The following is a 233,648-nucleotide window of genomic DNA, read 5'->3' as shown; positions in this document are numbered from 1 at the left end:
CTAAACCAAAACACCCAGAGCTAAACCAAAACACCCAGAGCTAAACCAAAAGACCCAGAGCTAAACTAAAAGACCCAGAGCTAAACTAAAAGACCCAGAGCTAAACCAAAACACCCAGAGCTAAACCAAAAGACCCAGAGCTAAAGCAAAACACCCAGAGCTAAACCAAAACACCCAGAGCTAAACCAAAAGACTCAGAGCTAAACCAAAACGCAAAATCCAAAGTAACAAATAGATACAACATTTTTATTACTTTGTCCATGTCATAATAAGGGACTTTTACTTTTTGATAACTACCGAATGCCCCCAAACCTTTTTTGCCTGCATTCCACACTCACGGCCAGTCATTTTTTTCTGTTTTCATGCACCATCGGTTCCTTGGAAGAGCACCCGTAATCCACAACAATCTGTTACACTCGTGGGACCCGAAGCGGCGCTCATTTTCTACTCTCATTAAAAGAGCTATCCTTGAATTTTTTCTGATATTGGAATAAAATGTGTTTTTTCCTTTAGTATATGGTAAACGCAGACATTTATCCAAAAAGCACTGGTTTTAAAGCCTTTTAAACAGTCATAAAATGTCTGGCTAGTTTTTATTTCATTTTTTACTGTGAAGTGACAGTTTTCCTCCTTGAAAGTTGTGAAACCTGGTTTAACTGAGACGCCGCAGGGCCTGGGGGACGCACTGCCATTGCTCGTCAAATTTTGATTGGCTGTCATGCTTTTTTGTCAGTTTTTCACTTTTTAACCTCTTAACTCCCGCCTGAACCGAGAGGATCTTTTTCCTCACGTCATCAGATTTATTTTCCATTATGCTTTTGTTGGGTATTCAACTCATTTTTGTCATTTTTTGTCACTTTTTTGTCAATTTTTTTATCACATTTTTTGTCATTTATTGTCCATTTTTTGTGACATTTTTGCCACTTTTTCATCAATGTTTTCTCACTTTTTTGTCACATTTCCATCATTGTTTTTGTCTCAGTTTTGTTGCTATTTTCACAGCTTTTTTCCAGAAGCTTTTGGACTGGGGTAAAGCCAAACTGGAGAAAATGTAATCGGTTCAGGTGGGAGTTAAGGGGTTAATTGTGTTTTTGTTGCTTATCCGGCCCTTTTTTACCACTCTCTTGCTTTTAGATTTGGGTAAAGCCAAACTGGAGTAAATGTGCTCGGTTCATGTGGGGGTTAACAGCTTAATGCTTTAGTGTCCTGTTTAAATGTTCAATTATCGGCTAAAAACGTTTGATATAAATACAGAGCAATGAGACTAACCTGAAAGAAGCTTGTGGAATAATAAAGATTAGGTAAATACGAAAAAAAAATTAAAATAAACCCAAGGCAATTTCACACTGTCTCGTCTCGTGTGTAACGTTAGCTAATTTAAAACGTTAGCTAATTTAAAACGTTAGCTAATTTAAAACGTTAGCTAATTTAAAACGTTAGCTAATTTCACACGGAAAATTAACAACTTTAACAAGAACCTCAAACCAGTTACAAGACGTGTTAAAATATCGTATTCTGTTGTATTACAATATTAGCCAAAGTGAGTTTTTGTCCATTTAAAAACATATAATAAGCTCATATTACGAACTGACCGTTATTTTTCGGGCGCGTCCTTCGAAGAGACGTTGAGTCACGCGCCGCGCCTGAACAAAAAGAAGAAAAAGTGAGAAATATTACCTTTATAACGTTGTATGTTTGATATATTAGGAGCTTTCTAACTTTTATCTACGAAGAAACCTGTTTTTGAGTCGCTGTCACGGAGGCACGAGGCGGACGATCCAGGACGTTGGTGACATCTCGTGGTCAGAGGAGGAACGGGCTTCTTCAACAGAGGCTTCGGAGTTAGACCGAGTTAGACCCATATTTTTATTTTTATTTTTATTTTTTCATTCTTTGTTTTTATTATTACTTCTTAGAGCCCCCCGCGTGGACATACACAATTGCACATAACAAAGCAAATAACGAAAAAACACGCGTTTTTTTATTACGTTTTTTTTTATTATTATTATTTTTGTCATTGCGTGCCGTTTTTAAATCCACTCAGGACTTCAATGAATTAATAATAAAAAAAACAATAAATAAAAAAACTCGATCTGACTCCGAAGCCTCTGTTGTAGCAGCCCGTTCCTCCTGTGACCGCGAGATGTCACCAAAGTCTCGGGTCGTCCGCCTCTTGCCTCCGTGACAGCGACTCAAACACAGCAGGTTTCTTCATAGATAAAGTTAGAAAGCTCCAAATATATCAAACATACAACATTTGTGGGCGATTTCACAGGAAATATTAAAACTCTAAATTTACATAAGATCTGACTCCATAAGATCAATTTAAACACTACTACTACTGTTAATGGTGAATGTCGTGGTGTGTCAGGTGTTTATTTGTGAAAAAGAAAAATTCACGTCACTATAAAACCCATACCAATCCTCCCTCTTTTAAACTGGGGTAACCCAGGCCATCAGAGTAGTTAAAACGAGGCATGTAAGCGGTGTAAAGAGTGACTTACGATCAGGGAGCAATATATCCACGTACAGTGGGAACAGGAAACACTCCTAAGAACCCACGGGAGACCTTCACTTGCAGCTCTGACCTGGAGACTAACTGATACAAGTGGTTTGCGAAAGCAGAAAAAGGAAAATTATTCAATGGAAGAAGAGACGTCCGGTGTGGAATCGTTTGCAGCCGCCCTGGTTTGAGTCAGACGATACCATTTTCCAAGGCCGTTTTCAAATTCAAAGTAGGATGGGCTCAATGGGAAATAATGCTCATCACTAGTTCATAATCATGTGTTTCAAAAAGGAATGTGTGGGGAGTGTTGGGATGCGCTGCTGGAGCACTTCCTGACCTTGGCCTGATAAGAGCACAACCGAAATAATGCCACTGTGTTCTCTGGAAGCGGCCTGTTTCGCTACAATATCCCAGGCGTGTTCAAGTCCATTATATTTATTTATTTCATTTAGAGGTGCCATTAAAATGTTCATCATCAGGAGATCAATGTAATGATCTGCCCCTCAGTTCCTACTATTAATTCACATCAGGCTGTGTTCAATAATATTTTCAATTATCAGTCAGTTATTGGCAATATTTCAACGTTCATGTCCGATACTCTAAATATTTACAGTTGTTTTTTGTATCTTCTGCACAGTATTCACAAATATTCACAATACAAAACCATCATATTTCCCTTATATGTTTACCGGTTTCACTAAGCAGTTAAGACCAGAATGTGCACACTGCCGGGGAAAATATCTAGCCTGTAGATAATATTGAACCATTTTTGTTTGAATTCCCTTTTGATAAATATCCAGCTCAATTTAAACAACTCCCTCCAGAAAATGCAGCTCTTTCAAAACCATACAGCACACGCCATCACACGGACCCTTATCTCTCACCAGCAACTTCACTGGCTTCCCAGAAAACAAAGAATCTCATTCAAAATACTCATTACATTCAAAGCACTTCACAACCTGGCTCCTCCGTACATATCTGACCTCCTGCCCACACACTCTGCTCCTCCTTCTCTCCAGCTCCGTCACCAGGGGTGAAACTTCAGCCGCTCTGCCCCCAGCTCTGGAACTCACTCCCTCCTGACCTACGGACCATAGACTCTCTGCCACTTTTCAAATCCAGACTGTCCCACACCATCGAGTCACACACTCACCATCTCTCACCAATGCTTTGCTCTATTTGATTCTGTTCTGCTTGTAAATAATGGCAGGGGAAACACTGCATGTTGCTACAGTGTGATTTAGTTTTGTGTTATCTTTCGTCGACTGCTCACAGGAATATTTGTTTCAGTAACTTGTCGCAATTAATACATTTTTGTGTTTTTCTTTCACACGGTATTTAGTTTCGAGGCCAGATCTCAGCAAAGGTTTTTCCTTAGGTCTATTAAAACTGACATTTGTCATGGGCATGATTAAAGTGCACATGACACATTAGACAAACATTGTGCTAAAACATTTAAAATTAAGATTCTGCTAAAAAAATACAATCTAATATTCATTAGATTCTACCTACAACATCAATACTATTGTCTCACTTCCTCATTGTACAGTAACAGGAAGTAAAAAGTCAAATTTAAACTGTCGCTGTGCCAACCATGTTTTATCAATGAGAATTCAGTCACTTGTTTTCTATGGATTTCCCTACAGGGATTAAAGTGAACTTCTATGGGACTATCCTTCTGTTATCAACTAATATATTGATAGAAACAACTTTTCTTCCCATTTGTCCTTAAATTGCTGCTTCACTGAACAAATCTTATCTCTGTAAATATAAAAGAAATTAAAACCTCTCATATGCACTTTAAGTACGGACGTTTGAGTCCATGACTTAAAGCAGTGTTATTTATTTATTTAATCTTTTTTTATTTAACCATTTTATCTATTTCTGTCAGTATGCATGTTATAGTTTATTATATCCATTATATTTTGCTTCCTTTATATATATTTTTATTATTATTATTATTATTATTATTTATTTTTTATTTATTTTTCTATTATTATTCTCATTATTATTTTCATTTCCTCCTCAACTTTAATTATGTGACGCTAGTTTTAAGGAGCTCTTTGCACAACTTTTATTTATACAAACGCTCACACATTTCCATCTGTCACATCCATATTCTTCCACACTCTTTCTCATATTCATCATCCATTTTCACTCAAAGTTTTCGCACAATACTTAATACCACGAGCTACACACTTTAATACCGTGCACATTTTTCTATACAACACGGCACGCCGACCGTGCAACGAGTGACTTTTATATTTACACCGGTTTTTGAGGACCACAAACCTCCCCAACGTAAACCGTAACGTTGCAACAAAGAACCTACGTCTAGGTCTTTCCCAGTCTACGGGGTGGCCGGCTACAATATCGTTAATGAGCAAGGCACGCCGACCTCCTCCGATAATTGTACCTTTAGGCGAGCTTTATAAAAGCATTATAAAAGCATTATAAAATATAACATGAACTAAAAATCATCAATTTCCCACAAGCTCTAGTTCCCTGACTGCACAGATCTAACAGTCGAACCATGAAAGGTTAAGGATTAGTTGCTGGTGTTAAAGCTTAGAGGCTACAATGTGATGGTTTCAGACGCAGCCGAAGTGTGGATCAGGGGCGCAAAGGGGGCGGGGCCAAAGACCCCTCTGGAGGATTGGGACACCCTACGCACTCGCACCCATGACTCGCACCCATCTATGATTGGGACAGGGCCTTACACCGGAGAGCAGTCCCACGAGCAACACGCCCCTAACCTCAGTTCCGCGTTTATTTAGGAGTAAAGTTTTCATTTCATTCAACTTCATCGTCATATAGAAATGTATTCATGACTGATGATGATCCGTTTGTCAAACAGATGCAGAAAGAAGGTAGAAAAGCACTATATAAATGTGACCATTTATTACAAAACTAAACAAGATCCAAAACTCCTCTGACAAAAACCTCCCCCTCTCTCTCCTCCTCTCCCTCCCTCTTTCTCTCTCCTCCTCTCCCCCTCCTCCCTCCTCTCTCTCCCCCCCTCTCTCTCTCCCCCCCTCTCTCTCTCCCTCCTCTCCCTCCCTCCTCTCTCCCCTCTCCTCTCTATCTCTATCCCTCCTCTCTCTCTCTCCCTCCCCTGTCTCTCCCTCCTCTCTCTCTCTCCTCTCTCTCCCTCCCCTGTCTCTCTCTCCCTCTCTCCTCTCTCTCCCTCCCCTGTCTCTCCCTCCTCCTCTCTCTCTCTCTCTCTCTCTCCCCTCTCTCTCCCTCCCTCTCTCCTCTCTCTCCCTCCCCTGTCTCTCTCTCTCCCTCCTCTCTCTCTCTCTCTCTCCCTCCCTCCCCTGTCTCTCTCTCCCTCCCCTGTCTCTCCCTCCTCTCTCTCTCTCTCTCTCCCTCCCTCCCCTGTCTCTCTCTCTCCCTCCTCTCTCTCTCTCTCTCTCTCTCTCCTCCCCCTCTCTGCCCCCCCTCCCCTCTCCTCCCTCCTCTCCCTCCCTCCCTCCCTCCTCCTCTCTCTCTCTCTCTCTCTCTCTCCCCCTCCCCCTCCTCTCCCCTCTCTCCCCCTCCTCTCTCTCTCTCTCTCTCCTCCTCTCTCCCTCCTCCTCTCTCTCTCCCTCCCCTGTCTCTCTCTCCTCTCTCTCCCTCCCCCTCCTCTCCCCTCTCTCTCCCTCCTCTCTCCCTCCTCTCTCTCTCTCTCTCCCTCTCTCTCCCTCCTCCTCTCTCTCCCCCCCCCCCCCCCCCCCCCCCCCCCCTCCCCCCTCCTCTCCCCGTCTCCAGCGCGCACGGACAGGCGGGCGGAGCGACGCGGAGGCTGCAGCGGGAGCAGACCGGGATGCTACACCGCTCCAGAGCCGCTGCGTTCGGCCGTGAGAGCAGCCACCATGGCCTCGGACAGTGAGTACCGCCTCCACCACACCACACTACACCACACCACACCACACCACAACCATTTTCAACCCAAACCTAACCACCAAAACGAGCCACTCAAAATGTCCGCGTTCAAACCCGCCGTCCCCTCGCCTTGTTGACGCATCACAGTCGCGCTGCGCATCGGCCTATTTTCCACAACTCCCCGATGATGCAGCAGGTTATACACTCATTTGTTGATGCTCAAAATGCTAACGCGGCTTTAGCAACGATTAAATAACATTGTGTTTCGCTCACGGTGTGATTTCGAGCCGTGTTTTTCTTTTATTTCATGTTTAAACTGACGCTCGGTTCGCGTTTAGCTGCAGGTGCTGGTGGAGCCACTGGTGTCTCTTGTGTTTGGCCTGGTTTGGAACTTAGTCTCGGTTTTTGTTCTAGTTTTGGGTTGAGTTAGGCTTTGATTCGGGGTTTTGGTCCCAGTTTTAGTTTGACTGAGGTTTTGAAACAGGTTTAGTCCTGGGTTCATCTTGGGTTAAACTCCTTCGGGGTTTTCAGATGGCGACCCTAAAAACTACGCAATAAATCTGGGACACTCGAGGTAAAATAATAATAAAAATATCGACAATGTTTAGCAGAAAAAACGCTGTTAACATGTGGTTTTGTGATATTTTTTTACATTGTTTAACCCCTTAACTCCCACCTGAACCGAGCACATTTTCTCCAGTTTGGCTTTACCCCAGTCCAAAAGCTTCTGGAAAAAATTTGTGAAAATAGCAACAAAACTGAGACGAAAACAATGATGGAAATGTGACAAAAAGTGAGAAAACATTGACAAAAAAGTGACGAAAAATTGATGAAAAAGTGGCAAAAATGTCACAAGAAATTGACAAAAAAATTGACAAAAAAATGACAAAAATGTGACAAAAAATGACAAAAAAATAGGAAAAAAATAGGAAAAAAATGACAAAAATGTGACGAAAATTTGCTAAAAATTTGACAAAAAAATTACAAAAAATGGATTAAAAAAATTAGGAAAAAATGACAAAAATGTGATAAAAAAAATGACCAAAAAAATGACAAAAATTAGTTAAATACCCAAGAAAAAAATGATGGAAAAAAAATCTGATGACGTGAGGAAAAAGATCCTCTCGGTTCAGGCGGGAGTTAAGAGGTTAAAGTGACACATTCAACATTTTTTTTTGCAAAAGCATAGTTCTCACAATTATAGTTAAGATTTGCCAGATTTTACCCAGTTTTCTTTAGTTTGACCCTTTTATTGGACACCGACAGGAAGTGACATAGATGAAGGCAAACCATTTGAAACTGTTGCCGTGCCGACCATGTTAGGTCTATGGGAAATGAATCAAACTGCTGGAACTTTCCTGTTATCGATGTCACTTTAAAGGGGCAAGGTGACCATTTTATACTCACTACTGCCACCTCAGGTCATACATGTAATTGCACCGGACGAGGTGCACTGCCGGGTCTCTAACAGAGGCCGGGTCTCTGACAGAGGCCGGGTCTCTAATAGAGGCCGGGTTCGTGGCTGGCGGAGGCAAATTAAAGCCGGTCTCTAAAACAGGCCGGGGCTTTTATTAGAAACTATAGCAGTAGAAATATTCCCCATGTTTGGAATTTGTCTCATACTCATGTAAATGAAAACTCACGTGCAGGAAATAACAAACGGGAACCCGGGCCAAGGGGGACGATGCGGAGGAGCTGATCCGAGCGTAACTTTGACACAAATGCTGTGTGACCCTCCAGGGTTTTAATAAAGTCTCCATCGCGTCTTCAAAGCACGTCCAGCTGCTCCGTGTGCAGGTCAGTCCCACGCCTCAAAATAACTCCTCCCATCAGCGCGAGCGTCTCGTCTTCTCTCGGGTCAGTCTCATGATCGATCACAAACACAAACGCTCCGTCTAAACTCGCCTTTTACACAAGAAAACAACAAATAATCCGGTCTGCGGTAAAAACGAAACAGAAACCTGCAGTGACACTGATGTCAAAGCTCCGCTAACAGCAACGAAACACTTCCTGTTGTCCCGACAAAATAAAAGGCGTCAATGTTCCAGCCGCTGGGAGAGGGTTTGAAATGTTAATTAATAAATGAACCTAATATTTTAGGTCCAAATGGACACAAATCTCGTTTTTCTTCATTTTCCTGGTTGTCCGTTTTGCTCAAATAGAAATAAAGGCCTGTCTCTAATATTGGCCTGTTTCCAATAAAAGCCTGGTCCTCGATGCCCTTGAGTAAATAAAGGCCCCGGCCTATATTAGAGCATTAACGGTAAATAAAGGACTTTTTCTGGGCTCATTCTTTACATTAGGACATGGCTGGAACATGTGGGGGGAAGAGGATGCATAATTTTAACATTTTTAAACTCTGTATAGTCCCTTTAAGCAACACATGCTATTAAAATCTGGTTTTGTGATACGTTTTTACATTGTTTAAAGGAATATAACATAACACTTAAACAAAACAAGGTAATGTTATATTTGTCAACAATTCAACTCAAGTTACAAGTGTTTATAAGAGTTATCCATCACCTGTGGGGTGTTTTTGTGACAGAGTGGAAGGCTTTAGCTTAACACATATGTACCACATTAAAAGAAAAGGACCACAGGTTCGTTCATTGAAGAGGCAAGTCGTTCCAATAGTTTTATCCAATTTATTTTCTAGTTCGAATTAAGTTAAGTTTCAGTCGTCACTTGTTCAGTTCCAGTTCAGTTCATTTCTTTAACAAAAACAAAAAGGGATGGCAAACATCCGTTTGTCACGTTTCACAGTTCACAGACACTCTTCGGCATCACTTCCGGGTCCACAAAGCAGCAGTGGTGATCGTTGTTATGCAGGCGAATTGTTCCTAAAGATGAATAGTGTTAGCCTCTAAACTTACGCCGGTCTATGTTACATGTGCAGCGCACATACCGCTTTTGGATCCATCATTCACGCGGGGACGTCATGCTTCGCGTACTGGCCCGTGGGGAACCACACCTCCCACCTACAGCACCGCCATCTCGCACTGCGCCTGAAGCGCACCCCAGACCCATAGCTGCACCAAACACAGGGCTCGGATTAGGGCTAACATTTGAGGAAAGTCACGCTAAAGTATTGTTTGTTTTTACCTGCTCACGAGAGCCCGAGCTACACCACCTCCACACCAAGCAGACGGAAGAACAAGAGGTCAGAGGTCAAACGCAGGTAGACTGTGCCCTTTTATACAGCGCCCCCCAGCTGACGGGCGGAGTAATATCGACAGCTCGCACTGTTACATTCTTCCCCGGAAATTTTATCGGCGGCCCGACGATACACGATCATACAAAACCCCCGTACTAAAACCTAGAAACTCTGATAAAAAGGTGCCCTAGAGGCCTACTAGGAACATCCTCACAGACTATTAAAAATGACCCAAGTGCTGCAACACACTGTCCACAACCATAGGCAGCAATGGCAGGCAGGGTGATTGCAAGCACTGGTTTGCTGTGGCCTCATGTTCTCCCGGTAGTAGCTTCTCACACTGCAAAACTTCTCCAACCACTGCTGCTTTGTCTGTACAGAAAAGGAACACACATTACTTTCATTGCAATCGACAGTATAACGGCAACGCACACTTGACTTTTAGCATTAGCACTCTTAAACGTGAATCGAACGCTTTCCTTGGACACCATGCCAAATAATCAACAAAGCACAAAACATGTAGTAAAATAGGAAGCACACATGAAATCAAAATACATGCAAGCGGTACACACTTAAATATAACAAAAAAACAAGATGTCAAGGCAGGTTTAACAGCCTACACAAAAAAAATGCTAAATGCCATTTAAACAGACTTACAGCTGCACGTCATAAGTCAGAACTAAGTGGAACGCTGCCTTTAATTTATTCAATGATCCGCCGAGACAACGCCAAATGTGACAGAGTGGAAGGCTTTAGCTTAACACATATGTACCACATTAAAGAAAAGGACCACAGGTTCGTTCATTGAAGAGGCAAGTCGTTCCAATAGTTGTATCCAATTTATTTTCTAGATCGAATTAAGTTAAGTTTCAGTCGTCACTTGTTCAGTTCCAGTTCAGTTCGTTTCTTTAACAAAAACAAAAAGGGATGGCAAACATCCGTTTGTTCACAGTTCACAGAGACACTCTTCGGCATCACGTCCGGGTCCACAAAGCAGCAGTGGTGATCGTTGTTATGCAGGCGAATTGTTCCTAAAGATGAATAGTGTTAGCCTCTAAACTTACGCCGGTCTATGTTACACATGTGCAGCGCACATACCGCTTTTGGATCCATCATTCACGCGGGGACGTCATGCTTCGCGTACTGGCCCGTGGGGAACCACACCTCCCACCTACAGCACCGCCATCTCGCACTGCGCCTGAAGCGCACCCCAGACCCATAGCTGCACCAAACACAGGGCTCGGATTAGGGCTAACATTTTTGAGGAAAGTCACGCTAAAGTATTGTTTGTTTTTACCTGCTCACGAGAGCCCGAGCTACACCACCTCCACACCAAGCAGACGGAAGAACAAGAGGTCAGAGGTCGAACGCAGGTAGACTGTGCCCTTTTATACAGCGCCCCCCAGCTGACGGGCGGAGTAATATCGACAGCTCGCACTGTTACATTTTAATCACACAGATCTTACACTTTATTCTCTGAAACTATGAAGCTGTAAAGCAAAGTTAAAAAAATGCAACAAAATGTGACAAAAAAGCAGCAAAATGTGACAAAAAAAGCAACACAAGCATGTCAAAAAAGCAAAAATGAGCCACAATAAACATGGCCTAAGCACGACAACAATGCAACAATGAAATTTAGATCAGTTTCATGGTTCTTAGCTTTCAAATGAGTCGTTACACTGGCCTATTGCTGGTTCTAAAGGCCTGTAATATTACATAGATGTCAAATTATTTCGTTTTTGAGGACATTTTTGGTCTTGTACAGGGAGATCATGGACCCAGTGACTGATATTAGCTACGACTTGTTTAAGTGTAATTAGTTAATGATCAAAAACTGGCTCCTCCCCCTGGGTCATGTGACATCATCACATTCTAGAACCTGAAAACCCGGCTGTAATCTCTCCAGTCAAGAAACCTGAGTTGAGTAAATCTTTAAGTGGCAAAATGAGGAGCAGAACGGCCTTGTGGGTAATGTAGTCGTGTAGCTTATGTAACCTCATGGTTCAGCCTGAGACCAAAGCCTGACATGTTTCTGTCACTTCTGATTAGGTCTGATGGGACTCGGCTCCGGGAGGAAAGACATCGCTCTTTTGTTTCTGACTGAACAGTTTGGGAAACATGTCCTGCCTTTGTAAACAGCCTATGATTCCTTATTGTGGTAACTATGGCAACAGTCAAAACGCAGAATTATAGACTTGGTTTATGGTTTATATCTGTATAACAGCAGGACCTTTCTGCATTAAACAAAAACCGTCACAAAGTGCAGCGTCTTCTCTGAACTAAGGTCACATGACTCAGAAAAAGGGAGGGTGCCATTAAACGACACCAGTCTGGAATCGGAAAAATAAAAGGTTTAGATACTACTGGAATCGAAAGCAGGTACTGATAACAAATATAGAAACTATATATTCAAGTTTTGTTGTTGTTGTTCATCAACATTTAAAAGAAAAAAAAGATTTAAAAGACAAATATCTAAACATTTGAGGACAATTTGGGAAAAAACATGTACAAATATTTTTTGGGGGGAAAACATTAGAAAGTGTTTTTTTCCTCCCTTTTGTAGTCGGAGGACATTGCTTGGTTGCTTCACCTTAAAGGGACTAGATGCGAGCTTCTATATGAAGCTCGTGCATGCACCTTTCTGAGTGACAGTGCAGGATTTTAGAGGCAGTTGTGGTGAACAGGTCTGAGCTCATTCTACACATAAGGACATGGAGGAACATGTAGGGGAGGAAAATACTTAGTTTTAACATTTTTAAACTCTGTATAGTGCCTTTAAACAAATGTGTTTATCTGCACTGCAAAAAGTGTACCCGACTAAAAACAAGGGAAAAAATCTTAAAATAAGACATTTTGTCTTGTTTAAGGAAAAAATTCTGTCAATGGGGTCAGCATTTTTGTCTTGCTAAGAATTCTTCTTTTTAGAATATTTTTCTCATCAAAAAACAAGAAAGAAACACTAAATTTAAGCAAATAAATAACTAGAATTAAGCAAAATGTCCTCAGAAAATCGAATCATTTAAGGAAAACATTCTTATTTAGTGAAAAATTGTGGGTATTTTACTTAAATGTTGCTTGATTTAAGTAAAATGTTCTAAATTACACACATTTTTGAGCAAAATGTTCTTAATAAATACTAATATTTAAGGAAAATATTTCCCGCGCTCGGAGACCCACCTCCATGATGTGGAGCCAGGCTGATGGTCAGAATCACCTGCTGGAGGATTCACCTATTGTACATGTTTTTAGTGGCAGACACGGGGAGAACATGCTCCACACAGAAAGGCCCTGTCTTGGTGGGAATCGAACCTAGGACCTTCGAGCTGTTAAGCAGAGGCTCTAACCGCTGAGCCACCGAGCCGCCCACTTTAAAGAATGGAATGTATTTTCTCTCTGTGAGAATCAGTTCTTATATTAAGATCTTATTGTGATCTTAGTTTTTCTTAAAATAAGAACAAATATTCTTTGTCTAAAGCTGAAGAAGATTCAAAAAGTTTTTCTTTCTTGTTACAAGAAAAATTAGCATGTTTTTCAGCAAATATATCTGAACCTAAAACAAGATTTTTTTTCTCAAGACAACTTTGCTCGGCAAAACATTATTACTTTTTAGGGAAAAAATAAGAACTTATTTCTTAAAGCAAGACATTTTTTACTTGCTCAGAATTCACTTTTTGCAGTGTATTTTACGGTTCTATATGACACATTTAGTATAGGTACCCAGTATATGGTACCCAGCCCTGTTCATAAAGACATCCAAAACTGGAGTCAGCCATAAGATTTAATGTTAATCCAGTCACTTCCAAATAATGATCATTTTCTTTTCAAAACTGTGTCTGCACTTCATCATCAACACGTCATGTGAAATATAACTTTATTAAGACAGTGTTGTTTCCTCGTCCAAAACAGACCCATTTTGCTTCATTCATGCCGTTTAAAGTGATAGTCTGTAAGTTTGCAAAGTAAGGAGTGATAGATTTGAAAGTAAACGATCAAATTCCTCTTTAAAATGCACATGACAGGTTTTAATACTTTTGAAAACATGGCTTGTTTAGAAGGATCACAGTTGCAAGTTCATCAGTTTTATAATTATCATATTTATTTCATTGAAGCAGTGATTTAATGAAGAAATATTGGGCAGATAGAGGCAACAATGTGGCAAAAAAGTGGAGCCTTTATAGAAATGTATTGGAGTAGAAAGAGTTCTATTTATCTTTCAAATGTAGTGGACTAAGAGTAAATGAGTATTTTATTATTCCTATGACCGAGCACCTCCTGTTCCTTCCTTCGGCGTTTTGATTCGGAGCCAGCAGGCCACGCCTCCTCTTCTGTAAACAGGAAAAAAAAGTCTGCGGAGCCAAAGCCGCTGAAACAAACGGGCGCTGAGTGACGCCTGGTCCCAGACTGGACAGAGCGACTCCACCAGGACCTGAGCCCCAAAACCCGCGGTGGAGCAATGGAAGCCGGAGAGGACGCGGGCTTTAGAAGTAGGTCTCAAAGTTGTCTTAAACCGGCATTAGATCGAAGTTTCTTTGAAAATAATGACTTTTACTGCATCTATTTGGCAAAAAGACAAAAGTTAAGGTCCAAAACGCAGCTGTTATTTTGGCTGGAATCGTACGCAATGTTTCATGGCAAAAAAGTCTGATTTGAGAAACACATTTGAGGAAATCTGTCCCTTTTTTACACTTAAAGGGACTATACGGAGTTTAAAAATGTTAAAATGATGTATTTTCCTCCTCCATGTTCTAGCCTCAGACCTGTTCACCACAACTGCCTCTAAAATCCTGCACAGTCACTGAAAAAGTTGTTAATTCGGGTCCGAAGTGCCGTCATGCACGAGCTCAATATAGAAGCTGCAGTTACATGTATGACCTGAGGTGGCAGTAGTGAGTATAAAATGGCGAACTTGCATCTAGTCCCTTAAATTAACAAAAAAGAACTCATCGCACTCGAAATGAGACGGAAACTAAATCTTAATATTTTACCTTGCCTTAACCTCTTAACTCCCGCCTGAACCGAGAGGATCTTTTTCCTCACGTCATCAGATTTTTTTTGTCATTTTGTCATTGTCATTTTTGTCATTTTTTGTCAATTTTTTATTATTTTTTTGTCAAATGTTTATCACATTTTTGTCATTTTTTCGTCCATTTTTTATAAATTTTTTGTCCTTTTTTGGTCACATTTTTGTCATTTTTTTGTCAAATTTTGATCACAATTTTTGTCAATTTTTCGTCCGTTTTTTATAAATTTTTTGTCATTTTTTTGTCAGTTTTTTATCCATTTTTTGTCATTTTTTCGGTCAAATTTTTATCACATTTTTGTCATTTTTTTGTCAAATTTTGATCACAATTTTTGTCATTTTTTTGGTCGTTTTTTGTCACATTTTTGTCATTTTTTCGTCCGTTTTTTATACATTTTTTGTCATTTTTTGTCACATTTTTGTCATTTTTTCGTCCGTTTTTTATACATTTTTTGTCATTTTTTTGTCACATTTTTGTCATTTTTTCGTCAGTTTTTTTATCCATTTTTTGTAATTTTTTGTCATTTTTTCGTCATTTTTTCGGTCAAATTTTTATCACATTTTTGTCATTTTTTCGTCCATTTTTTGTCAATTTCTGGGGACATTTTTGCCACTTTTTCATCAATTTTTCGTCACTTTTTTGTCAATGTTTTCTCGCCTTTTTGTCACATTTCCATCATTGTTTTCGTCTCAGTTTTGTTGCTATTTTCACAGCTATTTTCCAGAAGCTTTTGGACTGGGGAAAAGCCAAACTGGAGAAAATGTGCTCGGTTCAGGTGGGAGTTAAGGGGTTAAATCAAGAAGCGTTTTCTCCATGTGTCGCACACGTGTAATACTGACCTCAGCCACAAGAGGGCGCTGTAAGTTCATTCACAGTTGAACTGGGAAAGAGTTTTGTTCATCATTACTTTGTCCCTTCAGCCTTCACTGCAAAAAGAAACATAGGAATTCAAAATAGTCCTGAAATGAAGTCAATTTAACAGAAGATGGAAACAGAGATGTTGTTTTCAGATTCTGTGCTGGAAAAATGTTGTAAATAAGTTTAGAATTTTCAGACACTTCACTAATTTGCCTTTCACATTTCATCCTAAAACGAGGAGAGCAGGAACAACATTTTCAAAAGTAACTGGATGATGATTGGACCTGACAGGCTGGTTTACAAAAATAATACATATAAAATATTACTTGCATCAAAATGTAAGACCTTCACCTTCACAAAATGTAAGACTATCACTTTAAAAACATGGTTTAAAGTCAAATGACCAAAAAACAACACATTTTGAAATGTATTTTAATTTTGTTGGATATGTTCACATGTTTAATGATATTGTGTGCGTCATGTTTGTTCTTCCACAGGGACGAAGCCCAGGCCTGTGGATTTAACGATATTCACATGTTTTCTGCTTTTACTTTTCATTTAGTGTTTATGAGTCGACCGAAATATCCAGAGATTTTAGTCCCAGTTTTAATCTCATTAACCCACTGAAGCGAGTGCATTTTCTCCAGTTCAGCTTCACCCAAAGCGAAAATTGTATAGCCTAAAGGCCATAACTTTTTCATTACTTTTTTTGACACTTTTTTTTATCTTGTTTTTGGTACTTTTTCATCACTTTTAGGTCGTGTTTTCTGCACTTATTTGTCACTTTTTGTTGCTTTTCTGGCACATTTTTGTCACTATTTTGACATGTTTTTCGAGAAGCTTCTCGACTTGGGTAAATCCAGACTGGAGGACACGTTCTCGGGTCAGGCTCAGACCTGGGTAAAGCCAGACTGGAGGACATGTTCTCGGGTCAGGCTCAGACTTGAGTAAAGCTGGACTGGAGGACACGTTCTCGGGTCAGGCTCAGACTTGAGTAAAGCCGGACTGGAGGACACGTTCTCGGGTCAGGCTCAGACTTGAGTAAAGCCGGACTGGAGGACACGTTCTCGGGTCAGGCTCAGACTTGGGTAAAGCCGGACTGGAGGACACGTTCTCGGGTCAGGCTTAGACTTGAGTAAAGCCAGACTGGAGGACACGTTCTCGGGTCAGGCTTAGACTTGAGTAAAGCCAGACTGGAGGACATGTTCTCGGGTCAGGCTTAGACTTGAGTAAAGCCAGACTGGAGGACATGTTCTCGGGTCAGGCTCAGACTTGGGTCAAGCCGGACTGGAGGACACGTTCTCGGGTCAGGCTCAGACTTGAGTAAAGCCAGACTGGAGGACACGTTCTCGGGTCAGGCTTAGACTTGGGTAAAGCCAGACTGGAGGACACGTTCTCGGGTCAGGCTTAGACTTGGGTAAAGCCAGACTTGAGGACACGTTCTCGGGTCAGGCTTAGACTAAGGCTCGGGTCAGGCTCAGACTTGGGTAAAGCCAGACTTGAGGACTTGAGACTGCTCGGGTCAGGCGGGGTTCAGAGGTCCTGGCTCCTCCCTGACATGTAACCTGTGCCTCCTTTCTCACTGCTGTTGTACTTATCTTTTCCAGTGTATCTAAGTCTCCCCTGGTCTCTCCTCGTCCTCTGCGTCCCCTCCATTGGTTGCGTGTCTCTTGTCTCTCGTCGACTCCTCCCCTCTGGTTGTTGTTTTCGTTCTGTGTCCTTGAGGCTGTCTGCTGGTGTGGTCGGGTCACTGTGTTGTCCTGTGCCCTCTCGTGTTGCCAGTCACGCCGGAGGCCGTCGGGTTCCTGTCCGCCGTGGGGATCTTCATCGTGGCCCTGGCGCTGCTCTTCCTCTTCATCAATAAGAAGCTGTGTTTCTCCGAGGTCGGCGGGCTGCCCTGCCTGGAGCCCCGCGGGCAGAGGAGGCGGAGGAATCGCACCGGCAACCGCTCCGGGCTGGGTGAGTGCTTCAGGTTCTACTCATGTAACACTTTCACCTGAATGATGAACAATGATGAAGGAAACCATCAGAAATATATACAAATGTGCAGGAAAACCATTATGAAGCTTAACCTCTGAACTCCCGCCTGAACCGAGAGGATCTTTTTCCTCACGTCATCAGATTTTTTTTTTTCCATCATTTTTTTGCTGGGTATTCAACTCATTTTTGTCACATTTTTGTCATTTTTTCGTCATTTTTTTGTATTTTTTTGGTCAAATTTTTATCACATTTTTGTAATTTTTTTGTCACATTTCTGTCATTTTTTTGTCACATTTTTATCACATTTTTGTCACATTTTTTTTGTCACATTTTTTTTGTCACATTTTTTTGTCATTTTTGTCACATTTTTGTCGTTTTTTTGTATTTTTTTGGTCAATTTTTTATCACATTTTTGTAATTTTTTTTCTCATTTTTTGTCATTTTTTTCCAAATTTTTATCACACTTTTGTCACATTTTTGTCATTTTTTCGTCACATTTCTGTCATTTTTTGGTCACATTTTTATCACATTTTTGTCATTTTTTTGGTCAAATTTTTATCACACTTTTGTCACATTTTTTTTTCTTTTTTTTGTCATTTTTGTCACATTTTTGTCGTTTTTTGTCACATTTTTGTCTTTTTTTGTCACATTTTTGTCACATTTTTGTCACATTTTTGTCATTTTTTTGTCACGTTTTTATCAAATTTTTGGGCTCACACAGAAATATTACTTTTATTTTGGATTTTCTTGAGTAATGCTTTGCTGGTATTAATTATTAATCGATCAATCAATCAAATTTTAGCCAGAAGGTGCGGCACGGTGAGGCAGCGGTTAGCGCTCATGCCTCACAGCTGGAAGGTCCCGGGTTCGATTCCCACCTGGATGGGGCCTTTCTGTGTGGAGTTTGCATGTTCTCCCCGTGTCTGTTTAGGTTTCCTCCGGTTTCCCCTACCACTAAAACATGTACAATAGATTCCCTTCTGGGACCAGGACACGCCTGAAAAAGAGATTCTCAGTGGGACTATCCTGGTTAAATAAAGGTCAATAAAATAAAGGCTTATTTTAAATATAAAAATATCTTATAGGTCACCATTTCTCCAGGAAAAAATATTATTATTATAAGTAGGTGTAAAGCACACTGCAAAAAGCAATTTACTAGATTAGTTTAGATAATAATAATCCAAATTTTTGTTGTTTTCTTTAGTTAGGTTGTAGTTGGGCATTTGACCTGGATTATTTCACTTATTTCACTCTTTTAGTCCAAGTAAGTTTCTTTGCCAATGGGGTAAGAAAAATGGTCTTGTCCCACTGGCAGTTTTACTTTCTTATTTCATCTTTCTTTCTTTCTTCTTTTATTTCAGTGCTCACGACCATAACCCATGGTATGGAGCACAAGTTCACAAAACAAAACAAAACAAAACAGAACAAAGTAATAACAAATATCATTGTAACAGAAGAAGAACCTTTTTCAAAAAGGTACCAAATTTACTGATTACATTTTGACTTTGATTTTGCATAAGTGAAATAAATTTAAACATTGAAGGGTGTCTTACATAAAATGTTGGCAAATATTTTTCTCTATAAATGACAACTTCCACATTTGAACATTCAAACAGTAAATGAAACTCATCGCCGACAACATTATCAGTACAGAGATTACAATAACGACATTTTCTGTCAATGCCTTTGTATCGGCCACTACTTTTGCCAGTCGATTGTTTCCAGTTCGTAAATTACAACTGGCGTGTCTGTGGGGGCATTCCCACACAAAAGATACTTTTCTAATTCAAATACGGTTTTAAATTCCACATAAGCATCACAGGACGACAAGCGAGATTTACCTTAGAACCATCTGAAATGTCATCATATTAGCAAAATAATCTTGGTCAGATCAGGGAAAAGGTCTAAATGAGTGAAAACGCTGCAAAACAAAATATATTTCCTCAATTCAAGTCATTTAAGCCAATGCTTGATATTAACTTTTTGTAGTGCAGTTTCTGGCTTTTAATGTGTTGCTATTTCAGCAGGAGATTCAGATAAAGTTGCATATTTTTGTATTTGTCTCAACAGTTTGGACCCGGAAGTAGCTTATTTTACTTTCCAGAGGTTTAGAAATCACAGAAATGCCTTCAAGTGCATATGACACAATTTTGCATAGTTAACAGAATTTAAGATTTTGCTAAAGATTGTACCCACTTTTCTTCAGTTCGTTTCACTTCCTTATTGGACACTGACAGGAGGTGACTTTAACCTCTTAACTCCCACCTGAACTGAGCACATTTTCTCCAATTTGGCTTTACCCCAATCCAAAAGCTTATGGAAACAAGTTGTGAAAATAGCAACAGAACTGAGACCAAAACAATGAAAATGTGACAAAAAGGGAGAAAACTTTGACGAAAAAGTGACGAAAAAGTGACGAAAAATGACAAAAAAATGACAAAAATTGATGAAAAAGTGCCAAAAATGTCACAAAAAAGTCACAAAAAAGTTACAAAAAATGTCACAAAAAATTGACGAATTGTGACAAAAATGTGATAAAAATTTGACAAAAAATGACACAAAAAATGACACAAAAAATGACATAAAAAATGACGACAAAATGTCAAAAGTGTGACAAAAAGTGACAAAACATTCACAAAAAATGACAAAAATGACCAAAAAGTGACAAAAAATTGACGGAAAAATGACCAAAAAAACCCACAAAAATGTGACAAAAAATGAAAAAAAATGAAGAAAAAAAATGAAAAAAAAGTTACAAAAATGAGTTGAAAACCCCTCCAAAAAATGATGGAAAAAAAATCTGATGACGTGAGGAAAAAGATCCATTTAGATGAGTTTTGTAGATCTTACCTTTCAAATGAGGCGTTACACCGGCCTACAGGATTTGGGTAAAGCTGAACTGGAGAAAATGCTCTCGGTTCAGGCGGGAGTTAAGAGGTTAATAGCGGAAAACAGTTTAAACACTTTGAAGTCGTAGTATTCCAAGAGGATCTGGACAGTATTTGAATATTATCGTAGCAGTATTTGGACGGCGCTCGTGGCTCTGTAGAGAACTGTTTACTTTCTGTGTTTGACTAAAGTGTGTCTTTGTGGGAGGGGCCTCATATTTACTGACATTACTCTGCAAATACTCGCCACTCTGAGCACGAAGAAGGTCAGGCCTGGTTTAGTCCTGGTTTAGTCCTGGTTTAGTCCTGGTTTAGTCCTTGTAGTCTTTTGGAAACATCTTCGTAATATCAGGTAATGTATACATGAACCTATTTTTTTATATACTTTTGGACTTTGTGTTCTGCTCCTCATGAGAAACAACATTAGGTTTAAATAGAAGTTTTGACAGAATCAACAGGGCCATTTAAAGCCACACTGCGGAACATTCCAGGTTTTACTATGTGACGAAATGCTGCAGGTGAAAACATGGACTTTTCCTGAAGTTTTAGCTCCGTCAGAGTAAAAAAACAGACCAAACTCTCTCTTTACGGTGTTTATTCTCTGACGTTTATCCAGGAAGTGACTCCATCATGTCCGTGTTGCTCCCTGGTCTTTCCCCACGCTTATTCATTCACAAATACTGACATGTTTGGTGTCCACATGTAGCAGGAAAGGCTGTCCCAATCCAAATATGGTCATTTCCTTTGTGGAAGACAGCAGCGGCTAACGACAAAGGGACTAAACTTTAGGGCCGTTTTCATTCCACTTTTTAACGACATCTGCACTTTAGTCGCTCCATAAGACCCCACACTTTACAGAAGACCTGGGAAAAATACAGAGGTGATTCAGTCCGGCCCCCGACTTGTAGGGCATAAATTCATAAGTATGTCGAAAAAAAAGTAAGTCTCCAGCCCATTCCTGTGCGGAGTTATGATTTTTTTTTTTAAATGACCAGGATGCTCACTCCAGCCAGTAGGAGGCAGCGTAACCTCTTAACTCCCGCCTGAACCGAGAGCATTTTCTCCAGTTCAGCTTTACCCAAATCCTGTAGGCCAGTGTAACGCCTCATTTGAAAGGTAAGATCTACAAAACTCATCTAAATGGATCTTTTTCCTCACGTCATCAGATTTTTTTTCCATAATTTTTTGGGGGGTTTTCAACTCATTTTTGTAACTTTTTTTTCATTTTTTTTCTTCATTTTTTGTCACATTTTTGTCGTTTTTTTTTGGGTCATTTTTCCGTTAATTTTTTGTCATTTTTGTCATTTTTTTGTCATTTTTTTGTCACTTTTTTCGGTCATTTTTCCGTCCATTTTTTGTCACTTTTTGACACACTTTTGTCATTTTGTCGTCATTTTTTGTCAATTTTCTATCAAATTTTTTGTAAATTTTGTGGAGCGGGTCAGACTGTTTTTAATGCAGGCTAGCTGATACCATAGAAATGCACTAGCCTTGCACTAGCCTAGCGCCACGAAACTCTTCAAACATAAGAACTGCATGAATTACAAAAAAAAAAAATCTCCAGAAATCAGCAACACTCTGGATAACGAGGAAATGAGGCCCCGTGTCAGAAATCCTGAAACATCCCTTTAAACTGCCCCCGTTGTTGATGTTTCTGGCCCGTGTCGCTCCTGACCTTGTTCCCGGTCGCTCCGTGTGTCTCAGCCCTCACCGCTCCCTGCTTCTCTCCTCTTCCCCCTCTCTCCCCCAGTTAAGAGTTTCGGTAACGAGGAGGACGACTATGGCTCGAGTTCGTCCGACAGCGAGGCCGAGATCCTGAAGCAGTTCGAGATCTCCGTGTCCCGGTCGCAGAGCTTCAAGAACACGACGGCGGCGGCGGCGACGAGCAGCGCGGCCGCCGAGGTCAACGCCGCCGCTGCCGCTGCCGCTGCTGCTGCTGCTGCGGGGGGGAAGGCGGGACCCGCTCATTCACAGTCCTCCAGGTCTTTGAACAAGAGGCACAAGTTCTCCAGGCTGTCGGACCACGAGGAGGCGAACACCGAGCCCTCAGACATGGAAGGTGAGGGATGTTTCGCCGACGCGCTCACAGATTCATGCGTAATCACTCAAATGGGGAAGACAAATCACAAATCTTCTCGGACAAACTTTACTCTCAATCTACAATGATGCTTTTACGCTGAAGCAACTGTATGAGAACTGTCAAAATGTCGTTTTAAAGTCCACACGAAATAAAACTGTCACAAAGTTCAACATCTCCGCTGTCTGCGAATAGTAGCTAGGGTCTAGACATACACGTTTTGTAAATTTCCTTTAAAGGAACAGGCCACCGTTTTTACATACTGAGATATGTTCTTACCTTAGCTTTGACGAGTTCTTTAGGACCTGTCTGATCTTCACCCGTGCCTTCAGTCACGTAAACACAGCACAGACGGCGTTAGCATTTAGCCTCTCCCTCTCTCCACTATAGCTCCAAAACTGTTCAAGATAGAAGCTGCCAAGCTCTTCCACGTTCTCCCTATTTAAATATGGTTATGTGAAGTGTTCCACTACAAAGGTAGCTTCTATGTTGACCTGTTTTGGAGCTATAGAGGAGAGAGGGAGAGGCTAAATGCTAACGCCGTCTGCGCTGTGTTTACGTGACTGAAGGCACGGGTGAAGATCAGACAGGTCCTAAAGAACTTGTCAAAGCTAAGGTAAGAACATATCTCAGTATGGAAAAACGGTGGCCTATTCCTTTAAAATAACTTATTATCCGGCTCTTCACAACGTAAGTAGAAGCTCTGTTGATTTGAATGGGATTTCCCAACGTTCTACCGGTCATTATTTTCTGATAAAGGACCTCTGAAAAAAATAATGACGCTGCCAATGGCAACGGAGTTCGTGCTTTCATATCACTCCGCGCGTACGTAGTAGCGACACTATCTCTGTCCCGTCACTGAGAGAGAAGTCGGGGAATCGCTCGTGAAGTTAGCGTGAGTCTGACTTTCAACTTACCCAGAGATTCACCACCATTCCTCCAACTGCGCCTTCAGCAAGCAGCTAGGCTAGCTGCTAGCCTCACTGCTTCTAGCCTAGCAAAACGTTGCCGAGCAACGCACAAACTTTTGGGAACTATTTGTCGCGGAAGTCATTAAATAAACCTTTCGACCTTCATAAAAGTGTACGAAGTTTAGGTTGTGTGTGTTCAGTTGCAAATGGCCGTATAATAAGCGGGATAATGTATAGAACGCTGGTCATTATCGGGAAAATAAGCACCGACAGGACGAACCGGCGTCGGGGTCTTATCCCTTACTTATATTTGAGCAGCATCAGCTTTGTGGTTGTATAAGCTACGCGGCGGCGGAGTGATCTGCTAGAAAATAGTCCCTCAAAATGCGATCATTCATGTGATGCAGGTCAGCTATATTCCAAACATGATTCTATGGACACAGACATTTATATGGTTAGTCTGGTGTTATAAGTGATTTGCCTCAGGTGCTCTGTGGAGCGGGTCACACTGTTTTTAATGCAGGCTAGCTGATACCATAGAAATGCACTGGCCTAACACTCTGGATAACTAGGAAATGAGAGATCCAATTATTTACTCATTAAAAAGTCAAAAAGTGGTGAAAATATTTAAAATCGTGCTTGCTGTTAGCCAATAAAAAGACTATTATGGGCATAGGATGGGTGTCATTATCACCCAAGTTACTGTCTGCAAATATAAATGCTGGGAAAGGTAAAGGTGTGAGATATCGGTGAGGACTGTGTCTGCTGGGCCGAAGTTGGTGGAGACATGACCACACCAGTCTTTTACGGCCACGGGTTTGGGAATCCCATCACTACACAGAAATGTCCAAATGTTTTCCCTGATCTTTTTTTGGAGTTGGATTCACAAACCGGTCCCCTCTCGTTCTGAACATCGCCTCCACTTTTAGACGCCTTTGTAGGAACATAATTGGACCTTGGTTTAAACGTGCTGCTGCTTCAGGGTCAGGGCGTTCAAACCCGTCTCATCCTCTGTTCTCAAAGTCGCTCACGCGGAGATGACTCAGGCTGCGGTTGCCACGGAGACGGCTCGGGATGCAGTTGCCGTGGAGATCCCGGGATGCTGCTGAGATCTTCTTCATTCCTAAAGATGTGTGTGTTGAACTTTCCCTCGTCTCTCCTCTCAGACTCCGCGGCTCCGGCCCAGGACCCTCTGTCCGCCGCCGCCGCCGCCGAAGAGTCTCAGACCAGGCCCAGCTCCAGGTCCGGCCCGTCGAAGCGGAGCCGGGGGTCCGCGCAGGAGGACCAGACCAGCCGCCCCGGTCCGGCCCAAACCAGCCTGAGCCAGTCCAGATCCAGCCTGAACCGCTCCGTCCCGAGTCCCAGCCCGAGCGCCGTGAGGCAGGCGGCGGACGGCAGCGAGGACCTGGAGGCTGCGGCCGTGGTGGACGACGACAGCTCCTCCACCTGGAGCCCAGAGGTACTGCAGTCAGAGAAGATGCATATATTATAGATATTGAGATATTTATTTTGTCAATATCGCCCCAGCCCTAGTTCCACTGACCCACTGACTCACTTCTCCTCTGGTCGATCGAGATAATTCAAAATCTAGTGACATTAACCCCTTAACTCCCACCTGAACCGAGCACGTTTTCTCCAGTTTGGCTTTACCCCAGTCCAAAAGCTTCAGGAAAAAAACTGTCAAAAGAGCAACAAAACTGATGAAAACAATGATGGAAATGTGACAAAAAAGAGACAAAAAAGAGACAAAAAATGACAAAAAATTACAAAAATTTGATAAAAATTTGACAAAAAAATAACAAAAATTTAACAAAAAAATGACAAAAATTTTGACGAAAAAAATGATGAAAAAAATGATGAAAAAAATGATGAAAAAATGACATAAATGTGACAAAAAATGACAAAAAAAAATGACAAAAATGTGACAAAATTTGACAAAAAAATGACAAAAAGCCTTTAGCTCTAAGATAAAAGCTCCGCCCCTTACGAGCGCTGGCGTTTCCTTTGGGGCTGGATTCACAGTGAACATGATGTTTGTAATACGTTGCTGTGACTCCATCAGTAACTCGTTGTCCTTAACCCCTTAACTCCCACCTGAACCGAGCACGTTTTCTCCAGTTTGGCTTTACCCCAATCCAAAAGCTTCAGGAAAAAAGCTGTGAAAATAGCAACAAAACTGAGACGAAAACAATGATGGAAATGTGACAAAAAAGTGAGAAAACATTGACAAAAAAGAGACGAAAAATGGATGAAAAAGTGGCAAAAATGTCACAAGAAATTGACAAAAAATGACAAAAATGTGACCAAAAAATGACAAAAAATTGATAAAAAATTGACAAAAAATATGACAAAAAATGACAAAAATGTGACCAAAAAATGACAAAAATGTGACCAAAAAATGACAAAAAATTGATAAAAAATTGACAAAAAATATGACAAAAAATGACAAAAATGTGACCAGAAAATTACAAAAATGTGACCAAAAAATGACAAAAAATTGATAAAAAATTGACAAAAAAACTACAACAATTTGACAAAAAAATGACAAAAATGTGATTAAAAAAAAATACAAAAAAAATACAAAAATGTGACAAAAAATGACCAAAAAATGACAAAAAAGTTACAAAAATGAGTTAAATACCCAACAAAAAATGATGGGAAAAAATCTGATGACGTGAGGAGTAACTTCCGGTTCCGTTCCAGCACGTCAGAATAAAAGCACGAAGCTCGTCTCATTCGTTAGTTCAGCAGGTACTTGCTACATAAGCATATCATTAAATTAGGGCAGTGCAATTAATCGAAATTCGATTACAATTTTGATTTTCGATTACAATCGAAATTCGATTACAATTTCGATTATTACACTAAACGATTAAAAAATTAGCATAATTGAAAAAAAACATGTTTTTTTAGGTTTTTTTTCCATTTTAATTTAAAAAAAATTCAATTTCTTTTTTTTTTTTTCTTGCATTATTTCATTTCTTCTTTCTTGCATTATTTTCCCTTGAACTAATGAACTGCCGAACGAACCAATGAATGAGACGGTGCTTTTATTTTGCCGTGTTAGCAAAACCGGAAGTTGTTTCTTGGGCGGCGAGGTTACCGTTAGCTTAATGCACAGAGTCAATGGGACCCCACGTGATTTCCGCCTGGACAGTAAACCAGACGCTGTCCTTCCTGTCCGCTCTCTCTTCCCATTAAAAATGAGCAGGTCCCACAGAAATGAAACGATAGCTCAAGATTTCGTAAGGAGCAGCGAGTAAACGTTCAGATGTGACTGGAGCAGGTTAGAAAATATTACGTGAGACGTGAGATGGCTAATTCTGTCCAAGTTTGCTGTTGTAAATTGGCATGAAAAGCTCTGAAATGCCGTCTCCGAGACCGTGAGGACCCTAACCTCTCCCTCCTCCCCCTCGCAGCTGGAGCAGCCCCCGGTCCTGGACGCCCCGTCGGACCCCTCGTCTCTGCGCCTCCCCGTGTCCAAGTGCGCAGACCTGGGCCTGAGCCTGGACTACAGCCCGGAGCAGGAGCGCATCTCCGTCACGGTCCTCGCCGTCCGGGACCTGCCCGACAAGTCCCGCAGCGGCATGGACTCCTGGCAGATCCACATGGTGCTGCTGCCCGCCAGGAAGCAGAGGCAGAAGACGTCCGTGCAGAAAGGGGACAGTCCCGAGTTCAACGAGACTTTCAGGTGAGAGACCACCATGTTTGTGCTTTTATGTTTCTCAAGTCCAAGTGAAGGCGAGACACGAGTGAACAGGGAAACAATTCATGTAGAGATATTCATTTAAAACATTTGCTGTACATCACTGATATACTGTAAATATTAGGGGGGGAAAATGCGACACAACCTAATGGATAGAGCCAGGTTGACATGTATGGTTTTATTTTGTTACAAACATGTGTATAGTGTATATAATAAAATATTATTTTTAAGTTGTTGTAGAGACCACTGTGATGGACAGTAAAGGCACCACGCTGACCACTCATACAGCCGCTGTGTCACTACAAGATCAAATACGCACAAATTAGGGCTGTGCAAATAATCGAAATTCAATTACGATTTCTATTATTACACTAAACAATTACAAAAATACCCTAATCGAAAAAAATAAAAAGATGAAAAAAAAAACAAAACTAATGTTTATTTATTGTTTTCGGTTTTGTTTTGTTTGATTTTCATTTAATTAAGACCTAAAAATAAACAGCGCTGTGTGATGATGTCATCAGGCTGCTCAGTTTAACCTCTTAACTCTCGCCTGAACCGAGGGGATCTTTTTCCTCACGTCATCAGATTTTTTTTCCATCATTTTTTTGTTGGGTATTCAACTCATTTTTGTAACTTTTTTGTAATTTTTTTGTCATTTTTTGTCAATTTTTGGTCAATTTTTTGTCAAATTTTTATCACATTTGTGTCATTTTTTGTCACATTTTTTGTCATATTTTTTGTCAAATTTTTGTCACATTTTTGTAATTTTTTTGTAATTTTTTGTAATTTTTTTGTCACATTTTTAGTCAATTTTTTGTCATTTTTTAGTCAAATTTTCGTGAATTTTTTGTCATTTTTTCGTCCATTTTTTATCACGTTTGTCATTTTTTTGGGTCATTTTTTGTCCATTTTTTGTCCAATTTTTATCACATTTTTGTAGTTTTTTGTCACATTTTTGCCACTTTTTCATCAATTTTTCGTCACTTTATTGCCAATGTTTTCTCACTTTTTTGCCACATTTCCATCATTGTTTTCGTCTCAGTTTTGTTGCTATTTTCACAGCTTTTTTCCAGAAGCTTTTGGACTGGGGTAAAGCCAAACTGGAGACAATGTGCTCGGTTCAGGTGGGAGTTAAGGGGTTAATTGCACAGGACTGGCCAGCAGGGGGCATGTATGTATGAAACAGAGATTTCTAACTGAAAAGAAAATCATTTGTACTTTCATGACTGTTCAGAAAACAGAAAATATTCAGCATAGTTTTTTGATTTGATAGGCCCCAAATAATCGTTTGAATAATCGTGATTATTATTATTTCAATAATCGAGCAGCACAAATATCAACTTTTTTTCTGCATAAAAAGTTGCATAAAGGACCCTGAAAGTGGAGATGTTGTTAAAGAGTTGAATGAAAACCTAATTTGGAGAAAGCGGCCCTAAAGTTTAGTCAGTTCGTCTTCCACAAAGGAATATATTTGAAGTCAAACAGTGAAGATACACATTTGTTCTTAAAGTTCGTCACACACGAATGTAACACTTCCAGGTTCAGCCGCATCGAGCCCAGCGACCTCCACGTGTCGGCGCTGCGCTTCCGCCTCTACGCTCTAGGGGGCAGGATACAGAGGGAGAGGATGATGGGAGAGAAGATCCTCAGGCTGTCGGAGCTGGACCCGCAGGGAGGGGCTCTGTCCACCACTCTGCTGCTGCAGCCGAGGAGCAACATCAAGGTAAACCCAGGACCGGAGCGGCTCTGAAAACCTGGAGCTGACTTTTTTCCACTGGTGTTTGCAGAGTATGGGCTCGGAGATGTCTCTCTCCCCGGACAGCGCCTCCTCCACCCAGTCCCTGACACACGGGGGCGCTCCGGAGCTGCTGCTGGGCCTGTCGTACAACGCCACCACGGGACGCATGTCTGTGGAGCTCGTCAAAGGAAGCCACTTCCGAAACCTGGCCCTCAATCGACCCCCGGGTACGACCAGTGTATTATCAAGACCTATTATCAAGACCTATTATCAAAACCTATTATCAAGACCTATTATCAAGACCTATTATCAAGACCTATTATCACGACCTATTATCAAAACCTATTATCAAGACCTATTATCAAGACCTATTATCAAAACCTATTATCAAGACCTATTATCACGACCTATTATCAAAACCTATTATCAAGACCTATTATCAAGACCTATTATCAAGACCTATTATCAAAACCTATTATCAAGACCTATTATCAAGACCTATTATCACGACCTATTATCAAGACCTATTATCAAAACCTATTATCAAGACCTATTATCAAGACCTATTATCAAGACCTATTATCACAACCTATTATCAAGACCTATTATCAAGACCTATTATCAAGACCTATTATCAAGACTTATTATCAAGACCTATTATCAAGACCTATTATCACAACCTATTATCAAGACCTATTATCAAGACCTATTATCACGACCTATTATCAAGACCTATTATCACGACCTATTATCAAAACCTATTATCAAGACCTATTATCACGACCTATTATCAAGACCTATTATCAAAACCTATTATCAAAACCTATTATCAAGACCTATTATCAAAACCTATTATCAAGACCTATTATCAAGACCTATTATCAAGACCTATTATCACGACCTATTATCAAGACCTATTATCACGACCTATTATCAAAACCTATTATCAAGACCTATTATCAAAACCTATTATCAAAACCTATTATCACGACCTATTATCAAGACCTATTATCAAGACCTATTATCAAGACCTATTATCACGACCTATTATCAAAACCTATTATCAAGATCTATTATCAAGACCTATTATCAAGACCTATTATCAAGACCTATTATTAAAACCTATTATCAAGACCTATTATCACGACCTATTATCAAGACCTATTATTAAAACCTATTATCAAGACCTATTATCAAGACCTATTATTAAAACCTATTATCAAAACCTATTATCAAGACCTATTATCAAGACCTATTATCAAGACCTATTATCACGACCTATTATCAAGACCTATTATTAAAACCTATTATCAAAACCTATTATCAAGACCTATTATCAAGACCTATTATCAAGACCTATTATCACGACCTATTATCAAGACCTATTATCACGACCTATTATCAAGACCTATTATCACGACCTATTATCAAAACCTATTATCAAGACCTATTATCACGACCTATTATCAAGACCTATTATCAAAACCTATTATCAAGACCTATTATTAAAACCTATTATCAAAACCTATTATCAAGACCTATTATCAAGACCTATTATCAAGACCTATTATCACGACCTATTATCAAGACCTATTATCACGACCTATTATCAAAACCTATTATCAAGACCTATTATCAAAACCTATTATCAAAACCTATTATCACGACCTATTATCAAGATCTATTATCAAGACCTATTATCAAAACATATCATCAAAACCTATTATCAAAACCTATTATCAAAACCTATTATCAAGACCTATTATCACGACCTATTATCACAACCTATTATCAAAACCTATTATCAAGACCTATTATCACGACCTATTATCAAAACCTATTATCAAGACCTATTATCAAGACTTATTATCGAGACCTATTATCAAAACCTATTATCAAGACCTATTATCAAGACTTATTATCGAGACCTATTATCAAAACCTATTATCAAAACCTATTATCAAGACCTATTATCAAGACCTATTATCAAAACCTATTATCAAGACCTATTATCAAGACTTATTATCAAAACCTATTATCAAGACCTATTATCACGACCTATTATCAAGACCTATTATCAAGACCTATTATCAAAACCTATTATCAAGACCTATTATCAAGACTTATTATCGAGACCTATTATCAAAACCTATTATCAAAACCTATTATCAAGACCTATAGAGCTCCACAGTCCCGCCCCTCGTGGTCTTGTTGCTCCGGAAGCAAAAAATCCCCGTCTACACGACCGTCGATTTTCCAAAAATTCAAATATTAAGAGTTTAACGTCAGCGCAAAAGCTAATCAGCTCTGTAGCAATTCGTGACCATAAAATGTTACATTTCAATCCAAAAAGAAGACGACATGTTGAAGAAAAGGCAAAGGAACAAGGCTGTGACATCATTCACTTCCTGACTATAAAAACTCCGTATCCCAAGAACCATTGCGACATCGCGCCCCCTGGTCAAGGCAACCAGGTTTTCAGCAAACACGGCCAGTTTCTTTTACTTTGCAGACAAAAGTTTTATATTATTTCACTATTAAACAATCTGAATCAGGCTAAATGGAATAAAAATGATTGGTGGTTTGTTTAATTGGATCATTGGGAACATTTTTGACGTTTTTCTTACTCTCAGTGTTAGATATGGATAAAACGTCAACTATCTGCCTGCATAATGTTTTAATACATTGTTTATAATATGTTGTTTACATTACAATAAATAAACACGTGTGGGAACGTGAAGCTCCACCAATCAAAAGCCTCGTAGTAGATCATGGGACTCCCGAGCATCCTGGGTAATGTAGTTCTAGGACGAAGGCTCGTAGTTAAACTGTATTTTTTCATAAACTAGATCGATCTCATACGTGCTTTTTTCACCTGCGTCTGACTTTGCGGCCGCTTTAGAACCACAGAGCTGGATTCAGCCCAAGCTGACGGAGTTACGGAGTTAAAGACTTTATTCCAAATCAAAACGGTCTCAAAGCAAGGGGAGTTTTACTTCCAGACCGGAGAGGAGGCGGGACTGTGGAGCTCTATTATCAAAAGCTATTATCACAACCTAAACAAAGCATCAGTGTTATTTTCGTCAACGAAGACTATAACAATATCAATACTTTGACGCACTTTTTTTTAATGACGAGACGTTTATGAGTTTACGTTGACGAGAAGAGATGAGACAAAAATGGGAGGAAGTGGTTTGTCAAACTGGTCGGTGCCAGAGCGGCACAGCTCTACTTCCGGGTCCCAAGATGTGTGAGAAACTACAAAAAACTCTGGAATACCACAATCAATATTTGTGTAACTCAGCAGAGACTTACTGAACATACTTATTTATCAGGCCCATTACCCAAAAATGGTGCATCTACTGCTATAAAAGTAAAGTTCTGGACTATTATGAAAAATATAGTAGTGAAACAAGTGAGGAAAAGAAGAAGGAAATGGAAGAATTTAATCCCATTTTATTTTCAATTTACATAAAAACTGGAGATAAGATGGTTTTAGAGAGCAATGTTTCATAAAAGGGGGCGTGGCCTAGATGAGGAGGAAAGAGGTTTAGTCTCAGCGGGTTTTTTTTTCCACTTTTTTTTCCGCTGTTTTGTGGCGAACTATAAACATTTATCACAGTAAAATAAAGTCAAGTCAAAATCGGGCCCATGTGGATGTTTTATTCTGCAGTCCTAGTTAGCGTTAGCATGTAGCAGCTAACGTTAACTTCCTGGTTAGCATAGTCAGTTTTTGTTTATGTATTAACAGGCTGTTGGCCCACTTTGCTCCTCTCAATGTGTCTGTATCTTTATTTAGCTTTTTTTTTTTCTCTTTGTTTTCCCTCTGGCTGCCTCGAACATGACCATATATGGGCGATTCCAAAGCTGTTTCTATAGTAGCACAAACTTAGCTTAAACATTCCGTGCACGGTCTACTTCCTGTATTCTGACATTGTTGCCGGGAGCAACGGTGAGGTCATCATTCCGTCATCACCCGACACCTTTGAGATTGAACACATCACACGTCAGTTCGAAACAGCCTTTCCAAACGGACACTGCTTTCACAGGAACACTCGCGTTTTACAAACCGTTCTCAGCTAAAGACATTCTTCGCTCGTTCTGCCTTGTTCAAAGTCGTTAACATGGAGGCAGGAAAATACTTCATCGCCCTCGTCACACGGGCAAAAGAGTGCAATCTCACCCTGCACTTAAAGGAGTCGTATGAGACTCCCAGCGACCCCGATAACCTCTTCTCTCGTATTGAGGCCGGGGATTTCTGCGTAGAGGCACGAGGGACGAGCCTAACGGCTGCCCGGGAGGAGGCCTCTATCCAGATGTTGGAGAAATTGGAGAGTTTAGCTCCCAACTCCAACAAAAACACTGTCGACACAAGGCCCACAGAAATGGAAAGGTCTTCATCTGTCGACAAAAGCCCCACAGAACTGGAGAACGGCACGGTTAGCCCTAAGCCCCACGATCGTCCAGACTTCGGCTTAGGAAAGGACCCATCGATGCGTCTGTCCGAGCTACAAATGGTTCGTAAACAGCCATACGCGACGTACCGCCAGATCCATGGGCAAATCAAAGGAGCAGATTTGCTTTTCTCCATCGAGGCCTCCTTAGACAAGGTCAGTGCTGTCGGCACTGGCTCCACTAAGAAGGAAGCAAAGAGACGAGCGTCCACAGCTCTGCTCCAGAAGATGGGCTACCAGGTCCCAGAAACAGACCTTCTGGACTTGACTGCCCCACAAACCAGCTCCCCTCCTCTCCAGACGCTCAGAGAGGAGCCAACTCCAGTGGACAGGTCACTGCAGAAGCAAGATACAGCGAACCAGCCCCAAACAACCGCCCCACCAACATCCAAGAGGAACAAGACGCCGGTCCACATCGGGCCGGACTTTGGTTTAGGAAAAGATCCGTGTTCTCGCCTGTCAGAGCTTCAAATGCTCCGCAGGGAGAAGTACGCTGTGTACCGCACGCTGGAGGAGAAAGCGTTGGAAAACAACAGCTACATGTTCACCATCGAGGCGTCACTGAACCAGTTCAGAGCGACGGGAAAAGGCTGCACAAAGAAAGAGGCGAAAAAGAGAGCTTCCACCGCTCTGCTCCTCACCATGGGCTTCACAGTCCCAGAGGAGGAACTTCTCATCGAGAACGTTTCCCCAAAACATCAGGTCACATCTGAACCCCACTCCAGGGAAGAGCAGTGTTCAGAAGACACGTCACCTTCACAAGAGCGAGCAGAGAACCTCGACTGTTCAGAGGTGAACTCCCAAGACTTCCAGGATTCAGATGAACACAGCGAGAGCCAGGCAGACGAAAAGCAGAGTCCAGTACACGGTTCAGAGTCTCAGAGTGAGCAGACGCCTGAGGAGAGAGAAACATGCTCCTCTGAGAACAGACTGGATGACATTACAGCACCAGAGAAACCAACAGAGGTCAAAACGCCAGAGGGACCCAGAGACGATGTGGATGAGTCTGTCACAGAGGAACCACATGTCGCTCCACTGTCCACTGCAACATCAGACGACTCAGGCACTTCAGAAGACTCTCAGACTGGAATCCTCGACCAGGGTCGACCAGGCAAATACTTCATCGCCCTCGTCACACGGGCAAAAGAGTGCAATCTCACCCTGCACTTAAAGGAGTCGTATGAGACGACCGACCCCGATAACCTCTTCTCTCGTATTGAGGCCGGGGATTTCTGCGTAGAGGCACGAGGGACGAGCCTAACGGCTGCCCGGGAGGAGGCCTCTATCCAGATGTTGGAGAATTTGGAGAGTTTAGCTCCCAACTCCAACAAAAACACTGTCGACACAAGGCCCACAGAAACGGAAAGGTCTTCATCCGTCGACAAAAGCCCCACAGAACTGGAGAACGGCACGGTTAGCCCTAAGCCCCACGATCGTCCAGACTTCGGCTTAGGAAAGGACCCATCGATGCGTCTGTCCGAGCTACAAATGGTTCGTAAACAGCCGTACGCGACGTACCGCCAGATCCATGGGCAAATCAAAGGAGCAGAATTGCTTTTCACCATCGAAGCCGCCTTAGACAAGGTCAGCGCTGTCGGCACTGGCTCCACTAAGAAGGAAGCAAAGAGACGAGCGTCCACAGCTCTGCTCCAGAAAATGGGCTACCAGGTCCCAGAAACAGACCTTCTGGACTTGACTGCCCCACAAACCAGCTCCCCTCCTCTCCAGACGCTCAGAGAGGAGCCAACTCCAGTGGACAGGTCACTGCAGAAGCAAGATACAGCGAACCAGCCCCAAACAACCGCCCCACCAACATCCAAGAGGAACAAGACGCCTGTCCACATGGGGCCGGACTTTGGTTTAGGAAAAGATCCGTGTTCTCGCCTGTCAGAGCTTCAAATGCTCCGCAGGGAGAAGTACGCTGTGTACCGCACGCTGGAGGAGAAAGCGTTGGAAAACAACAGCTACATGTTCACCATCGAGGCGTCACTGAACCAGTTCAGAGCGACGGGAAAAGGCTGTACAAAGAAAGAGGCGAAAAAGAGAGCTTCCACAGCTCTGCTCCTCACCATGGGCTTCACAGTCCCAGAGGAGGAACTTCTTAGTGAGAACGTTTCCCAAAAACATCAGGTCACATCTGAACCCCACCCCAGAGAAGAGCAGTGTTCAGAAGACACGTCACCTTCACAAGAGCGAGCAGAGAACCTCGACTGTTCAGAGGTGAACTCCCAAGACCTCCAGGATTCAGATGAACACAGCGAGAGCCAGGCAGACGAAAAGCAGAGTCCACTACACGGTTCAGAGTCTCAGAGTGAGCAGACGCCTGAGGAGAGAGAAACATGCTCCTCTGAGAACAGACTGGATGACATTACGGCACCAGAGAAACCAACAGAGGTCAAAACGCCAGAGGGACCCAGAGACGATGTGGATGAGTCTGTCACAGAGGAACCACATGTCGCTCCACTGTCCACTGCAACATCAGACGACTCAGGCACTTCAGAAGACTCTCAGACTGGACTCCTCGACCAGGGTCCCGAGGAGACCAGTCCCGGAGTAGTCCACACTTTTGGAGACAGTTTGAAGGACACTGAATATCCTGACCAAAGCCCACTGCTCTGGTCATACTCTGAGACCAGCCCAACCTCAGAGGAGCTCAGTTCAGCAGATTTCTCCTGTTACTTAAACAGTTCCAGATGCGCTGACTATCTCTGGTTAGACGGGATTTCAAAGCTCTTCCAAAGCCCAGTGGAAGTCCCAGAAGGCGAGAGTGTGGAGAAAATACCAGAGACATCAGACAGCAGCCCTGATGTTCACCAAAGTCCGTCAGAGACCCAAAGTCTAGGGGAACAAGAGAATCTGGATGAAAACACACAAACCGCAAAGGATGCCACGGTCCCAGAGAAAACCCAACTTCCAGAAAACTCCACAGAACCAGAAGGTCAGGAGGAAGTCACAGAGACCACTGAAGCTGGAGAGATTCTCCCGGACCACTCAGTGGAGACAGACCCTGATTCTTCAGTAGACTCGGAAACTAGACTTGATGTCGGAAGTCTAGAGGAGATAAGTCAGGAAGATCTCTCACATCCAACAAACACCATCTCTGACGGCCACCAGATTCTGCAGGAGATCTTTAACATCGCATTAAACAGTCCACTGTGGGCTGAAGCTCGAGAAGATGAAGATCTTGCCACAGAACACATAGATACCGAGATCCCTGAACTGTCCCACAAAGATGATTCAGTGGACAACATCTCTGACATCTATGAAGACTCTTTGGAAAGTCCAGAGGAGCCTTCATGCCCTGAAGACATCTGCTCTGAGGGCCACCAAAGTCCATCAGAGACATCACGTCCAGAAAAACAAGACATTCAGGACGATAACACAAACTCTAACAGCGCAGAGAGTCTTGTTGAGACTCAAAACGAGACCAGGCCCAAAGACACCATCTCTGACGGCCACCAGATTCTTCAGGAGGTTTTGAATCTCGCATTAAACAGTCCACTGTGGGCTGAAAGTCTAGAAGATGTGGATGAAAACCTCACAACAGAGGAGCCAGGTGAAGACTCAGAGCTCAAAGAACTCTTACACACAGATGACTTCTTTGACATCTATGAAGACTCTTTCGAAAGTCCAGAGGAGCCTTCATGCCCTGATGACGTCTGCTCTGAAGGCCACCAAAGCCTGGATGAGAGCCAAGATCCCGCCCCAGAAAATCAAATTGAGTCCAAAATCCTACATGATCCCAGAGAAGATCTGTGTGACGAAGACTCCACAGAAGCTCCTGAGACCGTCTCCGACCGCACTTTGGAGAGATCCGTGATCTGGGTCATGGTGAAGAAACTTCTCAAGGATCGGCCGGCCCACCTGAGGTCCTACCATGACAAGCTGGTGGACCTGCTAGTGAAGGCCTCCCTGGACCACTTCAAAGTCCCTGAAGGAGTCCACCTCAAACCGAAGAACGTTCAGAAGCTGGGCAAAGCCGCCGCCCGGGACCTGATCCACGAGTACGGAGGTTCCCTGGAGGTTCTACTCGCTGCCGTGGGAACAAAGACCATGGAGTTCCAGGAGGATGCTGTGAAACACCTGAACATCCGCCTCAACGCCTTCAAGAACCGGCCAAAGTCTGGACTGAAGCGATTCTTCTCCAAATGGGACAAGCCGTGTTATTAGACAGCGGCTCAGAGCTTAATTTCATTTTTAGTTTAGTTTAGTTTAGTTTAGTTTAGTTTAGTTAGTTAGTTAGTTAGTTAGTTAGTTAGTTAGTTAGTTAGTTAGTTAGTATTATTATTTAGTTATTATCTTTTTTTTTCTTTATCTTTACATATTGTTCGGTTTATTTAATCTCTATTTCATATAATTTGGTTCGTCTCTGCAGAGGTTTTCTTTATTATTAGTCTAGTGTAGTTTTTCTTAATTTAGTTCCAGTTTCTTTTGTTAAGTTTATTTTTGGCAGATCCAGGGACACTTTATAATTAACCTTAACCTTATTTAGCCTTAATGACTGATGAGTTAACACTTAATTCATCGTGAACATTCACTCATTATTCATTAGTTAAGTGTGACTGACACTTCATTAATACTTAACAATGTATTTGTAAAGTATGTGAAGAACTATTCCATTATTAGTTAGGCATTAGTGCATTAACTGTAGTGGTTTAGTTATTGTTAGTCATACTTCACTAATGACTTATGAGTGAATGTTCACGATGAATTAAGTGTTAATTTGTCTTTTATTAAGGCTGAATAAGGTGTAGGTTTTTATAAAATGTCAGTTTTCTTTATTGTTATTTAGTTTGTTAGTTTAGTCTAGTGTAGTTCAGGTTTAAGTTTAGAGTAGTTTTTTTTCTTAATTTAGTTCTAGTTTCTTTGGTTAAGTTTATTTTTGGCAGATCCGGGGACACTTTATAATTAACCTTAACCTTATTTAGCCTTAATGACTGATGAGTAAACACTTAATTCATCGTGAACATTCACTCATTATTCATTAGCTAAGTGTGACTGACACTTCATTAATACTTAACAATGTATTTGTAAAGTATGTGGAGAACTATTCCATTATTAGTTAGGCATTAGTGCATTAACTGTAGTGGTTTAGTTATTGTTAGTCATACTTCACTCATGACTTATGAGTGAATGTTCACGATGAATTAAGTGTTAATTTGTCTTTTGTTAAGGCTGAAAAAGGTGTAGGTTTTTATAAAATGTCAGTTTTCTTTATTGTTATTTAGTTTGTTAGTTTATTTGGTTACGTTTTAGTCTAGTGTAGTTCAGGTTTAGGTTTAGTGTAGTTTTTTTTATTGTATTTAGTTCATGTTTCTTTGGTTAAGTTTATTTTTGGCAGATCCAGGGACACTTTATAATTAACCTTAACCTTATTTAGCCTTAATGACTGATGAGTTAACGCTTAATTCATCATGAACATTCACTCATTATTCATTAGCTAAGTGTGACTGACACTTCATTAATACTTAACAATGTATTTGTAAAGTATGTGGAGAACTATTCCATTATTAGTTAGGCATTAGTGCATTAACTGTAGTGGTTTAGTTATTGTTAGTCATACTTCACTAATGACTTATGAGTGAATGTTCACGATGAATTAAGTGTTAATTTGTCTTTTATTGAGGCTGAAAAAGGTGTAGGTTTTATAAAGTGTTTCCGTCTTTATTATCATTTAGTTTCTTTGTTTATTTGGTTACATTTAAGTCTAGTGTAGTTTTTATTTAGTTCCAGTTTCTTTGATTAAGTTAATCTCGGCAGAACAGGGACCTTAATTATTTATGAACATTGAATAATTATTACTTTTTTTACTTGATTAATTTTCTTTTTATTTACCTGATCATTCACAAAATAAACAATAAATAAAGAAAGAAATGAATGTCAATGTGTTTTTCTTTTAATAATTTAAAAGACTTTTCTCTGTGTTGTCGTTGCAGACACGTACGGGCGCCTCTCGCTCCTGAACTCCATGGGGCAGGAGATCTCTCGCTGTAAGACGTCAGTGCGACGCGGACAGCCCAACCCTGTTTACAAGGAGACCTTCATGTTCCAGGTCCTCAATCCATCCATCCATCCATCCATCCATCCATCCATCCATCCATCCATCCATCCATCCATCCATCCATCCATCCATCCATCCATCATCCATCCAACAATGCATCCATCCATCCATCCATCCATCCATCCATCCATCCATCCATCTTGACTCAAACTAAATCAAATCACGTCTAAATTAACAGCTTGATGTTTTGCGCTGCAGGTGGCGCTGTTCCAGCTGTCGGACGTGACGCTGCTCGTCTCCATCTTCAGCCGCCGCAGCATGAAGCGGAAGGAGATGGTGGGCTGGGTGGCTCTGGGCCAGAACAGCAGCGGCGAGGAGGAGCAGAGCCACTGGGCCGACATGAGGGACGCCAAGGGGCAGCAGGTCTGCCGCTGGCACGCTCTGCTGGAGGGCTGAGCCGGATGCCCTCCCGCACCGCCAGGCCCAAAGGAGGAGGCGGCGGAATGAGCGCAGGACAGACACTTTCTTTTTTGGGCATTTTCGTCTGACGAGGGGCGCGAGAACCAAACGTTTACATGTTCAGGGCGAGACGCTGCAGGTGAAAACATGGATTTAACGTTAAGAGACTTTAGGGCCGTTTTGTCCAAATGAGGTTTTTATTCTCGTAAACAACATCTCCACCAGACTCCACACTTTACAGGCTGTGACTGAACAAGATTTTGAAAGAATTAGAAGTTTTAACACAGATATAACATAATAAAGATGAGCGGGTCCCATTCAGCCCCATTGATTGAAAAGGGTTCCCGAGTAATGTGGTCTGTCTCCTCCTACGAAGCCTCTTCCCTTTACTCCCACCTGAACCGAGCACATTTTCTCCAGTTTGGCTCTACCCCAATCCAAAAGCTTCTGTAAAAAGGTGAGAAAATAACGACAGAATTGAGACGAAAACAATGATGAAGATGTGACTAAAAACGGACAAAAAATTTACAAAAAATTTACAAAAAAATGACGAAAAATTTACAAAAAAATGACGAAAAATTTACAAAAAAGTGGCAGAAAATTGACTAAAAATGAGTTGAAACCCTCCAAAAAATGATGGGGAAAAAAAATCTGATGACGTGAGGAAAAAGATCCATTCAGATGAGTTTTGTAGATCTTTCAAATGAGGCGTTACATTGGCCAACAGGATTTAGGTAAAGCTGACCTGGAGAAAATGCTCTCGGTTCAGGTGGGAGTTAAGAGGTTAAAAGAGCAAAGTTAAGAGGTTAAAAGAGCAAAAAGGCGGGAAGCCCCGCACTCACGGGGTGGGCGGAGCCTCCACAGAGCTCCAGAGCTTGATTGACAGGCTCTGGAGCCAGTCAATGTACTGGAAATGCTTAAAAATTTCTGGCTTTTAAACAAGAACCAGCGTGGTTAAAAATATTTCACCTCCCCCACCGTGGTCACATGGGTCACATGGGTCACATGGGTCACATGGGTCACATGGGTCATGGCGATTTTTAGGAAAAGAGCCAGGCTTTTAAGCTGTTCTTGGGACGTTTGAAGTCCCATTAGAATCAATGATCCTAAGTGTCTCTTGGAGCCGCCCCTGGCCACCAGGGGGCGGTGTCACAGCAATGTCAGCTCCCCCATGTTTTCACAAATGACTAGTTTATTCGAAAGCTGAACAAGATCCAACATATCCTGAGAAATAATCTTTGTAATTAATATATCAGCAAAATAAAACCACACATTTAAACCTGGCTCCATCCATTATTTAGATTTATTTTGTCCCTTATCACCTGCAGCGTCGCCTCGAGTGACCCAATTATTGCACATTGTTCAGTCAGATGCCCTCCCACAAGTCAGGGTTGGGACAAAGGAAGACGAAGCTGAATTAATCCCGAGGTCTAAGGACATTTCTTTGGTTTAGTTGCATTTTTCACCAAACAGGGGGCGCTAGAACATCTGGATTTTGACGAGTACAGATTTGCACAGAAAAGAGGTTTGGCCCAGGGGGTGAGCCGGATGCCCTCCCACACGTCAAGGCTCGGGACAAAGAGTCGGACCGAACTGAACGCACAAAGACGAGGACGGATAAACACATTTGTGGCGTGTCTTTTGGGGGAAAACTCTTCTTCTTCTGTTTTAAAGATGCCCTTCCTGCGGCCGCCGTCATTTCCACTTGTGATTTGCACATATTAAGCTGCACAGATGTTTACGTGTAAACTTTGAAAGTATAGAGTCATTACGGCACAGAAGTCTTTATGCATGAAGTCTGTACATATCGAGTACATTTATATTTTTAGTAGATGATTTATGGATGTTACAAACGTTTGATATCGGACGAACGGAGCATGCGGTAAAAGTGCCTGTGAAAACTACGGACTCCACATTCCGACGTTTGCCGGAAAAAACGGAATCTTCGGATTTGACTGAAGTCGTTGCATGAATCTGTCTCTGCTGCTGTTCCTCTGCATGAACCACCGGCTCCACGAGGACTCACGGGCCGGACTCGGACCAGGATTAAACAGGGGGAGCGGCGTTCGTTAGCAAGTCGGCTAGTCCGTTAGCCCGCTCCATGTGTTTTCCCTATAGCCGTTAGCACTAGCCAAGAAAACTCCGCAAATCATGAACAATCCAGATGTTCCCAGCTGTTGTCAACCACCGACCACATTTAGGCTAATGTTTATTAACCTCTTTCTCCATTGTCTCCAGTTCAGCTTTACCCAAATCCTGTAGGCCAGTGTAACACCTCATTTGAAAGCTAAGACCTACAAAACTAAATTGATCTTTGTCCTCACATCATCAGATTTTTTTTCATCACCTTTTTTGTTGGGCAGTCATCTCACTTTTGTCAAATTTTCGTGACTTTTTTGTCACTTTTTTGATTTTTTTTTTGTCAATTTTTCGTGAAATTTTTCTCACTTTTTTTGTTAAATTTTTGTCCATTTTTGTAATTTTTTTATAAATTTGTTGTCACTTTTTTGTCAATTTTTTCTCACTTTTTTCACATTTTCATCCTTGTTTTCCTCTCAGTTCTGTTGCTATTTTCACACCTTTTTTCCAGAAGCTTTTGGATTGGGGTAAAGCTGGAGAAAATGTGCTCGGTTCAGGTTAAGGGTTTAAACCCCTTAACCCCCGCCCTACAAAATGTAAAGACGAAAAAAAAGGAAAATTGTAAAATGTATGGGAAAAATTTGAGGAAAATTTTTTAGGTAAAAGTGTTTTTTCTAGTTTTTTGTAGTTAAGCTCTTCACCCGAATCCAAAAGCTTCAATAAAAAATAGCGATGAAAACTAGGACAAAAAAGTGACAGAAATGCGTCAAAATAGTAACTAAAGAGCAACAAAAAACTTTGCAGAAAAAAAAAGCAAAACGTCAATAAAGTTACATAACTTTTGTAGGTCTTGAGATTTTAGATCTGTACAAAATGTGTTTCAGCCCCGCCCTTGAGTCCTGGTTTCAGCCCCGCCCCCGAGTCCTGGTTTCAGCCCCGCCCCCGAGTCCTGGTTTCAGCCCCGCCCCCGAGTCCTGGTTTCAGCCCCGCCCCCTGAGTCCTGGTTTCAGCCCTGCCCCTGAGTCCTGGTTTAAGCCCCGCCCCTGAGTCCTGGTTTCAGCCCCGCCCCTGAGTCCTGGTTTCAGCCCCGCCCCCGAGTCCTGGTTTCAGCCCCGCCCCCAGAGTCCTGGTTTCAGCCCCGCCCCCAGAGTCCTGGTTTCAGCCCCGCCCCTGAGTCCTGGTTTCAGCCCCGCCCCTGAGTCCTGCGGTCCCACTGAAAGCACCTTTTGTACCGAGTTGTTGTTGCAAATAAAGATTCTACTGACTTTACTTTACGGCAGTTTTCACATCATTTTTATCGCACAGACGGGACGGCTCATTTTAGAGATTCCGGAGAGTTCAAAGTTCAACTTCTGTAACATCTGTTCACATCAGTGCCACCAAAAGAGGCAAAAATATGACAAAAAGTGAGAAAAATGTGGCAATAAAAAGACCAAAAATATATTTTTTTAAAAAGTGGCAAAAATGTGGTGGAAAAGTGACGAACAAGAGGCAAAAAATTGAGTAAAATGTGACAAAATGCATCAAAAAAGTGACAAAAAAGTGGCAAAAAAAAGTGATGAAAATATGACAGAAATTTGACAAAAATGCAACAAAAAAGTCAGAAAAATGTGACGAAAAAGCAGGAATAAAAAACATCATCAGCCCTGTATGTAAAACAGCCTCACATCAACTCATTTCCACATGCAAATAAAGGCAATGGTCACTTTTCCAAAGAAACATCCTGCACATAATGAGGACATAATAAAACCTATTTGTTTGGGATTAGACTGACTATAGAGACAAAATAATGCGACAAAAAATTGGCAAAAATGTGGCAAAAATGTGACAAAAAATGTACGAAAAAGTGAGAAAAATGTGGCAAAAAAATGACCAAAAAAGTGAGAAAAATGTGGAGAAAGTTGACAAAAATGTGACAAAAAAGTGCCGAAAATGTGGCAAAAAAAGTGATGAAAATCTGAAGAAAAAACTGTGACAAAAATGCAACAAAAAAGTCAAAAAAAAGTGACGAAAAAGCAGGAATAAAAAACATCATCAGCCCTGTATGTAAAACAGCCTCACATGAACTCATTTCCACATGCAAATAAAGGGAAAGGCCATTTTTCCAAAGAAACATCCTGCACATAATGAGGACATATTAAGATGGGATTAGACTGACTATAGAGACAAAAAAATGTCACAAAATATTGACAACAAAAGTGAGAAAAATGTGGTAGAAAAGTGGCGGGGAAAAAAAAAAAGCGGCGGAATAAAGTCTTAAAAAATGTATGAAAAAGTGGCAAAAAAAAAGGGAGAAAAAATGTGGCAAAACATGGAAAAAATGTGGTAAAAATGTGACAAAAAAGAGGCAAAAAAGTGAGAAAAAAATTGACAAATAGTTAGGAAAATGTGGCAAAAAAATTGCAAACATGTGAGAAAAAGAGAGAAAAATGTGGCAATAAAAAGACCAAAAATGAAAAAAGAAAAGTGGCAAAAATGCATCAAAAAAGTAACCAACAAGTGAGAAAAAAGTGACAAAAAAGTGACAAAAATGTGGCCAAACAAGTGACGCAAAAGCAGGAATAAAAAACATCATCCGCCCTGTATGTAAAACAGCCTCACATTAACTCATTTCCACATGCAAATAAAGGGAAAGGTTATTTTTCCAAAGAAACAACCTGCACATAATGAGGACATATTAAGATGGGATTAGACTGACTATAGAGACAAAAAAATGTCACAAAATATTGACAACAAAAGTGAGAAAAATGTGACAAAAATGCATCCAAAATGTGACCAAAAAAGTGACCAAAAACTGGCAAAAATGTGACAAAAAATATAGCACAAATGTGTAAAAAAAGTGAGAAAAATGTGGCAAAAAAGGGACAGAAAAGTGGTAAGAATTGGCAAAAAATGTGTGGAAAAGAGGCAAAAAAGTGAGAAAAAAATTGACAGAAAAGTTATGAAAATGTGACAAAAAAATGTGTAAAATGTGACAAAAATGCATGAAAAAAGTGACGAAAAAGTGAGAAAAATGTGGCAAAAAAATTGTAAAAATGTGGCAATTTTTTTTTTTTTTTTTTTTAAAGTGATGAAAATATGACAAAACAACAATGCAACAAAAAAAGTGACACAAAAGCAGGAATAAAACACATCATCAGGCCTGTATGTAAAACAGCCTCACATTAACTCCACATGCAAATAAAGGCAATGGTCACTTTTCCAAAGAAACATCCTGCACATAATGAGGACGTATTAAGATGGGATTAGACTGACTATAGTGACAAAAAAAATGTCACAAAAATTGACGAAAAAGTTATGAAAATGTGGCAAAAAAATTGCAAAAAATGTGAGAAAAAGTGAGAATAAACTGGCAAATTGAAACAAAAATGGCAAAAAGGTGAAAAAAGTGGCAAAAAAGTGACAAAAAAGTGATGGAAAAGAAACATCATCAGCCCTGTATGTAAAACAGCCTCACATGAACTCATTTCCACATGCAAATAAAGGGAAAGGCCATTTTTCCAAAGAAACAAAACCTGCACATAATGAGGACATGTTAAGATGGGATTAGACTGATTATAGAGACAAAATAATGTGACAAAATATTGACAACAAAAGTGAGAAAAATGTGACAAAAATGCATCCAAAATGTGACAAAAAAAGTGACCAAACACTGGCAAAAATCTGACAAAAAATATAGCACAAATGTGTAAAAAAGTGAGAAAAATGTGGCAAAAAAGGGACAGAAAAGTGGTAAGAATTGGCAAAAAATGTGTGGAAAAGAGGCAAAAAAGTGAGAAAAAAATTGACAGAAAAGTTATGAAAATGTGACAAAAAAATTGAAAAATTTGAGAGAAAAAGAGAAAAATGTGGCAATAAAAAGACCAAAAATGAAAAAAGAAAAGTGGCAAAAATGTGGTAGAAAAGTGACGAACAAGTGGCAAAAAAATGTGTAAAATGTGACAAAAATGCATGAAAAAAGTGACGAAAAAGTGAGAAAAATGTGGCAAAAAAATTGTAAAAATGTGGCAATTTTTTTTTTTTAAATTGGCAAAAAAGTGATGAAAATATGACAAAACAACAATGCAACAAAAAAAGTGACGCAAAAGCAGGAATAAAACACATCATCAGGCCTGTATGTAAAACAGCCTCACATTAACTCCACATGCAAATAAAGGGAATGGTCACTTTTCCAAAGAAACAACCTGCACATAATGAGGACGTATTAAGATGGGATTAGACTGACTATAGAGACAAAAAAAATGTGACAAAAATTGACGAAAAAGTTATGAAAATGTGGCAAAAAAATTGCAAAAATGTGAGAAAAAGTGAGAATAAACTGGCAAATTGAAACAAAAATGGCAAAAAGGTGAAAAAAGTGGCAAAAAAGTGACAAAAAAGTGATGGAAAAGAAACATCATCAGCCCTGTATGTAAAACAGCCTCACATGAACTCATTTCCACATGCAAATAAAGGGAAAGGCCATTTTTCCAAAGAAACAAAACCTGCACATAATGAGGACATAATAAAACAGAAATGACTGAGCTCCTCAGAGTTTCTGCACATGTGAATGACGCCTCCAAAGTAAAACATGGTGTTTTTAATGTCTTTAATAAGAGTAAAAACAAAGGTCATTAGAGCCTCAGAGAAACAATAGCCCTGTATATAAAACACAGAAAGTCTCTGCATGCAAATAAAGGCAAAGATGTTCGGGAAGTCAGTCTGTGAACAAGCTTTTTGATTGGATGTCAAATTGAGACGAGAGGCGGGACTAACAAGCAACTGATGTGAATGTGATAATGGTCTGTTTTTAATGAAATTGTATTGACGTTATAAAAGTTTATTTATTATATTATTTTGATGTTTATTGTGGTTCAATGTCGGTTCTTTGAAAAACAAAGCCAATTTAGTCAATATGAGTCTAACACTTGACTAATGGCATAAATATTAAAAAAGTACTAATATTATTGATATTTCGTGGCCTCGGGGAACTTAGAGCAATGTCCAAAAAAATAAACTCCCCCCTGGGTTTAATTTCAAATAATGACTTAATTATTTAAACATGTATGTAAAAGTAAAAGACCATCTTTGGTGCGGTGGTTATATCATCTTTCCGTGTGCAAATCGGCCTCAAACTCCACAAAGGTCGTATCCAAATCAGGTTTTCCTTAATCCGATGAAATCCTTCAGGAGGTGTGTTTGTTTACGAGCCTCCTCCTGAGATTTGACGGTTTAAGTAGAGACTGAGGCTGTTCTTCAGGATCACTGTGGACACGGGAGCGTAGGTCCTGCTCCGAGGCTCTGCAGAAATGTGGGTCCGAACGCTGCTCGCTCTGCTGCTCTGTGGTAAGTGCCTTTGTTCAATAATAATAAGAACATTCCTTTGAATAGAGTAAATGCTTATCGGGGTCAGAGAGAACTTCAGATTGATAAAGGGGCCTCGATCCCACACTCTGAGAACGGCTGAGTTCAAATAAATCTACAGGTCTGTGACGTCCACCTCAAGAGCAGCACTTTAGAGTCAGTTCATCCACGAGCCACAACAGAGTCAGAGGATCTGAGGGTCCTGCATTCTGCTGCATTTTAGCCACATGAGAAAAACTTCAACTAAAGAAGATCAGGAGAATAAACAGTATAGAAAACAGACGGAATATAAAGAAATTATTTAAGAAAAAAAAAGTATAAAATATATATAGAGATTTTCCAGTAACTTCTAATTTTACCAAATGTCACATCACAATAATCTGATAATGATCACATAAGTAAGGATTAAACAACTCGGAGCCGTGCGCGGAGTAACACCACTCCACTGCGCGTCGTGGTGTTCTTGACTCCGCGTCGTGCATTATAACCGTCGAATGCACGGCTCCGAGTTGTTTAATCCGCTTATACCAGGGTCCCACAAACGTAACATTTATAATAAGTATTTGTTTCATTGACTAAACTCACTAAATATGCCAGACTACCGGGACTATTTTGTGTGGGTTATTAGCCGGTCACTGAAGGCTGGTCTCAGAGCGAGTCATTCTCCGCAGCTATTACGAGGATCTCAGTCAGGCTCAACGACACAACATCAGCACAGAATCACAACACAACAGGACTAACCCGGAAACACTTTTCCCTGGAAGTAAACACCGAAATGCGGCACTCGTGGGCAGGAGTTATTTCACTTTTACGCTGTTTAACCTGAAGCTAAAGCTAGCTAGCTCAACCAGCTCAACTGTTTATGGAAACAGCTGCGGTGGAGTCGCTCACACCTGGGCCCCCCCAACTGAAACTTTTTTGATTGACTTTACTAATCCAGACAAATATGCTTAAATGCAGGATCATTTTATGTACGCCTGAAAATGATGAATAGCCTTAACCTTTTTCAATAGAAATGTAAAGCTCATATGTTATTAACAGTAGCTAACCTAGCTGCTCACTCTCCTCTACAAACATTTATCAAACATTTTGTTTTGGCCAAAAACGTTGAAATTAAACAAAATCCATCTCGTACGTTCCTGTCAGTCACTAATTACGTGTTTATCTGATTCAGCTGTGTCATGCGTTGCTATGGCGATGCCACAGCGGAGTGATATCCCAGTGATTTAACTACCGGACTACGTGTGCGGTTATACCAAAATAATGCACGCTTGTTAGCCCCCACCAGTCAATCAGAATCGAGTATTCACCCAGACCATGGTATAATTACTATTAAATTATCATGTTGTATCATATAAACAGTTATGTGTCTGAGCTTTGGTGCAAACTCTCATATTCAAACAAATTTTGTGTCATTTAAGTAATTTCAGGTAATCCTTTTTAGAATAACCAGTTTCCTAAAGCGTCGAGTGGGTGAGTGTTGATCCAGTCTGTGTTTCCCGTGTGACCCTGAAGTCAGATGTGTTTGTGTTTCAGCCGTGAGCTTCAGTCTCTGCTCTCAGATTCCCCTGTGGGGGTATCACTTTGTGGATAAGAACCTGACCTGGATCGAGGCTCAGCAGTTCTGCAGACAGCACTACCATGACCTGGCCTGTGTGAGCAGCTCTGAGGACAATCTCAGACTGCCCCGCTCTCCAGGCTACAGCGCCCCCGTGTGGATCGGCCTGTACGATGACCCCACAGACCTGAGTGAGTGGAAGTGGACGGCCACGAACTCCAGCGGATCCTTTGAGAACTGGGATTCTCGCTTTAGTCAACCAAAGTACTTACACGATACTCAGCAGTGCGGTGAAATCTTCAGTAATAAGTGGGGAAGCTTCAACTGCTCCCACTTGCAAAAAGCCGTCTGTTATTCAGGTAAGGATTTGGGATTTGTGGCATATACTTGAACGTGGATTTTGGTGCGATGTGTTTCTTTCATTGAGATGAAAATATGTTTGTTTTTGTAGGTTCCAGCCCAAAAGTCTTTCATATGACACCTGATAGAATGAGTTGGTACGATGCTTTGACCTACTGCAGAACTCACCACACAGACCTGGCTTTGATCGAGAATGCAGAGGAGAACACTGCGGCTGCTGCTGTAGCATATCCAGCAGGCAACTTTGGATGGATCGGCCTGGTCAGATCTACAGGGAAGTGGTCGGACAACAGGACGGTCGCCTTCACAGCCTGGAGCCATGAGCTGAGTGGAGCTCAAGACTACGACCAGCCTTTCTGCGCTGCAGAGAACAATGAAAACACCTGGGAAGTGTTTTCCTGTGAGGAGAGACGCCCATTCTACTGTCAAGGTAACACACTTTACACTGGCACCTCCTCAGCCCTGCATTAGTCACTTTGGTGCAAACACTGGGTGGCGCTGTGGCTCAGCAGTTAGATTAAACAACATAACAGAGTGGACTGCAAGTTGTTAAACTATGTTGTTTTAGCACTGATTCAAGATTCAAGATTTTTATTTGTCAAACCATGAGAATGGTTTGAAATTATATTTCTGTCATCCTTGATTGTGGAGCGGCAGGTGGGGGAAGAGGGGTGTGAGGGAAGAGGGGTGTGAGGGAAGAGGGGTGTGAGGGAAGGCAGGGGGTTCAGCTTCCCGATGGCCTTGTGTACGAAACTGTTCTTCAGTCGACTGGAACTGACCCGTAGATTCCGCAGTCTCCTCCTGAAGGCATTACCTTGAAGAGACTGTGTGATGGGTGTGAAGGGTCCCTGGCGATTCTGACGGCTTTGTGGGTGAGACGGGTGGAGGACATCTCCTTGATAGAGGTGAGAGGGGCTCCACAGATCTTCTCCGCTGGTCTGGTCGGCAGGAGGTAGTGCTGGCACCGTCCCACACAGTGATGGAGCTGGTCAGGATGCTCTGTATCGTCCCTCTGTAGAAGTTGGACATATCGAAGGCTGGGACTCTGGCTCTTAGTGACGTTTGTCTGTGTCTGTACAAAAACAGTTTGCCTAAACACTTTTGCTTCCTGCTGTTTTGTTCAGAGGAGCCCAAAACCTTCAGATTTGTGAAGATGGAGTTCTCTGGACACGGCCTGGACGATCCAGCGATGAAGCAGCAGATTTTAGACGAGGTTGGTTTAAATCTCAGTCCCAGAGCTGGACTCGCTCAGCAGAGGAGCTTTAACACTAACTCTGTGTTTGTTTAGATCCAGAAAAGGTTTGAAGCTGCAGGTCGCACTGACGTCAAGATAAAGTGGAAGACTGCCCCGGAAAAACAAGAGAAGAAAAACAAAAAGAAAAAACCTGACTGTCCTCTGAACGTGTGACCTGCGTGTTCTTCAGATTCACCTACGATACTATTGTAGGACTTAGTTAGAAATAGATAAATAACACATTATTACATTTATATTTTCCTTGTTACAACAAAAACATCTAATCTCTGTAACATCAGTGATGGGCGAGTGAAGCCTGTAACACTTCAAGGCTTTCCTGCAAAACAGTCTGGTGAGGTTCAAAGCCCGCTGACGCAATTAGGCTCATAATGAACATAACATGAACACAATCATGTGGAAGAGAAGTTTTAAACGTGTGGTGGGTTTATTATTTGGAGCCTGATGTTGATGTTTGATCAGATCAAACATCCGTCATAAGGGTCATTTTCTTTGTATCGCGGGTCTGTGATTCACGGACCTCCAGTGGGCGGAGCCTCAGTGGGCGGGGCCGACTCAGTCACCTCTGCTGCTCAAAGGCAGGACATCAATGTGTGATCGTTTTCTTTCATTCAGTCAGAGCTCATTTAGACACTATTTGCTGTAGATGGCGCTGCTTCCGTTTCTCGCCTGGTCAGACGTCCACATGTGCTCATCTCTTCAAAAGCAGGACTTTGTAAAGAATAGTTTCTTCTGACCCAAAGCGCACACACTTTCACCACATGAACGCTCTGAGCCGACGACCCGAGACACTGATGCACAACTCACAGACTGAAGCACTTTTCCAGACAGTCACGTGACCATCTGTTCCTGAAACAGGCTCCAGGTTATTTTGCCATCACTATCTATTATATAATTGAGCTTTTATGTAGACCTAGTGTTTTATTCACTGTATTTTATTGCCAAGAGCGTTGGAGAAGTAAACAGCAGCTGCATAAGAGGTTGTACCAACACAGAGCAGGGACGTGCACAGATAGAGCCCAGGTGGTGCTCAAGCATCTGCCCCTTTGCCCTGTGCCCTTTAAGAGCCCTTCTCAAGCCCTGTTTTTTTTCTAACCCTATCAAAATGTCTTTGAAAGTAATGACGTCGCTCATTTTTTATTTGACTCTAGAAAAACATTTGCTTAAAAGTGACTTTGTCCTGTATTAACCAGTCTATATCACACTACAATGATGACCAAACCTTCTGTTGGTCTGTCAATGCAGTAAATTAGAATAACTGCCTTGTATAAAATTGCTCTCTCAAAATGGCTGTAGTGAATGTCTTGAAATAGGCCTCTGTCTCTTTAAGAACCTCTGAGCCTTTCAGACACGCCCCCTCCACACGCTGTCTGTGGCATCAGTGGGGAGGGGGTTCTGCTGAGGAGCAGTGGTTGGTTACTCGGCTGGTGACGAAAGCTCGGAGGCGTCTCCAGGAGGTGGGGGCGTTCCTAGGAGGACTCAGGCAAACCTATCCCTAAAATGGCCGCCATCAGAGTTTTTACAGATTACTCAAAAATACGTGAATGTGCCAAGGCAACACTTCAGGCATGTTTTTAATGATGGAATGACATAATAACATGATGTAAAGCTTGAAAGAGTCGATTTTGCATAATACCCCCCCTTTAAAGTTTGCCCCATTCCTCTGTGAGTGGTTGTATTTGTAAAAATAATTAATATGTAGATTTGTCGTGGGCATGACTGACTTTATACAGGCATCAGCAGCTCCTCATTAAAAACACTAATTGTTTATCATTGTTTTTCTGATGATTATTGAGTTGGAGTGTCTGCTGTGTTTTCTTCTGTTCCTTTTCTTTTCAGACACTGTTTAACTGTTTAGCGTTCACATACTTTTTCCTCCCACTGTGTTTGAATGAAATCATGAAATGCCTTCATTCATCAGATGTTTTAATGTACTACTACGACTTGATTTTCCAGCTGAATAAACTCAAACCTAGCTCAATAGAAAAGGCAGAGACTTACAAAAGCATCCAGTAAGTAGGTGCGTTCACACCAAACGCGACCAGGCGTCAGGTTTTCATTGAAAATACACGGAGGACGCGCCTCAGGGATGTTAATTGCTAATAATAGCTACAACTCTCGTAACTTTTCATCTGGCAAGGTTAGTTTTAGTTCGTAAACTCCACAATCCTTAAGTTTAGGGCTAAGGTAAGGTTAGTTTTAGTTCGTAAACTCCACAATCCTTAAGGTTAGGGCTAAGGTAAGGTTAGTTTTAGTTCGTAAACTCCACAATCCTTAAGGTTAGGGCTAAAGTAAGGTTAGCTTTAGTTCGTGAACTCCACAATCCTTAAGTTTAGGGCTAAGGTAAGGTTAGCTCTAGTTCGTAAACTCCACTATTCTTAAGGTTAGGGCTAAGGTAAGGTTAGCTTTAGTTCGTAAACTCCACTATGCTTAAGTTTAGGGCTAAGGTAAGGTTAGCTTTAGTTCGTAAACTCCACAATCCTTAAGGTTAGGGCTAAAGTAAGGTTAGCTCTAGTTCGTAAACTCCACAATCCTTAAGTTTAGGGCTAAGGCAAAGTTAGCTTTAGTTCGTAAACTCCACAATCCTTAAGTTTAGGGCTAAGGCAAAGTTAGTTTTAGTTCGTAAACTCCACAATCCTTAAGTTTAGGGCTAAGGTAAGGTTAGTTTTAGTTTGTAAACTCCACAATCCTTAAGTTTAGGGCTAAGGTAAGGTTAGCTTTAGTTCGTAAACTCCACAATCCTTAAGTTTTGGGCTAAGGTAAAGTTAGCTTTAGTTCGTAAACTCCACAATCCTTAAGTTTAGGGCTAAGGTAAGGTTAGCTTTAGTTCGTAAACTCCACAATCCTTAAGTTTAGGGCTAAGGTAAGGTTAGTTTTAGTTCGTAAACTCCACAATCCTTAAGTTTAGGGCTAAGGTAAGGTTAGTTTTAGTTCGTAAACTCCACAATCCTTAAGTTTAGGGCTAAGGTAAGGTTAGCTTTAGTTCGTAAACTCCACAATCCTTAAGTTTAGGGCTATGGTAAGGTTAGCTTTAGTTCGTAAACTCCACAATCCTTAAGTTTAGGGCTAAGGTAAGGTTAGCTTTAGTTCGTAAACTCCACAATCCTTAAGTTTAGGGCTAAGGCAAAGTTAGCTTTAGTTCGTAAACTCCACAATCCTTAAGTTTAGGGCTAAGGTAAGGTTAGTTTTAGTTCGTAAACTCCACAATCCTTAAGTTTAGGGCTAAGGTAAGGTTAGTTTTAGTTCGTAAACTCCACAATCCTTAAGTTTAGGGCTAAGGTAAGGTTAGCTTTAGTTCGTAAACTCCACAATCCTTAAGTTTAGGGCTAAGGTAAGGTTAGTTTTAGTTCGTAAACTCCACAATCCTTAAGTTTAGGGCTAAGGTAAGGTTAGTTTTAGTTCGTAAACTCCACAATCCTTAAGTTTAGGGCTAAGGTAAGGTTAGCTTTAGTTCGTAAACTCCACAATCCTTAAGTTTAGGGCTAAGGTAAGGTTAGCTTTAGTTCGTAAACTCCACTATCCTTAAGTTTAGGGCTTATTATTAAACTCATTTCAGTGGCAGAATCTGCGCTGGGAATGTGTTTGGGCCTCGAGGACGCCTGTTATAGCTACGAACACACGCTGACGTGCGGCCAGAGCGTCAGTGTGACAAGCCTCTGACTTCAGGTAAGCACAAGCGTCTAACAACGGGCTTTAGGCACGTTTTTGGCGCCCGAAAAGCATTTGGTCTGTACGCACCTTAATAGTTGTTCTGTGGACAGTTTCCCCCACCTGAGCTGTGTCTCTCTGCAGTTCATCCAGGGTCATCATAGGCTTCTTGGTGACAGCTGTGGTCAGTGCTGTCCTTGTTCGGTCAGTAAGTGTAGGAGGATGGCTGGGTTTTGGTAGGTTTACAGCAAGGGGTAGGCAGGCCCGGGGGCCAAATCTGGCCCTCCAGCACAGCACCTCTGGCCCTCAAGATGATTTTGAGAAACATTATTACACAAAACAGAGAGTACTTTTAACATTATTAGAGTTAAATGGGAGAAAAAAGGTAGAAATGCTGTCAATACACCCAATTAGGTCATATATTATGTACAACACTGGCATTTGAAAGATATACACTCTCGTTTTAAGGAAGAAATGACATAAATCTACATGAATGAACAGATTAAATCTAAGGTTTGAGTAGATTTGGTCTGGTCTTAGACGAGATAAAACCTTTAGTAGTAGTTATTCTCTTAATTCAGATAATTTTGTGTCCTTTCAAGTGAAAAACAATTATTTGCCTGATTTGTTACATTGGTGCTAACATTTGTTTCTTGGATTACTTCAAATTAGACTTGAATTCAACATTGAAGATCTTTGATTCAAGCAATTTTAAGTCATTTATCTCCTTTAAGATGGTAATTTTTCCAATGTTGTGCTTTACTTTGGGGTCGGTCTATTTACAATAAAGAATATCGGCCCTCCACCAAGAAAACTTGCCTACCCCTGGTTTACAGTGATGTCATACTCTTTCCATTCCTGGATGGTGTATTTAACTGTACTTTGAGTTGTTTAAAGCTTTGGAAATCTTTTTATCACCAAACCCAGCTTTATACTTCTCAGTAACTTCATCCCGGACCTGTCTGGTGTGTTCTTGGACTGCATGATGCTTCTGCTCCACAATAGTCTCTAACAGACCTGAGACCATCACAGAGCAGCTGTATTTGAACTGACATTAGATCACACAGAGGTAGACTCTATTTAGTCATTAGGTCAACATGTGATCATTCAGACTGCTGCCCCCGCGACCCGGCCCCGGATAAAGCGGAAGAAAATGGATGGATGGATGGATGGTGATCATTCAGATATCATCAGGAAACTGCTGAAGGCAAGTGTTTGCACTAAAACACTTCAGCCTCCCACTATGGGTCCAGCCGTTACAGAGACATTAACCGTAAACCGAGTCAGAGACGGCCTTGGCTCAGTTCAATTGCTGCCTTTATTTCCCCATTGTGCGAACGCGACGCAAAACCCCGAGCCCCGATTGGTCCGCCCGCAGCCTGTTCCTTAGCAACATCCTCCCGGTCGGCCAATCGCGGCCCGGCGTCGGGAGGGAAGGGACCAACGGGAGCGGCGGCCCGACGAGAGCTGTTGCCGTGACGCTCCGGGAGAGAGTTCTGCATCAAAACAAGACGGGGAGGCTGCAGAGGGACTGGATTCACTCGGACCCGGAGGAACCAGAAACCCGAGCGTTAACGGTAAGAAAAAAAGTGCGTTATTCATTGTCTATTTGAGAATATTCCGCGTGAGACGAGACGCGGGTGAAACAGTAATGTAGAGATGCCACTTTAGAACTTTTGCTGTAGATTACTGACGAACAAAACCTGAAAAAGGAAAAGAGCGCTGTTTAATTAAATGTGTGGGTTTATTTAGTGAGGTTTACAGGCAGCAGCAAGTCAAATGTAATGCTACGATTTATTATCATTTCTAGAGACTATCCATTCAGTCAAACGGAATGATGGGACATTTAGTTATTAACCCCTTAACTCCCACATGAACGGATCCCATTTTCTCCAGTTTGGCTTTACCCCCATTTTTTCCTCAAGAAAAAATGACAAAAATGTGACAAAAAATGACAAAAATGTGACAAAATGTGACAAAAAAATGTGACAAAATGTGATGAAAATTGGACAAAAAAATGACAAAAATGTGACAAAAAATGACAAAAAAAACGACAAAAATGTGAGAAAAAATGTGAGAAAAAATGTGAGAAAAAATGTGAGAAAAAATGGACGAAAAAAAGGACAAAAATATGACAAAAAATGACAAAAAAATTATAAAAAAATGACGAAAAAATGACAAAAAATGACCAAAAAAATGACCAAAAAAATTACAAAAATGTGACAAAAAAATTACAAAAATGTGACAAAAAATGACAAAAAAATTAAAAAAAAGTTACAAAAATGAGTTGAATACCCAACAAAAAAATGATGGTAAAAAACGCTGCAGGTGAATAAGGAAACTTGGAAAACATGGACAAATCTGTAAAAATTTAAATTTGAAAAAGTCCTCCAGCAAAAAAAAACAACTTCAAAATATTGTTTAGTCCAAGGCTGGAAAATCTGAGGTAGGGCTGCACGATTTTGAAAAAGAATAAAATGAAAACAAACATTGTGACTGTGATTCGAAGCATCGAAAGAGCGACGGAAATGAGGATGAAAACACGTCAAAAACCCACAACAAAGTCACGATCACTTTTGTAGGTCTTAGCGTTCAAATGAGGCATTGCACGGTTTCTCTCCAGTCAAGAAGCCTTTATAGCAGAGGTAGGCAAGTTTGCTCGGTGGAGGGCCAGTTTTCTTCATCGTCAAAAGACCAAGGGCCGGACCCTCGAAGTAAAGCATCACTTTCTACATATGCCAGTGTTGTACATCATATACACTGGAAAAATGTCCATCGAAAATGAGATAAATTACTTAAATCACTTGAATAAAGGTTTTTGAACTAATCTAAGATCAGATAAAAACACCAATGCCAAATGAACAAATAGAAATCCCACTAGAAATCAAACAAATTAACTTTTACTATAAAACAAATATCTATTTTTCACTTGAAATTATACAAAATAATCCGAATGAAGAAAAAACTTGTGCTTGTTCCATTGGCAAGAATAGGTTTTATCTGCTTTAAGGCCAGACCAAATCCACTCAATCTTTAGATTTAATGCCTTAATTCAAGTATTCAAGTATTCTTAGAGTATTCTTTTAGGATTATAGCCTAAAAGAGTGCTCTGCTAAGACATTTAAGGGAATTTACAGTATTTTTAACATTTCTAGAGTACTTTAACCCCTTAACTCCCACCTGAACCGAGCACATTTTCTCCAGTTTGGCTTTACCCCAGTCCAAAAGCTTCTGGAAAAAAGCTGTGAAGAAATTGACCAAAAATTGACGAAAAAATGACAAAAATGTAACAAAAAAATGACAAAAAAATGACGAAAAAATTGACGAAAAAATGAAAAAAAAATGACAAAAAATGACAAAAAAAGACGAAAATGTGACAAAATGCGACAAAAAAATGACCCAAAATTTAGTTAATTTTTTTTTTCATCATTTTTTTTGGACCATTTTTTGTCTAAGTTTTCTCACTTTTTTGTCACATCTTCATCATTGTTTTCGTCTCAATTCTGTCGTAATTTTCTCACCTTTTTTCCAGAGGCTTTTGGATTGGGGTAAAGCCAAACTAGAGAAAATGTGCCTCGGTTCCCAAGAACTTTAAAATTGATCCTGGAACACACGGGGAGCCAATGCAGCGATTCTAAAACCGCTGTAATGTGGTCCCGCCTCCTGATCTTCTTCAGGACACGACATTAAATGCAAAAACCTTTCAAAGGGGATTTTGTCTTTTAGCTGTGAAGCCCATGTGACATTTCTCCTGCTGTTTCTCTCTGTCGCGCAGCTGTTTCCTGTCCCGGACCTTTGACCATTTAAGGACGTCGAAAGTCGCCTACTTCAAGAGGAAATATGCAGAAGAAGAAGAGGATCTGCCTCCGGAGCGGCCGAAAACCACAGCGGCGACATTCCTACACCGAGTACGGAGCTGCACTCACAATGTTTAATCAACACAACTAGAGAGGCACCGATACCACTTTTTCTAAAACCGATACGGGTACTTTGATTTAAGTACTCGCCGATACCGAATACCGATACGAGTACAAGGCAATTTCTTCAACATTCTTTCTTTTTTCACAGCAGATTGAACCGAGAGCATTTTCTCCAGTTGAGCTTTACCCAAATCCTGTAGGCCAGTGTAACACCTCATTTGAAAGCTAAGACCTACAAAACTCATCTAAATGGATCTTTTTCCTCACGTCATCAGATTATTTTTCCATCTTTCAACTAATTTTGTAACTTTTTTTTAAAATCTTTTTTTTGGTAATTTTTTTTGTCATTTTTTGTCATTTTTTTGTTATTTTTTGTCACATTTTTGTCAAAGTTTTATCACTTTTTTGTCACATCTTCATCATTGTTTTTGTCTCAGTTCTGTCACTATTATTCACACCTTTTTCCCAGAAGCTTTTGGATTGGGGTAACTGGAGAAAATGTGCTCGGTTCAGGTGGGAGTTAAGGGGTTAATTTACTCATGTACATTTCCTTAAGTAAAGTAGGCGACACATAGCCAAAAAAAACTGCTAGCCGCGAGTTAGCAACGTTAGCCTGTATGTTGTAAACACTGCAGACGCTGCAGCACGAACAACATTTAGCTCTGGTTAAATCCAGCTCAGACTCTGGTTTAGAGAGCGCAGTCTGTAATAAAGTCAGCTCTGTGTGGATTATTGGATTTCCACTAAACAATTCTCCAGTTTGTTGCTTCTTCTCTCCTCAGCTGAGAGCTGCGCCTCGTAGCTGCGCCTCGTAGGAGCGCTGGCCGCACGTCAAGTGGTATCGGTTTCTGGTATCGGGACCTCATGAATGAGTACAAGCATGTGGTATCGGCCCGATACCCGATACTGGTGGTTTTTGGTATGAAAACACAACAAACACAGTTCCAAAATGAGACAAAAATGTTAGGATCAGTTTAGTAGGCCTTAGCTTTCAAATGAGTCAAGAAGCTTTTAGATTTGGGTAAAGCCGAACTGGAGAAAATACACTCAGTTCAGGCGGGGGGTCAGAGGTGAATGAATTATGAATTGTGATGAGCTGAGATGAAGGTCCTTGAGTCATCGTCTGTACCCTGTAGTTGAAGTGTAGGACGTTTCATCCAAAAAGCTTCGTCAGTAACACTAAAGTTTCCAGCTCTCATGTGGACTAGATAAAGACCTGTGAGTAATCAACCATTGTTGTTCTGTCTCGGCTCTGATCACTGCTCGATACCAGTCTATTGATCTGCTCTGGGCTGAGTCTCAGCCTCATTAGTTTCCTCCAGGACACTTTTGCCTCGTTTTGTTTTGTCTCGACACTTCAGTTGTGTTATTGGGTTGCAGGTGACATCACAGCATTCTAAAGGCCTATAACATTATATAGAGGAAAAATTATTGTGTTTTTGGGGGACATTTTTGGTCGTGTACAGAAAGATCATGGACCCAGTGACTGATTATAATAATAATAATGTTAGCCTTTAGCTTCAAGACAAACTATCAATGCTTAGGGCCCTTCACAACCTGGTCACAAAGCGCTTCACATGGGGCCTCCAGGATTATGTTTCATCACAAAAACGACTTCTTTGACTCCTCTTTCAAAGCGGAACCAAAAAATACGTTCTCCCTTATTTTACATAGTTTTAAGAAATGAAAAAACAATGAAATATAAATATGAATTATGAACTGTAATGTCTTTATATGAATTATTTGTCCTTTTTAATTAACAATAAAATTATGAAATAAAATATTTAAATCTGCCTTGACTGCAGCTACATATTCATTTATCGTAATGTAGACAACGCATTATAAACAATTTATTAAAACATAATGCAGGCAGATAGTTGACGTTTTATCCATGTCTAACACTGAGAGTAAGAAAAACATCAAAAAAATGTTCCCAACGATCCAATTAAACAAACCACCGATCATTTTTATTCCAATTAGCCTGATTCAGATTGTTTAACAGTGAAATAATATAGAACTTTTGTCTGCAAAGTAAAAGAAACTCTCCGTGTTTGCTGAAAACCTGGTTGCCTTGACCAGCGGGCGCGATGTCGCAATGGTTCTTGGGATACGGAGTTTCTATAGTCAGGAAGTGAATGATGTCACAGCCTTGTTCCTTTGCCTTTTCTTCAACATGTCGTCTTCTTTTTGGATTGAAATGAAACATTTTATGGTCACGAATTGCTACAGAGCTGATTAGCTTTTGCGGTGACGTTAAACTCTTAATATTTGAATTTTTGGAAAATCGACGGTCGTGTAGACACAGATTTTTTGCTTCCGAAGCAACAGGACCACGAGGGGCGGGACTGTGGAGCTCTATAGCCGATCCCGGTCTTTTGAGAGTATCGGATTGGATTTAGTTTTTACAGAGGAATCAAAAGCTCAGAAGAATTGATTCCAACAGTGGAGATGAGAGCGCTCTCGTAGGTGCACACTTTATGTAAATGATGCTCCTTTTATAGGCCCAAAACACAATAGACCTGAATGTTCTGTATGTATCACCTGCTGTTGTTTTGAGAAGGGCTTAAAACTCTGCAATTATAACTCTGATTGTCTCCGAGTTTACATGTTGTAATAATTACCAGTTCGAGCAGCCTTTTTCCAAGCGGAAGGTCGGAAATGTACCTTTTACCAGGTCAAACCCGCGCGGGGAGAAGGTCTGGCTCAGGGACTATCGATCCATTTCATCCTGAACTCCGGGTTTTGGTAAAACGCGGCGCTGTCGTCATGGAAACTGCAGGCTCTGCTGTTGTCGTACAAGGACGAGAAAGAGAAAAGTGAATGAGTCCAGAGGAATTAACTCGTTCACTTTTCCAGGGTTTGTTCAGGCAGCAACAAGTAGAATTCAGCTGAAGTGGGTGGAACGTGTTGTGAAGAAGGTCAGGAGCATCGGATCATAGTTTTTGTATTTCAGTAAACATCTGGCGTAAAGAAAAGTCGAGCAATGTCACAATTACCATAGAGCTTGTGATCACAGCTGACCCTTCTCACACAGGACACGGACTATTCACCCCTCTCCCCTCAGGCAGGAGGCTACGGTCCATACAGACACATACCTCCGCCATCAGACTCACGAATAGGGCACGGCGATGTGTCAATATTTAAGATACGTATATTGGAATTAGACCATATCGCATATATCGACAAAGTTCACAGACGCTGTAATACTTATATTATAGACTAAGATACTTTTTTATTTAAATGTGCACCGTACGGAGCTTTGTTATTCAGTGTTTATGTTTACATTTTAAAGAGAGTTTTCAATAAAACTACTCATATTTGGCTTTGACTCTGGCTTTGAATTAAGAAAAAACTTGTGCTTGTTCCATTGGCAAGAATAGGTTTTATCTGCTTTAAGGCCAGACCAAATCCACTCAATCTTTAGATTTAATGCCTTAATTCAAGTGAGAGTATTTTTCTAGGATTATAGCCTAAAAGGGTGCTCTGCTAAGACATTTAAAGGAATTTACAGTCTTTTTAACATTTCTAGAGTACTTTAACGGCATTTGAGCTCTGATTTGGGTCATAGTATTTCTCAAAATCATCTCGAGGGCCAGAGTTTGACTATGGAGGGCTGGGCCTGACGTTGCCTACCCCTGCTTTATAGAAATGTAGTGCCACAAAAGTAGGCAGTTCTCAACCCAAATATAACTGAAGTAAAGAACAGATCCTGGAAAGCTCTACTGAAGTACTGTAGTGAATGTACTTTGTCGTACTTTGCAGCACCTGATCGTGTCCGAGGACCGCGGCTGCATCCTGGCGCTGTCGCTGCAGAAGCTGCGTTTTCCCGTGGACCCTGAAGTGTTCCTGCGCCGCTCCGTCCTCATCCACAACCTGCTGCGCAAGATCCACCTGGACACGACGAGCGAGCGGCCCGGAGCCCCGGGGCCGGAGCCGGGTCCCGGGCCCGCGATGAGACCCGCCGTGACCCACGGCCCGAGCAGGAAGAGGCTGAAGAGGGCGCGGACTCTGACCCACTTCCACCCACAGACTGAGATTAGGAAGGGTCACTTTGAACTGTAAGAGAGAAGGTTATAGCGCCCCCTTGGGGTAAAACAGACGCTCGTTGAAATGAATGGGCAGAGATCGTCATGAGAACTTTTAATTTACGTCTTTTAATGATGTTTCTTTATGTGTCAAACATGAAAAGGCAAAGGAAGTGTTGCTTCAGGCACAAAGACGACGCTTTTGAACTGAGCTGAACTCACTGTGATTATTACATTAGTGACATTTGCTTTAGTAACTGTTTCGCTTGTTTGTTTATAATTAAAGGTTGACTGGTACAATCGGCTGATCCAATGCCGATTAGGGCTGTGCCGGTTTGGATTTTTTCATACCGCTGGCGGTAATCGACAAATTCCCGCGGTTTTGCGATATACCGCTCATTGGCGTCAGAAGCGTTTCGAAGGTGCAGAGCCAGTGCTGTCCCTTCTGGGGCCCTAAGTAAAAATCCACACGGGGGCCCTATAATACGCATGGTTATTCGACGAAGAGCGAATCTATTTACGGTCAAAACGGTTCCACTGTGCAGTAGTGCAGGGCAAAAGTGGAAAATAATGACCCCGATTCAGGCCCCTTCCCTCTGTGTGAGAACCACTAACCACTAAGCCACTGTGAGACTGGGATTAAGGACGACTACTAGTCTATTTCCCAACTTTTAAACATGGCAAATGGTCATTCTCTCTCTCTGGGTTCCTGACCCAGAGTTTGGGAACCGCTGATTTAGAACTAACTGAAACCTGCACCTGACGGTTATTTCTGTCTTACCACTGAGAACTAGCCTGTAAGTAACCCAATTTGTTTTAAACTGTGCACATTCAGAGAACTAGAGTTACTCTAAGTAACTGTGCATATGAGAACCGTATGGGCCCGTAACAACGCCTTGATTAATCCGTGTAACAACACCGTATTTGACTGAGATGCGGGGCCCTTGCGGCTGCGGGGGCCCTACGCAACTTGCATAGTTTGCCTATAGGAAAAACCGGCTCTGCGAAGGTGGGGGGGACACATTTGAACAGGGGAGGGGGGGCTTTCCAAGCACCTGAGCAGCTGTCCTCCTGCCAGACCTGGCGCTTTATGAAAAACTGAGTGAATTAGGCTCTTATTATGAGGTGACTCATGTTCGCTGATCATTTATTCAGCTTCAGCCTCTTCACCCCGACCATCGCAAACAAACATCTCTGCGCTTCTATCTTTATATTCCCACAAATTATTTGTCTAAATTAGAGTCCAGACAGCAGGTTTAACACACGTGGTGACCGGTTGAACATCGTGTCAGCCCGGTGCAGTTTCCCCAAACTCAGCTACATCAGCTTCATCACCCGCTTTGTAAACACATCCCAAACTAAAGATCCTTACCTTAAAGTTACTGGTCAGGCCTTTGTACTGATGAAGAAGGAAAACACGTCCACCTGCCGAGGACCGTGAAGATCCTGCTCCTCCAGGATAATCCGTGAAAAAGTCAGAAAACACGACGCACGAGTGTCCTTGTGCTTTGGTTTGGTCAAATCTGCCAGTCCGTCCAACGATCAGCCTCTGGTCTTCGCAGTTTATCCGTTTTTCACAGAGCCATGTTTACATTTCAGCCGCTCTGAGGTGACGGTAGCAGAGCCGCATAAACACAGCTACACAAAGCAAATGCGCCGCGGAGTGTCATGGCGCGGATAATGCCAAAACATTTTTTTATGGAAAATAAGACGCGGGTCAGATTAAGTTGTTTGCCCTCGCGTCGCCTCTTGAACAGGCCCAGTCTAAACTTTAAGTAAACGCGCCTCATGTGCATATGGAGCTGTATCTCGTCACCCACACACTCCGCGCTCACGTAGGCCTGATGTGTGACCGCTGCTCCTCACCTGCTCAGGGCGGCTGCTTTTTCATGTTATTTTCACCTGTGGCTGGGCTTTTTTGAAACTTGTGTTAGTTTTTTCGTTGAGACACTTGTTCTAGTTTATTATTAGTTCCTTTTCTGGTTAAATTTCGTTTACTTAAAGGCATTTTTTTTTTTGGCGGTGATGACGGTGAGGAACTCAGACCCGCGGTGTGCGTCACGTGACCGCGGTATGGCGGTAATCCGGTTACCGCCCCAGGACTAATGCCGATAAAAAGCCGATATTTCCGGTACCGAAAGTGATAGACTTCCCGTTTTTGCCTTGGAAAGAGCTCAGTCAGGACGTCCGAGGCTTCAGAGGAGCTGAGAAACATCACAGTGAAGGTTTGTATAACATCGGAAACTCGGATCGTATTTCATATATTTTATGTGGCAGACTTTTGCTTATAATTTCAGAGACATAAGAAAGATGTCGCTGAATAACCGTCTTTACAATCAAATATTAGTTTTTTCAAATGTTGCCCAATTTGTCTTTGAATACTGAAATGAGTCCTTTTCCCCCTTGCAACTTTTTTCTTTCCTAAGTTTTTAGGGCAATAAAATGGCATTATGGCATTATTTATACTGACAGCAAAAGCTTCGAAACTGCTCTTAACCCAATATGAACAAATGCAAAGTGTAATGGCCCCCTCCAATGGCGAACAATCATACTGCATGAATGGCCTTGGAGGCACAGAAACGTCCCACAGATACAAAATACACATAGTTGCACATTAATAAACGATAAACCAATATGCAGACATTCATTTGCCAAATTTAACTACTTCTTTTGATGATAAAAGTCAGGATGTTTTGGAGGTTTGCGTTTTCTGGGTGAGTTATCTACTTTATTCCAGAAGATGGTGCTCTTTGGACATTTAAAAACAGATGAAGAATGGTTGCGACAGAACAAATGCTACAATATATTATTTTTATTTTATAGAAGTTTGAAATTTAACATCTAACCACCCGCCAAAACCAAATGCATTCTCTCCACTTTGCCATTGTCGTCACTTTTAATTTCCCTTATGTGTTTTTGTCACTTTTTTATGACTTTTCTGCTGGGTTTTTGTCGTTATTCTGCTGGATTTTTGTCTTTTTTTTGCTGGATTTTTGTCTTTTTTTTTGCTGGATTTTTGTCTTTTTTTTGCTGGATTTTTGTCTTTTTTTTGCTGGATTTTTGTCATTTTTTTGCTGGATTTTTGTCATTTTTCTGCTGGATTTTTGTCATTTTTCTGCTGGATTTTTGTCATTTTTCTGCTGGATTTTCTTCATTTTATTGCTGGATTTTTGTCAAATTTTTTGCTGGATTTTTGTCTTTTTTTTGCTGGATTTTTGTCTTTTTTTTGCTGGATTTTTGTCACTTTTTTGTTGAGTTTTTGTCATTTTTGTTGCTTTTTTGTTGTGTTTACATCCTCATTTTCTTCTCGTTTTTTGCCTCCGTTTTAAAGAAGCTTTTAGATTTGGAGAATTTGGAGAACCGGAGAAAACATGTTCAGGTGGGAGTTAAGAGGTTAAAGGGAATTGTTCAGCTCATCAGTCTCACCTCCATAATGGCGGCAGAAAAAAAATCACATTAATAACCTCCATAGACTTTTCAAAATATAAAATAAAAATAAGGGCCATTGGTAACTCATGGATGTAAAAACCACAATTTTAAAATTCATCTAAAACGTGTCTTGTAAACTATCCGTATGGTCAGTGACTTCACACAGACATGATTAGTCCGTGTACATTTAAAGCTAAGTAACTTATTTACCTTAATAAATCCTTTCCGTAGTCCCTCTGGAGGTAATACAAGTGACAAGGAACCAATGCTTGCAACTTGACTGCCACCGGGTCGGAGTCACCAATACACAGTAATGGAAGACGGGCAAAGCTAACTGAGGGCTAACACTTAAACAGTATTTACAGCCAAGTTTGAGTGATTTTTTAAAATCTCCTTTGTGTAATTGGGTGTAGGATATCCCTCTCCCTTTGTCTTTTCTGTCAGCGTAATATTTACTCTCACGGACAATTAATAAGTAACATGCTACGACACCTGCAGTGGTGCTTTTGGCCTCTAGGGTGCACGAGTTACTTAGTACTGCTTTAAACTCTTAATATTTTAATTAAGTCTATGGAAATATTGAGTAGGATTTTTTTTACTTCCTGGACTGAAGCCAGAGCCGGTGCTGGCCCTTCTGGGGCCCTAAGCAAAAATCCACGGGGGCCCTACAGTTCGCATCCCATGGTTATTTAATGAAGATCGAATCCATTTACAGACAAAAAAAGTTCCACTGTGCAGTAGTGCAGGGCAGAAGTGGAACATAATGACCTCAATTCAGGCCCCGTCCCTCTGTGCGAGAACCACTAACCACTAAGCCACTGTGAGACTGGGATTTAGGACTACTACTAGTCTATTGTCCAACTTTTTAAAATGGTAAATGGCAAATAGTCCCATTCTCTCACCTCTGGTCCCTGACCCACAGTTCGGGAAACGCAGATTTAAAACTAAGTGAAACCTGCACCTGACGGTTATTTCTGTCTGACCACTGAGAACTAGCCTGTAAGTCACCCAACTCATTTTAGACTGTGCACATTCAGAGAACCAAGAGACAAACAGGCCCGTAACAATGCCTTACATGCGGGGCCCTGTGGCTGCGGGGGCCCTACGCAACTTGCATAGTTTGCCTATAGGAAAAAACGGCTCTGACTGAAACTATAGTGTAGCGACTCAAAGTCAGGGGTGGACTGGGACTGAAAAACAGCCCTGGACTCTGACCAGCCTGGCCCAAATTAGCGTAATTGTGCACTTCCACACATACATATGTTAGCCTCTTACCCCCCGCCTTAACACTAACGACTGCATTTTCCCCAGTTCGGCTTTTTATTATTATTTTTTTGACTGGTTTCATCAGCAAAAAGAACGGGAAAGATGGTCGTAGAAACAGAAGCAAAATCATTAATATGAATAATAAATAATAATGGTCCCAAAATTGAACCTTGTGGCACACCATACTCCACGGAATTCCTTTTAGATTCATGTTTTTATATACTGGGCTTTACCCAAATCTAAAAGCTTCTCGACTGGAGATCAACAATGTAATGCCTCATTTGAAAGCTAAGACCCACAAAAGGGATGTAAACTGTGCCCGTCTGCTGAGGGATCCTTCGGCCCTGGGTCTCTATAGCCTGTCCGTCCATGGGAGTGGATCTCTCCTTCTGTGGTTCTCCCCAAGGTTTCTCTTTTGTCCTGCCGGGTTTTTGAGTTTTTCCTTGCCGTACTGGAGAGTCTAAGGACGGGGGACGCCCACGCCGCTCGTCGCTGCCTTTGGACATTATATTTGCCTGGATTCACCTGAACTTTTAATTGTCATATTTATTGCTCTGTTTTATTGCCTTGATGTTTGTTGCAGCCCTTTGAGGCGACTTCTGTTGTGATATTGGGCTATACAAAACCATTAAACTTGAAACTTAAACTTTTCGTCACGTCGCCACATTTTTCAGTCATATTTTTGTTGTTTTTTTAAATTATTTTTTCTATAATTTTTTGTTGTGTTTTTTTGTCCATGTTTTTCTCATGTTTTCATCCTCTTTTTCTCCCTATTTTGATGCTTTTCGTTTTAGCTTTTAGATTGGGGTAAAGCTCGGTTGAGGCGGGACTGGTGGCCCTAGAGCCAATGGCCCTTCTGTGCTCTTCCAGAATGGACATGTGGCCAGTCCGCCCCTGATCAAAGTCCTATTGTCGCTGGAGAGGAAAACCTTGGGTTCGGTCTATTTGGATGGCGCGCTGCTTGAATAGCACAGACGCACAGACTTCAACCAAATGCGTTTAGGTGGCATTTAATTAAAAGAGTGACTTTGATTTACATACAGACTTACATACTTACATAAAGAGCAACTTGGGCCCCCCCAGGCAGTCGCTTACATTTGCCTCGTGGTAAAACCGCCCCTGCTCGTTGACTACTGACGCATTTCTTTGGATTCACCACCTCTGAATTAAAGACATTTACATCTACATAAGCTCATTTATTCTTTACTTTCTCAGTTTGTTATTTATTTTGAGTTACAGACCAGTGAGCTCCACAGTCCCGCCCCTTGCCGTCCTGTTGCTCCGGTCCGGAAGCAAAAAATCCCTGTCTACACGACCGTCGATTTTCCAAAAATTCAAATATAAAGAGTTTAACGTCACCGCAAAAGCTAATCAGCTATGTAGCAATTCGTGACCATAAAATGTTTCATTTTAATCCAAAAAGAAGACGACATGTTGAAGAAAAGGCAAAGGTACAAGGCTGTGACATCATTCACTTCCTGACTATAGAAACTCCGTATCCCAAGAACCATTGCGACATCGCGCCCGCTGGTCAAGGCAACGAGGTTTTCAGCAAACACGGCCAGTTTCTGTTACTTTGCAGACAAAAGTTCTATATTATTTCACTATTAAACAATCCGAATCCTGCTAATGGGAATAAAAATGATGGTGGTTTGTTTAATTGGATCATTGGGAACATTTTTTTGATCCATCTGACGTTTTTCTTACTATCAGTGTTAGATATGGATAAAACGTCAACTATCTGCCTGCATTATGTTCTAATACATTGTTTATAATATGTTGTTTACATTACAATAAATAAACACGTGTGGGAACGTGAAGCTCCACCAATCAAAAGCCTCGTAGTAGATCATGGGACTCCCGAGCATCCTGGGTAATGTAGTTCTAGGACGAAGGCTCGCAGTTAAACTGTATTTTTTCATAAACCAGACCGATCTCATACGTGCTTTTTTCACCTGCATCTGACTTTGCGGTTGCTTTATAACCACAGAGCTGGATTCAGCCCAAGCTGACGGAGTTACGGAGTTAATAAATATATACAAAGCAAGGGGAATTATACTTCCGGACCGGAGAGGAGGCGGGACTGTGGAGCTCTATTGGGAAAGAGCAACTTGGGCCCCCCCAGGCAGTCGCTTACATTTGCCTCGTGGTAAAACCGCCCCTGCTCGTTGACTACCGACGCATTTCTTTGGATTCACCACCTCTGAATTAAAGACATTCACATCTACATAAGCTCATTCATTCTTTACTTTCTCAGTTTGTCATTTATTTTGAGTCACAGACCAGTGAGTGTCGTTACCGGGGCATTCCGTCATCACTTCCCGCAGCAGCGCGAGGGGGGGAGCGGTGTAGCGCCATTTTTATCCCCGCGGCTGAACCGAACTCACCGCCGCCGCCGACAGGCTACGCCGAGGGAGACGCTGTCAACCCACACGGACCCCTCACCCACACGGACCCCCCCCGGCTCCATGTAGCCCCTCTGTTTTTGTTTTTTTGAACCCACTTTTCCTGCTGTTTCGTGGCCGTCATGGAGGCAGAGGAGAGCGGCGTGTCCCTGATTGGCTCCCCGTTAAACCTGCGGGTGTTGCTATGGCGTTAGCATTGCGGATCCGACCCGACCATCGTCTTTGCGACTGAAAAAAACCCCTTCAAAACGGACGACAGCGGATGTATTTCACATTTTAACAATCTACGTCACTTCTAGATCACCCACGCTTCGGATTTTACCGCAACTCTTCGCGAAAACGTGTTTAAAATTGACAGGAAGGCGGCGGATGTCATAGAGAGAGATCGTACGGTGAGTCGTTGTAACTAGCTTGCAACAACCGTGTCATTAGCTCATTAAGCTTTCTAGCCGAAAACAGGGATTTCCAGAGCTTTTGCTGAATGTAAACCCCGTCCAGAACGTGTTATCAGCACTTTCCCGGAGGTAAAGTGTCGTTTAAAGGAAGAGTTTGTGCGCAGGTAAGTCGTGTTTACGTTAGCTACAGCCTAAGGATTTAACACTGTGTTTAACCTCTTAACTCCCACCTCAACCGAGCACATTTTCTCCAGTTTGGCTTTACCCCAGTCCAAAAGCTTCTGGAAAAAAAGCTGTGAAAATAACAACAAAACGGAGACGTAAAAAATTATGGAAATGTGACAAAAAAAAGTGGGAAAACATTGACAAAAAAGTGACGAAAAATTGATGAAAAAGTGGCAAAAATGTCACAAGAAATTGACGAAAAATGGACGAAAAATGTGACAAAAAATGACAAAAATGTGACAAAAAATGACAAAAAAAATGATTAAAAAAATGAAAAAAAAAATGGATAAAAAATTATAAAAAATGTGACAAAAAATGATAAAAAATTGACGAAAAAAAGGACAAAAATGTGATAGAAATGTGACAAAACAAATTACAAAAATATGACAAAAATGTGACAAAAAAATGACAAAAAAAGAAGAAAAAAAAGACAAAAAATGGATGAAAAATGTGACAAAATATGCCAAAAATTGATAAAGAATTGATGGAAAAAAGGACAAAAATGTGATAAAAAATTGTCAAAAAAATTACCAAAATGTGATAAAAAATGGCCGAAAAAATGACAAAAATGTGACAAAAAATGACAAAAAAGTTACAAAAATGACTTGAATATCCAACAAAACAATTCGATGACGTGAGGAAAAAGATCCTCTCGGTTCAGGCGGGAGTTAAGAAGTTAAAGCAACTTATCACACAGGTAGGACTAAGTTACATTTACTAAAAGACTTAAGTTCTGGAGAAACGTTTTGACTTCTACTTTGAGTAATATATGGCAAAATTGTCACGTCGATGCAACAAATTAGAATCAATTCCTATAAATTTTCATGTAAATTTTCTTTAAGTGATAGTCTGGAAGTCTACATGTTTTACTAATGTTATAAATTATGCAAAATTAATCACCTGGTCTTGATATAAACTAATCAGAGTCTAGTGTCCTCCCATGTCGACCAATGAGACGAGCTTTTCCTGTGAACCAGCCTGTCAGGTCCAATCAGGAGGCAGGAGGAGGAGCTTGATCGTTAACTTTTCAAAATCCTGTTCCTGCTCTCCTCATTTTGCGAACTAAGAAGGGTTTTCTAGTAGGGCTGAACGATATGGACTGAATTTCATATCTCGTTGTTCATGCCAGATATCTCGATCTCGATATCGATACGATATTACTATGGGTTAGGTGAAAATCAAACATAAAGAGTACAGTTTTATTGATGAAAATCTATATCGTTTATATCTTGCTTTTTCGATTTTAATGTTTTGAATGTTGAATGTTCATATGTCGATACAATAAAGATATATCTTTCAGCCCTACTTTCTAGTTAAAGAGGGGAGGAATATGATTGTTATACTTTTAAATTTCACTCTATCTCTCCTCACTTACCAAAACTTACAGACTATCACTTTAAAGAAGATTACATTTTATCTAATTTCTACGTTGTATTCTGTGGTGAATATCACTTTTAAGTTATTTATTGTAACAGGGTTTACTCGAGGCTTTGAAATTTAATGACTTAAATGAATTGTGCCAAAATCAAGGCCTTAAATGTTATTATAAAGCATTAAATTGCAAGTTTTACTGTTTAAGTTCATCGAAAACACATACAGTGGCAGTTTTGGCTGAAATTTACCATTTTTATTTGTTTTAAGTTTCCCGTTTTGTCCAATTCTCTTTCCTCTGTTTAATGAAATGTTTGCAAATCTTAAGAAGCGAAATATGCGTCATTTTCTGCGTTCGTGGCATTAAAAAGTAGTATTTGGGCCTTGAAATGGCATTTGTTTACGTCGTCAACAAACTTTTCACCAAGTACAGCCTCATACAATATTTGACTGTCCAAGTATCATCGGGCCTAGTTCAGGAACAAATAAGGGCAATACCTGATCAAAACAGACCTAAATTGGACTATATTATGTATTATGTATGTGTAAAATATGTAACTTCAATGCATTACTAACTAAGGCATAAACAACTAAAAAATAATTGCTGAAATTGCAGGTGACCATGAGTACTAACACTTTTTACTTCGACTTTATTAAATTATTAAATATACATTTTTTGACTTAGATCAACTTCCCTCAGGTTAATGCGTGGACAGCTCTCAATAAGCCCGACTTAGTTTAACCTCTTAACTCCCGCCTGAACCGAGAGCATTTTCTCCAGTTCAGCTTTACCCAAATCCTGTAGGCCAGTGTAACGCCTCATTTGAAAGCTAAGATCTACAAAACTCATCTAAATGGATCTTTTTCCTCACGTCAACCCATTCTGTAGCTTTTTTGTCATTTTTTAAAAACATTTTTTGTCACATTTATTGTCATTTTTTAAATCATTTTTATGGTCATATTTTGTCACATTTTTGTCCCAATTTTTTGTCATTTTTTGTCAAATTTTTTGTCTTTTTTTAATCCATTTTTTGTCACATTTTTGTCACATTTATTGTCATTTTTTAAATCATTTTTTTGTCATTTTTTTAATCAATTTTTTTTCATTTATTGTCACATTTTTTTTAAAATTTTGGTCAACTTTTTTTCATTTTTTTTCATTTTTTTTTCATTTTTTTTCATTTTTTTTCATTTTTTGTCACATTTTTGTCACATTTTTGTCATTTTTTCGTCACTTTTTCGTCAAAGTTATCTCACTTTTTTGTCACATCTTCATCATTGTTTTCATCTCAGTTATGTCGCTATTTTCACACCTTCTTTCTAGAAGCTTTTGGATTGGGGTAAAACCAAACTGGAGAAAATGTGCTCGGTTCAGGTGGGAGTTAAGGGGTTAATTAATTAATTTGAGTTCTGTTAACTTTTGCCTCTTGATTTCTAACTCAGGGTTTATTCAGCCATTATTATATGTTTTAAAGCCACACACAATGTATTTTTCATCACTTAAAAACATCTCTATTTAAATCACAGCATGAATTTTACTTGATCCTGTGAGTGAAATGTTATGCAGTGCGGCTTTAACGGCTTTTCAACATTTTCACAACATTTAGACGGCATAGTTTTAAACCTGTAGTTCATTTTTGTCCATATTTCTCACCATCTTCTTTACCTTGGCACCATTTAAAGCATTGATTTTCATTGAAGGAAGTGGAATTGTGCTAAAATTCAGGAGTTTGTTGAAAGTTAGGTCAGATTTACACACATTTGTTTGCTATTGTGTCTAACTTGCTCTTCGATATCCAACTTTTCCAATGGATACAAACCTTACAGTCTTGAGAATGGCGTTAAAATGACTAAATACTCCAGGGTACGTTATATTTTGTATCATTTTTGGCCTGTTGCTTAGTGTGTTGTACATCCTGGTTCCGGATTGGGTCAGTGTGTGAGCTGGCAGCGGCAGCTCCTTCTTATTTTGAGTAATTGGAGCATAATAAAATGCTTTACACAGACACATAGACACATTCATTGTATACATTGTATTTTTAGAGCGGCCTCTCCCTGAAGGCGCCGTCATGTGATGCGAGACTCTGACAATACGTCGAGCCGGGTTTGGTCTTGTTGATTTATTCCCGCTCTGGGTCACATTTGTTCTTGTTCAAGACCTCGACTTTGGACCGCTTTATGTCTGGAATGAATTTGTTTTTGTCCCAGTGCTGTACGAAAGGTCACTCACGGCGTCTGATCATGTTTAAACAGAGCTTTTTGAACAACGTTTTAAAGCTTTAAAGGGATATTTCAGGATTTTTGACATAAGGCCTCATTTCCTAGTTATCCAGTGTTGCTGATTTCTGGAGATATTTAGGCCCGAGCCGGACGCAGTCGCGGCAAGGGACTATTGTTTTTGGGTGGTTTCTTATTATTATTATTATTATTTTTTTTCTCCGGAAATGATCGCGTTTTTGACCCGCTGAACGTGGGCGAAAGCTCACCAAAATTGGCGGAGGCAATGAGGCAGCGAAAAAATTTATGATATTGGACGAATGGGACACGCCCACAACAAAATGGCTCCACAGCGCCCTCTGGAAGCGGACCCCAATTCAAAAAAATCGGGGCGTTTTTGGGCGTACGCTCGAATCCCTCGGCACAGTGAGAGGGGACATCAGGACAAGCCCAAAACTCACTTGGAGCGCCACGCCCACTCGCACAGGGAGGCGGCCATCTTGGCTTCAAACCCGGACATCGTCTAAACTCATTTTACGTTTTAACGAACTAGTCCCTGGTTTTTCGTCGGATTTAGCTCACATTTAGCACAGCGCATCTAGACATATTGAAATTCAATATTTGCCCAGCGTTTCTCAAAAAAGTTTCACCGTTTCCTCGTAACGACGCGGCAAAAAACACGTAGATTTCACGTTGTTTCCAAGAAAGCTCACGCTCACAGGCATAAACCCACAGAGCTCATATTCATGTCACTAATGCGCCACCTGAAACTGAACAGAATGAAGCCATTAATGTGTAGCCTGCTCCCAGGATAGCGCCCCCTAGCCATACCTTGAAAACTGCACTTTTGAATCTTTTTAATACAATGATGCCAGTATGTTCTAGACACTTTTGGAAACCAAAAAATACATTATAGTCATGTCATATTTTCTAAGATGTGGGCGTGACTTTGACTTTTCATTGGTAATCTGTATGGACCTGTCTTGTTTGTCAACAAACTAGTCCCTGGTTTTTCAGCAGAATAAGCCCATACCTGTTTAAACAGACTCTCCTGACACGGGGCTACAAAAAATACCTGACTTTTTTTTCACTCAGACCCCCCCGTTTTGAATGGCGCCCCCCCCCAAAAACACGTTTTGTCATGTAAATTTGACACCACCTCGCAGGCACGCGCTCTATCCAGTCTGGATCATACTTGGCTGACAGAAGGCCACTTACGGTCTGATTCCATAGAGATCAATTACTCCACGGTGCACATCACTATAGCGCCCCCTGCCTATACCCTGAAAAAATTATTTTGTCCGATTTCCGCGAAACTTTCCACATGTCTTCTACTCATCATAACAAACAAAAAAATATATTACACCATGCCTCTATCTCGCTCCGTTCTCCTAATATTTAGGCCCGAGCCGGACGCAGTCGCGGCAAGGGACTATTGTTTTTGGGTGGTTTCTTATTATTAGGCCCGAGCCGGACGCAGTCCTGGCAAGGGACTATTGTTTTTGGGTGGTTTCTTATTATTATTATTATTATTATTATTTTTTTTCTCCGGAAAGGATCGCGTTTTTGACCCGCTAAACGTGGGTGAAAGCTCCCCAAAATTGGCGGAGGCAATGGGGCAGCGAAAAAATTTATGATATTGGACGAATGGGACACGCCCACAACAAAATGGCTCCACAGCGCCCTCTGGAAGCGGACCCCAATTCAAAAAAATAGGGGCGTTTTTGGGCGTAGGCCCGAATCCCTCGGCACAGTGAGAGGGGACATCAGGACAAGCCCAAAACTCACTTGGAGCGACACGCCCACTCGCACAGGGAGGCGGCCATCTTGGCTTCAAACCCGGACATCGTCTAAACTCATTTTACGTTTTAACGAACTAGTCCCTGGTTTTTCGTCGGATTTAGATCACATTTGGCACAGCGCATCTAGACATATTGAAATTCAATATTTGCCCAGCGTTTCTCAAAAAAGTTTCACCGTCTCCGCGTAACGCCGCGGCAAAAAACGCATAGATTTCGCGTTGTTTCCAAGAAAGCTCACGCTCACAGGCATAAGTCCAGAGAGCTCATATTCATGTCACTAATGCGCCACCTGAAACTGAACAGAATGAAGCCATTAATGTGTAGCCTGCTCCCAGGATAGCGCCCCCTAGCCATACCTTGAAAACTGCACTTTTGAATCTTTTTAATACAATGATGCCAGTATGTTCTAGACACTTTTGGAAACCAAAAAATACATTATAGTCATGTCATATTTTCTAAGATGTGGGCGTGACTTTGACTTTTATTTGGGAGTCTATCTGGACCTGCCTTGTGTGTCAACAAACTAGTCCCTGGTTTTTCAGCAGAATAAGCCCATACCTGTTTAAACAGACTCTCCTGACACGGGGCTACAAAAAATACCTGACTTTTTTTTCTCTCAGACCCCCCCGTTTCGAATGGCGCCCCCCCAAAAACACATTTTGTCATGTAAATTTGACACCACCTCGCAGGCGCGCGCTCTATCCACTCTGGATCCTACTTGGATGACAGAAGGCCACTTACGGTCTGATTCCATAGAGATCAATTACTTCACGGTGCACATCACTATAGCGCCCCCTGCCTATACCTTGAAAAAATTATTTTGTCCGATTTCCACCAAACTTACCAGATGTCTTCTACTCATCATAACAAACAAAAAAATATATTACACCATGCCTCTATCTTGCTCCGTTCTCTTAATATTTAGGCCCGAGCCGGACGCAGTCCTGGCAAGGGACTATTGTTTTTGGGTGGTTTCTTATTATTATTATTAGGCCCGAGCCGGACGCAGTCCTGGCAAGGGACTATTGTTTTTGGGTGGTTTCTTATTATTATTATTATTATTATTATTATTTTTTTTCTCCGGAAAGGATCGCGTTTTTGACCCGCTAAACGTGGGTGAAAGCTCCCCAAAATTGGCGGAGGCAATGAGGCGGCGAAAAAATTTATGATATTGGACGAATGGGACACGCCCACAACAAAACGGCTCCACAGCGCCCTCTGGAAGCGGACCCCAATTCAAAAAAATTGGGGCGTTTTTGGGCGTAGGCCCGAATCCTTGGCCACAGTGAGAGGGGACATCAGGACAAGCCCAAAACTCACTTGGAGCGCCACGCCCACTCGCACAGGGAGGCGGCCATCTTGGCTTCAAACCCGGACATCGTCTAAACTCATTTTACGTTTTAACGAACTAGTCCCTGGTTTTTTGTCGGATTTACATCACATTTGGCACAGTGCATCTAGACATATTGAAATTCAATATTTGCCCAGCGTTTCTCAAAAAAGTTTCACCGTCTCCGCGTAACGACGCGGCAAAAAACGCGTAGATTTCGCCTTGTTTCCAAGAAAGCTCAGGCTCACAGGCATAAGCCCACAGAGCTCATATTCATGTCGCTAATGCGCCACCTGAAACTGAACAGAATGAAGCCATTAATGTGGAGCCTGCTCCAAGTATAGCGCCCCCTAGCCATACCTTGAAAACTGCACTTTTGAATATTTTTAATACAATGATGCCAGTTTGTTCTAGACACTTTTGCAAACCAAAAAATACATTATAGTCATGTCATCTTTTCTAAGATGTGGGCGTGACTTTGACTTTTATGTGGGAGTCTATCTGGACCTGCCTTGTGTGTCAACAAACTAGTCCCTGGTTTTTCAGCAGAATAAGCCCATACCTGTTTAAACAGACTCTCCTGACACGGGGCTACAAAAAATACCTGACTTTTTTTTCACTCAGACCCCCCCGTTTCGAATGGCGCCCCCCCAAAAACACGTTTTGTCATGTAAATGTGACACCATCTCGCAGGCACGCGCTCTATCCAGTCTGGATCATACTTGGCTGACAGAAGGCCACTTACGGTCTGATTCCATAGAGATCAATAACTGCACGGTGCTCATCACTATAGCGCCCCCTGCCTATACCTTGAAAAAATTATTTTGTCCGATTTCCACGAAACTTTCCAGATGTCTTCTACTCATCATAACAAACAAAAAAATATATTACACCATGCCTCTATCTCGCTCCGTTCTCCTTATATTTAGGCCCGAGCCGGACGCAGTCCTGGCAAGGGACTATTGTTTTTGGGTGGTTTCTTATTATTATTATTATTATTATTATTATTTTTTTTCTCCGGAAAGGATCGCGTTTTTGACCCGCTAAACGTGGGTGAAAGCTCCCCAAAATTGGCGGAGGCAATGAGGCGGCGAAAAAATTTATGATATTGGACGAATGGGACACGCCCACAACAAAACGGCTCCACAGCGCCCTCTGGAAGCGGACCCCAATTCAAAAAAATTGGGGCGTTTTTGGGCGTAGGCCCGAATCCTTGGCCACAGTGAGAGGGGACATCAGGACAAGCCCAAAACTCACTTGGAGCGCCACGCCCACTCGCACAGGGAGGCGGCCATCTTGGCTTGAAAGTGGCTTTTAAGTGGCTTGTAAGTGGCCCGCCCATCCTCCGTGAAAATAGCCAGAGGTCTTAGCCTAGCTGCATACTGGCCTCTGTCAGAGGCCTCTGTCTCCTGAAATTCGCCAATTTTCCAAATTTCTCCCTTTCTTCACAAAAGCCACACTTTTGGACTCATAGGTACTTATACTACCCCTATGTCACAGACAGAAGCTTTAATTTGGACGTTTTTGCCTCCAAATTCACGTTTTTCTCAACAGTACAATCACAGGAAGTTTAATTCGTTTGTTTCCTGTCCGTCTCTCTGTGTGCTCCTCGTACTATATGGGTCTTTCCAAAATATTGCTTCAATATCGAGGGTGCTGCAGGGCTGAAACCCTCTCTCAACGTTTCTTTGGGCAGCCAGGAATTTACCCTGATTAAATAATGATAGAATATATTATTTTCTATACTGTAAATCCATTTCCTGCAAATACACAAGTGCGGGGTATTTCATGATATCAATGTCAAATCCCCTGCAGTAATCACTCAGTCTTAGTAGCTCCATTGGTAGAGAGCTGGGTTAGTGTACAGGAGGTTGCTGGATCAAACACCAACCTTGACTCTTTTTCATTTGTTTTTCTTTTCGACTCCGCACTTTCTGGTAAGAACATGAATCGTCGCCGATGGTTCCAAACTCATTAGAAACATGAAAATTACCCCTCCAGTGTGTTGCCGGGATCAAATTTCAGCCTGTGAATTTGGAGTACCCAAGCAGTCATCAGGCCCATGTTTGCATGGAATTACAGCTCAGTGATAGCATGTCCGTCTCAAGTGAAGGAGGTAGCTAGTCCAAACACGACCTTGACACTTTCATATTGCCTTCACCTTTTACATGGGATGCTGCACACATTGTCACAGCCTATAACATGTGAGTAAGGGACATTTTGCAGAAGTTTCTGTGCCTGTGTGGCATCATAGCTTGAGCGTTGGATTCCCAACCATTAGGTTGTTGGATCAATTCTGACTTTACCTTTTTTTTTTTTTTTTTTAACCGCAAATATGGTCCCACCCTCATAAAAAACGCTTCAAAACATGCGTCACTAAAGAGAAAGAAATGGGGGATAGTAGGGAGACAATTGAGGAAACACTGGGGAATATGTCGAAAACAATCGGGGAAATGTTCAAGGTGGGGGGGTGGGGGGGCGGGGGGGGGGGAGATCTAAACTGTGAATCCGTTTCCTGCAAACACACAAGTGCATGATCTCTCATGACATTAATTTCCAATCTGCTGTTTTATTCACTCAGCTGGAGTAGCTCCATCGGTAGAGAGCTGAACTAGTGTACAGGAGGTTGCTGGATCAAATCCCAATGTTCACTCTTTTATTTCCTTTTTCTTTTGGACTCAGCACCTTCCAGGAAGAACTCACTAAAAACAGGGAAATAACCTCTCCTCCAGTGTGTTGCTGCAACCAAATTCCAGCCTGGGAATTTGGAGAAACCAAGCCATCATCAGGCCCATGTTTCAAGTGAAGGAGGTTGCTAGTCCAAACACAGCCATGACACTTTTATATTGTTTTCACCTTTTACATGGGCAACTGCACACATTGTCACAGCCTAAAACACATGAATACAGGACGTTTCATGAGATTGGTTGTGCCTGTGTAGTGTTACTGCTTGTGCATTGGCTTGCCAATCATGACATTAATGGATCAATTTTGACCTTAGCTCTTTTTTTTTTTTTTATAACCGCACCTATGGTCCCGCCCCAATGTATGGGTGGGGTGCATGACCTATAATTACCTCTCTCCTCCAGTGGTGTGCTGGGAACTAACTTCTGCTCAATAATTTAGACAAAAGTAGCCCACATCGGGGTCTAACTACCATGGAGGTACAGCTCAGTGATAGTGTGCTTGTCATTGGTGGAGGAGGTTGCCAGTTCAAACATGGCTGTGACACTTCTCTAATCCTTTCTCTTTTTTTGTCGGCATTTTAATAGAATTTCTGATACAGTGCAGTCTGTCAGTGATTTTAACCGTTTATACAGTGTTAAGAGTTTCTGCAATATCAACATGTTTGTACAGTTTCTGCAACAAAATAGGGATTATTGCAATTACAGCACAATTATGCAACTACATAGGGATTTTCACAATAGCACTATAATGTAACTTAATAGGGACATTCGCATATAAAGCACTGTCATGCAACTTAAAGGGACTTTCGCATATAATAAACTGTAATGCAACTTCAAGGGACTTTCGCATAAAATGAACTGTAATGCAACTTAAAGGGACTTTCGCATATAATAAACTGTAATGCAACTTAAAGGGACTTTCGCATATAATGAACTGTAATGCAACTTAAAGGGACTTTCGCATAAAATGAACTGTAATGCAACTTAAAGGGACTTTCGCATATAATAAACTGTAATGCAACTTAAAGGGACTTTCGCATATAATGTACTGTAATGCAACTTAAAGGGACTTTCGCATATAATAAACTGTAATGCAACTTAAAGGGACTTTCGCATATAATAAACTGTAATGCAACTTAAAGGGACTTTCGCATAAAATGACCTGTAATGCAACTTAAAGGGACTTTCGCATATAATAAACTGTAATGCAACTTAAAGGGACTTTCGCATATAATGTACTGTAATGCAACTTAAAGGGACATTCGCATATAATAAACTGTAATGCAACTTAAAGGGACTTTCGCATATAATAAACTGTAATGCAACTTAGAGGGACTTTCGCATATAATAAACTGTAATGCAACTTTAAGGGACTTTCACATGAAATGCACTGTAATGCAACTTTAAGGGACTTTGCATAAAATGCACTGTAATGCAAATTTAAGGGACTTTCGCATAAAATGAACTGTAATGCAACTTAAAGGGACTTTCGCATCAAAATGAGCGAGTTCAATTGTGGGGCTCGCAAGGACCTAGTGTGATGAAGAGTGGTCGCAAGGCATGAGAGTGACCGGAGGTGGCCGCAAAGGACGAGAGCGAGCGGGGGCGGTTGCAAGGGACGAGTCCCCAAGGGCGAGGGCCTTCATCGCCGCTTGCGGCTTTAATTATTATTATTTTTTTTTTCTCCGGAAAGGATCGCGTTTTTGACCCGCTAAACGTGGGTGAAAGCTCCCCAAAATTGGCGGAGGCAATGGGGCAGCGAAAAAATTTATGATATTGGACGAATGGGACACGCCCACAACAAAATGGCTCCACAGCGCCCTCTGGAAGCGGACCCCAATTCAAAAAAATAGGGGCGTTTTTGGGCGTAGGCCCGAATCCCTCGGCACAGTGAGAGGGGACATCAGGACAAGCCCAAAACTCACTTGGAGCGACACGCCCACTCGCACAGGGAGGCGGCCATCTTGGCTTCAAACCCGGACATCGTCTAAACTCATTTTACGTTTTAACGAACTAGTCCCTGGTTTTTCGTCGGATTTAGATCACATTTGGCACAGCGCATCTAGACATATTGAAATTCAATATTTGCCCAGCGTTTCTCAAAAAAGTTTCACCGTCTCCGCGTAACGCCGCGGCAAAAAACGCATAGATTTCGCGTTGTTTCCAAGAAAGCTCACGCTCACAGGCATAAGTCCAGAGAGCTCATATTCATGTCACTAATGCGCCACCTGAAACTGAACAGAATGAAGCCATTAATGTGTAGCCTGCTCCCAGGATAGCGCCCCCTAGCCATACCTTGAAAACTGCACTTTTGAATCTTTTTAATACAATGATGCCAGTATGTTCTAGACACTTTTGGAAACCAAAAAATACATTATAGTCATGTCATATTTTCTAAGATGTGGGCGTGACTTTGACTTTTATTTGGGAGTCTATCTGGACCTGCCTTGTGTGTCAACAAACTAGTCCCTGGTTTTTCAGCAGAATAAGCCCATACCTGTTTAAACAGACTCTCCTGACACGGGGCTACAAAAAATACCTGACTTTTTTTTCTCTCAGACCCCCCCGTTTCGAATGGCGCCCCCCCAAAAACACATTTTGTCATGTAAATTTGACACCACCTCGCAGGCGCGCGCTCTATCCACTCTGGATCCTACTTGGATGACAGAAGGCCACTTACGGTCTGATTCCATAGAGATCAATTACTTCACGGTGCACATCACTATAGCGCCCCCTGCCTATACCTTGAAAAAATTATTTTGTCCGATTTCCACCAAACTTACCAGATGTCTTCTACTCATCATAACAAACAAAAAAATATATTACACCATGCCTCTATCTTGCTCCGTTCTCTTAATATTTAGGCCCGAGCCGGACGCAGTCCTGGCAAGGGACTATTGTTTTTGGGTGGTTTCTTATTATTATTATTATTATTATTTTTTTTTTTCTCCGGAAAGGATCGCGTTTTTGACCCGCTAAACGTGGGTGAAAGCTCCCCAAAATTGGCGGAGGCAATGGGGCAGCGAAAAAATTTATGATATTGGACGAATGGGACACGCCCACAACAAAATGGCTCCACAGCGCCCTCTGGAAGCGGACCCCAATTCAAAAAAATAGGGGCGTTTTTGGGCGTAGGCCCGAATCCCTCGGCACAGTGAGAGGGGACATCAGGACAAGCCCAAAACTCACTTGGAGCGACACGCCCACTCGCACAGGGAGGCGGCCATCTTGGCTTCAATTGGCTTTTAAGTGGCTTGTAAGTGGCCCGCCCATCCTCCGTGGAAATAGCCAGAGGTCTTAGCCTGGCAGCATACTGGCTTCTGTCAGAGGCTTCTGTGTCCTGAAATTCGCCAATTTTCCAAATTTCTCCCTTTCTTCACAAAAGCCACACTTTTGGACTCGTATGTACTTATACTACCCCTCTGTCACAGACAGAAGCTTTAATTTGGACGTTTTTGCCTCCAAATTCACGTTTTTCTCAACAGTACAATCACAGGAAGTTTAGTTCGTCTGTTTCCTGTCCGTCTCTCTGTGTGCTCCTCGTACTATATGGGTCTTTCCAAAATATTGCTTCAATATCGAGGGTGCTGCAGGGCTGAAACCCTCTCTCAACGTTTCTTTGGGCAGCCAGGAATTTACCCTGATTAAATAATGATAGAATATATTATTTTCTATATTGTAAATCCATTTCCTGCAAATACACAAGTGCAGGGTATTTCATGATATCATTGTCAAATCCCCTGCAGTAATCACTCAGTCTTAGTAGCTCCATTGGTAGAGAGCTGGGTTAGTGTACAGGAGGTTGCTGGATCAAATCCCAACCAAGACTCTTTTTCACTTGTTTTTCTTTTGGACACATCACTTTCTGGGAAGAAAGCGCATCGTCGCCGACGGTTCCACACTCATTAAAAACAGGGAAATGACCCCTCCAGTGTGTTGTGAGTGCCATGAGTTCAGGACGTTTCCTAGAAGTTCCTGTGCCTGTGTGGCATCACAGCTTGAGCGTTAGATTCCCATCCATTAGGTTGGTGGATCAATATTGACTCTTTCTGACTTCAATTTTTTTTTCTTTTAATTACCCGCGCTTATGGTCCCACCCTCATGAAAAACGCTTTCAAAATATGCGTCACTAAAGAGAAAGAAATGGGGGGATAGTGGGGAGACAGTTGAGGAATCACTGGGGGAAAATGTCGAAAACTATCAGGGAAACGTTCCGGGGGGGGGGGGGGGGGGGGGGGACATGACCTGAAGAATTCTAAACTGTAAATCTGTTTCCTGCAACACACAAGTGCGGGGTCCTGTCATGAAATTAATTTCACATCTGCTGTGTAATTCACTCAGATGAAGTAGCTCCATTGGTAGAGAGCTGAACTAGTGTACAGGAGGTTGCTGGATCAAATCCCAACATTGACTTTTATTTCCTTTTTCTTTTGAACTCAGCACCTTCCAGGAAGATCTCACTAAAAACAGGGAAATAACCTCTCCTCCAATGTGTTGCTGCGACCAAATTTCAGCCTGGGAATTTAGAGAAACCAAGCCATCATCAGGCCCATGTTTCAAGTGAAGGAGTTTGCGAGTCCAAACACAGCCTTGACACTTTTCTATTACTTTCAACTTTTACATGGGCTGCTGCACACATTGTCACAGCCTAAAACACATGAGTCCGGGGCATTTCACCAGAGTTGTTGTGCCTGCGTAGTGTCATAGCTTGAGTGTTGGGATTTTAACCATGAGAGTGCTGGATCAATTCTGACCTTGTTTCTTTTTCTTTCTGTATTCTTTTTCTTCACTGCGCCTATAGTGTCCCACCCTCATGAAAAACGCTTTCTAAATATAAGCCACGAAAGAGACCGAAATGGGGGGATAGGGAAACAATTGAGGCAACACTGCCCGATAATTTACAGGAAAGTAGCCCAGATCAGGCCATACTTACCAAGGAGCTATAGCTCACGGATAGTGTAATTGTCTTTGGTGTAGGAGGTTGCCAGTTCAAATATGGCTGTGACACTTCTCTAATACTTTCTCTTTTCTTGCCGGCATTTTAATAGGATTTCTGATACAGTGAAGTCTGTCAGTGATTTCAACAGTTTTTACAGTTTCTGCAACAAAATAGGGATTTTTGCAACTACAACACAATTATGCAACTACATAGAGATTTTCACAATAGCACTGTAATGCAACTTAATAGGGACTTTCGCATAACATGCAACTTAATTCACCTTATTCTGGACGTTCGCGCGGGCGCCGCCATGAACTGTGCCCGCCCCTTTTCTCCTATGTGTTAACATGGGGCTGGAGGAGTCCACATAAAATCAGTCACTACACGAAAACAAAGCCGTTTTCAGGCCGCGCAGAGAAACGCTGCAGTGTTTATTTGTCGGTGCACATGAACATCGGACATTTTACACAAATCAATCGACTACACATCAGATTTGAGCTGAGAATATTTTCACTCGTTCTCCGTTAAAATGAACGGGCAAAAGTAGGCAGGGCAGAATACGGTGAATAGGGACTTTCGCATAAAATGCACTGTAATGCAACTTAAAGGGACTTTCACATATAATAAACTGTAATGCAACTTAAAGGGACTTTCACATATAATAAACTGTAATGCAACTTAAAGGGACTTTCGCATATAATACACTGTAATGCAACTTTAAGGGACTTTCGCATATAATAAACTGTAATGCAACTTAAAGGGACTTTCGCATATAATGCACTGTAATGCAACTTAAAGGGACTTTCGCATAAAATGCACTATAATGCAACTTAATAGGGACTTTCACATAAAATACACTGTAATGCAACTTAAAGGGACTTTCGCATAAAATGCACTGTAATGCAACTGTAAGGGACTTTCGCATAAAATGTACTGTAATGCAACTTAAAGGGACTTTCGCATAAAATGCACTGTAATGCAACTGTAAGGGACTTTCGCATAAAATGTACTGTAATGCAACTTAAAGGGACTTTCGCATATAATGCACTGTAATGCAACTTAAATCAGTGTGATGAGGATTGGTCGCAAGGGACCACAGCAAACAGAGGTGGTCGTAAGGCGTGAGAGTGAGCAAAAGTGGTAGCAAGGGATGACAACGAGCGGAGGTGGCCGCAAGGGACGAGAGCAACGGGGGCGGTTGCAAGGGACGAGTCCCCAAGAGCGAGGGCCTTCATCGCCGCTTGCGGCTTTAATTATTATTATTATTTTTTTTCTCCGGAAATGATCGCGTTTTTGACCCGCTGAACGTGGGCGAAAGCTCACCAAAATTGGCGGAGGCAATGAGGCAGCGAAAAAATTTATGATATTGGACGAATGGGACACGCCCACAACAAAATGGCTCCACAGCGCCCTCTGGAAGCGGACCCCAATTCAAAAAAATCGGGGCGTTTTTGGGCGTACGCTCGAATCCCTCGGCACAGTGAGAGGGGACATCAGGACAAGCCCAAAACTCACTTGGAGCGCCACGCCCACTCGCACAGGGAGGCGGCCATCTTGGCTTCAAACCCGGACATCGTCTAAACTCATTTTACGTTTTAACGAACTAGTCCCTGGTTTTTCGTCGGATTTAGCTCACATTTAGCACAGCGCATCTAGACATATTGAAATTCAATATTTGCCCAGCGTTTCTCAAAAAAGTTTCACCGTTTCCTCGTAACGACGCGGCAAAAAACACGTAGATTTCACGTTGTTTCCAAGAAAGCTCACGCTCACAGGCATAAACCCACAGAGCTCATATTCATGTCACTAATGCGCCACCTGAAACTGAACAGAATGAAGCCATTAATGTGTAGCCTGCTCCCAGGATAGCGCCCCCTAGCCATACCTTGAAAACTGCACTTTTGAATCTTTTTAATACAATGATGCCAGTATGTTCTAGACACTTTTGGAAACCAAAAAATACATTATAGTCATGTCATATTTTCTAAGATGTGGGCGTGACTTTGACTTTTCATTGGTAATCTGTATGGACCTGTCTTGTTTGTCAACAAACTAGTCCCTGGTTTTTCAGCAGAATAAGCCCATACCTGTTTAAACAGACTCTCCTGACACGGGGCTACAAAAAATACCTGACTTTTTTTTCACTCAGACCCCCCCGTTTTGAATGGCGCCCCCCCCCCAAAAACACGTTTTGTCTTGTAAATTTGACACCACCTCGCAGGCACGCGCTCTATCCAGTCTGGATCATACTTGGCTGACAGAAGGCCACTTACGGTCTGATTCCATAGAGATCAATTACTCCACGGTGCACATCACTATAGCGCCCCCTGCCTATACCCTGAAAAAATTATTTTGTCCGATTTCCGCGAAACTTTCCACATGTCTTCTACTCATCATAACAAACAAAAAAATATATTACACCATGCCTCTATCTCGCTCCGTTCTCCTAATATTTAGGCCCGAGCCGGACGCAGTCGCGGCAAGGGACTATTGTTTTTGGGTGGTTTCTTATTAGGCCCGAGCAACGGACACGCAGTGTCCCGCGAGGGACTAATTAAAACCGTTAACGGGGGACGAAAACGCAAGAATTCACGTAGCAAACGTGAACCGATTCGCAAGTAACAGGGGTCAAAACGTAGTGCTCCGCAAGCTCTAATTTTGGGTGGGGTTCGCGAGAGAAAATAATAAAATATGGCTCAGTGGCGCCCCCTCAAGCACGCAGTTTACATTGAGTCAATGAGAGCCCGGTGGCAAAAAAAATCATCGTACAAAAGTGACATTGGCCAGGGACATAGACCACGTCAAGACATGTCAAAAATGATATTACGACCCCGCCCTAAATGCTACAGGAAGTCGGCCATCTTGGCCCGAACCTCAAACCTTCAAAATCGTACCTCTTGAACTTCTGGTCCCTGATCCTCGAGTTTTCTATGGAAAGCCTCCAATTTTGGCCAACATGTCCCCAACCCATGTGGCTTTCAAAATCATCAATTCAAATTTTGTTCCATTATTGGGCGTGGTCATGACAAGGCCGCAACTGAGAGGCCATTTTCAGCAAATTTCAAAGCCTCATATCTTTCACAGACTCGGCCGGATTGGAAAGGACCCAATCCGGCGCGCGTGCACATTCCACACCTGGACCTAATGGTGTGCACACGCAGCCGCTATCGCCAAAAATGACCCACTGGCGCCCCCTCAAAGTATTGACTTTAAAAATTCGTATACAAAAAACGGGATGGCATGGAGGTGTGGAAAAAATCATACAGACCTTGTCAGTGATGGGGAACAACATATCAAAGCCACGGCTCTCTGAGTAATGTCTTTGTGGGAGAGAAATAATAGCCGAAAAATCATTTCCATTATTATTATTATTATTATTATTATTATTATTTTGGTGCGCCTTTGACCCCAATTTTGACCCCCTGAATATTAACGAAAACTCAATTTTATTTGACTAAATGATCAAAGTTGGTGAAAAATTCAATATTTTGAAGTCTGCAAAATCACACTGTGCATAATGCCTCAGTGGCGCCCCCTCAAGTCTGACCCCTATTCAAATGGAGGCATGAGTTTTTGGCCTAAACCTATGTTATTCGGTACAGTGATAGAGCACATCAAGACAAACGTAAAACGTCATTATAGCTACTTCCTCTGACAAACCGGAAGTCGGCCATATTGGATTGAAAATTTTACCCAGCATTTCTTCGCCTGACATTTTTTCAAGTCACTCTCAGGATTTTGGACCAAATGACATTTAACTTGGTGAGTGCAATCTAGAGGCGTAGAGCTACAATAATCAAGCTCTTTTGTTCAGATATCTGTTACGGTGTGTCTCTACCGCTCTGCTAAAAAACATGCTTTTTCCGCGCCTCTTTGACGACAACTCACAAGGGCATGCAAATTCAGATCACACTCATCTTTGGATCACATAAGCCCCTCTGTGGATCGTACTGATTACCCTTGATAATTGTACAATTTTCACAAAAATAGCGCCCCCTACCTATACCTTCAAAATTACACTTGCACGAAAGTGAAAACAAAGGTGATATCCTGATTCGGCACGTCGCACTGATCAAAAAAGTCTATTACAACATGCCTCTATCTCGCTTAATTTTCTGTATAATTAGGCCCGAGCAACGGACACGCAGTGTCCCGCGAGGGACTAATTAAAACCGTTAACGGGGGACGAAAACGCAAGAATTCACGTAGCAAACGTGAACCGATTCGCAAGTAACAGGGGTCAAAACGTAGTGCTCCGCAAGCTCTAATTTTGGGTGGGGTTCGCGAGAGAAAATAATAAAATATGGCTCAGTGGCGCCCCCTCAAGCACGCAGTTTACATTGAGTCAATGAGAGCCCGGTGGCAAAAAAAATCATCGTACAAAAGTGACATTGGCCAGGGACATAGACCACGTCAAGACATGTCAAAAATGATATTACGACCCCGCCCTAAATGCTACAGGAAGTCGGCCATCTTGGCCCGAACCTCAAACCTTCAAAATCGTACCTCTTGAACTTCTGGTCCCTGATCCTCGAGTTTTCTATGGAAAGCCTCCAATTTTGGCCAACATGTCCCCAACCCATGTGGCTTTCAAAATCATCAATTCAAATTTTGTTCCATTATTGGGCGTGGTCATGACAAGGCCGCAACTGAGAGGCCATTTTCAGCAAATTTCAAAGCCTCATATCTTTCACAGACTCGGCCGGATTGGAAAGGACCCAATCCGGCGCGCGTGCACATTCCACACCTGGACCTAATGGTGTGCACACGCAGCCGCTATCGCCAAAAATGACCCACTGGCGCCCCCTCAAAGTATTGACTTTAAAAATTCGTATACAAAAAACGGGATGGCATGGAGGTGTGGAAAAAATCATACAGACCTTGTCAGTGATGGGGAACAACATATCAAAGCCACGGCTCTCTGAGTAATGTCTTTGTGGGAGAGAAATAATAGCCGAAAAATCATTTCCATTATTATTATTATTATTATTATTATTATTATTTTGGTGCGCCTTTGACCCCAATTTTGACCCCCTGAATATTAACGAAAACTCAATTTTATTTGACTAAATGATCAAAGTTGGTGAAAAATTCAATATTTTGAAGTCTGCAAAATCACACTGTGCATAATGCCTCAGTGGCGCCCCCTCAAGTCTGACCCCTATTCAAATGGAGGCATGAGTTTTTGGCCTAAACCTATGTTATTCGGTACAGTGATAGAGCACATCAAGACAAACGTAAAACGTCATTATAGCTACTTCCTCTGACAAACCGGAAGTCGGCCATATTGGATTGAAAATTTTACCCAGCATTTCTTCGCCTGACATTTTTTCAAGTCACTCTCAGGATTTTGGACCAAATGACATTTAACTTGGTGAGTGCAATCTAGAGGCGTAGAGCTACAATAATCAAGCTCTTTTGTTCAGATATCTGTTACGGTGTGTCTCTACCGCTCTGCTAAAAAACATGCTTTTTCCGCGCCTCTTTGACGACAACTCACAAGGGCATGCAAATTCAGATCACACTCATCTTTGGATCACATAAGCCCCTCTGTGGATCGTACTGATTACCCTTGATAATTGTACAATTTTCACAAAAATAGCGCCCCCTACCTATACCTTCAAAATTACACTTGCACGAAAGTGAAAACAAAGGTGATATCCTGATTCGGCACGTCGCACTGATCAAAAAAGTCTATTACAACATGCCTCTATCTCGCTTAATTTTCTGTATAATTAGGCCCGAGCAACGGACACGCAGTGTCCCGCGAGGGACTAATTAAAACCGTTAACGGGGGACGAAAACGCAAGAATTCACGTAGCAAACGTGAACCGATTCGCAAGTAACAGGGGTCAAAACGTAGTGCTCCGCAAGCTCTAATTTTGGGTGGGGTTCGCGAGAGAAAATAATAAAATATGGCTCAGTGGCGCCCCCTCAAGCACGCAGTTTACATTGAGTCAATGAGAGCCCGGTGGCAAAAAAAATCATCGTACAAAAGTGACATTGGCCAGGGACATAGACCACGTCAAGACATGTCAAAAATGATATTACGACCCCGCCCTAAATGCTACAGGAAGTCGGCCATCTTGGCCCGAACCTCAAACCTTCAAAATCGTACCTCTTGAACTTCTGGTCCCTGATCCTCGAGTTTTCTATGGAAAGCCTCCAATTTTGGCCAACATGTCCCCAACCCATGTGGCTTTCAAAATCATCAATTCAAATGTTGTTCCATTATTGGGCGTGGTCATGACAAGGCCGCAACTGAGAGGCCATTTTCAGCAAATTTCAAAGCCTCATATCTTTCACAGACTCGGCCGGATTGGAAAGGACCCAATCCGGCGCGCGTGCACATTCCACACCTGGACCTAATGGTGTGCACACGCAGCCGCTATCGCCAAAAATGACCCACTGGCGCCCCCTCAAAGTATTGACTTTAAAAATTCGTATACAAAAAACGGGATGGCATGGAGGTGTGGAAAAAATCATACAGACCTTGTCAGTGATGGGGAACAACATATCAAAGCCACGGCTCTCTGAGTAATGTCTTTGTGGGAGAGAAATAATAGCCGAAAAATCATTTCCATTATTATTATTATTATTATTATTATTATTATTTTGGTGCGCCTTTGACCCCAATTTTGACCCCCTGAATATTAACGAAAACTCAATTTTATTTGACTAAATGATCAAAGTTGGTGAAAAATTCAATATTTTGAAGTCTGCAAAATCACACTGTGCATAATGCCTCAGTGGCGCCCCCTCAAGTCTGACCCCTATTCAAATGGAGGCATGAGTTTTTGGCCTAAACCTATGTTATTCGGTACAGTGATAGAGCACATCAAGACAAACGTAAAACGTCATTATAGCTACTTCCTCTGACAAACCGGAAGTCGGCCATATTGGATTGAAAATTTTACCCAGCATTTCTTCGCCTGACATTTTTTCAAGTCACTCTCAGGATTTTGGACCAAATGACATTTAACTTGGTGAGTGCAATCTAGAGGCGTAGAGCTACAATAATCAAGCTCTTTTGTTCAGATATCTGTTACGGTGTGTCTCTACCGCTCTGCTAAAAAACATGCTTTTTCCGCGCCTCTTTGACGACAACTCACAAGGGCATGCAAATTCAGATCACACTCATCTTTGGATCACATAAGCCCCTCTGTGGATCGTACTGATTACCCTTGATAATTGTACAATTTTCACAAAAATAGCGCCCCCTACCTATACCTTCAAAATTACACTTGCACGAAAGTGAAAACAAAGGTGATATCCTGATTCGGCACGTCGCACTGATCAAAAAAGTCTATTACAACATGCCTCTATCTCGCTTAATTTTCTGTATAATTAGGCCCGAGCAACGGACACGCAGTGTCCCGCGAGGGACTAATTAAAACCGTTAACGGGGGACGAAAACGCAAGAATTCACGTAGCAAACGTGAACCGATTCGCAAGTAACAGGGGTCAAAACGTAGTGCTCCGCAAGCTCTAATTTTGGGTGGGGTTCGCGAGAGAAAATAATAAAATATGGCTCAGTGGCGCCCCCTCAAGCACGCAGTTTACATTGAGTCAATGAGAGCCCGGTGGCAAAAAAAATCATCGTACAAAAGTGACATTGGCCAGGGACATAGACCACGTCAAGACATGTCAAAAATGATATTACGACCCCGCCCTAAATGCTACAGGAAGTCGGCCATCTTGGCCCGAACCTCAAACCTTCAAAATCGTACCTCTTGAACTTCTGGTCCCTGATCCTCGAGTTTTCTATGGAAAGCCTCCAATTTTGGCCAACATGTCCCCAACCCATGTGGCTTTCAAAATCATCAATTCAAATTTTGTTCCATTATTGGGCGTGGTCATGACAAGGCCGCAACTGAGAGGCCATTTTCAGCAAATTTCAAAGCCTCATATCTTTCACAGACTCGGCCGGATTGGAAAGGACCCAATCCGGCGCGCGTGCACATTCCACACCTGGACCTAATGGTGTGCACACGCAGCCGCTATCGCCAAAAATGACCCACTGGCGCCCCCTCAAAGTATTGACTTTAAAAATTCGTATACAAAAAACGGGATGGCATGGAGGTGTGGAAAAAATCATACAGACCTTGTCAGTGATGGGGAACAACATATCAAAGCCACGGCTCTCTGAGTAATGTCTTTGTGGGAGAGAAATAATAGCCGAAAAATCATTTCCATTATTATTATTATTATTATTATTATTATTATTTTGGTGCGCCTTTGACCCCAATTTTGACCCCCTGAATATTAACGAAAACTCAATTTTATTTGACTAAATGATCAAAGTTGGTGAAAAATTCAATATTTTGAAGTCTGCAAAATCACACTGTGCATAATGCCTCAGTGGCGCCCCCTCAAGTCTGACCCCTATTCAAATGGAGGCATGAGTTTTTGGCCTAAACCTATGTTATTCGGTACAGTGATAGAGCACATCAAGACAAACGTAAAACGTCATTATAGCTACTTCCTCTGACAAACCGGAAGTCGGCCATATTGGATTGAAAATTTTACCCAGCATTTCTTCGCCTGACATTTTTTCAAGTCACTCTCAGGATTTTGGACCAAATGACATTTAACTTGGTGAGTGCAATCTAGAGGCGTAGAGCTACAATAATCAAGCTCTTTTGTTCAGATATCTGTTACGGTGTGTCTCTACCGCTCTGCTAAAAAACATGCTTTTTCCGCGCCTCTTTGACGACAACTCACAAGGGCATGCAAATTCAGATCACACTCATCTTTGGATCACATAAGCCCCTCTGTGGATCGTACTGATTACCCTTGATAATTGTACAATTTTCACAAAAATAGCGCCCCCTACCTATACCTTCAAAATTACACTTGCACGAAAGTGAAAACAAAGGTGATATCCTGATTCGGCACGTCGCACTGATCAAAAAAGTCTATTACAACATGCCTCTATCTCGCTTAATTTTCTGTATAATTAGGCCCGAGCAACGGACACGCAGTGTCCCGCGAGGGACTAATTAAAACCGTTAACGGGGGACGAAAACGCAAGAATTCACGTAGCAAACGTGAACCGATTCGCAAGTAACAGGGGTCAAAACGTAGTGCTCCGCAAGCTCTAATTTTGGGTGGGGTTCGCGAGAGAAAATAATAAAATATGGCTCAGTGGCGCCCCCTCAAGCACGCAGTTTACATTGAGTCAATGAGAGCCCGGTGGCAAAAAAAATCATCGTACAAAAGTGACATTGGCCAGGGACATAGACCACGTCAAGACATGTCAAAAATGATATTACGACCCCGCCCTAAATGCTACAGGAAGTCGGCCATCTTGGCCCGAACCTCAAACCTTCAAAATCGTACCTCTTGAACTTCTGGTCCCTGATCCTCGAGTTTTCTATGGAAAGCCTCCAATTTTGGCCAACATGTCCCCAACCCATGTGGCTTTCAAAATCATCAATTCAAATGTTGTTCCATTATTGGGCGTGGTCATGACAAGGCCGCAACTGAGAGGCCATTTTCAGCAAATTTCAAAGCCTCATATCTTTCACAGACTCGGCCGGATTGGAAAGGACCCAATCCGGCGCGCGTGCACATTCCACACCTGGACCTAATGGTGTGCACACGCAGCCGCTATCGCCAAAAATGACCCACTGGCGCCCCCTCAAAGTATTGACTTTAAAAATTCGTATACAAAAAACGGGATGGCATGGAGGTGTGGAAAAAATCATACAGACCTTGTCAGTGATGGGGAACAACATATCAAAGCCACGGCTCTCTGAGTAATGTCTTTGTGGGAGAGAAATAATAGCCGAAAAATCATTTCCATTATTATTATTATTATTATTATTATTATTATTTTGGTGCGCCTTTGACCCCAATTTTGACCCCCTGAATATTAACGAAAACTCAATTTTATTTGACTAAATGATCAAAGTTGGTGAAAAATTCAATATTTTGAAGTCTGCAAAATCACACTGTGCATAATGCCTCAGTGGCGCCCCCTCAAGTCTGACCCCTATTCAAATGGAGGCATGAGTTTTTGGCCTAAACCTATGTTATTCGGTACAGTGATAGAGCACATCAAGACAAACGTAAAACGTCATTATAGCTACTTCCTCTGACAAACCGGAAGTCGGCCATATTGGATTGAAAATTTTACCCAGCATTTCTTCGCCTGACATTTTTTCAAGTCACTCTCAGGATTTTGGACCAAATGACATTTAACTTGGTGAGTGCAATCTAGAGGCGTAGAGCTACAATAATCAAGCTCTTTTGTTCAGATATCTGTTACGGTGTGTCTCTACCGCTCTGCTAAAAAACATGCTTTTTCCGCGCCTCTTTGACGACAACTCACAAGGGCATGCAAATTCAGATCACACTCATCTTTGGATCACATAAGCCCCTCTGTGGATCGTACTGATTACCCTTGATAATTGTACAATTTTCACAAAAATAGCGCCCCCTACCTATACCTTCAAAATTACACTTGCACGAAAGTGAAAACAAAGGTGATATCCTGATTCGGCACGTCGCACTGATCAAAAAAGTCTATTACAACATGCCTCTATCTCGCTTAATTTTCTGTATAATTAGGCCCGAGCAACGGACACGCAGTGTCCCGCGAGGGACTAATTAAAACCGTTAACGGGGGACGAAAACGCAAGAATTCACGTAGCAAACGTGAACCGATTCGCAAGTAACAGGGGTCAAAACGTAGTGCTCCGCAAGCTCTAATTTTGGGTGGGGTTCGCGAGAGAAAATAATAAAATATGGCTCAGTGGCGCCCCCTCAAGCACGCAGTTTACATTGAGTCAATGAGAGCCCGGTGGCAAAAAAAATCATCGTACAAAAGTGACATTGGCCAGGGACATAGACCACGTCAAGACATGTCAAAAATGATATTACGACCCCGCCCTAAATGCTACAGGAAGTCGGCCATCTTGGCCCGAACCTCAAACCTTCAAAATCGTACCTCTTGAACTTCTGGTCCCTGATCCTCGAGTTTTCTATGGAAAGCCTCCAATTTTGGCCAACATGTCCCCAACCCATGTGGCTTTCAAAATCATCAATTCAAATGTTGTTCCATTATTGGGCGTGGTCATGACAAGGCCGCAACTGAGAGGCCATTTTCAGCAAATTTCAAAGCCTCATATCTTTCACAGACTCGGCCGGATTGGAAAGGACCCAATCCGGCGCGCGTGCACATTCCACACCTGGACCTAATGGTGTGCACACGCAGCCGCTATCGCCAAAAATGACCCACTGGCGCCCCCTCAAAGTATTGACTTTAAAAATTCGTATACAAAAAACGGGATGGCATGGAGGTGTGGAAAAAATCATACAGACCTTGTCAGTGATGGGGAACAACATATCAAAGCCACGGCTCTCTGAGTAATGTCTTTGTGGGAGAGAAATAATAGCCGAAAAATCATTTCCATTATTATTATTATTATTATTATTATTATTATTTTGGTGCGCCTTTGACCCCAATTTTGACCCCCTGAATATTAACGAAAACTCAATTTTATTTGACTAAATGATCAAAGTTGGTGAAAAATTCAATATTTTGAAGTCTGCAAAATCACACTGTGCATAATGCCTCAGTGGCGCCCCCTCAAGTCTGACCCCTATTCAAATGGAGGCATGAGTTTTTGGCCTAAACCTATGTTATTCGGTACAGTGATAGAGCACATCAAGACAAACGTAAAACGTCATTATAGCTACTTCCTCTGACAAACCGGAAGTCGGCCATATTGGATTGAAAATTTTACCCAGCATTTCTTCGCCTGACATTTTTTCAAGTCACTCTCAGGATTTTGGACCAAATGACATTTAACTTGGTGAGTGCAATCTAGAGGCGTAGAGCTACAATAATCAAGCTCTTTTGTTCAGATATCTGTTACGGTGTGTCTCTACCGCTCTGCTAAAAAACATGCTTTTTCCGCGCCTCTTTGACGACAACTCACAAGGGCATGCAAATTCAGATCACACTCATCTTTGGATCACATAAGCCCCTCTGTGGATCGTACTGATTACCCTTGATAATTGTACAATTTTCACAAAAATAGCGCCCCCTACCTATACCTTCAAAATTACACTTGCACGAAAGTGAAAACAAAGGTGATATCCTGATTCGGCACGTCGCACTGATCAAAAAAGTCTATTACAACATGCCTCTATCTCGCTTAATTTTCTGTATAATTAGGCCCGAGCAACGGACACGCAGTGTCCCGCGAGGGACTAATTAAAACCGTTAACGGGGGACGAAAACGCAAGAATTCACGTAGCAAACGTGAACCGATTCGCAAGTAACAGGGGTCAAAACGTAGTGCTCCGCAAGCTCTAATTTTGGGTGGGGTTCGCGAGAGAAAATAATAAAATATGGCTCAGTGGCGCCCCCTCAAGCACGCAGTTTACATTGAGTCAATGAGAGCCCGGTGGCAAAAAAAATCATCGTACAAAAGTGACATTGGCCAGGGACATAGACCACGTCAAGACATGTCAAAAATGATATTACGACCCCGCCCTAAATGCTACAGGAAGTCGGCCATCTTGGCCCGAACCTCAAACCTTCAAAATCGTACCTCTTGAACTTCTGGTCCCTGATCCTCGAGTTTTCTATGGAAAGCCTCCAATTTTGGCCAACATGTCCCCAACCCATGTGGCTTTCAAAATCATCAATTCAAATGTTGTTCCATTATTGGGCGTGGTCATGACAAGGCCGCAACTGAGAGGCCATTTTCAGCAAATTTCAAAGCCTCATATCTTTCACAGACTCGGCCGGATTGGAAAGGACCCAATCCGGCGCGCGTGCACATTCCACACCTGGACCTAATGGTGTGCACACGCAGCCGCTATCGCCAAAAATGCCTTTAATTGGCTTTTAAGTGGCTTGTAAGTGGCCCGCCCATCCTCCGTGAAAATCGCCAGAGGTCTTAGCCTAGCAGTATGCTGGCCTCTGTCAGAGGTCTCTCCTGAAATTCGCCAGTTTTCCAAATTTCCCCCTTTCTTCACAAAATCTACACTTTTGGACTTGTATATACTTATACTACCCCTCTGTCACAGACATCAGCTTTAATTTGGACGTTTTTGCCTCCAAATTCACGTTTCTCTCAACCGTACAATCACAGGAAGTTCAATTTGACTGTTTCCTGTCCGTCTCTCTGTGTGTTCCTCATACTATATGGGTCTTACCAAATAATTGCTTCAATATCGAGGGTGCTGCAGGGCTGAAACCCCCTCTCAACGATTCTTTGGGCAGCCAGGAATTTACCCCAATTACAAAATGATACAATATATTATTTTCTAAACTGTTGATCCGTTTCCTGCAAACACACAAGTGCGGAGTCTCTCATGACATTTATTTCACATCCGCTGTTTTTTTCTCAGCCGAAGTAGCTCCGTTGGTAGAGAGCTGGGTTAGTGTACAGGAGGTTGCTGGATCAAATCCTGACTTTGACTCTTTTTCATTTTTTTTTCTTTTGGACTCAGCACTTTCTGGTTAGAACATGCATCGTCGCCGATGGTTCCACACTCATTAAAAACAGGGAAATGACCCCTCCAGTGTGTTGCTGGGATCAAATTTCAGCCTGTGAATTTAGAAAACCCAAGCAGTCATCAGGCCCATGTTTGCATGGAATTACAGCTCAGCTCATGGTTGTCTCAAGTGAAGGAGGTAGCTAGTCCAAACACAACCTTGACACTTTAATATTGTCTTCACCTTTTCCATTGCCCGCAGCACACATTGTCACAGCTTAAAACACATGATTGCGGGACGTTTCCCAGAAGTTCCTGTGCCTGTGTGGCATCGTAGCTTTAGTGTTGGATTCCCAACCATTAGGTTGCTGGATCAAATCTGACTTAACTTTTTTTTTTTTTTTTTTACCGCGCTTATGGTCCCACCCTCATGAAGAACGCTGTCAAAATATGCGTCACTAAAGAGAAAGAAATGTGGGGATAGTAGGGAGACAATTGAGGCAACACTGGGGAAAATGTCCAAAACAATTGGGGAAGTGTCGGGGGGTGTGAAGTGGGGGGTTGGCGGTGGGGGGGGGGGGGGGGACATGACCTGAACAATTCTAAACTGTAAATCCGTTTCTTGCAAGCACTCAAGTACGGGATCTCTCATGACATTAACTTTACATCTGCTGATTTATTTACTCAACTTGAGTAGCTCCATTGGTAGAGTGCTGAGCTAGTGTGCAGGAGGATGCTGGATCAATTCCCAACCTAAACTGTTTTTTATTTCCTTTTTCTTTTGGACTCAGCACCTTCCAGTAAGAACATGAATCATTGCCTATGGTCCCACACTCATTAAAAACGGAAAAAAAACTCTCCTCCAGTGTGTTGCTGGTACAAAATTGCAGCCTGGGAATTTAAATAAGCCAAGCTGTCATCAGGCCCATGTTTCAAGTGAAGGAGGTTGCTAGTCCAAACACAGCCTTGACACTTTTCTATTGCTTTCACCTTTTACATGGGCCACTGCACACATTGTCACATGAGTACAGCACGTTTCATAAGATTTCTGTGCCCGTGTAGCGTTATTGCTTGTGCATTGGGTTTCCAACCATGAGATTGCTGGGTCAATTTTGACCTTTGCTCTTTTTTTTTTTTTTTTTAACCGCACCTACGGTCCCACTCTCATGAAAAACGCTTTCATATGCGTCACTAAAGAGCTAGAAATGGGGGGATCGTAGGAAAACAATTGAGGCAACACTAGGGAAAATGTCGAAAACAATCGAGGAAATGTATGGGGGGGGCATGACTTGAAGCTACCTCTCTCCTCCAGTGGGATGCTGGGAACTAACTTCTGCTCGATAACTTAGACAAAACTAGCCCACATCACAGTCCAAGTACCATGGAGCTGCAGCTCAGTGATAGTGTGCTTGTCTCTGGTGTAGGAGGTTGCTAGTTCAAATATGGCTGTGACACTTTTCTAATGCTTTCTCTTTTCTTGCCGGCATTTTAATAGGATTATGATACAGTGAAGTCTGTCTGTGATTTTAGCAGTTTATACAGTGTTAAGAGTTTCTGCAATTTCAACAGTTCTTACAGTTTCTGCAACAAAATAGGGATTTTTGCAATTACAACACAATTATGCCACTACATAGGGATTTTCACAATAGCACTATAATGCTACTTAAAGGGACTTTCGCATATAATGCACTGTAATGCAACTTAAAGGGACTTTCGCATATAATGCACTGTAATGCAACTTAAAGGGACTTTCGCATATAATGCACTGTAATGCAACTTAAACGGACTTTCGCATATAATGCACTGTAATGCAACTTAAAGGCACTTTCGCATATAATGCACTGTAATGCAACTTAAAGGGACTTTCGCATATAATGCACTGTAATGCACCTTAAAGGCACTTTCGCATATAATGCACTGTAATGCAACTTAAAGGGACTTTCGCATATAATGCACTGTAATGCAACTTAATAGGGATTTTCGCGTCAAAATGAGCGAGTTCAATCATGGAGCTCGCAAGGACCTAGTGTGATGAAGAGTGGTCGCAAGGGACGAGAGCGAGCGGGGTGGTCGCAAGAGACGAGAGCGAGCGGGGAGTGCGCCAGGGGCGAGGGCCTTTATCGCCGCGCGCGGCTTTAATTTTTTTTGTAATTCATGCAGTTCTTATGTTTGAAGAGTTTCGTGGCGTTAGGCTTGTGCTAGGCTAGCGCATTTCTATGGTATCAGCTAGCCTGCATTAACCTCTTACCACCCGCCTGAACCAAATGCATTCTGTCCTCTTTGGCCATTATATAGGTCTGTGTAACACCTAATTTGAAAGCTAAGACCCACAAAACTGATCTTTTTCCTCGCAATGTTGCTGTGTTGTGTCACCTTTTTTATGTTTTTGTTTTTTTTCTTTTTGGTCAAATTTTTGTTGAGTTTTTGTATGATTATTTTTTGAGTTTTTGTCACATTTTTGTTGAATTTTTGTCACTTTTTATTTTTTATTTTTGTCACTTTTTGGTTGAGTTTTTGTCACATTTTTGTAGAATTTTTGTAGAATTTTTTGGTTGATTTTTTGTTGAATTTTTGTTGAATTTTTTTCACTTTTGGTTGAGTTTTTGTCACATTTTTGTTGAATTTTTGTAGAATTTTTTTCACTTTTTATTTTTGTCACTTTTTGGTAGAATTTTTGTTGAATTTTTGTTGAATTTTTTGGTTGAGTTTTTGTCACATTTTTGTTGAATTTTTTTCACTTTTTGGTTGAGTTTTTGTCACATTTTTGTTATATTTTTGTTGAATTCATGTTGAATTTTTTTTCACTTTTTGGTTGCGTTTACATCCTTGTTTTCTTCTCATTGGAATATAACTGACCTGCATCACATGAATGATCGCATTTTGAGGGACTATTTTTTAGCAGATCACTCCGCCGCTGCGTAGCTTATACAACCACGAAAGCTTATTTTAAATGCAAAAATCGAGTTTAGTTTTTGATCGTTTGTGTCTTAAATATTGTGAGTTTTCTGGTGGGTGTTATTAAAATGTTATATTAAAAAGAGCCAGTCCTTTGAACGGCTCTTTGAAATGAATGGATCCCAGTAAAGAGCCATAAATCAAGGCCATAATGGAACCAAATGAATGACCTTTTTAAATAAACCTCGTGCTCAAAATGAATTATTTCGGCAATGTTTTATTCCTCAAACTCCAAAGTACTGAGTCGTTTCTGCCACAGGAGGCTGCAGACCTGCCCCGACTGAGATCCACCTCAGAGCGATAAACCTCACGCCCCTGTGTCTGTATTGTCCTGTATCGTGCAGTCGCTTTCGTTTTTTCCGACGGTGATTTCGGTGTCAGTTATAAACCCCGTCCTCGCTCACAGCTGGGCGTCCCACACTGGAGCCACTGTCCCGCTCGGGCCCAGACACAAGCAGCTTTCTCCCTGTCCCCTCTCTCGCTCCTGCCCTCCCTGCCTCATCCCTTTCTCCTCCTCCTGAAGTGCATCAAAATCACATTTAAAGGCGACCTGTACCCAGTTTCTTTCTCGTGGGGGATAATAGTCGTGTCAGCGTTTTCTCAAAGTAGATAAACCCCTTAACTCCCACCTGAACCGAGCACATTTTCTCCAGTTTGGCTTTACCCCAGTCCAAAAGCTTCTGGAAAAAAGCTGTGACAAAAAAATTATGGAAATGTGACAAAAAAGTAACGAATAATTGATGAAAAAGTGGCAAAAATGTCACAAGAAATTGACAAGAAATTGACAAAAAAATGACCAAAAAAATTACAAAAATGTGATAAAAAATTGACCAAAAAATGACAAAAAATTGACCAAAAAATGACAAATGTGACAAAGAAATTTACAAAAAAATGACAAAAAAAATGACAAAAAAATGACAAAAATGACAAAAAAATGTACAAAAATGTGATAAAAAATTGATGAAAAAATGACAAAAATGTGACAAAAAATGACAAAAATGTGATAAAAAATTGACACAAAAATGACAAAAATGTGACAAACAATTGACGAAATAATGACAAAAAAAATGACAAAAAAAATGACAAAAATGTGATAAAGAAATTATGAAAAAATGACCAAAATTTGACAAAAAATAACCAAAAAAATGACAAAAATTTGATAAAAAATTGACGAAAAAATGACAAAAATGTGACAAAAAATGACACAAAAATTACAAAAATGTGACAAAAATGAGTTGAATACCCAACAAAAAAAATGATGAAAAAAAAAAAATCTGACGTGAGGAAAAAGATCCTCTCGGTTCAGGCGGGAGTTAAGAGGTTAAAGTGAGTGAAGGATTAGTTCGGATCAGGTACAGGGCCTTTCCATCCCCATCTCTCTGGAGCACAACTCTGTCACTCTACTCTTTCTGCCTTTGTGGTGGCCTTAACCTGAAGAACCAGTCGGTCTTTACGAGTGACTAACCCTGCCTGTACTCCCTGACAACTCAAGTTACGTAAGAAAAAGGAGAGCGGTTCATGTACACGACCAGATAAAAGTTCGGACACACCCTCTCGTTTAATGGTTTTTCTTTATTTACCAGACAGCGTTGGAGATTCTCAACTTCCTGACAGGGTTGTTTTGTGCAGAGGTCAGGTTTTAACACAGTTCACAGCCCTATTTGAAAACTGTTTGAATCACATAATGGCCAGAACCAAAAACACTGGGAATATCACATGTCATATTATGTTTATTCCCTCCATTATTACACTGAACTCAAGCAGGTTTTCCACATTCAATATTTTTTTGCTCGTCAGGGTGATTAAAGCTATTAAGTGTATGTGTAAATACAAAAACATTTGATGAAAATTGAAAAAATATATACTATTTTGAAAATCAGCCGTTAGTGTGAATGGGTGTTTTGCTTGGTCCCAGTGACCTGCTCATTCTGAACATCAGACTCAGGTTTGGACTCTGCGCTCTGGCCCCGCCCCCTCAGTCGAACTGTCAAACCAACGGTACAGATCCAAATGCGCTGGTTCAACCTCTTTTTTTTTTTTTTTTTTGTCACTTTTGTTGAGTTTTTGTAATTTTTTTGTTGAATTTTTGTCACATTTTTGTTGAATATTTGTAATTTCTTTGTTGAGTTTTTGTCACATTTTTGTCACATTTTTGTAATTTCTTTGTTGAGTTTTTGTCTTATTTTTGTCACATTTTTGATGATTTTTTGTCACTTTTTGGTTGAGTTTTTGTCACATTTTTGATGATTTTTTGTCACATTTTTGTTGAATTTTTGTCATATTTTTGTTGAATATTTGTAATTTCTTTGTTGAGTTTTTGTCACATTTTTGTCACATTTTTGTAATTTCTTTGTTGTGTTTTTGTCACATTTTTGTCACATTTTTGTCAATTTTTTGTAATTTCTTTGTTGAGTTTTTGTCTTATTTTTGTCATATTTTTGTTGAATTTTTGTTGTTGAATTTTTGTCACATTTTTGTTGAATTTTTGTCATATTTTTGTTGAATTTTTGTCACACTTTTGTTGAATTTTTGTCACATTTTTGTTGAATTTTTGTCACTTCTTGTTTGAGTTTTTGTCACATTTTTGTTGAATTTTTGTCACATTTTTGTTGCGTTTACATCCTTGTTTTCTTCTCATTTTTTGTGGCTGTTTTGGTGCTTTTTTCCCAAGAAGCTTTTTGATTAGGGTAAAGCCAAACTGGAGAAAATGGGATCCGTTCAGGTGGGAGTTAAGAGGTTAAGCTTTTGTTAAAGTGATATTTCAGGATTTTTGACAGAGGGCCTCATTTCCTAGTTATCCAGAGTGTTGCTGATTTCTGGAGATATTTTTTTGTAATTCATGCAGTTCTTATATTTGAAGAGTTCCGTGGCGCTAGGCTAGTGCAAGGCTAGCGCATTTCTATGGTATCAGCTAGCCTGCATTAAAAACAGTCTGACCCGCTCCACAGAGCACCTGAGGGAAATCACTTATGACACCAGACTAACCATATAAATGTCTGTGTCAGATCTTGTATACGCAGGACATTATCATCTTTGCACGTAAATTGAAATGTGTGTATCAGATACAAAGCCACGGGTTTCGTGGCAGAGGAGGCAACGGCACGGCCACAGACGCTTCTCCTTCCTCTCGCTCCTCGGATCAGATTGAGAGGAAAACTCCTGTTGTAAATCGAAGTCACCATCATCAGTCTGACGGTGCACAGGCTCCTCTCTCTTTATGACCGATATTACAGAAAAATGTATCAAACTTTGGCTCTGTCCACGTTAAAGGCGCCGCTGTTGTAGCGAGGGCTGATGCTCTCGGCCTCCGGAGAGTTTTACGCACTCTGGTCCAAAGCAGCTCTTGAGGTTCGGTTCTGGAGCGACACATTTAGGTCCAGAACAAGCTCATCCACGTCTGATGCATAAGACTGTTTCGCCTGTATAAGTGTGTTTCCCGTGTTTAACGGGTCTATATTGAACAGATTGTGATAAACATTTTCTTTTCTCCAAAATGTCTTTGGGAACCCCCGAGTTTAGCAATAGAAGTGGAAATCCATCATTATTTCAAGAGCCGTAGGTCAGCCAGTCCAGAAAATTGTAACATTTTTGAATATGTGCCCAAGCGCAGTTGCAAAACCATCACCGTTACGTCAAACCTGGCAGAGATGAGGAAGTAAGATCAAAAGTAGGGCAAGGGTTGGAAATGCTGAAACCGACAGTAGGCCGATATGATTAGTGATTTAATCTGATGTATTTTCTATCTCTCAAATCGTCTATTGTTAACATTTGTTGCTGTTGACACTAGTAATGACTGTGTAATGTATACAAATAGAATCCCTGAGTATTTATCTAGTGTTTTTTGAGGGCATGGGCTGTTGTGCAACATGTGCAGAGCAGTTCTTTAAAAGGAGGAGGCACTTCCCTCTTAAACGTGACTTCACACAGCCTCCCTGGGAGACTCTGGGGGAGGGTTGATCTTAAACCTCCTCTGTCCGATGCAAAAGACGAGTCTCTATCTCTATTCATTCCAGAGATATTTGCAAAGGTCATCGAGGAGTTGATATCCTCAAAATCTTGGCCGTAATCTGGGGTTTAGGTGGAACATCATCAGGACAGTGACCCCCAAACACATCTCCAGGCTGTGAAAAATGACTCGGAAGATGATTTATTTATTTGATCGGGACATGTTTGAACAATTAACAAGTAACACTCTCCAACATTTATAGCCAAGGCTGAGGATGAGGGAACTCCTTCAAGGACCTCGTGAAGCTCATGCCAAGAGTGAGCAAAGTGTGCACCTGAACTTTTGCTGACCGATACTAAAATATTTGTTCTCTAGAACCAGGAAACAGAGAAATAATGTTTGGAAGATTTGCAAATTTACTTATTGGGTTCATCTCATCATCAATGTCAAGAAATGCGTGAAATATGGGGGAAAAATTCGGGGTGGGAAAAAGTGTGAAATTGGGAGAAATTGTGGGAAAAATTGGGGGATATAGGGAAAATTATTCAAGCAAAAATGAGGGGAAAAAAATTGGAAAATGGGAAAAAATGTGGGCAAAAATGACAAAACTGTTTTTACAAAAAAATTGGGAAAATTTGGCCCCAAAAAATAAATTAACGAGAAATCATCCAAACCCGGGAGGAGCTCGGAGTAGAGTCGCTGCTCCGTCATGTCGAAACGAGCCAGCTGTGGTGGCTTGGGCTCCTGTTCAGGATACCTCCTGGCCGCTCGGGAGGTGTTCCAGGCATGTCCTATTGGGACAAGGCCTCGGGGAACGCTGGAGGGACTATGTCTCTGAGCTGGTCCCCCCAGAACAGCTGGAGGAGGTGTGTGTGGATCGGGAAGTTTGGGCATCTCTGCTGAGACTGCTGCCCCCGCGACCCGGCCCCGGATAAAGCAAAATTCAATCTTTATTTTCTTTATTAAGGACACAAGTGAGACCACATGATCCATATTTAGGTTTAAAAGAAAAATATTAAAGGAATAGGCCACCGTTTTTACATACTAAAATATGTTCTTACCTCACTTTAGACGTGTTAATATATCCCCGTCTGGTCTTTGTCCGTGCGCTCTGCCAGGCAAACGGAGCACATACGCAGCCTCTCCCACATGTCACATAGCTCCGAAAAAGCTCACGATAGAAGCTACCAAGCTCTTCCACGTGTTCCCTATTTAAATAAAGTTACGTGAAGTGTTTTCATGCAAAGTATATTTACACAGAAATGTAACATGTCGATTTTATAAGCAAATAAAAAGGGGGACTATATTGTGAGGCGTAATGATACGAGGAGTAAAACGTCCGCGCAGTAACTCCTAAAGGTTATTGACGGAAGTGAACGGGGGAAGTCTTTAGGAGTTACTACGCGGACGCTGTGCTCCTCGTATCATTACGCCTCACAATATAGTCCCCCTTTTTATTTGCTTATAAAATCGACATGTTACATTTCTGTGTAAATATACTTCGCATGAAAACACTTCACGTAACTTTATTTAAATAGGGAACACGTGGAAGAGCTTGGTAGCTTCTATCGTGAGCTTTTTCGGAGCTATGTGACATGTGGGAGAGGCTGCGTATGTGCTCCGTTTGCGTGACAGAGCGCGCGGACAAAGACCAGACGGGGATATATTAACACGTCTAAAGTGAGGTAAGAACATATTTTAGTATGTAAAAACGGTGGCCTATTCCTTTAAAATACTGCAGATAATAGCAGCAACAAAACAAGGTACTAGCAATTCTCTAGCTGCCACTCACATAAAGACACGAGCACCAAGAATGAACTCCTGACCTGCCCCTTAAACTCTACAGGGATGCAAACAGTTGGGATATTTTTGGAAACGCTGCAATGTTGGGTTTGACAAACTTCGCTTATGTGGAAACCCAACGATTCTGTAGGAAGTTCTATTCTGTCTTGACGCTCTCTCTTGATTGGATGATGTTTTGTCGTCGTGTAAAGCTCAGTCGTGTCGTGTTGTTATATTTGTGTGTCTCTGCCCCCAGGATGCGTGAGGACATGTCCGCGGTGCTGGCAGTGAAGCCGGAGGAGGGGGACCCGGGGGAGCGGCTGTCCCAGGATGAGATCGTGTCGCGCACGAAGCAGGTGGTGGCCGGGCTGGAGGCGCTGAAGCAGGAGCACACCTCCATCCTGGACGGGCTGCTGGGGACGCTGCGCTGCCTCAAACAGGACGAGGCGCAGGGCGAGGGCGTCGAGGAGAAGAGCCTCATGATCAAGAAGAGCCTGGACATGCTGGAGCTGGGGCTGAGCGAGGCGCAGGTGAGGGAGGAGTCCACCACACGCCCCACAGATTCACCTGGACCTGCCTCAGCGAGTCCCAAACAAAACAGAGAAAACAAAACCACTAAACCTGGATTAAAGCAGGAGTGACATCGGTAAACACACAGCTCAACACAGCCGAGCTCAGGGAAGTTAGAAAGTAAAACCACAAAGCTCAATTCATCGAAGACTCACCAAGAATTTCAGGAATAATTATAATAATGAACATTTTGACCATATTTTTCCTCCCTTTTCCCCTAAATGATGACTCTGGGATCGTTCTTTCCCTGGGATTTGCTGAAAACGAAACACAGTGATGTTGTTGATGTACTAAACAGAGCAGATAATTGGAACATTTGCTTCACGGACAAAAGGCACAATGATTCTAGTGTGTTTTTGTATATTATATTTAAAGCAGTACTAAGTAACTCTTCCCCCTAGAGGCCATGAGCGCAAGTTACGATTTTTTTAACTCATTAATTGTCTTGGAGAGTAAATGCTACGCTGACAGAAAAGACAAAGGGACAGAGGGATGTTGTTCATACAATTATACAATGGAAATAATTGTTTTCACTCAAACTTGGCTGTAAATACTGTTTAAAGTGACGTTCGCCTGCAGTTAGCTTTGCCCGTTAGCCTGTTAGCTTCTTCTTTGTGATTCCATTACACTACAAAAAGTGAATATCAAGCATTGGCTTAAATGACTTGAATTGAGGAAATGTATCTTGTTTTGAGCGGTTTTCACTCATTTAGACACTTTTCCTGATCGGACCAAGTTTACTTTGCTTGTTTGAGGACATTTCAGACCAGTTCTAAGGTAAATCTCGCTTGAAATAAGAAAGTAAAACTGCCAATGAGATAAGACCAATTTTCTTACTCCATTGGCAAAGAAAATGACCTGAAATAAGGACGAAATGTATTGAAATGAGTCAGAAACATCTCAGAACAAGTGAAATAATCTAGGACAAATGCCCAAGAACTTCTTAACTAGTCAAAACAACTAAAATTTGGATTATTATGCTCAAGTTGAGATGTTTATACTGATCTAGTTAAATACTTTTTGCAGTGTAGTGTGTATTGGTGGCTCCGGACCCTCCAATCATCCCATAAACACTTGTATCACCCCCACAGGGACTACGGGAAGGATTTATTAAAGGAATAGGCCACCGTTTTTACATACTGAGATATGTTCTTACCTTAGCTTTGACGAGTTCTTTAGGACCTGTCTGATCTTCCCCCGTGCCTTCAGTCACGTAAACACAGCGCAGACGGCGTTAGCATTTAGCCTCTCCCTCTCTCCTCTATAGCTCCAAAACTGGTCAAGATAGAAGCTACCAAGCTCGAAATCCGCGCAGTAATCTTCACTTTACTGTGCGGATGCCAAATTACTCCTGGTATTATTACGCCTTACAAAATAGTCCCCCCTTTTATCCGCTTAGAAAATCCACATTGTTTAATTTTGTGTAATTATACTTTGTAGTGGAACACTTCACGTAACCATATTTAAATAGGGAAAACGTGGAAGAGCTTGGTAGCTTCTATCTTGACCTGTTTTGGAGCTATAGTGGAGAGAGGGAGAGGCTAAATGCTAACGCCGTCTGTGTTTACGTGACTGAAGGCACGGGGGAAGATCAGACAGGTCCTAAAGAACTCGTCAAAGGTTAGAACATATCTCAGTATTTAAAAACGGTGGCCTATTCCTTTAAGGTAAACACGTTGCTTAGTGCTGCTTTAAATGTAGGATTCACTTTTTGGGTTTGCATTTGACATCCAGTTGGTTAAGTTTCTGCTTTTTGTGGGTGGAATACATGTCCATTGGCCACTAAACATCATCTTATAATATGTTAATGATGGATAAACCGCAGCTGTTATATAAATGTCACACGTTGCCATACGTTAACATAGGGCCTGGCTCCAGTCATTTGTATGGGGAGAGAACGACGTTTGCAGAGGTCCGTGTATGTAGGAGCAGGCCCAGAGCGAACGTTGTGTCTGTGACTCCTGTGACTGAACCCTGTGGCTCTTCTCTTGTCCCTCAGGTGATGATGGCCCTGTCCAGTCACCTGAGCGCGGTGGAGTCGGAGAAGCAGAAGCTGCGCGCTCAGGTGCGGCGGCTCTGCCAGGAGAACCAGTGGCTGCGGGACGAGCTGGCGGGGACACAACAGAAGCTGCAGCGGAGCGAGCAGAGCGTGGCACAGCTGGAGGAGGAGAAGAAACACCTGGAGTTCATGAACCAGCTCAAGAAATACGACGACGACCTGTCCCCCAGCGTGAGTCGCCTTAAAGCTCTCTCAGTCTCCTGAAGGCGCTCACGTGACTGTGTTAACTGTTTTTTCACGCGGTGGTCGAAGTGGAGATTTTTATCTATTTTCCTCCCTTTACATCTTAGTTTTCACGTCAGATATAAAAATGACAAAACTCAGCCCGCATGATGTTTATTTTATGATGTTTTGTCGCCTGCCGGGCGGCGACAACCCGGAAGTAGCTGCTGCGGCGCGTCAAAAGGCCGTCTTTCCCGCGGGTATCCTAACAATATTTTGAAGGTTTTTTCAGAAGGATTTTTTAATATCTATTTCCAAACCTGATTTATTCAGTTTTGAACCCAAAAAAACAGGCGGAATTTGAGTTTTTACAGATTTTTTCACTGATGATTAGTTTATTGAAAAACTAAACAAAATATCCCAAATCCCCTCTGAAAAAATCGTAGCTACTAATATGTCAATAAAATGAAACCATAAATTTTGATTTGGCTCAATCCATTATTTACATTTCGTTGCCCAAAATATAGGCAATTTTGGCCATTTTAATGCTCAAAATTTTTATATATTATATTTTTATATGAAAACATAAAATGACAGAAAAAATGCAATACTAATAATTTTTTCTCAGATTTATATCTGTAATGTTCAGCAAAAGTTTCAAATTGTACATTTATTTTTTTCCCCTATTCACCGCAGTGTCTCGCCTTCGACTGATCTGTTGTTCCTTGTGTTGATGTATTTATTTCCTCTGTTATTCTCAGGAGGATAAAGACTCCGACTCCTGTAAGGAGACTCTGGACGATCTCTTCCCCGACGACCAGGACGAACCGGCTCCAGGAAGTAAGTCTGTCAGCACTTCCTGTTCCTGGATTTGCACTCACTCTAGTTCTGATCCAATGCAGTTTGAGCTCATAATGATTGGGCCAGATTATTGCTGGGTTGCAGGTGACATCACAGCGTTCTAAAGGCCTAAAATATTATATCGAGGTAAACTTATTTTGCTTTTGAGAAAATGTTTGGTCTTGTACAGAGAGGTCATGGACCCACTGACTGATATTAATGATCATTTTTGTAATTCATACATTTTCTTTTTAGATACGACTTCTGAAAGTCTAATGCAGTAAATAGGAAAAACGGGCTCCTGCGCCGCACTGGGTCTGGTCACATCATCACATTCTAGAACCTGCAACCGAGCAATAGGCCTAAAAATCACTACTACTACTACTAGTCTGCACCATCGGCCCCTCCGACCACCACTCACTACATTCAGTCAGGATGTTTCTCAAACGGTCCCTCCAAGTCCTGCCAGGCCCTTCCTGCTCAGCTTCCAAGGTCTGACGGGATCGGGCAGAGCGAAGGTGATGTCGGCCAATAATTATTGCCGGCTGATATAATTGTGCATCCCTAGTAAATATTATTTTAGATGAAATTGTTTTATCAGCTGCACTCACTAAATATAAGCCACATGCATCAGTCTGTTTGCTTTCCCCGCCCTCTGTTTACACATCCAGGCATTTGCTATAGTTTAAGTTCTGTCACGAAACATACATTCTGTTATTACTTTGACAAACAAAACGTAGCTCTGACGTGAACAGAAATATATATACAGTGGGGAAGAAAAGTATTTGGTCAGTTTCACATAGACATTCTATTGGATTTTGGTCAAATACTTTTTTTCCCCACTGTATATACTGTTTGATCGTTCTATAAGTATGTTGCATTATTTGGTGATGCAATATCTGTATCGCAAGAAACCACAATACCGTAAATTCTCTAATTCTGGCCTGTATTCCATTAGCGGCCGGGTCTCTGACAGAGGCCGGGGCTCTGACAGAGGCCGGGTCTCTGACAGAGGCCGGGTTCGCGGCTGGCGGAGGCAAATTAAAGCCGGTCTCTAAAACAGGCCGGGGCTTTTATTAGAAACTATAGCGTTAGAAATATTCCCCATGTTAGGAATTTGTCTCATACTGGTGTAAATGAAAACTCACGTGCAGGAAGTAAACAAACGGGAAACCGGGCCGATGGGGACGCTGCGGAGGAGCTGATCCGAGCGTAACTTTGACACAGATTTAGCCACTTTTCAAACCTTCTGTGACTATATTTGGAAACAGGGCAACAAATGTTGTGTGACCCTCCAGGGTTTTAATAAAGTCACCATCGCGTCTTCAAAGCACGTCCAGCTGCTCCGTGTGCAGGTCAGTCCCACGCCTCAAAATAACTCCTCCCATCAGCGCGAGCGTCTCCTCTTCTCTCGGGTCAGTTTTATGATCGATCACGAACACAAACGCTCCGTCTAAACTCGCCTTTTACATAAGATAACAACAAATAATCCGGTCCGCGGTAAAAAAAAAAACGCGCCCCGGATAAAGCGGAAGAAAATGGATGGATGGATGGTAAAAACGAAACAGAAACCTGCAGTGACATTGATGTCAAAGCTCCGCTAACAGCAACGAAACACTTCCTGTTGTCCCGACAAAATAAAAGGCGTCAATGTTCCAGCCGCTGGGAGAGGGTTTGAAATGTTCATTAATAAATGAACCTAATATTTTAGGTTCAAATGGACACAAATCTCGTTTTTCTTCATTTTCCTGGGTGTCCGTTTTGCTCAAATAGAAATAAAGACCTGTCTCTAATTGTGGCCTGGTTCCAATGAAGGCCTGGTCCTAGATGCCCTTGAGTAAATAAAGGCCCCGGCCTATATTAGAGCATTTACGGTATATCAAATAGTCTTATTCTGAAAACAAAACAACATTAATATGCAAAAATTCACTTCTACTAATGATTTTCCTAATTCACTTCCATTCTAGCCTCGTTTTGTTGCTGATTTTGTGTTTTTTGTTTTGACACGATTTGCTAAAAAACAAATTCATTACGATTTAGTTTCTCTAAATAGACGTTTTCTTCTTCTGCTGCAGCGTCTCGCCTTAATGTTTGCTGTAAAAGGTGCTGTATTCTGAGCCAAAGCGCCGGCTGAAAGGAGCCTCATATTTTCTCTGCAGAGTCAGACCTTGAGCGGATAAAGAGCTGGAGCTTTGAAAAGACGGTGTTTTGAATAGAAGCTGAACGCGGCTGTCAGACCCGATCATCTGCAGCCGGAGATTAAAGCGCCTCAAAACCACTGGATTTTTCAGATTTGGGTGAAAAGACGGCTCTGCATTTATTAGCAGTGATTTAGTGAACACAGGCTTCAAATACTTCACCAGAGGGAGCGTTTTTCTTTCATTTCTAATCGGCGAGTTCAGTGATCGGTGCTTTGTGTCATTTACGCAGGTTTCACTGATGGTTCTGATGCACTGCCTGAAACATTAAGAGGTGGTGGAGTGATCGGTGTTGGTCAGAGGTCATTGCTGACACGATAACCGTCTTTAAAGTTGTTTTTAGTACGAGATTTCTAAAATGTGTCTTACGAAAACCAGTCTGTCCCTGTAATTGTGCCTAACCCAGCATTATCACAGGAACAATATCTAGCTGTAGAAAGTTTTACAGTTGTTTAGAATGTGTCTAAGTGCAATGCTATGCAATGTAAAACTAGCTTGTTCTGCCGCTGCTATATGGAGGAGGTACTACAGCTATGTCGGCCCCTAGCGCCTTCATGATGCTACAAGTCGCCATTGGTTGAAACCAGAGGCAACTAACGTTCCAAAATATCAGACACTGCCTGATGGTGATGCGCGGGACGACCCGATATCCGCTCTACCTGGTCGACCTGATCAACCTGCAGAGCGGGGCGGGTACCTCCAATGTACGGCAAACTTCGGGTGCGGGTTTCTGCGGTTAGAAAGTGCAAATATTTTTGCATTCTTCTCTGTTCCACTGAAAGCAGGCTATGTGTTGTTGAATGTCCAGTTTTACGTGGTAAACGTATCATTATCATGCTTTGTTTTCTCATTGTGCCGAGTTTTGATGTCAAATAATGAAAATAATGCAGCAGAAATAAGTAAGGCACAGCTAAAACAACAAGGAGAGCAGCGTCTATTTAACCTGAGGAGGGCAGCTTCTCCTAGCATCAGGTAAAAGCCGCTACAATATAGTTATTAACTCCATGTGGTTTGGCAGAATTGTCCATAAGGTGGTGAAAGTAAAGCCTCTAGATCAGGGGTGTCAAACTCAAATACACAGTGGGCCAAAATGTAAAACTTGAAAAAAGTCGCGGGCCACCATTGAACAAATGAACCTTTTAATATGGACCCAAACAAGATTTGCTTTAACATTGAATATGGAACAAGCAACACTTATTACTATACAATATATAACTTAATTGTCCAGATATGCAAAATCTGAAAAAAAAAAAGTATAATACCGGTGGGCCAGCTCGAGTAGTCATTTGGTATAGCCTCGTGGGCCAAATATAATTACATTGCGGGCCAAATTTGGCCCGCGGGCCAGAGTTTGACACCTATGCTCTAGATAGTTTCTGCTCCTCGTTAAGCGATTTCAAAAGTGCCCTCAGCGGCTCAGTGACATCAAGCATCATTTCTCCACAGTAAACTCGGGGTTACATGACTCGCTCTCGTTTGAATGACGGCCACCTGTCACGGAGCGTCTTTTTATTGTGTGCGGATTCAGGTCCGAAAAAAAGCGTTTTTTGTCGTACAACGGTTCTATTTAAAGTCTTTGTCCTTTTCTCATTGATCGAGCCACGACCTGCGATTTTCCCCAAGACAAGTCAAAATGGTTCAACTTATATAGCTCTTTCTACCTTCATCAGGCCCAAAGCACTTTACAGCATGGAGCCAGTCACCCATTCACTCTCATTCATACACCAGTGTACTGGAGGCTGGGTGGGTGAAGTGTTTTGGGCATCTTCAGGAGCTGGGATTCGAACCCTGACCCCCAAGTGAATGTTCGGTGCAGATGGCCAGAATCGTGCAGTGTTTGTTCCCCCGCCTTCAGAAAGAACTGACCTCTGTCTCTCTCTCTCAGTCCCAGCAGTGCACGGCAGCGCGGCGGCGGCCGCCGCTCAGCAGGGCGGGTACGAGATCCCGGCGCGGCTGCGTACGCTCCATAACCTGGTGATCCAGTACGCCTCTCAGGGCCGCTACGAGGTGGCGGTTCCGCTCTGCAAACAGGCGCTGGAGGATCTGGAGAAGACCTCAGGACACGACCATCCCGACGTGGCCACCATGCTCAACATCCTGGCGCTGGTTTACAGGTCAGTGCCAGAGGACGGTGCTTCAAAACCCCAATGTCTTTCCAAGTGGTTCTCAGGATAAAGCATTTGAGAAACTAACGTGTTTTCTGTGTTTTCAGGGATCAGAACAAATACAAAGAGGCGGCGAATCTCCTGAACGACGCCTTGGCCATTCGGGAGAAGACTCTGGGCCGAGACCATCCAGCTGTGAGTGGAATAACTCTGCTCTTCTTCTTCTGTGTCTTAATGTAAACGTCCATGTCATGTCTTCACAGACTGCGCTGGTCGTTCATTCTAACCCAGTTCCTTTAAAAACAGGCGTCTCCAGTCCGGATCCGCGTCTGTTCTTTACGAAGCCGAGGTCAGAGCCGCGAAAGGAAATGATTTCACTTTATTCAGTCACAAAAAATCAGCAAAATTGTGCACATTCCTCTGCTTCAGAAATCAAGTTCAGACGATCATCCTCTTTGTTTATTCTACAAATCAACATAGAAGTTTTGTCCTGTAGAAACAAGGACTGATTTGTACTGATTGTCTTTTGTCTGGTCTCAAAATGGCAAGAAAAATAATCGTGTGACTAGTCGATTACTGAAATAGTAAAATCAGTTTCCCCCACACAGCTAAATGTCTCCAAGAGGTGAAATCTTTAACAAAAGCTCCTAAACTTCCATTATATTTGGTTCCAACTGGAATTATACCAACATTTCTTGAAAAATAATGACATTGCTCGACCAATTTTGCATGAAAAGCTGCGTTTTTGTGAAGTTTTACACAAGTTTTTGCTTAAGGGGGGGGGGGGTATTACGCAAAATTGACTTTTTCAAGCTTTACATCATGTTATTATGTCATTCCCTCATTAAAAACATGCCTGAAGTGTTGCCTTGGCACATTCACGTATTTTTGAGTATCTGTAAAAACTCTGATGGCGGCCATTTTAGGGATAGGTTTGCCTGAGTCCTCCTAGGACTAGTATATAACACAGTACAATGATGACCAAACCTTCTGTTGGTCTGTAAATGCAGTAAATCAGAATAACTGCCTTGTATAAAATGTCTCTCTCAAAATGGCTGTAGTGAATGTCTTGAAATAGGCCTCTGTCTCTTTAAGAACCTCTGAGCCTTTCCGACACGCCCCCTCCACACACTGTCTGTGGCATCAGTGGGGAGGGGGTTCTGCTGAGGAGCAGTGGTTGGTTACTCGGCTGGTGACGAAAGCTCGGAGGCGTCTCCAGGAGGTGGGGGCGTTCCTAGGAGGACTCAGGCAAACCTATCCCTAAAATGGCCGCCATCAGAGTTTTTACAGATTACTCAAAAATACATGAATGTGCCAAGGCAATGTTCAGTCATGTTTTTAATGAGGGAATGACATAATAACATGATGTAAAGCTTGAAAAAGTCCATTTTGCATAATACCCCCCCCCTTTAAAAGTTGCCTGTGTGATCCTGGGCCTCATCAGGTAAACGACCTCTTCGCAGCACAGTAAACAGTGTGAGGGGAATGCAGCTCGTGTCACGGCACGTGTGGCCTCCTCGTGTGTAAACAGAATGTGACCGCACTGGTTTAGTTCACCCACGTCACTCAGGGAAGAGTAAATAATGAGGGATTTAAATGATTCAAAATCCACCTTTGGAGCCGATTCCCATTTCTGCCAAATCAGTCGATAAATGAGAACGTCTCTGAATGAATTTGATTAAACGCTGTTTGTTTGTGTGTCGATGTAAAGGTGAAGCTGCCGTGTGTGTTTCCAGGTGGCGGCGACGCTGAATAACTTGGCTGTTCTTTACGGGAAACGCGGGAAGTACAAAGAGGCCGAGCCGCTGTGCAAGAGAGCTCTGGAGATCAGGGAGAAGGTGGGTCATCGAAAACCACATCGACTCACATGTTTTAGAAATGGGCTCAGGATTAAGCAGCGCATCTTGCTCAAAGTCGCTTTAAAATGAAGGTTTAAAGCTATAGAGTGACAGGGCAGTATTTTACTTTCATCTTGTCAACTGTTTACTTAAACTTCTCTGTACCAGTCTGTGCTTTCTCTTCTCTCTGAAGCTAAAGCCACTTCTCCTTTTCAGCAGCGACAGTTTCTGCTCCTTCCTTCCCTTTTACTGACTCGAGAAACTCGCCTTAGATTTGCTGACAACAACTTCTTCCTCTTTTACTGCTTGTCCCTTTGTAGAGCGCCCCCTCCCTGTTAAGACAAGACGCAGCAGGTGAAGAGGGAAGCATATTAAATTTAGAGAAATCAATTTGAAACTTCTACTGTAGATTATCTACTTATATGAGGAAATAAAATGTAATTTTTTGGCCATTTTATGTTTTCATATATAAATGCCAAAAAAAGCCCCCAAATTTCCCACATTTTTGGCAATGAAATCTGAATACAGCCTGGTTTTATTTTGTGACATATTTGTGACTTTTTCAGAGGGGATTTTGGATCTTGTTACTCTTTATTTTTCTAATCTGACTTTGCCAGCAAGCTAAATTCTCACAAATTCTCCTTGAACGATGCAAGCCAACGCGGTCCCAGATTGAAGTCAGTGCAAATGTTATTGGCTCTGGAATTTCAATCTGGCTTTTGCTAGGTCAGGAAAAATCTGGAAAAAAATTAATTTCGTCTTCATTCAAAACTCAAAGAATCAAAGCAGCCTTTATTTTACCTTTAGAAAAGTATTGCTCAGTACAAGGCTGGACAATTTGAAGTCTGTAGAAGCTACTTATGTCGCACCAATGTGAGAAAAATGCATTTTGAGAAAATGGCCCTTGAAAAGTGCAATCAATAAACATTTTTCTTATTAGATTAGTTGTTGTTTTTTGTTTCCAGTTCAAAGTTTCTATGTCTGTAGTATCTTCTCTAATTCATTAAAAAACAACATTGATCTCTGCAGGTGAAATCTCAGTTTTCTCCTGCAGCATGTTTGTCCCGCCTCGTCTCTCTGTGGGCCAAATGTCTCCATAAAAGTGCGGTTTGTGGCGCCACGTTGACCCCCCTGTGTCTCCTCTGGTGCTACAGGTTCTGGGGAAGGACCACCCGGACGTGGCCAAGCAGCTGAACAACCTGGCTCTGCTGTGCCAGAACCAGGGCAAGTACGAGGAGGTGGAGGTTTACTACATGCGGGCGCTGGACATTTACCAAACCAAACTGGGGCCCGACGACCCCAACGTGGCCAAGACCAAGAACAACCTGGTCAGTGACGCCATTACCAAGACTTACTGTCAGAATCCGGGCTGTGCTGCTCCCCAGTCATGTTATTTAAGTTTTGTAAAGATGTACCACAGCATTTTCCCCTCTGCTTTACATATACTTGTCTAAATGTAAATAGGGATTGTGTTTTTGTTGTATTTCAGGCGTCTTGTTACCTGAAACAAGGCAAGTTCAAGCAGGCGGAGACGCTGTACAAAGAAATCCTCACCCGAGCGCACGAGAGGGAGTTCGGGTCTGTCGACGGTACGGCTTTAAAACGTCGCTTTTTCAAACGTTTTCCTCCCAAAACTGAAAGATTCAAAGATTAAACCGCGTTCCTTCTGTGCTTTTCAGACGAGAACAAGCCGATCTGGATGCACGCTGAGGAGAGAGAGGAGCAGAGCAAGGTCAGATAAAGGACACGGATTTGTGATATTTATGATGAGCTTGTTTTTGGTTAAACTCTGCGCTGTGTGTTTTCAGGGGAAGCCGAAAGACGGGGCGCCGTTTGGAGAGTACGGAGGATGGTACAAAGCCTGTAAAGTCGACAGGTCAGTGAGTGCATGGACTGTTAGACTTTACTGTCATTACTTAAACTAAAGGCTGGGACGATGCACTTTTATCACGATCCGATACAGTAAGCTAAACTTCCAATTTTATCCACCTTATTCCTGGGGAGGCTCATGTAGAAAGTGTAATTTCAGTCGTTTCTCTGAGCCAGCTGTTTCCAGGGCGAGTTTTCGTTTCACATAGAGGTTTATTTCAGATTCAGAAAACTTTATTGGTCCCAAAGGGCAGCAAATTTGCAGCAAACCTCAAAACCGTACAGACAATAGAGTTCGGGGATGTGATGTCATATCGCTAAGCATTATGGGATTAGCAGCAAACACTTGGACACCACAGTGTGTTAGATGTATTTACCAGCAGTAAGTCAGCAGCTAACAGAGCTGTGCCACAGGTTTTTTCTCCACTTTTTATAATGTTTTTAGCTAATGTTAGTCAATGGAAATGTATGCTAACAGCTGCAAAGATGGCGGATCTCCATGGCAACTTCTTCTTCTTCTTCTGTGGAATTCCCCGAACTCTATAGTAGAGGCTCAAGAGATCAATAGTCCAGAACAATATGTTACTTACTAAACACACTCCCTTCAGAATTCAACAGTTCAGTGACTTAGGGGACGAATGAGTCCGAAAAGGTAAATAAAAATGGCGTCCAGAAGGTATGAGCGAAAACTCTGGAGAGGCCGACCCAAGGAGTGTAGCCTTCTTTAGCGCCTGCTCCTCACATAGAGACAGTAGGCCTGTTTGTTTAATGATTTTAGAGCAGATCTTTATAATGTTTGGAGGTGAACCGAGCCCCGTGAGGCGACACAAGCTGAGCTGGGTCTGAATACAGTGCATTTTAAATTTCTTAGTTATGGAAAGAGCTTCCAACTATTTCTGATGTTTCTGAGTAAAACCTTTGATCTAATTAAGCTACAGACATGGCGTGTTTCTGCGTAAATGCGGCACATGTAATGAGGCTCATAAACCGACTGTACCTCAGTTTAATCCGAAAATGTGAAGATCTGACCAATCAACACGAAACAAGAAGTGTTTTTATGCTGACAATCCATTCACTAAGCCTAAAGCACCAGATATGAGGAAAGTCTACGTGAAAGGATGTAAACGCAACAAAAATGTGACAAAAATTCAACAAAGATGTGACAAAAATGTGACAAAAACTCAACCAAAGAGTGACAAAAATTCTACAAAAATGTGACAAAAATGTGACAAAAACTCAACCAAAGAGTGACAAAAATTCAACAAAAATGTGACAAAAATTCAACAAAAATGTGACAAAAATTCAACAAAAATGTGACAAAAATTCAACAAAAATGTGACAAAAATGCCACAAAAAAAAAACATACAAATGGTGACACAACACAGCAACAACGTGAGGAAAAAGATCAGTTTTGTGGGTCTTAGCTTTCAAATGAGGTGTTACACAGGCCTATATAATGGCCAAAGAGGACAGAATGCATTTGGTTTAGGCGGGTGGTAAGAGGTTAACGGCTCGTTTGTGTGTTTAGCCCCACAGTGACCACGACCCTGAAGAACCTGGGCGCCCTCTACAGGCGGCAGGGGAAGTTCGAGGCGGCAGAGACACTGGAGGAGGCGGCCATGAGGTCCAGGAAACAGGTGACCAACAAAATCAGCAAAAATAATGCAATATATTTTCCCTCATATCAGTGTCTACAGTAAAAGTTTCAAATCGACATCTTTAACGTAACTTCTTTCCCTGTCCACCTGCAGCGTCTCGCCTTATCCTTGTAACCGTTTTGTCGATGTGCTTTCTGCCTCTTTCCCACACTCGTCGTCTCGCTCAGGGCCTGGACACCGTCCATAAGCAGCGCGTGGCCGAGGTGCTGAGCGACCCCGAGCACCGCGAGAAACAGCGCAGCCGCGAGAGCCTCAACTCCGACACCGTCAAGTACGAGAGCGGCTCCAACGGAGGCGAGGGAGTGAGTATGAGCGTCGAGTGGAACGGGGTGAGTGCAGTACACGGCCCAAAAAAACCTTAGGAGAATGGTTTAGAGAAGTTCTATCGCACACTCGGTGGAGATATGTCACACAAATCGTACTTTTTTGAGCTTTTACCCATGTTATAACATTGTTCCCTTGTCAAAAACAGCCCTGGAGCAGTGTTTTGCTTGAGTTTGAGTGATAATGTGGTTGATTGTTCTTCCACTGTCTGTTTTGTTGCATAGAGGGAACACAAAACTTTCCTTTATATTTGAAAAGAGTTGATATTTTGCTTTTTTACGGTATTTAGTAATAATTTCAAACACATCTTCATCACGATCTTACGCTTTGTTGGTCAGAAAATGATCTAAAACAGCTGATCTCGCTCTAAAGGCCCATTCACACCAAGCCACACATAATCTCCAGTGGTGGCAAGTTTTCATAGATGTTGGGACGCGTGTGTTCAGTGTGAATTGGCCAAGTGTTACCAGCACGTCAGCAGCTCAGAGAAAGCTCCTCATAGCACCCCTCAACACAGTCCACTGTAAGTGTCTTCAGAATTTCGTCCACACAGGCAGAAAGAGGTCTCATGATGATGACACAGGCTTTTTCCTGAAACAAAACAAGTTGTCAGCTGCCTATGGATGAACTACTGCCATTATCATTCTGTACCAGTATTTCTATATCAATATGATCAGATTCAGATTCAGAAGACTTTATTTCTCCCCGAGCGGCAGTTCATTTGCAGCTTCCCAGCCAAACATTCGTCCATCTCATACCTCAGCTGTGGGAAAAGCAGAGGACGCTGTAGTTCTGTATTTGCAAATGTTCAGCCCTGCACATAATCACACAAAAACGTTAGATACTAGTTAGTTTGATTATATCTGTGCCAGTAGGAAAACTAGTGAAATGGTCTGAAAATATGTTGGCATGTTAGCATGTCTTAGCTTTTGATGCTATTGAACCACTGGCTGTGGTGTTTCTTTCACAAGTTTGACAAATACACGTTACTTGTAGGACTGCTAATCGTAGGTGATGTTTTTACAGCAATAGATCAGTGTTAAAAGACTTAATTTTAATCAAAGTGTTATTTTTGACGACTAAAATTGGACTAAAACTAAATTAAAAGTTGTTCATGAGACTAAAACTATGACTAAAATGTCCAGATATTTTAGTCGACTAAAATAAGACTAAATAAAAATGAAAAAAGGAGAGACTAAAATCATCCAAACTTCTATTGACAGTTTGAAAGAGCCTCAGATTATTTAAATTCACTGCCAAATGAACAGGTTTGTGCTTTATTCATGTGGAGCAGCTCCATGAAGCAGAGGAACAAGATTAAATATGATTATAATTAATATTATAAATGCAAAGTCGACTAAATTCGTCTTAAATTTAGTCGACTAAATTGACTTGCAATTTTAGTCGACTAAAACTAGACTAAAATTGAAAAGCTTTTTTTTGACTAAATCTCGACTAAAATTAAATTACATTTTAGTCAAAAGACTAAGAGTAAAGCTAAAATAAAATATGTAATCAAAACTAACACTGCAATAGATAAACGTTCAGGTGTGAGATTGGCGATGGTCCATCCATCCATTTTCTTCCGCTTTATCCGAGGCCGGGTCGCGGAGGCAGCAGTCTCAGCAGAGATGCCCAGACTTCCCGATCCACACACACCTCCTCCAGCTGTTCTGGGGGGGGCCCCGAGGCGACACCAGGCCAGCTCGGAGACATAGTCCCACCAGCGTGTCCTGGGTCTTCCACGAGGCCTTGTTTCCTTCGCAGAGTGGCTGGGCGCACCCTTTGAGATCGGCATGGTGAAATGTTCAAAAGTTTCACTGTCAACAACAAACGCACATGAGCCTTCAGAGCGAGCTCCTGTGAGGGAGGGGGGAGGAGGGCGCGCCTTGAATGAGTGTTTGGAAGACGAGGGAGGGACAAGGGAAGGTGCATCGTTTGAAAAATCACCATGAAAGTCTTGAGCTTAGCAAGAGGTGGAGAGGTGTGAAAGTATTTCCTGGAAACGTCGGAGCTCAGGAGGAGCTTTCTCTGAGCTGCTGACGTGCTGCTCAGAACAGCCACTGGGGAAGATTCAAAGATTATTCCAAACACAGCTCCTGGTCTGTTTTTGACAAGAGAACCACATTGTAATACGGTAAAAAGCTCTAGAAAGTTGATTTTGCTCTTCTGATATGATTTTCAAAGCTTCGATCAGTGAAACTTTTCTTCTCTGTCAGTAATAAACCCTCTTCTGTTCATGTTCTTTCCTCTGTCTCTGACGTCTCCCCTGTTCCTGTCAAACTCCATTCGCCCGATTTAAATGTAGATGTTTAAAGCGCAGGGATGTTGCTATAACGTGTGAAAATCATCGTCAAGCTCAACAGAAAGTCATGAATAAAACTTGCCGTTCCATCAATAACCCTCCTCTCTGTGACGTCCCTCAGAAGCCAAACCTTTCAGGACTAACTTCAGTAAAACCACTTTTAAACCTCGCTCTGGGCTCTGTACTGTGCTTTGTCGGCTCATCTTCATCTGTGTTTGTGGAATCGCATCTTCAGACTCGTGTGTGTTGTGATGTTTTTTCCTTTTACCTTATTTTCCACATTTCTTTAACCCGTTCATGGACACGTTAGCAGCCAGAAAGTGAATCATCGGGTCAAAAGTGATAGAAAATGTCTGAAAAAAAGCAAAGAAAAGTCATTCTGGCTGCTCTGCGTCCTGTTGTTCTTGCTGTGATGAAGCTGCACTGTATCTCTCCATCAGTACCAAAGCGCCACCTGCTGGTAAACGTTGGCAATACAATTCTGACTAAAATGTTCTTTACATGTGGCCTGTTCAGAATAGAATCTGTGCAATCAACACATATTAAACCTTTCATTGAGGGATAATGTACAACAGAACTTTACTACATTCACTTTCATCCTGATTCTGATGGAGAAATACAGTATAATAATAATAATAATAAGCATTTTCCTGTGTGTTTTTAACCTGAATGTTCTGCACTAACTCGTCGTTCTTTCCTCTTTCTTCTCTTTTTGCTGCTGCTGTGGCTCTAAAGCCGTAACTCCGGCCGTTCTGCACGAGGACGCCCGGCTTCACCTTCACATCTGCTTCTTCTCTTTCTATTTTAACTCTATTTAAACCCGTGATAAAGACTGGACTCGAATCACCTCCTAACTCTTTCTCTTCAGCGTCTTTCACTTTCCCTGGTTTCACTTTGACACTGCTCCTTTATGACCGTCCAGAGGAGAGTTTTCTCTTTGCGTTATACTGTATTAAAGCTGCCCACGATTTTAAAGTTATTAAGGGTATGCAGAAGTTCATGTGTTTTTAAGATGTTAAGATTTTATGAGTCGAAGTATCTGCTGATTTTAGTCACAGTTTTAGTCTTGTTAACTACTTTAACTGTAGTTTTAGTCACAAAAATATGACTTTGACTAAAATTATGACAAAAACACACTGTCTGCTACATCGGCCTGTCACGGTAATTACTACTCAATATTTATCGTCTTTTTCCCCCATTTTTCTAACTCAGTTCCTCATTTCTTTTACCGTATTTTCCGGACTATAAGTCGCTCTGTAGTATAAGACGCACTAGCCATAAAAGGCCTAATGCAGGGGCAGGCAAGTTTTCTTGGCAGAGGGACAATTTTTTTTATTGTAGATAGACCGAGGGCCGAAGCCACTGATTATTAGCCCAAAGTAAAGCACAACACTGGAAAAATTACCATCTTAAATGAGATAGATGACTTAAAATTTCTTGAATTAAAGTTCTTCTGTGTTGAATTTGAGTCAGTTTGAACTAATCCAAGATACAAATGCTATGACACAAAATTATCTGAATTAACAGAACTACTACTAGATGTTTTATCTTGTCTAAGACCAGACCAAATCTATTCAAACCTTAGATTTAATCTGTTAATTCAAGTAGATTTATATCATTTTTTCCTTAAAACTATTCTTGTCCCAGTGCACTTCTTTCAAATGCCAGTGTTGTACATAATATATGACCTAATCAGGTGTATTGACAGTATTTCTACCTTTTTTTCTCCCATTTAACTCTAAAAATGTTAAAACTACTCTCTGATTTGTGTAATACTGTTTCTCAAAATCATCTTGGCCAGAGGTGCTATGGTGGAGGGCCGGATTTGGCCCCCGGGCCTGACGTTGCCTACCCCTGGCCTAATGAATAAAAAAATAACAGGCTGAATAGGCGTACGGTTTGCTAACGTAACACATTAAACTAAATATGTGTGTTAACGTCACATAAACAGTTCAGATAACTATAGCATTAAGAACAAACTACTGCACCGTTGACAAGCCTCTCCCGGCAGCACGTTTTTCAAGCTCTCATTTGCAAACTCGTTCCTCTCGCTGTGGCCATCGAGATTTTAGCCCGTGATTAGCTTTCTTCTTATTTTTCTTCTTCTTCTCTTATAGTAACCTCCGCTTCTCGCTCACTCAAACTTTCTTTCTGCTGCTCGAATATTATATTTGAATTTAAAAAAGGAAGAAAAAAATCACATATTAATCGCGGTGGATTATAAGACACACCCCCTGCCAAACTGTGAAAAAAGTGCGACTTATTGTCCGGAAAATACGGTATATTTACAACAATGTTAGGTGCCCAAAGACACAATATAAACTATATCAAAATCTAAAGTAAAAAAACACATAAATAATGCAGCTCAACTTGTGTCGGCGTCCACATAAAACCAAATATTGTTGAAAGTAGATTATTATGTGTTGTTCTCATGTCGATGTCGAGTAGCAATAATATTGTTTGACTTAAAGTAACTTCCGTCACTCTTCACTTGAGCTGTTTAGACATTGAAATGTATCAAATATAAAAATCGCATCTCAAATTCGCAAAAATGATATCTTTTATTGCAATATTCTCCTGTCTTGATATACCAAACTTCAAATTTGTTATCGTGACAGGCCACGTAAAAGGTCTCTTTAAACCGGATCCAAAATCAAATCTTTGTAACTAATATGTCTCAAAGTAAAGCCATAAATTTAGCTTTTGTTGCTTAAAATAATGTAGAGTCTATTTTCCTCCACATTTATGCCAGTGATCTACAAACTGACATCTCCTCTTCCTCCCGCTCCCCTGTGTAACCAGTTTCCTGCCTCTTTATCTGTAAATACAAAGCGCTGACATGATTATAGCAGTTTGCATGTGTGTGTGTTGTAGTTTAGTGACTCGCTGCTCGCCGTGTGTCCGGATATAAAGCGTTCTGTACATAGTGAAACGCCGTGTTCCTCCTAAACCTAAAGCCTCCTGTGTGTGCTGTGGTTTCTATAATAAAACTCAACTCTTTGCTCGGATCAAACTAAAACCGTCTCCTCTTTTGTGTCGGATTCTAACTTTCACTTCTGGGCAATATGAACAAAACAGTATTTTTGGGGACTTTCTCGATAACGATGATGAAGTGATGATTTCCCTGAACCCTCTTTTTTCCCCCCGTTTTTCCTGATTTTTTGGCCCATATTACCCCCATTATTTCCCACATTTTCCCCCCTATGTTTTCCCCATTTCCTCACGTTTCCCCCCCACCTTTCCCTAATTTCACCCATTATTTCCCAAATCCTTCCCACACTTTTTCCCAATTTTTCCCCATATTTTTCCCCCCAATTTTTCCCCATATTTTTCCCCTATTTCCTCCCGTTTTCCCCCCACTTTTCTTTCCCCCATATTTCCCCAAATTTTTCCCAGTATTTCCCAAATTTTCCCCCCACTCTCCCCAGTTTTTTTTCCCATATTGCCCTCAATATTTCCCTACTTTTTCTGTGTTCTTTTCCCCAAATGTTTTCCCCACATTCCCCCATTATTTCCCAGTTTTATCCCTATTTTTTCCCCCACTTTTCCCTGACCCCCCTCCCCCATATTTCCCCAAAATTTTCCCAGTATTTCCCTAATTTTTTGCCCATATTGCCCCCATTATTTCCCTAATTTTCTCCCCAATTCTTCCCAAAATTCCCCCCTACTTTTTCTGTATTCTTTTCCCCATTTCCCCCAATGTTTTCCCCACATTCCCCCATTATTTCCCAGTTTTATCCCTATTTTTCCCCCACTTTTCCCTCCTTTCCCCCATTATTTCCCACATTTGTTTTCCCAACTTTTCACTGCATTTTTCCCCACATTTCTTGACATTGGATATAAACTCTATGTTGTTACTAATCTTATCTTACACACAGACATTATTTTGTGGACGATATATTGCCCTCCTCTACTTCCACTTTTCTAAACTGTAAAGAATAAAGATTCATGTTGTTGTGAGAGTAACGTCAGATCCAATCTCTTCATAGATTCACTCTCCACGTCTAATCTCTCCCACATGACTCTCTCCTGACTCTCACACTGAGCTCCTCACAGTCACTGCACCGTTCTCATCGTGTCTGACTTTCAGATTAGTCGTCTTTTTAGTATAGTGTGTTTATACGAGTAGGTCTGTATTGAATGGTATAATTACACAAACCTTCATCTAGAAAAATACAGAGAGAATGTGTGTTTTTGCATTGGGATGTAGAGAATGTGCATTTTGACTGTGATAATGGGTTCTTGTATGTTGTTTTTGAACCAGTCTTTGACCACCCACAAATTCTTTATTGAAGTAAAAGTACACAAACAAACATTTTACTATTATTGACCTTTCGCAAAACCCCGACCGACCCGCTGCTCTCTGTCATTCTCTGGATTTTTGTAAGTGCTACAGGAGCGTTTAGTTAAGTTTAGCAGAGCCTTGACATCACGGCTGTAGAATCATGACTAGTTGCTGGGTTGCAGGTTCTCGAATGTGATGATGTCACCGGACCCAGTGGGAGGAGCCAGTTTTTCCTATTAACAGCATTATATTTTCACAAGTCGTATCTAAAAAGAAAATGTATGAATTACAAAATGGGTCCATGATCTCTCTGCACAAGACCACAAATTTATTTTAGCTCTATATAATATTATAGGCCTTTAGAACACTGTGATGTCACCTGATGTCCCATCTCTGCACATGAATGAGAGTCTGTATCTCCCTCCATTTCGAGGCGGTGTGTAAAAGGTGCCTGTGCACCCTCACTCACAGCAGGATGTAGGTTAATCATGGCACTGGGATCAGCTTCTGTGCTTTTCAAGTTTCTGATTAACCTACTCTTTATTTGATGTAATTTGGCTTCATATTCACAGAAAAAGATCAAAATTAGGAAATAGAAAAAAGCCGAGCTCTAATGAAGCTTATGATGTGAAGTGCGACATCGTAACACGGAAATACACAAGGTCATTGACTTTTCTTTCACATGTGACTGAAACTAACAAATGCAACTTAAAAGAGAACCTCAGACGTCCAGAGGCTCCTGATCAAAGTTTATGAACTTTGTGCAGCCTGGAGTGTGTTCTCTGCACAGTCCAGTCAGGACCGAGCTGCACTGAGCGCACAGGCCAGGGGCCAATCAGAGGAGGGGGCTCAGTGGGCAGGGCCCCCCACACAAACACACTCCAGCATTAAAAATAAAAAGTAAATCTAATTCTGTCTCAGTCAGAGCAGAACAGCACAAATGTCAGATTATTTCATACATTTATTTCAATCTTGGTGAGGATTAAAACCATAACATCTAATACAATTATTGAAAAGAAAAGAAAAAGGCATAAAGTTATAGTTTATTGTGATTAAATATAACGGTCACATTATATTTAATCACTATATCACTTAATGGTCGGTGCCTTTGTGGCTCTTCACAGGATCAACGTTGAAAATTTCAGCTCTTGGTCTTGGTCTAGTTGGCCGCCCCTACAGTAGAGCAAGAGCAGGACTATGCTGATCCGTTCAAGGCCCTTTCTTTCTGATTTCAAATGAAGCCAGTAGTTGTAGTGTTGAACTCTACTTCTTAACAGAGCTCGCTCACAGTTGCTAAGGGGGCGGTGCTTTTGCGAAAGGTCAGAACCCTTAATGGGACGGGTGGTCAAACGCTGATGCTCGTAGCTCTGCCTCCCGGTGTGGCTCCGCCCTCTCAGTCTGCCGCCCCTCTCCCTCAGGACGGCTCCGGGGCGCTGAAGAGGAGCGGCTCCTTCAGTAAACTCAGGGCCTCTTTACGGCGCAGCAGCGAGAAACTGGTGCGGAAACTCAAAGGCGGATCGTCCCGAGAGGAGCCCAAGAACACGGGGTAAATATATATATATACGACCACTGTTAACACGCTGCATGGGAGCATTTACCCCTGGACTGCGGGGCACTGGGACTAACCGGAGCTGACGGGACATGAACCTGTAATGAAATGATCTGTCGGACGTGTCTCGTTTCGATCAGCGGCTGCTTCTGTGCAGAGTTTAAGGATCAAATGAGGATCGGTTTATTTGAATCACGACTCCTACAACAGTATGAAACATTTTTATAAAAGCTGTGAACACAGAAACATGAAGCGAAGCTGATCTAAACAGAGACGCTCATGTTTTACTCACCGCGGTGCCTTCACTGGGGCCGGGCCATGTGACCACAAACTACCACGAAGTACCACAAACTACCACGAAATACCACAAAATACCAACACTGGATTTATCAAACTGTGTCAATAACAGCAATAGTAATGATGGCACAATAATGATTATATATAAACTCTATTACAGAAAAACTATATTTTTAGGTTCAACAATTATCGTCAGTACATTTATTTACATTATTCCTTGATTTTTTTTTAATTGTTGTTTTTATTTATTGAGATTCATGTTAAAGGGATATTTCAGGATTTTTGACATAGGGCCTCATTTCCTAGTTGAGTGTTCTTGATTTCTGGAGATTTTTTAACGTTTTAATTCATGCAGTCCTTATATTTGAAGAGTTTAGTGATGCTAGGCTAGTGCATGTCTATGGTAACTAGTAGCCTGCATTAAAACCCTCTTCAAAATCATGGGCTCGTCCTCCAAACGTTGCCTGATTTGTAGAAAGCTCCTTTGTGAATTCCACGTGTAGTAATGTGGCCGCAGGTAAACAAACTACTGTAGATCCGGTCACCGAGCAGATCACTCCGCCGCTGCGTAGCTACAACCAGGAAGCTGATGCTGCTCAGATATAAGATATTTTTAAATGCAAGTCTGGTGTTATAAGTGATTTGCCTCAGGTGCAAAGTGCTCGGGTCAGACTGTTGTTAATGCAGGCTACTAGTTACCATAGACATGCACTAGCCTAGCACCGCTAACCTCTTCAAATATAAGGACTGCATGAATTTAAAAAAAAAATATTGTGTATATCTCCAGAAATCAACAACACTCTGGATAACAAGGAAAAGAGGCTCTATGTCAAAAATCCTGAAATATCCCTTTAATGCAACTTGTGTGGTATAAGGGATAAATAAATACGTACTTTTAGAATAAGGTGTTTAAAGTTGGTTTCAGTGGCATCCAGTGGTCCTCAGTATAATCGTTTATCGCAGTATTTTCCTGCCTCAGTATATCAAATTGTGTTTTCATGACAGGCCTAAATGATATTTATGGTTTACATTAGCAATAGGGACGAGCGTTGGTAACATTTGCCTGAGCGTGTTTCAGCTTCCACTGCCGCCTGCGTCAGGAGCGTCACGTGACTGATGTGACGTGTTGTTTATCAGCTGATGTTCCTGAACGGAGCGTGACAGGCTGATCCTGCGCCTGAGAACCGTAAAACTCTGTCCAGTTGAAGTCAGTACGATACACAGACCGTTAATGTTAAAGGTGCGTTATGGAGGGCCCGTCAGCAGCGAAAACCTTCCAAACTATTGATCCTGGAGCGTCTTATAGCCGGTGTGCTCTGTGCAGTTGTGGCCGACGTCCGATCACTAGTCTGAGGTCGTACAGTAAGACGGGGCAAAGCGGTGGAGCAGCGGTTAGCGTTTGTGCCTCACATTTCGAAGATCCCGGGTTCGATTCCCATCTGGACGGGGCCTTTCTGTGTGGAGTTTCCATGTTCTCCCCATGTCTGCGTAGGATAGTGGTAAAAACATGTGCAATAGGTGAATCCCCCAGCCAGATGTTTCTGCCCACCAGCCTGGAGATGGGTCCCCGAGCGCCGGGTTTGGAATCTCACTGCTCCTACAGGTCACCCAGCGACACTGAGGATGGGTCAAATGCAGAGAACACATTTCTATACAGAGATTTATAAAGTATAACTTAACAAAGACGTAAAGTAGAACCGCCGTCCGACCAAAGGCGAGCTACGACCGACATCAGGCAGTGTCTGATATTTTGGAACACTAGAGGTAGAGTCGTCTAGGGCTGCACAATATATCGCGGAAAATATCATATCGCAGTATTAGCTGATGCAATATCCGTATCGCGAGAAGCCACAATATATCGCAACATCACCATAGCCCTCATCTGACTGAGATCGACCCATTTTTTTGCAAACTCAAACTCATGCATTAAAGTCATGTGTAAAAGTTCAGTTTTAGTTTAACATTTACTCGCTTTGTTAAATTCTACCCTTGTTTTGGTCCTGATGGGGTGTTTTTTAAGTCTTCTTTTGACACAATTTGCTGAGAAAAATGGAACTTATCGTGTTTGGTGAAATATCGCATTAATATCGTTATCGCGAGTCACTTCAATATTGTGCAGCCCTAGACAACACATTAGCGCGCACCGCACCACCACCACAGGCTCAGGGTCCGGCATGAGCAGGTTTGACTCCGCCTTTTACAGGACTGTCTTTGGACTTTTCCATGGAAATGAACCTTGCTAGCATGTTGCGCTCGCCTCAGCTAAACACTCGCCTTCTGAAGCCTGAAACTGCTACGACAAAACTTTGATCGTAGCTATGATCGTCTCTTTGAACACTCGCACAGAGGAGACGAGAGCAGCTCACGATTTCACCGTCCACACGTCGTGCAGTATAACAGACACCAGCCTTTACAGAGCTATGACGGAACGTAAAGGTGTCATGTGACCACCATACAGGTGCTCAGTCCCTATATGGCCAAACATGCACTAATATCAACTCTTTTACTATGAAAAGTTACTGAATGCACCTTTAAAGTCTCAGGGAGTGCGATCGCATTACAGAATACAGGCAGGTCTGGAAACTTAGAGACGAGGGCGGCACCAGAACCAGAAACCCGACCCGCGAAAGTCAGTGGAACAGCTTAAACACGTTCAGCTAAATGCTAACAGCACTTAAACCTATAGTCTTAAGACGTTGCATGAAATCTGAAGGTTTAATATGATGGGATGGATGTGTGGCGCTGGCGCATGGCTCTGCCTCACGTTATGTTTTTGTTTCACTCTTATTTATTTATTGGCCTCGAGGCTGAAACTGAAACTGCCTGCTCTGGACTGACATGTGGCATGGCCTAAAGCTCAGTTATTTTTGTTATTTATGAATAAATGTTTTAAACCGTGGCATGCCTCATCTGTGCTCCTTCTTTGTGTTTTGTCGTTTCTTTATTATTGTTTTACTTCTCAAGATAAAGTGTCTCTGTTTCCATCTGTTTGTTTGAATCTTGTAAATGATTTTATTGAAGTTTAATTGTATTTTTGACTAACCTAAAGTCACCAATAACAAATCCATTAAGTTAAACCCAGACATGACTCTCCCCCATCACCTGTGTATGTGGCTCCTCCCCCTTCCCCCTGTCCCCTCCCCCTTGTCTCCCCCGTGTGGTGCATGTGGTTGGGCGCAGCATGAAGCGAGCGAGTTCCCTGGGTTTTCTGAACCTGTTGGACCGAGCGACTCCCGACCTTCACCAAGTAAGAACTAAACTCACCCTCGCCGTCCGGAAATGGAAGTGTCTGCGTTACAAATCTGGATCACGAACATTTCAGGGTGTATGATAATCTCCTAGTGGGAAATGTGATTCAGAGATGTATGTTTGTGTTGCTCTAGCCCCAATTTACACATATTTCACCGTGTTGAAAGTGCCTAATGCAGCTTTTATGTGAAAATATATATATATTTGCGTAATTTCACTTTTTGTGAGCTCCCTCCTGGAACCGCCACCTTAACGGGCCCGGTTCATCGTGAGGCCGTCCTTCTGTGGACCCATCACCTGCAGGAGGAGCCATAGGGGCTGGTGCAGTGTGATTTGGGCAACTCCAACGTGGATGGATGGATGGATGGGGGTTGGGTGGATGGATGGATAGGCGGATGGATGGATGGATGGATGGATGGATGGATGGATGGATGGATGGATGGATGGATGGGTGGATGGATGGATGGATGGGGGTTGGGTGGATGGATTGTTGGATGGGCGAGTGGGTGGATGGATGGATGGATCTTTTTGTGAGCCAATGGCTGTATGGGTGGTTAGCGTAGAGTCACAAAAACATGTTTGAAGAAATTGAATTGAGTTTTTTTTTTTTTTTTATAAGAAAATCAACCACAACAAAATAAAAGTGCAGCAACAAACCCCTAAATAGCAAAGCAATCACTGTAAAAAACTGAAAGGTCACTGCAGTTTTCAACAAAGATTTTTTAACATCCAAATAATTAATACTGAAAAAAAGATTTTCTGAAAATATTAATTGATTTGACTTCCCAACTCTTCCCAACACTCGCCCTCGGTCAGTGTGGTGCCTTTACTTTTCATCGCAATGGGCTCTGCAGCGCTTCAGGTTCAATTGTTCTATAGGTTTTCTGAGAAATGGTCTGTCAGCAGTGAAAACCTACCAGAAACTCTAAAACCAATTGATCCTGGAGCGTCATTAACCACTCATACAGACCCTGGGTCACTCAAATATGCAACAATTTTAATATTTTTTTTTCCACATAAAAAGTTCCATATTGCATCTTTAAAGATGGAAAATTGCAGGCCTAAATATTGATAAATAAATAAAATAAATTATTTCAAAATGATTACAAAAAATTATATAAAACCGTTGGTTGTGATCGGCAGTTTGACCTTTTGAATGGAAGATGGTGATTGTTTCAGACACTTCCAGAGTCGGACGTTCCATTGTCTCACATGTAACAAACTAACTCACATCATCGACTGTACCAGCTTTATTTCCCTCAGGATGTGGATTTTATCAGGATTTTATTTTGAATATTGGCCCCAAGTCTTGTGATCCTCAATTGCAGCTCCTTCTCCTGATTCTCTCTTTCTATTGAGCCTAACACTTCACACTAATGGATTTCTTTTGGTCTTTTTGCCCCAGGAGCGAAATAATCGTCTGAAGAGGAGCGACCTGAGTGCCAGCTCCACTAACCTGGCGCATTGATGGCTTTTCACTGTAAATACCAGAAAGAAATACGGTTTTATTGCACTTTTGGACCTGAACATATCGAGGAGAAACGACAGATCTACTGTAAAGATGTTGCCTTTTTAAGTTGCTGCTGTTTTTCTGCCTGGTTTAGGTCAAGTTTATCAAACACGTCCAAACTTAACTAAATGTTTACATCGTCACTCGCTTTGCCTTTAAAAAAGCCACTGCTTTGAAACTTATCAAGCTCGAAGGAGAACTCTGCTAAAGGCGAGACGCTGCAGGTGGAAACGCTGCAGGTGGAAACGCTGCGGTCTAGTTTTCTCCTTAAAGAGACTATACGGAGTTTAAAAATGTTGAAATTCTGTATTTTCCTCCCCCCCCATATTCCAACAATGTCCTAATGTGTAGAATGAGCCCAGACCTGTTCACCACAACTGCCTCTAAAATCCTGCACTGTCACTCAGAAAAGGCCGTCATGCACAAGCTTAATATAGAAGCTGCTGTTACACATAAGACCTGAGGTGGCAGTAGTGAGCATACAATCACAAACTTGCATCTAGCCCCTTTAACGTTTTCGTTTTAACGTCAGAGGAAAAAAAAGACCAAATTCTCTCTTTATGATAATTAACTGATGACATTTTCTCGCTTTGAGCTGGACATGTATCCAGGAAGTGACTTAGTGTGTGGAGTGACATAGATACAGACGGCATCTCTGGAATCACCCATATATGGTCATGTTTGAAAACAGTTAAGGGGGAAAACAATTTGGAGAAAAATCTGAACTTTCTCTAATTATTCAAAAACTACTTTTACAAATGCTGAATTATGAATATAGTTTTCTACTAAATAAAGATACAAAGACATGGAGCAAAGAGGTTCAACAGCCCATAAATACAAAAATAACGGAGAATGCTAACATGGTGCTAACGCTAACTAGTGCTAGCTACGACTGACGTTTTTTTGCTTCTACTGAATAGTCTGCTGTGAATAAACATCCATATGGATCCGATTTAGACTTGACTTTATTTATATGTGATAAATAAGTTTATATTTCGCCAGAAAATGGATAAAAAGAGTGAAAAGTTGTTTACCTAAAGATTCTGATTCCCCCTCAGCGAGGCCACGCCCCCTTCTATGACCCGTTTCTGTCTGTATCTATGTAGTCATTTAAACCAATGCTTGATATTTACTTTTTGTGCCTGATTTATTGAGCTTTGAACCCAAAAACTATTTCTATTTCTCTTTTTATAAATAGAATATTCAAAAACTAAACAAGATCCAAAATCCCTCTGAGCAAATCTTTGTAACTAATATGTCACAAAAAAAGCCATACATTTAAACCTGGCTCAAACTAATATGCATGAAGTGCCTTATTTTGATGAAAACATACAATGACACATGTTTTCCTCACACTCTGTTCATGTCCGTAATCTACAGCAAAAGCATCATATCTATAAATGTATATATTTTCTTTTCCTCCTGCAGCGTCTCGCCTTAAAGCCTGTTGTGAAAAGGCTTTTGTCATTTATCAGCTTCAAGAAACGTCTAAAACGCTGCAGAATAAACCGAGCTCGTCTGCCACTACTTGACATGAGATTTTCCAAAACCAAAAAGAGAATTTGGATAAATGTAAATGATTTCAGCGTGAATTGTAAAATGGAGGAAACTGTTTACCGTTCGTTACACGTGGTGGATTTAGCTTTTATCGTTATTGTTAAATGTGTTTTGAACTGGAAGCTATTTATTTTGACGCCGTGAACTCTTAGATTATACACAGAATTATTATGCATTTTACTGAGTTTGACCAAAACTGCCGTAGGTTTGGCTGAAGTCCTGTCGTTTTAGATGAAGGCGTGTTTTGAATGTACGGAGCGCTGTTACTATGCAGAAGACGGGCGGCCTCGAGCACAAAACAGGGAAGCTAAAGCTAAAGCTGCTGTTATTATGGATGATCTTTTCAAACAGCCTATGATCTGACACTGAGCTGGAGCTGAGAATCCTACTGTGGTAACCATGGTGACGGTCAAAACGCTGAATCCTGGACTTGGTTTATGGTGAATATCTTAATAATGAGAGACATCTCATGATCGGAAGGTCGGGGGTTCCTGCAGGTGCAGACTGTCGTGTCCTTGGGCAAGACACTGTGTGTGAGTGGTTGGTGGTGGTCGGAGGGACCGTTGGCGCAGATGTGAGCAGCCTCTCTTCTGTCAGTCTGCCCCAGGGGAAACTGTGGCTACAAATGTCGCTCACCACCATCAACCTGGAGTGAATGACCCCCCCCCCCCCTCCCTTCCATGTGTGAAGTGCTTTGCGTGTGACTTGTGTCATATGAAAAGCACTATAGATACAGACGGCATCTCTGCAATCGCCCATATATGGTCATGTTTGAAAATGGTTAAGGGGGAAAACAATTTGGAGAAAAATCTAAACTTTCTCTAATTATTCAAAAACGACTTTAACAAATGCTGAAATATGAATCTAGTTTTCTACTAAATAATGATACAAAGACATGGAGCAAAGTGGTTCAACAGCCAATAAGGACATGAATAACGGAGAATGCTAACTTCATGCTACATGTTAGCATCGGGCTAATGTTAACGGTTAGCTAGCGCTTGCTACAACTGCCTTTTTTTTTTTCACTTCTACAGAACAATCTGCTGTGAGAAAATATCCACATGGGCCTGATTTACATTTGACTTTATTTATGTGATAAATAAGTTTATATTCCACCAGAAAATGTCAAAAAGTGGGAAAATTGTGTTTCTCTAAAGATTCTATTTTCCCCCTTGGCGAAGCCACGCCCCCTTCTATGACGAGATGCCGTCTGTATCTATATAGATCACTAATAAGATTCTCTTCCCTCCCCCGAATGGCTGGACCCATCACAAAAACAAAAACTGTCACAAAGTGTCATGTGACCCTCGTCCATATTACTTACACAAAATATGGGAATATATTTATCATTAGTTAAATTCGTTAAGTAACTTACAAGAGCATTTGAATGGTTTGTGTTGAACAAAAAAAAGCCAAACTCCCTCAAATAAAGTGTTGAACCAGATCAAGTTTAACACTGGTGAATAAGATCTGTTGTCTTTAGTTAAAACAAAAAACAGGAGAGAGTGGGGAAGTGAAGGAAAAGGACATTTTGCCAAAAGTAACTCAAAGTAACTCACAGTAACTCAGCTACATTCATGAAACAGCATTATGTAACACAAACATACTACATTTTTAAAACTGTAACTACTAATACAGAATATATTATAATTGTAATATTCCCAACACTGAGCATAAACTATGATCCATGTCCAGAATTCAGCATTTTCACCATTGGGCGATATTGACAAAAATGATCTTGATATTTTTGCAAATCATTCGAAACATGTAAAAATGTTTAACATCACTTTGTTGATCAAGAAGATATTTGCCCTGGACAGACCACAAAAGGGCAGAATCCCCCCCCCCCCCCCATTTTCTACCCCATATTTTGCCATTTTGTCTTAATTTTATCCCTATTTTTCCCCCATATTTTGTAATTTTTTCTGCATTTTCTTCCATATTTCCCCCCCGATTTTTCTCCACTTTCCCCCCATTTTTCTCCCTATATTTCCCTTGTTTTTCCTCTATTTTCTCCCCACTTTTTTCCCAATTATTTCCCCATTCTTTCTCCCCATTTATCCTATTTTTTTTCCATTTTGTCCCCATTTTTTTCTCCACCATTTCTTTCCGCATTTCTTGACAGTGGAGATAAAGTTAATATCTTCTTCCAAAGAGCCCACCTCTCACAGTTACCGTAGAATTCAGCTTGTTTTAAATCATAGGCTGCTGCGAAATGCTTGGAAAAGATAAATGCTTAGATGTGTTTGTGTTAAGTTTATAAAGACAAACTGGATGAAGTGTCTTGCTCGAGGACACGCTGACCTCCCGTCGACCTCGGTCCAGACAGTTTTGTTGAACGAGGCCCATCGCGTGAAGAATATTTACGTCCTTAAGTTAAAAGTGGAAGGTTTTGCTGTGTTGAAGTTTGAGCTTTTGCACTGGAGCTTTTTTGTCAAACAGAAGAATCTGGAATAACTGCAGATGAAGATTTACTGACTTTTATCCAATGACGTCGACTGTTGATCGGTCTGTTCCCGGAAAGTAATGAATCTATTGTTTTTTAGAAGCTACAGAAAGTAACGAGGCACATACATTTGAACGAACGTCTGGAGAGAGACTGGCAGCGAGTGACACAGTGAGTGACTTTACAAAGAAGAAGCACGAGGTTCTAAAATTAAGGACTTCAATTTCATTAAAAAGCATTAAATCTGTTTCCAGCAGGAATTCGATCTAACATTATATCAAAATGAGGAAATCGCTCGGCCTTTTGCACTAATTTAATCAATAATAGATGAGACATGCCAATTTTGGGGTCAAACTCATTTTGGGTCCCGGGCCGAAATTCGGCTCCCACGGCAGGTCGGGGGCCGCATATAATAGAGAAAATGTTCCCAATAAATGAATAATAATAATAATAATAAGCTGTGATTTGGTCAAAGCCCCAACGTGACTGTAGCTTCATTAATAACGACGGCTCACACTTGTATTGCACTTTACAAGCCTGTTGTTCCTCATTCACTCCACACTCGGTGGTGGTAAGCTGTTATTGAAGCCACAGCCGTCCTGGGGCAGACTGTCCATTTACCACATGGCTATATAATGTGTTGTTCATACCCTGAGCTCTTATTATGTCAGTGCCCTCTGCTGGACACGTGTGGAACTTTTTCCTTTTTTAAATGTAATGCCAGCACAGGAATGGGCTAAAGACTAACTGGAATTTATGCTCTACAGGGCAGGGCCGGATTAAATCATGTCACGGACCTGATCCGGCCCACAGGCCGTATGTTTGACACCCCTGCTCTAAGTTCTCCGTAGGTGAGAACAGTTTAATTCTCGTGCCTCTGAGAAATCTAAGCTTAACAGAGGTTAGTTTCTGATCAAAAATGACAGATTTTTTTCTAGATTCGGAGATAATGGGATTTTTATGAAACTCTTCTTTCTGATTAACTCCTCTCTCCTCTCTGGATGGACACTAACGTTGTGTGAAGAGACTAAATGCCTAAATATCTCAGTTTCAAGTCAATTTTCAACAAAAACATTGTTGAAAAACGTGTGTTCTCGATCTCTTTTTATCACATGTGCATTTAAACAGCCTGGTTCTGGATTGAAGACTTTAACGGGATGTTTCTCAGTCGACCGATTTTAACCATTTAAAAACTCAGAGAAATGTTGAAATCTCAACTGCTTTTACAGCTGTTTGCTACGTTGTAAAGCTCCCTCAGACAAAAAAAAAGAAAAAAAGAAACGCAATTATATATATATAAAATGTCCAGATGTGACTTTTCACAAGTTTTATTTCACTTCTGTTCATCACAGAGCTCCCAAAACCACACATTTTTCCAGTTTTGGCACTCAATGTGTTAAAATATCCACATTTCAATAAACTCCTCAGCTTAATGTAACTCGTGCTAATATTTACAAATGATTTATTAAGGTAAACAAGTTACTTAGCGCTGCTCTAAGAGAAGAACAAATGATGCCAAACACAAGTAAAATGCAAATCCAGTTGAACACTGGTGAATAAGATCCGCAGTCTGTTGTTGCACTTGGTTTGATTCCCTTAAAGAGCTTTGCACTTTTCACCATAACGTATCTGCAAAAGGAATAATGTGCAAAACAAACACGACTCCAGTCCAGTCCCTGTTTCCACTTCTTCTGTGTCACTCGTCTCGTTGTCAGTTTTATCTCCAGAGTCTGTAAAGTTGAATGTAAATATTGTTTTAAAAGTTTGAAGTTGTTTATTGTTGATGTGTTTTTAATATATTGCCTCCTGTGTTTTCTGGCTTCGGGCTGTTTCTGTTACAAGCTGTTAATAAAATATTTGTGGAGAAACAAAACTGCCTCCTCAGGATGTTTTCTCTCTTTCTCTTTAGAACTGTCTGAACCCAGGTGACCTTTTAGATTCAGCAAAAACAGGAAATGGCAGCTTCTTTTGCAATATTTACTGCACTATGACCTAAGTAGCCTTGAACCGAAGGGGAAGAACAGGAGCAAAATATTTCTGCTGCTCCTTTTTACTTTTTACTTTTGTGTGAAGGAAAATACATGAGCGAGTTCCAAAGTGGACAAACCAGCTTCAGTATTTTTAGACTCCAAACAAAATAAGTACTGCGATGCTCTTGGGTGGTGTAATAAGGCCGTCAAAAAAGATTTATTAGTATTTTCACTTTTCATTTGAACTTCTTTAAAAACTTTGGCAAAAAGTGAATCCATAGTATTTTTCATCCTTATGAATATATACCTTTTTATAGCATTACTTTTCTATTTGTAATCCTTACTCGTTTTGATCTTTGTAGTACTCAGCTACATTTACTCAAGTAACTCAAGAAATTGTATTTGAGACTGGGAGTAGTTTTACCATGCGGTACTTTTTACTTCTACTTGAGTAAAATTATGATGAAGTATCTGTACTCTTGATAATTGTTACTTTTCCCACTGTCCATTTCAATTACTCACAGCACAAGTAACATTTTCTCCAAGTACTTTTACTTAACCTTTGACTCCCGTCTGAACCAAGCACATTTTCTGCAGTTCAGCTTTACTTAAATCTAAAAGCTTCTCAACCGGAGAGGAACAGTGTAAAAACTTTTTTTGTTGATTTTTTGCCATTTTTTGTTGATTTATTCCCACTATTTTGTTGAATATTTGTCACTTTTTTGTTGAATTTTTTGCCACTTTGTGGATTTTTTGCCACTTTTTTGTTGAATTTTTGCAATTTTTTGTTGAATTTTAGCCACTTTTTTTGTTGAATTTTTGCCACTTTTTTGTTGATTTTTTGCCATTTTTTTGTTGAATTTTTGCCTTTTTTTCTCTGATTTTTTGCCACTTTTTTGTTGAATTTTTGCCACTTTTTTGTTGATTTTTTGCCACTTTTTTGTTAATTTTTTGTTGATTTATTCCCACTATTTTGTTGAATTTTTCCCATTTTTTGTTGATTTTTTGCAATTTTTTTGCTGATTTTCTGCCACTTTTTTGTTGAATTTGTGCAATTTTTTGTTGAATTTGTGCCACTTTTTTGCTGATTTTTTGCCATTTTTGTTGATTTTTTGCCACTTTTTTGTGGAATTTTTGCCATTTTTGTTGATTCTTTTGCATTTGTGTTGCCTCTTCATCCTCGTTTTCGTTGTTATTTTGACACTTTTTTTTCAAGAAGCTCTTAGATTTAGGTAAAGCCAAACTGGAGAAGATTTGCCTCAAAAGTGTCAGTCAAGTTACTAAATGTTTTTCTTTATGGAGACATTTGTTGGTTTTAATGCTTAATGTATGTATATGTAAAATATCCCGTGCATTCGTGTATGTCCTACGTGCAAACAAACATTACTCCAATGAACCATAATGAACGGTCCTGTGGGCGGATCTTTGGCCGCAATAAAAACCAAAACATTCCACTCTGCCGTGCCCCGCCTCCCCGCGCTCTGATTGGTCCAGCCCCCCTCCCTCTGCCCTCTCATTGGCTAAACCCGCTGTCCGTCAGAGCTGCGTTAGCATTAGCCACATTAGCCTGAGCCCGGAGCCGCGGACCGTCACAGACATGTCCTCGGTCCCGGACGGTAAGAAGCTGATCCGCAGCCCCAGCGGCCTCCGCATGGTCCCGGAGAACGGCGCCTTCCACAGCCCCTTCAGCCTGGACGAGCCGCGCTGGGTCCCGGACCGAGAGGTGACGCATTTAAAGCTCTATTTAAAGCGCTTTCAGGAACTGCTTCTTTTTTATTTGACAAGAGGCCATGATGAGAGCCGTGCGGAGACAAGCTAGCGGGAGTGTTGGCGGAGAGACTTCCGGTTTTCAAAGTTAAAGCGTTCACTCATTTATTTAAAAATAATAATCCCTTTTTACTCATCATTTTTCAGTGCAAACATGGTGCGATTACAGCTATTCAAAAGTATAACTCCCTAAACGTCCTAAAGTTTTTTATTAATATTATTTTTATTTAAAACAAAAAGAAAGAAAAAAACATGGTTAAAGGGGCTGGAAGCAAGTTCGCCATTTTATACTCACTACTGCCACCTCTGGCCATATATGTAACTGCACCTTCTATATTAAGCTCGTGCATGACGGCAATTCGGGCCGAAGTGATACATTTTTGAGTGACCGTACAGGATTTTAGAGGCAGTTGTGGTGAACAGGTCTGAGCTCATTCTACACATTAGGACATGGCTGGAACATGTAGGTGGAGGAAAATACTTAATTTTAACATTTTTAAACTCCTTATAGTCCCTTTAAGTATTACTACATTTCATTTATTTTCTCTGTGTTTCTAACCTCGCCTGAACAGAGTATATTATCTCTAGTTTGACTTTACCCAAATCTAAAAGCTTCTTAGTAAAACAGCAAGACGGTGACAAAAACAAGGATGAAAAAACAACCAAAAAAGTGACAATAATGAAGGAAAAAGTGGCAAGAAATTTACAAAAAAGTGACAAAAAATCAACAAAAAAGTGACAAAAAAATCAACAAAAAAGTGACAAAAATCAACAAAAAAGTGACAAAAAATCAACAAAAAAGTGACAAAAAAATCAACAAAAAAGTGACAAAAATTAAGCAAAAAAGTGACAAAAAATCAACAAAAAAGTGACAAAAAATCAACAAAAAAGTGACAAAAAATCAACAAAAAAGTGACAAAAAATAAACAAAAAATTGCCAAAAAAAATAAACAAAACAGTGCCAAAAAATAACAAAATAGTGGCAAAAAATTAACAAAAAAGTGGCAAAAAAAAATAACAAAGTGGCGAAAAATCAACAAAAAAGTGGCAAAAAAGTGGCAAAAAATCAACAAAACAGTGGCAAAACAGTGGCAAACAATCAACAAGCAAAAGTGACAAAAATGTGACAAATCTGCCGGAAAAGCGTCAAAAAGAAGGTTAAAAAAAAGTGATGAAGAAAGCAACAAAAAATGACAAAAACGCAGCCACAATGCAACAAAAAAGTCACGATCAGTTTTGTAGGTCTCATCTTTCAAATGAGGCATTTCAGTCGAGAAGCTTTTCGATTTGGGTTAAGCTGAACTGGAGACAGTATGCTCGGTTCAGGCGGGGGGTAAGAGGTTAAAACTGTCTTAAAACACATTATAATCTTAATCTTAATGTAAATATGTTTATCTATATATAAAAAATGCTATATAAAGTGTATCTCAGTAATTATTTAATAGTTGCTCTTAATTTTTCCTTATTCCGATGCCTTTTCCACCACTGTACTACGACATGTATTTTATTGTGAAAGTCCCTGCCTGCTTTTCCTTTGTTTTCGCGTTTCTTTTGTATTTTGTGGAGTTGGGCGTTTTACTCTGAGCCACGCACGCAGCTGCAGAAAGAATCCGTCCACAAACACGCAATAAACACTTCATTATGTCAAGCACCGAATAACGCCTGTAAAAGGAGCCGTGAATGTGTCGCACGTTTGTCTTCGTGCAACAGTGACGTGGATTTAAACACAGTCTCTTTGGCTCTAGTAGCAATTGTTGATTAGTATTATTAAGTGATTTTGCAGAGAGTTATTTAGTCAGTGTGTTTTCAGTTCGAATCCTGTGCCTGCCTCTGGTTCTTATTTTTCTAAAGCAGTAGTTTTCCACTGGTCACTTCTGTGTTTGTTTTGGCCAAAGCTGAAGAAAGTGAATCCAAAGTCAAACAGACGAGACGAGAAAGAAACTTTGACCAGAGGAGAAGTCAGACATAAAACTGTTTTACTGCGTTATCTCTGTGTAGCTTTTTAACTACACGTTTTGTTTGTTTTGACCAATACACAAATTACACCAACCAAACATATTGCACTGCCTCAGTTAGTGTTCAAGTCTGTTATGATCTTTTAAGTCTATATTGTTCAAAATGGCACAAAAAGTTCACGTCTAAACCAAGCGGGACGTTTTACTCTTTGGTCCGTGTCTTGTTTTTTGCTGGTCTGTGTGTTTTGACTTCCCTCCTCTCTCTTCCTGTCCTCAGTGTTCCAGATGTATGCAGTGTGACACCAAGTTCGACTTCATCAGGAGAAAGGTCTCACTTTCAACTTTTCACCACTTTACAATGTGCGACTTGGAAGAACTTTTTCTGCTGCCCATTTGATATCTCAGAAAGTGTCGTCGTCTCATGGTGAAACAAAACGTATTTGGTCTGAAGCGGCACCGCAGCCTTTAAAGAGGGGGTATTCTGCTTTTTTCAGTCACATAGCACCAGTCTATAACACACTACAATGATGAGCAAACCTTCTGTTGGTCTGTAAATGCAGTAAATTAGAACAACTGCCTTGGATAAAATGTCTCTCTCAAAATGGCTGTAGTGAATGTCTTGAAATAGGCCTCTGTCTCTTTAAGAACCTCTGACCCTTTCAGACACGCCCCCTCCACTAGGGCTGCAACTAACGATTATTTTGTAATCGATTAATCTATCGACTATTTTTACGATTAATCGATTAGTCGCTTGGCTATGAATGGTGTGTTTTTATCACATGAAGCTAAAGTGGATCCGCTTGAGGACGTGTTGATGGAGTAAACGTAAAGAAAATGTTTGTTGGAGGCTCTTGGTGCTAATTCTGCTTCTGATTGGATGAGACACAAACAGATATTCATGAAATTTACAATGTGCAAAGTGTACTACATACACTTGCTATAAGAAGTAGGTTAGAAGTAGTAGGTTTTCATCAAAAATACTACATTTTCATGTAATTTTTGCTCTATTTGAGTCTGTGTGAACCAGAAAACGATTAATCGATTACTAAAATAGTTGTTGACTATTTCAATAATCGATTAGTCGTCGATTAATCGATTAGTTGTTTCAGCCCTACCCTCCACACGCTGTCTGTGGCATCAGTGGGGAGGGGGTTCTGCTGAGGAGCAGTGGTTGGTTACTCGGCTGGTGATGAAAGCTCGGAGGCGTCTCCAGGAGGTGGGGGCGTTCCTAGGAGGACTCAGGCAAACCTGTCCCTAAAATGGCCGCCATCAGAGTTTTTACAGATTACTCAGAAATACATGAATGTGCCAAGGCAACACTTCAGGCATGTTTTTAATGAGGGAATGACATAATAACATGATGTAAAGCTTGAAAAAGTCCATTTTGCATAATACCCCTCTTTAAGTAAAAGGCATTTAGCATAGATTACAAATATAAGGTCATAATCCAAAATTATCCACTTGTAATCCACTCACGCCCGCCTCTCTGCCGCCCCCTGCAGCACCACTGCCGTCGCTGCGGCCGCTGTTTCTGTGATAAATGCTGCAGTAAGAAGCTGCCTCTGCCGCGGATGTGCTTCGTGGACCCGGTCAGACAGTGCTCGGACTGTGGCCTGGTCTCTCAGAGGGAACTCGACTTCTACGACAAGCAGCTCAAAGTGCTGCTCGGAGGTAAAGTATTACATTATACTACGACACTCAAAGCTCTGTCCAAATGTGCTCAAAGTGCTGCTCGGAGGTAAAGTATTACATTATACTACGACACTCACAGCTCAGAGGTACACCACTATAAACACTTTTATATGGACTGTGCTAATATTAAGGCCTTAAATGTCAGTATAAAGTATTACATTTGATTCCAACAGACATTAAAGCAACACTTCTTTGGAAATCAAGACATTGCTCAGTTACAAAGCTTTTCACTGCAAAAAGTACCCGACAAAAAACAAGGGAATAAATCTTAAAATAAGACATTTTGTCTTGTTTTAAGGAAAAAATTCTGCCAATGGGGTCAGCATTTTTTTCTTGCTAAGAATTCTTATTTCCAGAATATTTTTCTCATCAAAAAACAAGAAAGAAACACTAAATTTAAGCAAATAAATAGCTAGAATTAAGCAAAATGTCCTCAGAAAATGGAATAATTTAAGGAAAACATTCTTATTTAGTGAAAAATTTTGGGGTATTTTACTTAAATGTTGCTTGATTTAAAGGGGTAGGAAGCAAGTTCGCCATTTTATACTCACTACTGCCACCCCAGGCCATATGTGTAACTGCACCTTCTATATTAAGCTCATGCATGACGGCAATTCGGGCCGAAGTGACACATTTTTGAGTGACGTACAGGATTTTAGAGGCAGTTGTGGTGAACAGGTCTGAGCTCATTCTACACATTAGGACATGGCTGGAACATGTGGGGGGAGGAAAATACTTAATTTTAACATTTTTAAACTCCTTATAGTCCCTTTAAGTAAAATGTTCTAAATTACACACATTTTTGAGCAAAATGTTCTTAATAAATACTGATATTTAAGGAAAATATTGCCCGCGCTCGGAGACCCACCTCCATGATGTGGAGCCAGGCTGATGGTCAGAATCACCTGCTGGAGGATTCACCTATTGTACATGTTTTGTCATTTTTGTCAATTTTTTATCACATTATGGTCACATTTTTTCGTCATTTTTTCATAAATTTTTTGTAATTTTTTGTCATTTTTTTGTCACATTTTTGTCATTTTTTCCTCCATTTTTTGTCAATTTCTTGTGACATTTTTGCCACTTTCTCATCAATTTGTCGTCACTTTTTTGTCAATGTTTTCTCGTGTCCAATGTGCTTTTTTGTTTACTGGAATGGATGAAAATCTATTGAAAAAATCTTTAAAAATCATTATATTTGCCTTTCTGCTGCTGCTGTAGAAACACAATAAGACGGCCTTTAACCCTTCGGTCTCTCTGACTCTCTGTTCATTATCAGGTCTCTTCAGTTTCTATAAATACCTCTCGCTCTCGACCTCCTGCCGCCGGCGACAAATGTCCCCCGTGTCGGCAATCTGAGCCCCGAGGCATGCTGGGAAATCATCTCATACAGTATTGATGCAGCAAAGCCATCGCTAATAAAAACAAAACTGCTAAACTGACCTTTACTCACTGAAGAGCAGACGTTAGAGAATCTGAGCAAAGACTTTTGTTTTTGTGAAGTTTCTAAAGACCTTATGTGATGTTGATTTCTTTCGCAGGAGGAACGTTCGTCGTGACTCTGGGAGCGGCGGAGAAAAATGAAACCATGACGTGTCGCCTCTCCAACAACCACAGGTCAGACTTTTTCAACATCACTGAATGTTGTTTTGTTTTGAGGAGTTTTTTTTTCACCATTTTTTCCTTCATTTTGCCCCAGTTTCTCCCATTTTCCCCCCAATGATTCCCCGTTTTTCACTGAGTCGTGTCTGTGTCTCGGTCAGATACCTGTTCCTGGACGGGGAGTCGCACTTCGAGGTGGAGCTGTCGCGTGTGTCGAGTTTACAGATCCTCACGGACCCGAACTCTCCCGGAGGTCAGCGCTATAACATGTTAATAACACGTTAAAAACACGTTAAAAACACGTTAATAAAAGCCTCCTCTGGCTGGACTGTGTGGGTTTGATCTAACCCGTAACTGTCCTCAGACTAACCCTCTCTCTGTCTCTGCCGGCTCTCTCTTCTTCTCTCCTCTCTTCTCTCTGTTCTTCTTTCTTCTCTCTTCTTCTCTTCTCTGTTCTTCTTCTCTCTTCTCTTCTCTCTGTTCTTTCTTCTCCTCTCTTCTCTCCTTCTCTTCTTCTCTTTTCTGTTCTTCTCTGTTGTTCTCTCTTCTCTTTGTTCTTCTCTCTTCTCCTTTCTTCTTTCTTTCTTTCTCTTCTGTCATCTCTCTTTTCTTCTTTCTTTCTTCTCTCCTTCTCTCTTCTCCTCTCTTCTTCTCTCTTCTCCTCTCTTCTTCTCTCCTCTTCCTTCTCCTTCTCTCTTCTCCTCTCTTCTTCTCTCCTCTTCCCTCTCCTTCTCTCTCCTCCTCTCTCCTTCTCTCTTCTCCTCTCTTCTTCTCTCCCTCTTCTCCTCTCTTCTTCTCTCTTCTCCTCTCTTCCTCTCTCTTCCTCTCTCTTCTTCTCTCTCCTTCTCTCTCCTCTCTTCTTCTCTCTCCTTCTCTCTCCTCTCTTCCTCTCTCTTCCTCTCTCTTCTTCTCTCTCCTTCTCTCTCCTCTCTTCTTCTCTCTCCTTCTCTTCTTCTCTCTTCTCCTCTCTTCTTCTGTTCTCCTCTCTTCTCTCCTTCTTCTCTTCTCCTCTCTTCTCCTCTCTTCTTCTCTCTTCTTCTCTCTTCTTCTCTCTTCTTCTCCTCTCTTCCTCTCTCTTCCTCTCTCTTCTTCTCTCTCCTCTCTTCTTCTCTCTCCTTCTCTTCTCCTCTCTTCTCCTCTCTTCTTCTGTTCTCCTCTCTTCTCTCCTTCTTCTCTTCTCCTCTCTTCTCCTCTCTTCTTCTCTCTTCTTCTGTTCTCCTCTCTTCTCTCTTCTCTCTCCTCCTCTCTCCTTCTCTCTTCTCCTCTCTCCTCCTCTCTTCTTCTCTCTTCTTCTCTCTCTCTTCTCCTCTCTTCTCCTCTCTCCTTCTCTCTTCTTCTCCTTCTCTCTCCTTCTCTCTCCTCCTCTCTTCTCCTCTCTTCTCCTCTCTTCTCCTCTCTTCTTCTCCTTCTCTCTCCTCCTCTCTCCTCTCTTCTTCTTCTCTCCTTCTCTCTTCTTCTTCTCCTCTCTTCTCCTCTCTTCTCCTCTCTCCTTCTCTCTTCTTCTCCTTCTCTCTCCTCCTCTCTCCTCTCTTCTTCTTCTCTTCTTCTCTGTTTTGCTGCAGACTGTAGCGTCCACACTTACACCAGTCTGATGGACACTCAGGGTCTCCTCGAAGGTTTGCTTCTGTTTGTGGTCACTGTGGTGAACTTTGCATGAACCGTCTCATTCATAAACATCTCCAGGGTCGAGGCCTTTCATTATCAGTAAAAAGAGCATCTACATTTCTTACAAAACAATGACATTTCTTGACCATTTTCACTGCACAAGTTCACCAAAAATAGAAAAAGGATGAAAACAACTTCAGCTGCAGTTTTCTGTGAAAGTTACTAAAGTTACTAAAGTTACTACATTTCCTCTGTTTGATGGAATGTCTTAAAGTGGAAATATCCTGTACATGGAGCTGAAAAAAGGACTTATTATTTATGCCTGCGGCTCCTCCTGCTGGCAGCTGTGGGAATAACTTATTAAAAAACTACAGTTTCAGCTCGGCCTGATAAACCCTATGTCCATATAAAATGTGGATTTTGTGCTTCATAAATGTGAAGGACAGGTTTGGGTAATGACCTGTCCTCTTAACCTCTTAACTCCCGCCTGAACCTCATCAGATTTTTTTTTCCAGAATTTTTTTGTTGGGTATTTAACTCATTTTTGTAACTTTTTTGTCATTTTTTATCACATTTTTGTAATTTTTTTTGTCACATTTTTGTAATTTTTTTTGTCAAATTTTTATCAAATTTTTGTTCTATTTTTGTAATTTTTTTGTCACATTTTGTCACATTTTTGTAATTTTTTCGGACATTTTTTCGTCAATTTCTTGTGACATTTTTGCCACTTTTTCATACATTTTTCGTCACTTTTTTGTCAATGTTTTCTCACTTTTTTGTCACATTTCCATCATTGTTTTCGTCTCAATTTCGTTGCTATTTTCACACCTTTTTTCCAGAAGCTTTTGGATTGGGGTAAAGCCAAACTGGAGAAAATGTGCTCGGTTCAGGTGGGAGTTAAGGGGTTAAAATGTTAGTGGTCCAAACTCACACGACAAGGAAACGGTTTTAACATGGATTTTGCGTGATATGTCCACTTTGAGAAATTCAATATGCCCCGGTTTTGTCATTTTGTCATTATAACTGTAGTATTTGGGGATTTAAAAAGCTTTAAATTTGACTTGTTGCCACCTGTATAGAGCCTGATCTTCTCCAGTTCCACCTCAATATGACCCCAGTTAGGGCGCCCCCTTATGTACATCTTATTCTGTGTTTACTTCCTAAAAAGAATTGCAGAAACGAACCTCACAAGTCTTTTAAAGGGATATGCAGGCTAGCTGATACCATAGAAATGCACTAGCCTAGCACCAAAAAACTCTTCAAATATAAGAACTGCATGAATTACAAAATAACTAGGAAACGAGGCCCTATGTCAAAAATCCTGAAATATCCCTTTAAGAACACAGCTGAGTAAAAGTAGCTGCAGTTTAGCTCCATTGTGGTTGTTTCCAAACGTCTGTCTCTTCATGAAGCTGCTGTAGCTTGTTGTATGTGTGTGTGTGACCCCTGACCTCTGACCTCCAGGCTCCAGGGCCAATGGGATGTTGCTGCAGTACAAACCCATGGGCTCCCAGGACTCTGAGCAGCTCCGCCTGGAGACGGCGCAGGACCACAAGGGGGCAGCGCTGTGGCTCACTGCCATGCACAAGGTGAAGGACAGATGAGCGGCCGTGATCCAAGATGGAGATTCAGTCAATAAGAGATCTTGTTTACAGCAGCAACAAATAAAAACAAACAAACGACTGCTCATATTTAACCCCTTAACTCCCACCTGAACCGAGCACATTTTCTCCAGTTTGGCTTTACCCCAATCCAAAAGATTCTGGAAAAAACTGAGACGAAAACAATGATGGAAATGTGACAAAAAAGTGAGAAAACATTGACAAGAAATTGACAAAAAATTGATGAAAAAATGACAAAAATGTGACAAAAAAATGAAGAAGAAAAAATTGATAAAAAGTGACGAAAAAACAACAAAAATGTGACAAAAAATGACAATAATTTGATTAAAAAATGAAAAAAAAATTACCAAAATGTGACAAAAAATGACAAAAAATTGATAAAAATTTGACAAAAAAAACGACAAAAATTTGACTAAAAAATGACCAAAAAAATGACCAAAAAAATTACCAAAATGTGACAAAAAATGACAAAAATTTGATAAAAATTTGACAAAAAAATGACAAATGTGATAAAAAAAAAATTACTAAAAAATGTGACAAAAATTGATGAAAAAATGACAAAAATGTGACAAAAAATTTACAAAAAATGGATTTAAAAATGACGGAAAAATGACAAATGTGACAAAAAATGACAAAAATGTGATAAAAATGTAACAAAAAAATGATAAAAATGTGATTAAAAATTTGACAAAAAAATGAAAAAAATGTAACAAAAAAAATGAAAAAAATTTGATTAAATGACGAAAAAATGACACAAACAATTACAAAAATGCGACAAAAAATGACAAAAATGTGACAAAAATTGACGAAAAAATAACAAAAAAGTTACAAAAATGAGTTGAATACCCAACAAAAAAATGATGGAGAAAAACGTGATGATGTGAGGAAAAAGATCCTCTCGGTTCCGGCGGGAGTTAAGAGGTTAAAGGAGAATCTCTGTGTCTTGTTTCCAGGCGGCGAAGTTGCTGTACGAGTCTCGCGACCCGTGATCCGGCCGTGGCCTGAACTCACCCAAGTGTTTCCCTTCAGCGGTTTGTGTTTCCCGACGTCGACCTTTAACACAAACCACGGCGTCACTGCAGACATTTACCTCCGAGTGTCTAACGCTTTAACTCCTGTGGCACCGAGGCTCGGAAAGTTTCACTGTAAAAGAGACGTTAGGACGAGACGCTGCAGGTGCAAAAACAGAGGAAAAGATTAGACCAAACTCTCCCTTTATGATGTTTGATTTATCAACTAGGTTTATCCAGGAAGTAACTCCAACATGGCTGCCCTCCCTGGTCTTTCCCACGCTTATTTATTCACAAATACTGTTTGGTATCCACGTGTAGCAGGAAAGGCTGTGGCCGAGATGCCGCTGTAATCCAAATATGGGCATTTCCTTTGTGGGAGACGGTTTAAAAGAAAAATTGAAACATTTTGGAAAAAGTTGGATTTTTTTTTTTTTTTTTTAACCTTTTAACTCCCGCCTGAACCGAGAGCATTTTCTCCAGTTCAGCTTTACCCGAATCCTGTAGGCCAGTGTAACGCCTCATTTGAAAGACCTACAAAACTAAATTGATCTTTTTCCTCACATCATCAGATTTTTTTCATCACTTTTTTTGTCGGGCAGTCGTCTCATTTTTGTCAAATTTTCGTGACTTTTTTGTCGCTTTTTGTCAATTTTTTCTCAATTTTTCGTCAATTTTTTCTCACTTTTTTGGTCAAATTTTTCTACATTTTTGTTGTTTTTTTGTACATTTTTTGAAACTTTTTCGTCAATGTTTTCTCACTTTTTTGTCACATTTCCATCATTGTTTTCATCTCAGTTTTGTTGCTATTTTCACACCTTTTTCCTGAAGCTTTTGGATTGGGGTAAAGCTGGAGAAAATGTGCTCGGTTCAGGTGGGAGTTAAGGGGTTAAATGTGGATAGATGAGTTTTATGGATTTGGGTAAAGCTGAACTGGAGAAAATGAACTTGGTTAAGGCGGGGGTACCAGGTTAATGCAGATTTTTGGCATTAACTTTTTTATCTTAGATTAGAAGATTTTTCTCCACTTCAGTAGCTCCAAACTTCACAGCATTTGGAAGGTTTTTCAATATTGAATTCCAGCCTGATTTATTGAACTTTGAACCCAAAAAACATGACAATTTGAATTTTTGCACAAAAAACAATCCACAATCCCTCTGGGCAAATCTTTGTATCCAATATGTCATCATTAAGTCAATGACTGCCAATGACGTGTATAGTCGTCAATTAGGTTTTTCAATGGGGAACAGCTGCAGCAAAGCCTTGAGTGTGTCTGGTGTTAAAATCTTAGTTGTGCTGCCTGATGAACTTGTAGTTGTTTTATTGAATCACTAGGTGGCAGCATTGCTCTTTCGTTTTCTCAGCTTTTTGGTCAGAAAACAGCACTTTTTGGTAATTTTATCTATTGTCTACGATGATCACTAAAGAACGGAAAGAGGTACAAACAAACTTTTTTTTTAATGAAAGAAGAGAGTCTAATCTTTCTGTTGGTGGGTTTGGAGTTTTTTTTTGTGGGTCTTGAAAAAACAGTAAAAATCCTGAAAAACCTCTGGCAGTGGGAGCTCTCTGATTTGAAAATGGCTGGCAGTCAATGAGTTAATCTAGAAACTTCAACCTGACTCTGTCCTTTTTTATTTAGATTTTGTTCATTTTTATATTAAAACAGAAAATGACAGAAAACTTGCAATACATTTTTCCCTCATGTCTATGTCAATAATCTACAGCAGAAGTTCCAAACTCATATCTCTACATTTATGTTCCCCCTGTTCACCTGCAGCGTCTCGCCTTAAATCTAACGACAGTAATAACAACACAAAGGTTCAGCCTCGAGAATAATCCTCTTGTTGTAAATGGAGGAGTTTGGAAACTTTCTGAACCTCGCTCTTATTTGTCGACGCAGGAAACTGTTTGGACCTAAAGTTGTGGGTGTGGTTGGAGTTCGGAGGTCGGAGGTCGGTCTTCCAGGTTTTGTGGATTTCCAGAGTAAAAACTTTTGTGCCATAACTTTATCTGGGAAAAGGCTTTGTTTTCGACTGAAGTTTGCGATGTTTAACTGAAACACGGCGGCGAATCCTCTTCTACCAGCAAACTGCAGTTCTTTTCTTTTGTATAATTTCCCTCTTTTGTAAAATACTCACTTTATAATAATATATTTTTGCTTTGAAGTGGTTTGTAGTAATTACGGCTTTTCCCAGAACTTTGTTTTTAAGGCGAGACGCTGCAGGAGAAACGACATTCTTTTAGATTTCATGACTTTTCATTCACAAATACTGACATGTTTGGTATCCACGTGTAGCAGGAAAGGCTGTGACCGAGATGACGCTGTAATCCAAATATGGTAATTTCCTGTGTGGGAGACAGCAGCGGCTAAAGACTGGAGGAATATACACAGGTGCATGGAACTATATCCCTGCTTGAACTTTAGAAATGTTTTTTTCTTTTTTTAAATCCAAAATCCCCCATTTTTTGTAACTAACGTATCAACACTGACAAAAGAATAATCATTTAGAAGAAGAAATTACAAAAATCAAAGGCCGTGGGAACCCAGGGTGCTGAGGGCGCTTGCAGCACCCCCTGGTGGATAGTTTGTGAACTGCAGGCACCTGAACCGAGCACATTTTCTCCAGCTTTACCCCAGTCCAAAAGCTTCTGGAAAAAAAGGTGTGAAAATAGCAAACAATGATGGAAATGTGAAAAAAGTGAGAAAACATTGACGAAAAAGTGAGGAAATTTTGACGAAAAATTGAGAAAAAATGGACAAAAAAACGACAAAAATGGACGAAAAAGTGACAAAAAAATGTACAAAAAAATGACAAAAATGGACAAAAATTTGAGAAAAAAGTGAGAAAAATTGACAAAAAATTGACAAAAAATTGACAAAAAAACGACAAAAATTGACAAAAATTTGGCAAAAAAGTGAGAAAAATTTGACAAAAAAGTGACACAAAATTTACAAAAAATGTACAAAAAAATGACAAAAATTGACAAAAATTTGAGAAAAAAGTGAGAAAAATTTACAAAAAATGTACAAAAAAACGACAAAAAATTACAAAAATTTGACAAAAAAGTGAGAAAAATTTGACGAAAAATTGAGAAAAAAATGACGAAAAAGTGACAAAAAATTGACAAAAAGGTGATAAGAATTTGACCCAAAAAAAATCGAAACATTTGACAAAGTCACGAAAATTTGACCAAAATGAGATGACTGCCCAACAAAAAAAGTGATGGAAAAAAAATCTGATGTGAGGAAAAAGATCCATTTAGTTTTGTAGATCTTAGCTTTCAAATGTGGTGTTACACTGACTGGCCTGCAGGATTTGGGTAAAGATGAACTGGAGAAAATGCTCTCGGTTCAGGCGGGAGTTAAGAGGTTAAAATATCGGAAATTTTGGCCATTTTAATGCCTGAACAGTCTTGAAACCGTGAAATGACAAACTTTGAACACATCTTCCCCTCACATTTATGTCAGTAATCTGCAGCAGAAGTTTCAAATTAATACCTGTACTTTCATGTATTCCCTTATTCTCCTGCAGCGTCGCCTTCTTTCATATTTTTGCTCCTCGTTTGTCGTCCAGATGAAGTAAATCCTCTCCCCTGGTTTTCGGTCCGTGTTGACGTGATTCTCCTTTTGTAATAACGACATTTTGAACAGTTTTGTAACATTTAATCGCGTTAAAAGTTCCTCGTCTCTGTCTCGTCGTCATAATAAACGGTCGTGCTTCCGATTTTTGTACCGAGTTGATCCGGAAGGTAGAAGTGAAAGTGTAATAAATGCAGTACTTTGTTTGTATGAAGTATCACAGGTTTATCCTCCAGCGTAAACGTTTGTAATTGTTTTTGTAGCTGCACTTTATCCATTAATCTGTGTGTTTGTTCTTTCAGCATTAAAGACACTTTGTACAGATGTGGCTCTGTCGTGTTTGACCGGGGTTCAGCAGCAGGGGGCAGCGCAGCAGGACTTCATGTAGTAAAAAAGGCTCTATGACTGGACTTTATGAGGTGAAGGGGTGGAAATAAGCAAGAACTCTTCCAAGTTTATTTCCAAACTGGTTTTACTCAAAATGTGGGGCAAGAAGAACAACTTTTCGGCTGCATTATGTAAAATCATTGGCACACATTTTGATTAGGGCACAGCAGCGCCCCTTAACCCCTTAACCCCCACCTGAACCGAGCACATTTTCTCCAGTTTGGCTTTACCCCAATCCAAAAGCTTCTGGGAAAAAGCTGGGAAAAAGCAACAAAACTGAGAGGAAAACAATGATAGAAATGTGACAAAAAAGTGACGAAAAATTGATGAAAAAGTGGCAAAAATGTCACAAGAAATTGACAAAAAATTGACGAGATATGACAAAAATGTGATAAAAAAAATTGAGGAAAAAATGACAAAAATGTGACAAAAAAATGACAAAAATTTGATGAAAAATTGACGAAAAAAAATACAAAACTTTGACAAAAATTTGATAAAAATTTGACCAAAAAATGACAAAAAATTGACAAAAAAATGACAAAAAAATTGATGAAAAATGGACAAAAAAATTACAAAACTTTGACAAAAAATGACAAAAATGTGATCAAAATTTGATGAAAAAATGACAAAAAATTGACCAAAAAATGACAAAAAAATAGATAAAAAATGGACAAAAAAATTACAAAAATTTGACAAAGAATGACAAAAATTTGACAAAAAATTACAACAATTTGACAAAAAATGACAAAAATGTAATTAAAAAATTGACGGAAAAATTACAAAAATGTGACAAAAAATGACCAAAAAAATGAAAAAAATGTGACACAAAAAAATGACAAAAAAAGTTACAAAAATGATGTCAATTGTAGCTTCTCTTTGGTCGTACGGCGGTTCTAGTTTAAATCTTTGTTCCTGTTTCACTGTACGACCGGCGACCTAAGATTTTCCCCACGCCGAGCGATCGTTCGTCACAGGCGGCCATAATCGCGCAGTGTCCACCCAGCCAGTTGACTCAAATTCAACATGAGGAACCTTCATGTCTTTTCCTCAATGAAGACGGTAATTTTTCCAGTGAACAAAGTAAAACCATGAATTTAAACCTGTTTTGATCCATTATTTAGATTTTGTCACTTAACTCCCACCTGAACCGAGCACATTTTCTCCAGCTTTACCCCAATCCAAAAGCTTCTGGAAAAAAGGTGTGAAAACGGCAACAAAACTGAGACGAAAACAAGGATGGAAGAGTGAAAAAAGTGAGAAAAAATGGATGAAAAAGTGACAAAAAATTTACAAAAAAATGTTTAAAAAAAAAGACAAAAATGGACAAAAAAGTGAGAAAAATTTGACGAAAAAACTGATGAAAAAGTGACAAAAAATTTACAAAAAATGTACAAAAAAACGACAAAAATTGACAAAAAAATTACAAAAAAATCGAGAAAAAATGGACGAAAAAGTGATAAGAATTTGACAAAAATAAAATTCTAAAAATTTGACAAAGTCACAAAAATTTGACAAAAATGAGATGACTGCCCAACAAAAAAAGTGATGAAAAAAAATCTGATGACGTGAGGAAAAAGATCCATTTAGTTTTGTAGGTCTTGGCTTTCAAATGAGGTGTTACACTGGCCTGCAGGATTTGGGTAAAGATGAACTGGAGAAAATGCACCTGAACCGAGCACATTTTCTCCAGTTTGGCTTTACCCCAGTCCAAAAGCTTCTGGAAAAAAGCTGTGAAAAAGCAACAAAACTGAGACAAAAACAATGATAGAAATGTGACAAAAAAAGTGACAAAAACATTGACAAAAAAATGACACAAATGTGACAAAAAAATTACAAAAATGTGATAAAAATATGACAAAAAAATTACAAAACTTTGACAAAAAATAATTATAAAAATGTGAAAAAAATTACAAAAATGTGAAAGACGAAATGACGAAAAAGGACAAAAATGTGACAAAAAAAATGATGAAAATGTGACAAAAAAATGACAGTTACAAAAATCAGTTAAATACCCGAGAAAAAAATGACAAAAATGTGACAAAAGAATTACAAAACTTTGACAAAAGATGACAAAAGATGACAAAAAATGACAAAAAAATGACAAAAATGTGACAAAAATGACAAAAAGTTACAAAAATGAGTTGAATACCCAACAAAAAAATTATAGAAAAAAAATCTGATGACGTGAGGAAAAAGATCCTCTTGGTTCAGCCGGGAGTTAAGAGGTTAAACAGTTCTGCTAGCAGATTTGAAAGGGATTGACAGTATTTTCCACATTTCTACTGTACTTTAACATACATTTGATCTCTGATTTGTTTAATATTTCTCAAAGTCATCGTGATGGCCAGAGGTTCTCGGGCCGGTCTTGGCCCCTGGGCCTGACGTTGCTTCTGCCGTAGCGGATGAATAAGATAAGGATAAAATAGTCTTTATTGATCTCACAATGGAGACATTTGTTACATTCAGCTCTCAGAAACACTCAGAGTGAGCAAATAGGCAGGAAATGTGAGGGGGAAAAAAATTAAATAGTGAATTTGTATATAATGACTGCCCAGATTATTACGAAAAAAGTTATATTCAGTATTCGCAGTGCAGGTTTACATCATAGTGCAAGTGGTTGATAAAGTGAAATACAGGGATTATTGCACATTTACCGTCTTGTTGTTCAGTCTGACAGCAGTGAGGATGAAGGACCTGCTCCTTCTGCCACTTAGGGTGTCTGAGTCTTCCACTGAAAGAGCTGCTCAGCTCCTCTACAGTGGGTGTAGGGCTGGGCAATATGGACCAAAAGTCATGTCCCGATATATTTAGGTTAAATATCGATATATACGATATACACTGCTCACAAAAACTTAGGGCACACTCAAAAAACACATCCTAGATGTCAATCAATTCGATTTTTCGGATGAAAATCTTTATTCATAGTGTAGGGCAATGTGTTGAGAACAAAATAACATAAGACTGATAAATGGAAATCAAATTCTCAGCCCCTGGAGGTCTGGATCCAAAATTATAGTCAAAATCAAAGTGACAAATCAGGTCACTGGTTGATCCAAATTCTGTAGAAATTCCTCCAAACGAGTCTGTATCATCCTCAGTCGTGTGTGTGGCCTCCACGTGCCTGAATGCACTCCCTACAACGCCTGGGCAGCTCCTGATGAGACCACGGATGTCCTCCTGAGGGATCTCCTCCCAGACCTGGATTAGAGCATCAGTCAGCTCCTGGACAGTCTGTGGTGCGACGTGGCGATGATGGATGGACCGAGACATGATGTCCCAGATGTGTCTATTGGATTTAAGTCTGGGGAACGGGCAGGCCAGTCCAGAACATCAATACCTTCATCATGCAGGACCTGCTGACACACTCTTGCCGCATGTGGCCTGGCATTATCAGGCATCAGAAGGAACCCAGGGCCCACAGCACCAGCATATGGTCTTACAATAGGTCTGAGGATCTCATCCCGGTCCCCAATGCCAGTCAGGGAACCTCTGGCTCGCACATGGAGGGCTGTGCGGCCCTCCAATGAAATGCCTCCCCAGACCATCACTGACCCACCACCAAACCGGTCATGCTGGATGATGTTGCAGCAGCAGAACGTTCTCCAGGGCGTCTCCAGACTCTGTCACGTCTGTCACATGTGCTCAGGGTGAACCTGCTCTCATCCGTGAAGAGCACAGGGCACCATTGGCCAATCTGCCAATCGCTGTGTTCTCGGACAAATGCCAATCGGGCTGCACGGTGTTGGGCAGTAAGCACCGGCCCAACGCCCTCATACCCCCCTCATACCCCCCTCATACCGCCCTCATACCCCCCTCATACCACCCTCATACCCCCCTCATACCACCCTCATACCCCCCTCATACCGCCCTCATACCCCCCTCATACCACCCTCATACCCCCCTCATACCACCCTCATACCCCCCTCATACCCCCCTAATACCCCCCTCATGGAGTCGGTTTCTGACCGTTTGAGGACCAACATGCACATTTGTGGCCCTCTGGAGGTCATTTTGTAGAGCTCGGGCAGTGCTTCTCCTGTTTCTCCGTGCACAAATGAGCAGATAGCGGTCCTGCTGCTGGGTTGTTGACCTCGGTCGCCCCCCCCAGGTCTCCTGGTGTACTGGCCTGTCTCCTGGTATCTCCTCCATGCTCTGGACACTGCGCTGGGAGACACAGCAAACCTTCTTGCCACAGCACGAATGGACGTGCCATTTTGGATGAGCATCACTCCCTGAGCAGCTTCTGTGGGTTGTAGATGCTCCTCATGATGCCTCTAGTGGTGAGAACACTGGACAAATGCAAAAGTGTTCCAAAAATACGGTACAAAGGATGAAGACAGGGAAATGGTCTGTGGTCACCACCTGCAAAACCATTCCTCTTTTGGAGTGATCTTGCTAATTGCCTCTCATTTCCACCTGTGTCTGTTTCATTTCCACAACACCAAGTGAAAGTGATTCACAATAAGCGTGGCTTCCTAACTGGACAGTCTGATATCCCAGGAATTTGACTGACTTGGAGTTACATTGTGTTTTTTGAGTGTGCCCTAAGTTTTTATGAGCAGTGTATATCCAGATATTTTTTCTGCAAAGTGAGAGCTGTGAAATGAAATGTTAAGTCAAAGCTAAATATGAGCAGTTTTATTGAAAACTCACTACTCAAATGTAAGCTCTGTAAGGTGCACATTTAAATAAAATAAAAAAAACATCTTAAATAAAAATAGCCTAGAAAATAAAATAGGGCAGTATTTATATATAAAGAGATAACAGAATAAAGTGCTCAGTTTAAGAATATCATCTTGAGATCACTTGTTTTTTTTCGTTAACTTATCTGAATTTGAAATATCCCGATATACGTGATACGGTCTAATTTTATATCTCATTTAAAAACATAATGAAATATGTTAAATATCGATATATCGCACAGCCCTACGTGGGTGGGAGGTGTTGTCCATTATGGAGGTGAGCTTGGCTAGCCCCCTCCTGTCCCTCACCTCCTCTACAGAGTCCAGAGCTGGCCCTCCTGGTCTTGTCCTGCTCTGTGCGGCCCGGGGCCCAGCACACGGCAGCGTAGTGGAGAGCAGAGGCCACCACAGAGTCAAAAAGTTCTGAGCTGAGGCCTGCTCACTCCGAACGACCTCAGTCTCTGTTTATAGAGAAAGTTTCATGTCTTTGAGTTCAGCGCAGGAAAAACAAAAACATAAGTGTTGAGAAGGCGAGTAACGGATCTAAATGATTTCACAGATTTTTATTGATTTGAGTCAACGTGGATGAAATCACAGCAAAACATGTCTCACCTTTTCATCACCTGACTCCACCCGCCCACAACAACAAGCCTCCACTCAACACACGGAGAACATGACAGTTTTTCCTCAAACGCTTTTTCCAATCACATCACCAGACGTTTCTTTGGCTCCGCTCGCACAAAAACCTTAAATCCCGCCGTTCGAAAGGCATCGAGTTTGAACAAGTCCAAAGTCTGGGCCTAAATCGAGAAGAAAATCAGTTTTTCCGCTTGGAGGAATCTGCACAAAGACGTGGATTTTCCCTCATCAGGTTAATGCACCGAGAGGGACAAAGAGGCGGAGTCTGTGAGGATCGAGGCGGAGTCTGTGAGGAGCGAGGCGGAGTCTGTGAGGATCGAGGCGGAGTCTGTGAGGAGCGAGGTGGAGTCTGTGAGCATCGAGGACTCGATAGTCCAGTGCTGAGTTTAGATGTTGTCTATAGCGCTGATAGTCCACACAAGATAGTCCAACCCAATTCCCGTTAAAGTATAATAAACAGTGGTGCGTAAGACCCAAAAGCTTAAAACTTGATACCAATTCAATCTGGCCAGATTTAGTGCAGATTGACTCAGACTAACTGATTTTCTCATCAAGGAGAAAAAGACTTTCTGCATTCAAAACAAAACAGGTCATGGCACAACTGATCCTGCACGTGATCAAAAGCTGACTGAAAACAGTCAAAGGCCTTTGCGGAGCTGGGATGTGAACAATAAAAGAGAAATTTAGCATTTGGGACATTTATTCCAAGTAGAGGTGTAATAGTAGGAGCCGTCTGCGGTATTACTCCGTCCGTCAGCTGGGGGCGCTGTATAAAAGGGCACAGTCTACCTGCGTTCGATCTCTGACCTCTTGTTCTTCCGTCTGACTACTTGGTGTGGAGGTGGTGTAGCTTCGGCTCTCGTGAGCAGCTATGGGTCTGGGGTGCGCTTCAGGCGCAGTGCGAGATGGCGGTGCTGTAGGTGGGAGGTGTGGTTCCCCACGGGCCAGTACGCGAAGCATGACGTCCCCGCGTGAATGATGGATCCAAAAGCGGAACAATTCGCCTGCATAACAACAACCACTGCTGCTTTGTGGACCCGGACGTGATGCCGAAGAGTGTCTCTGTGAACTGTGAAACGTGACAAACGGATGTTTGCCATCCCTTTTCCTTTTGTTAAAGATATCGACTGAACTGAAACTGAAACAAGTGACGACTGAAACTTAACTTAATTTATCAATCTAGAAAATAAATTGGATAAAACTATTGGAACGACTTGCCTCTTCAATGAACGAACCTGTGGTCCTTTTCTTTAATGTGGTACATGTGTTAAGCTAAAGCCTTCCGCTTTGTCACAGAGGTAGAAGCAAGATACAGTTTCAGTTGATCATTAACCAAGGATTAATTTTTTTTTTTATAGTCTATGGTGATAAACCTCTTATTCAAGCCTGGACTTTGCACAACAGTTCAGTGTTTTCTACTTCGACAAAAGGAATGAACCTGAAGAGAGATGGAGGAAGGTGAGTTTAGCTGTAATTATATTATATATTATTACATTTGTGTGAATTATGATATTATTCTAAAAGTTGAAAGTGTCACAGTTTGATTCAGTGAATTATGTGCTTGTGTGGTTTGTGGGTGTAGTGAGTGAGTTTAGGCCTCGACCAAATGACGATTTACTTTCTGCAATAGTCCATGTGCTGAAGGAAGCCTTTCTCAGCATGAATCTCAGTATTTAACTGTTCAGATCAGGACACTGACAACTCAAAGTAGCCTATTTTACATATCTGTGTACATAAACGCCGCATAAACGCTCTTTGACCCCTCAGTGACTCGAGCGCTGATGGGTCAAAGCGCACACGTCTCGCCGTGTTGCTCAGGGAGTTGGGCCGTTTTGGAAAACTCTTACCATGATCAAACTTTAAGAGTAACCAGCACAGTGTGACCAGGGCGACGGGTGTCTTTGAGGGACAGAGCTGGAAGTGTTGCAGCCTGAACATGGACACGCATGGCTGGCACTTTCTAACTGAATCAGAACTTAGTAACATTTCCTCATGTCAAACTGTGACATAACTCTTCTTTCCTATCGTCAGCTACGTTCATAAAACAGCAGCGCAAATCCTGTACAATGTCCCTAAGTCACATTGGCCTCAAGGCCCTACACGCTGTGCATGATCAGAGTTTACTGTAAGGACAGAGGCGAGAGAGAGAGAGAGATTTCCTGTTTCACTGTATGTGCCATATACTTAAAGGGGCTGGAAGCAAGTTTGCCATTTTATACTCACTACTGCCACCTCAGGCCATATGTGTAACTGCACCTTCTATATTAAGCTCGTGCATGACGGCAATTCGGGCCGAAGTGACACATTTTTGAGTGACGTACAGGATTTTAGAGGCAGTTGTGGTGAACAGGTCTGAGCTCATTCTACACATTAGGACATGGCTGGAACATGTAGGGGGAGGAAAATACTTAGTTTTAACATTTTTAAACTCCTTATAGTCCCTTTAAGGCAAAGTCCACAAGTACTTCATCATAAAAACATTATCCAGTTATATATGGCCTTTGTATTCAATTACTCTAAATGATTATGACTTTTATCTGACACATTCCAGGCTCTTATTTCATATCTTTATGGAGTTCATATTTTACTGACTAAGGTTCAGGAGCAGGACTTCACCGAACCACACCTCTAATTACCCAGATAGCAACAAAGCCATTCAATACCGTTGGTCTGAACTCCCTCCCTTCAGGTCTTAACTTCAGCACAGATTTTTCTTCATCCAGAGTTTGATCTAAAATGCAGTTAAAAAGTGCATCTACTGGCCTGGTTTCATCAGGAGACATGGAGATGTATAACTGTGTATCATCAGCATAACTGTGAAAGTCGACTCCATGTCTCCTGATGACATCACCAAGAGGGAGCATATACAGGTTAAAAAGCACTGGGCCTAAAATTGAACCCTGGGGTACACCACATGTAACTCCATGGACCTTAGAGGAGCAGGTATCCACACTCACCATGAACGTCCTGTCTGTGAGGTAGGAAGTAAACCATTTGTGGACAGCACCAGAGAGGCCGATGTGTTTTAAACGAGTTAAAAGAATAGTGTGGTCGACTGTATCAAAGGCAGCGCTCAGATCCAGAAGAACCAACACTGTGACCTTCTGGGAGTCATAATTTAATCTAAAGTCATTTAAAATCTTTAAGAGGGCGGTCTCGGTGCTGTGGTTTACCCTAAAGCCGGACTGGAATTTCTCAAGGACAGTATGTGCAGTAATAAAATCATTAAGTTGGATAAAGACACGTTTTTCTAAGATTTTGCTTAAAAATGGTAAGTTGGATACTGGTCTGAAATTGTTAAAATCTTTACAGTCCAAATTGCTCTTCTTCAACAGGGGCCTCACCACCGCCCCTTTAAACACAGCAGGGAAGACCCCCGTCTGGAGAGAGCAATTCATCATGTTTAAAAGCTTGTCTCTAAAAGATCCATAAAATGTTTTAAAAACGGGGTTGGGATCGGGTCCAAAAGACATGTGGTGGGCCTCACTGAGGAGAAAACTTTATCAAGCATCTCTGCATTAACCAGGACAAAACTGTCTAGTTGATTGACTGCGGAATTCTTCCGTCATTGACTGTGGAATAATTATTTCATGCTTTGTGCAATTTATGCAAGTTATGCATCAAAACGCTCCGCATGTTGAGGAGAAGGGTGCTATTACTTTTGGGACTTCTGCAACTTACGTTTTTTCCGCAATCGGCCAAAATGTCGGAGATTTTTCCCATTGATTTATAATGGGGCTGCCGCAAATCCATGCTTTTCTGCACTTTTTTCTGCATTTGTGCATGTTCAGCTTCTGCAACTTGTGGGTTTTGAGAAAAAATTGGCCTTCTGCAGATTTCCATTTTTTTTATACGAGAGTTTGAAATGTTTGCATTAGTGGGAATGTGCGAATCCAGCCAATGGGGCGACTCCAGGCCTTTCAGCCATTTGTGCAGCTTCTGCCAATCAAGCACTGAGGCCATTTCAACAGTTTGACCAGTTTATGCATTTTAAACCGTTTATGCAACTTAACAGTTTATGCCATTTAGGACTTTTGAATTTTAAAGAGTTTATGCAATTTACTTTTTTACTTTATTTTTTTACATAATTTATGCAAATTAAGCCATTTATGCATTTTACCATCAACCGATTATGCAATTTGAACAGTTTATGCAATGCTGGAGAAGTCCACATAAAATCAGTCACTACACGAAAACAAAGCCGTTTTCAGTCCGCACAGAGAAACGCTGCAGTGTTGACATGTTGGTGCAAATGAACATCGGCCATTTTACACAAATCAATCGACTAAACATCAGATTTGAGCGGAGAATATTTTCACTCGTTCTCCGTTAAAATGAACGGGCTTCGCGCTCGACCGGAAGTGTCTGAACAACGGAAGTGCTGAGACAACTCAAAAAGAGGCAAAAATGGGCGGGGCGGAATAAGGTGAATACAGTTTATGCAACATGACATTTTATGCATTTTACCAGTTTATGCAAATTAGATTATGCAAATTAATCAATTTATGCAATTTCTGCATTCGCTTCCCGCAATTCCACAGTCAATCGCAATGGTGCAGCCATTGCATTTCTAGTGTTTCCTCTGGAACAAGTAGACCATCAGATGTATTTAGAACCGTGTTACTTTGGGGAGATAAAATATTACATCTGATAGTGTCTATCTTTCCTCTGAAGTGGTCTGCAAATGCCTCACAGAGAGCGTCTGTGGGGTTAAAAGGAGTGTTGTTTTAAATTAGGGTTTAAAACATTTTCTGTTGTTAAGAATAAGACTTTTGGGTTATTTTTATTATTAGTGATTATTGTGGAAAATAATTTGTTTCTTGCATTTCTTATTGCTGTAATGTAGGTCTTTTTTTGGGCAAGGAATATTTGGTAATTTATCGTTATTTTGCTTTTCCTCCATCTCCTCTCGGCCTTCCTGCAATTTCTCTTAAGTTGCTTTAGCTCCCCGTTCCTCCAAAGGGGAAGGGGTTTAGGATTAATCTTTTTAAGTTTGAATGGTGCAACTGTATCAAGGGCAATGAGTAGTTTACTGTTAAAATTACAATAAAATCAGAGTTAGCAGGTAAAGTCCCTGGAGGAATTTGTTGTAAAGCAACAATACATGTTGCAGCCACTTCAGGGGTGAAATTACGTTTCCTCACAGTTTTTGCTGTATCACACCTTGTGTTGTGGTCCTGCAGCTACTGTACTTTTATAGCAGTTGGGTTGTTTTGTTGTTTTTTTGTTTTGTCTTTGTCCCCCCTCATCTGAACTCCTGTTAGCTGTGAACCATTTCCCTCTTTGTAAACCTGAACGCCATCTCAATCTGTCCCCCCGCCCCGCCCCGCCCCGCCTCGCCTCACCTTGCCCCTCTCCCTCCCCTTCCTTCGCCCGGCGAAGGGGTTTTACTGTATTTAATTTTTGTTTAGTATATGTATGTAGTAGATCAGAAGTTGACACATTTTCTTCAAAAACCTTTCTTATCATTTCTAAAGGTCATTGACTTGATGCTTTATCTGTTCCAGAGAAAGTAAAAAGTCATCACAGAGAGCGAGTCAGCAGCTATGAACTACTTCCACCCTACAGTAAGTTACTGTGGGAAAACTAATAACTTTATTTAGAATATTTTTTGTGATTCCCTACTCGCCTCAAAGCATCAGTTTACTCATGAAATCTAAGAGTAGTAAATGAAAGTAACAACTTTATATATACACAGATATATTTGATGCTACATGCAGTTTTATTCTCTTTCCCTCTGTGTGACCTCAGTGCTTTGATTCTCTGCAGTGTCCGAGCTGAGGCTGGTTCTCCTGGGAAACAGCTGGTCTGGGACATGTTCAGTGGGAAACCTCCTCCTGGGTCAGACTGTGTTCAGACACTCGGACCGCTGTGAGAAGTCCAGTGGGCAATACAGGGGGAAGAACATGGTGCTGGTGAAGACTCCAGACCTGCTGCACCTCTCTGAGGCTTCTGTGTCTGCTCTGATGAAGAACTGTGTGGAGCTCTCTGCTCCTGGACCTCATGTCTTCATCCTGGTCCTACAGCCTGAAGACTTCACTGAGCAGCAGAAGACCAGACTCCAGTCAGTCCTGGAGAACTTCAGTGACCAGGCGTTTGGACACTCACTGCTGCTGTTCCTGCCGTCCAGAAGAAGAGCTGCAGATTCATTTGAACATTATAGACGAGAGTCGCCTCTAAAGGACTTCATTAAACAATGCAGGTTCAGATATATCAAACAGAAAGACTTGGAACAACTCGAACTGATAACACGAGTGGGTCAGATCGTGAAGGAAAACAACGGAGAACATGTGTCTACAGACGCTCTTCATCTGACTCCACAGGCTCCAGTCAACTTTCAGACACAGAGTGACAGTAAGTTTGGAGCAAGAAATGTCTCATTTAATACTTTGTGGCTATGACAGTTCTTCTGAGCTGAAACTGTGAGGCCAGTACTTTCTATTCCTGTTCATTTCCCATGGACTTGATCGTAGGCTTGAATTATGATATTTAGTAAAGATTCAGTAGTGGAGTTTCTGTAGATGATTCTCAAAGCGTGACAAATACTTGATGTAGGAGGTAAATACATCAGTGTAGGAGATTTCTATATTTATTAAGATTGGAGAGTAAACAAGCTTTTAAACAAACAAACTGAAGTCATAGGCAATTTAGGATCTTAAACTCTAAAGTTCATCATGTCCTTATTAAATAAAATAAAAAACTAGTATGTTAACTGGAGACGACCAGAGGGAACACATTTATAGCCATAGAAATGTCATGCGAGGGACCAGCCATTTGGTCACAAAAATATGAGGGACCAAATGAAACCCTCATTTGATCTTGTGTTAAACTCGCCAAACATTTTCTTTTCTATCAGACCGATGTACGTTTTTCATACCAGACAGTCTCGACACACTTTCTGCAGTCTTCCTCAGTGTTGGTCAAATGATGTGGTCTCTTCGACCACTTACTCTCAGGCAAACAAACTCTTATTGATCCTGGACAATCTATTATAGAAAACGCTATCTCAATGGCCGCCGCCTGGGCGCCGCCATGTTTATTTCCCATACCGACTTTGAAGCTAAGCAGGGAAGTGCCTGGTTAGGACTGGGATGGGAGACCGTTTGGGAACACCAGGAAGCCTGGCGACAGTACTGAGTGTGTGCGTGGTTGGTGGTGGGGGCTGATGTGCGCATAATTGTTCAGCAACTTTGAGCGTCTGGAAAAGCGCTATATAAGACTAATGCATTATTACTATTATTATTATTATTACATCCGCGGCCGCCCCCCACGTGACGGTCCCACCAGCCGCGGGCATTGACAACGGGTCCATATGGACCGCGGTGCTGCTGTCCGAGGACAACCCGCCGTCACAACAACGCGAGTGCACGAGATCTGAGTGCCGTGCGTGTGCGCGCATCCAAACAGGGCGGCGTGTGTGCGCGCGCGCATCCAAACAGGGCGATGTGTGTCATCGTCACTCACCGTTAACCTGCAGACGCTCCGCACAGGTACAGTTACATCCTCCAAAAGACATCTGCGCGTCTTTGTTTAAGTCTCTCCTGCAGTGACCGAGGCTGTGGTTCATTATAGATCCAGGCAGTATTCCGTCTCTAAAGCTTTGTCTCCGAAAAACAGTACACGCAAAACATTGCCCAAGAGCCTCTAATCACACGCGCTGCTCCGACTGATTTCTCCTCCGTGTGAGTAAAAGCGAAAATGAAACTACAACTTAACGAGCGCATGGCCTGCACTGTGTAGTTTTTTTCTTTTTTTTTCTTTGCTGCTGTACCATTTGTTTTCTATTTTGCTTTCACGTATTGTGAGCCCAGAGGTACATTTTATTCTAAAGCAGCTTTGAACGCATTGCCAATTTTATTGTAAAGTTATAAATACTGTCTAACAACGATCATCAGGCTATTTCATTTCAAAACCAACTCATTATTTTTTTCATTGTACACTACCGTGATGCACCAAACCGCGGGTCCTGCACCATGAACCGAACTGTTAGAGCTGAACCCCTAATATTTATCCCTAATTATTCCACTGTCTCTTGAATTCTATTCCCTGAGTTTAGCGAACATATTGTCGTTGTAGTTTATAAGAAAGGAGTACGGGTGCATCAAACACTCCAATTGCAGATTGTTTGAAATTATTTTTAGCATTCATTATTTTAAACATTTGTAGTGGCCATAGTTTTTGGAATGGGTTGGGAACCACTGGTCTACAGCTGAACTGTGTGACGGGTTGGACATTTCTTTGTAATCACTCATAATCTCAGAATATCAAATGTGGAGACTAGCGAGGCCCGGCCGAAGGCCGGGTCTCAGCTAGTTGTACATATTTTTAGAAGTAGGGGAAACCGGAGGGCCTGCAGAAAATCTACAAAGACACAGGGAGAACGTGAAAACTCCACAGAAAGGCCTCGTCTGGCCCGGGATTGAACCCAGAACCTTCAAGCTGTGAAGCATGAGCACCAACCAACAAGATACTGTGTCACTCCAGCAGTGAGACTCACAGGACAATCTCAGAATTTACAATATTCTTTACAATAGAAAAACAAATAATGTGTTACTCCAACCAAGAGTGCACTAAAAACAGTGGCATTCAGTTTTAGATAAACAAAAAGAGACATTTTGAAGAGACCAACAGTTGATAAAGACCTCAGTGATGCAGGCAGATGATTCCAATCAAAGGGGCCCTAAAGAAGAAGGACCTCCGGGCAGCTCTTTATGCACAGTTGGAATAGTAAATATAGGATATTGAGAGTATCTAAGAGGGTAGAATGAAGTATAAGGGACGAGAAAACATTTCAAGTATGGTGGGAAATGAAAACAATACTTGAAAATAAATTGAAACCAGTGGTACTGCCGTCGTTTCTCAGGTTGTAGCCAGTTAAGCTGGATGTATAAATTACAGTGATGAGTTCTATACGGGTGACTTGAAATGAATCTACAAAGGGTGTTGAACAAAAGAGGTTTAAGGTGTACATCAGAAGTATGAAAATAAACAATGTCTGCATAGTCAATAATTGGTAAAATAAGGTGAGAAATTATTCTCCTTCTGACTTGAGGTGTAAAGCAGTTTGATGATCTACAAAGTTGCATTAAGCAGGAGTGTGTTTGCTTAATGATGTGGTCAATATATAATTTGAAGTTAAGTTCAGAATCAAGCCAGACTCCTTGATACTTCACTGTGGTATCCTTCGCCATCGTCAAAGTAAATGTTCAAATCAGCAGATTGTAGAGAGTGGCGAGTTCCAAAAAACACACACAGTGATTTTTTTTTCCCATTGAGTTTTAACAGATTCATACTAAGCCACTTCTGAATTGAACTAAAGTCTACCTGTGGCTGATTCTGGAGATGACTCATGTTAGAGTCTGATAATAACATTTCCCAAACAGCAGATTCTGTTTTCCTAGAGTTGTTGCTGCTGCCATGTTCTCAAAATTCCCTGAATCAATTAGTTTGTTTACAATTTATTCAAGACATTTTAGCAAGATGATTACCTGATGAGCAGGCCCACCTTCATGTACCCATAAGCCCCAGGGCTTAAACAGATGTGTAGGGCCCAACCCCCCCTCAGTGCAAACCCTAACCCTAACCCTAACCCAAAATCCCACAAAAACCTTAACCCTGCTACTCCTACATGTATCCCTGTGGGACAGGTAGGGCGGGCCTACTCCAGGTCCACACATGGGAGCGCAGCACAATCATCGCATACAGTCAGTCATGCCTCAAAGTGATTGTCATGAAAATCAACAAATCACCTCCTTTCCCCCCTTAATTCTGATAGGCCCTTGACTATGGTAGGCCCCTGGGCTCCAGCCCCTGCTAGCCCATTGGATAAGGTGGCTCAGCTTATGAGAAAGACAGGTTTCCACACACCCCTGGTCCCAATTCAGACCCATAATCCAAAAATGTCACAAAATGCCAAAATAAAAAATACAATAAAATGCTAGAGTTTGCATTTATTAAACATATTGTTGTAATAATACCTAATTAATTGTAAACCTGTGGTTAGCACTGTTGCTTTTGTCAATTTGTAATATTGTGTAAAGAATACCTCCTCATGTTATTTTGTCATTCCAGGGTCTGGGCTGAAGATGATTCTCCTGGGAAACAGCTGGAGTCAGAGGAGTTCTGTGGGAAACCTCCTGTTGAAGAAGATTATGATAAATACAGAGAATAAACCACTAAACTTTCAGACTTACGAAGGCGAGATGCATAACCAGCCCCTCACTGTGGTCAACACTCCAGATCTGCAGGACACAGACATATCTGACTTTACAGACTGTATTAGACGTCTGAGTGGTCCTCTTGTGTTCCTGCTGGTTCTACAGCCTGAAGACTTCACTGAGAAACACAAATACAAACTGTGTTCAGTCCTGCAGAGCTGCAGTGACAAGGCCTTCGACCAATCACTGGTGCTGATCTCCATGGGACAAGCAAAAACAGGGGTCGTACAGAAATCACTTCGTGAGAGGGATCAGGATGACCAACTTATAAGGGACATGATCATTAACTGTAAATACAGATATCTTTACATAAAGAGCACTGATGATCCGAACCAGAAAGAATTCACACGTGAAGAGCTGTTCACAAGAATTGGTCAAATGCTGAAAGAGAACAAAGAGAACTTGAGCTGTGGACCATCTCAGGAGAAAGACAAAGGTCTGAACCTCGCTGCCTCTGAAGAGAACAGGCCATGTCTGAACCTGGTGCTGTGTGGAAGAGCAGGGGCAGAGAAGAGCTCAGTCGTAGAGTCCATTTTCGGACGGGGCAGTGTGTGTTTGAGTCCAGAGCAGTGTGTGAGTCACCAGGGGAAGGTATGTGGGCGCTGGGTGTCTCTGCTGGAGCTGCCGCCAATGGCTGGTTCTGGTGAACCTGAGGAGAAGCTGATGGAGCAGTGTCTCAGCTTCCTGTCCCGCTGTGGCCCTCAGGGCGTCCAGGCCTTCATCCTGGTTCTACCGCTGAACCCTCTGACCGACGAAGACAAGTCTGAGCTGAGGAGCATCCAGGAGGTTTTCAGCTCTGCAGTTTGTCCCTTCACTCTGATCCTGTTCACTGTAGACTCAGACTCTTATCATCCAGACGTGGAAGGATCAGACCTACAGGAGCTGTGTCAGCCCTATGGAGGACATCTGATATTCAACACCAGGGGGCAGCACCAGGTCGATATGCTGTTGGATTCATTAGAGACTTTTGCTAAAAATAAAGCTCACAGCTACACCACAGAGACGCTTATCTACGGCCAGAGGAGGATGATCACAACTGTACGAGAAATTCAAGATCTACAGGTCAAAAGGACAGTCAGCGGTGAGTCTGTTTTTTACCTGATCAAAAGACTTAGAGAAACACATTTTAACTATGTAAAAACATGGCCTACCGACGAAAACAATACAAAAAACTGGTACATTTTGTATAGGGGCATTTTTCAAACTACAGATATAACCCAAATGTATTAGATTATTTTTTAGTGAGTGAGAGTGAAATGAGTGTAACTAGTTTCTCTAGAAAAATATTTATTTTAATTAATAATTATTATTTTTTTGTGACTAATACGAACTGAACAGAGCCCTAGTAATCCTAAGAATTAATTGTTTTTGAAGATTTACCCACAAAAAAAGTAATGATTGTATCACCCCTCCTCGAACTGAGTGGTCTCTTACAAATGAAACCACTCTTAGACAAATTGAATCCTTATATAAAAAAGCTGTACATTTTTTTGCCAGAAAATCTGTTTCGTACCACCACTGCCGCATTCTTGAGAAGTACAACCTTCTGAACTTCGAAAATTTTAAATACTTTAAATTTGCTTGTATGGTTTACAAAATATTCAATGGACTTGAACCACCACCAAGGGAATTCATAAAATTGAAATCCTTTTCTATGGTTAGAGGAGACTTTCAGACATACCACCTTTGGGCAGACTGTTCTTTCAGTTAGGGGATGTAACATCTGGAACAGCAGCCCTCTCACGATAAGAGAATGCCCCACGTTTAACACATTTAGGACTCAATTAAAAAACTGGTTGAAATCCAATCAGCGATGTGCTCATTAGACCCTGTACAGATCTCCTGGTGCAGGACTGAGCCGAGTGTCAGGATCCTCTGCACAGGTGTTTTCTTGTAAATAATAACAATCAATCAATCAAACTTTATTTATAAAGCGCTTTTCATACCGAAAGGTATCACAAAGTGCTTTACAGATTACAACATTTAAAACAATGCGCCTGGGACAACCTACCATATATATACATTTTATATATTAGGATTAAATAGGTAGATTAGTCAGTTGGGTTTTGAGCTGCTCTTAAAAACATGATCATTCTCTGCAGCCCTGAGCTCCTCCTCAGGTGGTTCCAGAGGCAAGGGCTGTAAAACTGAGTCTTTTTGTTGACTTTAGGAATAACTAGGAGACCCCTGCCGGAGGAGCGAAGGGGCCGTGAAGGTTCGTAAGGTAAAAGCAGTTCTGAAAGATAAGAAAGACCAAGACCATTAAGACATTCAAAAAACATTAAAAGAACTTAAAAATCGATCCTGAAACACACGGGGCCAATGCAGCGATTCTCAAACCGGTGTAATGTGGTCCCGCCTCCTGGTATTCGTCAGGACTCGAGCTGCTGAAGTTTGTAAAAGCTGTAAACCTGAGATACTCTTTTTGGGAAGACCAGAAAGCAGGGCATTACAGTAGTCGATACGACTGGTGATAAAAGCATGCATGAGCGTCTCCGTGTTGGCCCGAGAGAGAATGGGGCGACTCTGGCTATGTTCTTTAGATGGTAAAAACCTCTCTTTGTGATGTTCTTAATGTGTGGAATAAACGCCAGCTCAGAGTCAAAGATCACACCCAGGTTCTTCACCTGTGAGGAAGGATTCACAGACAGTGACATTTCAGTTTTGTCCTGGTTAAGCCGGAGAAAGTTTTCTGCCATCCAGGATTTGATCTAAAATGCAGTTAAAAAGTGCATCTATTGGCCTGGTGTCATCTGGAGACATGGAGATGTATAACTGTGAATCATCAGCATAAGTGTGAAAATTGACCCCGTGTCTCCTGATGACAAAAAAATTGAATCGCATTTCGCCCCCGCGACACGGCAACGGACAAGTGGAAGAAAATAGATGGATGGATAATTGTATGTAGTTGTCAGTGCATTTGTATGAAGTTACACTAAAGATAGAACCCATATTACCAACTCCTTCTCATTACATTCTTATCACTCAGTACTTATTTTTTTCCCTGAATATTCCTGATATGCAGTGACAAAATTGCCTTTGGGGTCACCCCACAAAGGTTATCATCAGATAAAATACAAAGATGACTTATTTACTAGTTTGGTGTTGACGTCCCTGGGCCTGAACTCCTAAATCCCACTGCCAATGTATTCTGAGCTTATTGTGTGTCAGTGTTTTAAATACACTGGACAATAGACTTTTGTCACTATCCGATACGTACCACGATGCTCAGGGGCCGATCCGTATTGCGATACAGTATGTAATTATGATTAGTCATATGTTTACCTTAAAATGTGTAAAAAGAAAACAGTCATGTGTCCAAATTTAGAAAACAAATGCCATTTGACATTTATTATTTAAGTGTTAAAGGGGGGGTATTATGCAAAATCGACTTTTTCAAGCTTTACATCATGTTATTAAGTCATTCCCTCATTAAAACCATGCCTGAAGTGTTGCCTTGGCACATTCACGTATTTTCGAGTAATCTGTAGAAACTCTGATGGCGGCCATTTTAGGGATAAAACGCCTGATTCCTTCAGGAAACGCCCTCGACCTCCAGGATACGCCTCCGACCTTTCGTCACCAGCCGAGTAACCAACCACTGCTCCTCAGCAGAACCCCCTCCCCGCAGTGTCTAGCCCTAAGATGTAAACAGAGTCATCATGGAGGATTAGCTTCATGTGTTGTGAACCGGAGCCACAGCAGACTTTTACAAAGACACACATCAGTGTTTCTGTTACCGAAACACCCAGGGTTAAAACCGGTGACAAGAACACTTATTTCAGTGTCTGGTTCTGCGCTGGGCCTTGATGATGCCCAGAGCCACCGGAGAAAGCTAATGCTAAGCTAAACCTCGAGTCATCACGTGAAAACGAGAAATATGCACACATAAAGTCAATAAAACCACCACACACATAAAGAACCGTTTAACAATGATCACACACGGAGCCGGGCTTGTTGATTTGGAAGTTTATTGCTCACATTTCATCTACAATGGGTCATAGCCGAGTGGTTTTCTCCCGGAGCTAACAAGCTAGCCGCAATAAGCTAACGGGAAAATGCACTGAATACAAGCATATTATGCATTGAAAACGTCACTAAAACAGGCAACTGCTTGAAGCAGCCTTTATGATGATCACACACGGAGCCGGGCTTGTTGATTGTGTAGTTTATTGCTCACATTTCATCTACAGTGAGTCGTAGCCGAGTGGTTTTCTCCCGGAGCTAACAAGCTAGCCGCGATAAGCTAACGGGAAAATTCACTGAATACAAGCAGCATATTATGCATTGAAAACGTCACTAAAACAGGCAACTGCTTGAAGCAGCCTTTATGATGATCACACACGGAGCCGGGCTTGTTGATTTTGTAGTTTATTGCTCACATTTCATCTACAGTGAGTCGTAGCCGAGTGGTTTTCTCCCGGAGCTAAGGCACTATTAGCCGCGACAAGCTAACAACCTTCACCTTCACAACATTCATTGAAAACAGGCAGCATATTATGCACAAATAACGTCAATAAAGCAGGCAACTACTCGAAGCAGCCTTTACGATGATCACACAATGAGCCTGGCTTTACACATTTGTGGTTTATTGCAGACTTTTCATCAACAATGAGCTGTAGTCGATTATAACAAGCTAACGGGGTAACCTCGAAAAACCATTGTCCACCTGCACAGATAATGTCCGTCTTTTGAATCGTATGGGCTCCTGCAGATCCTGGTGTCGTCCATGGGGGTATAGTTAGAGATCCATAGGGCATGGCAGATGCAAAGAGAGAGCCTCCAAACAGCAGGTATTTTCAGGCAAGAGCCCCTTCCAAGCGTCCGGTGTGGAAGGTTCGTCTCCAAATAATATCCTGTGTGGCCATTGTTCACAAAGTGATAAACAGTAGCTCCTTTCCAACAATAAAAATTAAAATGCACCGATCGTAGTTTCAATACTGTGGAGACAAGCGGAGTGTTGTTGTGATGCCACAGACAGCGTGTGGAGGGGGCGTGTCAGAAAGGGTCAGAGGTTCTTAAAGAGACAGAGGCCTATTTCAAGTCATTTGCTACCGCCATTTTGAAAGAGCAATTTTATACAAGGCAGTAATTCTAATTTACTGCATTTACAGACCAACAGAAGGTTTGGTCATCATTGTAGTGTGATATAGACTGGTGCTATGTGGCTGAAAAAAGCATAATACCCCCTCTTTAAGATTGAAAAGTGATAAACAAGGTGCTGTGTAACTGTTACTCGAAACAAAGGAGTGCAGGATACAAATTCTTCTAAAGTATTAAAAGTATTGTGACACTTAATAAATATTGATACTTGGTTTTGCAGCACAAAGTTTTGCGATCCGTTATTTTGTCCCAGCCCTAATGACAATACAGCCATAAAATAAAAAGTATTGAATAACGTGTTAATAATTCCATTGTTCAAATAGTGGTAATAGTCTCACTCTACATGCACCTGCCGAGCTTTCATTCGCTCTTGATCACGGTTTTGAGTTAGCTTGTAAGTTACTCAGCCCAGACGCCTATATCGTGTTCAGTGAAAATAATGCAGTACTACTTTGTCTTGAACTTGAACTTTTGCCCTTTTTTTATTTTTATTCCTAAAATGCTTTGTCTCTTTGTGGTGTCATGTATTTTCATGGAGTTCTGTAAAGGCTTTTTGAGCAGCATATGTAACATGTGTGGATTCTTTAACTCATATTTATCCTTTAAATTCTATCCATATTTTGCAGGTCCTGAAGCCTCTGCTGACTGTCTGAGGATTACACTCGTGGGAAGAACTGGCCATGGAAAGAGCTCCTCAGGAAACACAATCCTGGGAAGAACGCAGTTTCGTGCTGATTTCAGTCAAGTATCTGTCACCCAGAGCTGTGAAAAAGCTGAGACTGAAGTCGATGGGCGGAGCATCACTGTGGTGGACACTCCGGGTTTGTTTCACAGCAGAATGTCCAATGATGACATCATTGATGAAATGACTAAATGTGTCAGTCTTTTGGCTCCAGGGCCTCATGTGTTTCTGCTGGTGCTCGAGCTCGGACGATTTACAGAAGACGATAATATGACCATTGATCTCATTAGAAAATCATTTGGAAAAGACTCACAAAAATACACAATGATTCTTTTCACACATGGAGATAAGTTGAAGGGTAAGAGTTCTATTGAAGAATTCATTAGACGTAGTGACAGTTCTCTGAAAAAGGTTCTCTCCGACTGTGGAAACCGCTTCCATGTCTTTAATAGCAAAGACAAAACAAACGTCTCTCAGGTGAAAGAGCTGCTGAAAAAGATCGATGCCATGGTGGAGGAGAACGGCGGCGGCTGCTTCACCAACGACATGTTTCAATACGCTGAGGTGACCATCAAGAAAGAGATGGAGAGAATCATGAAGGAGAAGGAAGAGGAGATGAGGAGAGAGAGGGAGGAAATGGAGAGGAAATATCAACAGCAAGTGGAAGACATTAAACAGCAGATGGAAAAACAGAAAGAACAAATAGAGACAGAAATAAAAGAGAGGGAAAAGGAACTTAGAAAAAAGGAGGAAAAGATTAAAATAGAAGAGGAGCTGAGAAAGAAAGATCAGGAAAAGAGGGAAGAAGAAGAGAGAAAGAGAAGAGAAAAGGAGGAACGACAGCGTCAGGAGTTGGAACAAAAACAAAAAGAGCAGGAGGAAAAAATTAAAACTGAATCAGAGTCAAAAGAAGCAATTAAACAAAAACTAGAGGAGAGCAGGAGAAAGATGGAAGAGCAGAGAGAGAAGTGGGAAAAAGAAAGAGAAGAGTGGTGGCAAAAAAGAAAACAGGAAGATGAAGAGAAACAACAGTATATTAAAAACCTCCGTGAAGAATATGACAAACAAAGACTGAAGGATCAAGAGCAGCGACGAGAAGAAGACAGAATCAGGAAACTACAAGAGGAAGAAATTAAGAGAAAATATCAACAGGAAATGGAAGACATTAAACAGCAGATGGAAAAACACAAAGAACAAACAGAGAAAGACAGAAAACAGAGAGAACAGGAGCTCAGAGAAAAGGAGGAAAAGATTAAGATGGAAGAGAAGCTGCGAAAGGAGATGGAGAGAATTGTGAAGGAGAAGGAGGAAAAGATGAGGAGAGAGAGGGAGGAAATGGAGAGAAAATATCAACATGAATTGAAAGAAATAAAACAGGAAATGGATAAACAAAAAGAGCAAATGAAGAAAGAAATAAAAGAGAAGGAACAGGAACTTAGAGAAAAGGAGGAAAAGATTAAAATAGAAGAGGAGCTGCGAAAGAAAGATCAGGAAAAGAGGGAAGAAGAAGAGACAAAGAGAAGAGAACAGGAGGAACGACAGCGTCAGGAATTGGAACAAAAACAAAAAGAGCTCGAGTTAAAAATTCAATCTGAATCAGCGTCAAAAGAAGCAATTGAACAAAAACTACAGGAGAGCAGGAGAAAGATGGAAGAGCAGAGAGAGAAGTGGGAAAAAGACAGGGAAAAGTGGTGGCAACAAAGAAAAGAGGAAAATGAGGAAAAAGAAAAACAGAGTAAGGCACGAGAGGCAAAACAACGTCAGGAATGGGAACAAAAACAAAAAGAACTGGAGGAAAAAATCAAATCTGAATCAGAGTCAAAAGAAGCTATTGAACAAAAACTAGAGGAGAGCAGGAGAAAGATGGAAGAGCAGAGAGAGAAGTGGGAAAATGAAAGGGAAGAGTGGTGGCAAAAAAGAAAACAGGAAGATGAAGAGAGACGACAATATATTAAAAACCTCTGTGAAGAATATAGCAGTCAAAGACTGAAGGATCAAGAGCAGCGACGAGAAGAAGACAGAATCAGGAAACAACAAGAGGCAGAAATTAAGAGAAAATATAAACAGGAAATTGAAGACATTGAACTGCAGATGGAAAAACACAAAGAACAAACAGAAAAACACAGAAAACAGAGAGAACAGGAGCTCAGAGAAAAGGAGGAAAAGATTAAGATGGAAGAGGAGCATAGAAAGAAAGAACAGGAAAAGAGAGAAGAAGAAGAGACAAAGAGAAGAGAACAGGAGGAACAACAGCGTCAGGAACTGGAACAAAAACAAAAAGAGCTGGAGGAAAAAATTAAATCTGAATCAGAGTCAAAAGAAGCAATTGTACAAAAACTACAGGAGAGCAGGAGAAAGATGGAAGAGCAGAGAGAGAAGTGGGAAAATGAAAGAGAAGAGTGGCAGCAAAAAAGAAAACTGGAAGATGTAGAGAAACAACAGTATATTCAAAAACTCCATGAAGAATATGACAGACAAAGACTGAAGGATCAAGAGCAGCGACGAGAAGAAGACAGAATCAGGAAACTACAAGAGGAAGAAAACATTAAGGAGTTAAAGAAAAAGTATGAGAAGGAAATAGAAGAAAGTAAAAAGGCGTCTGAAAAAGAGGCCAGAACCAGAGCTGAAGAAGAATTTCAAAGGAAAGAGAAAGAAAAGCTCGAGGAACACAGGAAAAACATGAACGATTTGGTGGAGTGTATCTGTAGAAAAGAGCGCAATGTGAAACGGATAAATAAGAAAATCAAGGCAAATAAAGAACAAATGGAAAAAGAGAAGGATGAGGAGAAAAAAGAAGCTCTGCTGAAAGATCAAGAGAAAGAGCTCAGTGAGCTCATACAGGAAATGTTAGAGGAAGAGGAAGACTCAAGACTTCATAAAATATTAAAATCACTCATGTCTCCTTTGGTTTACCAAGTCTTTGAAAATTGGTTGGTCGAAACTAAGGATGAGGCGCAGGGGGCCAGTACAAGTCCTGATCCCACTTTCGCAGGAGCCTCAAGCCCAGTGTGAGAGCAGCTGAGAAGATCATTGGAGCCCCTCTCCCCTCCACTAAAAACATACTCCCTCTCTTCAAGGTAATGCCTTCAGGAAGGAGACTGCGAAATCCAAGGGCCAGGTCCTGTCGACTGAAAAACATCTGCCAGGCTATCAGTCATTTGTGACATGTGCTCGATTTTAATCCTAAAAACGTGTGAACACAAAAAAAGTTAAGACAGCCCAAATGTTTGTAAATTTGTGGTTATAATCCGGCATGGAAATGTCGTTTTTTGTTGTTTCAATGCAGATGTTTATTGCACATTAAAAAATCATGTGAATCCAGTTGTAAAATTAAAGTCACTATATGTTGTTACAATGTAAATTCTGATAATAAACCTTTCTTCAAAACAACATGGACACAAATTGCCATAATATAATTGAGTAGAAGAAGAAGATCTTTATTTATATAGCGCCTTTCACAGACATATAGTCACAAAGCGCTTTACATGAGACAGTTGTACAGTCACTCCATACTCGGTGGTGGAAAGCTACGTTTTTAGCTTCAGTTTCCCCTGGGGGAGACTGTCAGAAGCGCTTTCGCGACTGCACACGTCTGCGCCAACGGACCCTCTGACCACCACCATACATTCACTCACACATCATTCATCCTGGCCTATTGTGCATGTTTTTAGTGGTAGGGGAAACCGGAGTGCCCGGAGGAAACCTACGCAGACACGGGGAGAACATGCAAACTCCACACAGAAAGGCCCTGTGCAGGTGGGAATCGAACCCGGACCTTCTAGCTGTGAAGCGAGAGCACTAACCGCTGCGCTACCGTGCCGATCACCTTCTCTTGGGACTTTGTTTAGTTAGTCTGTTGAAAACTGTTCGCTGCTGTGCCCTGTTAACACAAATCTAGTTTCAAATGTATGTCTTGTCACCGAGCGAAAGACAGCGGCTAGCAAGAGCATGCTTAAGTTAGCGGCAACGTACTATTGCTAGGTTAATAGAGTTACCATGGCGATCTGCCCTGTTTGTAGCTGTTAGCATACATTTTCCAAAAATGAACTTTAGCTAAAACAGTATAAAAAGTAGAGAAAAGCTGTGGAACAACTCTGTTAGCTGCCAAGTCACTATTGGTAAATACATCTAACACACTGTAGCGTCCAAGTGTTTTAATGTGACTGTAGCGGCCAGAATGCCTGCCTGGCCTCTAGGAGTCACTGTGGCTGATTCCTCCTCATGCTTCTTGCCCTGGCCCTATTTAAGCCTGGTAATTAGTGGTGCCAGGTGTTGCAAAGTGAGGAGGAACAGTCTTTTGACCGTGCTGAGCTCAAGTAAATAAAGGAACATATTACAAGATTACTGTGCTTCCTTTTTGATTGGAACACGCGTCTGAGAGCCTTCAAAACTTTGCATCCTAGTGGTTTGTGTGGCACAAGGCCAAAAGACTCCTCGTTTGGTTACAACAGACGACAAGGTGGAGAGCTGGAGCTGTTCGACACAGCCGTGTGGGTTGCTACAGGCAGGATTTGGACCACTTGTGGCGTGGAATCTTTCGAGTTGGTGCTGTGGACAAGCAGTGCAGAAGGTTGGAACGAAGATTACCATTTTGAGTCATTCACCGCTGGATCTGGACACTGATTACACGGTTAAATGCAAGAAACTGCAAATGTGTTCATGTTAAAGCTGTTGAACTTTCAATGGAACTCTTGCAAAGACAAAGTTTACAGCATATTTAAGTTTAAATGTACAAATGTTTGCGATGAACTATTTCCAAAGGGAAAGTTGTTTAAAATCCACCATTGCTGCTCAATTACAAGTTGAAAGTGAAATCGCAGCGCTTTTGGTCCGAAAGGCTGTGTTTGAAGAGAAATATGCATTGGAAGAACGACTGGCAAACATCAGAAGAAGAAAGGAACAACTTGATCTTGAAATAAAAATTGCAGATGCTAAATTTGCCTTATTAAATGCTACAAAAAGGAGCAAGAGGCCCACGCCCGGTTTAAAGGAACTGAAGAAACCAACTGTGGAGCTACCTGATCAACATGCAGTTGCTACAAAACAGTCATCCCCTCTGGTATGTGAAGATACAGGGGCCGGGACATGTGACCCCTCGACTGTTGCAGAGACAATTCTACACACATCCATTACATCTGATCAGACATCTCATGTAACTTCTCCATGTCAAGAGGAACAAATAACCACCTCAATCTCCAGTGAAGTTGAACCCTCTGATTTGTTGGATTCCCCAGATGTGGTCAACAGCGCAGGCACAGGGCCAAATGCTGTTAATACCCTATTGGAAAAGGGTTTAGGAGGCCCTCTGGGGAAAGAGCAGGGAAGGATAGGTCTCCCTGTGTTAGGTTTTGTGGACAGAGGGAAGAGGAAGAGATTGGCAATGGCTGATGGAGGACCATTGTACATGGACATGATGAGAGCTGCTTATGAGTTGTTTTCTGACTTGGATGATGTTTTTTGGTCATTGCAAGGTCTGGACAAAGTGGAAGGCCTTTTCTGTTTAAAACGACCAAATCCCAGTGGTTTGTGTGGCACAAGGCCACACGGCCTCTACACAGGTGCATGGAACTATATCCCTGCTTGAACTTTAGAAATGTTTTTTCTTTTTTAAAATCCAAAATCCCCCATTTTTTGTAACTAACGGATCAACACTGACAAAAGAATAATCATTTAGAAGAAGAAATTACAAAAATCCAAGGCCGTGGGAACCCAGGGTGCTGAGGGCGCTGCAGCACCCCCTGGTGGATAGTTTGTGAACTGCAGGCACCTGAACCGAGCACATTTTCTCCAGCTTTACCCCAATCCAAAAGCTTCTGGAAAAAAGGGGTGAAAATAGCAACAAAACTGAGACGTAACCAAGGATGAAAATGTGAAAAAAGTGAGAAAACATTGACGAAAAAGTGAGGAAATTTTGACGAAAAATTGAGGAAAAAATTGACGAAAAAAACGACAAAAATTGACGAAAAATGGACGAAAAAGTGACAAAAAAATGTACAAAAAACAACAAAAATGGACAAAAATTTGGCAAAAAAGTGAGAAAATTTTGACAAAAAATGTAAAAAAAATGTACAAAAAAACGACAAAAATTGACAAAAATTTGACAAAAAAGTGAGAAAAATTTACAAAAAATTTACAAAAAAACTACAAAAATTTACAAAAAATTGGCAAAAAAGTGAGAAAATTTTGACAAAAAAGTGACACAAAATTTACTAAAAATGTACAAAAAAACGACAAAAATTGACAAAAATTTGACAAAAAAGTGAGAAAAATTTGACGAAAAATCGAGAAAAAAATGACGTAAAAGTGACAAAAAATTGACAAAAAAGTGATAAGAATTTGACCCCAAAAAAATCGAAAATTTTGACAAAAAAGTCACGAAAATTTGACAAAAATGAGATGACTGCCCAACAAAAAAAGTGATGAAAAAAAATCTGATGTGAAAAAGATCCATTTAGTTTTGTAGGTCTTAGCTTTCAAATGAGGCGTTACACTGGCCTGCAGGATTTGGGTAAAGATGAACTGGAGAAAATGCTCTCGGTTCAGGCGGGAGTTAAGAGGTTTAAATATTGGAAATTTTGGCCATTTTAATGCCTAAACAGTCTCGAAAACGTGAAATGACAAACTTCCAACACATCTTCCCCTCACATTTATGTCACTAATCTGCAGCAGAAGTTTCAAATTAATACCTGTACTTTCATGTATTCCCTTATTCTCCTGCAGCGTCGCCTTCATTCATATTTTTGCTCCTCGTTTGTCGTCCAGATGAAGTAAATCCTCTCCCCTGGTTTTCGGTCCGTGTTGACGTGATTCCCCTTTTGTAATAACGACATTTTGAACCTTGGATCCAGGAGGAACAATTCGGTTTTCGTCCTGGTCGTGGCACACTGGACCAACTCTATACCCTTCATCGGGTGCTCGAGGGTTCGTGGGAGTTCGCCCAACCAGTCCACATGTGTTTTGTAGATCTGGAGAAAGCGTTCGACCGCTCCCCTCGTGGTGCCCTGTGGGGGGTGCTCCGGGAGAATGGGGTCCGGGGCCCTCTGTTAAGGGCTGTCTGTTCCCTGTATGAGCAGCAGGAGCTTGGTTCGCATTGCCGGCAGTAAGTCAGACCTGTTCCCGGTGCGTGTTGGTCTCCGCCAGGGCTGCCCTTTGTCACCGGTTCTGTTCATTACTTTTATGGACAGAATTTCTAGGCGCAGCCAGGGGCCGGAGGGTGTCCGGTTTGGGAGCCTCAGATGATGTTGTTCTGTTGGCTTCAACAAACCAGGACCTCCAGCACGCACTGGGGCGGTTTGCAGCCGAGTGTGTAGCGGCCGGGATGAGGATCAGCACCTCCAAATCTGAGGCCATGGTTCTCCACCGGAAAAAGGTGGTTTCCCCTCTCCAGGTCGGTGGGGAGTCCTTACCTCAAGTGGAGGAGTTCAAGTATCTCGGGGTCTTGTTCACGAGTGAGGGACGGATGGAGCGTGAGATCGACAGACGGATCGGTGCGGCGTCAGCAGTGATGCGGTCGCTGTATCGGTCTGTCGTGGTGAAGAGGGAGCTGAGTCGGGGGGCAAAGCTCTCGATTTACCGATCGATCTACGTTCCCACCCTCACCTATGGTCATGAGATTTGGGTAATGACCGAAAGGACAAGATCGCGAATACAAGCGGCCGAAATGAGTTTCCTTCACAGGGTGGCTGGGCGCACCCTCCGAGATCGGGTGAGGAGCTCAGTTACCCGGGAGGAGCTCGGAGTAGAGTCGCTGCTCCTTCACGTCGAAAGGAGCCAGCTGAGGTGGCTAGGGCATCTGTTTCGGATGCCTCCTGGTCGCCTCCCGCGGGAGGTGTTCCAGGCATGTCCTAGTGGGACAAGGCCTCGTGGAAGGCCCAGGACACGGCGGTGGGACTATGTCTCCGAGCTGGCCTGGTGTCGCCTCGGGGTCCCCCCAGAACAGCTGCAGGAGGTGTGTGTGGACCGGGAAGTTTGGGCATCTCTGCTGAGACTGCTGCCCCCGCGACCCGGCCCCGGATAAAGCGGAAGAAAATGGATGGATGGATGGACATTTTGAACAGTTTTGTAACATTTAATCGCGTTAAAGTTCCTCGTCTCTGTCTCGTCGTCATAATAAACGGTCGTGCTTCCGATTTTTGTACCGATCCGGAAGGTAGAAGTGAAAGTGTAATAAATGCAGTACTTTGTTTGTATGAAGTATCACAGGTTTATCCTCCAGCGTAAACGTTTGTAATTGTTTTTGTAGCTGCACTTTATCCATTAATCTGTGTGTTTGTTCTTTCAGCATTAAAGACACTTTGTACAGATGTGGCTCTGTCGTGTTTGACCGGGGTTCAGCAGCAGGGGGCAGCGCAGCAGGACTTTATGTAGTAAAATAGGCTCTATGACTGGACTTTATGAGATGAAGGGGTGGAAATAAGCGAGAACTCTTCTCAGTTTATTTCCAAACTGGTTTTACTCAAAGTGTGGGGCAAGAAGAACAACTTTTCGGCTGCTTAATGTAGAATCATTGGCAGACATTTTGATTAGGGCACAGCAGCGCCCCTTAACCCCTTAACCCCCACCTGAACCGAGCACATTTTCTCCAGTTTGGCTTTACCCCAATCCAAAAGCTTCTGGGAAAAAGCTGGGAAAAAGCAACAAAACTGAGAGGAAAACAATGATAAAAAAGTGACAAAAAATTGATGAAAAAGTGGCAAAAATGTCACAAAAAATTGACGAAATATGACAAAAAAATTACAAAAATGTGATAAAAAATTGACGGAAAAATGACAAAAATGTGACCAAAAAATGACAAAAATTGATGAAAAATTGACGAAAAAAAATTACAAAACTTTGACAAAAAATGACAAAAATGTGATAAATTGACGAAAAAATGAAAAAAATTTGATGACAAATTGACGAAAAAACGACAAAAATGTGACAAAAAAATGACAAAAATGTGATGAACAATTGACAAAAAAATGACAAAAAAATGACAAAAATGTGATGAACAATTGACAAAAAAATGACAAAAAAATGACAAAAATGTGACACAAAAAAATGACAAAAATGTGACAAAAAATGACCAAAAAAAATACAAAAATGTGACAAAAAATGACAAAAAATGGATGAAAAATTGACAAAACTTTGACAAAAAAATGACAAAAAATATGTTAAAAAATGGACGAAAAAATGACAAAAATGTGATAAAAAATGGACGGAAAAATGACAAAAATGTGACCAAAAAAATGACAAAAATTTGCTGAAAAATTGACGAAAAATAATTACAAAACTTTGACAAAAAATGACAAAAATGTGACAAAAAAATGACAAAAATGTGATGAACAATTGACAAAAAAATGACAAAAAAAAAAGACAAAAATGTGACAAAAAATGACCAAAAAAAATACAAAAAAGTGACAAAAAATTGATGAAAAAGTGGCAAAAATGTCACAAAAAATTGACGAAATATGACAAAAAAATTACAAAAATGTGATAAAAAATTGACGGAAAAATGACAAAAATGTGACCAAAAAATGACAAAAATTTGATGAAAAATTGACGAAAAAATTTTACAAAACTTTGACAAAAAATGACAAAAATGTGATAAATTGACGAAAAAATGACAAATATTTGATGAAAAATTGACGAAAAAATGACAAAAATGTGACAAAAAAATGACAAAAATGTGATGAACAATTGACAAAAAAATGACAAAAAAATGACAAAAATGTGATGAACAATTGACAAAAAAATGACAAAAAAATGACAAAAATGTGACACAAAAAAATGACAAAAATGTGACAAAAAATGACCAAAAAAAATACTAAAATGTGACAAAAAATGACAAAAAATGGATGAAAAATTGACAAAACTTTGACAAAAAAATGACAAAAAATATGATAAAAAATGGACGAAAAAATGACAAAAATGTGATAAAAAATGGACGGAAAAATGACAAAAATGTGACCAAAAAAATGACAAAAATTTGCTGAAAAATTGACGAAAAATAATTACAAAACTTTGACAAAAAATGACAAAAATGTGACAAAAAAATGACCAAAAAAAATACAAAAAAGTGACAAAAAATTGATGAAAAAGTGGCAAAAATGTCACAAAAAATTGACGAAATATGACAAAAAAATTACAAAAATGTGATAAAAAATTGACGGAAAAATGACAAAAATGTGACCAAAAAATGACAAAAATTTGATGAAAAATTGACGAAAAAAAATTACAAAACTTTGACAAAAAATGACAAAAATGTGATAAATTGACGAAAAAATGACAAATATTTGATGAAAAATTGACGAAAAAATGACAAAAATGTGACAAAAAAATGACAAAAATGTGATGAACAATTGACAAAAAAATGACAAAAATGTGACAAAAAATGACCAAAAAAAATACAAAAAAGTGACAAAAAATTGATGAAAAAGTGGCAAAAATGTCACAAAAAATTGACGAAATATGACAAAAAAATTACAAAAATGTGATAAAAAATTGACGGAAAAATGACAAAAATGTGACCAAAAAATGACAAAAATTTGATGAAAAATTGACGAAAAAAAATTACAAAACTTTGACAAAAAATGACAAAAATGTGATAAATTGACGAAAAAATGACAAATATTTGATGAAAAATTGACGAAAAAATGACAAAAATGTGACAAAAAAATGACAAAAATGTGATGAACAATTGACAAAAAAATGACAAAAAAATGACAAAAATGTGACACAAAAAAATGACAAAAATGTGACAAAAAATGACCAAAAAAAATACAAAAATGTGACAAAAAATGACAAAAAATGGATGAAAAATTGACAAAACTTTGACAAAAAAATGACAAAAAATATGATAAAAAATGGACGAAAAAATGACAAAAATGTGATAAAAAATGGACGGAAAAATGACAAAAATGTGACCAAAAAAATGACAAAAATTTGCTGAAAAATTGACGAAAAATAATTACAAAACTTTGACAAAAAATGACAAAAATGTGATAAATTGACGAAAAAATGACAAAAAAAAGGACAAAAATGTGACACAAAAAAATGACAAAAATGTGACAAAAAATGACCAAAAAAAATACAAAAATGTGACAAAAAATGACAAAAAATTGGTTAAAAAATTGACAAAACTTTGACAAAAAAATGACAAAAAATATGATAAAAAATGGGGAAAAAAATGACAAAAATGTGATAAAAAATGGACGGAAAAATGACAAAAATGTGACAAAAAAGTTAGTTGAATACCCGACAAAAAAAAGATGGAAAAAAAATTGGATGACGTGAGGAAAAAGATCCTCTCGGTTCAGGCGGGAGTTAAGAGGTTAAACAGTGTTCTAGCAGATTTTAAAGGGATTGACGGTATTTTCCACATTTCTACTGTACTTTAACATACATTTGATCTCTGATTTGTTTAATATTTCTCAAAATCATCTTGATGGCCAGAGGTTCTCGGGCCGGTTTTGGCCCCTGGGCCTCACATTGCCGTAGTGGATGAACAAGAGAAGATTAGCCTTTATTGATCTCACAATGGAGAAATGTACTTGTTACATCCAGCTCTCAGAAACACACAGAGTGAGCAAATAGGCAGGAAATGTGAGGAAAAAAATATGAAATAGTAAATAGCCTCAAGTGGAGGAGTTCAAGTATCTCGGGGTCTACACAGAATGAGACAGATTTGTGAACAATATTTGTGAGAAATGGGTCTATCATGTTTATAGAAAATGTTTAATGTCTTTGACTTCAGTGCATGAAAAACTTGAGCAAAAACAAGTGTTTTAAATTTGTTCTGCACTAAAATGTTTGTGTGTAATTTGATTTTAATTTTAAATTATGTGAATTGCTTTTAGTTGTGCTCTGTAAACGTGCCTTGTCTCTCTCACATCTTTAATTTATATAATTAATGACAATTATGTATAAACCAAAATATAACAGACTCCTCCTTCTCCGGACCAAAGCCAGCTCAACGTCTGACACCGGACTGATCTAGAATCAGTCTAGAAGTGTTTTCTTATTATTTCTGATGTCATACTCTGAATTTTTGTCATCCTTTCAGATTCCGGTAACTCCCAAGGAGTTTGCTATTGTTATGGACGCTATTCCTCAAGGTGTGCTCATGTTATTTCGGGGTGGGGTTCATTCACTTACCGAGAGGCCAATTGCTTCTTCTTTGTCAATCTTTGAGACTGTTGTGGGCAGAATCTGTTTTGCCTCCAGTCCTTCCATGAGTAACAAAAAAATTAGAGCTTTACTTCAGAAAGATATTGCTACTGTGCCTTATGTCATTCACTACTGGAGGCAGTTTGTACCTGATATCAAATGGACCACTGTATGGACTTTACCTTCTAAATACCTGGTTACAAACAAATTTCGGGATGTGTGTTTTAAACTGCTCCACAGGTGCTCCCCAGCAAAGCAATCTCTACACAAGGACATTGACTGTAGCTGCTCCTTTTGTCATCAGGACAATGAAACTGTCATCCACCTATTTTGGAAATGCCCCTTCACTGTAGCTTTTTGGAAAAACTTTACTCGTTATATACAAACTTATATCCTTAATAACTTTTCACTTACATACTCTGATGTGCTTTTTGGTTTTTACAATCCCTGTGGCTCTAAACGAAAAGAATTTTATGTGATAAATCTTTTTATTATTTTTGCAAAATTTCACATTCATAAATGTAAATTTTCCGGTAAAAATCCCCTTTTTAAACTCTACTTGCTCGAAATGGTGCAATATAAAGAATCAATACGTTCCTCTTCAAACCCCAAAGCTGTTAAGACTCTTGATGCTTTAACCTGTTTTGGGTGCTGCTGCTAATGGCTGCCTCTGTCATTTTTGTGTGTTTTTTTTTATTTTTGTATTTATTTTTATTATTATTTCTTTATTATGTTATTTTTTTTTGCTTAACCCCTGGCATAAATGTTTATAACATTAAAATAACTGTTCAATAATAAAAAAAAAAAAAAAAAAAAAAAAAAAAAAAAAAAACTGGGGAAAATGCCCTGGTTATGGTGGGGGTTAAGAGGTTAACGCCTTTCTGATTAAAGACAGCATGCCCTGTTAAAATGCGGGGGAAATAAAAAAAAAAAAAAAAAAAAAAAAAAAAAAAAAAAGTGTTTTCTTATGGCAGGAGGAACAGGCTGCAGTGTGATGGTAATGACGGTGTTCGCCAGAGGAGGGCGCCACTGAGTCACTAATGTAAAATAAATGCCCACACCCGATAAACTAAAATAAAGACGCACAGCAGCTCCGTGTTTTCGACAAAAGGAGAAAGAGACGGAGAAGAAGAGATGGAGGAAGGTGAGTTTATCTGTAATGATATTAATGACATTTGTTTGAATTATTTAGAACCTATGAACCTGAAAGTGTCGCAGTTTGATCATTTTGTGCTGCGTGTTTTGTGGGTGTAGAGACCGAGTACAGAGCAGGGTCTGCGCTGCACCTTCAACATCAAAAGAGCAACTTTGATCAGTTTTAAACCAAAAGCAAGTCTCAAAAAGCCACAGTTTGAAATGATTAGTATGCTAATGAATAAACCAATGTAAAAATAAAATAAAACAAAAATGTTGCTTCATAGAGAATATAAACCTTCAACTAGGATGTTTTTTTCATTAAAGCTCAAAAGAGCCACATGTAGTGGTGCGGTCTGTGTACTTTAATGTTCATTGTATTTTCGATTTGAAAAGCAATATGCAAAATATTGCAATATGAAAATACACTGACAATTTTGTTTTCTCATTTGTCTATTTAAGACATTCACATGAGAATAGACACGGCCAACAGTGAAAATACACGGGCTCAAAGCACGGATGCTGCATACGGCCACTGCTGCATAAACATTGTGCTCCTTGTGTATTTTCATGTTTTACAGATTTTAGTTTCTCTCTTTGCTGGAGAGAGGGAGAGGGTGTCATTTTGGCTGTCCGGTCTGTGACATCATCGTCACTATGGGCACAACTTACTGTAAGTTCAGCAAACTGGCGAACAGCCTATATGCCGCTGGGTCATGAGGCCGATATGGCATCAGCAGCTGGACAGCGCAGTTTAGGCTTAAATGAACAGAACGAACACTCTACCCAGCCCCTGATGGCTTTAGATAACAATAGGTCAGCGGGGGTCACCGTAACGTATCTGTTTATGCCAGTCTGGTATCACCCTCGCACACTGAGTCTGAGCCGCGCTATCTCCACAGAACGCACTGAGCACATTTGGCAGGAGCGCAAACATAACCGTGCGTAAACGGCACAGTTTCACTTCTGGGTATTCGAGTTGCTGAATACTTTTCTGCGTCAACTTGAATACCCATATATGGGGTGGTTTATTGGACCAAAAACATAAGAAATGAGTCGATGTCCCCATTTATATACATACTTGCAGCCCACTTGTAACAGACATGGCTTTAGCACAAGACAAGCTTCTAATACTAATTTTACTTTGCCTCAGCCAAAATCTAATGCACTAAAAAGTACATTTATATACCGAGCCACCTCGCACTGGAATATGCTACCTCAGGAAATTAAGAGACTAAAAAATCATCTTGCTTTTAAAATAAATCTAAAGAAATATGTAATCAGTCAAATACAAATAAATAACCTGACTTAATGTTGCTTTGAGTATTGTAATACACCTTGTTTTGTTTTTTATTACCTCAATTATTGAATTGAATGAGGAACTCTGTATTGTCAATGTGTGTTGTATAAATTACCCTTTGACTGTATAATGTCTTTTGAATGAGAATGGACCCCAGGAAGAGGAGTCTTTGTGTTGGTAAAGACTAATGGGGATCCTTAAATAAAGAAATAAAGAAAATTGTGCACTCGGGGTTCAATTCGACAGGTCATTTTTGAACCATTCGACTGCCTGGTCTGAAAAAGCACTCGCTGACAGTCTTTGAGCCAAAACAATGTGGTCCACGGTATCGAACACTTTTGTGTAATCAATAAAAAGGGCCGCGCCGCATTGTTTATTATCAAAGCTTCAGTTTTATCGTTTAAAATCTTCAGACTAGCTGTAGTTGTACTTTGCTTTTTATGAAATCCTAAATGAAACTCTGGCAAAGTAGAGGTAGAGGCAAGATACAGTTTCAGTTGATCATTAACCAAGGATTAAACTTTTTTTTTTTTTACAGATAAACCTCTATTCAAGCCTGGACTTTGCACAACAGTTCAGTGTTTTCTGCTTCGACAAAAGGAGAACGAGTGAGAGAGAGAGATGGCAGGTGAGTTTAGCTGTAATTATATTAATGACATTTGTGTGAATTATGATATTATTATAAAAGTTGAAAGTGTCACAGTTTGATTCAGTGAATTATGTGCTGCATGTTTTGTGGGTGTAGTGACTGAGTTTAGGCCTCGACCAAATGTCGATTTACTTTCTGCAATAATCCATGTGCTGAAGGACGGCCTTTCTCAGACGTCTCAGTATTTAACTGTTCAGATCGGGACACTGACAGCTTGAAGTAACTTATTTTACATATCGGTTGGAGGGTGTCCGTTAAAAAAATTATGCTGTACACTGAGTCCGGCAATAGTTAAATAACAGTTACAGACTATGCTTGGAACAATTTATTAAGCCTTTCCTATTTTTTATTCATTCTTGCAAATGGAAAAAAGTCAAGCCTTTTTTTTACAGTGTTTAAGAGACAACTTGAAGGAAAAATTAATCTATTATCTTTAAAATGTACTTGACAATCTGAATTTTATTGAAGAAAACCTCTAATGGAAACTGATTTGTGTGAGTGTGTGTGAATGGGTATGTTTATTTTGTTTTATTTTATGTTACATTGCTTTAGGGTCTGGTGTTTTGCCAATTTGTTTGTAAATTGTTGTTAAATAAAAAAAGTTAGCAAAAAAAAAAAGGGAAATGACAGTGAAATCACGTTCTCTATCACTCCACTGCAGCTGTTTCCATAGTAATGATAAACAATTGAGCTGGAACTAGCTTCAGGTAAAACAGCTTAAAAAGTGAGATAACTGCCCAGGACTTAAAAAAAAAAAAAAAAAACTGGCCCCAATGAACAGTTTCAGTTGGTGGGACCATGGTATAAGCCGGATCATGCACGACGATGAGCTGGAAGTGTTACAGACTGAACACGGACGCGCACGGTTGGCACTTTCTAACCGAACCGAATCAGAACCGTGCATAAAGTTACCTCATCCTGTTTCTCAAAATGTGACATAAGTCTTCTTTGTCATCGTCAGCTGCAGAGACGAGAGAGAGAGAGAGAGAGACAGACAGACAGACAGACAGACAGACAGACAGACAGACAGACAGACAGACAGACAGACAGACAGACAGACAGACAGACAGACAGACAGACAGCTTGTTCATGTTAATACATTTTGAACAGGTCTTCCTGTGTGGAGTTTGTTTTATGTCTTTGAGTTCAACCCATGAGAAATGAGAGCAAAATCAAAATGTATTTACATTCTTGAGTATATGTATGTAGTAGATCAGAAGTTGACAACATTTCCTTTTAAAACCTTTCTTATCATTTCTAAAAGGTCATTGACTTGTTGCTTTATCTGTTCCAGAGGAAGTGAAAAGTCATCACAGAGAGCGAGTCAGCAGCTATGAACTACTTCCACCCTACAGTAAGTTACTGTGGGAAAACTAATCATTTTATTTAGAATATTTTTTGTGATTCCTCACTCGCCTCAAAGCATCAGTTTACTCATGAAATCTAAGAGTAGTAAATGATAGTAACTGCTTTATACATAAACAGATATATTTGATGCTACATGCAGTTTTATTCTCTTTTCCTCTGTGTGACCTCAGTGGTTTGATTCTCTGCAGTGTCCGAGCTGAGGCTGGTTCTCCTGGGAAACAGCTGGTCTGGGACATGTTCAGTGGGGAACTTCCTCCTGGGTCAGACTGAGTTCAGATTCTCGGACCGCTGTGAGAAGATCACCGGGCAGTACAGAGGGAAGAACATGGTGCTGGTGAAGACTCCAGACCTGCTGCACCTCTCTGAGGCTTCTGTGTCTGCTCTGATGAAGGACTGTGTGGAGCTCTCTGCTCCTGGACCTCATGTCTTCATCCTGGTCCTACAGCCTGAAGACTTCACTGAGCTGCAGAAGACCAAACTCCAGTCAGTCCTGGAGAACTTCAGTGACCAGGCGTTTGGACACTCACTGCTGCTGTTCCTGCCGCCCAGAAGAGCTGCAGATTCATTTGAACATTATAGACGAGAGTCGCCGCTAAAGGACTTCATTAAACAATGCAGGTTCAGATATCTCAAACAGAAAGACATGGAACAACTCGAACTGATGACGCGAGTGGGTCAGATCGTGAGGGAAAACAACGGAGAACATGTGTCTACAGACGCTCTTCATCTGACTCCACAGACTCCAGTCAACTCTCAGACACAGAGTGACGGTAAGTTTGGAGCAAGAAATGTCTCATTTAGTACTTTGTGGCTTTGAAAGTTCCTCTGAGCTGAAACTGTGAGGCGATCTTAAACTCTCCAGTTCATCATGTTCTTGTTAAATGCAAGAAAAACTAGTATGTTACCTGGAGACGACCAGAGGGAACACATGACATTTACAGCCATAGAAAATGTCATGCGAGGGACCAGCCATTTGGTCACAAAAAAATGAGGGACCAAATGAAACCCTCATTTAATCTTCTTGTGTTAAACTTGCCAAACAGTTTCTTTTCTATCAGACCAGTGTACGTTATTCATACCAGACAGTCTCGACACACTTTCTGCAGTCTTCCTCAGTGTTGGTCAAATGATGTGGTCCCTTCGACCACTTACTCTCAAGCAAACAAACTTTTATTCATCCAGGACAATTGTACATATTTTTAGAAGTAGGGGAAACCGGAGGGCCTGCAGAAAATCTACAAAGACACAGTGAGAACGTGAAAACTCCACAGAAAGGCCTCGTCTGGCCCGAGATTGAACCCAGAACCTTTAAGCTGTGAAGCATGAGCACAGACCAACAAGATACTGTGTCACTCCAGCAGTGAGACTCACAGGACAATCTCAGAATTTACAATATTTTTACAATAGAAAAACAAATAATGTGTTACTCCAACCAAGAGTGCACTACAAACAGTGGCATTCAGTTTTAGATGAACAAAAAGAGACATTTTGAAGAGACCAACAGTTGATAAAGACCTCAGTGATGCAGGCAGATGATTCCAATCAAAGGGGCCCTGAAGGAGAAGGACCTCCGGGCAGCTCTTTATGCACAGTTGGAACAGTAAATATAGGATATTGAGAGTATCTAAGAGGGTAGGATGAAGTATAAGGGACAAGAAAAAATTTCAGTATGGTGGAAAATGAAAATAAATACACTTGAAAATAAATTGAAACCAGTGGTACTGCCATCGTTTCTCAGGTTGTAGCCAGTTAAGCTGGATGTATAAATTACAGTGATGAGTTCTATACGGGTGACTTGAAATGAATCTACAAAGGGTGTTGAACAAAAGAGGTTTAAGGTGTACATCAGAAGTATGAAAATAAACAATGTCTGCATAGTCAATAATTGGTAATATAAGGTGAGACATTTTTCTCCTTCTGACTTGAGGTGTAAAGCAGTTTGATGATCTATATAGTTGCATTAAGCAGGAGTGTGTTTGCTTAATGATATGGTCAATATATAATCTGAAGTTAAGCTCAGGATCAAGCCAGACTTCTTGATACTTCACAGTGGTATCCTTGGCCATCGTCAAAGTAAATGTTCAAATCAGCAGATTGTAGAGAGTGGCGAGTTCCAAAAAACACACACAGTGATTTTTTTCATACTAACTTTTAACAGATTCATTCTAAGCCAGTTCTGAATTGAACTGAAGTCTACCTGTGGCTGATTCTGGAGATGACTCATGTTACAGCCTGATAATAACATTTCCCAAACAGCAGATTCTGTTTTCCTAGAGTTGTTGCTGCTGCCATGTTCTCAAAATTCCCTGAATCAATTAGGGCCAAAAGATTTTGTTTACAATTTATTCAAGACATTTTAACAAGTTGATTACCTTATGAGCAGGCCCACTTTTATGTACCCATAAGCCCCAGGGCTTAAACAGATGTGTAGGTCCCCACCCCCCCTCAGTGCAAACCCTAACCATAACCCTAACCCAAAATCCCACAAAAACCTTAACCCTGCTACTCCTACATATATCCCTGTGGGACAGGTAGGGCGGGCCAACTCCAGGTCCACACATGGGAGCGCAGCAAAATCATCGAATACAGTCAGTCATGCCTCAAAGTGATTGTCATGAAAATCAACAAATCACCTCCTTTCCCCCCTTAATTCTGATAGGCCCTTAACTATGGTAGGCCCCTGAGCTCCAGCCCCTGCTAGCCCATTGGATAAGGTGGCTCAGCTTATGAGAAAGACAGGTTTCCACACACCCCTGGTCCCAATTCAGACCCATAATCCAAACATGTCACAAAATGCCTACATAAAAAATAATTATAAAATGCTAGAGTTTGCATTTATTAAACATATTGTTGTAATAATACCTAATTAATTGTAAACCTGTGGTTCGCACTGTTGCTTTTGTCAATTTGTAATATTGTGTAAAGAATACCTCCTCATGTTATTTTTTTGTTCCAGGGTCTGAGCTGAAGATGATTCTCCTGGGAAACAGCTGGAGTCAGAGGAGTTCTGTGGGAAACCTCCTGTTGAAGAAGACAGTGATAAATACAGAGACTAAACCACTAAACTTTCAGACTTACGAAGGCGAGATGCATAACCAGCCCCTCACTGTGGTCAACACTCCAGATCTGCAGGACACAGACACGTCTGACTTTACAGACTGTATTAGACGTCTGAGTGGTCCTCTTGTGTTCCTGCTGGTTCTACAGTCTGAAGACTTCACTGAGACACACAAAAACAAACTGTATTCAGTCCTGCAGAGCTGCAGTGACAAGGCCTTCGACCAATCACTGGTCCTGATCCCCATGAGACAAGAAAAAACAGGGGTCGTACAGAAATCACTTCGTGAGAGCGATCAGGATGACCAACACATAAGGGACATGATCATTAACTGTAAATACAGATATCTTTACATAAAGAGCACTGATGATCCGAACCAGAAAGAATTCACACGTGAAGAGCTGTTTACAAGAATCGGTCAAATGCTGAAAGAGAACAAAGAGAACTTGAGCTGTGGACCATCTCAGGAGGACGACACGGGTCTGAACCTCGCTGCCTCTGAGGAGAACAGGCCATGTCTGAACCTGGTGCTGTGTGGAAGGGCAGGGGTAGAGAAGAGCTCAGTCGTAGAGTCCATCTTCGGACGGGGCAGTGTGTGTTTGAGCCCAGAGCAGTGTGTGGGACACCAGGGGAAGGTATGTGGGCGCTGGGTGTCTCTGCTGGAGCTGCCTCCTCTGTCTGGTTCTGGTGAACCTGAGGAGGAGCTGATGGAGCAGTGTCTCAGCTTCCTGTCCCGCTGTGGCCCTCAGGGCGTCCAGGCCTTCATCCTGGTTCTACCACTGGAACCTCTGACCGACGAAGACAAGTCTGAGCTGAGGAGCATCCAGGAGGTTTTCAGCTCTGCAGTTTGTCCCTTCACTATGATCCTGTTCACTGTAGACTCACACTCTTATCATCCAGATGTGGAAGGATCAGACCTCCAGGAGCTGTGTCAGCCCTATGGAGGACATCTGATATTTAACACCAGGGGGCAGCACCAGGTCGATATGCTGTTGGATTCATTAGAGACTTTTGCCAAAAATAAAGCTCACAGCTACACCACAGAGACACTCATCTACGGCCAGAGGAGGATGATCACAACTGTACAAGAAACTCAAGATCTACAGGTCAAAAGGACAGTCAGCGGTGAGTCTGTTTTTGACCTGATCAAAAGACTTAGAGAAACACATTTTAACTATGTAAAAACATGGTCTACCGACCAAAGCAATAACAAAAAACTGGTACATTTTGTATCAGGGCATTTTTCAAACTACAGATATAACCCAAATGTATTCGATTATTTTTTTATGAGTGAAATGAGTGCAACTAGTTGCAAAATATTCATTTTAATTAATAATTATAATTATTTTTTTGTGACTAATACTACCTGCGAACTGAACAGAGCCTTAGTAATCCTCAGAATTAATTGTTTTTCAAGATTTACCCACAAAAAAAGTAATGATTGTATCACCCCTCCTCGAACTGCCATCTTATCGTGGTTTGCATGCTATGGTGTTCTTGCACATCGAATAATGTTTTACAAACTGGTCTCTTACAAATGAAACCACTCTTAGACAAGTTGAACCCTTATATAAAAAAGCTGTACATTTTTTTGCCAGAAAACCTGTTTCGCACCACCACTGCCGCATTCTTGAGAAGTACAACCTTCTGAACTTCGAAAATTTTAAATTTAAATTGTATGCGACTCTGGCTATGTTCTTTAGATGGTAAAAACCTATCTTTGTGATATTCTTGTGTGGAATAAACACCAGGTCAGAGTCAAAGATCACACCAGGTTCTTCACCTGTGAGGAAGGATTCATAGACAGTGACTGTAGTTTGGGTAAAAGTCTCTCTCTCTGAGCCTCAGGGCCAATGATTAACATTTCAGTTTTGTCCTGGTTAAGCTGGAGAAAGTTTTCTGTCATCCAGGATCTGACCTAAAATGCAGTTAAAAAGTGCATCTATTGGCCTGATGACATCACCAAGAGGGAGCATATACAGGTTAAAAAGCACTTGGCCTAAAATCGAACCCTGGGGCACACCACATGTGATTCCATGCACCTTAGAGGAGCAGGTATCCACACTCACCATGAACGTCCTGTCTGTGAGGTAGGAAGTAAACCATTTGTGTGCAGCACCAGAGAGGCTGATGTGTTTTAAACGAGTTAAAAGAATAGTGTGGTCGACTGTATCAAAGGCAGCGCTCAGATCCAGAAGAACCAACACTGTGACCTTCTGTGCGTCATAATTTAATCTAAGGTCATTTAAAATCTTTAAGAGGGCGGTCTCGGTGCTGTGGTTTACCCTAAAGCCGGACTGGAATTTCTCAAGGACATTTTGTGCAGCAATAACTGTACATATTTATCCTTATAATGTCCCATGTTTGAACTGTATGACCTGCCCTTGCACAAAAATCTCCATTCTATTGTGCAAGTCACAGAACGAACATTTTGATATTATCAATGTATGAATTGTATCAACATTTGTTAAGTAAATATGTAGCCTCACCTTTTAAATTGTTTTATGTTTTATAATTGTTGTTGGCATTATACACCTTGCCCAGAGACAACAGCTGAAAACTAGCTTTGCAGCTAATGCTGACACATTTACAGAAATGTTCATTAATGTTAATGTGTACTGTCCCTGTCAAATAAACTAATAAATAATAAATAATGGTTAGAGCCCAAATGACCCTGGGAGCGCTGTTGTCAGGGGCTCTGTTCCGCTGGTAGGGTCTCTCAGGGCCAGGGGCGTCGGACAGGGGGGGTAAAGGGTACTGAGTACCCAGGGCCCAGAGCAGGGTAGGGGCCCTCAATAATGCTGCAAAAAGCGTTATGTACTGTACTTTCTAAGTTTCTTCATAATTGATACTATAAGAACTGAACAACCGGGTAAAATACAATGGTTGCTACCCAGAATTTTGCACAAACAATAATGATGGATAATATCTCAGGGCCCTGACACCCCTTTAAAAATGTGCCAAATGGTTCAGCCCACACACCGGTGTTCAGCACCGTGAGCTTCAGCTCAGCAGTGACTTGATGAGGTGGATTCTGTGATGTAATGACACAGAGCTATGAGGAAAGACAGATATTTGTCTGGCCTCGCTCTAATGTGCTTTTATTTAACACTAGCCTGTTCTAGCGGACCTTAGAGGAAACTTTCTGTCATAAATGACACTTAAACATGAGGTGAGGCGAGTCCTGCCTCTGCCTGCGCTGAGGATGGTGCAGAGTCAGAGACAGAGTCAGAGACAGAGCTCCTTCTCTCCTCGTTTTAACCTCTAAAGTTTCTCTTTCCTCATATTTATTATAATTGAGCCTCAGGCCAATACAGGGACAAAAGCCACAGGTCTCGCACGCCGTTTTCGCCGAATTAATGATGCTAATTAGCCGCGCGCATTTGGATTCACGCATTATAAATGCGCAGCTTTGGAGACGAGTCAACCTGGTTCTAGTGAAAGGTGGAGCTCGTGCCATTTAGCCAATTCCAACGTAACATTTACAACAACAATTTACTGACTATACACTTAAAGGTATAGGCTTCAAATATGGTGAGACTAAATCAGACTGAAGCCCTTGAGTTTTTTGTTCAGGCCTGTGGCCACAGAGACATCATAGTATCATAATTTTATGTAAAATAGCATTTTAATGCCTATTTTAAAGTCACACATGTGTTATTCTCTGCACAAATATCCCATGTCCCTAGTTCAGCCCTCCTGTTTAATGTGATGGTAATAATCATTATGCTCTACCTAAAACTAGCCATTTCAATTGGCCCAATTAAAGTAGAATATTCCACCCTAATCTAAATATCTATGTCACCACAGGGTTAAAGGTTATTCAATTTCTGTAACTGAATCCAAATCAGATGAAATTTCAAGTCAAACATGGACTTGAAACAAACAAATAAACAAACAAACCATGACCTAAGTACCCATTGGATTGGATATGTGTTTGTATATGAAGCACTTTTTTGTCCAACCCATTTTTTCACTTAGTTAAGGTGTATATAATAAAGTTATAATAGAATATAAATGAACTGCGCTGTCAAACCACTAAACCACTGTCATGTGGTCAAAGAACATAGAATATGAAATGTGAATTTCAAATGGGGGGGGTCCACCAAGATAGTTTGTACCCAGGGCCCAGAATTTGGTGCTCCGCCCCTGCTCAGGGCAAACAGGTCCTAGGTGACGGATCAGACAAAAAGTGGTTCAGAAGCCCCTTATGAGAGACCAGGCCCGGTCAGAATCGCATTTCTGCCCCCGCGACCCGGCAACGGACAAGTGGAAGAAAACAGATGGATGGATAATTGTATCAGTGCATTTGTATGAAGTTACACTAAAGATAGAACCCATATTACCAACTCCTTCTCACTACATTCTTATCACACAGTACTTATTTTTTTTCCTGATGAAAATCATAAACATGACCTCATATTCAAAACCTTTAGATAAAATTATGAGATATGCAGTGACAAAATTGCCTTTGGGGTCACCCCACAAAGGTTATCATCAAATAAAATACGAAGATGACTTATTTACTAGTTTGATGTTGACGTCCCTGGGCCTGAACTCCTAAATCCCACTGCCAATGTAAGGTAAGCTTATTGTGTGTGTCAGTGTTTTAAATACACTGGACAATAGACTAGATATGTATCACGATGCTCAGGGGTATTGCGATGAAGTAATTATGATTAGTCATATGTTTACCTTAAAATGTGTAAAAAGAAAACAGTCATGTGTCCAAAGTTTAGAAAACAAATGCCATTTGACATTTATTATTTAAGTGTTAAGATTGAAAAGTGATAAACAAGGTGCTGTGTAACTGTTACTCGAAACAAAGGAGTGCAGGATACAAATTCTTCTAAAGTATTAAAAGTATTGTGACACTTAATGAATATTGATACTTGGTATTACAGCAATTATTACATTATTGGGGGGGAAGGAGCCTGAGCTTGTGCGGGAGGTTGAGAGATACCGACTAGATATAGTCGGGCTCACCTCCACGCACAGCTTGGGTTCCGGATCCCAACTCCTGGAGAGAGGCTGGACTCTCCATTTTTCTGGAGTTGCCCGCGGGGAGAGGCGGCGGGCTGGGGTGGGTTTGCTCATATCCCCCCAGCTCAGCCGTCACGTGTTGGAGTTCACCCCGGTGGACGAGAGGGTCGCGTCCCTACGCCTTCGGGTCGGGGACAGGTCTCTCACCGTTGTTTCGGCCTACGGGCCCAACATCGGTGCAGAGTACCCGGCCTTCTTGGAGTCCCTGGGAGGGGTACTAGATAGTGCTCCGACTGGGGACTCCATTGTTCTACTGGGGGACTTCAACGCCCACGTGGGTAACGACAGTGAGACCTGGGAGGGAGTGATTGGGAGGAACGGCCTCCCCGATCTGAACCCGAGTGGTGTTCTGTTATTGGACTTCTGTGCTAGTCACGGTTTGTCCATAACGAACACCATGTTCGAGCACAAGGGTGTCCATAAGTGCACGTGGCACCAGGACACCCTAGGCAGGAGGTCAATGATCGACTTTGTAGTTGTGTCATCTGACCTCCGGCCGCGTGTCTCGGACACTCGGGTGAAGAGAGGGGCGGAGCTGTCAACCGATCACCACCTGGTGGTGAGCTGGATCCGCTGGCAGGGGAGGAAGCCGGTCAGACCTGGCAGGCCCAAGCGTGTTGTGAGGGTCTGCTGGGAACGTCTGGTGGATCCCTCTGTCAGTGGGGTCTTCAACTCCCACCTCCGGAAGAGCTTCACCCAGATTCCGGGGGAGGCGGGGGACATGGAGTCCGAGTGGACTCTGTTCTCCTCCTCCATTGTTGATGCGGCTGCTCGTAGTTGTGGCCGTAAGGTCTCTGGTGCCTGTCGCGGCGGCAATCCCCGAACCCGGTGGTGGCGCCCGGAAGTAAGGGATGCCGTCAAGCTGAAGAAGGAGTCCTACCTAGCCTTGTTGGCTTGTGGGAATCCTGAGGCAGCTGAGAGGTACCGGCGGGCCAAGCGTGCTGCAGCTCGTGCGGTCGCAGAGGCAAAAACTCGTGTCTGGGAGGAGTTCGGGGAGGCCATGGAGGAAGACTATCGGTCGGCCTCGAAGAAATTCTGGCAAACCATCCGGCGCCTCAGGAGGGGGAAGCAGTGCTTCACCAACACTGTGTACAGTGCGGGTGGGGGGCTGCTGACCTCGACTGGGGATGTCGTCGGGCGGTGGAAGGAGTACTTCGAGGACCTCCTCAACCCCGCCGTCACGTCTTCCGATGAGGAAGCAGAGGCTGGGGACTTGGAGGTGGGCTCGCCCATCACCGGGGCTGAAGTCACCGAGGTGGTGAGAAAGCTCCTTGGTGGCAAGGCTCCGGGGGTGGATGAGATTCGCCCTGAGTACCTTAAGTCTCTGGATGTTGTAGGACTGTCTTGGCTGACACGTCTCTGCAACATCGCGTGGCGGTCGGGGACAGTGCCCCTAGATTGGCAGACCGGGGTGGTGGTCCCTCTCTTTAAGAAGGGGGATCGGAGGGTGTGTTCCAATTACAGAGGAATCACCCTCCTTAGCCTCCCCGGTAAGGTCTATTCCGGGGTGCTGGAGAGGAGGATCCGGCCGATAGTTGAACCTCGGATTCAGGAGGAACAATGCGGTTTTCGTCCTGGTCGTGGCACACTGGACCAGCTCTATACCCTTCGTCGGGTGCTCGAGGGTTCGTGGGAGTTCGCCCAACCAGTCCACATGTGTTTTGTGGACTTGGAGAAAGCGTTCGACCGCGTCCCTCGTGGTGCCCTGTGGGGGGTGCTCCGGGAGTATGGGGTCCGGGGCCCTCTGCTAAGGGCTGTCCGCTCCCTGTATGACCGCAGCAGGAGCTTGGTTCGCATTGCCGGCAGTAAGTCAGACCTGTTCCCGGTGCGTGTTGGTCTCCGCCAGGGCTGCCCTTTGTCACCGGTTCTGTTCATTACTTTTATGGACAGAATTTCTCGGCGCAGCCAGGGGCCGGAGGGTGTCCGGTTTGGGAGCCTCAGAGTCTCATCTCTGCTGTTTGCAGATGATGTTGTTCTGTTGGCTTCAACAAACCAGGACCTTCAGCGCGCACTGGGGCGGTTTGCAGCCGAGTGTGTAGCGGCTGGGATGAGGATCAGCACCTCCAAATCCGAGGCCATGGTCCTCCACCGGAAAAAGGTGGTTTCCCCTCTCCAGGTCGGTGGGGAGTCCTTGCCTCAAGTGGAGGAGTTCAAGTATCTCGGGGTCTTGTTCACGAGTGAGGGACGGATGGAGCGTGAGATCGACAGACGGATCGGTGCAGCGTCAGCAGTGATGCGGTCGCTGTATCGGTCTGTCGTGGTGAAGAGGGAGCTGAGTCGGGGCAAAGCTCTCGATTTACCGATCGATCTACGTTCCCACCCTCACCTATGGTCATGAGATTTGGGTAATGACCGAAAGGACAAGATCGCGAATACAAGCGGCCGAAATGAGTTTCCTTCGCAGGGTGGCTGGGCGCACCCTCCGAGATCGGGTGAGGAGCTCAGCTACCCGGGAGGAGCTCGGAGTAGAGTCGCTGCTCCTTCACGTCGAAAGGAGCAGCTGAGGTGGCTCGGGCATCTGTTTCGGATGCCTCCTGGTCGCCTCCCGCGGGAGGTGTTCCAGGCATGTCCTAGTGGGACAAGGCCTCGTGGAAGACCCAGGACACGGTGGTGGGACTATGTCTCCGAGCTGGCCTGGTGTCGCCTCGGGGTCCCCCCAGAACAGCTGGAGGAGGTGTGTGTGGATCGGGAAGTTTGGGCATCTCTGCTGAGACTGCTGCCCCCGCGACCCGGCCCCGGATAAAGCGGAAGAAAATGGATGGATGGATGGATGGATGGATGGTATTACAGCACAAAGTTTTGCGATCCGTTATTTTGTCCCAGCCCTAATGACAATACAGCCATAGAATAAAAATGTCTATTGAATAACGTGTTAATAATTCCATTGTTCAAATAGTCTCACTCTACATGCACCTGCCGAGCTTTCATTCGCTCTTGATCACGGTTTTGAGTTAGCTTGTAAGTTACTCAGCCCAGACGCCTATATCGTGTTCAGTGAAAATAATGCAGTACTACTTTGTCTTGAACTCTTTGCCCTTTTTTTATTTTTATTCCTAAAATGCTTTGTCTCTTTGTGGTGTCATGTATTTTCATGGAGTTCTGTAAAGACTTTTTGAGCAGCATATGTAACATGTGTGGATTCTTTAACTCATATTTATCCTTTAAATTATGTCCATATTTTGCAGGTCCTGAAACCTCTGCTGACTGTCTGAGGATTACACTTGTGGGAAGAACTGGCTGTGGAAAAAGCTCCTCAGGAAACACAATCCTGGGAAGAACGCAGTTTCATTCTATCAGAAGTCAAGAATCTGTCACTCAGAGCTGTGAAAAAGCTGAGACTGAAGTCGATGGGCGGAGCATCACTGTGGTGGACACTCCGGGTTTGTTTCACAGCAGAATGTCCAATGATGACGTCATTGATGAAATGACTAAATGTGTCAGTCTTTTGGCTCCAGGGCCTCATGTGTTTCTGCTGGTGCTCCAGATCGGACGATTTACAGAAGACGATAATATGACCATTGATCTCATTAGAAAATCATTTGGGAAAGAGTCACAAAAATACACAATGATTCTTTTCACACATGGAGATAAGTTGGAGGGTAAGAGTTCTCTTGAAGAATACATGAGAAAGAGTGACAGTTCTCTGAAAAAGGTTCTGTCCGACTGTGGAAACCGCTTCCATGTCTTTAATAACAAAGACAAAACAAACGTCTCTCAGGTGAAAGAGCTGCTGAAAAAGATCGATGCCATGTTGGAGGAGAACGGCGGCGGCTGCTTCACCAACAACATGTTTCAACACGCTGAGGTGAACATCAAGAAAGAGATGGAGAGAATCATGAAGGAGAAGGAAGAGGAGATGAGGAGAGAGAGGGAGGAAATGGAGAGGAAACATCAACAGGAAATGGAACACATTAAACAGCAGATGGAAAAACAGAAAGAACAAACAAAGAAAGACAGAAAACAGAGAGAACAGGAGCTCAGAGAAAAGGAGGAAAAGATTAAGATGGAAGAGGTGCTGCGAAAAGAGATGGAAAGAATTGTGAAGGAGAAGGAGGAAAAGATGAGGAGAGAGAGGGAGGAAATGGAGAGAAAATATCAACAGGAAATGGAAGAAATAAAACAGGAAATGGATAAACAAAAAGAACAAACAGAGACAGAAATAAAAGAGAAGGAACAGGAACTTAGAGAAAAGGAGGAAAAGATAAAAATAGAAGAGGAGCTGCGAAAGGAAGAACAGGAAAAGAGGGAAGAAGAAGAGAGAAAGAGAAGAAAACAGGAGGAACATCAGGGTCAGGAATTGAAACAAAAACAAAAAGAGCTGGAGGAAAAAATCAAATCTGAATCAGAGTCAAAAGAAGCAACTGAACAAAATCTACAGGAGAGCAGGAGAAAGATGGAGGAGCAGAAAGAGAAGTGGGAAAAAGACTGGGAAATGTGGTGGCAACAACGAAAAGAGGAAAATGAGGAAAAGGAAAAACAGAGAAAGGCACGAGAGGAACGACAGCGCCAGGAATGGAAACAAAAACAAAAACAGCTCGAGGAAAAAATTAAATCTGAATCAGAGTCAAAAGAAGCAATTGAACAAAAACTAGAGGAGAGCAGGAGAAAGATGGATCAGGAGAAACAGAAGTGGGAAAATGAAAGGGAAGAGTGGTGGCAAAAAAGAAAACAGGAAGATGAAGAGAGACAACAACACCTTAAAAACCTCCGTGAAGAATATGACAGACAAAGACTGAAGGATCAAGAGCAGCGACGAGAAGAAGACAGAATCAGGAAACAAGAAGAGGAAGAAAACATTAAGAAGTTAAAGAAAAAGCATGAGAAAGAAATAGAAGAAAGTAAAAAGGCGTCTGAAAAAGAGGCCAGAACCAGAGCTGAAGAAGAATTTCAAAGGAAGGAGAAAGAAAAGCTCGAGGAGCACAGGAAAAACATTAATGATTTGGTGAAGTGTGTCTGTAAAAAAAAACGCAATGTGAAACGGATTAATAAGAAAATAAAGGCAGCTGAGGAACAAATGAGCAAAGAGACGGATGAGAAGAAAAAAGAAGCTCTGCTGAAAGATCAAGAGAAAGAGCTCCGTGAACTCATACAGGAACTGTTAATGGAAGAGGACGACTCCATAATTACGAAATTGCTAAGGTGGTTTAGGCCAGGGATGTCCAACCAATAGTTCGGGAGCTACCAGCAGCTCACGAAGCCTCTCCAGGTAGCTCGCCAAAGACTTTCTACATCTCACTTGATAACTCAAATGTTAACTCAAGTCACTTCCGATGTTCATGTTGTGCAAAAGTAGCTTGCTGGGTAAAAAAGGATGGAGACCCCTGGTTTAGGCTTTATCAAGGCACACCTGGCCAGTATATTCCTATTCCCACTTCCGCAGGAGCCTCCAGCGCAGTTGAGAAGATCATTTGAGCCACTCTTCAGTCAATTAAGGAAATATACTCCACCCACCGCTCTTCAAGGTAATGTCTTCAGGGAGGACACTGTGAAATCTATGGGCCAGGTCCAGTCGACTGAAGAACAGTTTTATCCACTAGAGTCTAGACTATCAGAAAGCTGAACTCCCTCCCCTCCTTGTGCTTCCACCACAGCCCCCCACCTCACACCAATGACTTGAGATAAACTTAAATTTTGATTCATCAATGAATTGACAATGCAAATCTTTTGAATCTGAAGTTTATATGTCACATTGCTTTTTATAGCCACTGTAGAGGGCGGTATATGTTGGTACTGATATACAATATGTATTGTCATATTAAGAATCATTTTCTCATTTGGACAGACATGAGGTGATTGTTTTTATGAGAGGTTTTGAAGTTAAGGGTTTATGAGTGTTTAATTGAGAGCGTGCTGATATTTAACACAGTCTCTTGGTTTGGTCATTTAACTGTCAAAAACAAAGCTAAACTTGGCAGAGTTGTTTAACAGGGCAGTAAAATAACAGGCCAAGAACAAACCAGTTTATCTCAGCATTACAGTAAAGCAGTGCGTCGTGTCTGTATTAAGATCACAGATGACGATAGCCGCCCATTGTCCCATCACTTTGAGCTCCTTCCATCAGGGCAGAGATACAGACTTCCGTGTGCCAAGAAAAATTTATATTTTTTATACATTTTTTTATTTTAATATTTTGTTCCCTTTGCCTAGCCTGGCTAACACCAGACTAAAATCACAAGTGATATTTAGTCTGGGGACCACCAATTCATTTTCTCGTAGGAGAGGTGTGGTTTACGATCGTCCATAGTCGTTTATTGGGCGATACGAAAAAAAAAAAAAAAAAGTCTCATGCGTCTGCACGTAGCCCCAGCCAATCATATCATCGTATGAGATGACGTATGACGTACCCGCTGTAAACTTTTGAGCTAAATTATTTAGAACAAGGTCTAAAGCTTGATCAAAAAATACCATCGTGTCTGCTGCTCTCATGTTGGATCCGTAAATAAACTTTTTTTTTTATTATCCGTAAATAAACTACAAGCTTCCGTATATCGAATAGCGCGTCATCGTCTTGCCGTCCCTCCTCGCTCTGTGATTGGTTCCCAAATCCACCGGAGATTTGGCCATGGTCCCCAGGCTGTTGTGCAGTTCGAAATAATTCGAGCGCACACAGCAGCCTGGTGTTAGCCAGGTTACCCTTTGCCATCAAGGAGCTGAAATAAGTTGTAAGTATTAATGTCGTTCAGCCAGTCTGTTCCTTTTTCCTTTCCTTAATGAAGTGTACCTGCTGCTACTGTGTCTGCAGTGAACTGATTTTATAATGAACTGATTTTATGATGTACATTGCTGGGCAAATGTATTAGAATGTATGAGCCAAAGGCAAATTTCTGCCATCATTGTGCATGGTAGACAATAAAGTTTTTTCTATTCTATTCTATTCTATTCTATTCTATTCTATTCTATTCTATTCTATTCTATTCTATTCTATTCTATTCTGTTTTGTTTTGTTTTGTTTTTTCTCTAGTGCGAATTTTCCTTTTGTTAGCGGCGTAAACAGAGCTAGCATGCTAAAGCCATTTGTTCGCTAGCTTAAATTGTTTGTAAATTGGACACTTGGGGTTAGTGTCACATGGGGGACAAATGGTGGGAAAAAAATATTTTATGTCTAATGAAACCCCAAACTGAATAAATGCATTTGCATGAAACTATCTTTTAATTTTTAATTCTAAAATTGAAATGTTTGAATATTTTATATTTGGTCAAAGTGTAAATGTGTGACTTCATGAATAATGTCAACTGTGGTGTCGCGTCTGGAAAACAATAAACTTGTGATTTCTCATGTATGATTATATTTTCAATTTGTAATGTATATCTGACTTTTTCTACTTTGTAACATGTTTACTCGATTTTAGTCCTATTAACGTGTTCACACAAAAAAGACAGCCCAACGCACACCCTTTGTACAGATGGAGCCAGTCTACAGGTCGCTGGTTAGCAGGAGGAAGTTACACTGGGTTAGGGTGCCCTCTAGTGGGAAATCCAAGAACAGAAAAGGCACTAAGGGAACATCACAGAACATAACAAGGTAACTGGGGCCTTTGTACAGTCATTTTGAGCGGAAAAAAAAAGCAAATGGCAGCAGGTTTTTACATATTTCTTATGGTTTCCAAAAATATCGCTTCATCATCACTATCGAGAAAGTCCCCCAAAATATTGAGATATTAATTTTTGTCCATATCACCCAGGTCTGGTTCTAAAACCCAAACATCACTCCTTGGTTAAGAAAAGCTGTTTTGTGTCTCATGTAGTTATATAATCTGTGGGATCGTGAGCTGTGACTCTTGCTGTGAATCTGTAGCTGCGGAACAAAAACTATACCTACGATGACTCGACATTACAGGCCTATGTTATTTACTTACTACTTCCTACTACTTCCTCTACTTCTCAAAAAACAAAAACACTTAAAAAGATTGTTTAAAGTAGATATTACCAGTAGCCAAAAGTAAGTAAATAAATAAATAAATAATGGTGAGAGGGGGGTTAAGAGGTCCCAAAAACGAGACAAAAGAGCAGGAAATTTGCGATGAAAAGAAATGTCAAAAAAGGTTGCGACTACACGGCAACAAGGAGGCGTTACACTGGTCTATCGGCTATAAATGTTTCGATTTGGGTAAAGCTGAACAGTAGAAAAAACACTTGGCACCCCTCCTCCGCCTGGACTCTCCTGTACTCTGCTCATCGTCCTATAAAACTCTTTAAATGTCACTTTGTTTCTATGATTCTTCTTATAGGTTGAAAATAGAAAATGAGCGCTGCTTCAGGTCCCACAAGGGTAACAAGTTGTAGTGAACTCCGGGTGCTCTTCCAAGGAGCCGATAGTGCATGAAAACAGAGGAAAATGACTGGCTATGAGTGTAGAATGCAGTCAAAGAAGGTTAGGAGGCACTCCGTAGTTATCAAAAATTAAAAATCCTTTATTGTGGCATGGACAAAGTAAGTTGTATTTTCCACATGTGAATGGTTTAAACATGTCCCGTCCACATATGTAAAGCTTTTTGGCACGCTCCATGTCCTAGAAGTGATCACTTCGTGTCTATTGGTGTGTTCCAGGCAACTGGTAGCTGGTAAATGTACCACTTCCCACTTGAAAAAATGCCTTGGAAAGCTGCTCGAACTGGTAATTACAACTTGTAAACTCGGAAACCTGTAGACTGCTACGAGTTCGTATACGAGATGAAGACAGTAATGGCGCCCACCAGTGGAGCAGTACTGCTAACGTTAAAACTGTAACAAAATCACTACATCAGTGATGTGAACGTTACTTTTGGTCACAGGTTTCAACATAACATTATGTCGCATGTTTGTAATTACATCTGGTTTGAAGAAACGTTCATACAACGTTAGCATCGTATGAGCTAACTGTTTTAGCATTAGCAGTTTTGTTTACATACGACTTCAATCACCTGGAACGCACTGAAGTCGTAACTGGTAACTTTCAAGTGGGAAAAATACCAGTTACCAGTTGCCTGGAACGCACCATGTATATTGTATGTTCATTGTTTTGTCGCATTGGGTCACGTGACACTTCTCACCTGAGCCCTCCCTTGGGTATTTTAGCGCACCTGCAAGTAATTCATTCACAAAAATTGCTCTGATGGAGATATAGCTGTCGAAACTCGTTGCCGTTTTTTAATTACTTTGTCCATGACACAATAAAGGATTTTTAATCTACGATCTTTAACTACGGAGTGCCTCCGTACCTTCTTTGACTGCATTCTACACTCATAGCCAGTCATTTTGAGTCACGTGCTGAGTGAGTCGCCTCACTCAGCACGTGAGTGAGGCGACTCACAACAAAGGCCACACTCTAGATCTAGTTATTACAAAAGGTGTTAATATATCAAATGTGAATGTTGTTAATGTTGCTTTATCTGATCATTTTTGTGTCTTCTTTGACCTGTGTGTTACACCTAAACCAGTGGTTGGGCCTGGAGTTATTCAAAGAAGACACATAAATGATACAACGAAAACACAGTTTATGGAGATGATCAGATTTGAAAATGCCCCATGTTCTAATGTTGATAATCTGTTGGACTCTTACACATCAAGGGTCTTAAATGTTTTGGATACTATTGCTCCTGTCAAGGTTAAAATGGTTAACAATAGGCAAAAGGCACCTTGGAGAAGTGAAGTTTCGGTCAGGGCACAGAAAAGGGAGTGCCGAAAAGCCGAACGGAAATGGCGCAAGTCAAAGCTCCAGGTTCATTTTGAGGTTTACAAAGAAGTGCTTTGTGTGTTCAACCAGATTTTGCGTGGAGCAAGGGAGAAGTACTTCTCTAAAATCATCTCAAACTGCAGAAACAATTCTCGTGTTCTGTTTTCACCAGTAAACAGATTAACTAACCCTCCAGTTTCACTGCCCCTAGAACTAATCTCGACATCTAAGTGTAATGAGTTTGCAATATTTTTCTATGACAAAGTCCAAAGCATTAAAAATGCCATAATTTCCACAACACAAATAGAAACTCTGCCACCAGATAAACACCTTGAGCTGACACATTTCACACCTGTTACTGACAAAACAATCGAAGAGGTTATCTCCGGTCTGAGTTCATGTACATGCTGCCTTGATGAATTACCCACTAGATTTCTGAAGTCTGTGCTGACCAGCTTGTTACCACAACTTGCTCAGTTAGTTAACATCTCACTCCAGACTGGAGCATTTCCAAAGGCCTTGAAAACAGCAGTCATTAAGCCTCTTCTAAAAAAGAGCAGCCTTGATGCCAAGGTAATGAACAACTACCGGCCCATATCAAACCTGCCATTCTTAGGAAAAGTCCTAGAGAAAGTAGTATATCAGCAGCTCACTTACTTTCTCCTGTCTAACAATGTGTTTGATACTTTCCAGTCAGGCTTTAGGCCCCACCACAGCACTGAGACAGCTCTGATCAAGGTGACAAATGATATCCGCATGAACACCAACGCAGGTAAGGTCTCAGTCTTAGTTCTGCTAGACCTGAGCACTGCCTTTGACACAGTGGACCACGGGATCTTACTTCACAGGTTAGAAAACTGGGTAGGAATCTCTGGTACTGCTCTAAACTGGTTTAAGTCCTATCGCGAGGACAGGACGTACTTTCTTGAAATTGGCAACTGTGTCTCAGACAAAATTGCCATGACCTGTGGAGTCCCCCAGGGGTCAATCTTGGGACCCCTCTTATTCAACTTGTACATGCTTCCATTGGGTCAGCTAATAAACAGCAACAATGTGTCATACCACAACTATGCAGATGACACTCAAATCTACGTGTCACTGACGGCTGGTGAACATGGGCCTGTAGATACTCTCTGTCACTGCATCCAACAGATCAGTTTGTGGATGCAAAGCAACTTTCTCCAACTAAATGCAGACAAAACTGAGATCATTGTTTTTGGCCCACAGGCACAAAGACAAAGTGTTATCAGTCACCTTGAGTCTCTCTCTCTAAAACCAAAAAATCAGGTTAGAAATCTAGGAGTAGGCTTCCGGTTTATGGCTTTAAGGGAGTAGACGCGTGACGAGCGAGCTCCGGCAGAATTTAAGACTTTTATTACCTTCAGACCCCACACTAACCAAAAATTTGCGCCTACTGTTTACGCTAAAGATTCCTACCTTTTACCGAAGCCAAGTACGGATAAAAACAACCTTTCGAAATGCCACCTCCCAGGAAAACCGCAGATAAGGACGGAGCTAATGCTAAGGACGGAGCTAATGCTAAGGACGGAGCTAATGCTAACGGTGCTGCTGCTACTGCTAGCTTGACGATAGATGCCATATCCGCCCTACTCCAGAAACACCGTGAAGAGTTGTCTGCTGAGTTTAAGGCATCACTCACAGGGATTGAGACCAAGCTGGATCAGACCAAACTGTTGGCAGATGACCACGACCAACGCGTCTCCTCCTTGGAACTAGCCACGGATGACCTTAGTCAGCGCGTAGCGGATATCGAAGCTACATGTTCATTTCTACGCGAGGAGAACGACAAGCTCAAGGCTAAAGTTGTCGAATTAGAAAACCGAGGCCGAAGATCAAATATACGTATCATTGGCCTAGCTGAGTCCACAGAGACTGGACGCCCAACGGAGTTTTTCTCTCAGTTGCTCCAGGAGGTTATCGGGAAAAACATCCTTCCTAACCCGCCAGAGATCGACAGAGCCCACCGCACGCTAGCCCCCAAACCCGGTCCGGGGCAGTGGCCGCGGCCAGTCATTCTATGCCTCCACCGGTACCAAACGAAGGAGGCTCTCATCAGGGAAGCCCGCCGCAAAGGGAGATTCGACTTCCATGGCCAGCAGATTCGCATTGTGGAGGACTACAGCGCGGAAGTGATGAGTCAACGAGTGAAATACAAGGACGTGATGGCGGAGCTTTACAAAAGGGGGTTTAAACCTGCGTTGCTCTACCCAGCTCGTCTTCGCATAACCTTGCCAGGGGGAGCCAAGAAGCGGATAAACTCTGTGGCTGAAGCACAGAAGTTTATTGATGATCACCCGGGTCGCCAACTACACGATGTAGAAGGGGAGTGACTGACGCGTATTTCCACCGGACTGAGTCGTTGTGGATACCAGCTCAAGTACCGGTGAAGCATATTGTTTACTGTTTTGACTGTTTAAATTTCACCGCTTTAACCATAAGTGACTGTTTTTAATTATAAGCATTTTGGCATTGTTTTGCACTGTTCTCTTTCATTGAAGGTCTGTTTAAGGCAAATGGCCCATTACAATAGCATTTCGGACTTGTATTGGGACAATATTTATTGTATCTGACATGTTTAGTTCTATGGCTTATGTAACTTTTCTCTGACGCGTTTTGTTGTTTGGTGTGTGTGTGTGTGTGGGGGGGTTAATATTCTAATTTTGCTTATTGCCGGAGCTGCAGCTTGAATTATGTTCATCACTGGGGAGGCGAGTTTTAGTCAGTTGGTTTATAGAGCTTGCTGCTTTTTTATTTATTTTTTACTACTGCAGCTGTCTTTTTTCGGGTGGGGTGGGAGGGGAGGACTGTCACTGCCAATGATCCTGTTGCATTTTGCAACTTTTTGGAAAAGTGCTGGACACTTTGCTTATTTGATGCTATCATTAAGCCACCATGACCTGTTCTACTTTTACGCTTTTATTCATGCTGTACAATGAACGGCCTTAATTTTGTGAGCTGGAATGTTAAGGGATTAAATCATCCTGTTAAACGAAAGAAGGTTTTTTCACACCTAAAGCAGCTTAAGGCCAAAATTGCTTTTTTGCAAGAAACCCATATTCGGAACTCAGATTCAAGTCGTTTGCTGCGTTGGTCTGGCCAATGTTTTAATTCTTCATTTCAGGGCAAATCTCGAGGGGTCTCAATATTTATTAATCATGATGTTTCATTCGAACCACATGATGTGTCATCGGATAACTATGGTCGTTATGTAATTGTTTCAGGCAAACTGTATAACACACTTGTGGTCCTGGTCAATGTATACGCCCCAAATGTGGATGATGCCAGTTTCTTCAATCGATTGTTTTCATTACTACCAGACTTGAATGCTTATAACCTTATACTTGGGGGTGATCTTAACTGCTGGTTGGATCCAGCCTTGGACAGATCCTCTAACAATCCTGCCACGGCAAGTAGGTCGGCCTGCGCTATCAATGGTTTTCTTTGTGATTTTGGTGTATGCGACATTTGGCGTTTTTTACACCCAAGTACCAAAGAGTTTTCCTTCTTCTCACCAGTGCACCATACGTATTCCAGAATTGATTATTTCCTTGTTAATAATCAACTTCTGCCCTTGGTCAGCACCTGTGAATACCATCCAATCGTAATATCGGATCACGCACCTTTAACTTTCTCCCTGCTGATTCCTGACATTCCTCCTGGGTGTAGGCAGTGGCGTTTTAACTCCACTTTGCTGTCCGATGCAGAGTTTGTTAAGTTTATAGAGAACGAAATAACTTTTTTTCTTGACACAAATACTAATCCAGATATTTCCTATAAAACTTTGTGGGATGCACTTAAAGCGTACTTACGTGGGCAGATTATTGCTTACACTGTCCGAATGAAACGCAAATCAATACAGGAGCAAAATGAACTTATCCGTCAAATTGGAGAATTAGATAAACAATACGCTCAAAATAAATGCCCTGGTCTATATAAAAAGAGAGTCGAGCTAAAAACTAGGTTCGATCTGCTCACTACTTACCGCGTTGAACAGCTTTTATTAAGGAATAAAACTATGTTTTATACCTATGGAGACAAGTCTGATAAACTATTAGCCAATCAACTTAAGAGTTCTAAGTCTAAGCAATCTATTTTGGGGATACGGCTGAGCAGTGGTGAGATTGCGTCTGACCCCTTGAAAATCAACACAGCTTTTAGAGAGTTCTATACAAAACTTTACACCTCGGAGACATGTGTAACTGCTGATACAATTAATTGTTTTCTTGATAACCTCAATATCCCCCAACTTTCCACAGATTCTGCTAAAAGGTTAGAGGATCCAATTTCTCAATTAGAAATCGTAAAGGCCATAACATCTATGCAGTCAAACAAATGTCCAGGCCCTGACGGATTTCCGTCAGAATTTTTTAAAAAGTTTTCTCATGCACTCTCGCCGCTGCTTGGCTCTGTCCTCTCAGAGTCTTGTAACTTAGGTCAACTTCCTGAATCCTTTACTGAGGCATGTATCACGCTAATTGCGAAGAAAGGTAAAGACCCAACCAGCTGTGCTTCATACAGGCCCATATCCCTCCTGAACACAGATGCAAAAATCCTGGCTAAAGTACTAGCTCTCAGGCTGGAAAATCTCCTTCCCTCCATTATATCAAAAGACCAAACTGGTTTTATTAAAAATAGGCAGTCATTTTACAATATTAGACGCCTTTTTGACATCCTATATACTGCTCAGGAGGATAGGCCAGAATGCATCGTTTCTATCGATGCAGAGAAGGCATTTGACCGTGTCGAATGGCCGTACCTATTTGCCGTACTGAACAAATTTGGCTTTGGCCCTTCATTTACCTTATGGATCAAATTACTATACTCTCACCCTAAAGCCATGATCCGTACCAATGGCCAGCGATCAAAACCTTTCCGTTTATATCGCGGCACCCGCCAAGGATGCCCCTTGAGTCCTATGCTTTTCGACCTAGCTATAGAACCTCTTGCTATAGCTCTTCGCACCTGTGACGGCATGTCTGGTATTTGGAGAGGAGGGGTAGAACATAGGGTCTCCCTCTACGCGGACGATCTTTTGCTTTATATTTCAAACCCGGGGGAATCACTCCCTACTGCTTTAACACTGCTAAGTCAGTTTGGTACCCTTTCAGGTTATAAACTAAACGTCAGCAAGAGTGAGTTATTTCCTATAAATGAAAAAGCAAGGGCTCTAGATTTTTCAAACTTGAACTTTAAGGTTGAGCACAATAAGTTTACATATCTTGGGGTTACAGTTACCAAAAGGTACAAAGATTTGTTTGGAGAAAACTTTGCTGTTCTCTTGGATCAGACCAGGCAACTGACATCACAATGGTCACCCTTATCATTATCTTTAGTTGGCCGTGTGAATTCTGTTAAAATGGTTATTCTGCCAAAATTCCTGTATCTTTTTCAAACACTGCCAATTTTTCTTCCCTGCTCTTTTTTTCAACAGCTTGACTCAATAATATCTTCCTACTTATGGCAAGGCAAGCGACCACGTTTAAGTAAAACTTATCTCCAGAAGTCCAAATCTACCGGTGGTCTTGCTTTGCCAAACTTTCGGTTTTATTATTGGGCAGCCCATCTGAGATGTCTAGTTCATTGGTCCTTCTATTACGAACAGCCTGAGCGTCCTGACTGGGTTGCATTGGAGTGTTCTTCAGGCAGCTCTTCTCTTCTGGCTACTGTGGGCTCTGCCCTACCTTTACCCTCCATTAGTCAATTTAATAACCCTTTGGTTAAACATACTCTGAAAATCTGGGGTCAATTTAGGAAACAGTTTGGCCTTGGCGGCTTTTTGCTTTGGAGTCCTATTTTAAATCAACTCTTTAAACCTTCTACAATGGACATTGGCTATCAGAGATGGCATCAGAAGGGTATCACTCGTTTTAAACATTTGCTCAAAGATGGCATCATTGCATCTTTTTCAGAATTGAGAGAGAAATGTAATCTTTTACAATCTGACTTTTTCCGTTATCTTCAGATTAGACATTTCCTTAGGCCATATCTGTCTAATTCTGCAATTACTCCACAAACAGCTACACTTGACAAAATTCTGTCATTAAAGCCAACCAAAGGACTAATTTCTAGGTTATATAATACAATGCTTGAACTTAAAAGCCCCTTGATAGACAAATTTAAAAAAGCTTGGGAGGAGGATTTGGGCGTCAGTATGACCGAAGATGCTTGGGCTGGTGCACTCAAACTAGTCCACGATTCCTCTTTCTGTGCTCGCCACAGGTTAATTCAATTTAAAATTGTACACAGGGCACATATTTCCAAATCCAGACTGTCTGCAATGTACCCTGAGATCAGCCCACTGTGCACCAGATGTAAACGGACGGAGGCCTCCCTCAGCCACATGTTCTGGTCATGTTCGCACTTAAGCAACTTTTGGGGGACCATTTTCAGCACATTATCTCAACTACTGAGCTTTAGGCTCGAACCAAATCCCGTATTAGCCCTTTTTGGGGTTTTTGAAAATCAAACATATCTCAGCGCCAACAAAAGACAGTCACTAGTCTTTGCTTTGCTTTTGGCACGCCGTGCCATTTTACTTAAATGGAAGGAGGCCTCCCCTCCGTCACACGCACAGTGGCTGCAAGATGTCATGTCCTGCTTAAAATTGGAAAAGATAAGATGTTCGCTAAAACAAACGCCTGGTGCCTTTGAGGATACTTGGGGCCCACTCTTACTTGCATTCCCAGCTCTGTGATATTGTATTTGTACTTTACAGTGCCTTCATTTGTTGGAATAGGTCTTGGTGTGACGTCATTGTTTTGGCAGTAATGGTGGGGGTTTTATTTATTTTTATTTTATTTTTTTTGTTTTGGCCGGGGATTTTGTTTTTAATATACCATTTTTGTACCAAACACATGTACATATGTTTCATCTTTTTTAATATGTTAAAATTCAATAAAAATATTCTTGATTAAAAAAAAAAAAAAAGAAATCTAGGAGTAATCATGGACTCAGACCTGAACTTAAACAGCCACATCAAAGCAATAACATCAGCAGCTTTTTACCATCTGAAAAACATGGCTAAGATCAGAGGAATAGTGTCAAAACCAGACTTAGAGAGACTTATCCATGCATTTGTCTCCAGCAGGTTAGATACTGTAACGGCTGCTCACTGGCCTCTCTAAACAAGCTATCAGAGCTACAGAACATCCAGAACGCTGCTGCTCGAGTCCTGACAAGAACCAGGAAATACGACCATATTAGTCCAGTGCTCCGGTCTCTGCACTGGCTTCCTGTCACTCAGAGAATAGAATTTAAAACAGCTCTGCTTGTCTACAAGTCTTTTCATGGTTTAGCACCAAAGTACATCTCTGACATGTTACAGCCGTATGAACCATCTCGGGCCCTGAGAACTTCAGGGAGGGGTCTCCTGGTGGTTCCCAGAGTCAATAATAAACACGGTGAGGCTGCGTTTCAGTTTCATGCAGCTAAAATCTGGAACAGTCTTCATGAGGATGTGAGACAGGCCTCAACTCTGACAATGTTGAAATCCAGGCTGAAAACAGTTCTTTTTACCGATGCATTTGACTGAAAGTATTTTTTCTGCACTCTTGCCTTTTACTGTAATTGATTAATTTTATGTTGATGTTTTTTATTGATTCTATTTGTTTTCTTGTATTTATGCAACTGTGAAGCACTTTGAATTGCCTTGTGTATGAATTGTGCTCTACAAATAAACTTGCCTTGCTTTGCCATAGCCAGTCATTTTCCTCTGTTTTCGTCTTCTTATAGGTTGAAATGGAGTTGGTGCAGCCGAGAATCCTACTGTGGTAACTATGGTAACGGTCAAAAAGCTCCATTTCTGACTTGGGGAGACACTACAGGCAAAACCAAATTTTTTCAGTTTTCAGGTTTGGGGCGAAATTGGTCTCTGAACATATAAGCTTTCACCTGGAAACAAAAAAACATACCTAATCTTCACAAAAACATGTTTAAATTTTGCGCTGATTCAATGTTTCCCCATAGATTTATATCGGCCTTTCTCTCAAAACGCATTTTTCTCTCTGTGGCGTTTTCTCTCTCTCTCACGTTTCGGCTCTAGGCCTTCTTCAGGCAAAATCAGATTTTGCCTGAAGAAGGCCTAGAGCCGAAACGTTGCAATAAACTTCACTTTTTGCAAGTTTCCCAGTGTGCGGGAGTTACTTCTCTTCACAAAGGAAAGAGAAAGAAAAGGTCGAGGAGCACAGGAAAAACATGAATGATTTGGTGAAGTGTATCTGTAGAAAAGAGCGCAATCTGAAACAAATTAATAAGAAAATAAAGGCAAATGAGGAACAAATGAAAAAAGAGACAGATGGGAAGAAAAAAGAAGCACTGCTGAAAGATCAAGAGAAAGAGCTCCGTGAGCTCATACAGAAAATGTTAGAGGAAGAGGAAGACTCCACATGTCATAAAATAATAAAATCACTTATGTTTCCTTTCATTTACCAAGTCTATGAAGATTGGTTGGTTGAAAATGAGGATAAGGTGCAGGTGGCCAGTACGATTCCTGATCCCACTTCTGCAGGAGCCTCCAGCACAGAGTGAGAGCAGCTGAGATGATCATTGGAGCCCCTCTCCCCTCCATTAAGGAAATGTACTCCAGTCAAATGAAAAACATCCGCCAGGCTATGAGGAAGCTGAACTCCCTCCTGTGTTTCCACCCTTCAATCCCCACTCAAGGACTTGAGTGTTCATTTTGACAAGATATTTTAATTTAGTCTTAGTTTTCTGACAAAAATGTGATTTAATTAGTCGAAATTTGTCAAATAAATCGCTTCCATTTTAGTCTACTTAGTTGACTAATATTACATGTAAATTTAGTCAACTTTGCATTTATAACATTCATTATAATCATATTTTATCCAGCTCTTTTGCTTCATGGAGCTTCTCCCACATGAACAAAGCTCAGAGCTGTTCACTTGGCAGAGAATTTACATGATCTGAGGCTCTTTCAGACTGTCCTCAGATGTTTGGATGATTTTAGTTTATGTTTTTATTTAGTCTTATTTTAGTTGATGAAAATATTTTATTTATTTCATTTTAGTCACAGTTTTAGTCTCATAACAAACTTTTAGTCTGGTTTTAGTCAAATTTAAGTTGTCAAAAATATTACTTTGACTAAAATTATGACTAAATATTTTAGTTTGACGAAACTAACACTGCTTCAGAGCAACTTAAATTGCGATTCATCCATAAATTGACAATGAATATCCTTATTATTTTATTTAAATGTCAGATTGCTTTTGCCACACTAGAGGGCGCTGTATGCTGGTATTGTTATATAATGTGTGTATTAGTATAGCCCTTCTCTTTCAATAATCATTATCTCATTTGGAATGAAGACATGAGGAGATTGTTTTTATGCCTTTTTCCAAACTTCAATGTCTGTGTTATTTTTCTAGTTTTCCTTTTGTTAGAAACATAAACATGTTTAGAGCTAAAGCATTTGTTAGCTAGCTCATATTGTTCATAAAGTGGACACTCAGGGTTAGTGGGGAAACATTTTCTATGTTTTTATGTCTAGTGAAACCCCCAACTGAATAAAGGCATTTGCATAAAACTATCTTTTCATTTTTAATTCTAAAATTTAAATGTTTGAATATTTTATATTTGGTTATTATACGGCTCTTCACAACGTAAGTAGAAGCTCCGTTGATTTTAATGGGATTTCCCAACGTTCTACCGGTCATTATTTTCTGATAAAGGACCTCTGAAAAAAATAATGACGCTGCCAATGGCAACGGAGTTCGTGCTTTCATATCACTCCGCGCGTACGTAGCAGCGACACTATCTGTCCCCGTCACTGAGAGAGAAGTCGGGGAATCGCTCGTGAAGTTAGCGTGAGTCTGACTTTCAATTTACCCAGAGATTCACCACCATTCCTTCAACTGCGCCTTCAGCTAAGTAGCTAGGCTAGCTGCTAGCCTTGCTGCTTCTAGCCTAGCAAAACGTTGCAGAGCAACGCGCAAACTTTTGGGAACTATTTGTCATGGATGTCGTTAAATAAACCTTTCGGCCTTCATAAAAGCGTACAAAGTTTATGTTGTGTTCTCAGTTGGCAAATGGCCGTATAATAAGCGGGATAATGTATAGAACGCTGGTCATTATCGGGAAAATAAGCACCTTCAGGGCGAAACAAGACCCTCCACTTCGCGTCGTGGTCCGGTTCGCCCTGTCGGTGCTTATTTTCCCGATAATGACCAGCGTTCTATACATTATCCCTTACTTAAAGTGTAAATGTGTGATTTCATGAATAATGTAAAGTTGAATCTGGTAAACTCTAAATGTCTCATGTATGATTATATTTTTAAATCTTTAATGTATAAATCTGACTTTCTACAATCTGCTTTGTGATGTGTACTCGAAATTAATCCTAATCACGTGTGAACACAAAAGCCCAGCCTTGTGGCTATAATCATGTTAACATGTTAACGTCTGTTTTTGTTGTTTCAATTTCATTCATGTATAATTCACATTAAAAAAATATGTCAATCAATTTGCAAAATAAGTCACAATATATGTTACTACACAATAAATTCTGATAATAAAGCTTTCTTCAAAACAACATGGAAACAAATTGCCATAATATAACTGAGTAACAGTGACTGACATAACAATAAAGTTTACTCTAATCATGAATAAATCCTTTGTGTCGTCTCTTCTGCCATCCTCCACACCTTACTCTTTGTCATGTACCAATTTTTATAAAAGCACCTGTTTACAATATAGGAATTTCCAACAGAATTTTAGAATTTTTCAAAATACTGTATTAACACAATAGCACTTGTATTTCTCAACAGTATTTGTTGGGGGGTTATCTTTCGTCAGATGTAGATGAACCGTGTCTTCAAAATGAATTCAGCTTTAGACCTTAGAGTGAACAAAGTCCCAAGAGGAGGTGAATAGTGTGAGTTTGTGTCGCAAAATTGTCCATAACCTCAGTTCCTTCCAGAGTGACCGTCATCGACTGAAGCTCTGACTTGTCCTTGTGTCTTGGCTGCACTGCAGTGCACAGAAGTCTGGAACCATCTCTGAATCACAGGTTTTATTAAAATGATAACGTATATTCAGGTACAGTACTACGGTGATGCTGCTATTGTTGAAATGCTTATGTTTTGTAAGCAAATTCGTTGTTGATAAATCCTACAGCAAGGACATGTTTGTGCTACTCCCTCAGCCATTGTTGACAAGACTGTCATAAAAATGATTTAAAAAAAAAAAGTCTTGGCTCACTTAGAAGAAGAGGATAAAATCATATCCATGTGACATGTGCTAAAAAAAGAATGATTAAAAAGCAAATAAAGAGGCAAGCAGCATAAGCAAGCAGAGATAGGTCTGCACTCATGAAAAGCAGGAAGTCATATTAGACAGAAGCATGTTCTCTCATGCAATGTTTTGTCAAAAACGCAATTGAGAAAGGTTAGCTAGCCATAAGCTACTGCTATCAAAACAAACAAACCTTTGACACATCAGAGCTAATGCTAATTGCTAACTAGCATTCCTATTCTACTCATGGATCCATTAGATTACATTGTCACACTGACACCTTCCCCAATGCCAAATAAACGTTTAGTTCATAGTTACAGAGGAAGAGTACACCTCTTTTTATGGTTACACACCGCAATTCCGACACCCCACCTCTGCGGCATTTTTTCCCCCCATTGTCGGAGTGGTGACAATTTTATCTTTTGTGCAACGTCCAGCCATTCCAACATACGTTAGTTGTTGTTTTGATTACATTTTAGATGCAATTTAAAAGACAATTTATTATAAAACCCCAAAACTTAAAACTTGATACCAATTCAATCTGGTCAGTGAAGATTGACTCAGACTAGCTGAAACATCAGTTTTGTTTTTTCTACATTCAAAACAAAACAAGTCATAAATGGCACAACTGATCCTGCACCTGTTCAAAAGCTGAAAACACTTTGCGGAATAATAGATTACTGTATCAGCGGCATAAATGGGAAATGTAACATTTGGGATATTTCTTCCAATGCCATTTATACAGTGTACAAAGTTGATCATTAACCGAGGATTAAATTTTTTTTTTATAGTCTATGGTGATAAACCTCTTATTCAAGCCTGGACTTTGCACAACAGTTCAGTGTTTTCTACTTCGACAAAAGGAGAATGAGTGAGAGAGAGATGGAGGAAGGTGAGTTTAGCTGTAATTATATTATATATTATTACATTTGTGTGAATTATGATATTATTCTAAAAGTTGAAAGTGTCACAGTTTGATTACAGTGAATTAAGTGCTGTGTGGTTTGTGGGTGTAGTGAGTGAGTTTAGGCCCCGACCAAATGACCATTTACTTTCTGCAATAATCCATGTGCTGAAGGACGGCCTTTCTCAGCATGAATCTCAGTATTTAACTGTTCAGATCAGGACACTGACAGCTTAAAGTAGCCTATTTTACATATCTGTGTACATAAACGCTACATAAACGCTCTTTGACCCCTCAGTGACTCGAGCGCTGATGGATAAAGCGCACACGTCTCGCCGTGTTGCTCAGGGAGTTGGGCCGTTTTGGAAAACTCTTACCATGATCAAACTTTAAGAGGAACCAGTGCAGTGTGACCAGGGCGACGGGTGGCACTTCTCAGAACTGAATCAGAACTTAGTAACGTTTCCTCATGTCAAACTGTGACATAACTCTTCTTTCTCATCGTCAGCTACGTTCATAAAACAGCAGCGCAAATACTGTACAATCCATGTCCTTAAGTCACATTGGCCTCAATGCCCTACGCGCTGTGCATTATGAGAGTTTACTGTAAGGACAGAGGCGAGAGAGGGCGAGAGAGAGAGAGAGAGAGAGAGAGAGAGAGCTAATACTTAGGTAGAAAAAAAAAAAAACCTGCACCACTGCTGCTGCATCTCATATACTTAAGACAAAGTACACAAGTATGCACCATATGTAAATCCAATCCCATTGTTCTATGTCAATTGTTGTCTACCATATTTTACCTCTTATTTTTTATCTTTATATCTATTTTTTTTTAATATTCATGCCCCTAAAGCCTTATAGTTTAAAGTGTATAGCTTATTTTTATCTAAACTCTGTGTTATATGTTTTTTCTGTTTAATGTTGCATGTCTCACCAAGAAAAATTCCTAGTTTGTGAACCTGTTTACAAGCATTGGCAATAAAAACTATTCTGATTCTGATTCATCATAAAACATTATCCAGTTATATATGGCCTTTGTATTCAATTACTCTATATGATTATGACTTTTATCTGACACATTAGAGACTCTTACTTTATATCTTTATGGAGTTAATATTTTACTGACAAAGGTTCAGGAGCAGGACCTCACCTCAACCAACCCTTTCTTACCAACCACGTCTTCACAGAACCACACCTCTAATTACCCAGATAGCAACAAAGCCATTCAACACTGTTGGTCTGAACACTCGAGCCCCCCCTCCCTCCCTTCAGGTCTTAACTTCAGCACAGATTCTTCTTCTCCGAGGGAGAAGCAACTACTGTCTGTTAATAAAGTATTTTATTATCACACCTTGTGTTGTGGTTTTGCAGCTACCTTTAGAGCAGTTGGGTTGTTTTTTCCCCCTTGACTCTAGATTTGATGTATGCTTTTCAAAACTTCACTGCCAGTGTCTTCTGCTGCGGTTTTATTTACAGTTCTTTTCACTTCTTCACATTTTAGTTAAGCATCATATTATTATGTATCCTTGGCATCCATTTTGGACCTTTTCGGTCAGTTTGTTTATTATTTAATTGAATTATAAACACGCATTCTCTTTTGGTACAATCCCTAGATGCACAGGTAACTTGTTAATGTTTATGTTAATACATTTGAACAGGTCTTCCTGTGTGGAGTTTGTTTTATGTCTTTGAGTTCAACCCATGAGAAATGAGAACAAAATCAAAATGTATTTACATTTTTGAGTATATGCATGTAGTAGATCAGAAGTTGACAAAACTTTCTTTTAAAACCTTTCTAATTATTTCTGAAGGTCACTGACTTGTTGCTTTATCTGTTCCAGAGAAAGTAAAAAGTCATCACAGAGAGCGAGTCAGCAGCTATGAAGTACTTCCACCCTACAGTAAGTTACTGTAGGAAAACTAATCATTTTATTTAGAATATTTTTTTGATTCCTCACTCCCCTGAAAGCATCAGTTTATTCATGAAATCAAAGAGTAGTAAATGATAGTAACAACTTTATATATACACAGATATATTTGAGGCTACATGTAGTTTTATTCTCTTTTCCTCTGCAGTGTCTGAGCTGAGGCTGGTTCTTCTGGGAAACAGCTGGTTTGGGACATGTTCAGTGGGAAACCTCCTCCTGGGTCAGACTGTGTTCAGACACTCGGACCGCTGTGAGAAGATCACCGGGCAGTACAGAGGGAAGAACATGGTGCTGGTGAAGACTCCAGACCTGCTCCACCTCTCTGAGGCTTCTGTGTCTGCTCTGATGAAGGACTGTGTGGAGCGCTCGGCTCCTGGACCTCATGTCTTCATCCTGGTCCTACAGCCTGAAGACTTCTCTGAGCAGCAGAAGACCAGACTCCAGTCAGTCCTGGAGAACGTCAGTGACCAGGCGTTTCAACACTCACTGCTGCTGTTCCTGCCGTCCAGAAGAAGAGCTGCAGATTCATTTGAACATTATAGACGAGAGTCGCCTCTAAAGGACTTCATTAAACAGTGCAGGTTCAGATATCTCAAACAGAAAGACATGGAACAACTCGAACTGATTACACGAGTGGGTCAGATCGTGAAGGAAAACAACGGAGAACATGTGTCTACAGACGGTCTTCATCTGACTCCACAGACTCCAGTCAACTCTCAGACACAGAGTGACAGTAAGTTTGGAGCAAGAAATGTCTCATTTAGTACTTTGTGGCTATGATAGTTCCTCTGAGCTGAAACTGTGAGGCGATCTTAAACTCTAAAGTTCATCATGTCCTTGTTAAATGCAAGAAAAACTAGTACGTTAACTGGAGACGACCAGAGGGAACACATGACATTTACAGCCATAGAAAATGTCATGCGAGGGACCAGCCATTTGGTCACAAAAAAATGAGGGACCAAATGAAACCCTCATTTAATCTTGTGTTAAACTTGCCAAACAGTTTCTTTTCTATCAGACCAGTGTACGTTTTTCATACCAGACAGTCTCGACACACTTTCTGCAGTCTTCCTCAGTGTTGGTCAAATGATGTGGTCCCTTCGACCACTTACTCTCAGGCAAACAAACTCTTATTCATCCAGGACAATTGTACATATTTTTAGAAGTAGGGGAAACCAGAGGGCCCGCAGAAAATCTACAAAGACACAGGGAGAACGTGAAAACTCCACAGAAAGGCCTCGTCTGGCCCGGGATTGAACCCAGAACCTTCAAGCTGTGAAGCATGAGCACCAACCAACAAGATATTGTGTCACTCCAGCAGTGAGACTCACAGGACAATCTCAGAATTTACAATATTTTTACAATAGAAAAACAAATAATGTGTTACTCCAACCAAGAGTGCACTACAAACAGTGGCATTCAGTTTTAGATGAACAAAAAGAGACATTTTGAAGGGACCAACAGTTGATAAAGACCTCAGTGATACAGGCAGATGATTCCAATCAAAGGGGCCCTGAAGGAGAAGGACCTCCGGGCAGCTCTTTATGCACAGTTGGAACAGTAAATATAGGATATTGAGAGTATCTAAGAGGGTAGAATGAAGTATAAGGGACAAGAAAACATTTCAAGTATGGTGGAAAATGAAAACAATACTTGAAAATAAATTGAAACCAGTGGTACTGCCATCGTTTCTCAGGTTGTAGCCAGTTAAGCTGGATGTATAAATTACAGTGATGAGTTCTATACGGGCAACTTGAAATGAATCTACAAAGGGTGTTGAACAAAACATTAAGAGGTTTAAGGTGTACATCAGAAGTATGAAAATAAACAATGTCTGCATAGTCAATAGTTGGTAAAATAAGGTGAGAAATTATTCTCCTTCTGACTTGAGGTGTAAAGCAGTTTGATGATCTATAAAGTTGCATTAAGCAGGAGTGTGTTTGCTTAATGATGTGGTCAATATATAATCTGAAGTTAAGCTCAGGATGAAGCCAGACTCCTTGATACTTCACCGTGGTATCCTTCGCCATCGTCAAAGTAAATGTTCAAATCAGCAGATTGTAGAGAGTGGCGAGTTCCAAAAAACACACACAGTGATTTTTTTTCATATTGAGTTTTAACAGATCAATTCTAAGCCAGTTCTGAATTGAACTGAAGTCTACCTGTGGCTGATTCTGGAGATGACTCATGTTACAGCCTGATAATAACATTTCCCAAACAGCAGATGTCAGATTCTGTGTAGCATCCCAGCAGAACAGATCAAGCGTACAAGTGGATCTTGTGTATAAATCTGTCTTTATTCTTCCATCGTAACAATCTCCACCGTAAGAGCTGGACAAACCATATACAATATTACACAACAACCATAAACATCCAAATGTATAATAAAATGAACAATGAATTACCTTTTTCCCCATTACAGCTAGGTGCTAAAAAATGGATCCCAAAGTGCCATGTTCCTTCCCGCCATGAGAGCACACAAACATTTAACCACTTCCTCATGTCCTTTCACAGGAAGTGACGCTATTCGACAGGAAGTACTTCAATATAAAATAGTGTCCATTACAGTCTGTTTTCCTAGAGTTGTTGCTGCAGCCATTTTCTCAAAATTCCCTGAAACAATTAGGGCCAAAAGATTATGAGCAGGCCCACCTTCATGTACCCATAAGCCCCAGGGCTTAAACAGATTGTAGGCCCCCACCCCCCTTCAGCGCAAACCCTAACCCTAACTCTAAATTATAACCCTAACCCTAAATCCCACAAAACCTTAACACTGCTACTCCTACATGTATCCCTGTGGGACAGGTAGGGCGGGCCTACTCCAGGTACACACATAGGAATGCAGCGCAATCATCGCATACAGTCAGTCATGCCGCAAAGTGATGAAAATCAACAAATCACCTCCTTTCCCCCCTTAATTCTGATTGGCCCTTAACTATGGTAGGCCCCTGGGCTCCAGCCCCTGCTAGCCCATTGGATAAGGTGGCTCAGCTTATGAGAAAGACAGGTTTCCACACACCCCTGGTCCCAATTCAGACCCATAATCCAAACATGTCACAAAATGCCTACAAAAAAAATAATTATAAAATGCTACAGAGTTTGCATTTATTAAACATATTGTTGTAATAATACCTAATTAATTGTACATCTGTGGTTAGCACTGTTGCTTTTGTCAATTTGTATTGAATAAATGCCTCCTCATGTTATTTTGTCATTCCAGGGTCTGGGCTAAAGATGATTCTCCTGGGAAACAGCTGGAGTCAGAGGAGTTCTGTGGGAAACCTCCTGTTGAAGAAGACAGTGATAAATACTGAGACTAAACCACGAAACTTTCAGATTTACGAAGGCGAGATGCAAAACCAGCCCCTCACTGTGGTCAACACTCCAGATCTGCAGGACACAGACATATCTGACTTTACAGACTGTATTAAACGTCTGAGTGGTCCTCTTGTGTTCCTGCTGGTTCTACAGCCTGAAGACTTTACTGAGAAACACAAATACACACTGTTGTCAGTCCTGCAGAGCTGCAGTGACAAGACCTTCGACCAATCACTGGTGCTGATCCCCATGAGACAAGCAAAAACAAGGAAATTACTTGTTTATAAATCCTATAAAGGTAAGAGGGATCATGATGACCAACATATAAGGGACATGATCATCAAATGTAACTACAGATATCTTTACATAAACAGCACTGATGATCCGAACCAGAAAGAATTCACACGTGAAGAGCTGTTCACAAGAATCGGTCAAATCTTGAAAGAGAACAAAGAGAACTTGAGCTGTGGAGCATCTCAGGAGGACGACACGGGTCTGAACCTCACTGCCCCTGAAGAGAACAGGCCATGTCTTAACCTGGTGCTGTGTGGAAGTGCAAGGGTAGAGAAGAGCTCAGTCGTAGAGTCCATTTTCAGACGGGGCAGTGTGTGTATGAGTCCAGAGCAGTGTGTGAGTCACCAGGGGAAGGTATGTGGGCGCTGGGTGTCTCTGCTGGAGCTGCCTCCTCTGTCTGGTTCTGGTGAACCTGAGGAGGAGTTGATGGTGCAGTGTCTCAGCTTCCTGTCCCGCTGTGGCCCTCAGGGCGTCCAGGCCTTCATCCTGGTTCTACCACTGGAACCTCTGACCGACGAAGACAAGTCTGAGCTGAGGAGCATCCAGGAGGTTTTCAGCTCTGCAGTTTGTCCCTTCACTATGATCCTGTTCACTGTAGACTCAGACTCTTATCATCCAGATGTGGTAGGCAGAGACCTGCAGGAGCTGTGTCAGCCATATGCAGGACATCTGATATTCAACACCAGGGGGCAGCACCAGGTCACTAAGCTGTTGGATTCATTAGAGACTTTAATTTCTAAAAATAAACCTCATAGCTACAACATAGAGACACTCGTCTACGGCCAGAGGAGAATGATCACAACTGTACGAGAAACTCAAGATCTACAGGTCAAAAGGACATTCAGCGGTGAGTGTTTTATTACCTTAGACTTTACCATATTAAACATGGCCTACTGACCCAAACAATAAGTGGTACATTTTGCATCAGGGCATTTTTATGAAGTCAAACTAAAGCTAACCCAAATGTATTTGGGTGTAATGAGTATAACTATTTGCTCTCAAAAAATCAAATCAAATAAAACTGACAAAATAAAAAATTGAGTTGGAACAAACCTCAGAATTCGTTATTTTTCCAAGATTATCCCACAAGAGGGGAAGAGGGGAAACCACACAAAAGTATAAAAATATTATTACAAAAATAGAGATTTGGGGATTAACAAAATAGAAGGCTATACAAAAATAGTTCAAATGTACAAAAATCTCCACATGGTCCTGGCTGGCGTCTTGGAGAGAGGAGCGAGGAAAAGGCATTAGTGGCGCAGCCCTTTTAAAGGAGCCAGGGACACTAATTATGGGGCCATCACACAGCATAATAATTGTATCAGTGCATTTGTATGAAGTTACATTAATTAACTAGAAATGCAATGGCTGCGCCATTGCGATTGACTGCGGAATTGCGGGAAGCGAATGCAGAAATTGCATAAACTGTTCAAATTGCATAAATTGCTTAATTTGCATAAACTGGTAAAATGCATAAAGTGGTAAAATGCATGAATGGGTTAATTTGCATAAATAATGTAAATTGCATAAACTCTTTAAAATTCATAAATCCTAAATGGCATAAACTCTTAAGTTGCATAAACGCTTTAAAATGCATAAACTTTTTAAATTCCATAAACTGGTCAAACTGTTGAAATGGCCTCAGTGCTTGATTGGCAGAAGCTGCACAAATGGCTGAAAGGCGGAGTTTCCCCATTGGCTGGATTCCCCCCATACACGCCAATGCAAAAATTTCAAACTCTCGTATAAAAAAACTGGAAAACTGCAGAAGGCCAATTTTTTCTCAAAATCCAGAAGTTGCATAAGCTGAACATGCACAAAGTGCAGAAATTGCATAAAATGCAGAAAAAAGTGCAGAAAAGCATGGATTTGCGGCAGCCCCATTATAAGTCAATTGGAAAAATCTCCAACATTTCGGCCGATTGCGGAAAAAACGTAAGTTGCAGAAGTCCCAAAGGTAATAGCACCCTTCTCCTCAACATGCGGAACGTTTTGATGCATAACTTGCATAAATTGCACAAAGCATGAAGGTGCTGAAAGCTCTAGAAAATCGGGAAAAAGATGGAAGAGGAATAATAATAAAGAACATGAAAACCAATAAAAAACGCAGTCAATCAATTACATTATTATTATTTTTTTTCCCTGATGAAAATCATAAACATGAACTTATATTCAAAACCATTAGATAAAATGATTATGATCTCATCATAAATTATGACAGATACAGCGACAAAGTTGCCTTCGGAGGTTAACGTCAGATAAAATACCAAGATGAGTTATTTACCAGTTTGATGTTTCACTATGTGACGTCCCCTGGGCCTGAACTCCTAAATTCCACTGCCAATGTAATGTAAGCTTATTGTGTGTCATTGAAGTAAATACATGACAATCAGGGCTGGGACAATACACCTCTGTCATGATCCGTATCATGATACTCTGGGGCCGATCCAATCCGTATTGCGACAGACACAAAGGGAATGACGGGTTAGGGACGAGGTTGGACATTCGGATGCAGCCATTGGTTCATGTTTTTGTCATTTATAACTTGTAATACATGATTTGTAACAAAAACGGAGGTGAGTGGAGGCCTGGCCACCGAGTCACAGCTAGTTATAATATACAATATGTTTACCACTCATGTGTCCAAAGTTTATGAACCAAATGGCATTTGACATTTATTGAAGTGAAGATTGAAAAGTGCAATAACACCAAATGTAACAGGTTCTGTGTATCTGCATGCAAGTATTAAAAGTATGATACTTGATAAAGTATCGATACTTTGTATTGCAAAACATGAGCAGATTCATGAGTTCACCTTTATCCTTAAAAGTATGTCCATTTTTTGCAGATCCTGAAGCCTCTGCTGACGGTCTGAGGATTACACTCATGGGAAGAACTGGCTGTGGAAAAAGCTCTTCAGGAAACACAATCCTGGGAAGAACACAGTTTACTGCTATCTTAAGTACAAAATCTGTCACCCAGAGCTGTGAAAAAGCTGAGGCTGAGGTCAGTGGGCGGAGCATCACTGTGGTGGACACTCCGGGTTTGTTTGACAACAGAATGTCCAATGATGACATTATTGATGAAATGACTAAATGCATCAGTCTTTTGGCTCCAGGGCCTCATGTGTTTCTGCTGGTGCTCCAGATCGGACGATTTACAAAAGAAATGAATGACACCATCGATCTCATTAAAAAATCATTTGGGAAAGAATCACAAAAATACACAATGATTCTTTTCACACATGGAGATAAGTTGGAGGGTAAGAGTTCTATTGAAGAATACATGAGACATTGTGACATTTCTCTGAAAAAGGTTCTCTCTGACTGTGGAAACCGCTTCCATGTCTTTAATAACAAACATAAAGGCAAAGACCAAAAACACGTCTCTCAGGTGAAAGAGCTGCTGAAAAAGATCGATGCCATGGTGGAAGAGAACGGCGGCAGCTGCTTCACCAACGACATGTTTCAACACGCTGAGGTGAACATCAAGAAAGAGATGGAGAGAATCATGAAGGAGAAGGAAGAGGAGATGAGGAGAGAGAGGGAGGAAATGGAGAGGAAATATCAACAGGAAATGGAAGACATTAAACAGCAGATGGAAAAACAGAAAGAACAAACTGAGAAAGACAGAAAACAGAGAAAACAGGAGCTCAGAGAAAAGGAGGAAAATATTAAGATGGAAGAGGAGCTGCGAAAGGAGAAGGAGAGAATTGTGAAGGAGAAGGAGGAAAAGATGAGGAGAGAGAGGAGGGAAATGGAGAGAAAATATCAACAGGAAATGGAAGAAATAAAACAGGAAATGGATAAACAAAAAGAACAAACAGAGAAAGAAATAAAAGAGAAGGAACAGGAACTTAGAGAAAAGGAGGAAAAGATAAAAATAGAAGAGGAGCTGCGAAAGAAAGAACAGGAAAAGAGGGAAGAAGAAGAGAGAAAGAGAAGAGAACAGGAAGAACATCAGCGTCAGGAATTGGAACAAAGACAAAAAGAGCTCGAGGAAAAAATCAAATCTGAATCAGAGTCAAAAGAAGCAACTGAACAAAAACTACAGGAGAGCAGGAGAAAAATGGAAGAGCAGAAAGAGAAGTGGGAAAAAGAAAGGGAAAAGTGGTGGCAACAACGAAAAGAGGAAAAGGAGGAAAAGGAAAAACAAAGTAAAGCACGAGAGGAACATCAGCGTCAGGAATGGAAACAAAAACGAAAAGAGCTCGAGGAAAAAATCAAATCTGAATCAGAGGCAAAAGAAGCAACTGAACAAAAACTAGAGGAGAGCAAGAGAAAGATGGATCAGGAGAAACAGAAGTGGGAAAATGAAAGAGAAGAGTGGCGACAAAAAAGAAAACAGGAAGATGAAGAGAAACAACAATACCTTCAAAACCTCCATGAAGATTATGACAGGCAAAGACTGAAGGAACAAGAGCAGCGACGAGAAGAAGACAGAATCAGGAAACAACAAGAGGAAGAAAACATTAAGAAGTTAAAGACACAGTATGAGAAAGAAATAGAAGAAAGTAAAAAGGCGTCTGAAAAAGAGGCCAGAACCAGAGCTGAAGAAGAATTTCAAAGGAAAGAGAAAGAAAAGATCGAGGAGCACAGGAAAAACATGAACGATTTGGTGAAGTGTATCTGTAGAAAAGAGCACAATGTGAAACGGATTAATGAGAAAATAAAGGAAAATGGAGAACAAATGGAAAAAGAGACGGATGAGGAGTAAAAAGAAGCACTGCTGAAAGTTCAAGAGAAAGAGCTCAGTGATCTCATACAGACAGTGTTAAAGGAAGAGGACGATTCCATAATTGCAAAAATACTAAGATGGTTTGGGTTTTATTGAGGCACACCTGGCCAGTAGATTCCTGATCCCACTTCCCACGCCCCTCCAGTGCAGTTGAGATGATCAGCGAAGCCCCTCTCCAGTCCATTAAGGGAATATACTCCATCTCTCTTCAATGTAATGCTTTCAGGAAGGAGACTGCAAAATCCACGGGACAGGTCCAGTCGACTGAAGAACAGTTTTATCCACTAGACTATCAGGAGGCTGAACTCCCTCCCTTCCCTGTCCTTCTACCCCAGCATCACACACTAGTGGGCGGTGTATGCTGGTCCTGATATATAACATGTGTTCTCCTTCTCCTCCAATAATCATTTTCTCATTTGGACAGAAGACATGAGGAGATTGTTTTTAATGCCTTTTCCCAAACTTTAACCTCTTAATAGTAACCAAGTGCATTTTGCCCAATCTAAAAACTTCTTACAGCCTCGGGGCCAGTGTAAAGCCTAATTTGAAAGCAAAGACCATCAAACCCAGATCTAAGATTTTGTTAGAACCATAAACATGTTTAGAGCTAGCATGCTAAAGCCATTAGTTAGCTTACGTTGTTCGTACAGTGGACACTCGGGTGTTAGTGTCACATAGGGGACAAATGGTGGGAACATTTTTCTTTTGTGTCCAATGTGTTATGTCTAATGAAGCCCAAACTGAATAAAACTGTATAAAACTATTTTTTATTTGTGAAATGAATTTTAAATTTATATGTATGAATAGCCTTGGTCAAGGTGTAAATGTGTGATCTCATGAATAATGTAAATAATGTTGAGTCGGGAAAACAAACTCTTGATGTCTCATGTATGATTATATTTTAAATTTTGAATGTATAATCTGATTTTCTATAATCTACTTCGTGAAATGTACTTGATTTGAATCCAATAACTTCACACAAAAAAGTCTGTTTTTGTTGTTTTAATGCAGATGTTCATTCATGTGCATTGTCCCTGTCACATTAAAAAATCATGTTAATCCCATTACAAAATAAAAAGTCACATTATGTTACTACAATGTAAATTCTGATAATAAAGCTTCCTTCAAAACAACATGGAAACAAATTGCCACAATATAACTGAGTAACAGTAACTGACATAACAATAAAGTGGACTCTGATCATTAATGAATCCTTTGTGTCGTATCTTTTGCCATCCTCCACACCAGGTACCAGTCTGTATAAAAGCACCTGTTTACAATATAGCAATTTCCAACATAATTTTAGTTATCAAAATACTGTATTAACACAATAGTACTTGTATTTCTCAACAGTATTTGTTGGGGGGTTATCTTTTGTCAGATGTAGTTGAACAGTGTCTTCAAAATTCAGCTTTAGACCTTAAAGTGAACAAAGTCCCAAGAGAAGGTGAATAGTGCGAGTTTGCGTCCTCTGTCCTGGCTGCACGGCACAGAAGTAAAAA

At 41.2% G+C, this 233,648-nt stretch overlaps 9 protein-coding genes across 16 annotated transcripts; all 9 read left to right on the top strand.

The window, feature by feature from the left end:
* The first annotated feature begins 6,217 nt into the window (after positions 1 to 6,217).
* syt16 (synaptotagmin XVI) lies at positions 6,218 to 39,772 on the top strand. 2 transcript variants are annotated; one of them, XM_079573488.1, is made up of 9 exons: positions 6,218 to 6,373; positions 17,129 to 17,362; positions 22,022 to 22,330; positions 24,426 to 24,718; positions 26,679 to 26,950; positions 28,508 to 28,691; positions 28,756 to 28,933; positions 39,097 to 39,212; positions 39,420 to 39,772. In XM_079573488.1, exons 1-9 carry the CDS (start codon positions 6,361 to 6,363, stop codon positions 39,615 to 39,617), a joined length of 1,797 nt encoding a protein of 598 aa, XP_079429614.1. In that variant the 5' UTR covers positions 6,218 to 6,360; the 3' UTR covers positions 39,618 to 39,772. The 2 variants fall into 2 exon arrangements, with proteins under 2 accessions (XP_079429614.1, XP_079429615.1); XM_079573489.1 differs by having other exon boundaries at positions 6,219 to 6,373; positions 17,186 to 17,362.
* A 7,215-nt stretch (positions 39,773 to 46,987) lies between these two features.
* Positions 46,988 to 50,416, top strand: LOC306976397 (putative C-type lectin domain family 20 member A; the record flags this gene model as incomplete). The annotated part of the gene is made up of 5 exons (XM_079574314.1): positions 46,988 to 47,024; positions 48,579 to 48,959; positions 49,052 to 49,390; positions 50,085 to 50,173; positions 50,249 to 50,416. 5 exons carry the CDS (start codon positions 46,988 to 46,990, stop codon positions 50,366 to 50,368), a joined length of 966 nt encoding a protein of 321 aa, XP_079430440.1. The 3' UTR covers positions 50,369 to 50,416.
* A 3,666-nt stretch (positions 50,417 to 54,082) lies between these two features.
* Positions 54,083 to 61,842, top strand: LOC306976396 (uncharacterized protein; the record flags this gene model as incomplete). Its single annotated transcript, XM_079574313.1, has 3 exons — positions 54,083 to 54,096; positions 57,636 to 57,768; positions 61,543 to 61,842. The coding sequence occupies 3 exons, from the start codon at positions 54,083 to 54,085 to the stop codon at positions 61,840 to 61,842; spliced, it is 447 nt and encodes a 148-aa protein (XP_079430439.1).
* Positions 61,843 to 68,885: 7,043 nt separating this feature from the next.
* Positions 68,886 to 132,967, top strand: klc1a (kinesin light chain 1a). Of its 4 annotated transcripts, XM_079573478.1 has the most exons (16): positions 68,886 to 69,297; positions 106,269 to 106,542; positions 108,582 to 108,812; positions 109,565 to 109,643; positions 113,727 to 113,955; positions 114,054 to 114,141; positions 115,683 to 115,784; positions 116,939 to 117,112; positions 117,274 to 117,373; positions 117,464 to 117,516; positions 117,593 to 117,660; positions 119,182 to 119,290; positions 119,479 to 119,640; positions 127,644 to 127,771; positions 131,252 to 131,318; positions 132,726 to 132,967. In XM_079573478.1, the coding sequence occupies exons 2-16, from the start codon at positions 106,270 to 106,272 to the stop codon at positions 132,786 to 132,788; spliced, it is 1,926 nt and encodes a 641-aa protein (XP_079429604.1). In that variant the 5' UTR covers positions 68,886 to 69,297; position 106,269; the 3' UTR covers positions 132,789 to 132,967. The 4 variants fall into 4 exon arrangements, with proteins under 4 accessions (XP_079429604.1, XP_079429605.1, XP_079429606.1 ...); XM_079573479.1 differs by lacking the exon at positions 131,252 to 131,318 and having other exon boundaries at positions 68,888 to 69,297; positions 132,726 to 132,880; XM_079573480.1 differs by lacking the exons at positions 127,644 to 127,771; positions 131,252 to 131,318; positions 132,726 to 132,967 and adding an exon at positions 122,676 to 122,942 and having other exon boundaries at positions 68,890 to 69,297.
* Positions 132,968 to 140,347: 7,380 nt separating this feature from the next.
* Positions 140,348 to 150,226, top strand: zfyve21 (zinc finger, FYVE domain containing 21). 2 transcript variants are annotated; one of them, XM_079573970.1, is made up of 8 exons: positions 140,348 to 140,526; positions 142,803 to 142,853; positions 144,028 to 144,196; positions 145,759 to 145,834; positions 145,981 to 146,072; positions 147,382 to 147,435; positions 148,889 to 149,013; positions 150,000 to 150,226. In XM_079573970.1, the coding sequence occupies exons 1-8, from the start codon at positions 140,401 to 140,403 to the stop codon at positions 150,033 to 150,035; spliced, it is 729 nt and encodes a 242-aa protein (XP_079430096.1). In that variant the 5' UTR covers positions 140,348 to 140,400; the 3' UTR covers positions 150,036 to 150,226. The 2 variants fall into 2 exon arrangements, with proteins under 2 accessions (XP_079430096.1, XP_079430097.1); XM_079573971.1 differs by lacking the exon at positions 147,382 to 147,435 and having other exon boundaries at positions 140,349 to 140,526; positions 150,000 to 150,223.
* Positions 150,227 to 160,771: 10,545 nt separating this feature from the next.
* On the top strand, positions 160,772 to 205,574 carry LOC306975697 (uncharacterized protein). Of its 3 annotated transcripts, XM_079573348.1 has the most exons (6): positions 160,772 to 160,802; positions 164,852 to 164,911; positions 165,114 to 165,698; positions 169,416 to 170,642; positions 175,291 to 178,243; positions 205,376 to 205,574. In XM_079573348.1, exons 1-6 carry the CDS (start codon positions 160,793 to 160,795, stop codon positions 205,455 to 205,457), a joined length of 4,917 nt encoding a protein of 1,638 aa, XP_079429474.1. In that variant the 5' UTR covers positions 160,772 to 160,792; the 3' UTR covers positions 205,458 to 205,574. The 3 variants fall into 3 exon arrangements, with proteins under 3 accessions (XP_079429474.1, XP_079429473.1, XP_079429475.1); XM_079573347.1 differs by lacking the exon at positions 205,376 to 205,574 and having other exon boundaries at positions 175,291 to 178,405; XM_079573349.1 differs by lacking the exons at positions 160,772 to 160,802; positions 205,376 to 205,574 and having other exon boundaries at positions 164,850 to 164,911; positions 165,096 to 165,698; positions 175,291 to 178,404.
* LOC306976312 (GTPase IMAP family member 5-like) lies at positions 191,875 to 194,594 on the top strand (the record flags this gene model as incomplete). Its single annotated transcript, XM_079574233.1, has 3 exons — positions 191,875 to 191,930; positions 192,133 to 192,714; positions 194,476 to 194,594. Coding segments are annotated over exons 1-3 (702 nt in total). The 5' UTR covers positions 191,875 to 191,929.
* LOC306975724 (GTPase IMAP family member 8-like) lies at positions 194,906 to 232,329 on the top strand. The gene is made up of 2 exons (XM_079573408.1): positions 194,906 to 196,127; positions 230,258 to 232,329. Exons 1-2 carry the CDS (start codon positions 194,915 to 194,917, stop codon positions 232,123 to 232,125), a joined length of 3,081 nt encoding a protein of 1,026 aa, XP_079429534.1. The 5' UTR covers positions 194,906 to 194,914; the 3' UTR covers positions 232,126 to 232,329.
* On the top strand, positions 223,694 to 227,111 carry LOC306976310 (GTPase IMAP family member 5-like; the record flags this gene model as incomplete). Its single annotated transcript, XM_079574230.1, has 5 exons — positions 223,694 to 223,770; positions 223,946 to 224,530; positions 226,312 to 226,334; positions 226,603 to 226,622; positions 227,018 to 227,111. Coding segments are annotated over exons 1-5 (723 nt in total). The 5' UTR covers positions 223,694 to 223,769.
* Positions 232,330 to 233,648: the final 1,319 nt, after the last annotated feature.

This window comes from Gobius niger (assembly GCF_951799975.1).
Source record: "Gobius niger genome assembly, chromosome: 16".
NCBI lineage: Eukaryota > Metazoa > Chordata > Actinopteri > Gobiiformes > Gobiidae > Gobius > Gobius niger.
Note: the sequence above shows the minus strand (reverse complement) of the source record. Positions and strands in the feature narration are given on the sequence as shown.

Excerpts from the sequence above, each read along its gene's own strand:
- syt16 (XM_079573488.1), top strand. Across the intron at positions 28,934-39,096 it reads GGCCCTCAATCGACCCCCGG|ACACGTACGGGCGCCTCTCG; the intron begins GTACGACCAGTG and ends TTGTCGTTGCAG. Across the intron at positions 39,213-39,419 it reads AGGAGACCTTCATGTTCCAG|GTGGCGCTGTTCCAGCTGTC; the intron begins GTCCTCAATCCA and ends TTTGCGCTGCAG.
- LOC306975724 (XM_079573408.1), top strand. The coding sequence starts at position 194,915 with ATGATTCTCCTGGGAAACAGCTGGAGTCAGAGGAGTTCTGTGGGAAAC. Across the intron at positions 196,128-230,257 it reads GGTCAAAAGGACAGTCAGCG|ATCCTGAAGCCTCTGCTGAC; the intron begins GTGAGTCTGTTT and ends CATTTTTTGCAG.
- zfyve21 (XM_079573970.1), top strand. The coding sequence starts at position 140,401 with ATGTCCTCGGTCCCGGACGGTAAGAAGCTGATCCGCAGCCCCAGCGGC. Across the intron at positions 144,197-145,758 it reads GCTCAAAGTGCTGCTCGGAG|GAGGAACGTTCGTCGTGACT; the intron begins GTAAAGTATTAC and ends TTTCTTTCGCAG. Across the intron at positions 146,073-147,381 it reads GGACCCGAACTCTCCCGGAG|ACTGTAGCGTCCACACTTAC; the intron begins GTCAGCGCTATA and ends GTTTTGCTGCAG.
- klc1a (XM_079573478.1), top strand. The coding sequence starts at position 106,270 with ATGCGTGAGGACATGTCCGCGGTGCTGGCAGTGAAGCCGGAGGAGGGG. Across the intron at positions 106,543-108,581 it reads TGGGGCTGAGCGAGGCGCAG|GTGATGATGGCCCTGTCCAG; the intron begins GTGAGGGAGGAG and ends CTTGTCCCTCAG. Across the intron at positions 131,319-132,725 it reads CGACTCCCGACCTTCACCAA|GAGCGAAATAATCGTCTGAA; the intron begins GTAAGAACTAAA and ends TTTTTGCCCCAG.
- LOC306975697 (XM_079573347.1), top strand. Across the intron at positions 164,912-165,113 it reads TGAACTACTTCCACCCTACA|TGTCCGAGCTGAGGCTGGTT; the intron begins GTAAGTTACTGT and ends GATTCTCTGCAG. Across the intron at positions 165,699-169,415 it reads CTTTCAGACACAGAGTGACA|GGTCTGGGCTGAAGATGATT; the intron begins GTAAGTTTGGAG and ends TTGTCATTCCAG.